Below are 231,588 nucleotides of genomic sequence, written 5' to 3' on the forward strand. Positions count from 1 at the left end.
TTTCTGAACTGCATGCTGGTTTATATTGTGACATGGAAGTGGTTATATATTATGACACGGAAGCTCCTGCAGCCAATCAGAAGCTGTGAAAGTCACGCCAGACGTTTGGGTACCAAAGAACGTTTGCAAACCAGAACACTCACTTCCTGGTTTGCGGCATTTGGGAGCCAAAACTTTCGACTCGCAAGGCATCTGGGATCCAAGGTACAACTGTATTCCAGTGTCTGTGCCATCCATTGGATCTTTCCTCCCCTGTGAAACATGGTAGTGTTATGGTAAGGCACAGGCAGTATGGTCTAGGGACAGGAAGCCTTGATCCCAGGGTTGTGAATATCACTTTATTACCCTTATAGTATGCGTCTATCAGGTAGAGAGGAAAGCTTGATCCATACACTCTTTTGGCTTCGGCTGGTGGGAAGGGTCACAGTTTGTTCCCCTCTGGCTTCCTCTCTGACCATGTGGAATCCAGGAGGTCAGGAGCTGGCTAAAGGCCTAGGTCTCAGAAGGACCCTAGACCAGCCCAACCTGCCCCCTACACACTGCTTGGCCTGGGTGGTCATGTTTGGCTATGGTGGGCAGATAGCTGAGAAATCCTTCGTTCTCAGTCTCTCCCTTCTTCTTGGACGATCTGATGGGGAGAACCAGCTGCTAGCTGCCTCTGTGGCCATGCCATTCCCCTTGTGATTCTCCTCTCTGCTCACCCCTCTACCTTCTTTTGTCCTCTGAATGATGGGCATCAGGAGGTGTTGGCAAGGGAGAGGAGCCCTCTGAACTCCCACAGTGTGATGAGAGTCTCCATTGTAGGGAGTAAAACTGAATAGAGGATTGCCAGCATGCCACTGCAGCAAGAGTTCAATAGGATCAATTTGCTCATTTATTTTCCATAGTGAAGCCTCTGGTGAATGCTTTGGGCTGGCAAAGTGCCCTGTGGGTTGCAGTCTCAAAAATTTGTTTCTTATCTCCCCTCCCCAATGTAAGGAGCCTCCTCTGAAACCTAGGGAGACTTCAGAAATTGCCTCTTCCAACACAACTCTTTAGTTCATGGCTAGAGTTTTATTAACCAAGGAAGAAGCTTGCAGCACAGCCCTATTTGTGTTTACTCAGACGTAAGTCCCACCGTGCCCAATGACCCTTGCTTCTTAGTAGGTATGTTTAGGATTGCAACCTTATGGATGTTATTAAAGACTTAAATCAGTGCAATTTGTCTTTCTGGATATTATCGTTAGAATATTATATAGAAATAGAGAACCTTTATAATCACAATCTTAAATTAGGTTTATACAATTAGAGCTAATGGAACATAGCAGACAAATAGTGAAAAGGGCTCAGTCTTCCAATTTTATGAACTCCTCTTACTAATCTAAAACAGCCTTATATAATGAAGGAGCAATAAAAAAGAATAGATTCATGAATTCAGAATTGCAGACAAAAAAGCCCTTTCTCTTTCTCATGGACTAGACAAGTGGAAATGGTTTGCAAGGAACAGAGAGACTGTATTTGCAGATCCTCGTATGGTCACATGGGATATATATATATTTAATCTTATGACTGTATGGCAGAATTTCAGGGTTGAGATTGTTTTTACAGCTGAAAAGGAACTGCACAACACAATACTTTTGGCACCCTGCCCAGATCTTTCATCTATCTGTCTGTCTGTTGTTTGCATGTTAAAAATTTTAGTTTTCTTCCTATATCCTCTAAGAGTAAAAAAAAGCCATGAATAAAACCAAACGACAAGCAAAAAAACAATTGAGGAAATAATTGACTTATTTAAGGGAATGTTCTCTAAAATGCAACAAAAGGAGCTTTGAATTCTAAAGACCTTGGGCCAAATTCTCGTGAACTGTAAACCAGAGCTTTAACATAAACACATACATTATTTTAAATTTGAAATATGTCTGTGAGTTCTCAGCTCAGGAGTAGACAGGATCATAGCACAAAACTTAGTGCGTTCTCTCTCACTCGTGTGTGTGTGTGTGTGAGAGAGAGAGAGAGAGAGAGAGAATTGTTTTGCACATACAATATATACTGCTTCTAAAACCACAGTTTCTTAATTGTTGGGTTTTCCTTATAGCAAGAGATGAGCAAGTTCTTTCTCTTGACTTAGCATTTTTGACTGTGATTGCCATGCAGGCAGCCTGGCCATGTTCACTTCCTGGCGTGAGGTCATATTAGATCAGTACTTCTAGAGGTAGGAGACCGCTGTGGGGGGAAAACAATCTCCACAGAGTATGTGGTTAAAGGCAGCAAAATACTAGGAAATGAGCCACTTCATCTCCTCCATTTTCTCCACAAGGAACAGGAAAGTCAACATGGGGCCCATATGCCATGTCTGGCCTGCCAAGATTCTTTCTCCTCCCAATTCTTCTTAGAACAAATGGCCTGCTGGAGAGTTGCCACATGGTGTCAGGGCAGGAGTGCGTGATCTCAGGGTGAGGTGGAAGACTCACGGCAGGGAAGGGGAACCCGTGGTCCTCCAGATGTTAAGTACAGTTCCCATCATCCCTTGCCATTGGCCAGGCTGGCTGGGGCTGCTGGGAGGTGGAGTTTTGTTAAGTTGTGGGTGAACATATCAGACGACACAGTGATTCTTCAACAGCTCTTGTTTATTCAGAGGCCAAAACAGAACTGAACTGAAGGACTCAGTCAGCCTGCTTATATAGAGCTCCAGTACCACGTTACTGTAACAACTTTCTAAAACTTATCCAATCACTGAACGTCACTTTCAATCCTTCATTTGCATAACTATCTACAGTATCCCCCTGCTGGCCCAGGGTGAGAACTTCAATACATAACAGGTTTGAATGAACCACAAGTTCCTCACCCCTGCCTTAGTTCATTGTAAATAGTTCAAGGGCTTTATATATGCCCCTGCCCCAGAATGCTGCTGTTTCCACCCAGTGCCAATCTGCCTTCTGCCAGCCCCTGACATAGAGAGAGGCCACTGCTGGTTTGTGCTCCAGCTGATGACCTCCCTTTGTTGGTGTTGCAATAAAATGGGACTGGGCCGCTGGATATTCTCTTGAGTGTGTATAACTGCAGAGACAGCTTGAATTAATAATGTACGACCGTTGGATTCCAGCTTCAAGATAGCTTTGCCTGAACAGGCTCAGCGGTAGGGCCGTAGAGTAGCAGAATTATTAGCACAGCTAAAAATGCTGGATATGGAAAATCATGAATATATGAGATAGGGTTGTGGGCTTCCCCCACCTTCCCACATTTTTGCTTCGCATAGAGGCTAGGAAAATATTCCGCAGCCAATATTTTATTCTGATCGGGAGGTTGCCGTTATTCAAGAGTTTGCCATTTCTGAGTTAAAGAAAATGAGAGCAAACAAGTTTGGATAAGGGCAAGCAAGTTGAAACGTAAACCAGATAAGATGGAGGTGGTATTGCTGATCTGAATGGAGGGAAGCAACCTGTTTTGGATGGGAGGGCAACCCCCTATAGAATCCCATTTGTTACTTCGTGTTTTTTGTTATAATGTTGTATATATAGATATTCATTTTTAAAAATTGTTTTATTGTGTGTTATGTGAATCACTTGGGGATTTTGAATATTAACAGTATAGAAATATTATAAATATATAAGAAGACTGAAACTAATCAAGGTTAATATAGAGGTGTGAAAACTGATTTCTGATGCAGAATTTCAAGAAAGAAATGTGAGCATTTAATACTTACTGCAATTAATATATCCTAATTTTCAAGACTAATGAGTCTAGCCTAATTACATGTAGCCACAGAAAAGCAAATATATATATATATATATAAGTATCTTGGTTGCAATCCTGCATACACCAATCAGATTTCTGTCCTACCTGTGTTAGGACTCTCTTTCTGCAGTGTCTCTCTGCTCAAGATAATGCATAATAATGGGCTTTACTTTAAATCTCGCTGACATTAAATAGTAAACAGGCTAAACATAGGTTTAAAGTTAGAGCCAGGCTTAAGCACTTGGTATAATATATTATAGGAACTAAGAACTAAACATTAGAAGTGACAGTGTGGGAAAGAAAGTATTAGCAAGACGATCTAGATAGTAAAGCACAGCTTCTGGCAGCATGGCCTGCTAACCATTCCTTACCACTTTGAGAGAATAAATATGCCTTTCAGTAAATTATTGCAGGAAAAGGGTTCATTACTGGGTGCCAGGAGCCTAAGAAACAAGCCATTTAAGAAGGCAGGAGAAGGCAGGCAGCAAAAAGGTACATTTCAATAACTAGGCAATTTTTTGCAGCACGAATGGATTTTCTGTGCACTAAATTAGAAATGCCAGTAAAAATGGAGCCTCTGATTAAGACCCAAATGAATTCATTGGCAGGCAAACTTGTTAGCATTAATGTTCTGTGCCTTTGAGTGATGGTTTAAAGCAATCTTCTTCATGCTATTATCAGTAAGTTATCTCCCTCAGACGTGTATTAGTCGCACTTAATATGATCCTCACCTGGTCTGTAAATGTATGCAATCAGATTTTACCTTGTTTGTTTTTTGCACACTTGCTTACTTGGCAGTTTGTGTGCAGAGCACGCAACCAGGTGTCTAACTGCCTTAAGCATCAGCCCAGTGGCGTAGCGTGGGGGGTGCAGGGGGGGCCGGCCGCACCGGGCGCAACATCTGGGGGTTAGGGGGCGCAAATCCACGGGTTAGGGTCGCAAATTACTTGCCTTGCCCCGGGTGCTGACAACCCACGCTACGCCACTGCATCAGCCTTGCACAACTGCATCTCTGCATCCAAACATATCCAAAACATGCAGAATAAGGAATGCACTTGTTGTGGAGGTTTGCAGATACATTAAGAATAAGAAGTCTTCCCCTGTGTGCTACCCTTGTGCAAAGAATCTATCTTGTTTTTTGGTCAGAAAATAACAGCTGCTCCTATGTCAGCTTGCTGGGGTTAGGTATTTTACGTGGAGAAGGCCCCTGTGATCTTGGAAATCTTATTGGGGAGGAGCTATCCAACAGATGGGGCCATACTCTTCAGTGTTGCAGAAAGAAGAAGAGTCATTAACTATGAAAATGGTAGCGATTCCCTTCCGGCCAGAAGTCTGAAACTTTATACTGAGGAAATCTCATGTACTTTGCTGCGAGCTCCTTGGAAGCGATACAAATGCAACTAATAAATAATACTGTCCTTTTGCTTTCCAAGATGTAGGAAAGGAAAAGCTGTGTAATGCTCTACCACTTTGTTACCCTAGCCAAAGGGCAATCTCTGTATGTTGGGATTACTGGTGCTATAATTGTGAGGAATTGTATGTACCATATTGACATGGTATTCAGTCAATTTGGGAATTTCCCAAGGCATGACTTCTGCACCTACCAAGACCCAGAACTCTAGAAAGCAAATTGTAGTGTGTGGTGTTTTCTCCATTCATCATAGTTTTGTTGATTGCATCATGTTTGGAAGACAATATCCTAAACAATATTCTTCCACCTAATACTTTGAACTTGAAGTAGTGTATACTTAATGTTTAAACCAAGTCTGTAACAAGCCAAATGTATGTAAGGGGAAAGGTTTTACATTGGTACGGTAGAAATGCATCTAACTCTTTTCTCTCCTCCCACCCTGCTTGTGTAGGACAACCTACCCATCCCAAAGGAAGTCAATCGCAAAAAGAACGATAAGGTGGAAGCTCCGCTCCTGGCACCAGCAAATCGCTATGGACACCATTTCACCAAAATAAATTACCTCTCCTCTTTTTAATCATAACTCCTCATTTGTATTAAATATGATGTATGGGTGTTGATGAGGTCATCATGGTGTCATATATCGGGAATTGTTTCTGTGTAAATCATACGAAGAAAATTACGGGACTCTGAGCCTTTCTATAGAGAATTACAGTGGGGGTAAATACGTATCATGAAACCGGTTTATAACCATTCTGACTCAAGTCAAAGCTCTCAGAATTTCACACTGTGAATCCAAGTTTACAAACTTTACAGGTGGGCCTTCAGGCCTGGTTCTACCACAACAATGTCTTCCACTACTCAAAACTCAACAGACCGCATGCAACTGGTAACTTTGCTGCCTCTTCATTTCCATGATTCCGAACTGCTTCTTGCAGAGGCTGAGAGTCCCCCTTTTATTTCATTTTAGATGTAACAAGCCTAGTAGTTTATTTTCATCGATTGTCTGTATATCTCTATATTTTATCCATGTACTCTTTTGATGTATAGAAGTAGTATGAAACTCATGGTTTCCTTGTGGTAAGTGACTGAGATGCTGCCACGGGATTTGAGACACTGATGAATGGTGCTATTTTGGACTTTAAACGTTGCTCCTTGGCAAGGTAGCTCTGATGGAGTTATTTTTAATTTCCATGTTCTAAGAAGGTGTTGGTACTTCGTTCTCGTTCTTTAGACTGGACTGACTTGTTTCCTTGTGTCTTCAGTGTGGCTTTCTTATTCAGTGTTGTAGGGTGAGTAATTACTAATACAGTAAGTGCGGAACTGATTCCCACCTGGGTGTGCTCACAAACTTGAAATGGTAAGTGGGAGCAATCACAAAACTGTAATTTACTACGAGTTCCTTTCTGCCATCCTGCTTATATCATTTGGATAAAAGAATAGCAATAATTTTCATACGGTCTTTAGGGGGTCTTCTTAATGTTTTTTGTCTTTTTTATTTATTAGGAAGGCTTTTTTTTTTTTTTTAAAGGGAGGGTTAGCATGTTTTTACATGTCCTCTTAAAATCAATGAAAAATTGGCTGGTTTCCCCTCCCCCCCAACGCAATCGTTCCTTTAAATGTCTAAAATGACAAACTCTTAAAAAAGCAATGAATAGAATTCCACAGTCTTTCCAATGTGTGGGTTTTACATTTTTGTTCTTGCTCCCAGGGTATTAGGAAACAAAATACAATACAAAATTGTACCATCTCCTCATGGAATGTTGTTGTGTTAGACACAGTCTGGAAGCCCACCTTGATTTTTTTATATAACTCTGTCTTTCAGCTCTTCCTTTGACTGGGCAGGTTTTGACCTGAACTGTTTAGCTTCTGACTGTTAAATACCAATGCATGCACTGCAATTCTTAGTTTCCTTTCCACTTCCTCCTCCTCTTCCTCCTCCTTCCCTATTCTCGTGCGCTTTCTTTCTAGTAGACTAGATAGCGTCAATTGTGCTGTATATACATATAGCAAGAATCAGTATTCAGCAGTTGTGGCATTTATGTATAGTTGCAGTTGTGTACTGCTGAAAATGTAGGCTTTTGTAACAGTGTGATCTTTAATAATGCACTACAAGTACCCAATGTATTTTAGCTCTTTTAGTAGGATTTGTTCAATAAATATGCAAGCTCTAAGAGTAACTATAACATCCGTGGTCTCTTTTTCTTTTTCTTCTTATCCTGTGTGGACCATTAAAGTGGGTTATGAGAATGAATGTTGAAAAGCAAATAATAAAAACAGCACCCACCAAATCCACTGACGTTAATCGACAGAATTCCTGAAACCGAAAGCTTTTTGGAAATTGCAGTAGGTGCTATATAGTCTTTTCAAAATGTAAGCAAGGAGGTTCTCTGGGAGAAACATCCCAAAGTCCTGGGGCCATCAGTGTAAAGGCCCTGCTTCTGCGCCTACAATTCAAATTTCCTGAACTGATAAAAATGAGAGGTATGGTCTTGTTTGAATAATACAATAGAGCTGGGGGATGGGCTGCTACAAGGAAAGGTGGTCTCTAGGATATGAGAGCTTGACAAAGGATCCTACAACTTGTCCCTGGATCCCAGCACAAAAATGTGACTGCATATTTTAGTCCTTTTTTAATGTTTCCAATATTTATAGCCTAGTTAAGAAATAAATTAAATGCAATCACCCCAATCCAAGCATGGTAAATATTTTGCAACTGTGAGACCAACTAGACTTAGCAGTGCGCAAAGCATGCCTTCTCGGTTGGATCCTTTCATTCAGCCCACATGCTATGTTTGCCATTCCTCTTGCTGGATTTGCAAATGCAGTAAACAGCTGGTGGGTACCACTAGCAGTGGCAGCATTCTGTATGCCTGTTTAGGGATGCAGAGAGTGAATCGTTCGGATTACAGATAACAGGAGCCGATGGCTATCTTCACTGAGCAAAAGATTTGCACTCAGTTGTGCAAAACACTTCAGATGATCTATTTAGATAGGTTTTTGTAGTCTAAAAGGGAAGTTCTGCACATGTTCAGGATGAAAAAGGAGAGAAATGCTGGCTGCACTGTTTGGGCACAGTGAAAAACGAATTAACAGGACACACATTCCCATGTCGGCCCGTCAGATTCCTAGAAGCAATCTGCCGTTCGTGACTTTTGAGCAGATAAGATACATGAGCCCTTGTGATTTCATGATGGCAATCACTCTGACTTTTGCATAAGCAATTACTTTAACATTTGCTGCTCCAGCAAATAAGTGCACTCAGGGAACAGGCTGACTACTGGGATGGTGAAATGTCACATATATGCTGGTGTTAGGAATAGGAAAACAATTCACATTTAAAGGCGAACTTAACCAAATTTGCATTTTCTGAAACAATATGCAGACAGAAATGCAGCTACATATTGAAATTTACACTTTCCCAAATTTTGCAACACAGTTTTCCAGCTAAGTAAGGTTTACAAAAATGGAAGAGTCCCAAAAATCCATCAGTCTCTGCAGGCAGATCATCTTAACTGGTTTCCAATCCCTGTGGTGGTGTTATGGTCTCCATGCTTCTAAACCCCACCATGTTGTGATTTCTCCATGGAACCATCACCTCACCTGGCAGAGAATACCAGATTGAGCATATGACCCGTCACATTTATAGGACCACAGGCATTCTTGGCCAGCTCCATGGTTGTTAACGGTACTTACACTTGGTAAGGAGGTCTTGGCATGAATGTTGAAGACCACCTCCGCCCCCAGAAAGAAAAGCTTGGGGATTCTCAACATCAGGTCCAAGACCATGTCTATCAGGAGTAGTCACTGGGGTGGTGAAGCAGAATCCTCCTTCAATCCCATGTGTGTGATATCAGGGGCTAATGCTTTAAATGTGAGCTCTGCTAGAAAGGAAATGGGGGAGAAGGTGGGGAAATGGAACCCACACTTTCCCAACCATTGAGGGCTAATGCTGAACCAAGAACCCAAGTTCAACATAACTGAAGCAGGCAAATGCCACCTGCCTCTACCCAGGTGTCGATTATGTAACCCCAGGTCAGTCCCGTCCAAAGGATAACCAACTAGGTGGCAGATATTTTATTATGGACCAGCCTGGCATTTAGTAACAGCACTCAAGACTAAAAGCTTCATTGACATTGCATCCTTGGCTGCAAGCAGGACCAGAAGGGGGACGGGGGGGGGGATCTCATAGCTTTCAGCTGACCTATCACATTCCCAGTGCCTGGGCTCCCTCTGCCCTTTACAACAGTAATCGGCACCCCCAGTGTCCCACCATCAAGGCTTATAGCAGTACCTGACAACAGCAATAAGAAGTAGCTACAAAAATAGTGTGAAAGAATAGAATCACAGAGTTGGAGGTATTTCCATCCAACCTCCTGCTCAAAGCAGGATGATTCATCCATCATCCAATCTTAATACTTTTATTCTTCTGTTTCACTTGTCCTACCCCAAAATTCAGTTCTTGCCTACATCCCTTTATTTGGGCTTGAAATGAGAACTTGGCTCAAACAGGGTTTACAATAATTGCCCCAAAGCACAGCATCTCCAGCGACACACGTTGCCTCTTACCCCTCTGACTATAGACCTGAGCAGGTGAGAGTCAAGTCCGCAAATCAACATAATCTTCATTCAAGAATACATCCTGTATGCCAAAAATGTCCCTTCAGTTGTTGCTGGACTCCAAATCCCATTAGCCCTGGGCAGTGGCGTAGCGTGGAGAGCACAGAGGCGGTTGCCCCAGGTGCAAAATAGGGGTGCAAAATTTCGACACCTGCTGCTGCCTCAATACAGCTGCATGCTTCCGTCACTGAGCTCCGCTGAAAATGGCTTCTCCATGTGAACCAGGAAGCAGCCTCTCCAGACAATAGAACGACTCTTCTTTTCTTATCTCTGCATCTGTGATCTCCTGGGTGACATGGACGGTTTAATGTGCATGCGAACTCCATCCATTTTCCTCCCTCCCACACTCCCTAGGCTTGACCCCGGGCACTGACAATCCATGCTACGCCACCAGCCCTGCACAGCATGGCCGATGGTCATGGATAGTTGTAGACCAGCAACATCAGGAGAGCCAAAAATCCCTCTCACCCGCTTTATGTTTTTGTAAAACTACCTTAATCTATATCAAATATGCTCAAAGGATATCAAAACCTATTAATGAAAATGCTGCATTCCAAAGAACGGGATCTTCAAGAGGCTGAGCGGTTCGCAAATAAACACATGCTGACTTCTCATTTCAGAGAATCAGGATTATATGATGAAAAAGAATATCCCTGTTTGTGATGTAAGACAATCTTGAGGTCCCCTTGCGCTTGTCTCTTGATATCTCCTTGTCTCTTGATATGTGTGTACTCCTTGTAACCTCAGAGCGTTCCCCTTAAGTCATTTCAAAGCTGTTTAAGAAATTATGCATTTACAAAGAGTCTGATTTTTCCATGAATACATCAGGGGGCGGCTGGTTTTCCCTTCCAGCTGCAGCCCCATGTGCCACATCAAATGCTGGTTTGGAGATTTAAAGAAGTGTTATTAACGGGGCTGCAACAGGAGGGGGGCTGAAAAGTCCCAGTACACGTTAAAACTCCATTTCTGCCTCTCCCTCTCCGTGTGTGCCATATTCCTAATCTCTGTGTAAATTTCATTTTTATTCTATGTGAGTAGCAAAAATGGCTGGCAAAAATGGCAGTATGAACATTTGTTGGATGCTAAGTTCTACATACTTAGGCTGTGCACTCACCTTTCAGATTTTCTAGTATAATCACAATAATATGCACATGGTCATAGTTCAAGACTGAGCTTAAACAATTTACCACCTGAGCACAGCTTGGACATGCTTCTACAGTGCTATCGTTATCCGTGCAAGCATGAATTTGCAGCAGTTCCCAGTTCCTCTGGCTTCCTCTTCCTAGATTCCCAATGCATTCTTAGTATCTTATCCAAGGTTGTGTATTTTAGAGCTCAAACATCTTGTTATTGAGGCATCATTTAGCAATTGTTTTTTAGAGTCAAACCACACATGATAGGTGAGATCTAGGATAGGTGAGATCCAATACTTTAATTTGTCTCTCTTTCCACTATCCTTTATTGCACTTAGCATGACAATATGGAGAGGACATTACACCAAGACCAATTTTGTGTGGGCTGCGGAGCTTTGCAAAATGGATAAAATGTGGATGGGGGAACGCTTTGGATGATCTTCTGGGAAAACTGTGTGCAAATTAATTTTACTGCTGTCCCCACTGACCCCTGTGCACATCAGTTGTTACAGTGTGGTTTGCTAGCAAATTCTCACAGTGGAGTTTTATATAGTCCTGTTTCATTTCCCTCTGAGTCATTTTGGCTCCTACGTAGTTCTCCCCTTCCTGTTTGCTTAAAGGCAATGTTTCTGCCCGTGACTCACTAACTCCATTTGTAAAGTCTGCTTGCTCCGTTGAAGTCTACGCAGAAGCCACACACATTTCCTGCACAATCCTAATTTCCTGTTCAAAACCACCTGGATCCTCTGCACATCTTTAAAATCCGGTGTAAGTTCTCAAGCAGATCACACACATCTGCAGCCAGAACTATTTATCCAGAAGTAGAGGAGGCTTTGAGTAACCTCCCAAGTGTGGTAGGTCTCTCTCCATATGAATACCACTCTTCTATGTAAACAGCAGTTATCTGAAACTGCAGGTTACTGTAGGAGCAGTAAAAAATTTCCATTGGGTTCTGGAATGTTAATTTAGCCACAGCAGGAAATTATTACACGCCCTGAAACCCTGTTAGTATGTAAGATTTTAGCCAGCAAAGGAAGGAGTCAACTTAGGTGAATTCATGTTGACCTGTGTTTTGAAATATTGTGACTCCAGCAGTTTGGAAGAGATCTTTTCATTAGGACATCAAAGTGGCTTGTGAATCAACATAAAAACTTCCCCCAACCCTGGCAGAATGGTGACTTGCCCAGGAAAGCAGATATATGAATAAGTTGAGCAAATACTTGGAGAGTTGAGACGCACTCATTTCTGAATGCTGCCTTTCTGCTTTGACTAATCTGAGCTTGCAGTTATGCCCATAATTACAATTAGGCTGGACACATGCAATATTGGTATGACAGAGGCATTGTTGATCTTTGTATACATATACACAGTGCTCTTTCTGTGATGGTTTTCGCCGGTGCAGAGTAACCTTTTTTTGCTGCCCACTGCACTTTTATCAAGAGAGGTGTACCAGCACCTCATTTTTCACACATGAAAGCACTACATAGATGTTAAGTTGTGGGTGAAAATATCAGACGACACAGCGATTCTTCAGACAGCTCTTGTTTATTCACAGGCCAGAACAGAACTGAACTGAAGGGTTCTGCCAGCCTGCTTATATAGAGCTCCCCTACAACGCGACAGTAACAATTTTCTGTAACTATCCAATCACTGAACATCACTTTCATTTCCTTATTTGCATAAGTAGACCTGAGTGAAAACTATCTACAGTATCCCCCTGCTGACCCAGGGTGAGAACTTCAGTACATAACAATAGATAAAACTATGGATCATTCACATGGTGCTAAACCATAGTTTCTATGCAATGTTGGCTAATGCAAACCTTTTTGCAGAACGTTCCCCACTAACATAATGCATTTCATGTATTCTTTTCACTAATATGTGCACTTTTATGTACACTTTCTTCCAGTACATGCATTTTGGAGTGCTGGAGAATGGCACTGCAAAATTAGGAGAGCTTCAGGTGTGAAAGGATGGCTGTGCTTTGGTTTGCATGTTGTTTGGATTTGTGTGGATTTGCCTTTAAATGAGAACTAGATCAAATTTCTCCCGCATTTAGCTTCTTATACTATAAAGGATGGATCGCCAACATGGTTATTGTAGGCACATCAGAATCCACAGACATCTTCCCTGATGCCCGCAGGATCCCCTCCCTCTGGGAAAAATAAGCTTGAAAGAAGCCTTCTACAGTAGTCAATAGGACAGATTGCAGCGTGTGCTTGATTGTGGTTTTTGTGTAGTTCCTGCAAGTTTCTCCAGTTTTGCAAACAGGCTGGTCCTTGTTACAGTATTTATTGTTATTATTCATTAAATTTATATACGGCCCTTCAGCAAAAGATCTCAGGATGGTTGACAAGATAATAACACAAGATAAAAGCACAAATATATAGTTAAAACAGAAACAACAAAACAATAACATCCCTCCCACAGACACATTGAAAAGGCTGTAGAATATTAATCAGCCAAAAGCTGATATTATGGAGTCTATAGTCTTCTAAATTTTGCTTCAGAGTCTTCTAAACACAGAGCTTCCTGTTAAATTCCCAGCATGATGCCTTAAAAATCAGCCCTGTTGGTTAACTATAAAGTGCTTTCTCTAACATATTCCTCTCTTTTGCAGACAGTTGCTTTCTACAGATCATCTCTGTACGATCTGCATTTGTTTATTTATTTGGTGACTTATAAAAGTCGTGTCCTGCCTTCTCACCAAATGGTTTTCAAGGCGGCCGACAGTAAGATTCGGAGTGAAATGTAATGTAGCAATCAAAATGTAAAATGATGCTCTTGAGACTAGAAAATGTGTTCTCTTTCTCCATTAACAGAGCAAAGGAAGGGAGGACTAAGAGTTTAAAATTCTTTAAGATCTTCAAAACCTAAAACTCATTAGAGCTTGGATGCAAACGAAGAATGAATGCATGAGAAGCAGTACTAACTGATATTGTTCATGGCAATTGCCAAGATTTTCCTCTCCCCTCCCTTTTGGCACCAGGCTTCTGCAAGGCTGCTGTTTACTTGAATGTGATTAACCTTGTGTTCATAGATCTCTCAAATTAAATGAATAATTATTTGGCTGGGTGGGAATGTCAATGTCCTGTTATGGTGTCTCTCGCTGAGGGACTGCTACTTGCTTTGGTGAGTGCAGAAGAAACCCAGTCCTTGTTTGGAAATTCTGATGTCAAGGCAATAGATGCAACCCTGATCAAGTTACAATCTGGGGGAAGCTTTGCCAACAATTTCTTTTGAGGCAGAAGTCCCTCCTTTTGTATTTGTGTGTTTGTGTATGAGAGACAGACAAATAGTGAGCAAGAGCAGGGCCGGCGCTACCATTAGGAGCAAGAGCAGGGCCGGCGCTACCATTAGGAAGAGTAGAGTGGCTGCCTCAAGTGGCAGATACTGGGATGGCGGGCAGAGGTAGAAGCAGACCCCTGTCCTTCCTCCTGAGTTCCCAAGCCATTCATCTCTGCTGGAGGCAGGGATGTAAGAAGGCATTGTTCTGCCCTGTATTTGCCCTGAGCAGCTCTGTTTCCATTCCACTGCAGTTCGCCTTCAGCCAAAAGCTACATTATTCGTCTCACTGTCTGCTGTGGCAAAATTATGCAACTTACATAATCAATTACTTCATTATATTGTCTTTCATTATTCCAACCCATTTATTTCAATGCAAAGGAAATGCAATGCAGGGAAACTGTAAGCAACTTAATGTGTTGTTTGAATACTGAAAGAAGCAACAACAACAATGACTACTAATTATATTCACAGGATTGATTTCTGTTCTGGATATGGGATGAATAAGCAAACACTGGCAATTTGTGCAATTTTTGAGAGCCAGTGCGGTGTAGTGGTTAAGAGCGGTAGTCTCGTAATCTGGGGAACCGGGTTCGCGTCTCCGCTCCTCCACATGCAGCTGCTGGGTGACCTTGGGCCAGTCACACTTCTTTGAAGTCTCTCAGCCCCACTCACCTCACAGAGTGTTTGTTGTGGGGGAGGAAGGGAAAGGAGAATGTTAGCCGCTTTGAGACTCCTGAAGGGGAGTGAAAGGCGGGATATCAAATCCAAACTCTTCTTCTTCTCTCGTTTGCATTTTGTCAGAATTCTCCCATAGTTAATAATAATAATAATAATAATAATAATAATAATAATAATAATAATATCTTTATTGTCATTGCCCCCTTTGGGGACAACGAAATTACTTGGCTGCTCCATAAAAACACTAATTAAAAAATATAGTAAAATACAGCAAGGGAGATTAGATGACTTTCAAAGTCCGGGCTTCCCATTCAGGGCCGAGATCGCTCTGGAGAAGAAGCTGTTCTTAAGACGGCTCGTTCTTGTCTTCATCGTCCTGTATCTCCGTCCCGACGGCAAGAGCTCGAAGAGACAGTGACCAGGATGCGATGGATCTTTTACTATGTCCAGTGCCTTCCTATGGCACCTTGTGGCATAAATCTGCTCTAAGGTGGAGAGTGGGCAGCCAACAATGCTCTCTGCTGCCTTAACAACCCTGCGCAACCCCATCCTGTCCTGGGTAGTACAGCTTCCGTACCACACACATAAGCCATAAGTAAGCACGCTCTCAATGGCACAGTGATAGAAGGCAAGCAGCAGTTTCTGCGGAAGATGGTTTTTCCTTAGTATTCTCAAAAAATACAGTCTCTGCTGCGCCTTCTTCACAAGCCCCCTTGTGTTGACACTCCAGGACAGATCCTCTTGTAATTCAATGCCCAAAAATCTGAACATTGTTACCCTCTCCACACAGACCCCATCAATCAAAAGTGGCTGGACATTGCTCTTCTGTCTCCTAAAGTCCACCACAAGTTCCTTTGTCTTCCTTGTATTTATGAGCAAGTTGTTAGCTCTGCACCACTCTGTCAGCCGCTCCACCTCATCTCTATAACCCATTTCACCCTCCCTTTCAGAGATGAGCCCAATCACGGTTGTGTCATCTGCAAATTTGACAACCCTATTACTAGGGTGAGTAGCGACACCCTTAGTTCAAGGACAGAACTAGGTGTGGCATGGAATCTACTTTGTGCCCCTACATTAGCCTCTTGCCCTCAGGTGTGGTTCAAGACACTGTCTCATCCACCAGTGCTCAGGTAAGAGTCAAGTTCTAGTCCAGTTAGCTGGAATGGGGAGCAGTTAGCTGGAATGGGGAGCAGTTCTAGTCCTTCATGTCAGGCAGAAAATGTCTTGGGCAATGTAAAGAGACATGATGGATCTTAACAGTGCAAACACTGAAATCTGGAAGACACCCTGTTAGAGGATCATTCTACAGGACTGAACCAATGAAGCTAAGGCTTGCTTTCATTAATTAATTTGTATCCTGCCTTTTCCTCCCAAAGGGGTCCAGGGCAGCAAACACATTGGTGATTTAAAAATATACCTTTGGAAATAACATTAAGACATCCAAAACACACACTCCTGCTACTAATAATTTCGTGGCTACCAGGAATAGTACCTCTTAACCTTCAAATGCCTGGTAAACCGGAATGTTCCTCTTTCCTCTTAAAAGTTCCTCCTGAAAGTTAGTACTGAGGGAGAAATACCTCACCAGGGAGGGCATTTCACAAGTGGAGAAACGCCACCAAGAAGGCCCTGTCATGGGACAACACCTACCAGACATCCACCTAGGGCCTAGGCCTTACGAACAGGGCCTTCAATGGTGTTTACTGCCAGGAAAGTGTGTATGAGACTGCAGCCTGTGTGTGTGTGTGTGTACAAAAAAAGGACTTAAAAGGCAGAGCCATCATAAATTGGAAGAACAAAGTGATGGAGCCATTGCAATATCCAAGTGCCTGAAGACTTCTACCAACCAGAGTGGAAGGTGAGGGGTGGGGACATTTTTCTCTGGGGTTTTTTTGCTGCACTGACACAATAGAGGGTTTTGAGGACTAGCCCCCTGAGAGGATCAGCCAGGTTTTGGCTCCCGAAGCTCCCAATGCCTTGCCCTCAAACAACCCCTTGGGCTCTATGATACTGCCAGCAGGAGGATATTGTCCTCCTTTAAGTCCAATCAAGTCTATAGCACATACTTTGCTATCTAGAGAGGATCCTTTCCATGCCTGGTGTATCGATATTACTTGGCCGCTTCTGTCCCGTTATTTGCTTCTTATGCAACAACAAATACTGTAAAAACCTAGAATAAACACTGTCTGCCCTCTGACCACTTTTCCAAGAAACAGTTCAAGTATTTTCCAAAAAAGCAACAGCAATGTAGGAAGTCTTCCAACTTGGCATTGCTAGCATGCTAGGCATGCCAAAGGTTTTGTCCTACTTGCTGGGGTCAGAAATGCACACTGTACAGTGTGGGCACGTTACCGTTCCTCCCTCATGGCTTATGTAAGTGATGTTTGTCGCGGATGAAATACTGTAACCATAAGGCTCAGAGCACTTCTCATAACTTCACTGCGATCTTCTTCTTGTCAAAAACAATTGCTTTTGACTGATTATAAATGCAACATTCCAGAACACTTGCCTATTACCATCCATCATTTATATAACCCTTTTATACGGTTCCACAGCCTATTTGCTGCCTGTTCTTTCTACTACCAGGTAAGAAAGGTACAGAGGATGACTTGAAGTTTACAGCATGCTATTCTTTGAAGGAGAACTACCTGGAAATGATTCACAGGTGGTATTTAACTCCGAGTAGGCTTGCTAAGATGCATAAGTCTGAATCAGATAAGTGCTGGAGATGCAAAGAGGCGGAGGGACTTGTGGTGGACTTGTAAAAGGGTAAAAGAGAACTGGGAAATGATCCATAATGAATTGAAAGGAAAATGTTCAAAAGTACTTTCCACCCAAAACCAGAGTCCTTTCTTTTGGGGATAATTCATGCTGAAATTCACAGGTGTCAAAAAAAGGTTATTTATGTATACTACTACTGCAGGTGGCGCTGTGGGTTAAACCACAGAGCCTAGGGCTTGCCGATCAGAAGGCTGGCGGTTCGAATCCCCGTGATGGTCCCTGCTCCTGCCAACCTAGCAGTTCGAAAGCACGTCAAAGTGCAAGTAGATAAATAGGTACCACTCCAGCGGGAAGGTAAACGGCGTTTCCATGCCCTGCTCTGGTTTGCCAGAAGCGGCTTAGTCATGCTGGCCACATGACCCGGAAGCTGTACATCGGCTCCCTCGGCCAATAAAGAGAGATGAGCGCCACAACCCCAGAGGTGGTCACGTCTGAACCTAGTGGTCAGGGGTCCCTTTACCTTTACTACTGCGGCCTGTGTTTTGTTAACCCAAAAATGGAAAACAAGCAAGGTCCTAACTAAAGAAGAACGGCAACTTGAGTTGACAGAATATGCACAACTCACAGACTTAAACATATAGAATAATAGAAGAAGAAGAACATACGTTTAAAGAAGATTGGAAAATGTTTATTGAATATATGGAAAATAATTGTGCACAGCTGGAAATGCTGGCATCGTTAAGATGAACTCAACAGTGTAAACAAGTTTTGATGGATGCAGTAATGGAATACAGAATGGTATAGTTTTTGTAAAATATGCATGGATTTATGAAATGTAAAATGAACCATGGAAAGAGAAGAAGGGAAGTCACTGATATCTTAAGGATGTAAAATGAGTATTTTAAATTGTAAAACAGAAAATTTTATAAAAATTATATATATGTATAAGAAATTTAGAGGAGATTTTAGGGCAGTGCGAGCAGTTCGGAAGCACTGGGTGCCGCGCTGCAGGGGGCGCCACAACAACCCTGTAGAACAGTGCAAGAGAGGCAGGGAGGGACGGATTATAGTGTTGCACAGGGTGCCGCTGAATTTTGAGAGCCCTCAAAATCCACCACAGGCAAATATCATGTATCTGTGGGTGGGGAACTAACCCTAGCCCCCTTCTTTCTAAGTAGAGAATAAGTGCTGTCACCAGCCATCCATCTGGGGCTATGCAGACATGGCCCCAATATCCAGATCAAGCCAGGGTCCACTTGTACAACACCAGCATATATGCTGAGTGCCGCATTCAGCTATGGATAGGAGCAATAAGAAACACGTTTTCATTTGCATATGACGAAACTGGATTGGGGTTAATGGTAAGAGTAATATCTAATCACTGTGGCAAGTAGGATATGCTATTCAAAATATTATACCACTATATATATTTTAAATATACTTTTGTTATTTTTTTAAAAAAATCACGTGGGTGTGCAATAAAACTCTATAATGTTCACAGTATTAAAATGTCACTAATAGAAAATATTGGTTTCTTATGTATAAGAAATTAGCATTTAAGTGAATTATTTATCAGAATTAGCATTTAGGCTAATTTCTTTATCTTGCAGATTCAAATTTGATTGGGGTACCTGGCTGGTGTGCTTCTTTAAGAAGTTTCTATTCTGATGCTCAGACATGACACAGGTTGTTGCTGGCATCCGTCTGTCTCAAGAGACAATGGAGTGCACCTCCGGGTGTAAAGTCAAACCGCTGCATTAGCAGCACCGAAGTGGCCTCCCCTGGGCAGTGTGTATGGAGGTCCTGGGCTTGCCCAGATGACAAGACCTCCCTCTTGGCCTATGGTCAAAAGGAAAGGAAAGCAATGCATTTGGCACCAGCTTGGCTGCAGGAGTTGTTAGATGGATGATACAACTTGGTTAGGGTTTACTCCTTAGCCCCTTCTTCTCCCAAAGATATTGCCCAAAACAGTGGAGGTTTAGGACCAGAGTTTTCCTTCTCCTAGATGGACTACCTTCCTAGGTTGATGAGCCTAGGATGACTTCCCTCTACAGCACGTGCAGAAACCACCTTCTTGACCATTGAACCCACGATCGGTCTTGGACCCACGATCGGTCTTCACCAGTGCCAGTTTTTGTCTGCAGGGGAAGTCCCATGTCCCATGTCCCAGGAGATCATCAGGAATAGGAATGTCAGAAAGTGCTCAGATCAAATCAATGACTTATTAAGCACTTCTTGAGACTTACTCACTGTTAAGTTGTGGGTGAACATATCAGATGACACAGCGATTCTTCAAACAGCTCTTGTTTATTCACAGGCCAGAACAGAACTGAACTGAAGGGTTCAGCCAGCCTGCTTATATAGAGCTCCACTACAACACAACAGTAACAACTTTCTGTAACTATCCAATCGCTGAACGTCACTTTCAATTCCTTATTTGCATATGTGGACCAGAGTGAAAACTATCTACAGTAACCCCCTGCTGGCCCAGGGTGAGAACTTCAGTACATAACACCCACACTGTTTTAGGAATGTCAGTCTAAACCTTACTTCAAAGCTTGACATGACTAGGTTGTGCAAGAACCAATTTTTAATGAAAGATAAAACTATTCTGTAAATATTATTTGCAGGTATTGCACACATGTCCTGCTCGTGAGCTTCAGCAGGCATCTGGTGTGGAGAAGAGTCCTGGACTAGAGATGGAGATGTTGGAGTACAGAATTCTTCCTCCCCTCTTGTTTGCTAATGTCTAACTGAGCATATATTGGGCATTTTGCTTGCTGTGTTTTCAAAATAATTCACAACCCCATAGAATAGTGTCTCTTCTCCGGGACTACAGATGATTTTAAACATATGCCTGTTATGTGAGAGGAGCAAATTCAAGAACGGCAATGGCCTCACTAAACATCGTGCAGCTACTGATTATGCTGCACAGAACTGCAACCCTAAAAGCCCTCCCAGAGGGCTACTAAACGGCAAGACAGGCCACCAATGAGATGGAAGATTTTTTAAAAAATCCGTATGATTACATCATCAGAGCATAGTTTCATTGGCTGATGCTGTTTCTGAAGGCAGGGTGCTGTTACCTAGCAACGTCTGAGAGGCTATGACGAAACCCTGTTTTAACACTTTCTGTTGTTTTGTAACAGTGACCTAGTTTTGCTTTATAGGTTGTTTAAAAATACAACAATTCCAATTGAAATGGGATTTTTAATTTTTGCACACAGAACATCACATTGCAGCTCAGTTCCGGAGAGTTCTCTGTAGGTTTGGGCACTAACATCAATAGGCTGAGAAAAATACCATACCCTCCAACATTTCTCTGATGAAAATAGGGATGTCCTATTCCATAATGATAATAATTTTATTATTTATACCCTGCCCATCTGAATGGGTTGACCCAGCCTTTCTGGGAGGCTTCCAACATATATAAAAGCATAATAAACATTAAAAATACAGGACTGCCTTCAAATATCTTCTAGAGGTTGTATACTTACTTATCTCCTTGACTCGCACCCCCACGTTTAATATTGTTTGTGCCTGCAAAGGTTTTGGGGCAGACATACTGCTTCCTTTCCAGTTGGTCTCATAGCTTCCTGCTGAAATCCAGTAACTTTTCATACCACAAATGTCCTGGGGTGGGGTAATTTTGTGTGTGTGTGTGTGTTACGTTTTTGTGCTATACCACAATCATGCTCCTGCAGACAGCAACAATACAATAACATTGATGAAGCACTGCAGAACAACTAATAAAGGGAGGAATGATGTGTAGACTGTCTAGTATAAATCTACCCCTGGGGTATTGCTCAGTCAGTAGAGCGTGATCCTCTTAATTTCAGGTCGTGGGTTCGAGCCCCACGCTGGGCAAAGGATTCCTGTTGGTTGTGAGGAAATCACTGACTTTCCATTCATTTTTTTTAAAGCCCCACTGAAAGTATGGCCGTAAACCAGAATTTTTTATTTCAGGGGGTGGCAATCTATCTGGTTAAAGTTCCCTATTCTCCTCACAGACCTACAGTTTACAAGGAATAAAATATGAGTGTTCAGTCAGTGATTTTTTATGGCGTTAATTACTATACAGTTTGCCTTGAAGGAAAAGAAATGTGCTTGAGAAATGTATTCCTACATGAAAGGACCATAAGTTGACGCAAACAATTTCTTAATCAGCCCCTAATATTAAAGTTGTAAACTTTATGTCTGTTTTCTGTCAGCTGTTCTGTATCATCTCAGCAAAGCAAAACTTTGAAATGCTAACACATTTGTTTACTTTAAGCCCAGAACTGCTCCAGTGAAGTGAAAAACAGACAGGAAATGTATGCTCTGAGGAATATATGCTTTGAATATTTGGCTTAAAATAGCTGCTATTGATTCAATCTGTGCACAGATTAGTATGAAGCATTTAAAATGGCTGCAGTTTGAGGAGGATGTTTGCTAAAGCAGTGGTTGTCAAACTTTTTTCTCTGGGCCATGCTTTCAGAATGAAAAATTGCTCGAGCCACACCGAATTTTTAATTGATAAGAAATGCATTGCAAAACAAAAATAAACAACTCCACTTCCCTAGGGAAATCCAGCTTTGATTTATTAAGCGTTGGATCAGACTTGGCTGATAGACTAATTGTACCACTATCAACAATTAAGAAACAAAAGAATACTGAAGGGCAATAAAAGGCAAACATATAAGAATAGTTGGGGATGGAGGTGGGCTGTGTGGTTTCTGTGTGAATTATATATCAGCCATGCTGTGATCCCCTCACCAAATTTCTGAAACCACATATGCAGAAAACGCTGCATACAAAACGATCTGTGGGACGGAAAGCAAAGTTTCAGCATTTAAACATCAGGCCAATTCTCAACACACTTGCGGGTAAGAGCCTAATTGAAATGAATGGGGCTTGCTTTGGCAGGCTGTTGGACGATCGCAGCTACAATCTTCCTCCGGCAACACTTTAATAAATGCTTCAAAATCTCATTTATTCCAACAGATAAAACTTCACAGGCATTATATTGCATGTTCAGCCAACCAGACTGCCAGATCTGATTGCACGTAAGCCAGCTATTATGGAAACTCAGCAATAATTTGGCCAGAATCCCTTTAAACAGGTAGATAATCTTTCCAACTGGAACAGAGAAATAAAATGTGTTTTTGCTTGAACAAACCCTTTAGACAGCAATTTTTGGCTCAAAATACCGGTGCTAAAAGTAAAATACAGAACCATTTTGCCTGAAGAAGAGCTGCACTGTGCTCAAAATCTGACAAATGTTTGCTGCTGGTGTTTGATCTAGATCCTGTGTCTTGCTGGAATCGCTGTGTAGGAAGACCATCGTGCTTCAACAGACGAGGACATGTTCAAACATAATAACAAGGATGATTTTACCTGGGGATAACTAGCTGTCTCAAAGACTTTGGTTAGTACTTATACTTTGGTAAGTATAAGTAAGTACAGGCCTTTTTTCCAGCCAGAACTCACCAGAACACAATTGTGGCACCTCTCAGGTGGGCGCCATTGCCATTGTAAGAGAACAAGGGAGGCATTCATGGTGCTTTCAGGCACCTCTTTTTCTAGAAAAATAGCTCTGACTAAGTATACTTAGGAAGTAAACGTAAAGGAGGCAAGTGGCGCTGTGGTCTAAACCACTGAGCCTCTTGGGCTTGCCAATCAGAAGGTCGGCAGTTCGAATCTGCACAACGGGGTGAGTTCCCATTGCTCTGTCCCAGCTCCTGCCAACCTAGCAGTTTGAAAGCACACCAGTGCAAGTAGATAAATCAGTACTGCTGTGGTGGGAAGGCAAATGGCATTTCCATGCACTCTGGTTTCTGTCATGGTGTACCGATGCGCCAGTAGCGGTTTAGTCATGCTGGCCACATGACCCAGAAAAGCTGTCTGTGGCCAAACGCCAGCTCCCACGGCCTGAAAGCAAGATGAGCACTACAACCCCATAGTCACCTTTGACTGGGCTTAACCATCCAGGGGTCCTTTACTTTTATCTTTACTTAGTAAATATAAATACCTCAAACAAACAGACTTCTACTGAGATCCTTAAAACTTGGTCCGCATTATTGCAGAGCCAGATGAGGTGTCCAATATGACAATTTGCCTGATCAGTAACTTGAGCAAACCATCAGAAATACAGAATGTTTCAGATTATGGTCATACTCATTATTTGCATAAAATAGCAAAATAGAGGAAATTTGTATGGTGTCTGGTGCAAGTGGATGCATCAGGAAAAAGAGTCACAAAAGCAGAATTCCTATTGCTTTAAATTTAATGGAACAGAGCTGGTCCAAAATATTTTGCTACCTGAGTAAAACTAGTAAATTTAGAAATTATTACTACAATTTAAAGAGAAAGGCAACATTATAGTGAATAAATCTCCACACCTGCTCAGTCCAGGGGTGTTAACTTTAATGGGCAATTTCAAGGTCCCTGCTCTCCCTACTAATGGTTTTTCTAGAGCAGGGTTTCCAAACCCTCCAACATTTCTCCGATTAAAATAGGGATGTTCTATTCCATAATAATATTATTAATGATACTTTTTTTATTTAGGTTGTCCAAGCCACTCTGGGCAGCTTGCAATGTATATAAAGGCATAATAAAACATTAAACATTTACAAACCTCCATATACAGGGTTGCCTTCAGATGGCTTGGTGGTTGGATAACTCCATACCCTCCAACATTTCTCTGATGAAAAAGAAAAGCAGGACATTCTGGGATCAAATCAGAAACTGGGTCAGCTTCTGCAAATCTGGAACTGTCCCTGGAAAAAAGGGACACTTGGAGAGTCTGGGATTCCCAAATTTGGGTCGCCAGCTGTTTGTGGACTACAATTCCCATCTTCCCTGGCCACTGGTTTTGCTACCTAGGGATGATGGAAGTTGTAGTCCAAAAACAACTGGAGACCCGAGTTTGAGAAACCATGTTCTGGAGTTTGACTGAACAGCCCGTCCAGTAGAGTACTGCCTTCTGTACAGTAGGGCACACAGTCACCCTATAAAAGTTGCAGACCTTTCCCTGTTTTTGGTAATGAACTCAAATCAGTCTAAAGTTAAAATAGGTTGCTCAGTGAGTCAGCGGCATGGGAAGAACTGGGTGGGTCATTCCTGCGTAGGAAAACAATAGACCCTTCAGTCACAGGAAGTTTACAAATGCTTAGAGCTACCCTTGTACTCTGAATGAATAATATTTCAGCACTCCCTATTCTGGGTGCGTTTCTCAAACTTAATTGGAGGTTTTCTTTGTTGCTATGGCATAGATTCCACCACTCCCCATCACTGTGTACAACATATTCTATACGCTTGTGCCACCTTGTGGCATTGACTTAGATTTACACCACCTACTGCAACTCATCTGCTTCCTCAGTATTTTGATGTGTTCAGTCTTCAACTGCATTCTTTCCAATGTTATCTAGAGTTGACTGTGCAAAACCCTGGGGTTAAATGACAACAAATCTGCTCTCAGGAGGAATGTTTCTGGTATACTTGGTGCATAGAATCATAGAATCATAGAATCATAGAATCATAGAGTTGGAAGAGACCACAAGGGTCATCGAGTCCAACCCCCTGCCAAGCAGGAAACACCATCAGAGCACTCCTGACATATGGTTGTCAAGCCTCTGCTTAAAGACCTCCAAAGAAGGAGACTCCACCACACTCCTTGGCAGCAAATTCCACTGTCGAACAGCTCTTACTGTCAGGAAGTTCTTCCTAATGTTTAGGTGGAATCTTCTTTCTTGTAGTTTGTATCCATTGCTCCGTGTCCGCTTCTCTGGAGCAGCAGAAAACAACCTTTCTCCCTCCTCTATGTGACATCCTTTTATATATTTGAACATGGCTATCATATCACCCCTTAACCTCCTCTTCTCCAGGCTAAACATGCCCAGCTCCCTTAGCCGTTCCTCATAAGGCATTGTTTCCAGGCCTTTGACCATTTTGGTTGCCCTCCTCTGTACACGTTCTAGTTTGTCAGTGTCCTTCTTGAACTGTGGTGCCCAGAACTGGACACAGTACTCCAGGTGAGGTCTGACCAGAGCAGAATACAGTGGCACTATAACTTCCCTTGATCTAGATGCTATACTCCTATTGATACAGCCCAGAATTGCATTGGCTTTTTTAGCTGCCGCGTCACACTGTTGGCTCATGTTAAGTTTGTGGTCAACCAAGACTCCTAGATCCTTTTCACATGTACTGCTCTCAAGCCAGGTGTCACCCATCTTGTATTTGTGCCTCTCATTTTTTTTGCCCAAGTGCAATACTTTACATTTCTCCCTGTTAAAATTCATCTTGTTTGTTTTGGCCCAGTTCTCTAATCTGTCAAGGTCATTTTGAAGTGTGATCCTGTCTTCTGGGGTGTTAGCCACCCCTCCCAGTTTGGTGTCATCTGCAAATTTGATCAGGATGCCCTTGAGTCCATCATCCAAGTCGTTGATAAAGATGTTGAATAAGACCGGGCCCAAGACAGAACCCTGTGGCACCCCACTAGTCACTCTTCTCCAGGATGAAGAGGAACCATTGATGAGCACCCTTTGGGTCCGGTCAGTCAGCCAGTTACAAATCCACTGAGTGGTAGCATAGTCAAGACCGCATTTTACCAGCTTCTTTACAAGAATATCATGGGGCACCTTGTCAAATGCCTTGCTGAAATCAAGGTAGACTACATCCACTGCGTTCCCTTCATCTACCAGGCTTGTAATTCTGTCAAAAAATGAGATCAGGTTCGTCTGACATGACTTATTTTTCAGAAATCCATGCTGACTATTGGTGATCACAGCATTCCTTTCTAGGTGCTCACAGATTGTTTGCTTAATGATCTGCTCCAGAATCTTCCCTGGTATTGATGTTAGACTGACTGGGCGGTAATTATTTGGGTCCTCTCTTTTCCCCTTTTTGAAAATAGGGACAACATTTGCCCTCCTCCAGTCTGCCGGGACTTCGCCTGTTCCCCAGGAATTCTCAAAGATGACTGCCAGTGGTTCTGAGATCACATCTGCCAGTTCTTTTAATACTCTTGGATGCAGTTCATCTGGCCCTGGAGACTTGAATACATCTAAACTAGCCAAGTATTCTTGTACTATCTCCTTAGTTATTCTGGGCTGTGTTTCCTCTGCTGAATCATTTCCTCCAAATTCTTCAGGTCGGGCATTGTTTTCTTTATCGGAGAAGACTGAGGCAAAGAAGGCATTGAGGAGTTCAGCCCTTTCTGTGTCCCCTGTTTGCATTTCACCATCTTCTCCTCTGAGTGACCCCACTGTTTCTTTGTTCTTCCTTTTGCTACGAACATACCCATAGAAGCCTTTTTTGTTGCTTTTAACCTCTCTAGCAAGCCTGAGTTCATTCTGTGCTTTAGCTTTTCTGACTTTGTGTCTACACGTGCTGGCTATTTGTTTGAATTCCTCTTTGGTGGTTTCCCCCCTTTTCCATTTTTTGTACACATCCTTTTTTAATCTTAACTCAGTTAAAAGTTCTTTAGATAGCCACCCTGGCTTCTTTAGGCACCTTCCATGTTTCCGTCTCATTGGTATTGCCTGAAGTTGTGCTTTTACTATCTCCCTCTTAACAAACTCCCAGCCATCATGAACTCCCTTTCCTTTTAGTATTACTGTCCATGGGATCTCACCCAGCACTTCCCTAAGTTTTATGAAGTCGGCTTTCTTAAAGTCAAGAAATTGAGTCCTAGTATGCTTGGCTGCTCCTTTCCGTTGTATAGTAAACTTCAGAAGAGCATGATCACTTGCGCCTAATGATCCTTCCACTTCCACCCCATTAACCAGGTCATCGACATTGGTTAGGACCAGATCTAAAATGGCTGTTCCTCTTGTTGCTTCTCCCACTTTCTGGACAATGAAGTTGTCTGCAAGGCCAGTGAGGAATCTGTTTGACCTTATGCTCTTGGCTGAGTTTGACCTCCAACAAATATCTGGGTAATTGAAGTCCCCCATTACTACTATCTCCCTTCCTTTTGCATGCTTGGCCATCTGTTCCAGGAAGGCATCATCTATGTCCTCCGTTTGGCTTGGGGATCTATAGTAAACTCCCACAATGAGGTCACTATTATTCTTCTCTCCCTTAATTTTGACCCAAATGCTCTCACTTTGGCTTTGAGGTTCTAAATCTTGGATCTCTTCACAGGTATACACATCCCTGACATATAATGCCACTCCTCCTCCTTTCTTGTCTGGTCTGTTTCTCTGAAATAGATTGTATCCCTCCATTTTTACATTCCAATCGTGGGACTTATCCCACCAGGTTTCAGTGATGCCTATTATGTCATATTTAGTTTGCTGTACCAAGAGCTCAAGCTCATCTTGTTTATTTCCCATGCTTTGTGCATTAGTGTACAGACATTGAAGTCCATTAAGACCAGAGTTTTCCTTCTCCTAGATGGACTACCTTCCTAGGTTGATGAGCCTAGGATGACTTCCCTCTACAGCACGTGCAGAAACCACCTTCTTGACCATTGAACCCACGATCGGTCTTGGACCCACGATCGGTCTTCACCAGTGCCAGTTTTTGCCTGCAGGGGAAGTGAAAAGGGTTAGAGAGACTTCACATGGGATCAATGAATGAGTGTACTTGAGCAGACAAAAATGGAGAGAAGCATACTCACAAAAATAACTCTTGCTAAGTCTGACCTTTAAGACATTGAACCGAAATGACTGAGAATTGTAAGTAAGCAACGAACTTTACTTTTCTTTCTTCTTCGCTCTCCACTCCCCTGCTTCCTACAATACTCTCTAAGGTGTATTAGGATACTTCCAATTATTGTGGATATTGCTTCTAATCTCCACTATGGGCCATGGCAAGCGGCCAAGGGACCTGGATGAGGCAATGCCTCCCCCGAGGCCCAAACAGTCCAAGATTGATACTTTTTTTCTTAACTGTAATAGAAATAATGAGGAAGTTAGCTACATGGTTGAAACTCACAATCGTTTTAATCCTTTAATTGACCTCGCAGCCGATATAGAAGTGGAGGGGGTGAACTCGAAGACAACGAATAATGCCAACGATAATGACAAAGAGGTGAGAGCCACCTCGAAGGGGGAGCCCGAGTTGGCCCTCGGCGATGGCATGGGACTCGATCATTTCCAATTAATAACCAGGACCCTGCGCTGCATCTTTAAGAGCATAAATGGGATCTCCATGCAGGTGGATAATCTCCACCAAAAGCTTGAGGCCCATTTGCTAGAGCTCCAGCTCAACCACACTCTGCCTCCGAGGGATTTAAAGGGACAGAGGTATACCTCCCTTATTAGACATGAAAGTGGTACTGGTGGTCACCTCCTAAAAACTCAATTGGACTCTCAATCTCTGATTTTACAACCAAACAAAATATGTCTAACTATACACAGTAGGGACCCCAGGTCCCCAAGGTGGAATAATTCGAGAGATGTCAAAGATCATCTGAGGCAACTCCTTCAGATTTGGCCTCCGCTAATAGACCTCAGTACAGTGAAACTTTTAAACTACCACCATCGGCTCCAAAAAGTATTGCTCTCCTTCCAGTCTCCAAAAATTCCCTCCATACTGGTTAGGCGTAAAGCGTTTCTGGCCACCTGGGGCATCTTCCCAACAAGAGTCTTTAATGACACCAGGATTAAACCTCTCTTCCGCAGCACCGTACAAAAAGGTAGCTGCCCGCCAGACAGGCGCGACTCAGTCTTGAAACTCAAGTTGTCCACCCGGGAACCTCACCCTCCCTCTCAGCCCAAGCTTCCTGGTTTATCTACTCCAGCAACAAAGAAGCATGACCAAAGCGGGCCCAGCCATCTGGATATCTCAGAGGAGAGGGACCTTATTTCATCCTATGGCGAGTTGCCATTAGTAGAACAGCAGGAAGTTATAAACAGGCTTGATACACTCAAGCAGCATCTTACACATGTACTTCAAGAGAAAATCTCCTCAAATCCTGGACATAGCAACCTATTAAATCAAAGGAAACCAGTTATGAAGGGGCTAACACCCCAGAAACCCCTGCCAAATACTGGGACTCCAATAACGGATGATTTGGCAGTCTGCCTGGCGGAAGCTCCTCATACACCGTCGCAACGCAGACCCCCTTCACCTCTACTAATAGACCTGCAATCAACTACCTCGTCCTCCGCCTTAAAGAGTAACGCGCCAAACACACCTCATCCTGGTAATCTGTCAATGTCCTATTCTTCTATGCCTGACCTGGAGTCTTCATTCAGTGCGGTCCAGTCAAATGACTCTATATCCTCGTCCTTTGCCAGTCAACCTCTTTTGGTAGAACCTCATTTATCCGCAACCTTTTCAAGCCAATATATAAACGTTAAGGAACCCACTGTGCAAAGAGACAACTTAGGTTTTACTGAAGACCCTGCTGGTCACATCAATCAACTCACCACCCCTTCGATACCTTCGGTAGTACCTCGCCTGGAGCTGTCTCAGACCCCTGGCAATGTCCTTCCCACCAGCAACCAGAGCAATTGACTAGCACATAGTCCCTCCTCAAATTGCTTTAATGTGCTATCCTGGAATGTGGCAGGATGGACGTCCAAACAGGATGACGGGGATATGAAAGAGTTTTTAGCGAAATTCCAGATTATGGGTATACAAGAGACCTGGTGCTTAGAATCTTCACCCCCCCCATCCCTACCGGGCTATGACGCCTTTGTGATTCCTGCGACCAAAACACACTTGTATGGGCGCCCTAGTGGAGGCCTGGTAACATTTGTTTCGCAGGAGCTTCAGCTTAATATCTCTCCTATCTTTTGGTTAGAGAGTAATTACATTCAAACTTTGCACATCACTAACAGCTCGCTTGGGGAATTCATATGTGTAAACTTGTACAATCCATCTACCTACTCCTCCTCTCACTCAAATCAGCTTTGGGAGGATTTAAGATTTATTCTAGATAAATCTGGGGCTGAATTTCCAAAGTCAGAGATCCTTATAATGGGGGACTTCAATGCCAGAATCGGAGCAGATATAAGCTTATTCACCGATAAGTCGCAATTATTCATAGAAGAGGAGTGGTTTCCTACGTGGAATTCACAGGACAAGACCATTAATAGGGCTGGCATCATACTGCTGGAGTTCACTATAAACTGCGGGCTGCACAGCTTGCACGGCACACCCAAAGACTGGTCCGGGGGATACTATACTTTTCTAGGATCTAGAGGGGCAAGTGTTATAGATTACATCTGGTCCTCCTCAGCATTTAATGATGAGGCATACTGTTTCAATGTGTTCAACAGAACCGAAAGTGACCACCTTCCAATTGCCATCTCCTTTCACCACACACAGCTGGGGCCTCCCAGCTCACCTCACCCCCAGGATTCATCGACCCTGGCCCCCGGACGCAAGAAGTGGGACATCTACCTGGAGCAAGACATAAAAGTCCTCCTAAATTCCCCTGAGATCCTAGCCCTGAAAGCTCAGCTGTTAACAACGAATGTGAATCATTTCTCAATTTTCCAGCAAATTCTAGTCTACTTGCTCCCTTCGCTTACGAAACCTTCCCGTGCGATTCTAGCCTGGAAGAATCAAACCTGGTTCGACCAAGAATGCAAACAGTGCAGAAGTAGGCTTAGATTTCTCCAGTCAGACATGAAATCAGACAGCACTCAGAGCAAAATCAGGGAGTTAGCCCAATTTCGTTCATACTATAAGAAGCTGCTCCAACATAAGAAATTGCTCTTTGCGAAAGAACGCTGGTCGGCTCTGTCAGTGGCCATTAAAACCCGTGACGACAAGAAATTTTGGAATTTAATTAATGCAGGTCTAAGACCCCCCTCATTCATTGTTAATAACATCACAGCAGCCAGCTGGCACTCTCACTTTGCTCGGCTGTATTCCACCTCAGATTCTGACGTAAATGTAGTCACCACCCTTCCAGCATCTGCCTTGCCCACCTGGGAGCCAGTCTCCCCAGAGAGATGTACTCAACTAATTAGCATGCTATCAGGGGATAAATCCCCGGGGGAGGATATGATACCACCTGAGGTATTCTTATCGAACCAGTCGTGGTGGGCCCCTATCTTAGCATCTCTCTTTACCACCATTAATGCTACTCTTAAGATTCCACCTAACTGGAAACAGAGCATAGTTATCCCAATACATAAAAAGGGGGACCCACAAGATCCGCGCAACTACCGACCTATCAGCCTGTTGGACATATCATACAAGGTTTACTCTAGATTCTTGCTAGAGAAATTAATTGAGTGGGCAGAAGAAACAAAGCTATTCCATCCGGAACAGGCTGGCTTCCGCAAAGGTCACAGCACATCTGGCCAATGTCTTGTTCTACTTACCCTGATTGATAAATACCTAAACAGGTTCAACTGCAAACTACACGCGGCTTTTGTGGACCTGACCTCCGCCTTTGACTCCATTCCCAGAGATAGGCTATGGCAGAAGCTTAGTCATACCAGCATAGATAAGAGACTCCTCCTCCTTCTTATGGAAATTCATAATGACATATCGGCCAGAGTAAAATTCGGCCCTCTGGGAGCTCTTTCTGATTCTTTCCCTCTGAATAAAGGGGTCAAACAGGGCTGCCTCTTGGCCCCTTTTCTATTCAATTTCTATATCAATGACATCGTCACAACTATGAAGGCCCTAAATCAATCTGCCCCCTCCTTACAACAGCTCAAGATCCCCATATTACTCTATGCGGACGACATGGTGATACTGTCATTAACCAAGCTGGGCTTAAACAACATGCTCAGAGGGCTCATGACATATTGTGATACCAACTCCCTTAAAATTAATTTCGCCAAAACCAAAATTCTTACTTTTGGCATGAAAACTCGGAAGTCACTCTGGAATTTTGAGGGCCATTCTATTGAACATTGTTCAGCATTCAAGTATTTGGGTATCATTTTTCAGCATGGGCTTAGCTGGTCAGCTCACCTAAATACAACCATCCTGGCTGCCCGCAGAACCATCAAAGCCTTGGAGAAATTCTACTATGCAAAAGGCGGCCAGCTGGTTCCACCAATCAGAAAAGCATTTATCAGCAAAGTCCTCCCGATGTTATTGTATGGGGTTGAAATCTGGGGGTGGAATTTAAAAACACTACAACGGCTGGAGATTCTACAAAACTCTTTTGCACGGAAGATACTGGGTCTCCCCAAGGGCTCGGTTGCAGCACAGTTAAGAACAGAACTGGGCCTCCCCTCCATTGTTGCGAGAGCCCACATTAGAATTATTAGCTTTTATTGTAAATTAATCAATGCCCCAGGTCCCCTACTAGCCAGGCAAGCCTTTTTAACGTGTTCTCAAAGCAATAAATGGTCCAAGGCCATGGTGACTATTACTGCACGCTACTCTCTCCCAAATCTTGACTCGCTGTCCTCTTGGGACAAACATAAAATCCGGGCCTGGATTCTTACAAGAGACGAGGCCATGGACCGGGCACAGTCCACCTCAGCTCGCCTCTCCATGTGGCTCCCTAAAGTGAAAGTGGTAAGATCACTTGCCAACTACTTGATAGACCTGACGGAGCCCAACTTGAGAAGAGCGTTTACTATGGCCCGCTTCCATTCTATACCCACGGCCTTCCTGCAGGGGATTTATTCTAAGACCCCTATTACCCAGCGTCTATGTCTATGCACAATGAATGAAGTAGAGGACTTCATACATTTCTTTTTCTACTGCCCTATTTATGAGCCAATAAGATCTAAGCTCCTCCTTTTGATCCCGTCCACCATTACATCTAAGGAAGACTGTTTGAAATCGCTTCTTGTGGACGCAAATCCCCAAATCTCACGTGGGGTGGCAATATTCATAGTGCAGGCTCTGAAACTCAGGGCTACTCTGACAGGGTAGCGTGCCCTAGACCTGGACCTGTTTTAATCTTTTTATTACTTTTAACTCAATATGCTGAGTCTGTTCTGGGGCCATTTTGTGCTTTATATATACCCGCATACTAGTTTTTGGGCGCTGGCTATTATATCTTTGCATTATTGTCTTCGGGTAACTTAAATGTCACTACGCCAGCCAAAACACCTGAATTTTGCTGGGTTGCTTGTCTCTAGTTTGTCTTTTTTCTTTTTTGTATTGTCTTATTTTGCTATGGCAGTTTGCTAATGCAATAAAGGTTTTGACTTTGACTTTGCAGGGGAAGTCCCATGTCCCATGTCCCAGGAGATCATCAGGAATAGGAATGTCAGAAAGTGCTCAGATCAAATCAATGACTTATTAAGCACTTCTTGAGACTTACTCACTGTTAAGTTGTGGGTGAACATATCAGATGACACAGCGATTCTTCAAACAGCTCTTGTTTATTCACAGGCCAGAACAGAACTGAACTGAAGGGTTCAGCCAGCCTGCTTATATAGAGCTCCACTACAACACAACAGTAACAACTTTCTGTAACTATCCAATCGCTGAACGTCACTTTCAATTCCTTATTTGCATATGTGGACCAGAGTGAAAACTATCTACAGTAACCCCCTGCTGGCCCAGGGTGAGAACTTCAGTACATAACACCCACACTGTTTTAGGAATGTCAGTCTAAACCTTACTTCAAAGCTTGACATGACTAGGTTGTGCAAGAACCAATTTTTAATGAAAGATAAAACTATTCTGTAAATATTATTTGCAGGTATTGCACACATGTCCTGCTCGTGAGCTTCAGCAGGCATCTGGTGTGGAGAAGAGTCCTGGACTAGAGATGGAGATGTTGGAGTACAGAATTCAACATCCTCACTTATAGCCTTTCCTACTGGAAATAGAGTCACTCATTTGTCAGCTTGGAACCCAGCATTCAAAAGTTGTTTGGAAAAATGCCACATTTGTCTTTTCTATGATTTAATTGAACAAGCATGTTTGCTAATAAAAAGCTTCCTGTTCGTGTTGTTACAACTGAATTAGGAGTCAAATGTTTTTAAGATGGCACAGTGCAGACCTTCTTTGTGTCTTATTCACAATACATATACTGAGCTAACCCGGAAATTTCATGTCTGGCACAGTTCTGCAGCTTGTATTTTCCTTCTATATCCCAAACATTAACTACTACCGTTTATTTATTTCTACCATTCACTAACCAGACTCTGCTACCCTAGATCTGACAGTATATTTATTTAAAACATTGTGTGGTTGCGAGCCCTGGAAGATCTGCTCCCTGCCTCCCTGCCTTTTCCCACCTGGCCTGGGAGGGTGGGGCCCTGACTGACTGACTCCAGCTACAAAAACTGCTGAACAGACTATTGGGCTGTGATACTGTTTTGGGTGTTTTGTTAAGAGCAGTAGTTGATGTTATTAATATTAGTCTCTGTATCTTTATTTTCAGATCTTACTAGAATGTTTATGTGTAAGTACAGTGGTACCTGTACTTAATTCATTCCGGAGGTCCGTTCTTAACCTGAAACTGTTCTTAACCTGAAGCACCACTTTAGCTAATGGGGCCTCCCGCTGCTGCCGTGCCACTGGAGCACGATTTCTGTTCTTATCCTGAAGCAAAGTTCTTAACCTGAAGCACTATTTCTGGGTTAGCGGAGTCTGTAACCTGAAGTGTATTTAACCTGAAGCGTATGTAACCCGAGGTACCACTGTATCACCTGTTGAATCTGCCCATTAGTAGATGCCATGCCAGTAAGCAGCAACTTCAGAGGACAAGCCTGTTGACTCAAAAGTAAGATCCACTGTGTTCAGTGAGATTTACTTGCATAGGATTGCAACCTAAGTTTTTGATCTTTTTTTAAGTGTGTTTTTTTAATTGCAGCTGAAATCCAAGAGAGTTTAAAGTATGGTCTGATTTTACAGTGTTTTCTCCATTTGTGTTATAGATGCAACAAAAACTTCACTCTTTTTGAAATGCTTATTATTTTAGGCATGATAGAAAATCTGATAAAAAATATTACCAAAGCCCTATGAGATTCCATCGTTTTAAGAAAGCCAGATATCAAACCTTCCAAGTGTCCCTCTTTTCCATGGACAGTCCCAGATTTACAGAAGCTGGCCCAGTTTCTGATTTAATCCCAGAATGTCCCGCTTTTCCTTAGGACATCCTTAAGTAACTATAGAAACTATAGAAGACATCTGAAGGTAACCCTGTATAGGCAAGTGTTTTAAAGTTTAATGTTTTATCGTGTTTTTAATGTTCTATTGGGAGCTACTCAGATTGATTGGAGAAACTCAGTCTGATGGGCGGGGTGTTGTTGTTTAGTCGTTTAGTTGTGTCCGACTCTTCGTGACCCCATGGACCAGAGCACGCCAGGCACTCCTGTCTTCAACTGCCTCCCGCAGCTTGGTCAGACTCATGTTCGTAGCTTCGAGAACACTGTCCAACCATCTCGTCCTCTATCGTCCCCTTCTCCTTGGGTCCTCAATCTTTCCCAGCATCAGGGTCTTTTCCAGGGAGTCTTCTCTTCTCATGAGGTGGCCAAAGTATTGGAGCCTCAGCTTCAGGATCTGTCCTTCCAGTGAGCACTCAGGGCTGATTTCCTTCAGAATGGATAGGTTTGATCTTCTTGCAGTCCATGGGAAGGGTATAAATTGATGGTGGTGATCATTTTATATACAGTTTGTTGGAAGCAGCCTGGAGTGGCTGGGGCAACCTAGTCAGATGGGCAGGTTATAAATAATAAAATTATTATCATTATTATTGAATAGGACATCCCTATTTTCATTGGAGAAACGTTGGAGGGTATGAAATATGTGATTACATCATAGCAGAACATATTATATAAAGTGCTTGAGTGTTTAGTATTCCTCTATCTCAAATGGCCAGACGTTTTCTGGAAAGCCTTCCACCCTCTTAATTCTTTCCTGTCACTCCACTTTTACATTCACACTCCTAAGACTGGGTTGGGTCCTGTTAGGCTGTTGCAGCCAAAACATCAAAGAATCTGGTGGCACCATTAAGACCAATCAACTTATTATTATGCCACAACAAGGCAGCTTTCCTGGACCGCACAATCATCCAGGTGCTGTTTTTGCACCAGATGAGCTGGACTTCGGTCCAGAAAAGTTCCTGCCACAACAAACGTGGCAAAAGCCTTTCTCAGGCGCAGCAAAATTCTCTTTGCTGGTCTCTCTCCGCGCCCCTGCCGTTTTGTCACTCCACATGCACGTCAGCCAATCCCCGCGCTTCACCCCGCCTCCCTCCAGCCAATGTGCCCAATGAGCACGGTCCGCCTGTCATCCGTTTTGGGAAGAGCGAGAGGGGCGGACAGTTGGGGGCGTGGTTTAAGGGCTATGAATTTTGCATAGGGAGATCGATACCGACGGCGGGTTGGGAGGCGAAACGGTGGGCGGGGGGAGGAGAGGTGAGAAAAGACGGGCGCGCTGCGATTGGCTGCGACGGGGATGCCGGCTGAGCTCTGATTGGCCCAACGGCATGAGCTGCTGGACCGGGTGAGCGCAGCAGGAGGAACAGAAGCAGAGCTGGGGGAAGAAGGAGCGGGTCGCGCGTGGCCGGAGTCCGGGGGACCTTCGACGGGGCGCCGAACCCTCCGCGGCGGAAAAGTCGCTCCTCGCAGCCCGGGATACTGGTAAGCGGCCTATTTGCCCGGCTGGGGAAGCGGGCCGGACGCACCGAGAGATGCTCTCTTGCTTGGGTCACCCGTGGAGATGCATCCCTGACTTTCCGCGCGTGAGCCTCTGGCTCGTTAGCACCTCTCGCTTCGCCCACGGGCGGCTAATTCTCGGTACCCGAAAAAGTGTGCCGTTTTCACACGTTACGTTTTCACGTGCCCGCATTCTGAGCCCGGCCTTGTGGAAACGGGGAACGCGCAGAACCCCCCCCCCCCCACGCAAACCTATAACAATGAATGTTCAGATTTGAAAGCAGTGGGCCGATTGAAATCCACACCCCCAATGAACCCGAGGACAGGCAGCATGTTTGTTTATGTATCGAATTCATTGGTATCCTACTGCATTTATATCTCAGCCTGCCTCCAACGAGCTCACTGGTGGCATATGTGCTCCTCCCCAGCCCCCGTTTTATCCTCAGGAGGAGACTATCTGGTGTGAAGTTGATAGACAGTGACTGGCCCAGTTATTATAGATGGAGGAGTAGGATTTGAACCCGGGTCTCCGCAGATCTTGGCTGACGCATACATATCTTCACAGTGGCATTCAGGTTATTCTGGAGTGAAAGGATATGCCGCCTTACTTTTTATTCTGGAGTAGAAGAATGTGGGGCATTACTCATTATTCTGGATTAAAAGGATATGGGGAATTACTCATCTCAGATGAGTCTGTTGTCGTTTTTTTATCCACTTGCCAAGGAGAGGCAGGGCAGGAGCAAATCGTTTCAGCTCCTTGCTCTGAGCGCGGCACCTGCTTTCGTAAGTAGATGTCTGTTAGAGAGCTGGCACAGAAGCCTCAGCTGTTATGGTTGACCAAGCACCTTATTATCTGCCTGTGAGAGAGATAATGGGATGGGAACAAACAGCACATTTAATTAAGACCCATTTGCATAGTCGTATAAAAGTAGGTCACAGGTGCTTCTAAATAATAAACATTTGGATTTGTTTTTTAGCAGCTACACATTGTGCATAGATGCCTCTTTGGCCCTATTGGTCACCTGCCATGGTGTAGCCGGGGGGGGGGGGGGAGGCAGCTGTCCCTCCCCCAATCAAGCAAATAAAAAATAACTAACTAACCAATCGCATCTCAGATAGCTGGGTTCTGGCCCCTGGAACATATGCTATGCCTATGCACCTGTATCAGAGGCCGTGGGATCAGGGATCAGTGTTTGGTTTTGCACAACAAAATACCTACACGTTGTAAGTTTCTCTTAGCCAGTGCTTCAGTTTTAGGAGTAACTTACTAGGAATATAGGGGACGCGGGTGGTGCTGTGGGTAAAAGCCTCAGCGCCTAGGGCTTGCCGATCGAAAGGTCGGCGGTTCGAATCCCCGCGGCGGGGTGCGCTCCCGTTGTTCGGTCCCAGCGCCTGCCAACCTAGCAGTTCGAAAGCACCTCTGGGTGCAAGTAGATAAATAGGGACCGCTTACCAGCGGGAAGGTAAACGGCTTTTCCACGTGCGGCTCTGGCTCGCCAGAGCAGCGATGTCACGCTGGCCACGTGACCTGGAAGTGTCTCCGGACAGCGCTTGCCCCCGGCCTCTTGAGTGAGATGGGCGCACAACCCTAGAGTCTGTAAAGACTGGCCCGTACGGGCAGGGGTACCTTTACCTTTTATTAGGAATATACTGATACCAGTGGATCTTACTTCTCAGTTGCCATGTTTAAGATTATGCTAAACCACAGAGCCTACGGCTTGCCGATCGGAAGGTCAGCGGTTCGAATCGACGGGGTGAGCTCCCATTGCTCGGTCCCTGCTCCTGACAACATAGCAGTTTGAAAGCATGTCAAAGTGCAAGTAGATAAATAGGTAATACCTTCCGGCGGGAATGTAAATGGCGTTTCCGTGCGCTGCTCTGGTTCGCCATGCTTAGTCATGTTGGCCACATGACCTGAAAGCAGTGCCGCAACCCCAGAGTCGTTCATGCCTGGACCTAACGGTCAGGGGTGCCTTTACCTTTTTTTAAAGAGATGTAGAAGTTACCAGCTGAATGAGTCATTAGAGCAGGGATAGGAAACCTGTGGCACTCCAGATGCTTTTGGCATGCTAGTTTATTTTATTTTAAAGGTTCAATCAACTACAAATGTACCTCTCAGTTAATCAGGCATTAATATTATAAAAACAATATTTTAATGCATGCACTTGTGGAAACTGAAAATGGCATCTTAATGGCCATCCTTAAAATGTATACAGTGGTACCTCGGGTTAAGAGCTTAATTCATTCTTGAGGTCTGTTCTTAACCTGAAACTGTTCTTAACCTGAAGCGCCACCTGAAGCTCCCACTGCTGCATGATTTCTGTTCTCATCCTGAAGCAAAGTTCTTAACCCGGGGTACTATTTCTGGGTTAGCGGAGTCTGTAACCTGAAGCGTATGTAACCTGAGGTACCACTGTACTTTTAAAATATTCAGTCTATATTTGTACTGCTTTGCCTTTCAGTGAAGGTTTCATTTCTCTTTTGAGAACAAGCGTTTAATTTAAGCAATCTGCCACTTGTTGTGAAAGTAACAACCCCTTCACCCACAGTGGTTTCCTGCAGAGAAATAAATTCCATGTAGGAAAATGTGTGCAGTCATATATGATGAGCATGCACATGGCGAAACAGATGGGTGCTTATCTTGAGTGTGACATATAGATAGTGGTTGTACACACAGAAGTAAAACCCATCACTGGAATAATTGTATGTGAAGCAGTTTTACTCGATGGTATAATAGGAGACACTTCAGTCTCCATTTTAACAGGTTGTTATGTTAATGGAGACACCTGTGGGGTAATGTTAGGTTCTGTTTTTGTCCAACTGACTCTATCATTTGCCACTCCTCCTGTGCCGCTTTTCATAGTCTTCTATTGAGCGTCTTTGTGTTTTTGGCACTAATATCTGATCTTGTAGGTGGCCTGTGCTGGCATGAGCCACAAAGCCCCTCTGAATGCCATTTGCTTACCTTCCCTGATGTCACAGAGGCACATGCCAACCTGGAGCCATGGAACAGTTTAAGCATATACTCATAGCTGTCAACTTACAGATTTGAAAATAAGGGATCAGCAGCCAAAATAAGGGATTTTCCAAGCACAGGTATGTTCAACTTCTGAGCCCCTCCAAGCCAAAGGCAGAAAGCCCAGCCAGCAGCCAAACTAAGCCTCAAGCGGTGGTTCCCACAGCGCAGCAACCCGACAAAGGGGATGCAGCAAGGAAAACCACCGTCACCTCTCCGCTGGGAAGCGCTGAGCAAAAGTGAGTCCCCAGGCAACGCGGCCGATTTGATCGGCAGAAGGCATGCAAGCTCCACCCCCCAGTCGTTCTTAGACTCCTTATTGGGTGAGCAACGCAGCCAAGCAACACAGTTGGAGGCTCCCTCCTCCCTGGCCGGCAGGGAGGGAGGGAGAGGAGCTGCTTCCTTTGAAACCCAGGAAATTTAAGGGACATCAATAAGGGACAGCAGCGGGACACGGCACTGGGATAAGGGAGTTTCCCGCCAAATAAGGGACGGTTGACAGCTATGCATATAATGTAGAAATCTTAACACCAGAGTTCCAAACTCCATGTTCAACCCGTGTGATCCTTAACCACCACACCCTTTCAAAGATCACTTTCTCACTTGTTAAGATTGTTTGGTATTCAGAGCTTCTTCCAAGAAGGAGATTGGCAGTACTTGCAACATACTTGTTTAGATCTTGGAATGTGTGCATTTTAATTGTTGGGCACTGCAATAATATATTGCTTCTGCTTTGTTGAGAAAAACACTTGCTGCTTGCTCCAGATGATCCTGAATCATGCAGCTGTGCAATTTAGAGAGAAATTGAGACTTGTATGATTATTATAGTGTTAACGCCAAACAGGAAACTGAGAAGGAACAGTAAATCACCGCCTTTTGTTTTTTTTACATCCTGATTTTCTGCAGAAGACAGAAGAGAATGGCAGACTTTCCTGATGTAGTTTCTGTGGCTACAAAGCTAAAAAATGAGGTCATCCGGTACTACAATGTGGAAGATGATGAATGGAGACTTACTAAGAAAACAGTAAGTTACCAAGCCGTTGCCTTTCCAGATTCTTTTCTTTTGTTAATCAATGAGTAGGGTGATTTATATTCTACTTTTGTGTTTTAGGTGGGCCGTACATTTGAGTGGGTAGATTTCAGAGCCCTGATTTGGTGTTTTCTTTCTTTGAGTGATGAAAATCACACAAGGAGATTAAGGGCACTTTCCTCTTTTTTCTACCTTTCCACAAGCTAGAGGTCACACAGGGATCCTCCACATGGCGTAGCCAGGATTTTTGTTGGTGGCAGGGCAGGCCTTTTGTTGAGGGAAGACAGAACCTCAGTTAGTATGTGTTTTTACCAATTTTTATTGATTTGGAGGGGCAGCTGCCCCTCCCCCTTGGCTACACCCATGAACCTCCATCAGTGGAAGAGGCTCCCTGCTTCAGACTTTGGCTCTCAAAACTTCTGGAGGCCTCTAAAGTGTGTAGTGCTGGTTCACTAGAGCAGGTGGGACATGGCAACCTTTTCCCTTATGTGTTTATTTACTGTGTATGGTTTGGGGAAAGCCTGTTCTTCTTACCATCTGATAGCGCTGTCTCATTGCTTAACTGCATGTGCAAATGCTGGCACAAGCATAATATACTTTCCCCCGAGCCTATAGTGATACTCATCAAAGCTCATCATATCTAGATTGGCACTAAATCAGGTTTTTATACTATCAGATTAACACAAAATTAACTTAAAATCTGCAGTCCTAAGCAATTGTGTCAGTTGGGTGATGCCTACACAATGCCAAGGCAACCCAGTTAAAATTTGATGTTGTGATAGGGAGACTTTTTGATGTGTGATTTGTCAAGTTTAGTTCTCAGAGTTTTTCTTTTGAAACATTTTTTTAAAGAAGCATGGGATGATATGAATGGCCGTAGTTCATAGAGGATGTGTTCTCACATTTATTGATTTAATGCTATATTTGGGTGTTGGTTTCTCTCCTCATTCACCAGAAGAATTTACATGACAATTTATTGCATGCATATATATATATATATATATATATATATATATATAAACTACAGTTGAATTAAAATGTGTGCATTGATGAACAGGTTGGTAAAAGATGCACTATATTTGAAAAGTTCCCTCGGTGGTCTGTGTAGTTCTCGATTCTGTCATTATATTTGTACATTCAGAGGTGTGAAGTGATTGAGTCATTTTTAATAAAGTACAAATATTGTGACCTTTTTTTTCTGCAGAAAGATACGACAGTTTGGCGTAAGCCATCTGAAGAATTCAATGGATACCTGTAAGTTAACTTACAGAGGAGATGAATTCTTTCATAAATATAATTTCCAGTAGAAAGGGAGGGGACTGTTCATGAGTGGAAGAATCTGGCCATATTAGAGCAGAGGTGGGCCACTGCCCAATGCATTGTGCCCTGCAGCCATCGTTGCTGTATCATACTTCATTTCAGGATAGTTTCTCTGCATCTACCATGGACATAAAAGCATAAAATGCATAGTGGGTGTGGGTGGCTTTGAGTGCTTCGTGGAATATAAACGTGAAACCGTCACCTATGCATTTGTGTACATAATGCCTCTGGTGCTAAGCATCCTCCTCTCAGCTGCATTCTGTTTGTTATAAAAATTGTTATTTCATTTGTAGACAGTTCTTGCTGTTCTCTGAGGCTGAGTAGGTCCTGTTGTAGCTTTCCTTTTAGGGAGTCCTCAATAAAAAACCTTTGGCAGACCTCCTCTTTCTTCCGCCTCAGACTGAATGAATGAAATCCAACATGGTGTGCCTCCATCCCCACCCTCAAAGTTCATAGAGAATGACTTTTTGCTTTGGCACAAGAGGATTGGGTAATCTGAGGCATAATGGATGAAATTTAACATTCCTAAGGCCCCTGGATCCTGATGGAAAATACAAGAGATATTGGCACGTGCATGACCCATATGTAGTTATTTTAAACTGGTGGAAGTTGCTAGGCGCTTTGACATTTTCTAAGCCTCATTGTATTAAATCTGATTCTGTAGCTACAAAGCACAAGGGATTGTGGAGGATGTCGCCAACAGAATAGTAGATCACATACGCCCTGGACCCTATCGACTCTACTGGGATAGTCTGTTGACCTCGATGGATATTGTTGATGAGTTTGAAGAGGTATTGCGTCACCCATTTATCACACAACCAGAAGTTATACTTGCATGCTTTTCATTTGGCACAGCAGTTCCAATGCAAGTTAAAGTTTTACAGTCAACAAGAAGGGAGCTTCTCTACTTGCATATATCCACACTTCATACCTTGTGCTTTGAGTGACACTTCAACCTTCTTGTTGGCAGTGGTAGAACCTGTGATATATAAAAAATCCGAAGTGAACAAAATAGCTTTTGCAGTTTTCAAGAAAGCGCCTCATTCTGAGTAGCTGAAAACTAGGACGTACAAATCCAGCCGTATCCAAGCTGTTTTGAGCATTAATTTCAATATAACTTCCAACTAAATTTGCACTATCCAGAAACAGTTTTAAATCCCATTGGCTTCAGTGGGAAAGTTAATCCCATTGTGATAGATTTAAACTCTTGACCTTTGGCTGCCTCGTGCTCTCAATTTTCAATTTAAAGCCTATTTTCTTTTGATGTCCAAAGTCTCTTTTCTTAGCCAAAAAGTGACCTTCAGCAGAACTGTCCTGGTTTCAGCACAGCATCTTAATGAATCCTGAAACACAAGCAAACACTTTTTTTAAAAAAAGCCTGTAGATTCTACACCAGTTCTGGCTATTTACATTTTGCCAGGCACCTTTCGTTCTGATGTGTGTAGCTTTAAGCTTACTGTTTCTAGTGAATTTAACTCCTATTAAGAATCTGTTCCTAGATTTCTTAAAGATGTTTATTATTTAAGATAAGACTGATGATTCATCTCAGCGTGTTGGAATAATCAGGAGCACTTGTAGGAAAACCTGATTGTTTCTTCAAGTAAGATATCTGTATAGTTCATTATTTGAGTCAGGCAGTCAATTAAATCCATATTAGGCCTGTAGCTGGATTTTTTTAAAGGTGGGAGACCTAAGGGTACACTGGGTAAGTCTCTTGTCTCTTTAAACTTAAAAAAATTCAGCTACATAGATTCCTGAGTCATATCAAGAGATGGCAGCTGTATCTCTTCACATTCAAGAGAGACAGCCCTCTAACCACAACCCCCAATGTCACAGGCCTGATCCAAATTGGGGAAGGGAGTGGAACTGCTGCTGCAGAGCTTAAAAAGATGGAAATGTCATGATTTATTTCTGGTCTCATCTAGTTTGACCCTTCAACACAGTCTCCATATTGCTTGGCATAGCTATGAACACTAAGTTTCTACAAATGAATACTACCTAAACAGGCATTTTGTAATTGCACTGCAGAACTGTTGTGTCATGCGGTACACCACAGCTGGCCAGTTGTGGAACATCATTTCTCCCAGAGAGTTTGTTGACTTCTCCTGCACAACAGACTACGAAGACGGGATTCTGTCATGCGGTAATTCTAATTAAACCTCTTCTATCTTCTAATCTTGCTCTCTAAAGCACTCCTAAACCTGTAGAAATCAAATCTGTGTACGTTAGTGCTGCTGTTTGCAACAAATTATTGGTTTGACACCCACTTCCTCAAAGCTAAAATTAGAAATAAACTAGCGCCACGAAGAAGGACATCCTGTCTGTCACTTGGCAGATCAAAAGTACTATACAAAAGTCGCTTAGTGCAAAGGAAAGTAGAATGAATACGATTGCTAACTTGCATTTTCTGGTGAGTGAGCTGCACTTGGCCTGAGATGAGGATTGACAGGTTGAACCTGAACCCTGGGCCATTCCTGACGGCCTAAAATGCGGAATTTGAACAGGCGCTGCTTGGCTTGCCCTGAAATCATAGAATCATGGAGTTGGAAGAGATCCTAGGGGTCATCTAGTCCAACTCCCTGCAAAGCAGGAATCTCAGCTAAAGCATCCATGACAGATGGCCATCCAACCTCTGCTGAAAAACTCCCAAGGAAGGAGAGTCCACAGAGACTGGCAAAGGAAGAGGAGTGCACCGCCCTCGGCAGCACGATCCCAGTGGGGTGCCATTGCGGCTGCCCCCCTGTCCACGCTGGTCGCCACACCCCCAGGACGCGTGCCAGCCCCGCCCCCACCTGCTCTCCGCCCCCCAGTGCCAGAGCATGAAGCTCCGCCACTGTCCACAACCTCCCAAACCTAGTTCTCTCTTCTATGTAACTGTTTTGGGGAGCAAAGGACCAGATCTAGATTTTGCTTTGGGAGATTGCCATGGTTCATACCAGATTTAGAATATTGTAAATATTGTACATTGACTTAGAAAGGCGTTCTTGGGTAACTTTGTCCCCAAGTCCTTACTCTCTCTGGATGGAGGAAGGTTGGTTTGGGTAGCTTCTTCTAGACACCACCATTTCTTGTTCCAAGAAATGGACACGTTCCCCATATGATTATAAGGTACTGCCTTGGACAGAAATCCCTCAGCTTTACAAGCACAACTTGAACAGGGGCAAGACAAATGACCACATATTGGAACTTCCCTTTTTTTAAAAAAAAATATCTGCATATATCTTCTCCAGGTTTGTCAGCAAACTGCTGAAACTCTAGATCCCCTGAGTCTGGAGTTTGGGGTTGTTAGAAGGAATCTTACCTCTCCCACAGGATCCTTGGGATCCTGGCTGTAATAAAATTCTTAAAAAGATTTCTCAGGAATAAAACTAGGTGCGTTCTCTTTACTGGAGAGGTTCAACCTACAATTGTGTTTTATTTTAAAACAGGTGTCAGCCTGGACTATGGTGAAGTAAAACCGGGTTACGTTCGAGGTTTTAACCACCCCTGTGGCTGGTTCTGTTTCCCTCTCAAGGACAATCCTAGACACAGCCTGTTGATAGGCTTCATCCAGACAGATTTGCGTGGGATGATCCCCCAGTCGGCGGTGGACACGGCTATGGCCAGTACTCTGACTAACTTTTATTCTGATCTCAGAAAAACCCTGAAAGCATAATCTGCGCTGACCTCAAACTCTGTGTGCTTCTTGCAATCATATTCTGCACCTCATAGTCGATTCTCCAAACCTTAGGATAGGTTGGAAGCTTCCTGCATGAAGGTCTGTTGTATTTTCCTTATAGGTGCTGGTAGTCCCATTTGCACAGAAGAACTGAAAACATGTTTACTCTGAAGTAAGATCCACTGAGCTCAATGAAACACACTTGGCAAGCCTTCGGCACATCGTTGCTTCTTAGCCAAGGCGTGGACACAGAAGCCCATGACACTCGCACAACCACATTCTGGACAGAACTCTAAATCAGAGTCTTCTAGCAAACTGAGGGAAAGGATCTCTTCCCTGCAGAAATACAGTCTGTGGGCTGGCCTACACAACATAATTTCCAGAATGGTTGTAGCTCCAAAGCATGCAAATCACAGTGCTCATATTTGTACCACCCCCGTGGAAGATGTTCATTTTCACAAAGGGAAGCTGTAGAAATGGAGGGTGAGAACATGTTCTGCTCCAGCTAATTTCACCCCTAAAGGAAACTAGGCAATGATAGGAAAGCTCTGCCATCCAGCAACCCCTTTATTTACTAAGACTGCTTTACTAAACGTTATTACTAGGGAGAAGCCTCATTGAGCACAGTAGGACTTGCTTCTGAGTAAACATTGAAGGTGGCGGCCTGTAAGAGTGGGAATAGCAATACACTGGCATCTTTTCTTTTCAAGGGCTAAATGTATGAATGCGAAATACTAATGCTTTCATGTACTTTATGTTGCTTGCTAATCCTGATCTAAAAGATGGTTCAGAATCTTTTATCTTTAAACTAAAAAGCTTGATGCACTGTAGAGAATTCTGTGCTCCTGTTTCCATACTTTACTGCTTTATAGAGTAATTTTGTCGTTGGTTATTTGGGGTGGCATGCAACTGAGTCTTACTCAGAGTAGACCCACTGAAATTAATGGACCTTGCTTAATCTCTAATTTCTGTATAAAACTTACTTGCATACCACCCATTTTAGCCAAAAAGTTAGCAGTAGTTGTTACTGATAACAAAATAGTAAAGCATGTGGTTATTTGCAAAACTGCTCTGATTATTACTAGTACATGGTGACAAGTTTCAATTAGTAACATCTGTTAAATGTATTATCCTTCAATAGGAGAGGGACTTAACAGTGCTTAACTTTGACTGGGCGCACCTAAGAAGTGAATCAAGATTTTCCATAAAAATAGTTTAATAATATTTAAGGCCTATACTCCAGGACATTGTTTTCTTAAGATTGCTCTTATGTTAACTTACCAGGAAAGAATTCATTTGAGACTTTGGTCGAGCATAATCTTCTTAAGGCTTCACGATGATGTTTATTTTTTTAAATTGTTAATATGCTTCAATTATTTAAACAGATGTTTTTTAAATTCACTTGCTGGTACAAGTGACCCACAGTTCTACTGAAATGGCTACTAGTCATTGAGATGGTGCTAGTGCTGGAAGAATATATAGGAATTGTGCTGCATTTCTGTATTATAACTGGTGAGAGATTATTTATATAAGATGCTTAAGATGTATATTAAAGTATTCAGTTCAAAATATTGGTGGTGGTGGGTTTTTTTTTAATAAAAAAAATAAGATAACATTGCCAGTCACACGAATCTGCTTTATACAGAGTAGCTGTGGAAATCCAGCCAGATGGGTGGGGTAGAAATAAATTATTATTATTATTAGTCTGTCTAGTCCAGCATTGTCTGCTTCAGCCAGCACTGAGTCTCCAATGTCTTGGGCAAACATCTTTCCCAGCCTTTTAGCTGAGGTTAAAGCAAAGCATGTGCCATGGGGAACTGGTTCTGGCCAGCTAGTCCCACCCAGCTGTCAATTGCCTGATGTCACTAGGACATCAGGTGACCCAAACAGGGCTTGAGCTTGCTGCCAATCAGCTGCTTGGCGCTGACTTCAAGCCCTGCAGCCAACCCCAGCAGGCTCGACGCCAGCACTTATCAGCTGTTTGTTCATTGACTAGAAAGACTTGCCTATCAGGAGCGCACCTTAAGATTACCAGTTGTGCACTGGCAGCTGCATCTCTCTACCTGCCCCATGCCTGACACCCATCTTTGTGATAGGTGTGGGTGATCTGGAGGAAACATCTTGTCGGCGCTGTGGACTTTCGGCACTTGGTGTATTTTTATTGTGACAACGAAGTGCACAAGTCTATGAGCATATTTTTGAGCTTTCCTTCCTAACCACAAGTTCACATGTGCCTATTGTGAGCCATTGTATCATAAGGCACCAACTTAAAAGCTGGTGTTGGATTTCAGGAGTTACTACGCAGATTTTGGGGACCTGCACAGATGTCAGCTCATCTAATGTCAGCTCATCTAATGCAAACGTAACATAAAGCACAGAACCTGGACACACTCAAACAGCTGGAAATTCTTCCAGATCCTATCCAGTGCTCTGTCACTCCAGCATCACCCATCCAAATCAGAAACTCTGAAAGGCACAAAATTGGGGCTGACTCTTGGGTTGTCACTGCATTTTCAATTTTCACAAATATATGGTGGTCTAAGTACCTGCCCACCCCTGCCAAAGGTCTCTATATAAAACTCTGATATCACAGAATGACAAACGAGACTTCTCTAGACATATGTGTTTATTTTTATGGTACATGCAAAGTACTTCTTAAACTTTTCAGCATCAAAGTGCATTCTCTTCATTCTCCAGATAATTCGTTTCCATATGGGCATATGAAAGGCTAGGTGTGTTGCACTTATTGAAGCTGCAAACATGCCTAATTCTGAGACTTCAACAGTACTTACTTTATCATGTGATAGAAAGGTTTTGCAAGCTTGATCCATCAGATTCTTGGTTATAGTTTTCAGGCATTTCCACACACAACTATTTCTTGTTCGTTAGTAACATTGCAAATGGGTTTTTTGATACACTAAGCAACAAAAAATGCGCTAGATGTTTGGAGCAAATATAACAAAGGTGGGGAAAATATACAGTACAGGGAATGCATACATAGCAATCACACATACACAAGTGTTGCCCAAACCAACTCTAAGGGTCCTTTGCTAGTGCTACCTTTGTGCAACGTATCTTGGGTTAACCATAATCATTCACTGCTTTACCTGAAAGTGGTCCTAGGTGATAGTCCCACAAAAAGTGCACATATTTCATTAATGGGGGGGAAAGGAAGGTTTTTATACTTAAGTGCCTTAGGCCACAATCTAACACAGTTAAGTGTGCTTAATCTCATTCATGTTAGTAGGTTTAAGGCTGCAATTTCTATATACCTTTGCATCAGTTCTATTAACAGTGTTTACTTCTGAGTAGACATGCATAGGATTGTGCTGTTCTGTGTTGGGCGGTGTCTCCTTTTAAGAGTCTAGAAGTACACATCCCAGTATTGTGCCCACCAAAATCCTGAGCAGGAGAGAATTCCTCTTCCTCCTTCAGTCAGAAGTAATATTAGCATTTATAGACTGTTTTCTATACACTGATATATAATTAGCACAGTAACTTTTACAAGAGTCCTGTAAGGTAGGCCTGTATCACGAGCCTATATTGCACATGGTGCTGGAAAGTTGAGGTTCAGAGATGCCAAGGGTGCCAAAGGCCACCTAGGGAGTTTGAGGCAACCTCTCTTCACTTAGCCACTACACTAACAGTGCCAGGCTACAAGCCAATATTAGATTGTGCAAGGGATCGCAGCTGTGCAGCAAGCCATTCAATTTTGCAACGAGAATCCTGAAGTGCATTTGCAAACTGTTTTTAAAAGTTTCATGGTGCATTTGAGACCTTCCATATCCATGCTTTTCAGACATACTAATAATGTCCTACCTGCATTACAAATTCATTATTAACAACCTAGTTCTCTTATACTAGGCATGTATTCCATATTGCACACTTGAGATTATTCAACGGCAATTGGGCTGCAGATACATGATCAGGGTTGGGTTTCTGCCATATTCCTTGATCCCCGTTGTAAGAGTCAACACTTAGGCACTCCTAATCTGCTTCCAGGTCTGTGCAGTCTCTTTACCTGCCGTTCTCAATGGTCATGATGCATGCTGACCCCTGAAATCCTTTCTGCCAGGTTCTCTACTGATAATGCAAAAGAGACAACACGGTGAAAGAGCAGTGGAAATTATGTACAGCTACTCACATGAAAATGCAGCAGTAGGAGTAGCAGGATCAGTTGCTCTGATTGAGGGAACCCTATGTCCTCAAGGTATGCAGGAGTACAAAAATATTTAGGGCAAAAAAAACAAAACCCCAAGGCCATGGAGGGCTGAGTTTGCTCAGCATGGGATGCTCTCTGGATGTTAGAGAAAAAATGGGAAACCAGGTGGGAAGGGGGAATACAATGAAGTGGCTGGAAACTTGAGCAGGGGCAAGCCACACTGCAACATTTAATTGCAGGTCCCCTTCACCCCCTATTATTAGCCTTGACATTATACATTAACCATGGGTGTAGCCAGGCTGAACAGAGACTTAAAATCAACTTACAGTAAGTCATTTGACTGATTTGTTGCTGTTCTGCAACCGGGAATAGTTGACGTGGTGAGTTAGCACTCACGAGAAACATATTCCGTGAAATAATTTTGTAATAGTACCTGCTATACTAGACCCTAATCTTATCTCACCTATCAGAATAATAAGAATACCAGTGTCTAATTAACTTTACCAATAGCATGCATTCAATGTTAGTCTACGCCTCATTTTCTTCCCCTGTCACAGTAAGCGGCTTTCATACCATTATGTGAAATGGTAATGCTATTCCTCAGGCAACCACAGAATCAAAGTCGCATTTTAAGCTGCAACCTTATGCACACTGATCCGGGAGAATGTCCCGCTGCATTCCACAGAGCTTACTTTTGAGTAAGTATACGTAAGACTGAGCTGAAAGACTCTTATAAACTGGAATTTCCATGACCCAAACAGAATCAGAAATAACACACTCCCTTAATTTGCCCTGATGCTTATTATTAGAGCATATGGTCCAGCATGGCAGAGATCAGAGAATCATAGAGTTGGAAGGGACCCTGAGGATCATCTACTCCCAACTCCTTACAATGCAAGAATATGCAGCTATCCCATACAGGGATTAAACCTGCAGCCTTGGCGTTATCAGCCCCATGCTCGATAACAAACTGAGCAATCTGCATCTGAGTGCACATTTAATACTGAGACTTGCAAAAGGGGAACTATTTCTAACACACTGAGCAGAAACAAGAATTTAGCAATCGGATCTGGTGAACAGCAACAGCTTCTGAACTGCACCGTCGTCTATAGCCATACCCCATAACCTTGCATGGGTTTCGTATTCTGGGTGTCTTTCAAACATTTGATTACAGATCACAACCATAGAACTATTCCTATGACATAACGAACAGTAGTAATAAATCCTCCTTAACAAGCAAGGGTGTGATGTTTATGTCAGGGGTGGCCAACCTGGTGCCGTTCAGATGTGGGGGCTACAACTTGCATCAGTTCAGCCAGCATGACCATTGGTCAAGGCCAGGGATGATGGGTGTCCATGGTCCAACAAGACTGGAAAGATGCCATGTGGACTATCCCTGCTCTAACAGTTTCATTGCCACAGAAAATGGGTAGCACCAATGGAAGCTTGGTTTCCCAAGAGCACAGATCATTTTGACATACTTGATCAAGTGCTTGTCATGATCAGATTTACACACCAAATCAAATGTATCTAGAATAAGTATAGCTGAAGGTTCTGGACCAAATTTTGAACCTTTAGGTGTTTTGATTGTCCCCAGACCTCGCTGCTACCAAGATGCTGATTTTTAAAAATATATTTTGTATGGTTCACAGCACGAGTAGCTTCCAGACTTCAGATCATATGCTACCAGAGAGAGAGAGAGATGGAGACTAGTTTTCTGGAAGGATTTCTGAAGCAGTTGTATAAGAAGCTAGGAAATCACTGCATGTACCCTGTGTTTCCCGAATGGCTGGATTTAAAAACAATTCTGTTTTCCTGGCAGCAATAACCTTCCAACTTAAGGCTCAGTACCCAGAACACATAATGCAAGTCACAGTGTGCAGCTGAGAAAGCAGCCCTTGATTCATTTCAAGCAGATATGCAGCTGACTGTACCCAGAAGCTGTGATCTGGCACTTCTGATGTGTGCACAGAACTTCACATGCAAAGGGGTCGCCAGCCCTCTTCTATATCAACTCACATTGCATGCAGTGGGCAATCTCCATGCAAGTCCAGAGCATTCCTCTTCACAGAAGAAAAAGAACTAGCCCCACCTGCAAACTGCTTTGGATTGTGCTGTGCTTTTCTAGCTAAGCACTTCGAATTCTTCCTTTTGCCAGAGAAGCAAATACTTTCCAAGAACAACATCTTGGAATCAGCTCGTGTGCTTGGGCACAATGATTCCATGTGCAAAACAAATATTTTTCATGTAAGATCTACTTATTTATCCATTTATAAATGAGTTAAAACATCGTGGCAGCTTTCAAAAGTCATACAGGACACTTTCACTGCAAAAAAAACTAACTTAGTATTCTGTTCTGTCGTTATCAGAGTTGTTTTAATTTCCCAAGTCTCGTAGAAATATTATTTAATTACCTTTCTAACTACAATAGAACAGAAGACACAAAACATGTGCCTCCTCTTGGTTTCTGTAGTTTAACTGATTCTTGTTTCTCTGCAAGATAATACTATTTCAAAGACAAAGAAAAAAGAATGCAAGAAATAACTAACGTATTGGGGTATTGGCTGTGTTCCTGAAAAGCCACAGAGACTGCAATACTACACCCACCTACCTGTGAGTAAGCTCCACTGATCTCTGTGGGACATATGTACTTCTGAGTATAGGATTGCACTAAAAGTTAATTGTTGCATGCTAATTTCTTTGGATCGCTTTTATCTATACATTAAGAAATTCGGGTGCTACAAAATGTATTACAAATGCTATCCATTCTGCTTATTTTTCAACTCGCATAGGTTACACCTGGCAGAGTAAAGATTGTAACACCTATTATACACAAGTGCCTGAATAGAACATTTTCGTTCTTTTTTGCAGTGATAGTGTCCTATCCTAACCTTAACCTGTTCTTTACTGGCACACTTATACAGATCAAGTCTACGCTGACAGATTAAACAAAAAGAAACAACAACTGGCTACACAATTCTCATGTATCTCTAATCATGCAAGCATTTCTATTGCTGCCCGTGGCAAGTACCTTGACTGGTACCCTAAAGCAAAAGTATCATGCTGTTGAATATTCTTCTTGCAGGACATTAATTGCAGAATCCCCCTCTGTATAAACAGGTGCACAGTTTCATAGTCACGACTAATTCCAATTGTACCTTAACAATGGCACACATACCTGCTCTGTTTGAGTACTATCCTTAACATTGTTTTGTAAAATTAATACTAGACAGTAATGTGACAGAAGTCTGAAGATATTCTAGTTATCATCAAAATACTGTACAGAAATGGTTACTTATAGAGGTAAGGCATTCTTAAGGAACATAGTTTCATAGCCATTCGAATAAATCTTTCACAGGAATCAGTGGAATGTTTTTTTGCATATAAATATTTAAGTTCTCAATTGTAAACAGTTTGTAAACTATCACGGATGAATGCAAAATATTTCATATGCCATTTAAAAAACACTTGGCGGGTCTTAGCGCCCATTGATCTACTGGGTGATTATGAGTTTGAAAAGAAGCGGATTGAAGAAATGTCAAGATCTCTCTAGAAAATCTTGTATAATAAGCCATAATCATCATTCACTTCAGAGGTTATCTATAAACACTCTACATGAGATATACATGTTGGTAATAAGGAGTGTTCCCTGCTCTCCCCTTCATTCGTTGGTATTACTGTAAATATCACTTTATCCATGGCATGCCATTAAAAGACTGTGAACTATTTATTTTTTTTCAGAAGCAGTCACATGCATTTTGAAGTTCAGGTCACCAGCTAGAGCATTTTCCATCCCAAGGCAAAGCCACTCAGAGTAGCCATGCTTGTAATTTGTTTCTGAATGGTATCTTGGCTGGTGCACGGAATGACAGAACATGGCTGGAATAAGATACCCCAAGATTTAAGACTCTCCTTCAGTTGCTTCTTCATGAGCGTCCTCTTCATGAGATTCAGTGAAGTTTGCTTCTTCTTCTTCTGCTACTACTACTTCTTCTTCTTTTCCCTCCACGCTGTCCTCTCTTTCTGGGCGCAGAGACTGCCTTTGGCTGGGCTTATTGCTGTCGTGGGTGCTGTGGCAGCTTGCACTCCCGAGACGAGTTGATGCAACAACAGCTTTCACTGCAGCCTGGGTTTCAATAAAAACAAACAAGAGTGGTTAGATTTCTTGGCACCTATGCTGTGGTTTCGTGGCACCGATCCCATCTGTCTCCACTGTGTACCAACCCAGGCAAGGCTATAATCACTTCCTAGTAGACTCTCTCCTACATAATGTATGAATTAACTCTATTTAGACTTGCAGGGGTTCAGACAGAATGTGTCTCCAAACTGAACAAATCCGTGTGGTCTAACGAAAGAGAATACTTTGCTAAAATACTTTGACTAGTGGGGTGCCACAGGGTTCTGTCTTGGGCCCGGTCTTATTCAACATCTTTATCAACGACTTGGATGATGGACTCAAGGGCATCCTGATCAAATTTGCAGATGACACCAAACTGGGAGGGGTGGCTAACACCCCAGAAGACAGGATCACACTTCAAAACGACCTTGACAGATTAGAGAACTGGGCCAAAACAAACAAGATGAATTTTAACAGGGAGAAATGTAAAGTATTGCACTTGGGCAAAAAAAATGAGAGGCACAAATACAAGATGGGTGACACCTGGCTTGAGAGCAGTACATGTGAAAAGGATCTAGGAGTCTTGGTTGACCACAAACTTAACATGAGCCAACAGTGTGACGCGGCAGCTAAAAAAGCCAATGCAATTCTGGGCTGCATCAATAGGAGTATAGCATCTAGATCAAGGGAAGTTATAGTGCCACTGTATTCTGCTCTGGTCAGACCTCACCTGGAGTACTGTGTCCAGTTCTGGGCACCACAGTTCAAGAAGGACACTGACAAACTAGAACGTGTACAGAGGAGGGCAACCAAAATGGTCAAAGGCCTGGAAACAATGCCTTATGAGGATCGGCTAAGGGAGCTGGGCATGTTTAGCCTGGAGAAGAGGAGGTTAAGGGGTGATATGATAGCCATGTTCAAATATATAAAAGGATGTCACATAGAGGAGGGAGAAAGGTTGTTTTCTGCTGCTCCAGAGAAGCGGACACGGAGCAATGGATACAAACTACAAGAAAGAAGATTCCACCTAAACATTAGGAAGAACTTCCTGACAGTAAGAGCTGTTCGACAGTGGAATTTGCTGCCAAGGAGTGTGGTGGAGTCTCCTTCTTTGGAGGTCTTTAAGCAGAGGCTTGACAACCATATGTCAGGAGTGCTCTGATGGTGTTTCCTGCTTGGCAGGGGGTTGGACTCGATGACCCTTGTGGTCTCTTCCAACTCTATGATTCTATGATTCTATGATTCTATGATTCTAAAAGCCAAAGTTACCGAGACGCCAGCTGTTTCTGCTAAGACTGGGTGATATGCAGCTGTGCACATATAGAGTAGGTTTTAAGGGAATAAACATGTTTTATCCACACATTTCCACCTTTTTAGGTATTCTTTATAGCAGCACCTCCTTACTTTTTTCTAAGTGTGTCACTATGAGGGATGGGGGAGAAATTCAGTTCACTTTATAGTGGTACCTCGGGTTAAGAACTTAATTTGTTCTGGAAGTCCGTTCTTACCTGAAACTGTTCTTAACCTGAAGCACCACTTTAGCTAATGGGGTCTCCTGCTACCGCTGCCCCACCACTGCACGGTTTCTGTTCTCATCCTGAAACAAAGTTCTTAACCCAAGGTACTATTTCTGGGTTAGTGGAGTCTGTAACCTGAAGTGTCTGCAACCTGTAGCATCTGTAACCCGAGGTACCACTGTACATTTAAAGGGCAAACCTACTTCTCACTCTCCAAAGTAATACACAAACCAAAAGATAGCCACACTTCTCTGAAGTTCTCTGGCCAGGTGATGTGCACAAAAATCCATGCACTTTGGTGACACATGCATAAAAATACACACATCAGTGAAAACAGCATGCAAGTATGGTGCTACGTAGCGGAGCCCTTGTGCTGTCTTCTGTTAACAAAGCGAGTTACTTGAATCCATCCAAAAGTAAACAATAACACCCCACCCCCCTGAAATGTACCTTAAGTTTACGTCGAGCATTGAATTCTTGGAGTTTCTTTTGGGCTGTGTCCATATGAGCGAAATTGGCTGCCTTGCCTGTGACCCAAGGGTGTTGTAAGGCTTGAAATGTGGTGAGACGTTTCTTGGGGTCAAGCACAATTAACTTCTTAACCTGCATAATAAGATGATTTAAAAGTAAGGGGGAAAACGCATTCCTCGGAAACCTTGTAGGCTCCAACCTAAGGATATATGCACAATTTCATATGCTAGCAACTTGCTACCCAACCAATATCCACTTCTAGCATCAAACAACTGCTTAGAAGCAACGTTAGAGTAAACCTGGTGTGAGTGCTCCGCACATATTATTTATGATTAATTATTGTATTTATATCCCACTACTATTTCTCCAAGGAGCTCAAGGTGGTGTATATATTCTTCTGCTCCTCTTTCAAACCCCACAGCAACCCTATAAGGTAGGTTAGGCTAAGAGGCAGTGACTGGCCCAAAGTCACCCAAGGTAGCTGAGTGGGAATTGAACTCTGGTCTTCCAGGGTCCTAGTCCAACACACTAACCACTGGGTAGAAACATCCAGTGAACGCATGGATAGAAATTCTCAATGCACATTATCCCTCCCCCTCAAAAAAGGAGATGGAAAGGAGTCAGCTTGTGCCTCTAGCATCCAAAGACTGTTGCCAGCTGAATCAGCATATGAACTGGGCCAGTGACATGCTAAAAGTGCATCTGAACAATATCAAGATTCAAAACTTTCAGGCTACTGGGTGAAATCCAATGTCACACAAGCAGATTTCTGCTGATGCAATGAGCCTTCTCCTTGCTCTTCTGTCTCCTGCAGCCCCATGGATCCCACCTCCGAATCTGTTCCATAGGCTCCACCAACCCTCCACAGATTTTGATGGTACGTGGGGGCTGCAGAGGTAAGGATAGGAAGTAGAAGTGCCACTGCATTGGTGGAAGTCTATTTTTCTCATGCACAGACACTGTGGGGATATAACCTATAATGAATATACATAAAGTAGATTCCACATGTATAGTACAGTGGTGCCTCGCAAGACGAAAAGAATCCGTTCCGCGAGTCTCTTCGTCCTGCTGTTTTTTTCGTCTTGCGAAGCAAGCCCATTAGCGGATTAGCGCTATTAGCGGTTTAGCGGCTATTAGCGGCTATTAAAGGCTTAAGGGATTAGCGGCTATTAAGGGATTAGCGGCTATTAAGGGATTAGAGGCTATTAAGGGATTAACGGCTATTAAGGGATTAACGGCTATTAAGGGATTAGCTTATTAGCTGCTAAAAGGCTAATAGCGGCTTAGTGGATCAGCTGATAAGCGGCTTAGATCAGCTGTCAAGCGGCTTAGCATCAGCTGTTAAGCGGCTTAGAGAACAGCTGTTAAGCAGCTTAGGGGCTGGGGAAAAAGGGGGGGAGGGGAAAAAACCCCGCAGGAACTCGCAAGACATTTTCGTCTTGCAAAGCAAGCCCATAGCAAATTCGTTTTGCGAAGCACCTCCAAAACGGAAAACCCTTTCGTCTAGCGGGTTTTCCGTCTTGCGAGGCATTTGTCTTGCGGGGCACCACTGTACAATGCTGATTATCCCCATAAAATTATGCTGATGGTAAATGGCAGAATTAGCCGAACATACCAAATCCTTGGCATTTAGAGACACATCATCCCACCAGGGGGAAACGAAATCATATTCACAGTTCAGGATCCTTTTGAACATGTACTGGTCTCCTCTTTCATCGTAGAACGGCTCAAAACCACAGAGTCTAGAAACAAGCAATAAACAAACTTGTCACATCAATATCAGTGAGATAGCTCAACCACGTCGATCAGCTTTAGCTTCCTTGACACAAAGAGCATGTTATGTCTGCAAAATACGGAGGAATGTGTAACCTCTGCAGTAATCTACCTTGCCCTGCATGTGCCCACTTGACCGCTTCAATCAGCGAAATTGGTACTGGTACACATCATGCCACATAATATCTGTTCAGCGTTTGTAAGAACTCAACTGTGTAGTGTGGCAGCATCTACACTTTGGAATTCCTCGCCTATTGAGATCAAGCAGGCAGCTTCGCTGTACTCTTGTTGGCACCTGATAAAACTATACCTGCTTAGACAAGTCCACCCAGATGCTTAGGAAGCTGAGGTAATTTTAAACTGTTTTAGCATTTTAACTTTTGTATGTTTTAAAGTAGGCTTGCAAATTTCTCTTGATTTTACCGTTCTATGCTTTGTAAACTGCTCTGAGGGGTTGTTTGTTTTTACAATCAAGTGGTGTATTAATTTTAAGAAATAAATAATATTGGATGTAGAATTCATAGCATGTTTAAAAGTCTTCAGTACCAACAGTCAAATGCAAGCGGGTACAGTAAGGAACATCAGATAGAATGGCCCTTCTCAGACTGTAGGGGCAGTAGTCACATGTTTATCTCCCCATAAAATTTCCCCATGCCTAAATGAATAGAGGAATAAGTCCTAAACCAGCTTCTTCCTGCTACAGCAGCTTTCCACATATGTTCTTATGTGCTACTCTGTTCAGCCAATGGCTCACGGGATCAGGCCATAAGAGATTAACAGAGCACGAAGGATTTTGCAATAGGTATGAAGGATTTTTAATCTATTTGTTTTTCTTCACAACATTTGGGAGGATTACCGTATTTTTCGGCCCATAGGGCGCACCTAGTTTTTTGGGGGGAAATAAAGAAAACAAATTTTCTCCCCCCAGGTGCGGGGCTGGGGTGGGGGAAGCCCGAGCTTCCCCCGACCCCAGCCCCCAGAACAGGCAGCTCTCCACAAGCCGTGGGAGAGCTGCGTGAAGTCGCGCAACCCTCCCACGGCTTGCTGAGAGCTGCGCAAAGCCCGAAGCCTGGGGGGCGCTGAGCTCGCACGGCTTGTGGATAGCTTCCTGAAGCCTGGAGAGCAAGAGGGGTTGGTGCGCACCGACCCCTCTCGCTCTCCAGGCTTCAGCGAAAGCCTGCATTTGCCCCATAGGACGCACACACATTTCCTCTTCATTTTTGGAGGGGGAAAAGTGCGTCCTATAGGGCGAAAAATACGGTAAAAAGTATTTAGGCAATTTGAAACCTGAGTATATCTCATTCTGGGCTGTAGGTGGAAGCAAAGTAGCATTAGAAATATTCTATTCTGAGGCTGACACAGCAGAAAACCTGGTAGGTATCAAGGCTGCCATCTATTGGTTTCTCTGAAAAGTTTCTCTGACAGTTTCCCCATTGCTGTTCCAACGGCACGTCTAGGTTTACAAAATTGCAGCCATGAATACTAAAAGAAGGAGCACTATTGCTGCAATGGGGGTTGCCTTCTCTGTAGATAACAACTGGCTCTATCCAGTGCTATTTTTCTAGAAAAAGAGGTGCCGGAACTCACCATGAACACCTCCCTCATTCTCTTGGAATGGCAATGGCATTGAGACTGAATTCCATCAATTTCTGCCTGGAAAAAAGCCCTGCTTCTATCATAGTTAACCAGGCAGAGGGCCTTCTCGGCAGTGGCGCCCTCCCTGCGAAACACCCTCCCATCACCAGATGTCAGGGAGATAAAGAATTACACAACTTTTAGAAAATATTTGAGGGTAGCCCTGTTCAGGGAAGTTATTGATGCCTGACATTTTATTATTTTATATATTTTGCTGGAAAGCCACCCAGAGTGGCTGGGGGAACCCAGCCAGATGGGCGGGGTATAAACAATAAAATTGTTGTTGTTGTTGTTCAGATTTAACATAAGCAGCCACAATACAAGTATCATCTCCACTACAATTAAAGACCCAATGCAAAAAGGAGTTTCCAAAAAATTGTTTAAGGTATCTTGAGGAACAGCCCCCCTCTCACTCTGGTGACCTAAACTCCTAGCTCTTTCTGAGGGGGCATTCCTTTCAATAGGTTCCCTATTCTCCTGGGAGAGCACTGGGAACTTACTTCTCACCTTCTCCCACAAACATGAGGCAAATTGGATGACGCCCTCACCCTGCTTCCAACCCAAGGGAGTGACAATCTTTGATACTACACCTTCATGGCTGCCTGTATTGGCTAAAGAACAATGTTGATACCAGAGCAGAGTATCATAAGAGTGGACAAGAGTGGCGTGTACTGCAATCGTACCCATGTTAATTTGGAAGTAAGTTTTTACTGTGTTTAATAAGGCTTCCTCCTGTGTAAAGTGCATAAACTGCAGCCAAAAATTAAATCCCAATTGACTCATGATCAGTGTGAGGGAAGCCACTGATTCCAGTTAAAGATCAGTGGCTATACTAGTTAAACATAACGGCTATCCATGGGAAAAAAGAGTAATTAGAAGGAGAAGCATGCCAAAAGACTGTAATTTTCAACAAATGAGGGGAAGTACAATTTTTTTAATGTATGGTTTGAACCATCTTCCAAACACATTTCAGAATACAAAATCTGGTGGCTAGAAAACAAACTACTTCAGTAAGGCAAAAGATTTATACGATCTTGTCAGGGAACTGCCATCGGCAGGACAGGAGGTGCAAAGGCTCTCTGAGGTTGAGAGAGACGCAGCAGCTGAAGAGGGAACCAGTAGGGGGAGAGCAGGAACGTCAAGGGAAGGAGAGTCGGAGGAATGGCTCAGAGACGCTTCCAGCGAAAACAGCGGGGAGGTCTCAGGACCTCCTATAGGGACACCCATTCCTCGCCGGAAACTGTCACGCCGAGAGTCCAGAAGACGTGTTTCCGTTAAGGAGCTTTTATGTTGGAAACGTTTCCGAAAGCAACCACTTTCGGATTCTGCTAGCGACTGACGCAGCCATGCTGGAGGGGCTCCGTCACAGGCAGAGGTTTGAGAACTTGATCAAACTCTGAGGGACTGGCGTTTTACGCACAAGTAGCTCATCATCCCATCACAGATCTGAAGAGAAACCAAGCAAACTAATAAATGAATCGCATTTGATTATATAGGGTAAAATTTAGCCAAACTCACAAGATGTAAGTGATTATTCCCAAGGACCACATGTCCACTTCTGGGCCGTAGGCACAGCCTCGCAGTATTTCTGGTGCTGCAGATTATAAAAACCTTGTCAATAAAACAAAAATTTAACATAGAAAGAAATAACTGTGAAACAGAGCAGTAGCCAGCATGGATGGGCCCAATGCAGAGCCAGTGGTAAGAAAAAGCAAAATTCTAGAAACCTAGAATTCCTAGAGAGAAAAAAAGAAAGAAAATAAATAAAGCAGCTTAAGCTCAGCAAAGGTAGACTAATTTCTTTACTGAAATATGCGCATTAATTGTGCATTCATATGTGCTAGGAGAATATGTTTCAGGAAAGAGATATAGTGAAGCTATTCAGAATGAATATTATTAAACTATTATTCTTAGGTAATATTATTATCATATGAAGTGAAGCTTCTTCAGAAGAGCAGAAGAAAGCACAGCCCCCTCTCAAGCAATTGTCTCCTGCACTTCAATTGCTTGATGATACTGGCTTATATTGTGGGACCTTTTGTTACAACCCTTAATAATAATAAAAAGAAATCTGGACCATGAAATCTGACTCTACAGCTGTGTACTGTATATACTTTATCTTTAAAGCACATTTGAAGCACATCCTTTCCCTCATAGAATTCTAGGTACTGTTGTTTGGTAAGGGTTGCTGAGAATTATAACTCTTTGTAATTACAACGTCCTGTTCAATTGTCTAGTTCCATGTTTGGCAAAAGGGAAAGAGCGAAAAACATTTGGTTCCAGACTCCAGTGGAATGTCCCCCAAATAGGTTCAATTTATTTTAGTCAAGGGATAATGTTCCTTTTTAAAAAACTAGCAGCAACCCCTTTTTCTTTTGCCTTCATTCAAGATGCAGTCCTACACACTCTTGCTGGTAAGTACTGTATTTTTCGTTCTATAAGACACACCAGGCCACAAGACGCACCTATTTTTCGGAGGAGGAAAACAAGAAAAAATAAATTCTGAATCCCAGAAGCCAGAACAGCAAGAGGGATCGCTGCGCAGCCTGCATTTGCTCCATAAGACGCACACACATTTCCCCTTACTTTTTAGGAGGGAAAAAGTGAGTCTTATAGAGCAAAAAATACGGTAAGTGCCAGGAAGCTCAATGGGACTTAGTTTTGAGTAGGGATGCATAGGATCCCACTGTTAATTATTCATACTTTTAATTTCCTTTCAGATTCTGAAAAGTGAGTTTGTATTCCTTGCATGTCTTAATCAGTGCATTATCTGAGATGTCAGATCTTGGCTCGTTACACATAATGTGCTCAAAAAGTGATAATCTATTATTTCCATTTTGTGGTTGACTTGCCTTGCTACCCTCAGGCAATGCATGACTATTCTCGGAAGTTAATTATTCATGGACAAGTAGCACCACCATTTCTCATTGCATGTGGTTGTTTCAAATTTTCCCATTTGGAATCCTGCTTTTGTCTGGACATTGTTTTGCTGCGTTTCTAATCCCTTACCCTTTATTTACATCTATTATTAAAAGCCCAAGGCTGGTGGTGCGTCGAAACAAACAGATTTATTTCTTCCTATCAAAATGCAACATAATCTAAGCTAATGTTTTAAATATTTACAGGGCAATCTTAAGATTCGGAAGGGAGGAGGATAACTCCATGGTGGAAAAACCACCACTTCCTAAGCTGGCAGTGGCCAGAGCAGAAAGTAAGTGTGGATGGATTTTCTGGAGACGTCCCCCCAATTTGACTTTTTAAATTCCTCTTCTCACTGATACCGATGGCAGGGGAAATAACTAGCTCCAGGGCTGGTGTACATCTTCCAGCTTTTCTGGGGTGTCAAAGGAACAAAGAGACTTAGGATCCTGTGGATTCGAAGCTCTTCTGATACCCTTCCAGAACATTCCGTTTGGGGGCCGCTACCTACAGAACACTGCCATTGTCACTGCTAGAGCGATGGCAGAGGAGCTTTCCAGTGCCCTAACTGGAGGGCCTCCACTGAGGGCTCAAGACATTTTGCTGCCTGAGGCAGAGCAGCAAACGGCACCCCTTCAGTCAAGGTGCATACCATATTTTTCGCTCCATTAGACACACTTTTTTCCTCCTAAAAAGTAAGAGGAAATGTGAGTGCGTCTTATGGAGCAAATGGCACTGCGCAGAGAGGTAGAGCTGACCAGCGCCCCTTCAGCGAAGCGGGAGGAGGAACGGAGCCCCTTCTGTTCCTCCTCCCACTTCGCTGAAGGGGCGCTGCACAGCTCTCCCTCTCTGCGCAGCGCCTGTCCTGCGAAGCCGGAGGAGGAACAGAAGGGTCTCCTTCTGTTCCTTCTCCAGCTTCGCTGAAGGGGCGCTGCACAGTTCTGCCTCTCATAGAGGGAGAGCCCCTTCAGCGACGCGCCTGCCCTGGCTTCTGCCTTAGCCACGCGCAGCCTCTTTGGGCAGGGGGAGCCTTTATCCCGCTGCCCTGAAGAGGCTTGGCACGGTTATCCCAGAAGCCAGAACAGCCACATGGTATCCCAGAAGCCAGATCCCTCTTGCTGTTCTGGCTTCTGGGGTTCAGAATAAATTTTTCATGTTTTCCTCCTCCCAAAACTAGGTGCGCCTTATGGTCTGGCGCGTCTTTTGGAGCGAAAAATACAGTACTACTTAAAAGCCAGTCAATATATTTTGGCATCTTGAGGCAGAAAATTCCACAGGGCAGAAGCGCTGAGTTATGCTCAACATGGGGGGGGGGTGTCTTGTCATGTGGTGGGGAGGCCCAGCAGGGCTCAGCCCCTCAAGATTGGGGGGGGGAGGGGCTCAGCCCCATATACTATGTGGGGACTGAGCTGTCCTCAGCCTCATAGTGTTGGCATGTATACCACAGGCACCTCTTAATCTCCTTTGCAGAAAAAAAACACAGCAATAAGAAATGAATTAACTTGTTGTCATTTCATGACACTCAGAACCAGCTGTCTGACCTGGCTGCCTCACCCTACCTGATAGTAAGGCCACAGCTTCCAGTGGCCTTCATTTGGGACTTTAGGAATGCTCACCTAACATTACCTCAAACAGAAATACCATTAATTTTCCTAAAATGCCTTGTCCTTTCTACTTAATGCCACCTTCTACACTTTACCATTTGCGCATTTAACACTATTAAATGTGTCTTTAACACTGTTCATTCCATGCTAGTAATATTCATTTTGTGATTTATGTTGACAGAAGTCATGCTAAAGAAAATGCAGTAAAGAATAGTAATATTCTTGCTCATCAGTCATAATGTGTATCAGTCATAAATGACGCCCCAAATGGAGGGAAATATCCAAAACACTTTACAGAGCCCCCTATCAACTGTGCCTTTTTAAAGTGAAGCTACAAGTTATTTCAGTGAGTCTAATCTGAATAAAACTTAGGTGACTACCACCCTAAGCATTTAAGGCAACTGAATACAAATAAATAGATATCTAACATACTGTAAGCAATAAAGGAACATACCACAGTACCCTGGAGTCCCACAGACTGTTTTCATGGTCACTTGATCTGCAACAATCTTGGAAAGTCCAAAATCAGCTGTTACATATAAACCAGAAAGGATTCATTATTTGTTATTATCATTATTTTGTATTTCTTGCACGATGCCATGGAATGAAATGAACATAATATTTCGTCATTTGGAAATGTTATACTGATCAAATAACAATCAAACACTAATCAAATTACACCTCGTGTAAGGTACAGGAGTGAAATTTCTGGTGGGTGAATACATCCAATCCTAAATTCATTGAATCCAAAGTTGTCAATGTATGAGTGGGAAACACTTCTGTTCATGTCAGACGGGCTTCCCTGGTTTGTGCTGATTTGCTTCTCCTGGTACATATCACCAGATCATTTTCTATGACATCTCACTCAGCAGAGAAGAACCAGCAGACAGTTTTCTGGTGCCTCAGCAAAGAGGCTTACAAGGTTAAAACTTTCTCTCTGTCCTCCAAGGAGATTCCCCCACTCGGGGCCGGATTGAGGTTTGATAAGGCCCTAAGCTACTGAAGGTTATGGGGCCCTTTATATCTCCAGCTGTCCTTTGTCAACAACAAATTGTCACTGTTTTTTGTGTTGAATACAGTGGACGCTTGGGTTGCGAGTGTGATCCGTGCGGGATGCACGTTTGCAACCCGCAGCGTTCGCAACCTGCAGCGGCGCATCTGCACACATGCAGGTTGTGATTCGGTGCTTCTGCGCATGCGTGACCGCCAAAACCCAGAAGTAACCTATTCCGGTACTTCCGGGTTTCAGCAGGTGCGTAACCCAAAAAAACGCAACCTGAAGCGGCTGTAACCCAAGGTATGACTGTACATGCTATATGGTAATTTATGGACCTAATAGGTATCTAGAGCCATTTTATTTGTTTTTTATCTTATATTTTGGAAATGTACATCCAGTGTTTCTCTTCCTTTAATTTTTTGGGGGGCCCCCAAGAGAGTGGAGCCCTAAGCTATAGCTTGTTTAGCTTATACGTAAATCCGGCACTGCCTCCACCCCTATGTCTTCAGGGATGCTTTCCTAGGGACCACAGAATTGCATCCTCAGTTGCTTAGATAACGGACATTATTATTTTTACTTATAATTGAAGACATCATATGCCCACTAGGGCAATTAAAGGTATCTATTCATTTGCTGATTATTTCTAAAACAGAATGCACAGAGGTATAGGGAAAGGAGGACAAGAGAATCCTGAGAAAATAATGTAGTACAAAATAATGCCTTCGATATGGACAATTGATTGTATAGGAATGGGGATGAATGAAATTCAAAGGGTTTTTGGGCGACTTAAGCTGATGGAATATGTGCAGCTTGCAGACCTAACATACAGAATAAGAGAACAAGAAGAACATACGTTTAGAGAAGATTGGAAAATATTTATTGAATATATGGGGGGAAATTGTGTACATTTGAGAACATTGGCAGCATTAAGATAAATTTAACAGTGTAAATTAGCTTTGATGGATGTAATGATGGAATACTGAATGGTTTAGTTTATGTAAAGTATGCAGGGATTCATGATATGCAAAATGAACCATGAAAAGAGAAGAAGGGGAGTCATTGATATTTTAAGGATGTTTAAATGAGTAAATTGCAAAACAGAAAAATGAATAAAAATTATATAAATAATAAAAATAAAGGAAACCACTTCCCATTTAAAAAATTAAAAAATAAATTCAAAGGGTTTTGTAGGGCATGCAGAGGTGTCTGAAGCACAGGGTGCCCTATTCAAAGCTTTGGAATGTTCTGTGAATATTATGAATGAAATGAAAGCATGAGTATTCCCTTTCCTGAATTGAAAACAATGGGGCAGTTGCACTAGACTAGAGCATCCTTTTCCCAGTCTCGGGTCCCCAGATGCTGTTGGAAAACAACTCCAATCATTCCTGACCACTGGCCCTTCTGACTAGGGGTGATGGGAGCTTATCCTGTGAACCTCTCAGAGACCTGTGTGTACAGGGCAGTATAGAAAAGGCTGCGCTAGAACACCAACACGCAAACCAAAGCTGGTACAGAAGAACAGTATTTACCTATTTTTAAAGATGCATCTGGAGCTGGCGTTGCATACAGTAGATTTTCTGGTTTCAAATCACGGTGAACAATTCCATTGGCATGTAGATACTTGGAAGGAATAAATGAAACGAACAATTTTAAACTTGCATTTGTGATGAGTATTTCTCCCCCACCCTCCATAACACTGTGCATTTAGATTACTACAATTCCAACAGCAAACGAACCAATTATTTGAAAAAGAAAATTCTATCGCAAGACATTTGAATGCAAATTGTAACCTCAAGAGGAAACACAAAATAATCACTTTTTATACAGCAAAAATGTATCAGGTATGTTGTTTTTTAAAAAAAGTTCTTTTAGAAATTACAGTGGTAGATGGTAGCCATAGTTTTCTGTGTCTGCACAAGATGTAGCTACAGTAGCGGCCACAATTGTGGAAACTTTTTGGGGAAAGTGTATTTCCGAGGTTTGATGGCTCATAACACCTGATTGGCTCTCTAAACACTCATGCTCATTGGCTACATTCAAGTGAAGGAAAGTTACTGCATGTCAACCTAAGCAAGTTGTGCTTCCTTTTTCTGGTTATTTGGATAAATATAATTTTCTGGTTATTTGGATAAAATATAACTTTTGATAGAATACAGATAATTGAACAAACTTTGTTGCATTAGATTCTTCATTAAATTATCTTTCCATTGATATATAATTTTATGGTATTACTTCCAAAAAAAGTGGTGTTATGAGCCATCAAACTTCAGAAATACACTTTTCCCAAAAGGTTTCCACAATTGTGACCACTAGTGTAATTTCTAGCCTTGGTAATGGACTAGATGAGAGGCAACAAACTGAAGCTCAATCCAGATAAGACTGAAGCAGTGTTAGGAGGTGGCTCCCTATACCGGATGGATGGGAGGTGGCCTGCTCTCGATGGAGTTACACTCCCTCTGAAGGAGCGGGTACATAGATTGTGGGTACTCCTGTGTCCATTGCTGTTGCTTCAGGCTCAAGTGGCCTTGGTGGCATGGATTGCCTTCCATGAACTTCAGCTGGTGACACAGCTGCACCCCTATCAGAACAGGGATGGTCTAACTTCTGCTATCTATGCTCTGGTAACCTCTAGGTTAGATTACTGCAACATGTTATATGTTGGGCTACCTCTGAGGACAGTTCAGAAACGTTAGCTGGTGCAGAATTCAGTGGTCAGGTTACTCACCGGAGCAAGAAGGTTTGATCAAAATAAAATGAAGAAATATCTAGCCTATTCCTGCATTCAGATCTCATGATAAATCATGATATATCACTATGGGAATGAGATGTACTGAGTCTTGGGGCCATGTGCTTCACCCTTCTCCAGGGTGGGTGCAAGAAAGGCTTCAGAAACTTTTGCTTCCATTTTTTAATTAACTGCAGCTCATCATTTTGTCGGAACCCAACAAAGTGGGGTTAATTTTAACCTGGTTTGTTTGAAACTTCAAATCATGGGTTGTTTCAAATCTTGGATCGCATCAAGAAATGATAGTTAGGATTAACTGTAGTTCAGGGTTTCACAATAATGCTGAACTGTGATTAGTAAAAACAACAACCAGAAATAAAAAATTCCAATCTCCACACCAAAAAAGGAGAGGTGTTGGTGGGAGCAGGGAAGTTTGAAACATGTAAACCTCAGACATGTTGCTGCTTGTTCCTGTGGCTTATTGACATTTGAACAAGCATGATTGCTCTGTGCAAAAATACAAATAGATTTTCTCATTTCAGAAGCTCCTGATGATTTACAAGCATTGTTTATTTAAGCTGCAGTCACAAACCCAATTACTTGTTAATAAATTCTAGCAATAACATAGCTGTAATAACTATGTGTTTCATAGGGAGTTTTGATTTAACGGCTTCATGAACTACAACCAAAATGAACTCAGGAACATTATAAAAAAGAACTTTAAGGAGATAGCAAGAAAGTAGATCAAAATATATTCTATTATAAAAAAACCAAGATATATTTTAGTGTAATTATTTTATTACTACAAAGGTCAGGCTTGAGGAGATTTATTAGATTGATCTTGCTTTCTAACCATTCCTCTGTCTTCTGCTATATATTTTGGAAAAGTGACTTGTCAATTTGTCCATCCTTCTGTTCTCTATGGTGTTTCTAAAAGAGCACATTCTCCAATATCAACTATCTCAGACCATTATGATCAGCAGGTGAAGCCTTGGTGATGACTCATGACAACAATGCCTTTTTAGTGGCAGATACTGACTGTGGAATGCCTTTCTTTGTGACGTGTGTCTATCTTTCTCATTGATTTTTCAGGAAGACCTTCAAAACATTCCTGTTTGCTTAGGCATTTGATGGCTGAAAGTCACTGTTCTTGGCAAAACTCAGAGCGCCAGCTGAGAAAATGTTTTAACTGTTTTTAGAATGAACTGTTTTTATGTTTTAAATTGTGGTGTGTTTTTTAGTGCCTTAATTTATTTTACTTATTATTGATGTGCCACCTAGGGCTTCTTCAGGAGGACTGAATAAATAATTAAAATCAATCTTTTCTCTTTTTTTGAAAATTAAATGAATAAATAATAAGTAAAGAATCTGATTGCACTGTTAACACTCTAAATCGCTGTCTTTACTCCACTATTCTAAAAACATTTAAGCATGGCAGATTTGTCTAATCTAGTATTCCATGAATGGTACCTTTCCATGGTGGTTAACTGCATTACATTTTTTAAAAACTAGTTTATTCTGTAATATGAACTTTTAAAAATGTGTGCATACCATACATATGAATGATTGGAATAAAGCAAAATCTTCAGCTGGAAAAGAAATTAATTTACCAGACTTACATCAATATATTACTTGGAATTAAGTTGCACACATTTTCAACGTAGGTTACACTGAAGTAATACAATGCAAGTTAAGAATTGCTTCCATTATGAAAAGGAGGTCAAAAAAACAGAAGCTACAGGTTTAGTCTCTCTATAATAGATGTAACCTGCTTTGGAAGGGGAGGGGGGAGTGGAATCTAAAATGACACATGAATAAAATGATGTGTTTTCTGCTAGTGAATGCTAGGTGATTTCTGACTGCTTCTGAATGCAAGGAAATAATTCACATCACACCAAGTGTTAGCAAATTTGACAGCCTTATTAAAGTCCTCTGGTTTTTTTTGGATGACTAATGCTACAAGGTTAGAATTTTAAGTAGTTGTGAGCCTAGAATACTAACTATAAGAAGATGTTGACTTTTTTGGATGTGGATTTCTGCTGGACCTATAAACATGTCACATGACATGTTGATCAAGATAATCTAATAAAACACCTATGTTTATTTATTCAAGGCAAGCGTATGCATGCATTAATGTTTCTTTCTGTTGAACCTCACAAAGCAGTTCACATTTAAAAGAATAAGCATCAATAAAATGTATATAAAGGGGGGGGGGAAGCATGGTATTCAACTGAGCTTTAATCAAAGTACCGTATTTTTCCGTGTATAAGGCACCCCCATGTATAAGATGCCTCCTATTTTTGGGGACTCTGAATTAAGAAAACACCCCTGAGCACTACCCATGTATAAGACGAGCCCCAATTTTAAACCTAATTTTTTGGTTAAAAAACCTCTAGTCTTATACATGGAAAAATACAGTAAACCTATTGAAAATAACAGACCTAACTTAAGCTGTGTACACACTATACCTTTAAAGCACATTTGAAGCACATTGTTTCCCTCAAAAAATTCTGGGTACTGTAGCTCAAACCTCACAGGATCACAACTCCCAGCAACGCTTAACAAACTACAATGCTCATTATTCTTGTGGAGGAGACAAAAGGAATGAAGGGAGTTAGGCTAGATTCAGTTATGTCCTCCTGAAAAGAAGTGGGAAGGTGAAATATCTGCCTAAAAGAAGCAGGATGCCATTCTATTTCCACCCCATTTTTAACGTAGCTTCTGACCTCTCGCTTAGTCTCTGCATTTGGATGTGAGGGTGGTCTGACTGCGACATCTGCCACCCCATTTTTTTTATTAAAGATTTTGTTGATTTACAAAAGTGTGCAATGTCTCTCATGTGTTTTTTCCCATGTAACGTTTTTACAAATCAGTTTCATTTGTTGAGACCTTAGGAAGAAAAGTGGGAAAGAGGTGGAGGCCGACCCCAGTCTGTCACCCCACTGATTGCGAGGGTTGATTCAACTGATCTGGCTGGCTAGGCAGGTGTCCCCTCCCTCTCTCATCAATTCAACACTCTTCTTCTTCTTCTTCTTTTTTTTAAAGATATTTATTGAAGTTTCAACATATTACAAAAATAAAAAAGAATAAAAAGAAAATACAAAATAAAAACAATTAAAAACAAATCAGTCTTTCCATATCTTATCTTTCATTTGCTTGTTTCCCTGACCTCCTCACACCTCCCTTTCTTGTATTCCAGTTCAGTTGGTTAATTCAGCAAATCCTTTCCCTCTTTAATTTTATCTTAATCTTTTATCTTAATATATTATTGCTTTAGATTATCACCCGTTAACAATCCATTTTACATGTTCCTTAACATTGCTGCTAAAAAACCCCACTTAACTTCAATCCAGCATCATTCTAACATTCATTAATTTTGCAGTGTTTCTGTAAATAGTCTTTAAATTTCTTCCAATCTTCTTCCACTGACTGTTCTCCCTGGTCTCGAATTCTGCCGGTCATTTCCGCCAATTCCATATAGCCCATCACCTTCATCTGCCATTCTTCCAGAGTGGGTAATTCTTGTGTCTTCCAGATTCAACACTCTTCTTGACTCTGCCCCTTTCCCCTCCACTAAAACCCACGGCTCCCACCAATCATCTCTTTTATCTATAATCTCTATCTTCTGTCACTAAGGTGCATCTGAGTTTCCATTGGGCAAATGAACTTTCTTCACGAAACGTGACTGATGTACCCAAAGGAAATTAATGACTTGCTGAGCACTTCAACACACAAAGCTTTTCCTTTTCGCTACTGCAAAGAGCTACTTTTCTAAATCTGTAGAGAGTCCTCCGCTCTGCTTTTGACAGTTGCATCTTCTCTGATTTCTTGATGCATCATGATGGTTGAACTGCAAATGCTTCTTAAGAATGAAAAGTATCATATTTCCATTTCTTGCAGTTTTTCCAGAGGTACTGTCAGGGCAGAATGCTTGGGACTTCATGTCCCTTTACTTCCCTTGTCACTAGCTTAATGTAATCAACTAGGCAAGCAAAGTTCCCATTTTCCACTTACAAATCACTGCAATAGTAATCTGGCAGGGCTGATGGAAATCTCAGTTTTGCCTCACTTCTCTCATGTTAGCGAAAGATTTCTTAGAGGGTACAATTTTTTTTAAAAATCTTTATCAATTATGCAGCTTTCAAACACTACATTTTATAGTGCAGTGAGAGAATTAAATCAGAGGATCCAATGAAGAAGGCAGACATTATAAAGTATGGCGAAACTGCTGCATTCTGACTTTGTTTCCAGGGCACTCAGAATGGCTGTCTTCATTCTAATATAACATTGGTCATTTGATTTCATGATAGGATTCCATTCATCAAACCATACTTTTGAATTACAGATATAGCATATTCCCCTAAGGTGGAAGGCAGAGTTGAAATATACATTAGGACAGCATTATTAAATCATTATAATCACAATTAGAGTGCAGGTGACCTAGAAGCAGAAGCTAGCCTTTGGCCAGTTAACGGGGCTAAGGTTAAAATGATATTTTAATTCTGAGATGCCTATTTTCAAGGAAGAATCTTGCAAGAATATTTGAAAAGCAGCAGATTGTGGACTGCTAATTGTGGGAAATAAATCCACTAATAAATTATGTAAGGAGTACACCTTGTATCCATGGGGAATATGCCTCTGGATGAAAACACGGCTGTTAAAAGTAGCCCTCGTTTTTCAAAACAGAACCTACTATGACTGCGTCATTTCAAAAACAGCAGCTAGAAATCTAATTACTCTGTACTATTAGACACACAATACACACACACTTGTCCTGCTGAGCTGCACAGCATGGCAGCTTGCTGAAAACCAAGGATTGTATTCAAGTAAGTTTTACTTAGAGTAGACCCATTGAGATTAGTAAACAAAGCAAAGTTAGGTCCATAATTTCAGTGGGTCTACTCTCAGTAAAACTTACTTGAATACCACCTTAAATGAAGGGAGAATATGCAGTCTATTCTTATGGGTTTGTGGGTGCTAGATATTTGTAAATTCCTGCAAGCAGTAAGTGATAGAATTGAATCAAGGTTCAGTGTGTTAAAACTCTGGGTGTCAGACCTGTGTGTATTAGGCTGTGTGCTGGACATGTCTAATCCTATAATTAAGCCAAGTGTTAAAAGCTAATTAAGCTAGGCAAAGCTTCTTGTGTTGAAGTGATAGCCTAGGGATGGGCTATTAACAACAAATGATCAAGGGACTCTGTCTGAGATGGCAAATGGATGGGCCTCCTCTCTCCCTCAAAGCCAAAGCTTAGAGAGGTTAGAAGGAGGTGTTATGTGACTGGGTGACACAAAGCAGCAAGCAGAGCACAATGTTGGATCTCTCTTTGGATCCTAGGTTACATCTATGGAGGAAGCTCTTGGAGTGCTAATGCTATGAACCCCTCCATCGTAGGTTCAGGCAGTATATATGTGTACATAAGCCATATATCATAAAGACACCACTGTCTCCGCTATGCCTCGTTTCCAAAAGGAAACAGGGATCCTGGGCAAGTGTGCCTGGAACTCCTGGAATCTCATATCACTGTGGCAACAATATATTGAGAGAGGTGCATGCAACATGGATGAAATATAATGCATCCCGATGGAGTTTTACAATAAATGTCTAGTTGTCAAAGTCAAGTATTGGGCTTCAGTTACATTTTTTAACAGTTTGCTTAGAGCTGCCATACATCCGGATTTTCCCAGGTATTACTGGGATTTCAAAGGCAGAATTGATATCCATGGGGAATTCCTGAAAGGCAGCGCTTTGTCCTGGATCTCAGGCAAGTTAAGCGAAAAATTGTGTGTTGTTTGGCATTTTTGAAAAAAGAAAAAAAACACACATTTGGAGGTTTGTCTAAAAAAACCTGAACAACTTGGGGTTTTTCCTTTAAAAAGTTCAAAAGTTTTGGTGGTTTCCTTAAAAAAAAGAAGAAGCTCAACAGGACATGAGTGCAAGCTCCTGGTTTTTACTTTTTGAAATATAGCAACCCTAAGATTGTTTATTTAGCATATTTGATGAGCTACTGTAGGTCTTGTCCTATGAAACTACAAGAGGTAAAACCCAGCCTTGAATCAATGGTAGGAATAAAGAGGTGGATTCAGGGAACATCAAAATAAGTAACCAGTCAGGGAGCCAAAGCACCATCAGGGTATGGCTTTTAACATAAGCTGCGTATTTATATTTTGGAATTTGTGTTCTAGACCACTGCAACTTTCTCCTAGTGGGCTTTTACATCTGCTGTATCTCTGCTCTGCAGTTGAATCAGAACATTATGGCTACAGTCAGCTGTCCTCTTCACCCGTTTACAAATTTCACCTCTATATATTCCAGCGCTTGTGACACAAGTCACTTTCTCATGGCAAAATATCCAGGCCTGGACATGTAAAATTAGTGTTAGTGCTGTCTTACATGGACTGCTGCACAGTTGCAATCCTCATTTGTCATTCATTTCATGCACAGAAGCAAGTGAGAGGATGAGCTTCGCTGGGAATTCAAAATGATCGTAGGCAAATAGTCCTGAAACCTAATCTGACAGGACTGGGTTGTCCAAACAGCTTTCATTCTGCTTCTTCTTCTGCAGGAGTCAAGAATCCTTTAAGATTAGTGTCCCACTTGTAAACAATGAAAGCTTCGTACATTTTGGTCTGTATGTTAGCAATAGCTGTGAGAAGAGGTGAAGGTACCGTATTTTTTGCTCTATAAGACTCACGTTTTCCCTCCTAAAAAGTAAGGGGAAATGTGTGTGTGTCTTATGGAGCGAATGCAGGCTGTGCAGCTATCCCAGAAGCCAGAACAGAAGGAGGGATTGTTGCTTTCACTGCGCAGCGATTCCTCTTATTGTTCTGGCTTCTGAGATTCAGAATACTTTTTTTCTTGTTTTCCTCCTCCAAAAACTAGGTGCGTCTTGTGGTCTGGTGCGTCTTATAGAGCGAAAAATACGGTAGTTTGACAGACCCTCCGTTGCCCTGGATGTATTTTCTACTCTAAAAACAAAGTTTCCTTATTTCAGATCAGATTATTTCCTTCCCTAGCCTGGGATGGGGAATCCTTTCGGCTCCACAAACAAGATTCTTATCAGGACCAGCCTTGTGGCCACGTTTGGCAGGTGTGCTAGGCTGGGTGAGGATTTGGCAGGTGGGTTGGATGCAGACCTGGGAGGGCAGGCACAAAAATCATGCCTTTCCACTCTGATTTGAAGTGGCTAGGAACCTGCCCACCAGTCTGTGCACTCCCTTTTAGACTTTCAAGTCCATGGGTGTAAGGGATGGAGGGGAGGGTCAATGTAGCTCCTTCTCAGGGGCGCAAGGGAGCCTAGGTACACCTCTACACATGCACAAAAATACATTGATGCATTTTCCTCTACCCTGTTGCATTTGTATTTCTGCAGATTAATATACAAAGCTGGAGAGCAAAGGAACTTATTATAGAAAGCAATAAGGCACCAATATTTCTCTGAAATTGCCAGTGGTTTCTTGCTCTTTATGAGAATGGCAGGCTTTAATTTAGCTTGTACACAATGGCTCCAAATTACCAAAAGTACTAGTACAAAAGAAAATGGCCGAAAGAAAGGAAAGAGTAATTTAAAATATATAACCATTAATAAAACATTGTATCTGAGTTGAATAACTCATAAATACAAAGCAGCTTTTTTGGAATACCAAGTCAAGTGCACTGAACTCAAAGGGTTTCAGAACTGCAGTCTTTGCTTTCACAGATGAAAGGCTTCCTGAGGATATGACAGTATCTGCAGTGTTACAAAGGATGTTCATTTAAAATCGATTTGATGCTGGCTCATATCTAAAGGCAGACCACAACAGAGCTGGCACAATGCTGTCTGCAGCAGGATGTAGAGTCAACAGAACTTGAGATTTAACCTTGCATGTCAATAGTTAGAGCACGAAGTCCTAGCTTATTCAAGAATGCTGGCTAAATCAGCATTACTGAATTTTCAGCTGCATAGAGGTACCCTTTTTGGTATATTTGTATGTTGGCAAGGTTAGTTTTCATTGCTGTGTAGGTGTGCTTCATTTTCAAGTGGGCCTGCAGAAAATACCCGCATAATTTCCTTAAAACAGAAATGGTTCTAACGCTGTTAACAATTCCACATGTTTTGTGTATTTTAGTGCCTATCAACTGTTGTCAAATTCAGCCAGGACATTCTCAGTTGGGCAGAGCAGCAATGACATTACTACTAGCTGTTCCTGCAGACTAGAGCTCAAGTAATCCCTGGGCAACACAGAGAGCTCCATAAGCTGAAACATCAAGGAGGACAACTAAAGTGCAGGTAGAGAAATAATTGGGCAAAAATAACTAAGCAGGTCTAGATTCTGCTTTTGAGCATACTGAGCAGCCATGGTGGTGTGATCAATGAAATGATTATGGTTCTTCACTGTTGCATCAATGAAATGTTGGTCACTGGAGCTTTTCTGGGTAATTCTGAGTCTTAGGATATCAGGGGACAATGGAACTAGTACATAGCCATCATGGTCAATGGCTACTAATGCTGGCTGTGTACTGCCTCTGAATACTACGGGCGAGTTCTTTAAAAGAGGCCCTGTGGTTTCAGAGTACACATGCTCCATGGGGCCTCTTTTAAAAGACTCACCCTGTATTTGCTGGGGATTGCAGCTGGGAGAGTACTATTGCACCCATGTCCTGCACCCACATCCAGCAGGGCTCTTCTTAGGTTCTTATGGACTACTCAGCTGAGCGATCCCTCAGTGATCTGTTGTGACATGTTAACAAAACACTTTGTGAATAAAATTTATTGCATCCTGCTTTGAACGGCCTGCTGGTTGCAGAGCAGTTTAGTGAAATGTCATGGGCCTTGTAGTAGCACAATTGCTTCGATATGTTTTGTTTGCTATGGACACATACCGAAAGGTATTAGGTTGATGACCTACAAACTCTAAAACTTTGTCCATCATGTCTAATTATAGCTTGCCAGAAGAGAATGACCATCTCTGGCAATAGGGCTCTCTGTGAAGACCCTTGGTTTCTCAGTGGAGTTCTTCCCAACTTCCTGATTCTCCAGCATTTTTTATAGCACCCAGTTCCTCCAACCTTAGGTCTTGAGTTCTGCTTTTTCTCTGTGCCAAACTGATTTTCCAGTTTCCTTAAACACAGTTGCAAAGTTTTGCAACTGACCTTTGTTTTACGGAGGGGGAAAATAAATGGATATTTGGAAGTTGCAATGAAATAAAGTTTCATATTCGACAGTAAGTTGGTTGTCATTCAACTGTATTTCATGTCTGACAGCATTTGATAGACAACATGCAATGATAATTAGTAGTTGACGGCTTCATGAGATTTCGCATGTTTTGATTTTGACAGGTTTCAGTCAGGAAAATCTGTTAAGGCTAAAAGCATTTTGATTCAAATTGCTGAGGCAAGTGTTTCACATTCAAAAATGAATCTGGTTTCTCCATTCAAAATCTGGATAGATATATTGGAAAGTTCATTTTTTTAAATCCTAAAATTAATTTTAATGTTTGGTTCAGACCTAATTTTAACAGTTGATATATTTGAGGAGCTGCCTTTATTTGAGCTGGACTTAGGGTCTACAATCCAGTAATATTTATCCTAACTGGCAGTATCTTTTAAAGGGCGGAGCTACTTCAGCTGGAGAAACTAGTCATGAACCTGGGACCTTATACATGTGCAGAACCACAAAAATTTGCCTCCTCCCTGCTCTAGTGTATAGTTAGCACAAAAAAACTATTTGTCTATTTCATTATTATTATTTTTAAAAAGCAAGCTAAGATGTGTGTGTTTAAAGTATTCATATGATATAGATGACCCAACTCTATGATTCTATTACAGTTCAGGAAAAACAAATTAAGACTACATACTGCAATGTTTATGTGCTAATCGTCCATACTAATATTTATGTCCATACTTCATTATAGAATAAAAGCAAAGGCAAAACAAATCAAAATTGACTCCTGACAATAAATTAATGACCAGAGCACTCAATATTTCATGAAACAAACACTGCCAAAAGTTCAATTTCTGAATGGACACTGAATAATTGCCCGATTTTTCTCATGAATTTAAAACCACTGGAAGAAGGCAGAGTTCTAGGAACCCTACTTCGGTTCCCCAGGTTGATGAATGTGAGTTCTCCTTTTATAGTTTACTTCATTTATCAGTTTTTGAAAGGGGTTCTTAATAGACACAAACAACAGAAAAATAAAAGCCCTTCTACTATTATTTAAACTTTGTCCTAAAGGTAAACTTTTGAGTAATGTTTTTACGGGGGATGGCGTGTACTGTTTTCCTATACATTTGCTGAAGGACATGAAATAATCATCCAGAGCCTTCTAAAAAGTGGTTAGAAGAAGAAAGCATGGTTCGTTTAACATAGGTAGGCTTTGTTTAAAAGGGTAAAGGGACCCCTGACCATTAGGTCCAGTCGTGGCCGACTCTGGGGTTGTGGTGCTCATCTTGCTTTATTGGCCGAGGGAGCCGGCGTACAGCTTCCGGGTCATGTGGCCAGCATGACTAAGCCGCTTCTGGCGAACTAGAGCAGCGCACAGAAACGCCGTTTACCTTCCCGCCAGAGCGGTACCTATTTATCTACTTGCACTTTAATGTGCTTTCGAACTGCTAGGTTGGCAGGAGCAGGGACCAAGCAACAGGAGCTCACCCCATCGCAGGGATTCGAACCGCCGACCTGCTGATCTGCAAGTCCTAGGCTCTGTGGTTTAACCCACAGCGCTTTGTTCATTTCCACATAAAAGCACAATGCACATAACATAGCATTGTGACTGGGGCTTATTTTACCCTAGAACTTCTAATTGTATGAATTGTTATATGAATCCCAAGGTCAATCAACATCCTGGATCATATCTACTGTAGAAAAGTATGTCCCACAAATCATTTTAACTAGGGTTTAGGGAGGGTGACATGCTAATCCATTCCTGCCAGCTGTGCGATACATCTAGAAAAGCTCACTGTGTGGAATTACCTGCCAAGGAGACTCCTGGATATTCTATAACCTGGATGTTCAACTTGGGAGTCAGGTGCACTGGCAGAAAATGGGAATGAGAATAATTCTTTCGGACATAAAAGACATGCACATAAGCATGATGAGCTACAGGGAACTGGGCCATGCAGCCAAAGCAGAATTGAACTTCACCTCCTCCCTGTCAGCTGTCACCCACCCATTGGAAGAATGTCAGCTGATTGACAGGTGGGCGTGGTTTTTTGGGGTGTGTACCCTCAAGGGCTAAACTGAGACTCCTGGTGGGCCAGGACTGGCCTGTGGGATGTTGGTTCCCCATTGCCTAAGCCACAGTGGGGGCTCTGGGGGTCCAAGAACCCTAAGTCAGATCTTTCAGAGCCTGCACTCCTGATGAACCAATCACCTCCACATGGACGCATAGGCTGATCTACCAATGTATGTGGTAACACATCTTGAGGGAACTTCTAGGCTCCAAGCTTGGTAGAACAAAAACCTTAAATCCTCTCTTTGTTGGAGCCACTTGCTCACTTATAGCACTCCCAGGGGCTGCAACTACCAGCATGCCTTGTTCCACCATACTGCACTGGTTCCTTGGTTTAAGGTCAGACAAAAACACCCAGCAAACTTCATGTTGAGTGAGAATTTGAACTTCTGCCTCCTCAGTCTTAGTCTTGCATCCTAGCTTTTCCTTGTACCGTGACATTTATTCTAACAAAATACAAATTAACCTTTAGTTAACTTTTTCTTATGTGGCTACAAACACGAAGTAAAGGAAGTCAGTCAGAAGCTATCAAGTATCAGTTCAGTAGTCCTGTGTGAGTCATTGTATTTAAACTAGCATATCAAGAACAGGATTCTAATGAACTTCAACAACAGAAGATCAATTAGTTCTGAAATTCCTCAGTTCTTACAGAATGGAACAGAATATTCTGGCACTTCATGACCTGACATTTGTAGTATAAACAGCCATATAACCAAGGCAATGGAATTAAAATGAGACACAATGCCTCACTTTTTTCCTCTTTAGTTAAATGGAACATAATCTTTGGTGAATTCCTCCACACACACACATTTTGGGGCAATTTGTTTCAAAGTCTTCCTGCCTCTTATCCCTCTGGACATTTTTAATTTCATGTGTTTCCAAGTTAACGCTTTTAAAATAGAATTGTACATGCTGAGGCACATGGATAATAAGACTTGAATTCACTGCACAATAAAGGCAAAGGGAGTAGTGGTGGAATACTCCTGAGGTGCAAACCACTGTGGTGATTGAAATAGTTTCTTTAACTTGCAAGGATTTCTCATTCACTTTTAGCATCCTGCATGCAGCCAATGTATGTGCAGAGATGATGCTGGCGTGACAATGAATGGGGAAGCATGTCATGACCCTTTATACAGAAACAGACTTGGAAAAACTCTTACAGATGAGGAGAAGCTTGAAGAAGCCATGCTGGTGGGGGTGAACACACAGGAGGAACTCATGACAAACTCTTCTTGTTACTGGGTAGCCCTCCTTGCTTATTCCTCCACCAAAGAGGAGAAATAATAATAATAATAATAATAGTAGTAATAATAATAATAATAATAATAATAATAATAATAATAATAATAATAATAATTTATACCCTGCCCATCTGGCTGGGTTTCCCCAGCCACTCTGGGTGGCTTCCAACAAAAGATTAAAAATAAATTAAAACATCAGTCATTAAAAACTTCCCTAAACAGGGCTGCCTTCAGATGTCTTCTAAAAGTCAGATAGTTGTTTATTCCTTTGACATCTGATGGGAGGGCATTCCACAGGGCGGGCACCACCACCGAGAAGGCCCTCTGCCTGATCCCCTGTAATTTCGCTTCTCGCAGTGAGGGAACCACCAGCAGGCCCTCGGCGCTGGACCTCAATGTCTGGACAGAACGAAGGGGATGTAGATGCTCCTTCAGGTATCAATAAAGGACATCTCACCCCCTATTTATGAATGCCCAGGTGTTTCTTCTGGCGTCCTCAGGTGCATCCTCTACAGCCCGCACCCTATCTTCAGTCCCAAGGCCAGCTCTTCACACCTCTTGCCACTGCAGTGTGTGGTCTGGGCTGATGTTGCTTTGATGGAGAGGTGACCATTTAAAGAGAGCTTGAGCCATGGCTCCCTTTAGCAGTATTTCAGAGCCCCCAATAATCTCTGAGCTGGAGAAACAATTAAAGCTCTTTTCAGATTTAGCCCTGCACCGTGCTCTCCTGTCCTCTGCCCAAGAACACCATGCCTCACCTATAATTCTGACCACTGAACTGGTGTTTACTCAGATCCTGCTTTCTACTGCAGACACCTCAATGTGACTACTTCCTAGGTGAGATTAAACTGAAGGTACTCTCCACTGCAGCAGCAGCTCCTCCGGGGCACTTTAAAATGTCACGCTTTTGTTGAAAGTTGTAGTTTACAGCCACAGAAGAAATCTGGTTGTTTCCTGCATCTTTCCTTTGTGTTTGATTATGTGACTCATTCAACTGGGTGGCAGCAGCCTTCATCCACTTTCTGACTGTGTTTAAGATTTGTACACACACCAATCTCCTTTACAAATATCTGAGAAGGCCAACACTGTTTGAAAGATCCCTCCAACTCCAAGCTGAAATTGGTATGGGGATGAAACAGAGCCTTCCTAGTTATTGCCCCAATCATTTAGAAGATAACTGATACTTATATTAATAGGCAATATGATAGCTGCTAAAAAAACCCATTTGCTCATGGTTAGGATCAGCAGTGGAATGCAGTGGACCTGTTTAAATATGATGACTCACACAGGACTACTGAACTGATACTTGATGGTTTCTGACTTCCTTTACTTCATGTTTGTAGCAATGTATGAAAAAGTTAGCATAAAATTAATTTGTATTTTGTTAGAATAAATGTCACAGAATAAGGAAAAGCTGCTCACCAGACCTCCTTCCAGCTGTGTTGCTGCTGCATACTGGGAAGGAAAGGGGAAGGGGAGGCAGCAGAGAGGTCAGCGCAGTGCAAACACATTGGAAGTAGTGCCTGTGTTACCCTTATGTTATTGCTGTCTTGCCTGCCCCCCTCCAGAAGCAACGGCGCTAGAGGGAGGTCAGGTGAGCAAAGCAGCCCCAATGTGCTGGTTTAGTTTCCGCAATGCAGTGATCTGCTCCAAGCTTAACCCAACCCTCTGGAGCAGATTTTGAGGGTGCACAGTGGGCTGCAAGAGGGACAGGGGGAGGTGATGTCCTGTTGCACAAGCAGAAGTCTGTTCCACTCATGCACAGAGAGCATTGGATCACAACCCAATGAATGCAAGGTCCTGGCCTGCAGATTGCTTGGATTGTATAATTACTTCTCAAGCCCACACTGGCAATGGCTCAGGTATGAACACAGGCTAAGCTTTCAGTTTGGGATGAAGCAATCTTTAACTGCTTCACCACATGCCCAGCCGCTCATCATGAGCAAAATGAATCGTGTGGATTTTAAAACATTGCCCACCAAATGGTAACCAGGGAAGTTGGTGTGTAGAATGCTATCTGGCCTCACATTCTCCATCTAAATACAAAACTCAATGCTGCCCTTGAACATCTGATGCTATTTTGTTAACTCTCTATACAGTAAGAAACACACACCCCAAACTGCCTAAATATAAAAGCAATATACTAAAGATGCTTTGCCAGAACAAACGGATAGCTATTGGCACACAGAATATTGGCACAGAAAGTGTCGCTATCAAAGCTGCCTCCTCATTCTTGATATAAATGACCAAGAGTGAAAATAAATAGGTTTCACAGAAAGTGAGCTGTCATAACAATCATTCAGGTATGCAGCATGAAAGATGACGCTGTCGCAAGATCACTTTTGTCTCAAAGATGCCGCTGATTTAGACAGGTAAGCAGAAAACCAACCCAAGAACTGTAGGCAAGAGCTGTCACACCTATATGTATACTGATCACATAAATTGCTCCAGGTAAGTGAAAGATTATTCTGCAAGAGTAGTAATGCTTACAGCAACTGCCTCCAGGATTTGTTTGACAGCATCAGCAGCATCTCGTTCACTGTAATATCCTTTTTCCACAATCCTATAAAGAAACAGAAGATTTATTTATTCATAATAAATTTGTATACTGCCCTTAGCATAAACATACAAACCACACAAAACACAGCACAAACATACAAAACACATAATAAAAGCAAGAACAAAAATGAAACACACACATAACTCCTCCCCCCAACACATTTAAAATGACAGAGATTGCAAATCAGCCCAAGGCCTGGCTGAAGAGGAATGTTTTCACTTGGCACGAAATTTCACTTCAGACTCAACGGTTACAAGGAAAGCACAGTCCTAGGTAAATGTGCTATTAAAAATTAATCACACAGTAATCAGAGCAGACACATCTTATAGTCTAGGAAGTCTCCCGCATAACAAAAAAAACCACTTGCTCATGGCTAAAAATAGATTAACCAAATATACAGCAACTCTGATTCTCAGCTAATAACAAAAAGATTGTTTTTCAAGACATCGGCTTAGGTGCTATGGGAATGAAATGAATTTGTGCTAATAAATGCAGTATCCTTAAAAGGCTACCGTAAAAAAAAAAAAAAATGTTCATACTTATGAACTCCAGAATTAAAGGGCAGATACACAAGCTCCATACTCTTAGTCAGGAATAAGCCCTTCTGAGTCCAATGCTATTTATTTCTGTCACTGTGTAAAGGACTAAAGTCATGGCTTGCAAGCTTAACCAAGCTATAACGAAATAAAAGTGATATATAGGAAAAGGCAGGAATAGGTAAGGCCATAATATGCCTTCTATTTTGTGTATATATACACTAGTTTCATTCATTCTGTGATATAGCTTTCAGGTCTAAATGCTGTTCCGTAGTGCCTTGTTTTTACAGAATGGGAATCTCAGTGTTGCCATTGATAACTACTGAAAAGCTGGGCCACGCAGTTGGCTTCCCAAACAAGGAAACCATGAACCAGGCTCTATGGATATAGATGAAACTATTCCCATGGTTGTGTTGGCTGGACATGCATATGGCTGAGAGATTGGCCATACTCCTGGCATGTAGGCGGTAACAGTGATTTTATGATTTAGTCTTAAGTAAACCATATAGCCCTAGGGAAGGTGAGTCAATAGCATACTAAGGCTAACAAAGCATCAGGGTTTCCTAGAGGTTGTACAGGGTGCTACTTGCATTCATAACTTTTTAGGAGCTTTTGATTGCACTGCAACTGCTAAAAGTTGCAGCATAGGACCAAGCACTCAAATTTCCATAGCTCCATTGCACAGAAGGTCATTTTAGAGCAGGGGTAGGCAGCCTAAGGCCCAGGGGCCGGATGCGGCCCAATCGCCTTCTCAATCCGGCCCGCGAACAGTCTGGGAATCAGCATGTTTTTACATGCGTAGAATGTGTGCTTTAATTAAAATGCATCTCTGGGTTATTTGTGGGACATAGGAATTCGCTCATTATTATTTTTCAAACTATAGTCTGGCCCACCACATGGTCTGAGGGACGGTGGACCGACCCACAGCTGAAAAAGGTTGCTGACCCCTGTTTTAGAGGAATAATCCTCATACCTTTTACTCTGTGGCAGTTGCAGTGAAATCAATGGATCTACTCCAGAATAAATGGTTTGAAGACTGCAGAAATAATCTGTTGTCTCCTGTACAGAAGCAGCATTTTGTTTTCAGGCTGTTCACTGACTGAAGGCTCCGTGAACTAAAATGTGATCACAGCACAGCTCCTTAGAAAAGAAGATTGCTTCCATGCTATAGTAATAACCACAGTACAATGAAAATAATACAGCAAAATAACCTTGAACAATCAATTATTGCAAAGTGCTTCTGAGTTGGAAATAGAAAGAAAGAAAGTTGGTATATTTTGAGGCGCTGAGGCATTCGACAGCCAACCTTTCCCACAGACTCACTTTTATTACTCTATTGATCCGAAAGAGAGAGAAAAAGATTAATCTAGCTCAGCTCAGGGGGGGAAATTACCACAGAAACATTGTTTTGTACAGGGTTCCCAGCTTTAAATTTAAGAAATATTAGCCACCTGAGTCCATGGGGAGAATCAGAGGAGGCCAGAAATGGCGCTTGGCAGGTCAAGGGTATGAGGTAAAATATCGTTGCCTGGGCTTTCTCTGATATTTACTGGGTTTTTTAAGATATTGATTCTAGTTACTTCCCAGAACATTGTTTTACTAATAATAATGGATAGTTTGGCAATGCTGCTTCAGCAGTTCATTAGACAACTGAGACACATGTGAGTATAAGGGACACAGAAGAAGTACATTATCTTGTCAGAGGCTACACACACACACACACACACCTCACACACAAAAGAACACGTCTGGATCATTTATCAGTGCTCTCAACTTCAGTTGTCAGCTCATGCTATTCAAAGTGCTAAATTGTCTGATTTATTGATGTCAAAAAATATCTCAACAATGCAAAAAGTTTATGCTATTACTCATCCCCCTACTCCTCAGTTTTAATGAACTAAGAAGGCAAATATAACTTCTCTGTATGTTCAGCAAGGGTTCTCCCTCTCCTTCCATTGAGACATCGCCAATGCAATCCCCCCCAACCCCCCCCCCAAAAACTTATTTCTTTCTCCTCATATGAAGACCTGATAATTACCACTTTTTCTTTTAACCGCCTACTCTCAGAATAATTTTTCATGGGGAAGCAGACAACTCAGTGGGTTGCATCCAGTGGTGGCTTGCCCTACACAAGTCAGGGCATTCGATTTTTACCAATCTGCCATGCCCACTTAAGTCCCCCAATCACCCTGGAAACTGGTTCTGAGAACTAGTGGGACACCCCCACAAAAATTAATCACATAATGGGATTCATGAAAGGAAACATTTCCACTAAGGCAAAATCACATTTGGATTCAATGCAGCATTTTAGATTGCTAAATGACTGGTCCAAAATCACTTAGGACTCAGCTAAATTAGTAAAGAAAAGCCATTTTATATGCGTTATAACACTATGACACCAGATGGCGCCGCGGAGTCCCATCTTTCGTTACCGTGATTTTCCTTTATAAAGCTTACAGCACGTTTAACTGAAACGCTTCTTTGATGTGTCTAGATCCAGCCTGGGTTATATGAACTTAAAAAAAACAAACAAACTGATTTCCCAGGGACAGAAATCAAACATTACGTTTCTGGATGGAATTTTAATAATAAAATACATTATGGTTTGGAGCTGACAGCTATGCGCATCACCACGGAACACACTGAATGACAGCTTTTGCTTTCTTTAAACTTTTGCAGCTTCCATAGTACTTCAAAATTCCATAGAGGCATCATCTAGAGCTGTGGAGTTTGTTGTCATCAATACGCCTAGGACACTAAAATTATATTTAATTAACTTAACATCCAGAACAACTATCTCAGCTTGGAACCAATGTCTGGAAGCAATGGATGTGGTAAGAAGCAAGGAAAAAAGAAAACCCCAGGTGTTTAATCCAGAGAAGATGGAGGTGATGCTGGTAGATAACTTCAAGGATCTTGAAGGACTTGTTAGGAGAGATGGTAAAAAAGGTAAAGGAAAAGGACCCCTGGAAAGTTAAGTCCAGTCAAAGGTGACTACAGCGTTGCAACGCTCATCTTGCTTTCAGGCTGAGGGAGCTGCCGTTTTTTCATAGACAGCTTTCCAGGTCATGTGGCCAGCATGACTAAACTGCTTCGGTGCAATGGGACGAGTGCCAGAGCATACAGAAATGCCGTTTACCTTCCCGCCACAGTGGTACCTATTTATCTACTCGCGCTGGCGTGCATTCAAACCTGCTAGGTTGGCAGGAGCTGCGACAGAGTAACGGGAGCTCACCCCATCACAGGGATTCGAACCGTTGACCTTCTGATTGGCAAGCCCAAGAGACTCAGTGGTTTAGACCACAGTGCCACCACCGTCCCTAGGAGAGGTGGTATCCCATATCAGAAACACTGGGGGATGGGGAAACACAAACTCTTGAGAGTCTCATGGACTGAAAGAAGATCAAACCTCTCCATTCTGAAGGAAATCAGCCCTGAGTGCTCACTGGAAGGACAGTTCCTGAAGCGGAGGCTCCAATACTCTGGCCACCTCATGAGAAGAGGAGACTTCCTGGAAAAGACCCTGATGTTGGGAAAGCAGAAGGGGATGACAGAGGATGAGATGGTTGGACAGTGTTCTCGAAGCTACCAACTTGAGTTTGACCAAACTGCAGGAGGCAGTGGAAGACAGGAGTGCCTGGCGTGCTCTGGTCCATGGGGTCACGAAGAGTCGGACACGACTAAATAACTAAACAACAAATGTGAAGAATTCGGCACTTCATTGAATAAATATTTCTTCTACTCTCCTATTTTAAATCACTTATATTGTTTCATTTTTCTAACATTGTATAATAGCTAGATGATTGTCTAAAGCAGAGACTGATAAACAGATTAAACTTGCTACAATGCAATGCTTTAAAATTACAGGTATCATGGGATTTTTTTCCTTTTGCAGACTGAAACTGTCGAAAAGTTTGTAAAATATTTAAAACAAAATGGGATCTCTTTATTCCGCTAAGAAATCTGACAGCATATGGAAGGCTTTCCCCAGTGCCTGCCATCAGCATTGATGCAGTTCCAGTTTCTTGTTGCCAAGGTATCTTTAGATAGTTGCAAAGTGATGTGTCTTTGAAAATGAATCCAGGGTGCTAGTTTTGCACTTACTTCAGAATTTTTAGCAAATGTCAGCTAGCCAGCCTTGTAAGAGATCATATCCTGACTTGTCTAGCTGTCATGAAAGAATTGTGCTTGGCAATGGAGCTTTCCCCTGCTTCTGACACTGCCTGCACAGTGTGACGCTGTCTCAGGATCCGGCCATATAGCACAGACAAACATGAACTTATGTGGCAGTTATATAACCCCAAAGGCCTGGAAACAGTGTTATGTTTTCTGTATACCTCACCGTCATCATGTGCATAGCAGTTTACATCAGGGATAGGGAACCTCTGCCAACCCTAGATTGGCGTTGCTTACCAGACTACCACTACCACCCCAGCTTACCACTTACCACTACCACCCCAGCCCTTCAGACTGAAATGTCTGCAAAAATGCACTCAGGCTTTGTCTCTGGACTTCACTGATTGCCCCTTCTGCCTTATTCAGCATGTTTTCCTGCTCAATATTCTTGATTAGAAACTGTTCCAGTGTGGGCCTTGAAAACAGATCTTTTTATTTTATTCTTAACCCAGTTTATGGCTCCACACTTAAGAAACAGCCTGTCATTCCTCTGCACCCTTCACAACTCCTTCCTGCCCCAGTTTATTACTTTCTTTTGGGGGGGGAGTCAGCTGCAGACTATGCCAAGATAACTCCATTCCAGGACCATTCGGAAGGAGGGTGTTTAAGGCAGGGTGGTCCAAAATCATGCACTCGTCTTCTTCGCAGGCTGCGTTTATTTACAGACTTTGCAAGAGACTCAACTGGTTTTGAACAGTCTGAAATATTATTATTGTTATTATTATTCCCCCGCCTTTTATCCTGACAGGAACTCAACACGTGCTTTCGTTAACAATGCAGACAAGCAGTGGGATGTCTGAGTTAGACAATTCTTCACCAGCTGACCAATGTCCGCCTTAAGGTTGGTGGTTGACATTCGCAGGCAACTTTCAAGTGAATGATCTACTAGGTTGTTTTGAGTTTGGGACTTTGTGAAGTTCATGTTTGAAAATGATTGTTCACAGTTCACCCACCCACCCTCTCTGGCACTAAAGTTCCCTTCTCTCCCCAACCAACTGGTGCACCCCAAAGCTCAAACTTCTCTGCATTGCAAAAAAGAAAGAAAGCAAAGTCTCTCCCTCCCTCCCTCTCTCTCTCTCTCTCACACACACACACACACCGTGCTTCTTCTCTGCACCAGGTTGTGCTCCTCTTCTTCTTCTTCTCCCCCCCCCCCCCAGGTGGCTCTGGAGCACTGGCAGCCTGGGGGAAAGCAGCCACACTCCAAGTGAGCCATAGAGCATAGCCTGTTGGCTGCACAGAACTCCTACAGCAGCAGTAGCCTGCCTTTGGCTGCGGCCACCGTCTTCACCAGCCTGATTGTGCTGCCCCAGGTGAGGAGCTGGAGGGCCACAAAGACAGCTGCAAGGGCCACATGTGGCCCACGGGATGCGTGTCAGACCACCCTGGCCCAGGTGAAAGCCATATGAAAGAATCCATGTAATGTGCTCTCTACAGCCAATCACCCATAGGAACCTGCATTAGGAAATTCTCAAAGTTCGCAGATATAAGCAAATAAGAAAAACAGGGCCTCCTTGGTTAAATAATGTTTAGCACAGAAAAATGGACCTAATTGCTATCTATCTTAGCTCTAGGATCACGCAGCACTGCTGTCCGAAGGAAAAACGCAAGAATGGGAAAGGTTCAAAGTGGTCTGATTTTTACAACTCATTATGATGATACAAATCTTGATGATTGGTTATTTTATCCTCCACTTCCTTATCCTATTAAATGCCCATCTGTTTCTTGTATACTTTTGCCTCACCTGCAGATCTGACCACATGCATTCGCTGGCAATTTGCCCACATTCGCCTTCTGAAACTCTCACTGTTCATTACTCCCTTCTGCTCTGTTGAACTTCTATAAATAATAAACCTGTTTGACATACTGATGTGACCAGCGTGTTCATGATACACACTGTTTACTTTTGACAGGGTATTGGAGCATATGAGGTATGAAACTTCTCCTTTGTGATCCATATTGGTGGTATAAAATGTTGTCTTTGAAAGGCTGCCTGGGTGAGAATATTCCTGTGTGTGCGTATATATGTATGTATGACATTTGTATGTATGTATGTATGTATGTATGTATGTATTTGTGTGTGTGTGTATGTATGTATGTATGTATGTATGGCATTTGTATGTATGTATTTGTATATGTATGTATGTATCACCCAGTAGTGATGAATGGAAGTGAGAGCTGGACCATAAAGAAGGCTGATCGCCGAAGAATTGATGCTTTTGAATTATGGTGCTGGAGGAGACTCTTGAGAGTCCCATGGACTGCAAGAAGATCAAACCTCTCCATTCTGAAGGAAATCAGCCCTGTGTGCTCACTGGAAGGACAGATCCTGAAGCTGAGACTCCAATACTTTGGCCACCTCATGAGAAGAGAGGACTCCCTGGAAAAGACCCTGATGTTGGGAAAGATGGAGGGCACAAGGAGATGGGGACAACAGAGGATGAGATGGTTGGACAGTGTTCTCGAAGCTACCAGCCTGAGTTTGACCAAACTGCGGGAGGCAGTGGAAGATGGGAGTGCCTGGTGTGCCCCGGTTCATGGGGTCATGAAGAGTCGGACACGACTGAACGACTAAACAACAAGAACATGGCATTTTTATCTCAGCTTTTATCCAAGGAACTCAAGGCAGCACACATGGTTCCTCACACCCTATTCTATACCCTTAACAACTCTGTGAGATAGGTTAGGCTGAGAGAGAATGATTGTCCCCAGGTCACTCGGCATCATGGCAGAGTTGGGATTTCAACCCAGGTCTCAGAGATGCTTAGGAAACAGGAATAAGCATCTCTTCCTGTTTCCTCTGTAAGACCTTCTAACAACGGCACCACACCAGAGAGAGAATGGGACATTCTGCAAACTTAAAAGGAGCATTCGGAGAACACAAATGCTGCTGAATGAGTGTTTTTGTGTTGCTGAGTCTGTCCAGTGGCTATGGGGGATGGTAGATGCATGTACACAGTTCTGCTGTGTGTATGTCTGCCTGCGTATATCTGTGCATGCAGGAGTGTGGGGTGGCTGCACTTATTTTTGGCAACATATGGCACTGGCATGCAGCCCCCGATAGCTCAGTTGGTAGAGCATGAAACTCTGAATCTCAGGGTCGTGGGTTCGAGCCCTACTTTGGGCAAAAGATTGCTGCATTGCAGGGGGTTGGACTAGATGATCCTCGTGGTCCCTTTCAACTCTATGATTCTATTATTTCTATGATTGGCCAGTGGTGAATGCAGCCCTCAGGCCCTCTGCCCTGCAAGGCTAGTCATTCCTGATAAATATTGGTACATAAAACGTGGTTTAGTGTTACATCTGAACCCAGCAGAGTGCCTTAACTATAGTTTAACTTTTAAAGCCATGATTTGTTGTTGGCTCAGTGACCTTAACTATGACCAAGTGTTATGTGTAAACATGAGCAACTCCCTAACTACAGTGGTACCTTGGGTTAAGAACTTAATTCGTTCAGGAGGTCCGTTCTTAACCTGAAACTGTTCTTAACCGGAGGTACCACTTTAGCTAATGGGGCCTCGCGCCGCGTGATTTCTGTTCTCATCCTGAAGCAAAATTCTTAACCCAAGGTACTATTTCTGGGTTAACAGAGTCTGTAACCTGAAGCGTCTGTAACCTGAAGCGTCTGTAACCTGAGGTACCACTGTATATAGTTTATGTGACCCTTGTAATGTCACCCTTCCCAAATTGTCCACCAAGAAACAGACACCAAACAAGAGTAGCTGAAAAATGAATCCGCTTTTAGTGCTCAGTTCCTCTCATTGGCACTTTTCTTGTAGTTGACACTGCTGCCAACTTTGCCTGGTAACAGAATCCTTTCCCCTTCTATTCAAAGTTGCAGCTCAAGCTGGATTTGAAAACTTAAAGGAAACACTGATGAATTTTTGCTTTGCAAATGTTTCCACTGTTGGGCGCTGGAGTGGTTTTGGTTAGTGAGTGGAATGATTTCTGGGAATGTGTCTCCTTTCAATTTGGGCAGCTTTTGAAGGAAAAAACTCATTATGCATGAGTTTGAAAGGAGATTCTGTTCCTGACAGTCATTACAATAAACATATGAAACTACTTAAGTGTGCATTAGTCAAATCAGTCTTTCAATACCCACCTAGCAGAAGAAGAGCGTAGAGAGGGGTCCAATGTAAGGAATGCTTACTTAAACCAATTGCAGGTTGGGGAAAGAAAAATAAAAGGCATGGTCGCAGAGGAAAGGAGTACACTTTAAGAAACAACAAGCTGCAAAATAGTGTGGGTGTTTCTTTCCTGGCAGAATGGAAAGTGGGAGCAGTTGTTTGATGACAGCTCTCACTCTCACAGCCGACCAGTGGAAAGGGAAATGGTGGCACGGTGAGGCAATGCCAGTAACTAGGTGCTGCAAACATTTAAGTGATGTCAAAAGGAAGGGCAGAAGAGAGTTAGAAGCCAAATGGGATAAAAGGGTGAAACGAACAAGAATTACTTCGATAATTTGCAGTTCATCCTTTGGTTTAAAGAAGGTTCGTTGACTTGTTTAAATAAACCACTGTTTAAGAATGGTTTAATGTGACAACAATAATAATAATTTATTATTTATACCCTGCCCATCTGGCTGGGCTTCCCCAGCCACTCAGGGCAGCTTCCAACAAAATATTAAAATACAGTACGTCAAACATTAAAAGCTTCCCTAAACAGGGCTGCCTTCAGATGTCTTCTAAAAGTCTGGTAGTTGTTGTTCTCTTTGACATCTGGTGGGAGGGCGTTCCACAGGGCGGGTGCCACTACCAAGAAGGCCCTCTGCCTGGTTCCGTGTAGCTTCGCTTCTCGCAGCGAGGGAACCGCCAGAAGGCCCTCAGAGCTGGACCTCAGTGTCCGGGCAGAACGATGGGGGTGGAGACGCTCCTTCGGGTATACTGGACCGAGGCCATTTAGGGCTTTAAAGGTCAGCACTAACACTTTGAATTGTGCTCGGAAACGTGATGTGTGAACCACACCATTGCTGTAACAAAAACAGGCTTCAACCTTATTCATATTGACCAGGTACCAGAAATGTCAGCAGGGACACCATGTGATGTGTAATGCAGTCACAGTTCTTGCTAAGAAGCCTAGGAGGGAAAACATTAGAAACAGGCTGCTTCCAGTTGCTTCTGCCTGAGGTCATGGCTTCTTTTGTGATTGCAGTACTGGCTATGATGCATTTGTGCCCTGAGGCATTTAAAGTACTGCCTGCAACCTTTCTCTAGCTTAGATCCCCAGATGTTGGTGGACTACAGCTCCCATCATCCCTAGCTAGCAGGACCAGTGGTCAGGGACGATGGGAGTCTATCAACATCTGGAGATCCAGGGTTGAGAAAGGCTGCCTTAGGGGCTTAGCTGAGAAGGGGCCTGAGGCCTGTTCCTCTTACAACCTAACAGGGAGGTCCTTGAGAAAGACATTTACTTTGAAGTCTGCCCTGTGAGCCAGAGGAGAGCAAGATCACAGCAGTTTTCAGGGCAGGACAGTGGAAAACTAGTCCCCATTCAATAGTAACTCTTCATTATAACAACATTCCTGCAAGAGATATAGAATAACTTTCACACATTGCCTACCTGTCAAACAGTTCTCCTCCCGTGACAAGCTCCAAGACAAGGCTGATTTCTGTGGGGGTTTCAAATATCTCCTTCAGTCTTATCTGAGAAAGGCACAAAATAAGGAATTTTTAAATTTCAGAGAAAGTATGTATATATTTTGAAGGTCAACAGCAAGCAAGTTACAGTGAAGGATGAATGTCTCATTTATCCCATTAACTTGGTCTTGGGGTTTGTTTGAACTTATTCTTGTTTTTAATTACTTCTTAAAACCTCTGCTTTTCATTCTGCCTAAAGGTTCCACAATAAAGCATCTGTATCGCAAGCAAACAAGCAAAAAAAAATTGTGTTGTAAAAAATAGCCAACTTACAATATTTGGATGTGAAAGTCGAAGTAGAACGCCTATTTCTGTTCGGACAATCTTCTTGTCTACCTAGTTAAAGGGGGGGCGGGATTCATAATAAGTTGTTGGTATTCATCTTAGACATTTTCACTGTGCAATCCTAAACACATGTCCTAGGAAGTGAGTCCTATTGAAGTCACTGGGACTTACATGCATATTTACGATAAGGCTGCAGGTTAAGAAATAGATATTTGAGCAAATATACCAGCATTCTTAAAGAAATTTCAAAGATTTCAGTGACGTTTCATACAAAATTATGATGGAAATTTGGTCAGTACCCATTGTTTCAGCTGACAGGAAGTTCCACTGAATCAAAAAGGTTTTCTATCTGCAGGCAGCACAACCTGCTACAACCACCTGTCTCATTCAGCAAGGCTACTTTTTAAAATCTTGCATTACCATTCAAACATCCTATATATTTACACAATATATTAGAAACACATTATTATTCTGAAAGCTGCCTTGTGCCCAATTACCTTCTGAGCACAGTTCCAATGACATCAGTGTGACTGCAAAAACCAATATAAGAAAATATGCCTTCCTTTCTTGAGTTGAATGTCTACATAAAAAGACAGTATGTTGTTCAAAGACTAGAAGTGTAGCAATAAAAGTGCTAGCACATTTGCAAAGCTAAGCAGGGTCCGGCATGGTTTCAGAGTGGATGGGAGACCAGGGGGTTTGGGCTAAATGACCCTTAGTGTCCCAACTCTATAATTCTGCGAAGTGGAAGGCAAAGAAGTCTCAGGGGGTGGAGGGAATCTTGCTAATACCAGTGAGAGGAGAAAATGCTCCAGGCACCGAGGTCAACATCACTGAAACCTATATAATGAAAAGAAATCAGAAAAATAAAATTAATAGTAGATGTGATCAGGGGCGCAAAGAGGTCTGAAGTCTGAAACAAAGATGATCAGCTGTTTTAGACAGATTTGAGAATATCTCAAGATACTGAGGAGACAAGAGAAGTAAGTTTACACTAAGTCTGAGGGGGGGGGGGGGAATATGTTCAAGAAACAGAAGCAAGGTGTAGATGAAGCAAGGCTTCCCTTTGTTTTATTAGGTTAGTAAGCACTCCCTGCTGGCGAATATCTGTGCCCCCAAGCTACTTCTGTGTGAGGCAGCAGTGACCCTCTAGTGCCAACATGTCACAGAGGATTCTCTTTTTACAACACTACAAAGTTAATTTTAGAAATGTGCTCAAAGACAGAATTTTATATCACTTGTTTACACATTTGGGAGAGGGGAAAGGTTTCCTCTGTGCTCTGAAAAGACCCAGCAAGCTAGCTGAAACAAGAGGGTAAGGAATAAGTGCCTAGAGGGTAAACAAGAACGGAAGAAAGGAACAAGGGGGGGGGGGAGAAATCTTACTGTTTTGTAAGCTCCAGTAGTTTTTCTGACTGCCTCTCCACTTAAGATGAATGTTGCATGTTTCAGCAGAACTCATCACTCAGTTTTATAAAATAAAACATTAATTACGCAGTCCTTCAGTGCACTCTGCGCACCCAGCAGATTTTTGTTTTTGTTTGTTTCCAGTTTCCAGTTCATACAATGCTCAGAAATTCCATTTGGCAGTTTCCATCCCTGATTTGCCAGTATGATATCTACACATGTTCATACCACAGAGTAATAGTTGGCATTTATTATTGTCCTACTTTAACGTTTTGAAGTCTCGGGATGGAATTACAAGGTTCCATCTGCAAGCATATTTGCTTGCCAGATGGAACATTCCACTCTCTGTATGTGCTGTTCTGGGGTTTTTCCTGACCCCCTCAGATGCAATTTCAGGGCAGGGGGCATGTTGGTGGGGGGGGAGGGGGAGGGAAGAAATGAGGAAGTTCCCTTGCACAAGTGGAAACCCTTGCACAAAGCTTCTGCTGGCAGGGTTCATTAGGTGAATCCCGTCCTTAAGGTTTGTTCAAAATCGTTACATAGAATTCATGACCAATAGTTGCAGTAAATGCCATCTACCAAGCAACAGCTGCTGCACACATGTTACTTATTTCCTTGCAGAATGAATGCTGCGCATTTAGCTGAATGTGTAGCATAAATACTAGGCGAAATGCACTCTTTACCATTACAACAAACAGGCTGCCGTCCAGGTTCAAGGCACAGTGTTCTTCTTACTGCTCCTCCCTGCTTTGTAGTCAAAGTAATAAGGCTACTGACTGATTCGTAATAATTTATTTACATGAATGGCATTTGCCTAAGGCTGCTTTAAACACAAGGCTTCGAATGTGCGACTCAGTGTGTCTACAGACATTGGATTCCTGCGTGAATTAGCCTTTCACTTCCCATGGAGCAGGCAGCCCAACATCAATGAAAAGAATGGAAAAAATACTTAGAGAATTTCCTCTGCAAGCAGATATTTTGCTGCATGGGATTACTAAACTGGGCGGGTATATTTCTGCAGTTCTAGTTTTTCTGAAGCCACTTAATACTCTTCCTATTATCATATATATATATATATAAATATCGCAATACCTTTTCTTGAAACAACTTCTTCAGAGTTGCACAGAGCTCTTCAGCAGGCAACATCTGAAATAACATGTTTGTTTACAGATTACTATAACAGCTTTACGCCCAGTTTAGCCTTGGCCCAATGGATACATTGGAGCTCATGGTACAAAAAATAGTATATCCTTATACAGTGCTATTTTTCTAGAAAAAGAGGTGCCGGAACTCACCATGAACGCCTCCCTTGTTCTCTTACAACGGCAATGGCACCCAGCTGAGAGTTGCCGGAACTGTGTTCTGCCGAGTTCTAGCTGGAAAAAAACCCCGTCTTCCCTAGGTCTTGCTAAAAATGTATCCAATCTCTAAACTTTGCTCTGAATACATGTGTGAATTAATGTTTGTGAAACACACTACCTATGCTTACCATCAAAATGTTTTAGCAGCCACTACCATGGCATTAGGGACGCGGGTGGCGCTGTGGGTTAAAGCCTCAGTGCCTAGGGCTTGCCGATCAAGAGGTTGGCGGTTCGAATCCCCGCGGCGGGGTGCGCTCCCGCTGTTCGGTCCCAGTGCCTGCCAACCTAGCAGTTCGAAAGCACCTCCGGGTGCAAGTAGATAAATAGGGACCGCTTACTAGCGGGAAGGTAAACGGTGTTTCCGTGTGCGGCTCTGGCTCGCCAGAGCAGCGATGTCACGCTGGCCACGTGACCCGGAAGTGTCTTCGGACAGCGCTGGCCCTCGGCCTCTTTGAGTGAGATAATAATAATAATAATAATAATTTATTATTTGTACCCCGCCCATCTGGCTGGGTTTCCCCAGCCACTCTGGGCGGCTTCCATAGAAACAAAAAATACAGTAAAATATCACAGATTAAAAACTTCCCTGAACAGGGCTGCCTTAAGATGTTTTCTAAATGTCAGGTAGTTATTTATCGCACAACCCTAGAGTCTGTCAAGACTGGCCCGTAGGGGCAGGGGTACCTTTACCTTTACCTTTACCATGGCATTAGTGAGCTTTTCATGTCATGACAACAACAGGTAAATGTTTAGGAGGATGCTCACTGGTATCTCGCACTGCAGAGTTTCTGTGTCTCAACACTGAAGACCACATTTATTTGATACTTATCATTTGTTATATAATTTTTAAACGATAAAGTATGCATCATCATTAACAGTCCAAATGTTTAGGATAAAACCTTACGGGGGGCGGGGGGTGGGAAAACCAATAATCTGGATAAAGTGAAATCCATTCTACTGTTTACAAACCTATTACCAAGCCCTGCTCTGGCACTAGTTTGGTGTTCATAGAAACAAGACTCAGCTGCACATTACCTGGCTTAGTTCCAACAGTCTGGTCAACAGATGGTACAGCGAAATACTGCTGGCTGTTTCTTGCTTTACTAACCTTGAGCTTCAGGATTCAAGCTGTGTTTGGAACCCTACGGAGTGAGTGCAGCTTATATATGAGGGAAGTAGCAATTTGCAGCACAGGAAAGGGTTAAATAACTCCGCTCTCCACTAAAACTGCTGTTATTTAGAAAGAGAGCTGGTGCAACAGCTTCTTTGCATGCATTTTTGCAAGATGGGTAGTTAGCCCTGCCAAAAATAGAGGGTCTGCATCTCAGTAGTTCAGCCGCTGCTTGGCATACAGAAGGTCTCTGGTTCAGACCCCATCATCTCCAGTCCAAAGGGTCAGTGCTAAGTTGCTGTGGTCAAAACCACTGAGCCTCTTGGGCTTGCCGATCGGAAGGTCGGCAGTTCGAATCCCCATGACGGGGTGAGCTCTTGTTGCTCTGTCCCAGCTCCTGCCAACCTAGCAGTTCGAAAGCATGCCAGTACAAGTAGATAAATAGGTACCACTGCGGTGGGAAGGTAAATGGTGTTTTCGTGCGCTCTGCACTTGTCACAGTGTCCCGTTGCATCAGATGTGGTTTGGTCATGCTGGCCACATGACCTAGAAAGCTCATGTGGACAAACGCTGGTTCCCTCAGCCTGAAAGCAATTTGAGCACTGCAACCCCATAGTCACCTTTGACTGGATTTAACCGTCCAGGGACTTTTACCTTTACCTTACTTACCGTAAATTAAACATCTGGCTGTAGAACAGCAGCTAACTGGAATCACAGCACTGCCAGCTTTACTTAGCCGAAAAATAATCATGCCAAGTCTAGAAACTAGAGTAATAATGAAGACGGCTCTTCTTTACAGAAGCAAACAAGTTTTTAAATGATTTTTTAAAAAGTTCTCATAGTTAAACTATGCTACGTTTGGCATTCAAGCTTCAGGTTATCACTTTATCAGAGCCAGACTCCATATTACATTCAAATGTGTGTAATGAATGCCTCACAGTCACTTTCATGTAAAGAACCCCCTTTCAGCTAAGCCTTCTCCTTTGAAGGACAAAGAATGGACAGCGAAAAGCACTGAAGTAGCCATCCAGACAGGCAACCACTGAAAATGTTATCTCCCTCTCCCTCAACCTGCTATGCCAGCCCAAATTCAACAACATTATGCTGAAGTTTCACAGGAAGTGAAATAACCCAGCACAACATGAAAACATAGGAATGCAAATGTTTTAGCAGCTTTGTCATCTGGATTTTCTGTAATCATTAGGTCAATGAATTATATTAATTTCAGGGCCCAGTTCAACTCTGCCTCTTGCGTGGTGCGAGAACTTCTGACATCTGAATTTCTCTTCTTTCTGCTCCTCCTCCTGCTCCCATGCAGAGGCTGCATTCTCATGCACCTATTCTTTTAAACAAATCCTGCAGAACCACTTGGGACTTCCAAGAAAGCATAGGCTGTTGCCCATTGTGATGAACATTGCGGGAATGGTTATGATATATGCAGCACTGCATGGAATTACTGCTTTGATTTTGCTTACAGTGGACAGTGGGAAAGCAATGCCTCAGCACTACTAAAAGACTTGACTGTAGAAACAACCCAATAATGCTCCCTCCCTGATCTTTGAAGCGATTTTACACTTTAAAAAGCTCTGTTGTGTAATTAATTAGGTGGTGAATGAACAGATAAATGCAGAAACATTCTTGCATTTCAAGTTTAAGCAACAAAGGCCAAACAGAATGTGGAGAGCAAGACTGATGGCTGGACTAGCTATATGTTTGCTGGTATGCCAGTGGCGTAGCGTGGGGGGTGCAGGGGGGCCGGCCGCACCGGGCGCAACATGGAGGGGGGCGCTCGCACTCGCAGCTCTCTGCCCCTATCTGGCTCACTCTCTCTCTCTCACTGCAGTGCTGGCTGTACGAATCCGATCCGAGCCGCCGGGTCGCCGCCCACTGTGGAGGGGAGGGAGCCAGGCGTGCGGTGCGGTGTGGAGAGAGAGCGAGGGACTATCTGGGGGAGGGACAGTGCAGCGGGGGCCCCCGCAAATTACTTGCCTTGCCCCGGGTGCTGACAACCCATGCTACGCCACTGTGGTATGCACATGGAAGCAGCAGTTGACTGTAAATGAGCAGAGGATTTGATCAAAGAGGGGTGAACAAGTTGGCAGAATTGGAATGAAAGTTGACATGACAGTTAAATGGTTCTTCCTGGGGGCTCAGATTTGTGACAGCACAAAATCCTATGTATGTCCACTCACTTTTGAGGAGGACTTGCTTTTTCCTATTTAGTTCTATTGTGCTTACTTTCAGGTAAATGGGTGCAGGACTGCAGCCCGGTGCAATTTCACTTTAGTGTCTCTAAAGCCTGAGCAGATCCCTCAGTCTTTAAAGACATTCAGTTAAAAGTGCCTCACGTAACCTCAACTGCTGTTGGTAGGGAAGATTTATTTTTGAGAGACAAGTAGACTTGGCTCCATCTCTGGATATTTTATCTGCTGGGATGTAACCTAAAATTGCCTCAAGTCCCACAATGACAGTTGCTGTAAAAACTGTTGCCAGTTTGGGTCGTGATCAGGAATAAAACATATCTTTTTCCTCTTCTCTGGGAAGATTAGTACAATGATTTTCTCAAAAATCATCCCTGAGGGACTCCCTTTAACATGACTAGAATGCTTCCATGTCCCTCAGGGGATCTGTTTTAATTTATAAATGTCATCAGTTTATCCCAAAGGTGCTCTCTATCACAACACACTTTTCATTCGAGTTTCAAGAGAGGAAGTTGGAGTCAACCAACAACTAGGGGAGGGGAGGGGAGCCGTTTTTTATATTGCCCTTTTTAATTTTTTGATAACAAGACACCTTTAATCTGTTTCCTTCCAGAGTGTCCATCTTAGCAGCCCCATCTTCATTTCTTTAGCTTATTGAGGACTCTAAACAAAACATGGGGATTAAGGACAAGCTGTTCTCAAATAAAAGTCACCTATCAATGAACTCCCTTTTTCAGAAGGGTAAGCAAGCTTTGCAACCTGTGTATACCTTGATCATCAATGAAATTCCACAGGATCCACTGAAAAATAATTGTTAACATAAATGGGCCTGCAGAGCCGTGAATGCCAAATTTTGCATTAATCTATTTCTTTCATAATGTTCTACTTGGTCCCCTTAAACTAAACTCTCAAAATGGAAGAGACCATTATAAATTGATTTAACCAATGTTTCCTGTAGCTGTTGGTTGGATATGCTGAATGACCATGCCTGTCATTCAAGAAAGCACCCATCCGAAAGCACTTACTGACTTCTTTCCCAAGATGATGGACCTTAATCTGGATTTTTTCCATATAGAAAACGTCCCATATCCCTGATTATTAATTTGCTGCTTTTTTGCATATTAACCAATTTGCCCATCTTTTAAAGATGAGGGGGCTAGAACTATGCATATTAACTCCAGACAGACAGATAGCTGCAACATGGTCACATAGCTCCATTGCACTGTGTTTACTCTTTCAACAGTGGTGTCAAGATATTTTACTGTAGAGCGACGAGCTACATCTGGGGCTGAAAATGAGAATTAGGTCTCAAATAGGAACGTCTGCACTGTACTAAATTTTCAGCTTGCAACTCTAGTATTTCAAGCCCCTTCGGCGAGAAAACAATAAAACAATCTTAAAGTAGGACTCATTAAAATTATTGTCAGAACATTTTAAAATGTGGAGGAGCTACTGTTGAAGATAAGTCGAAACTCCATGGAAGATGGTGCATAAGCAGTGCTTGAACCTCCCCTGGTGAAATAAGAGGAACAGAAAGAACAGTCCTCTTATTTGGTGGAATAAGCGACCTACAGTGATACAGTTGGTACAAACGTGCTATTCCACCTACAGAAGAGCTCTTTCCATTTGCAGAAGTGAGTTGGATCTCCATTGATACAAATCTCATTCTTCTCTACTGAATGCCTCCCCTCACTTCCCTACTGAAACCTGCAAAGGTTTTCACTGTCAATATGGCCACTGGAGGAGGAAGTGGGGAGCGGGCCGCCCTGGCAGCACAATCCTGTGGGGTTCCATTGCTGCTGACCCCCTGCCCGCGCTGGGTGCCCTGCTCCTGCAGGCGGCACGACACCCCCCCAGAACGCACACCACGCCCCTGTGGGTGGCATGCCCCGTCCCCAGGATGCACACCCCGCCCCCTTGGGCGGCGCCCCCAGTGCCAGAGCATGAAGCTCCGCCATTGAATATGGCTGGATCATAAAACTGTTGTTGTAAAGGAAATGCATCTAGCTTGGCTGTCCCCGCCGTCTCCCGCACTCCTGTATCCAAATTCTCTCCCCTCACCCCACCATTCTGCTTACAAGTTTGAAAAATCCATAACTTATATGAATTTCGGCCTCAAAGCTAAATATGATGCTCGAATAATAGCATCTCTTTTGAGAGAGTTGCAGGTGCTTATGTAATAACCAGCTCTTAGATGAATCTCCTGACTGTACTTCTCTTTTGAATTTTTTAATCCTAATGCTATTTTTATAATACCATGAAACCTTCAGCACTCAGAGAACATGCCACAATGCAGAGTTCTCAAAGTACGGCATGCTAGCAAAGTTGAAGCAGCACCTGCCATTAACCTACTTACAGAAGAAATTAGCAATTCTCTAGGAACACATAAACAGTTTTACTCTTGTTTTAAACCTTTCTCTCTCCCCCCCATCCCTCTTCTGAGGGCTGCATTGAGGGCTGGCCACCCACTGAGTCAGAACTATTGCTCAGGTACAACTGCAGCATGAAACAAAAGGTAAGGTTGCTCCCTTCTGTTGTATTCTTTCTGGCATGTAGTCTTGGGGTGATAATCTCTTTCTTCTTCCCACACCCTTATGCCTGTGCAGAAGATTCTGCTTTCCATAGAAGGCTGAGTTCAAATCACGAAGTCATACAAGATATATGGGTTAGTTTGCAGAACCTCTTGTATTTTTTTATGTCCTTTCCATGGCTTCCCGCTGCTTTGTTCTCATCAGGAATTCATGGACTTGGTGTTTTCTAAGTATACATTTTCTACTAACCATTTTACAATATGCAGATAGAATAGTAATATACAAAAAGATGAGTAAATGCATAGCTTGTCTTCGGGAATAATTTCCTCCAAAGGCTGCTGGTGTGCACATCATGAATTTAAATCAAACAAAGCTGGAACGTCCTCATTGGTCAGACTGTGCAATTAAAGCCTAAACACATTTGCAATGGATCCTCTGAAGAAAACCTCTGTAAGAAAAATTTGAGAAGGGGTGGTGGTGGAATGAAACTTACAGTTTTCTTCAAGATTTTGACAGCAAATGGCTTTTGTGTTCCTTTCTGCCTGCATCTGTAGACAATAGATGTTGCGCCCCTGAAAAAAAACAGAATATAAAGTTACGTTCAGATATGTAGAATATATTCTATTCTATTCTATTCTATTCTATTCTATTCTATAAAACGTTATTTCTCTGAAAACTAAGCTTGCTTTAAAATTTGAAATTTAATTCTTGGAAATTAAAATAAGTTATGATTTTTTCACTGTACGGTTTTGATTTTCAGTTTTGATCAAGTACTTGCTTGGAATTTATTTTGGCTATATTCCTCAGCAATGTAACACCTACAACAAAGTAATTCTGTTCATTATTCCATTCCCATTGCCCAGGGATATTTAACTACAGTACAGTACTAGGGAATCATGAAGAATAAACAAATAAATAAATAGTGCTAGCGACATTGTAACACTCCTGCAGAACAGAAAACTGTTTCATTTGTAGCTCTTTCTGTTCCACAGGAGAGCTGTTATTTCACTGCTGGAATGACTTTGGCACATTGGAAAATGCAATCTTCAGCTGTCAGTCTCGAAAATTTCTTTGCTCTTTTCGGTACTGTATTCAACTTTTTATACATTCCCAATTCCTTTTAAAAAAAAAAATCCAACAGCGACAGAATTAGGTGATGTGTTTTCTTGTATGGAATATTTATACTGCAGTTCTAGAAGTGTTGTTTGGTAGAACTTTTTGAACATTAATTTTAAAAAACCAGACGCACCCACCGTTTCCCTAATGCAAAATGTGTTACTTTGAAAAAATATATTAGCAAGACCTTCCAGTTGCCATTTGAGTGTTCACACAAACTTATCTACATCTTAAGAAGTGAGGTAAAGTGATGTGTGAATTTTCATCCTGAGCATATCCATTTCTAATTAATATATTTGTAGTATATATTTATAGAGAAGGAAGGGAAGTTAAAATAATAGAAAATGCAATTAATGTCAAGTAGACCTGACCCAGCAGCATACTCAGGACATTTTAAAGGAAGTTGTAACACAAGGCAGATGTGGAAGACACAAAACGAGAAAGAAGAAAGGATCTCTGAGTAACGGTCCTTTCAATAAAGATGAAAGAGCCAATAATTTTGGGGCCGCTCAAGAAACTGTCAGCATTGCAGTTGAGAAGAATCCTGTTATTATGGCTCAACTTTCTTCCATTCCCATCAGCAACCCTTCCTTCTTCTGGGCATTGCTTGGCAGACAAAATTCTTGCCTCAAATGTTTCCATGGGATATAACTGTCTCTTTGTTCACTTTTTTTCAGATTCTCTGAGAAGGGTGAGCAGGGAGTGGAGTCAGGTGGTGCCAGATTTAAAAATGGAATGGATTTGGAAACTATAGTACATCCAAGGTCTACATCATGGGTAGGCCAGCTAAGGCCCGGGGGCTGGATCCAGCCCAATCGCCTTCTAAATCCGGCCCTCGGATGGTCTGGGAATCAGCTTGTTCTTACATGAGTAGAATGTGTGCTTTTATTTAAAATGCATCTCTGGGTTATTTGCGGGGCATAGGAATTCATTCATTTATTTTTTCTTCAAAATATAGTCTGTCCACCCACTCCTTAGTCTGAGGGACAGTGGACCGGCCCTCTGCTGAAAAGGTTTGCTGACCCCCTGGCCTGCATGAACCATTTGCAAAACAGTATGCAACCGCAATGCATGCATGCATGCATAATGCTAAATAAAATGGCAACTCGGCTGCCCATCATTTCCCCCTCTCCATCCTTCAGTCAGGCTGTATACATTTTTATTTTTAAAAGCACCACATGATGCATTTCTGTGCTCATTCGTTATTAATATTTTATACACTTTTTATTTATTTATTTAAGTGCAAGACTGCTCCAAAGTTTGAGGAACCAGAGAAGTTGTTCTTCTTGGTATGAAGCCAGTCAATGAAAGATTTGCAAAGATTTGCAGAACCTCTTTTGTTCCAGTTCAACAACGGAAGGGAAATGTGGATCAAATGTAGTAAATGAGTTTCCAGAGTTGCTCCACTGTTCCAAAATGTCACATTTGTCTTTGCTCTATGTTTCACAAAGCAGCTGCAGCACATTCAGAAGGAAAAGAAGCGTTTTGCTTAATAAAGCTACAATTGCACTATGCATCTTTTTAAAAAAGAATCAGATCAACCCTGTACTGCTTTTCAAATACAATAATCACCACCACCACAAATCCAACCCTGCCTAAATTTCAACTGGATAAATTATTCAAGTCTTAAACAGATTTGTGCGAGTATATTTTCAAAATCCAATTTCTATTTTATCTAATCGGAGAATTGCTACCCAAATCAAAATAAAAGGATGTAAAATGATGAAATGAACACGGGTAAATGCTTTGCATGAAACGGTCCTGATAAGGTACTGGATCCGATACTATAAAAGCTAACTTTTTCTACATGCATAAGAGATTAGGTGTGTAATTTTGTAGGACCATACAAAAGTGGTAGTCTACACTCCACAGTAGTCAAAATTTTGTATAGGTAACGATACAGAGGATGTTGTAGTCTCAGAAACCTTATGTGTGTACGTGCAACTCCTCCTTCCATTTATTTAATGTCCCTGTCCAGAAATAATTTGTGGGGAAGCCAGCAAGGTCCCCCCACCACTTAAGAATCCTTGGCAAGTTGGAAAATCTGGCTTTGGCCACACTTATTTCTGGTTATTGTTTCAGAATTTGACTCTGCTCCTTTCCCCTTTTTGATCCATCCCCTTCCCTGCCTTTAATTATTATACGTTCCATTTCCCCTATTTCTTCTCAGGACAAAGTAGATGATTTATTTTATCATTTAATATTACATCCATATCTCACATTTCCTCCAAGGTGGCATAGTTCCAGTGCTTTTTTCCTGGGGGTACTCAAGGGTACAGTGGTACCTCGGGTTAAGTACTTAATTCATTCTGGAGGTCCGTTCTTAACCTGAAACTTTAGCTAACGGGGCCTCCTGCTGCCGCTGCGCCACTGGAGTACAATTTCTGTTCTCATCCTGAGGTACTATTTCTGGGTTAGCAGAGTCTGTAACCTGAAGCGTATGTAACCTGAAGTGTATGTAACCCAAGGTACCACTGTACACAGTACTGACACCTTTTTTCAGATGTTAAAAGTGTGGCACTCACTGTAATAACTTTGTGGTGAGTACTGGCACCTTTTCTTCTTAAAAGAAAAAAGAGAGCACTGCATAGTTCTCCACCTCCTGTTTGATCCCAACAACAAAGCTCTGAGGTAGGTTAGTAGCCCAAAGTCACCTAGTGAACTTCATGACTTTGGGGGGGGGGATTTTAACCCCCATCTCATAGGTCCTGGCCGCTATACCACATCAGCTCAATGACATGAGAGATCCAGGAAAATTATCTCCTGCATGTTTGTTCTGTTGATAGCAGCTGTGCAGGAACAGGGCCAACCCAAGACATTTGGCTGACTGAAGCAAAGGACAAGATAGTGTCTCCCCCAAAAGGATGGCAGAGAATAAAGAATGTGAATGCAGGAGGGAGGGAGGGAGGAATTGACCTTTCCCACATGCCATTTGGCTGATTGAAATCACACACCCTGCTAACATCTGCAAAACCTGCAAATAAAATTTTGCTAGCGGTTTTTTTCTGCTTTCATTTTGCCAGGCAGTGGCGTAGCGTGGGGGGTACAGGGGGGCCCGGCCGCACTGGGCGCAACATCTGGGGGGGCGCGCTCACACTCGCAGCTCTCTGCCCCTACCTGGCTCACTCACTCTCTCTCACTGCAGTGCTGGCTGTGCGAATCCGATCCGAGCCGCCGGGTCGCCGCCCACTGTGGAGGGGAGGGTGCCAGGCGTGCGGTGCAGTGCGGAGAGAGAGCGAGGGACTATCTGGGGGAGGGACAGTGCAGCGGGGGGGAGGGTGCAAATTACTTGCCTTGCCCCGGGTTAGGGGGCGCAAATTACTTGCCTTGCCCCGGGTGCTGACAACCCACGCTACGCCACTGTTGCCAAGAAAGAACATCTGTGCACTTCTAGATTTTGGATCTATGTCTTTTAGCTCCCAAATGGATTTTTGTTTGTTGGCTTGTTTTACTATTGGGTCTGACAAGTGAACCTATAATCAGCACTGGTTTATTGTGCACTACTTTTCCATCATAAGCCATGCCCAAATGAGCTCACCATAATTAAAATCTGTGTAGGCTTACAAACAATAAGGGGAAAATGTTCTGAATTGTCTGCACATCAAAGAAACCATGGCTGGAAAGCAAAACATACAAAACTGTTGAGCAAAACACTCACTTCCCACTTCTCCTGTCTATCTCCTTGCAATTAAGACAGCATCATCTCTAAAACATGTCACAAAATATAACCAAATTGGCATAGTTCATTTTTTCTTTACTTCTGCAAATCAAATACTTCACCAAGCCAGTTATTTCACCATTAGCCTAATGACAGCAAATTTATTGCCAGGCTCTAAAGAGTATCCAAGCTTTTCCCAGCCCAGTGGAAAGTTTGTTTATTTTTCTGCCTTGAATAGCTTCCTACCCTACTTGCTGCCACTGTGCCACATTGTGAACTGCTTTTGAAATGCTGTTTCAGTATTTGTTTGCCATACAGCATAGGTAGTCCCTCACCAGGACAGCCTCTGCTTCTGACATGTCCTGCACTCGCCCCTCTGCCTTGGGCTGCTCTGACCTGTCTTCTTTCCCCCTCCCTGACTCTTGCCTCACACGGACACCAAACCCCATAAATCATTGGTCTGCTCTCCTGTGTCAACAGCCCCCCACCCCCTGCCTCCACAACTCACTCATCGGAGCCCCACCAGTCCCTGACAATCATCCCTCAAAATTTGCACTTCTCCAAATTTTGCAGTGCAGTTCTCCAGACAAGAAATATGTAAATAATAATAATAATAATAATAATAATAATAATAATAATGCACAGACTAGGGTAAAGTGTGCATAAGACATCTGAAGGCAGCCCTGTTTAGGAAAGCTTTTAATGTTTAACCGACCATTGTATTTTAATATTTTGTTGGAAGCCGCCCAGATGGGCAGGGTATAATAATAATAATAATAATAATAATAATAATAATAATAATAATTATTATTATTAAATGATATTTTACTGAAAACAACATACAAAAATATTATTTTTGTTTTTTGCAAAATTGTTTTTGCAATTGTTTTTTTAAAATGTGTCTATTAGGTAAATTTGCATGCATTACGAAAAATTCACATGGAAATGCTAACAAATGCATTTATTTCTACATATGTACATATTGCCAAGAAGCCCACTACAGTGGTACCTCGGATTACGAACCGTGCTACTTACGAACACTTCACGTTATGAACTCCACAAACCCGGAAGTAGGTGCTCTGGGTTGCGAACTTTGCCCCGGGATACGAACATAATCTGCTTCCAGGGCTGTGGAGGCCTATGTAGGGAACGCGTACCTTATGTTAAGAACACTTCGGGTTAAGAACTGACTTCTGGAATGCATTAAGTTCATAACCCGAGGCACCACTGTACCGCAAATGAGGAAAGCAGACACTTGCTGTTTGAAAATTGAGGCAATGCGGGGGGGGGGGGAATGAGAAAAGGGGCACTTGAATGAATGAATTTTATTATTACGGTCACAGACCAGTTCCGGCTCACTTACAATATCAGGAAAATCATAAAACACAAGAGGAATACATTGAATTGCAATTGGGTATAACAGAGACAATTCAGATATAGTGGCAGTTAGAAATATATATTAAATCTTGATCACTAAAATATAAACTAAAATTGTCATTTAAAACCTTAATCATTTTGGTAGTACAGCTTTAAAAGGGGCACTTTATCTATATCCCTTCCTCACTTTGTGACCCTCTCTCCCTGTGGCACATTCTGATCCAGTTGGGCTTTCAATTCCTTGTGGCAAGGGAGTCTATATGACAATCATTGTGCATAAGGCTGTGGTGCTGCATACGAAATGAGAGCCATCTGCTTAGTAATTCACATGGGTCAATATAGATATAGAAGTATATACATGGCTGTGAATATATAATCACAAGGAAAAAGAAAAGCTATTCCTATTGGGTGGCTCGCTTCCTTTTACTCTCCCCCTCCCCACTTTTCTGCAGAATCTTTAACATATTGAAAAAACTAGCTATGGAACAATAGCATCTAATTAATAATATTTAATTGAAAAAAAATCACATGGTGGAATAATAAAGGTGCAGGTCAGGCAGATGTGGTCATTTGTAAAAATGAACAGAGGTCATCTGCACAATTCTCAGATAATAACGGAGCAAGCATTGAACAGAAGGGTAATGTCAAGTCTACATATGCAAATTATGATAGTTATGAATATGGGCCTCTGGCTATAGATGTAAGCGCTGTATTCTAAATCACACTTCCACAATCCTCCAGTGAATCATATTTCACCAGCGGGGGGTGGGGGGATGTTCCGTAGAACTACACAAGTAGCAACACTTACTGTGGATTATTGAATCTACATCAGCAGCAGAAAGCCTAGTAGATTTTGTGACAAAGGACAAAACGGGTCTATATAAACGTGAGTAACATAAAGTGAGCACACGCAGCCCTACAGATGAAGTCCGAGATTTGGCAAAATAGAGCAATTCAAACAATAGGAAGCCAGCAGAACTTATGCTAGAGTCAGGGCTGGGATTTATGCCAGGTCAGCCAGGAGGGGGGATTTATACTGGCTTAGTACTGGAGAGCCAGTGTGGTGTAGTGGTTGAGAGCGGTGGACTCGTAATCTGGTGAACCGGGTTCGCTTCCCCGCTCCTCCACATGCAGCTGCTGGGTGACCTTGGGCCAGCCACACTTCTCTGAAGTCTCTCAGCCTCACTCACCTCACCTGTTTGTTGTGGGGGATGAAGGGAAAGGAGATTGTTAGTCACTTTGAGACTCCTTAGGATAGTGATAAAGTGGGACATCAAGCTCCTTCTTCTTCTCCTCCTCTTTTTCTTCTTCTTCCTCCTCTTCCTCTTTGCCCCAGCTCAGCTGGCACAGCCCAAGATCTGCTGCATACAAACTTCTCCACTCAGGTGGAGCTGAGATTTGGATTGTGCAGAAAATTGGCAAAGCTGCCAGCCCCCCCCCCCCAAGCCCCATAAAACCTCTCACACATCTGAGTTTGGGATCTCTTTGACCATATCATATTCTTGCATTCCATGATGTGGAGACGTTTTCATTTCTAAAAACTCATTGTCAATCCAAACCAGGCAATTTGGGTCAACCTGGGATTTGCCCAGAGCACGTCAAGGCAGCTCCAGGTCTGCTTCTTGTTGGGTCCACCCAGAGCAGTGCAGGACTGCTAAAAGCAGGGTACTCAGGCAACCACATGTTTAATCAGGATTTTAAACACTAATTAAAAATAGGGTTGGCGGAGGGGGGAAGATGACATAGGCAAACTCTCTCTCTTGTCCCTCCCTCGTTCTTCCCCTCTTCACTGCCAACTGGATGTTTAATTAGGGTTTAAATCCTTGATTAAACATGTAATCAGGTGCAGGGAGAAGGAGATGGACACATCAAACATTAAAAAACGTCCCAATACAGGGCTGCCTTCAGATGTCTTCTAAAAGTGTGTAGTTCTTCATCTCCTTGCCATCTGAAGGGGGGGTGCATTTCACAGGAAGGCCACCCCCCCCCAAAAAAAAGGCCCTCTGAGTTCTACTTTCCCGTTCACTGCCAGCCAAATGTTCAATTAGGGGTTAAAAGCCTCATTAAATAATGAGGACTGTACAAGGTCCCTATGTCTCTCTGTATATGAATATGTGTATCTATATCTGTATCAGCTGTATATCTGCATTTGACTGAAAGCGAGGAACAAAACTTGATCCAATTCCTGGGTGGTGGCAGTGACAAATGCTGTAAATGTGTATCAACTGAGAAACAGATCTGTAACCAAACTAGTGTAGTCAGTTTCATTTCTTAAGGTAGTAACAAACTTCAGCTTCTGTTTGATCGCAGGCAGGCAGATATTCCACAGCATTCATAATATTTATGCTACAATCTCATGATTTCACATCCTTCATTACAGAAATGGAACACACTCGCTTTTTATATATATAAAAAGGGTGGTGGTGGTACAAAACCAAAATGACTGGTGGAAGATAGTTGCAAAAATTGCCAAAGCCTGCAACAATTTGATTTGTCTGTCAGGAAACTTTCCAAAAGCTACAAAAGGATACAAACAGAACAGTTTCCCCGAATCTTTTGATGTCTGGAGTACAGGCTTGTTTCTCCTGCATACTTCAAATTTGTATCAAAAAGGTTGTGTTCGCCTCTACCAGCTTCCATAAGAATGAGGAGGCACCCTACAGCTGCCGTGGAATATCTGCAATAACACTGCCACCCAGCTTCTGTTGCCCATCCCTTTGTCCTGTCAAGTCATGGCTTAGGGATGGGGCAGTGCTTTCTGATCAATGGTGGTACTTCTGTGATTTCCCTATGCCTGTTGGCTGCAGCAAAGACAATGCCAGAGGAGTTTAAAGCATATTTGCTCCCTTGTCCTGAAATGATGCTACTGCTCATATCCTATGAGAGAAGGGGGCAAAACCATCACTGCATGGGCCTTTCCTGCACTGACAGATATACAGAGGTACCTCGGGTTAAGTACTTAATTCATTCCGGAGGTCTGTTCTTAACCTGAAGCACCACCTTAGCTAATGGGGCCTCCCGCTGCCGCTGTGCAGCCGCTGCGCGATTTCTGTTCTCATCCTGAAGCAAAGTTCTTAACCCGAGGTACTATTTCTGGGTTAGCAGAGTCTGTAACCTGAAGCGTATGTAACCAGAGGTACCAATGTACTATGGAATATGCATATAACTGGGTGGTTTGGATTGTTCAAAGGTCACTTTTGCCTCTCATTCTGCACAACTGTGTCTTAACACACGGTCCTATAATCAAAATTTTTTCTTAAAAAAAAATCAGATTATGGAAGCATGTTGCAAAAACCATGGCAATGGTGGAACAGAAGTACGAAAAGATTGGCATCAGTCACATCTATCTCATGTCTAGTACAAAGTTTTTCATCTTTATCACTGAATTATTTTGCTCCCGTTTTTGTCACAATGTGTGTACTGATAATTAATTTGACTATCCTTTCATTGTGTTGTGCCACGTCCTCAGACATGTTCACAATGAATAAGTCCCACTGAACACAGTGGGACTTATGTCTGAGTAAACATGCAAAGGAGTGTCTTGTTAGGCATCATTCACATAACAGATGTTAGTTCTAACAGTAAACCATTGGGAAAGAGAAAATATCCATTATTAAGGTATAATTTCCCCCCAGCATGAATTAAATAAATATTAAGGCTGTTTAATACAACACTGCACTGCATTAATTTCCATGTAGGAAAAAAATGTATACAACAAGATGTGTGAAAACTGCAGGCTGTTATATTTTGATGCATACAAACACCTAGAAGGAACTTCATGTACTGGTGTCTTAATCCCATGTACACATAACAAAATAAATTATGGCATGATTTTCACACATCATAATGAGCTGTATATCTTTTTTCCTTCTCTATTTAGGAAAAATCTTATGCAAAGGATTTTAATTAAAACATATTTGGAGATAACATAATTTTTGTGTGTGTTTTTCAGACTGATTCAAGTAACAGAAGTTGTCAAAAATGAATGACTTAACCCGGATAATTGCCAGCCGTGAGAAATCCATTCTGTGTTGCAAATACGATTTTTGTGACAGCAGTAGCTTCCCTTAGACAAGTGATATGATTAGCAAGGAGAAGAGTGACTCCCGAGTGTTATTTTCTCTCGGATGGGAGAGAAGGAGAACTCTCTGAAAAGAAACAAATTACTGTAGAGGAGTCAAGGTTGCGCCAAGAAAAAAGCTTTCGCCATTGACTGCCCAATAGCTTTTTTATAAGTAACCTGGGCATATGGAGAAGGCCACATGCGGGGGTGGGGGCAGGCGAGCGAAGTGACCTTGCCATATGGAAGCAGTCTCCATAGAGGAAAAAGTTGGAAGATGACACCCGAAAAGGTTACTTTGACACAGAACAGCGGCGTGTCTCCATCTGATTTATCTGGGTCATAAAACAGCTGCTGGCTTGTATTGTTTGATTGCTCTCAGTGGGCAAGCAGGTGTGAATGGCAGGTATGATGCATCTGCACATGGAAAGGAATAGCCCAAGAGAGCGAGGGATGGTCAAAGTTAATAATTTTGCTTTGAATTGCCATAGAAAGGTTAGGAAAGCTATTGTTGTATGGACTTTCAGTAACAGGGGAGATAAAACAAGAGATAATTAGCATGTTCTGCATTATACACACACACACACACACAGCGCCGCTTTTTAGGTGTCAAACGCTTGTCCCATAAATTATTTATTTATATTTTTAAAATAGTATTTAATTATTAATAATAGTAATATTTACTGCTAGCAAATAATATTCAATATACTCGTAAGGCAATTTCTAGCTCACCTTTCACCATAAGATTCCACAGCAGGTTGCAATACCGTAAAACAGTAGAACAGTGTTGCAATAAAACTGAATTTAGTACCGTTTATAAAAGCAGATACAATCCCACATGTTCTTAAAAGCATACAAGGAGCCACAAACCAAACTCCTAGCCTGCGGCAGTGTCAAAACTCCTTGTTGTTTAGTCGTTCAGTCGTGTCCAACTCTTCGTGACCCCATGGACCAGAGCACGCCAGGCACTCCTGTCTTCCACTGCCACCCGCAGTTTGGTCAGGTTCATGTTTGTAGCTTCGAGAACACTGTCTAACCATCTCATCCTCTGTCGTCCCCTTCTCCTTGTGCCCTCCATCTTTCCCAACATCAGGGTCTTTTCCAGGGAGTCTTCTCTTCTCATGAGGTGGCCAAAGTATTGGAGCCTCAGCTTCACGATCTGTCCTTCCAGTGAGCACTCAGGGCTGATTTCCTTAAGAATGGATGCATTCGATCTTCTTGCAGTCCATGGGACTCTCAAGAGTCTCCTCCAGCACCATAATTCAAAAGCGTCAATTCTTCGGCGATCAGCCTTCTTAAAAGCATACAAGGAGCCACAAACCAAACTCCTAGCCTGCGGCAGTGTCAAAACTCCTAATTAGTTATAAAAAGCCGAGGTGAACACAAGAGTTTTCATACGGTGTCAAATGACAAAAGTGTTGTAGCCAGTTGTGCCTCTAGGGAGAGGACATTCGGGGGGGGCAGCTTTTGCAGGGCGCAAAGGGCCCCATCGGGCCCCTTTATGCCATGTAATGTCATGTGCTCACCATGTCAGGTATCGCACACATGTACCGGGCACCCCCAATGGGGGGGGCAGAACTCTACACGCCTGCTGCTATTCTTTTTTATTAACACCCCCACACACATATCAGCATGCAAGGGTAATCAGTCGCTTCCTCATAGATTCACATATCAAGATACTACAGTGGTACCTCAGGTTACATACGCTTCAGGTTACATACGCTTCAGGTTACAGACTCCGCTAACCCAGAAATAGTGCTTCAGGTTAAGAACTTTGCTTCAGGATGAGAACAGAAATCGTGCTCCGGCAGTGCGGCAGCAGCAGGAGGCCCCATGAGCTAAAGTGGTGCTTCAGGTTAAGAACAGTTTCTGGTTAAGTACGGACCTCCGGAACAAATTAAGTACTTAACCCGAGGTACCACTGTAATGCTCTCTTTCCTATATATTCCTCCGAAGCTTCAAATAAAGCCAGCAGCCAATAAATATGGCTTGTTTAACTGTCCATCTTTATGCCAGAGCTACATTAGTGCAAAGTGCTGCAGTGGCGCAGTGCCCGTTCTTATTTAACTCAATCAAATATTAAAGCACTCTAGTTCCCCACCACCACCACCCACCACAGACTTTTGACCCCAAGCATTTCAAAATATGCTAAAGTGAGGGCAGAGTTGTGCTCATAGTACCATGACCTAGATTATAATTTTCAAGAACTCACGCATGCTTTATCTATTGATTCCAGTGTGCAATTCATATATTACTTTGAAAAGTGAGGTTATGAATCTTACTATGACTCAAAGAGCTGAGATTTAAGGTAATTAGTGATATTATATGGGTCAGCTTTTGACATATCAGCTTGCAGCAAAATCCTATGTGTGTCTACTCAGAAGTCAGTTCCATTTTATTATGTGGAATTCAATCTTAGGTAAGTTTGCATAGGACTATGCCTGTTAGTGACTAGAATTAGCCATGTGGTAAGAATTGCGCATATCTCATTGTGTAGCCACATCAATGATGTTTTGTGGGTTTTAGGGTTCACATTCTCCCTTATTTGTATGTTAGAATCTTAATAACTATACTGTAAGAAGTATAAAAAGGTTAGGTGAGTATACTCACATAGCCTCCCAACATTATAACATTATTAGCATTATTTTTTAAATAAATATCTTTATTTTGTTTTGTAACATTTAAACGTTCCATGAAAATCCACTTTAATACAAATAGTCTGGGATTACATCAGATGACGTTGTGTCAAGAAGTGTATCTTCTTCACAGCTTTTGTTCTTGGTCTTAAGCAAAATCTTTGAGGAAGAAAAATAACTTATACTCTTAACGTTGGAAGCATTAAGATAAATTCAGCAGTGTAAACAAGTTTTGACGGATGCAATAATGGATTACTGAATGGTTTAGTTTATGTAAAATATGCAGGGATTTATATATGCAAAATGAACCATGGAAAGAGAAGAAGGAAAGTCATTGACATTTTAAGGTTGTTTAAATGAAACTGTAAAACAGAAAATTTAATAAAAAAAAATATGCACAACAAATGATTTATACTCTTTAGACATAAAAGACAAAAGGATTAAATCTGGAGAAGATTCCGTTTGTATTTCTGAAACAGGTATTTGTTTAACTGGAAATGCTGTCTATTATACTCAATTTCTTCCCTTCCTTTTTAGTTTATATTCAGTAGCAATTCAATTATTATGAACAGATGGTTACCATGGCCTTTATTTAATGCATGTGATTTCCTGGTACCCCTCTCTGCTTGTGTTTCATGATCAAAATGGATTTCCTTGCATATTAAATTTTAGTCTCTGTGCCACGTGCATGTTCAATGAAATTCTCACCATGACATGTTTACAGGCATAAATTCCCATTGCATCACTTTATTAATATTACAGTATATTATTTGTTTGGTCAGCTTTAATTGACCCAGGCATTGTAATTGTGATTGTGTGTGTGTGTGTGTGCATGTGTGCTGTAACAATGATGTTCCAGTATGTTTTATGCAGTTGCTTCTGATTGGTTGTAAACCCTTTGGGGACTCACATGAATATGAAGTGCCATAGAGATAAAACAAATGAGTAAATAATTAATCAAACCAGAAACTAAAATGCTAAATGGCAAAACTGAGTGGCTACCTGCTACAAACCACTGTTCCTTCCACAGTTCTGAATGTTCCCTAATGCTTGTTATTCCTCCTGGAAAATCAAATATTTAAACAATATCCCTTTGCCAAGAATTATTGCTAGGTTTTACAAGGGGTGGTGTTGTAATACTGGGACAGATGGTCTTTTTTATTTTTATTTTTCTTCTTTTTGGAGCTCAAGTTCTAAAGCACTACGCTGGTACCTCGGGTTAAGTACTTAATTCATTCCGGAGGTCCGTTCTTAACTTGAAACTGTTCTTAACCTGAAGCACCACTTTAGCTAATGGGGCCTCCCACTGCTGCTGTGCCGCCGCCACGTGATTTCTGTTCTCATCCTGAAGCAAAGTTCTTAAGCCGAGGTAATATTTTAGGGTTAGCGGAGTCTGTAACCTGAAGCATATGTAATCCGAAGCGTATGTAACCCGAGGTACCACTGTAGTGACGTATATACACTGCCACTCATTCAAGAACAGAAACCTTTTTAAACTTTAAAATGGCCACATCCTGACTTGAAGATAAAAGGTTCTTGCATAACTTGGGATGGGTTTAACTCCTGCTTAGCATTTGTTCACATTAGCAGCTTAAAATGTGGCATGGTCACCCCCATATTTTGAACCCCATTTGCACGGTGCTCACATCAGATAAGGGGTGAGGAGGCCTTCACCTGATGCACAGAATGCTTTGGGTTTCCCAATCATGCAACCCCATTAGAAGTTCTATTCATGAAGCTGTCATCTGTGCATGGCCAATGGCAGAGGAATGGGGAGAGCACACCACCCCCGGCACCATCCGGGAGGGGGGTACCATCGCAGCTGCCCCCAGACAGGCACCGCACACGCCCTCACCATTCTGGGAGCCACGCCCCCAGGATGCATGCCACATGCCACGGGGCGACGTGCCACGCCCCGAGGATGCGCACCATAGGGATGTGCACCACCCACGCCTGCTCTCCACCCCTGGTGCCAGAGCATGCAGCTTCGCCACTGTGCATGGGTGCTCATCTGCACATGCACAGCTGCTGTTAAGATATGTTCACATTACCTCTAACTTCAAATCCAGTTTTCTAGTTGGATTGAAGCAGTGCTGGTCAAGAAATGGGAGAATCAATATGGATTGTGGCTAATGTCATGTGCGAGTGCACTGAAAGCATAGTCCACGGTTATGTGAATATACTCCTAGTCAGTTCATCTTCCTCAAATTAAATTGGCTAGTGACGTTGTAGAGAGCTAGGTGGCTTAAACTTTTGCATTTCACCACCTAGCCTCTACTTTATCAAGAACTGTTGCCCTGGTGCTTATCCTGTCATTGACATTCTACTCAGTGTTGATCCAGAGCAGATTCCAACATATAGTTAGCAGAGTAACAACTTAAATGTGTTGCGGGATTCCCAAAAAATAGACCAGGGGCAATTATATTTCATCCAGCAGAGCTTTACTGCTACAGAGGCAAATGGTCACAAATCCAATACAATGGTACCTCAAGTTACAGACGCTTCAGGTTACAGACGCTTCAGGTTACAGACTCCGCTAACCCAGAAATACTACCTCAGGTTAAGAATTTTGCTTCAGGGTGAGAACAGAAATTGCATGGTGGCGGGAGGCCCCATTAGCTAAAGTGGTACCTCGGGTTAAGAACAGTTTCAGGTTAAGAACGGACCTCCAGAACGAATTAAGTTCTTAATACGAGGTACCACTGTACATTCACAACTGGCACAGTCCAAAAAAAATCCAGTTGCAGCAGACTTAACTTAAACTTAAGGTAAAGGTAAAGGTACCCCTGCCCGTACGGGCTAGTCTTGCCAGACTCTAGGGTTGTGCGCTCATCTCACTCTATAGGCCGGGAGCCAGCGCTGTCCGCAGACACTTCCGGGTCATGTGGCCAGCGTGACAAGCTGCATCTGGCGAGCCAGCGCAGCACACGGAACACCGTTTACCTTCCCGCTAGTAAGCGGTCCCTATTTATCTACTTGCACCCGGAGGTGCTTTCGAACTGCTAGGTTGGCAGGCGCTGGGACCGAAGGACGGGAGCACACCCCACCGCGGGGATTCGAACTGCCGACCATGCGATCGGCAAGTCCTATGCACTGAGGTTTTACCCACAGCGCCACCCGCGTCCCTAACTTAAACTTACAATAACTTATAATAAGTCCAAACCTTAACACTAAGCATACTATGTACAGAACACCACACCAGAAGGAAAAGAGATAGAAAAAGAAACTGAAACCCAGGCTCCGTCTGGCCCTACTTTTATAGTGGGCATGGCCTTGACAGAAAGAGATAAGAGAGCCAGTTTAAGCCAGCTGTACTCAGCTTCTCTGAAGGAATAACCCAAACACCATGAACCTTCTGCTTGTTTCTTTCACCAAGAGAAGCTTCCAGAACCCTCTTGAATAAATTAGAATAGGAAAGATCTCTACATATTGGATGTGTATTTTCTGCACTAAAAAATGCAAACTGACACATCTATCCCACCAGTTAGCATCACTTCATAAACATCTGCTTGGCTGACGAAGGTTTCAAGGCTAGTGGGAAAGAGGGAAAAATATATTCTCTTACCTACCCCATCCTATAGCCTCCCTGTTCCCACCATCTCATGAGCCCTAAACAGTACTGCAAGGCTCCTGTACCAGGTTTATGTAATCTGCATTGGCAATTGGAGAAGTGTTTTGAAGATTATCTCAGGAATGAGAAGATTTAAAAGTTCAAACACCTTATGTAGTCATTCTTTATTAAAAGAAAGATGTGGGCACACCCACCAGTGGGCTACATAGGCATGTTTCTAAGTATAGCAGAAGGATGAGGGTTTTGAATGACAGGTAAATAAATACTGCTACACTTCACAGTATACAATTCCTAGACCTTTATTGCTACCCAGCCTACTCAAAACCACCTCCATGAAACTATTTTAAAGAATTTATCTGCTTTCTGCACCACACACCTGCAGGTCCTCCAACTTCACTGCCTATTTAAAAATGCTTGTGTTTAAATAGCAATTCTTACCGATTTATCTTTCATCTTAGAAAAATAAAAGCAGAAGCACACAGCAGAGCTTTAAAATCAGCAAAAGCACTGATAAACACTACTGAAAATTGCAGTTGGCTCTCTTTTCACGTGAGGCTTGTGCATATTCAGAAATCAAAACCATCCATTAGTATAATATCGTTTTCTTAGTACACATTACTTTCAAGGCTGAAACGGTGCTTCCACAATAGAAGATCACCGAGAAATTGCTGTGGTTTGTTCACTCACTTTTTGCAAGACATCCATACAACACCATCATGCAATTACAGCCTTTTTGAATTTCCTCTGTGGTTCTTCTATCTTCTCTCAGACCACAGAAACTCTGACATTTTTTTAGAAGGACGGAAGAGTTTTGCAGTCTCCATTGGTATAAATGCTGTTAGCACTACTATATTTTTAACGACATGTGGTTTTGAGATGGGCAGTGATTAATAAAAAACAAAGTGCAATGGTTTGGACATCACGCTACGTCAAGGCTCATGGTTTGTTGCTCCTTGCAAGACAAAAGAAAGAGCAAAATAAGAGCACTTGAGCTGTGTGATTGTGCACATTGTGGGTTAAACAAACCACACAACTTTGCTTAGCTTTATGTGTGAATGTGGCCATTGTGTCAATTATTTAAAAAATATAATACACAAAATAAATGTAATTGAGTGGTGATAATAATTTCTACGCATCATACAAGCCTGTGCTGTTGGTGAAAGTCTTCTTGAGCCTGACTGGTTATTTTCAAATGCAATAAACTGTTTACTTACAATGAAATGTTCTTATTAACATATGGTCTACCTAACAGTTGCAATGCTGGGCACAGAAGGGTTTGTTCTGATTTAAATATAGCATGTTATATATAAATAATAATAATACCAACAGTAGCAATTACAAGAGATACCCGTTTAACTTACCAGCATAAAAGAGGATGCTAACAAAAGTGTATTTTCAGTTTTTTGGAAACACACATAGAAATAGAAATTAGAACAAAAAGACGCTAGAAGAAGTAGGATAGGCCAGTCGGTAGAGCATGAGATTCTTAATCTCAGAGTCATGGGTTTGAGGGTTGCCCATGTTGGGCAAAAGATTCCTGCATTACAGGGGGTTGGACTAGATGACCCTTGTGGTCCCTTCCAGCTCTATGATTCTAAGTATCATGCTGGACCACACAAAAAAGGATAATGTGAGCCAGCACTAAATATATCACATGGCCATTGAGATGTCCCAGGGAAGCTTACAAAGACTGCACAATAGAGATAGTCTCACGGAGTATAGTGTGCTACAAGGGTTATTGGAATGTGCCTTGAAAAAGTACACCATGTTAGACACATCCACTATTCTCTCTCTCTCTTATTTTAGTTATAAGTTAAATATAAAAGATAGGGGGAAAGTAGAAACATTTTTAAATGAGTTTACAGAATATCAGGTATCAAATACATACAAAATCTTAAATAACGCAGGAAAAATAGGCTGCATTTACAATCTTATACAGACTTACCTGGAAGTCCAATTGGGATTGACTTCTTAGTAGATAGGTACTGACAGAGACTTGCCATAGTTCATGTCATCGTCATAAATCAACTTCATACCATAGAATCAATCCATTTAACTGGGTTCTTTAATTGTGCCATATTTTGGATGTGGTTGGATGGTGTCTTGAACCTTCTGATTTCAGTACATGTAACGTCCTTGGCGCTGTGGGTTAAAGCCTCAGTGCCTACGGCTTGCCGATCGTAAGGTCGGCGGTTCGAATCCCCGTGGTGGGGTGCGCTCCCGCTGTTCGGTCCCAGCGCCTGCCAACCTAGCAGTTCGAAAGCACTCTCGGGTGCAAGTAGATAAATAGGGACCGCTTACTAGCGGGAAGGTAAACGGCGTTTCCGTGTGCGGCTCTGGCTCGCCAGAGCAGCGATGTCACGCTGGCCACGTGACCCAGAAGTGTCTTCGGACAGCGCTGGCCCCCGGCCTCTTGAGTGAGATGGGCGCACAACCCTAGAGTCTGTCAAGACTGGCCCGTACAGGCAGGGGTACCTTTACCTTTACCTTTAACGTCCTTCAAGTATACTCAAGGTACACCAGTGATGACTTACAAAGCCCTAACAACTTGGCACCTGCATTTTTGAAGGAGCATTCCTCCAGCATGAATCTGTCCATGTGCTAAGTTCAGCGGCTGATGCACTGAATTCTGGTGGTCCCACAACATAGGGAAATCTGAAATTCAGCAACCAAATGGCCTATTCTGCGGGGGGTATGTGGAATGTCCTCTCCCATAATTTACCACTGGCATGGTGATAAGCTTTCAGCATCTCTTGAAGACCCATTTGCTTCAGTAGGACCTTATGGAGCACAAATGCCTGCCTAAGTTTTGGTACTATCATGTCTGACCAATATATTTTGCTGACTGAGGCAGAGCAACAGATGAAGACTCCCTTTGCAAGTCAAGGTGCATGGTAGGAAGGCCCATAGCTCAAAGACAGAACATCTGCCTTGCATGCAGAAGGTTCCCAGTTCAATCCCCAGTCGGAAAGATTCCTTCATGAAACCCTGGGCAGTTGCTGCCAGTCAGTGTACACAATAATGAGCTAGACTAGACCAATGCTCCTCCTCAGCACAAGGCATTTTCCTATGTTTTCTACTGTTTATTGCGATAATTTTTAGGCCACATAGTACAATGGTTTAGACACATTTTTATTTCATTTATTCATTTAATAAGAATGCTTTTAGGCTGCCCTTCATCCTCACAGATACAACAAGTGTATATGTTTTTTAACCATGAGTGCAATAAAACAGCAAGACCGAACTGTCAGTAAATCTTATGAATAACTTTGGAAACCTAACTTATTCTCCTAGTTGCATATTATATGGAAAAAGGAAAAATCCATTCTTGAAAAACAAAAACATCCACGTCAACCAGTCTCACGTTTGTCACTTCAATATTTTCTTGCTCTTCTTGATTCTTTTAAACTTTCCTGTCTTTTATTCACTTTTGCACGCCGTGCTTTGAATCTAGCGGTATCCCCCACTCACACTTACTCCCTGTTTGCATTCCTTTTCCACTGTCTGTTCATTTCTATTTTTTCTAGTTTTGGCTGTATTTCCGAAGTCTACCTCCCCTTTTATTTTATTTTCTTCAACCAAGAGAACTTCGTCTTATTTTGTTATATTTTCTTCTTCTCAGATTTCATCATTTCCTAACTTTCACTGTGTTCACTTGTCAAATATTGCTGACATTTGCTCTTTTCTTTCTGTTTATTCTGCCCACACTTTGGCTCATTCTCTTATTTTATCCTGATTGGATAATTGTTATGCTCTTTTAGTTGCTTTTTCCTTATGCGCACCTTAAGCTTTTTGTTTGTGTTTTGCATTCCATTACCTACCCTTTTCTATATAATGATCATGTATTCACTTTCATTCTCTAGTTCTGACTTAACTTTTATTTTTAGTTTCACTTTGCTAAATGCTGTATCCTTCCCACCACTTCATGCTTCTTCCTTCCTCACATCTATGGAATGCTTTTTACCAGCTAATTTACTCACTTAATTAGTTTCTTAACATTTCTTTAAATGTTCCTTATCATTCCTTAATGGAAAAAAATATCTTTATGTCAGCTAGCTTATGCCTAATTATTTCTGTTCATCTGTTCCTCCTCCAGTTTTCAGTCTCTTAGTTATACTTATAGTTTTGCCTAATTAGAATGCAAGCCCTAATGGACAAGGTCTGTCTATTTATACTCACTGCATCAGGCCTAGATTCTTTAGACATTTCACAATTATATTGTTACAATATCACTTGCAACAAAATATTGCTGTGTATCACAAGGTGGCTACGTGTGCATCACCAAAAAAGTATCTTTGGGGGTAAGTGTGCTGAGTTCAAGAGTTGGGTAAGAGTGTTGAGTTATAGCTCAACCCACTGGGGCAGCAGAAAGCAAATGTGTTCCAACATCTATGTGACAGTTCTTCAAATGCAGTCGTACCTTGGATCCAGAATGCCTTGGTACTCGGACGTTTTGGCTTTTGAACGCCGCAAACCCGGAAGTGAGTGTTCCGGTTTGAGAACGTTCTTTGGAACCCGAATGTCAGACTGGGCTTCCACAGCTTCCTGTAGCCAATCAGAAGCCATGCTTTGGTTTCCGGACATTTTGAAAGTCAAACTGGCTTCCAGAACAGATTCCGTTCAACTTCCAAGGCATGACTGTATTTGAAAATGGTCACCATATCGCCTCTTAATCATCTCCTCTCCAGACTGCACATACCCAACTTCTTCAATATTTAAATATTCAAACATTCCAAGATTTTATTCCCCACAACTGGGACAAATTGTGCTACATTTACCTTTTGCTTACGTAGCTTTCTATCATGATACTAATAGCTATGCACACTTGCCTTCACAGCCCCCACCCCCGATTCGGGAATGAAGACTGCCATTCAATGGGGAAGGGGGTGTTAGGGGGGAAAACTCTCAGAGGTTTCACTGCACTTGAACTAAAATCCTTCCGACAAAACACCTGTGTTTTCAGGTTGCCATCCCGTTTGAAAGGGCTTCCTTCCACATGAGCAATTCCTTAACAGTCCTCACATAGGAGTTTCCGTTTCAGAGAGTCCAGACACTGGCTTTAACGAGTGGGCACAGTCAGAAGCCATAGGATCACCTGGTGTCTGCATCATCTATGCAGCCTTTGATAGCATGTGGCTTTCTCCTTGATCAACAGAGCAGAAGAAGATTTGGTAGTATCCTTTCTAGCTACAGCTGCTGTTAAGAAAGACCTCTTTCCTATGGAAAGCTGGGCTGAAGGTTCGTGCTTTATAGATGAGCATGTGCGTAAGAAAAACGAAGTGCATTAATTGTAGAGCTGGACATCTGGTGGAGAGCATTGTGCTGGAATGTGGGTTTCCTTGAGTAATTGTTTAGAACCTCGGAACTTCAGCAGGACTCTTCAATAACATATGTGCTTTGAGTCAATTATGTTTTATCATGCACTGTAAGGATTCAGAGGGGAAGTCAGTTCAGAAGAAGCTGCCTTATGCTACATGTTCATCTAGCCCGGCCTAGTATTGTCTAAGGACCACCTGACTTCTTATGTTTCACCTGTATTGCTGAGGTCTTCCAATGGGGCATTTTCAGCAGTCCCACATACTCCTGAAGTCTGGCTGGCCTTGACCAGGGACTGACAAGCTCTGCTCTGTGGAGCTTCTTGCCAACGGAGGTTTGGCAAGAGTCATCCCCGCTCTCTTTCAGACGTCTTTTAAAAACTGTATTATTCAGACTGGCTGTTCAAACCTGAGAGTTTTGCTTAGTTTTTGTTTTGCTATCCAGCTTTTACTGGTGTGTTTGACATTTTTATTATGTTTACTGTAGTATTGCATTTTTAGGTAGTATACTACCTTGCAATGTTTCATATGAAAGTGTGGTCTATAAATATTTAAACAAATAACATAATGACTGAAAGTAGTGTATTTTTCTGTGTATAAGACTAGGTCCCCCCCCCCCAAATAAATAATGTCAAAAATTAGGGGGCGTCTTATACACGGATAGTGCCAAGGCCATTTTCTTAAATCCGAGTCCCCCAAAATAGTCTTGTACATGGGGGCGTCTTATAGATGGAAAAATACGGTAAGTTCATTTGAGTCTTTCCTGCCTTTTTGTTACCTAATCCTTTTAATTGCGGAGGAGAGGGACTGAAATTGGGACTGAGTTTGTGGGTGCCAGTCTCCCCCATGTCATGAGTTTCTGGGTGCCACACACTGAACCCCTGGATTCAGCAAATGTTAAAACATAATCCAGGCCAGTTTCCTGATGAGGAAATGACCTGGGGTGAAGGTGGGGAGGGGCTCTGTGCCAGACAGCAATTGCCCCCTCAACTCATGGTTAGTTTTTGAAGACAAAGGCAGAGTTGGAAGAAGGGTTTTAGAGTTGGAAGTTATGTGACTAGGAGAAGCAAAGCAGCAAGCAGGAGAGTCAGAGAGATGTTTGAGAGCAATGGTTGAGGTCTGTTTGGATCCAAGGCTGTGGCTATGGGAGAAACAAGTCCCTCTTGGGGTGCCAATGCTGTGAACTACACTATAGGCTCAGGTTATATATGTGTGTTGCTGTCGTTGGCATCCATCTGTCTCGAGAGACAATAGAGTGCACCTCCTCCAGTGGTAAAGTCAAACCATTGTGTTAGCAGCACTAAAATGACTTCCCTGGGGCACAAGTCTGAGCAGCGTGTATGGAGATCCTGTGCTGCCCAGATGATAAGACCCCCCCCCCCTTGGCCTCGCTGATGTGGTCCAAAGGAGAGCAGAACAATACGTTTGGCACCAGCTTAGTGGCCAGGAGTTGCCATAAGGAGGCATACAAGGTATAAACCATAGGTCATAAATACACCACAGTCTCCACAGTTTCCAAAAGAGAGAATGAACCTTGCGTAAAGCAGCTGGAACCCCCTGGAATCTCACACTGCTCAGAGATTTGGGGTGATGTGCAAACAGGACCCTACTGCATGTACAGAACTTTTATGGTTCCTCTCTACTTCAAAAGAAAGGTTTTCTCAGCAGGTAGCAAAGTTCTGAACCATATGCACAAAGGTACACAATGCACATTTAGGCTGAGAAAATAAGAGTCTGTGGCACCATAAAGACTAAATTGTTGCACTGCAGATTGTTGCTCAATCTAATAAGAGTTAAGGATAGCCCATTAACATCCATTTAGCATTGCATTTCATGCTGATCAATCTCTAAGGGCTTGTTCATTCACTTTTTAATATATTGCAAGATTTATGGTTCCCCAGATAGCAGTGGCCCAGTTTCACAGTCTCCTTCAAGAGGTACTGGATATCTTGTACAAGCTGGAAGCACAGTATGATAAAACAGCGACAATGACTGCAGCTATTCTTATCTTATGGCCATTCAGATTCTTTCTTTTATAGCTGTACTGTGCACCATGGTAGGAAAAATCAAGAATTTTTTAACTATGACACCCACCAAGGTATTGAATGATATGCATGGAAGATATCTAACTTGAACTCAGCAGAAAAACAGGCAGTAACTCACATGGAAGTGACAGAACCGCCTCTGATATACTAATGGTGTCTTGGAACAATTGTACTTTGCCTTCCATTTTCCTTCTAATACTTTTTACAAAGTGTTCAGTGCTGCTTCATTTTTAGAAACCCAGATTAGAGACCCAGATACTCAGAGGTAACACACGAAAGGGAATGAATACCTGATAACTAAAAGGAAATTAGTTGTTGAATTGCTGCAATGATGGCACCGGAGGTATCCTAGTTTACAGGAAAAACTTCTAATCTTGAGAATTTGCATTATGTCTAGAAAAAGGTAGAGACCTTCTTTGAAGTGGATGGTGTTAGCTTTGGCCATGATCCAAAAGACTGAGTGTTTGAAAGATGATTTACATGTGCCATTTGAAAGCAGCTCTTTGCCATTTCATAATCAACTGCAGAAGCACTGTGGTTTTCCTAAACTGTAGACTACTGTCCATTGCTGTTGCTTATATTAAGACAAGACTGAGGCTGGATCTACACAAGTAGCAGAATGAAGTTATGGAATCCTAAACTGGTAGGCTATACATTAGATATTGTAACCCAGCCTTCTCATGTAGTTCTTTTTAAACATTTGATATCATTAAAAATTGTATTTGGCACTCCTTACCTCCACACTTGATACAATTCTTTCCCCCCACCTCATTCTGCTGCACTTGAGGCTAATTCACAATATTTGTTACATGTGTGCTAAGCATTATGACAAGGCTTCCAAGCATACAAGTTCCACTTAACTTGTATGAACTCATTCAAACCAAATAACCACGCACAAGCTGATGCCAAGTTGCCTTTGTTTTTAGCACATGTGTAATGAATCAGGTCAAGTGCATGCATCTGTGTGGGCATGAGATGAATGAATGAAATGAGACACTGCAATACAGGGAGCTGGTTAGCACAGGAATTGTGTAGAAAAAGATTGTCGCTCCTGAACAAAACACTATATTGCATTGTGTTGCTGCTCTCAGATTATGAATCATTAGAGCTTTGCGTTTTCCCCAAACACGGATGTATGCAAAGGGTGCTGTTAATATAGGGTCATGGATAATTGTTTGCAAAAAAATAATAACAGAAAAAGGTCTCAATTTGTTAGAAGGCTAGTCTTGAAAAATGAACAATAATTACCTATCCAACCAGGTTGTGTATATATCTTTTATATTCTAGTGACTGGCTATTGTCAAGCAAAAGAGTTTAAATTCCAAATTAAGCTATAAGGAGGTGGGGAAGCATAGTTGAGACACTTCCATTGCCAAGAAAAAGAACAAACCAGACTTGTCCTACAATTATACTTACTTACTTACTTACTACGCCAAACCTTTATTAGGCATTACAAATATAGGCCATCATAAAACATCCATGTATAAATTTTTAAAATATATACAAATAAACAGCCATGTAAAAATATGTAACAACGAGGGTTTTCATTGGGGTTTCTTCCCACTAAATAGTGCCATTTCCCACTCTTAGAGATACTATTGATAAAAACTCAGCCACTTTTGCAGTTACTTCCGGTTTTATGTCAGACAGATAGAATCTGATATTTTCATTGTCCCGTGATGTTAGACTACCCCAAAAAGCATGGCCATAGCTGGCTGAGGCAGATACAAGAGAAACAATTCAACTTGTGTTTGGCCATTATTATCAGTTCAGCAGAACATTAAAAATATGCATAAATAACATATACAAAACAAGCCTCTTAAAAAGCAAAACAGTTTAAAAATCAATTAAAGCAATTAGATCAGGAAGTTCCGAGATCAGGGGAATGCTTGTCCAAACAAGGGTGTCGTTGAGAGCTGGCAGAATGCCAGTACTAAAGGGAGCCTCTCATAATTCAGCAGGGAAGCGATTCCACAACATAGCACCAGTTGTTGTGGGACTACAACTCCCATCATCCCTGGCCATTGTCCATGCAGGCTTGGATTGATGGGAGTTGGACTGCAACAACATGTGGCAGGCACATTTGCTATACCTACTCTAGGTAAAGGTAAAGGGACCCCTGACCATTAGGTCCAGTCGTGACCGACTCTGGGGTTGCAGTGCTCATCTCGCTTTATTGGCCGAGAGAGCCGGCGTACAGCTTCTGGGTCATGTGGCCAGCATGACTAAGCCGCTTCTGGCAAACCAGAGCAGTGCACGGAAATGCCATTTACCTTCCCGCCAGAGTGGTATCTATTTATCTACTTGCACTTTGACGTGCTTTCGAACTGCTAGGTTGGCAGGAGCAGGGAACGAGCAACGGGAGCTCCCCCAGTCACGGGGATTTGAACCACCAACCTTCTGATCAGCAAGTCCTAGGCTCTGTGGTTTAACTCACAGCGCCACCCGATCTATTATATCTTGCCTTTATCCATGAAAGAGAACAAAAGCTACCCAGATAACTCACATACCTTCTAGCTTAACTTCAGCTGAATATCTAGTAAATGAAAGCTTTTGCCTGGCTGAGACCCTGGGAAAGTTCTCATTATCTCTTTCACTCTCTCACATATGCTCTTATCTTTCTGGGGCATCAGAGGCCACAATGGTAGGATGAAAGTGAATTATAGTGCAATATTGTACAAGTCAGAGGTAATCCTCACTTCATCCCAGGTAAACGTTATGCATCCTTACATGTGGATAAGATTTCTAAATTACTTCCTGAGTCAATTGCAACTTTTTTGATTTGTTTTCAAGCAAATATTCTTACAGGAGAACACAATGTTGTTGTTATTGCCTATTTTGCTACTTTGTGATCTGATGTGTATGTTGATGGTCATGTTTTGTGACCAGAGTTGGGGGGGGGGATAGCATTTTGGTCCTTCAAACACAACTGGTGACACCAATAATAAACCATACTTGAGCTTCTACTAAGATCATGAGAATAGCTGCATCAGGCCAGCACCCTATTCTCATAGTAACCACCCAAATATCCACAGGAAACAGGACTCAAATACAACACTCACTCTCGGTCAGTAGGGTTAAAATGGGAGGGGGAAAAACAGAAGGAAAAACAAATGGGCATTCCAGAAATGTAGGTTTCTTTAGAAGCAAATTGCATTCTCATGTATAAAACAACTTACATTTCGACAAAACCTTGCTTGGGATTGTTCAACTGATATGACTGGCTTAACAATAAGCTCCAAAGCAAAATAAATCAGAACTTTTTATGTATCTGGCGTTTCTAGAATATATTGCTAAAGTGTTTTGCAAAAGGAGATTTTGCTAGCAAGAAATAACTTCATCATAACTGTGTAAGATAGATGTACACTCTAATGTCTTCACCACTATTCCCAGAACTCTGTGTGCTTTAAATATTAACACCATATTACAGATATATACGACTAAATTATGAATCCATGTAAAACATTAAAATATGAGCTATAGAGCTTTGAAACTTCACCCATGAAAGTTTAATACCTTCTGGAATGAATAAGTCAAGTAACTGTGCCAGTTCAGATTTAGTATGGCACAAAATTTTTACTGTCAGATTGTTTATAGGGAGAAAGAGTAGAACTGTTTTATAAGCACTCTCCTTGATATAAAACACTTTTATATTTTCATACGTAGGCATTTTTTATTATTATTTTAAGAGAATGATTAAGATAATTACACAACAAGGGGGGGGGGGTAATTCATTATTTACAAAAACAAATTCCCTTTGGGGAAGAGTGAATGCTCTCAAAATGAATATTATTCCCAGATTCATTTATATCCTGAAAGGACTTCCAGTTTTTATATCTGAACCAAGTGTGTTTGGTCCATCAGCCCTTTCAGCTTCCAAGATACCTGAGATATTGGAGCAATTGGACAACTCATTCAAAAATAAAAAGCCAGCAATTGCTTTTTATAGATATATATTAACAATACAAAAGTTCAATACGCAGACAGTAATTGGAATAAAGAGTTAGAACTTTCATTATCACCCAGGCAGTGGGAAAATGTATTTAAACAAAAGCAACATTGGACTAAGTCCCAGTGCAATCCACATCACTTATTTCATGGTACATATTTTTTACCTCCAAAAATCATATGCCTTCTTAAACTTCTGCCACAAATGAGGTTAGTGCGCACTGGTGCCAGAAAAATTTCAACGTTCAAACTGTATGTTGGAATAGGTTTTATTAAGTCTATCTGGTGTTAGATACTACCATAGCAACAATTTATAATGAGTTTCCCATATTACAAGACTTTAATACAGATGCGACCAAATATCTGGTCTTAAATTTATTTTATTCCATGTTTTTAACAGTTTATATGGAATCGAAGTGTGTTCCTGCTCTTGTTCTCCATCTTGGCTGTCAGTCCTGGCCTGGGAGGGCGGGACTATGACTGACTCCAGCTACAAACTCTGAGGCTGCTGAACAGATTCAGGTTGGGGGTATTGAGGATTTTATTGCTGCTATTGATATTAAATTTGTGTGTTTATTTTGTATCTTTATTATGATTTATGTGGAAAGTGTTCGGTTTGGCTGTGTGCTTTTTTGATGTTTTATTTATTGTTTACGACTACTTTTGTTGTGTTTGAATTGCATTGTTTTTATCTTGTAAGCCGCCTTGAGCATGGTTTTAAATAAAATGATGTATGTTTGCAGGTATGCCTTCTCTCCCACATAAGAAGGGATGCTTAAAGTGTATTTGAACCTACACATAGTCCCAAAATCATAATGTGACTATTTCATGCACTTCTAAAATAGGTTATAAAAAGGCACCAGTCAATATAAGCCACTGAGAATGGGAATTGCCCCATGACGTGTTTTGTATTTAGATATGATTGACTTTATGCTTTAACAAAGTCTAGTTAATATATATATATTTGTGGATGCTTACCTATTCCCCCCCCCCCCTGCTCATCCAGGCTTTTTCTACCTTGTTCAACTCCACTGGCTCCTACCCAGTGACTTCTGTTCTCCCAGTTCTGCTTCTGCCATTGCTCCTACTTCCCTGTGCCTGCAGATGCCAGGCAGCCTTCACAGTGCTACTTTCATTAGAATCTAATTCTGCAGCAAAAAGAGGAAGGCAGTGCTTCATAGCACTGAGATGCCATGAGACACGTTTCAGGAGTACGGATGGGATGGGATGGGATATAGGTGCAGTTTGTCAAATGGCAACTCACTGGAGGGTCTTTGCTCTTCATCCCACATTGAATAAGAAAGTTAGAAATTGCATGGATGACTTAGGCTGCAATCCTATACAGTGGACACTCGGGCTGCGAACATGATCCGTGCAGGAGGCACGTTCGCAACCCACAGCATTCACAACCTGTAACACTGTGTCTGTGCACGCGCGGGTTGTGATTTGGAGCTTCTGCACACGCGCAAAGTGCAATTTAGTGCTTCTGCACATGTGCGGGTGCCGAAACCCAGAAGTAACCTGTTCCGGTACTTCCAGGTTCGGCGCGGTGCGCAACCCGAAAACACGCAACCCAAAGCGTCTGTAACCTGAAGTATGACTGTATTAACTTATCAGGAAGTAAGTTTCACTGCACACAGTGGAACTTATTTCTGAGTAAAGATACACAGGGTCGTGCTGTTTTGGCGACTTGATTTCGTGATGATTGTGAAGTGTCAGGTACCAATGGCATATAGCTGTATTATAATAATGCCTATTGTATACCACCCTGGGGTCTGAAAAGATGGCGGGTAGTTTTAAAATATTTTAATAGTAACATACATAAATGTTTTCAGCTGAGATTTCCAGTTGCATATTACTAAATCTACCCCTGGATTATTCAGCACTGAAACAGGCTATTAATTGATCTTTTTCTTTTTCCCTTCATTGACTTCCCTGATGTTCTTACCCCACGTTATTTGGCCTTTACAAACTCCTTTTACACTTGTATCAATGTGTGTGGAAAGGGATGTCACATGACAGCACTGTCCTCCTCGTAGATCTGATTGGGAAGCTGCTGCACTCACTTATTGCCCCACCATTAGCCAACTAAAATACTGGCCCACTAGCTAAACCAAAGGTTGGTGTTTTCACAAACTCTCCACAATTAAATAAAATATTGCTTCAGGAGGAAGCTACTTTCAGATGAGATGGAGAAGGTCAGATAAATGTTCTAAACATTTTTCGCCTGTAAAAAAATTAAACTTGAATCTTTCTACTTAAAACGAATACTGTTTTCCAAAAAAAAACACCCTGTGGGTTTCTACCTTTCTCCCATCCCGTTTAGATTGCAGGTTGGCACACATACCCCCACAGAATTTTTGGAAATGCTTTATCCACGCAAACACAAATGCTCTGTCAAGTCATAAGCAACAGCTGTTACCATTAAATAATTATCCAGAATAATAATGCTCTTGAGACGGTATTTGCAAAACATTTCTTCATGTTTCAGAAGACGACGCTGCAAGCTTAGCCTCTTCCCAGATAATTAGTGCTAGGCTGTTCATTTCTTTGAACCAGGGCATCACTTTATTATTCTTCCTTTCAACTGCTTTAAATGATTCATTCCCACTCTCTAGCACCTACTGACAGAACCACAAATCCAAACTAGTATTTAAATTCCATTTTCAGTGTCACTTGCCTCCATACGATAACAATAAGTTTAACGTGGATCAAATAAGGATGCTGATTACCCAAATCTGTATGTGGGTTAAAAAGAAAAAGAAAAAAAGATTTTCCATCTCCTATTAGAGCACTACAGATGGCGCATCTTTCAATACTGCCTCCTACACATGTGAAACAAGGGGCAACAGCTCGATCCGTTTACAGCTTTCTTCCCTCAATATAAGAGGGTTGGTGGGCGGGAGGGAAGGAAGGAGGGGAGACCTGTGGGGAAGAGGAAGAAATATTTGGCGGTGTGTGGCTGCTGAGCTGAAGCGCTGAGGCACCAACCCAGCACACTCGCCCCAGTCTGACCCCTGCTCCCCAACACCAGCAAGAGAAAGACGCCAAGCAGGTGCCCCTTTTCCATAAGTGGCCACTCTCTCCTCTCCAACTTGCCACCTCTCCCGCAGAGGGACGGGATACCCCTCTGCCTTCCGGGATCAAGCCCTGAAACTGCCCAGTGGCGTAGCGTGGGTTGTCAGCACCCGGGGCAAGGCAAGTAATTTGCACCCCCTAACCCGTGGATTTGCGCCCCTAACCCTAACCCCCAGATGTTGCGCCCGGTGCGGCCGCCCCCCCCCTGCACCCCCCACGCTACGCCACTGAAACTGCCACACCGCTTTCTCCTTCCTGGCCAGGGGCGTTCTAACCAGGGGTGTGCCAATAAAAAAATGGGGAGGGGGAGATAACTCCCACCCTGCACAACTGATCACAAGACACATACCATTTGAATAGCAATACTCATCAACTTGGGAGGGGGCCCCGCGGACCCCTCATTTATTGGGAGGATCGAAGGGATCCTCGGGCCCCTAGGAGTTGGCTCCTGGGGTCCTAACTCTCCAGTCGCCAGCGCTACCTGGCCGTCTTTCCCCTCCCCATCCTCGCTCTAAAGCGAGACTGCTGGCCGCCCACACGGCTGTCTAGGAATGTCTCCTCTGCAGAACCACGATCTCTCTCTCTCTGCCGGGACCGCTCCGCGCACCCCCACAATCCCTTGCATCGCGCAGGACTTCGCCGGCCCTGCTGTGCCCCCTGCATTGCCTCGCCTGGCGACAAGCGCCCCGGCAGCTGGGCTGCTGCACCACCAGCTCCTCCTCCCCTCCCTTGGCCGCCCCCCGCCCCGCTTTGTCCAGGAACGCCTCCCTCAGCCTGGGCACCCCAGCGCCACCCTGCCTAGTGATAAGGGGGCCGCCGCCACCACCACCACCCTGACGCGCCAGCAGCAGCACCCAGGATGTCGCCCTCGCTGAAAGGCTCCGGAGCCCTGCATGGCTTTCCTCCCCTCACGCCCCGCCGCCTCCTCTTCCCCGGCGGCGCCCGCGCAAACCTCCCGCCTCCTCACCGTCCCAGCTCCGACTCCAGGTCGTAATAGTCGGCCAAGGTGTCTCTGTTGGAGCCGTCGATCCAGTAGTCCGGGACGACGGTGGGGCCGGCGGCGGCGGCGGCAGGGGTGCCCCCAGCCCGGCCCGAGGTCGGGGCAGAGGCGGCGGGGGCGGCGGTGGACGAGGTGGGGGCGGAGGAGGGCGACGACGAAGACGACGACGACGAGGGCATGGTGACTTTCAGCATGCTGCGGCGCGCGGCAACGGCGCGGGCGTCCGGCTCTTCAGGGGCTGAGGGGGAGCGAGAGGAACAAAGCGGAGGCTAAGCGAGAGAGGCGGGCTCGGCGGCGGCGGCGGCGGCTCCGAGAGAGCGGCGCTGCTTGCTGGCGCTGCCGGCGGCGGCTGCCTGAGGAGCCGGAGCTGCCGGCCAAACTTCGAGGCGGGCGCAGCAGCAGCAGCAGCAACAGAGGCGCTCGGAGACTGGCGGAACGGAAAGGGAGCTGGGGAGGAGGCTGCGGGAGGAGAGCGCGCGCGCCACCTCTAGCGCGCGCGCGCCCGGACACACCGAAAGTGTGTGTGTGTGTGTGTGGAGGGGGGGGGGCGTCGCCCCGAAGAGCAGCGGCTCTAGCCGAGCCCACCCCGTCTTCTTGGCAGCTGCCTGACGAGGAGGGCAAGTTGAGGTTGGGCGCAGCGCGTAACGTGAGGGAAGGCGAGAGGGCGCGCGCGCCTCTCTCTCTCTCTATCTCTGCGTGTACGAGTGAAGGCGCGCGCGCGTGTGTGCCAAGTGGACGGATGGTGGAGGGAGCCGGGCGGGCTTCAGAGGTTCCTTTCGTCGAATGAGGGGGTTGCCGCCGCTGCTGCCATCGCAACACACGAAGGCAGCAGCGGCTGGCAGCCGTCCCGGGCTCTGCTCGGCGCAGCCGCTGCCCTGCCTGCCTGCCAGCCACTCTCGCCGCGCGCGGGCGGGTGTGTATGCGAGACCCAGACAAGCCGGGCAGAGGGACCCCGCTTGGGGCGCTTTCCCGCAGGGCCCTAATGCCTTCCTAGCCCTGGTGGAAGGAGGCGGCTCGCGCTCCACACTCCGCTCCACTCTTGTGCGCTTCAGCAATGGAAGCAAATTAGAGACCCCTCGTCCTCCTTTCTCTACGAGGGTCAGGTTGCAAAGCCATCAGTCCCGCGCAAAAGGCGGTTTCCTTTGGATTCGAAACAGGGGTGCCAACTTGAACGAAATATTGGGGGGGGGGTGTCAATGAAGCTCCGCCCTGCATAATCGATCACAAGATCCAGCAAACTCACACAGTCACACCGCTTTTGAATGGCGATGCCCATAAACATGGGGGGCAGGGGCCCCCCAATATTTTATTGAGAGGGAGGCGAAGGGATCTCTGCCCCTAGGAGTTGGCTCATATGATACAAGAGGAAGATTTGGGGTTCTGGACCTAAGTATCAACCAACCCCATTGGTCGAGTATCACATGCTTTTACTAGGTTCAGCACGGGCAGTTTCACACACTAGGCAAAGGCCAACCCAGGTTGCCCACAAAACTTCCACGCAACCCATCACAACTCTCTAAGGAGTGTGCCATGTGATGTGATGCACATATTTGCAAATGTGCATTTGTCCTGCCATATTCATCCTACTTTTTTTAAGGCAAAGCTTTCCTATGCTAGAGTCTGCTTCACATGCAAGGAGTGTTATCCTCCATTGGAGAACATATATCGGGGTGATGTGAGCCGAATGGCTCGTGTGCATAATAACCAGCCACTGCACTCATTTACTGTGCCTTGTGGATTATGTGCACACAGTCTGACCATGCTTATAATGAATTACCAGTTGTTTCACTCCTTAGCTGTTGAACTCACGTCACCTCTAATACATGTATGTGCATATACATGTCTACACACGTGTAGAGAAGAAGGGATGGAAACAGTGGGGTCTAAGGACAATGAAATGTAAATAATACAGGATATAGCAATTTTGAGTAAATGCATGCAAAGTGACCATGCATGAGAGCAGGGACTGGTGAGACTGTCATCCCTTGGATTGATGGATGAATTGACACCTCTGGTGGGACTGGAAACCATTATCTTAGTTCAAGATAATGAACTTGATATATTCAATATTTCCAGTTCAGCAATTTCATGCTGCAGTCCCCTTTGAAATCACTTCGTTGGAGAACAGTGGAATATCCCGGGAGACCAAAATTATCTTCCTTCGGTTTCTTAATGTTGCCATTTCTGATACTAGACATGTGTCAATCTATTTGTTTGCACAGCAACTGACATGATGGTTCTATGTAGAAAGCTGCATGCTGAAAATACTTGGAAGGTAAGTACACTTTGACATGTTTAGGTGTACAATTAAAACATCGAAACCATATACATAAATTAATGCATTGCCAGTAAGCATTAGAAACAATGAAATTTAAGTGAAGAAGAGTGTAATGCAAAAACTAGCCCAGGTGACTTTTGGAGTAAGGTAGGTTGGAAATAAAAAGGTAAAACATGATGTCAAACAGCTGAGAAGTGATGCATTCTATTGGTGGCATGAAACTGCTGTACTCAGATTGATTGATATCCACAATTATGAACTATTGAAATTATAGTGTAAAAATCGGGCGGGGGGGAGTAGAATAAGGTGGTGCAGGTTTAAATATTACAGGTTTGCTGGCCACACCACAGAGGCTTCCTTGCTTTTTAAGGATTTGAACAGATTTTCAAGGTCTCTCTATAGTCAGTGAAGATTGTATCTGGCATTACCAAAAGGCATTAACTGCAATCATGTATGCCAAATGTGTGTAGTTCTGCTGCTGGTCTAGTAGTAACTTTGATCAGGGCATTACATGTGCCATGTGGGACATTTCTCAGCCCAAAGGCCAAACTGCTTAGCTGTGATCCGTTCCATCCCTGCTGCCGGAGCCAACTCCCTTTCTTTCCTGCTGAAAAGTACCTGGTGAAGGCAGCAAGAATGGTACAGGATGCAGCTGTGGCTTTCCTCCATCACTTCAGCAGCATTTGAGCACCAAGACCTTACAAAGGGGCAATAAGCCCTGGGAAATTATAATTCTCATGGAACCTGGTGTCCAATCCACTGTTCCTCCAACATTCCAGGGTAAGGGATGGGGAACCCGCAGCTGTCCCAATGATGTTTGATTACAAATTATATCACCCCAGAAACATTGGCTTGGGGCTGATGGTTGGAATCCAACAATATCTGGAGGGCCACAGGTTTCTCATACCTGTCCTAGGTCTTAGTCAATGCTGCTACTGCAAATCTTCATTTTTCACTGTCAGTAGCATAGGTTTGTGGGGAGGATGAGAAGGGGGTGGCTTAAGAGAGTTCCAAATGGACTTTCTCTTAAAATGAGCTAATTTGGGCTCGGTCTAAACCAAGTCCTAATTTTAAGCATGCCTGGGAAAGCTCACCCATCACTTGTTAAAAGATTCGTGCTATACTCACCACGGTGTTGTTTTCATCGGTGTTGTTGGATGGTGAGGCCTTTGTTCTCTTAAGACACCCAGTTTACGCATGCATGCCTCCTCCTTGATGCCCCGCTTGCTGTTTCTTGCTGCCCAGCCTGGAACTTTTCTTGGCTCCTGCACTGCACTTCCTGTTGCTAGGTGACATGCTACTTGATTTTGTGACACGTGGTTATTTTGTGAGAGCAGAGATAAAGAAATATCAAACAGTCGCCAATGACTGCAATGCATTAGCAAACTGCATGCTCTATAAATAAATAAAAAAACCCAGCACTCGTAACATTATTTGTATTGATAAGGTGATTTATCGTTATAGCCTCAGAATTCCAGATATGCTGAGACACATTTATGTTGGAGAGGTCAGCTGCCACCCCCTGTGTGAGGTGCTGTCACCTTGTACGTTGTAGACATACAGAGCCATGTGTCACAAAATCAAATAGGGAGAGGGTTCTGAATTTAAATGGTGCCCACAATCTGCTGTGAGATTAAAGGCAACCACAGTGACCACAGTGCTGACAAATCCATCATATATATAAATGGGCAATCGGTCGCAGATCATGAACCTGAGTTTCCTCCATGCTTCCTCCAACTTTCAAACCAAAACTGCAGAAAAATGCTTTCAGGTTTAAAAGTGGCATATTAAGTCTGGTTTGCTAAGCCAAAACTAAGCCAAAACTTAGCTTAGTAAGTGTGAGGAAATGTGGGCTTCTGGATAGATTCTGGATAGATTTTCCTGCTGCACTGAGCTGAGACATAGTTTGGCTTACTGTATCACCTGAATCTGGACTCGTGTTTTTGCATTCCCAGACAAACCATGAGCAATTAACCATAGCACAGACCATGTTACAGCTTGTAGTTTGGAGTGAGACACTTCCATATGCTGCCTGAAGAGAAGCAGGAGAGTTTTGCCAATTGCTTCTCCACCCCATAGCTGACTGTTCCACCTGAAAAGCTGCTCTGATGAATCTCCAGGACACCTGTAAGAAGTGGTCCTGGAGGGTGCAGAGGGAATTGCCTCGGAGTTTATTTTCATTTCATTTTTTAAAAAATTATTTCTAACCCACTCCAAATCCCTCTTGCGGGTTCACACTTTAAAACCACATAACAACAACAAACAGCGGGGCTGATTCAGCGATACTAATCTGTGTTACACACAGTGGATAGGAATAAGAAGATTCGTAAGTTCTCCCATAATGGCAGAACACAAAGATACACCACCAGAAGAAACCCGTGCTGCTGAACTAGCAGGCAATGGCACCAGTACTTAACTACCACTGGTGGAGCAATATCAGCACAATCAGTAAGAAGTGAGCAGTGGGAGCATTGCAGGTGAATCTCCAATAGCCCATGTGGAGTATTATTAAGAGAGTGGAGAACTGACAAAGGCATACAGAATGGAGGAGTATATGGATGGTGGCACCTATTCACAAGGTGAATAAGCCCCCAATCGCAACTCTTTATTTTCCATTCTTCTCACACTCGGTCCTGTGCCGCTGCCACAATAACCCATCAGAGCTTGGCGTCTGCATGTTGCCCATGGCTTTGCCATGAGGAACAAGCAAAGTTGGGGTAAGGGACCATAGCTCACTGTCTTCTGACTCTGCTCACAGCTACTACTGGTGTATTAAACCAAGCACAGGTCTACGTTAACCAAACTGATATCAACAACAACAAAAAACCCCAAATGAAACAAATGTGAAGTTGATGGGATGAAGGAGGCAGTGGCAAAACAAAAGGCATTCTAGGAAATGGTTGGTTCTGTTACCTGAAATAATAGAACTGTAGAGTTGGAAGTGGACCACACGGGTCATCTGTTCCAACCTCCTGCAATGCAGGAATATTTTGCTCAACGTGGGGCTTGAACCCACAGCTTTGAGATTTAAGAGTCTCATGCATAGGCCATTGGTCCTTGAACGACTCCCTATGGTGGCAACACTGTAGGCTTAATGGCTATGCAAGAGCCTACCACTCACCCCAAGCAGTAGCAGCCATTGTCACCTGTCTTCTCTGTATGATTACCCAGGAGCAGTGAACTTTGGACAAAAGTTTCCCCAAATTTGCCATCTTTAAACTGCATCACATATTCACCGCCAGCAACAGAATGGCCTTGTTCTGCACTATTATGTTACTTGAACTGAAGGCTGTATGAAATAAAGCTGTGAGGAGACCAACTTTCTCAAAGGTCCAATGTTTACTTCCTATATAATCACAATCACAACAAAGGAATTAGAGCGATTAAAAGAGATTAAACCTTTCCTGGTAATAGCATCACACCAATGGCTTAAACACTGGCAAATGGAGTATGCTATCAGTTGTAGCTAGCCTGGTGTGCAAGGGACAAATAACAAACTGCTTTTATAAACCATGAAATGGTATTGTTTGTGTTTTGACACATTGAGGTCAAGCTGGAATATAAGCATGCAGTAGCTAATAGATACTTCAGCTCTTTAGAAATTATATAAAGCAGAGGTGTCAAACACATTAGCAGGAAGGCTATCTTCCCCATGCTGATACAGACATAAAATCTTCATTCGCAAAAGGCAAGTGTCTCGTTCCAGCTGAATTTTCAAGCACAGCAAAGCTAAAGAAACTATTACCGTGTCTTCATGCGCAGCAACTATTTGTCTGAATTTTCTCCCCCATTGCCTGTGACCCTACTCATTTTATTATTATTATTCATTGCCTTGCATTGCACTGCAAGCTTAAATATATAACTTGGAAGCATATCTCATGAGTTTCATTGGGGCAAACTTCCACGTAATGGGCTGCAACCAACACTCCCATTCTGCTAGTGCAAGAGACACGGGCTAATAGAACCAAATTTTCCTTTTCTTTCCCTTTTAGTCCTATATGTATACATTTATTAGTAATTTGTATTAATGGATTTATGGTCTATTTTTGCGATATTTGCTGCCGTTCTAATTTTATGTACACTGCTGAGAGATAGGGTGTAGAAATGGCCTAAACAAATAAAACAATGCATTTGAGCCTGGAAAGGAAAATGAAATGTTTCGTCCTGTATGAAAACCTCAGAATGGCACTACCTTGGCTAAATACCCATAGCTCATCGATCCTTGCAGAACCTGAGCCAGTACAGTGATCTAAAGCAATTCCTCACGTAGGATGGAAGAGTATTGGCTTATCCAACCAGGGAATCCTGAATGCATGTCGTTCAGCAGTGGTTCATAAAGATTTTTGAAAGGACAAGACTGGCGCAGGGCAGAAGAGCTTCAGGCCACACAATCCTGGGCTCATTTACCCAGAAGTCAGTCCCACTGTGTACAATGAAGCTCGCAGCTTGGTCAGCTTAGAGTTGCAGCTTTCACTCTTTTGCAGCTTGGGCTACAAAGAATAATCACCATTTCCGTTGATTTATGCAGAAGTCATGTTTGGTTCTTGCGCCAATAGCTTAACAACTGACTGTGGCTCAAGAGGTAAACCACTTCCATCTTGCACCTGCCCTATTATTTTCCTGTTGAAAGTCCTGATTCCCCCTTTGGGGAGAATATACAATTATCCATACTTTCTTCCTTTTAAAATCCTCATCCTTCTTGTGATCTTGCACTACTGAAAAGATGGGGGGAATTTTTTTTCTGGCTTATCAGTGAAACAAAACCCACCCATTTATTTTCAAAATAGACTACTTTTAAATAATTTAAATGCAAATTATTTCTTTTTCAAAATCAGAGCTTATAAAATATGCAGTATCTTTTCCTGGGCTTATTATGCATAATGGCAGAGAACAGATAAAAATACTGCAATTTTTAGTGTTGGCTTCTAATGATTTTGGTAAATGACTTTAATTGTATTTGTGTAATGCATCGAAAACCATTGCTAAAAGCCACTTAAATATATATTACATCAAGCCAATATTTATTTCTTCCATTTATTTCCTGTCTTTCTTCAGTTTTAAAGGAATCTATTTTTATAAAGGGGGGGGGGTTAATTGATAAAAACATTTCTATACAGTCACATGATAACATATCAGGGTGGTGTACAACAATAAAATACAAATCTCATACGTGCACCCCACCGAAGAATTAGTTATTTTGTTGCATGATATAATTCTTCGTATGTTTTGAGGAAAGGGACATGGGTGGCACTGTGGGTTAAACCACATAGCCTAGGGCTTGCTGATCAGAAGGTTGGCAGTTCGAATCCCCACGATGGGGTGAGCTCCCATTGCTCGGTCCCTGCTCCTGCCAACCTAGCAGTTCAAAAGCACGTCAAAGTGCTAGTACGGTATTTTTCGCTCTATAGGATGCACTTTCCCCCCTCCAAAAATTAAGGGGAAATGTGTGTGTGTCCTATGGAGCGAATGCAGGCTCCTTGGCTTCAGCGATAGCAACGCGAAGCCTCCGAAGCGCAGAGGGAGCGCTCCCTCCGCGCTCCTTGGCTTCATGTTGCTTTCGCTCAAGCCTGGAGAGCGAGAGGGGTTGGTGTGCACCAACCCCTCTCGCTCTCCTGGCTTTAGGGACAGCTGCCTGAAGCCTTCAGAGCGCAGCGCAAGTTCCCGCTGTGCTCCACAGGCTTCAGGTTCCTTTCACTGAAGCCAGGAGAGTCTTGCTCTCCCGGCTTCAGCAAAAGGAACCCGAAGCCTGCGGAGTGCAGCGGGAACTCGCGCTGTGCTCCACAGGCTTCAGGAATAGCCGCACACAGCCAAATCTGTGCATGGCTTCCTCTTTAGCCGTGCACAACCTCTCCAGCTGGGAGAGGCTGCACAGGGCTAAAGAAGCCATAGCCGCGCGCAGCCTATCCCTGCCAGAGGGGCTGCGTGCGGCTAAAGAAGCCAAGACAGCGAGCGGCTCCAGCCCCAGCAGCTCTGGGAGAAGCGGACAAGATTTTTTCCCCTTGACTTCCCCCTCTAAAAACTAGGTGTGCCTTATGGTCCGGTGCGCCTTATGGAGTGAAAAATACGGTAGATAAATAGGTACCGCTCTGGCGGGAAGGTAAACGGCATTTCTGTGCGCTGCTCTGGTTCGCCAGAAGCAGCTTAGTCATGCTGGCCACGTGACCCGGAAGTTGTACGCCGGCTCCCACTTGGGGGCAGTGGTGTATGGTTTGCTTCTTATCTTCCTTTCTAGTGCACGTACAAAATTAACTTGAAGAAGAAGAAGAAGAAGAAGAAGAAGAAGAAGAAGAAGAAGAAGAAGAAGAGGAAAGTGAAGTGAATCCTCCGTTTCAGTGCTTGTATCATATGGTCAAAACACACAGCTGTGAGCACTGTTTTGCATGCTATTACAATGGCATATGTCGAGCAACAGCAATTCAGTCGACCAGATAGGGTTGAGGACAACACCACAGGCCATGATCCATGATCTAGCAAATATGACTTTGGGGAGAAGGGTATGACAAAAACAGTTGGGGAAAGGCATCGGGTGGGGAGAAGTCAGCTGATGGAAACAAAGGAAGAGTTGGTTATGTTGTTGTTGAGCAGTGGCGAGCTGAACTATTTTGCTGAATCAGCACCTCATTCCAGTCGAAGGAACGCCAAGGAAATCTGAGCCGAACTTCAACAACTCAAGATTTCTAGCCAATTTCCCCATCTGTCCTGTTTCATTTGAAGTTTTTCTCTTTAAATGAATAGCTGCACATTTCTGTTTTAAATTTATTGCAAAACAGCCTTTCCAAGTCAGAATCATCTTTATTTAAAACTAAAATCAGAAGAATATTCTCTTTTCTTGAAGAACTAGCTTTGGCAGAACCCTCATTTGGCTAAGCCCTGCATGTTCTGCCTTTCTGAACGACACATATTAATAAACGCTGGGTTTTAAAATCTTGGCTTGGACAGAGAGTAAATAGAGAATAAGGGAGAATCCAAGAACAGCATTTACGAACCGCTGGGTTGTTTGCTTGCTAGGCCATCTTCCGAACAAGATTTATTCATTCAGGTCAAACCTAATAAATTAAATACATATATGAAGAAGCAAGAATAGTTCAAATATTTGAGGTACAGGCAGATCTGGCTTTTCCATTAAAAAGTCATTTTCAGGCTCCTGAAACTGAGTCATTGATACTGAAGACGGGAGAGCTATGTAATAGTGGGGAATGTATTATCAATGTATGTACAAGTGGTATCCAAAAACATTTCAAAGTCAGAAATGGTGGGAATGAAAAGAAATACTATTCACATAACAGCTCCATATTAATTTGCACAGTAATATTCTATATGCTGCGATTAAACCTTTTGGTAAATTATTATCATTCTGGCCTCCTGATTTCCTCCTGCCCAGCTAGGCTGGAAAAAGGAGTGTACAAGCCAGAGGTCCATTCCTGTAGCACTAAACTATGGTTTTAGCACATCATACAAATGCAGACCACGGTGTTTAAGGAAAATATGTTAAAAGCCTATTTCATTCTATGTCCGTTTAATGTTTGTTTTCATTTTGACATCTTGACTGGCACTGTCACATTGTGTCAGCAGGAAGAACTAAATCCATAAAAGATGCAGTCAAGTAAAACAATAGCAGTAGTTGTACCTCGGTTCCCAAACACCTTGGAAGTTGAATGTTTTGGCTCCCAAACAATTGGAAACCGGAAGTGAGTGTTCCGGTTTCCAAACTTTTTTTGGAAGCCGAATGTCCGACGCGGCTTCTGCTATTGTTTCCAGCGCGCCTGAGCAATTGGAAGCTGCGCCTTGGTTTCTGAACTTTTCAGAAGTCGAATGGGCTTCCGGAACAGATTCTGTTCAACTTCTGAGGTGTTGTTGTTTAGTCATTTAGTCAAGTCCGACTCTTCATGACCCCATGGACCAGAGCACGCCAGGCACTCCTGTCTTCCACTGCCTCCCGCAGTTTGGTCAAACTCATGCTGGTAGCTTCGAGAACACTGTCCAACCACCTCGTCCTCTGTCGTCCCCTTCTCCTTGTGCCCTCCGTCTGTACTTAACTGACCAATCACGTTGGTTCTGCCCCCCCAAAAAAATCCTGGTTACGCCCATGCAGTGAAGGCTGTTAATCAACCCCTACCTTGCTCAATCAACTGGGAATGGGAACAAAGTCAATTTACGGAATCAAGTCAAAATGGAAGATTGGGTCTATGTGTGTACCACATGCCTTAAGAATGTATATCTCAACTCATTTGAACAAATTGTGCCCTTTTTGCATTTGCCCACTGGCTACTCTCTCTTGAGCAATGAATGGACAGCCTGTTCAGCCCTCCTTCCTTCTGCTTCATCAGGTCGTGACCACACCTTTCAAGTTTTTGTTTTGTTTTGTTAAAGGACTGATTCCAAGAGTCCTGAATTCTATGCCAGACATCCCTTCTGTGCTTTCATGGTCCAACCACATTACTGTGGAACGCACCTGGTCCTAGCAACCGCTTTCAAGGAGAGCTACTTGGATACCAAATGCAACCAACTTCAAATTCAGCACATGACCCCGCTATTTTAACAAAGATACTACTTGCTGTCATATTTGGCGAGATGGGTTATCACTTTATTCACAAATTAGTACCCATTTTAAAAAGCACTGTTTGGAACATTCCCTTCCCCTCATAATTGCCTATTCAGTTCCATAATGGCATTCGCAAAGAGATTCCTTTGAAGCCCAGATAAAGATCTTGTCACCATGATACTCATTTCCACTCAGTGATGAGAGCACTATAGTCAGCCTTCACTTTTAGGATATAATGGAAATTTAATTTCCATATCCATTTAGTGTGTGGCCTTTCCCTAAAGACTACTCATAAAAGTATTTTTTGATGTCCTGAGGGAAGAGCTCTTAAAGCTCTTATTCTCAACTCTGCACTTCTGTACCGCTCAATTTGTACTTTTATTGCAGAATAGCGGGCACCTTTCCAGAGCCAAGGAAAAAGACAAAGGGGAGCTAACAGCACACAAGGGTTAGAAATTCTTAGTAGCCGCAGTGGAAGAGACTCAAATCATTCAGTTTGGAAAGAAACTGCTCTGGGGGTTGACATATGAAGTATGCTAATACTTTGCTTTTCCCTCGATGAGCAGGCTTTTCTGCTTTCTCTAGTCTTTAATTGACAACACTTCAAAGATTCCTTTTGTTCGATGGCGGTGCATTCTGGGATTCAGGGCAACGTTTTGTTTAGATTTATATTCCACCTTTCATCTTTTGTGATCCCAGAGTGGGTAACCATTTAAAAAGCTATAGCTAAAGAAAATAATTTACCATTAAGAGACATAAAATAATACAGCGGCCAATGACAAAAGTATCTCCAGAAACATTACTCCCCACAACAAAAATAAATGTTTTTAACTGGCATCAAAAGAGGGCCAAAGATGATGCCAATCATATTTCAGACCCCTCCATTACACATAAAGGGCCTAGGACTTGCCGATCGCATGGTCGGCGGTTCGAATCCCCGTGGCGGGGTGCGCTCACGTCGTTCGGACCCAGCGCCTGCCAACCTAGCAGTTCGAAAGCACCTCCGGGTGCAAGTAGATAAGTAGGGACCGCTTACCAGCGGGAAGGTAAACGGCGTTCCGTGTGCTGCGCTGGCTCGCCAGATGCAGCTTGTCACGCTGGCCATGTGACCCGGAAGTGTCTGCGGACAGCGCTGGCTCCCGGCCTATAGAGTGAGATGAGCACACAACCCTAGAGTCTGGCAAGACTGGCCTGTATGGGCAGGGGTACCTTTACCTTTACCTTATTACACATTATGGCTAAAGAGCAGAAAGAAAGTGAAGCCCAGAGAAAGCAGCCATTTAAAATGCCCAAATCAAATCACAAATTATTTCATTTTCTACATGGTTGGTGGAATTTTCAGATTTTTACACCAACTGCTTCACCCATCATGCAATACCAAACCATCGCTAAGCATGCAGGCTCCAAGAGAGACCATTGTGGCCACTTTGCTCCTTTCTCGATTGTGCTACTGATGTGCTGCACTAAATCAAAGTATGGCTTAGTGTGTGGACTAAATCTGGGTTCACGGTTTTGTTTTCCCAAATTGTGAGTCATAAACCACAGGACAAACCTTGGCTACAGTTCACAATTAGTCTGGAGAGAGCTGAACCACTAGGTTGGGCTAGAGTGAAACACTAAGCCAAACCATGGCTAACTAAGTGATGCAGGGCTATCCATCCCCACCCCCAAAAAACATATACTGATGCCAGACATGTTATATTTATGTTCAAAAGTCACTCTGGGCATGCCAACCTATGCCTTGAGATGATCAGGCTGACTTTCAGGATTTACAAATGTTTTTGCATCCCTGCCTAGACAAGGGACGCGGGTGGCGCTGTGGGTTAAACCACAGAGCCTAGGACTTGCCGATCAGAAGGTTGGCGGTTCGAATCCCCGCAACAGGGTAAGCTCCCGTTGCTCGGTCCCTGCTCCTGCCAACCTAGCAGTTCGAAAGCACGTCAAAGTGCAAGTAGATAAATAGGCACCACTCCAGCGGGAAGGTAAACGGTGTTTCCGTGCGCTGCTCTGGTTTGCCAGAAGCTGCTTAGCCATGCTGGCCACATGACCCGGAAGCTGTACGCCGGCTCCCTCGGCCAGTAAAGCGAGATGAGCGCCGCAACCCCAGAGTCGGTCACGACTGGACCTAATGGTCAGGGGTCCCTTTACCTTTACCTAGACACAGTATTATGAACTGGCAACCAAGTGAAAAAAACAACCACCAAAATATTATTTCCCTGAAGGGAAATACCATATTATGGTTTTTATAAATACCATATTAGGTTCAGATCTGGTTAACTGCAATAGCAATTTCCCCCCCATTTTGTAATGTATACATTATCCTTTCGTTTGTTCTATTTTGGTTTCTACCTGGCTACTATTTCTTGTTTCTTCTTCTTTGTGTCTTCTTTTACTCTGAGCACTTGCAATTTTGTACTTTTTATAAAGAATATAAAATTAAAAAACCAAAATATCATTTTCCTGAGCCATTCATCCCTCGGACTAGATTTCGCATATTTCTTCATAAAATGTTGAGTAGGACCACCAACACGCGTTGAGCATTGAAGCTGCTGTGCTCCTGAGGTTTATCACTGACATATAGTTGAACACAGGACACTGAACCAAAATTGTAGCTAAAAGGATAGTCTAAGAAAGTCTTGCCCCTTCAACTGTAACAAAATGGCACAAAATGTAACAATTTCTAGTTACAAGTTTCACAAAGGCCTATTTCCAAGTTACTATTCTGAAGGTAAAGTATTAAAATAATGGCCCTCACCAAGTACTTCCTAGAACAAGTGCCTAAATATGATTAAAGTTTATTCAAAGAATTATGCACAAGTTTTTCTTCTTCTTTATTCAACATTTGTCTTATCAGCTTACTACAATTTGTAACCATTGGCTTAGATCCAAACTTGGTCCAGTTTAGAAAACAGCCCTTGAAATTAAGCCTTGACTAACAAGACCCATTTATTTCCAGGTTCTATTCACAAGCATGACAATCCAATTTGTTAGGTGCAAAAAGATCTAAAGACATTTGATCAAAGTTTGTGGCTACTCTAATCTGGTTAGTATTGGCCCTGCCTGAGAAGGCTCTTCTGGATTATAATCAGTGCTTTGACTTAAATTTAGGGAAAATGCCCTGGGCTCCACACTTTTAAGGACCCCCCAAATCTTGCACAAAATCCTGTCTGCCTTGCCATTAAATTTTAAATGCAGCAAAAGTTGTTTTTCCACTGTAAATAGAATTCTGTGTAATTCTAGAGCTGGGTTTTCAATATTGTTTCCAAACAGTATTTTTGTATTACTAAATCAATATCCAGTGAAAAGTTTAAAAAGGCAAAGTACCTTCCATGGTTGAAATTCTAATGGCCTTTTTAGTTATGAATAATGGACTGAATTAGTAAACACACAAGAATAATAAGAATAATAATTTTATTATTCGTACCCTGCCCATCAGAATGGGTTGCCTCAGCCACTCTGGGTGGCTTCCAACAAATATAAAAGCAAAACAAAACATCGGACATTAAAAACTTCCCTATACAGGGCTGCCTCCAGATGTCTTTTAAAAGTTGCATAGTTATTTATGCAGACATCTGTTGGGAGGGTGTTCCACAGGGTGGGTGCCACTACTGAGAAGGTCCTCTGCCTAGTTCCCAGTAACCTAACTTCTTGCAGTTATGTAACATTTAATTGAAACTTGCATAATATAGCTTATATGGCAAGTTTATGCTGCATTCTGTGATGTCTAGAATTCATGAAAACATCCAAATTGGTTTAAGGTAATGCACAACATTATATTTGTTTGTCATTAAAGAAATTTAAATTTTGCAGCTATTGCAGACATCTGTTCAGTATACAAAAAGTGTTTTTCAGCACACAGAATTTTGCATCTTTACCATTTTTATTATCCTACTACGCTAGATAGTGACTAGGACCACACCTGTCCAGCATCAATGTTCCCAAATAATTCATCAGACATCACCTCTTAAAATTTATTTAGATTTATAACTGCATATTGAGTGCTTTACCATATTGAATATTCTTAATTTTTGACAGGGAACTTTACTGTTTCAGCAGTCATTTACACAATAATAAAAGCACACTTTATCTGTGAAGGTAGCACAGATTTGTGTTTGAATTTGTACAAAATAAAGTTATAAAGTCAAGCTGTACAGTTACCTTTTTGAAACTTAAGAGAGAAAATATCCATTATTAAACTTGATTTGTACATTAAACTGGGCATTCTTATAGAACAAAAGGAATGTTACAACAAAGCAGTCTTCATGTAATTTAAAATGCAAAGGCTTTGGTTGAAAAGAGTCTGTAAATGCACCCAAATTTCTTCAAGCTGGGGTGACAGTCTGGATAGTTCTGCTAGCAGATCTGGTTCTGATGAAAGGATTTTTAAGTGCAACTGAAATGGAAGCATAAAATGAATTACATAAATACATGAATCAAATTTGATGGAACTCATTTCTTAAATTTCTTGATTAGTGTGTTAAACCACCACATCACTTTTTTATTAGTTAATAAAAGTTGGGAAATATCCACCATAACACGATGCCAATGTTTCACAAACTGATCAAAGTTTTTTAAAAAAAAATTCCTTCCAGTAGCACCTTAAAGGTAAAGGTACCCCTGACCATTAGATCCAGTCATGACCGACTTTGGGATAGCGGCGCTCATCTTGCTTTATTGGCCAAGGGAGCTGGCGAAGGCTTCTGGGTCATGTGGCCAGCATGACTAAGCCGCTTCTGGTGAACCAGACCAGCGCATGGAAATGCTCCCGCCGGAGCAGTACCTATTTATCTACTTGCACTTTGACGTGCTTTCGAACTGCTACGTTGGCAGGAGCAGGGACTGAGCAACGGGAGCTCACCCCGTCACGGGGATTCGAACCGCCAACCTTCTGATCGGCAAGTCCTAGGCTCTGTGGTTTAACCCACAGCGCCACCCGCGTCCCTAAGTAGCACCTTAGAGACCAACTAAGTTTGTTATTGGTATGAGCTTTCGTGTGCATGCACACTTCTTCAGACGAAAGCCCATACCAGGCACACGAAAGCTCATACCAATAACAAACTTAGTTGGTCTCTAAGGTGCTACTGGAAGGAATTTTGTTTGTTTGTTTGTTTCGACTACAGCAGACCAACACGGCTACCTACCTGTGATCAAAGTAAGTAACTCATATTAGTAACTCCCCTCAGATGAGCACTGTAAGGCCAAGCAGTGCTATCACACAGCAATAATGAAAGTTTCAGTAGGGGGAAATGCTATTGCAAAAAGGAACGGGTGCTGTCAGTCATTCTTTATTCAGTGCCAAGTGTGTCTCCCTGCCCCCCCAAGCGCATTCAAATTGAGGGCTTCTACAGTAAGCAAACTGTGCTGCACAGAATGTCACTAGCAATTGTATCAAATGATACACTTACCTTCAGAAACAACGCAAGGTATGCCTGAGCCAGTTCAAAGTCACATTTTGTAGTCAGCATGGCCTCAATCATTCTTAGGAAGCTTTGCATCACCCTAACAGAGCCACCGCCATCGGGGGACAAGCCTCTCAGTTCCGCCTCAGTGTTAGATGGCCCCATGTCCTTCAGAATACGGAGTGGAGATTTATCTGTCAAAAGAGGAAAAGTATGGCTACAAGTTCTAGAAAGTGTTACAGAAATGGGGGGTGTGTGTGTATATCTCTATATAATCTATATATCTATCTATATCTCTCCCCCCCCTCTATATATATCTCTGTGTTTTAAATAGTTATCCCATACCCTGCATCATTCAACAATTTGGTCATAATCCAAATCGTTCATTTTATGCGATTAAGAGAACAGCACAAGCTGGTGGAATTTTATTTGACCCTTTTTTTGTGTGTGGGAAAAAGAAGATCCCTATTTCCCAAAGTCATGCCATTTGAAACCTTGCCTCTTTGGTAGCGGGAGGCTCTAGCTGTGCATGTGAGCCCCTCCACTTATCGTACTTTTCCGTGTATAAGACCAGGATTGTTTCCTGAAAAATTGCGTTAAAAATAGGGGTTCGTCTTATACACAGATATTGCATAGCGGTGACGTGGGATTGGTTGCTGCCGTGAGTCGGAGATTGTCAGTGGCTATTTGGCGTGTTATTGGTGGCTGCGGCAAGGGCTGGCATTGATTGGCTGTTGCTACAGCAATATGGAAAAACAATGGAAACTAGTCAGTTAAACACCTGGCTAGTTCAGATGACAACCTTGAGCTAGGTTAAGAGCTTTGAGAACTTAAAGAAGGAAAGTCACTTGATCCAGGGACAGCCCACATATATATATTGGCCTATTCAAACCTCTTTTTCTTAATGGTGACTGCTCCTGCTCAGGCTGCACAGAGAAAAAGCAACTGGGTTCCAGAAATCCATTCCGATTGTGCAGATAAAAAATATATATCTGATACAATTCTACAGGTTGGGGTATTAGTGGGTGAAAGCAGTCCAGATCCAATGATCTCAAGATGGTGGAGACAGCCCAGGCATTTTCTCTTGGTCGCAAGTGGTCAAAAGCCAAGTGCAAAATGAGCCTGGGACCAAGCTGATTTCAAACACTGGTCAGAAATGTAGTAGTGGAGTAGTTCCAAATTATCACTGACCGAAGAATCTTGGTTTGCAAACTGCCCTAAATAAAAAAGTTTTATGAATTTATTCTCTGCCATGTCATAGTAACCTAGGTTTTCCTTCCTATCTGGCTTTCCTTTAAAACCAGAGTACTTTACACATTCCAGTTCCCTGCTATTGCTTGCCTGCATTTTTTATAAAAGGCCTTCAGCTAACCTTTCGTCAGGGCAGAAGTTCTGACATAAACAATGTCAGATCTATACAATGGAATTCTGATATGCCCTAAAGGAATTTCCTAAAGGACCGAATGCTTCAAAAAGTCAAATTATTGTGAAATTGGCTCTGGGGTATGCCAGGTGTGTATTGCTTTGAAAGACTTCTGTAACTAGCTCGACTGTTACCACAATTAACAGGTCAACTCTTTCCCAAGGCATCCCAGGAACCGATGATTTAATAAGGATCAAAAGCATAGTAGCAGCACCATCACAACTTAATGAGAGTAATGGGGATTGAGAGGACCCAAGATATTTAACCTTTTCGTAATGTGTAATACCGAGTTCAACATATTGGGAGAATTTGTAAAGCTGATGTCCCCTTGGGGGAATGCTCTTTTAAAGAAGCTAAATTGTTCTACACACACTGTACCATACTGAAATTGCATCCCCCAACAAGCCTAGATAAGGTATCCTTTCTCCCAATATCTATTCTGAAGACACGTTATTCCAGCCTTAAGAAGCCCAATTCACTACCACTACAATATATGGAGAAAAAGGAAATAAAGTACACCTTCTCCCCCCACCTTGTCAGGATGCAAATTTATTCATTTCATAGTATAACTTACAGTCACTGTTTATCAGGGCTTCTTCAAGCTTCAGGTAGAACTCAGATTTTTGTGCCAGCACTCCAAGGTTTACTACTTTTGACTGAAATATAAAAAAAGGTTGTCAATTGAATTGCAAATATATGTAGATGAAATTTTAAATTCAACATCCTTACGAGAATTAAAAGGGGGGATTTTGAATGTTGAATTAATTTAGTTCTGTACTCTAAACTTACAATGCCATATTGAAGAATGGCATAATTAGGAGGAATCTCACCCAGCTAGATGAATATCCTTACACAGGCACTTCTCCTTTGAAGACATGCATGTGTACATGCATGCACATGGGAAAACATGCATCACATAAAAACAATGGAAGAAAGGGCATCTGGAGAAATCAAAACAAGGATTTCTACAAGGACTCTTCAGAAAGCTAAAGATAAGGACTAGAGGTTAATCTATGTAATATTTAACAATGTATTTAGGATTAAATCTCAGTGAGAAAGCGGTCTTAGATATGACAGAACAGCAAGTTCTTTCTATATACGATGAAGCTGCCCAATATTTAAGTACCAGTTTCAAGTACAGTGGTGCCCCGCAAGACTAATGCCTCGCAAGACGGAAAACCCACTAGACGAAAGGGTTTTCCGTTTTGGAGGTGCTTTGCAGGACGAATTTCTCTATGGGCTTGCTTCGCAAGACGAAAATGTCTTGCGATTCCTGGGGGTTTTTTTCCCGCTCCCCACCCCCTTTTTTCTAAGGCACTAAGCTGCTAATAGCCTTTTAGCAGCTAATCCGCTAATCCCTTAAACCTTTAATAGCCACTAATAGCCGCTAAACCGCTAATAGCGCTAATCCGCTAATGGGCTTGCTTCGCTAGACGAAAAAACCGCTAGACGAAGAGACTCACGGAACGGATTCTTTTCGTCTTGCGAGGCACCACTGTATTAGATTGCAGATAATTATCTACACCATCACTTTAATGCCCAGTAATTGTGCAGTTGAGGTGCCAAAACTCTGTGCTTTTATCAAAGATGTTGTAAGTGGGAATAGAGAATCGAAGGGGAAAAAAATGTTATAAAATACAGTAGGACCAAGATCAGTTACTGCAATTCACCAGTGATTTAGCACCCATTACATAAGAAATTACTTCCAAGAGGCAGTCATAAATCCAGAGAGAGAGAGAGAGAGAGAGAGAGAGAGAGAGAGAAGTACTACATGCAGATGTTTTGTATCATCAGCTTTCTCTTTACCTGTTGTCCACCATTTTCATGTTCAATGGAAGCATATTGTGGTATGAGGCCAGGAATTGTGGGGATGAAGAACGGTGCAGATTTTGGGGCTTTTGGTGGCTCTTTGGGTTTGTTCTTTTGCTGTGGATGGGATATTTTATATCATCAGACAATTTCCATATTCACACTGTAACCCTAAGAACACCAAATGTATTAACTTTCCATCTGTGAAAGTGTTAGAATCTCAGCTGGTGTGTTAAATCTAGGTTGACTATGTGTAAAATAGTTCTGATATTTGTATACCCTACAAACAACCTAGATGTTATCCCAAACTATGAAGACATTTTGTCAAGTCTTTGTTGCATTCAACATAACACAACCACGCAATATGTAAAATGAGAGCAACAGGTCCTGGTCAGAAACCTTTTAAAAATAGCATGAACGTGCTACCTTTATAATATCAAGATTGAGGAGGTTCTTCCATCTAGATTTTGGCAACATAGAAAGGGTCACTAATGCTTCTCCCAGCTGTTCTGGAGAATCATATTCTATCATCTCATCACTTATTTCTTCTTCTTCTGTGACATCTACATCTTTAAAAATGGTAACAGACAGGGGGGAAAAGTTTAGCAACGTTGGGAAATATTCCAATGACAGTACATCCTGAATGACATTCAGATAAACACAGCTGGTTAATTACACAAGCACACTGGGATGATATTAGATTCTGGTAGGTAGCCGTGTTGGTCTGGCGCAGTTGAAATATAGAAAGAAATTGTCCAGTAGCACCTTAGAGACCAACTAAGTTTGTTCTTGATATAAGCTTCCATGTGCATGCACAAAACTGCAGTGTATCTGAAGAAGTGTGCATGCACACGAAAGCTTATTCCAAGAACAAACTTAGTTGGTCTCTAAGGTGCTACTGGACAAATATATATATATCGATTGGGATGATATTATAATGTTAAATCTGTGAAGTGAAGAAAATAAAACAGAAACAATTCAGATACAGTTGAACATAACAAGATGAACACAGCCAGAGACGATGGCCAAGGAGGCACATTCCTGTAGCATGAATGGAAAGCCATGCTTGAAACTCCTCACAGTGGATGGTGTCTCCTTGGCTAAGGGTTTCATACCTGCACTATGTATCTGGTTGTCTAACTAACTTTTCTCCTACCCCCAATCTGTCAAAGTTGGCCTTTCAGAGGTCAAGGACATAAGGATCTGGTCTTCTTGTCAGAAAAGGTTGACCACCTCTCTTTAAGAGGCACAGTTGTTCAATTGTACAAGAACTAGAATGCATATGTGGGGGCCGGCAAAGGGTATCTCATCTGATTTAGCTGCTAAATCTTAGCTGTGGGAGCTCCCTCAGTGCTCTGAATGACACAGAGTCGGCAGCAACGAAGACGTCATTCCCATGCCTCTTTTGAAAGGTATTACTCACAGAACATACAGCTGCCAATCTGCTTCAGGGAATGAATCGAAAGCAGTGCCTGCACTTGAATCTGCAGGATAGGAAACTGGATTGCTTCCAGTTTCGTTACATATTTTGTTTGTGTCATTTTCTCACCATTACACAAAGTCAGATGATTCAGGAGAAATCATCCAAGTTATCGGAATGCTGGGTGCACCATCAGCAACTGGAAGCACTGCCAGACATCTGCATGGACTCTAGACATCAGTGTCTCGCCTATTGCATGAGAACGCCTCTTGCGGAATGTGGTTTCTGTAGTGTTTTGTACCAAATAAATATCTAAATGTGGCTCATTTTGTCCATATGTTAGAAATATACTTAAAAGCAGGGCCTGGATCGCTGCAAGACTGAAGTGCTGAGTTGACAGATCCTCTGACTAGTGGAAGGGAAGCCCCTTAAGTTTGCACTCTTAGCATGCTCTTAGCAGCTGGGCCTGGAAAAGCAGCCTGTGACGGGTTCAAAAATACCCTCTGCTAACATCAGCAGCTGAGGACTGTGTTGCCATGGTTTTTTTTAATCTGATCCAAATGCTATCACACATAACTGCTTAAGACTAGATTACTGCAATGCACTCTCAGAGGAGGCTGGTCTTCATGGCTGTGAGCTGGTACAGCTGGCTAGCTCAATTGGTTAGAGCGTGGTGCTAACAATGCAAGGTTGCAAGTTCGATCCCTGGGTGGGACAGCTATGCATTCCTGTATTGCGCGGGTTGGACTAGATGATCCTCAGGATCCCATCCAACTCTATGGGTCTCTGATTCTATGTTCTGCTTATGAGCTTCCCATAAGCATCTGGTTGGCCGCTTTGGGAATCCGGGTGCTCAACCAGATAAGCCTTTGGTATGATTCAACAGGGCTGCCTGTCATAGAATGGACACCAAACATACAGTACATCAGTGTTGATGCCAGCTATCATCTTCCTAACACAATCCCATGCATGGTTTTAATCTAACAGCTGGAACCTTCATGGTTCAGACGATGCCTTTGCTAATCGACAAGAGTAAATGAGAGCACCAACTTGACTGCATCTCTGCCAAGTTCCAAGACAAGTTCCTTTCCCTAGAGGGTTGCCTATATAGCCTAACACCTTGAAGTGCCAACTGATGGCTATATTATATTCAGGCTGGCCTTTTGACAGTCGAGGCTGAGAAGATGTGTACCAATCAATTTTATAGCACATTTTACTTCGCTATTTTCAACTTGTTTTATGTTTCGAATTATTATCTGGCCCATCCTAGTTGATGGAGAAAGATAAGGCACAATGAAGCAGATAATACTTCACAAGTTATTGTGATTTTTTAAAATATTGGATCAGATTGTTGCTGTTAATTTTTGATATGCTTTATCATGTTTTTATGTGTGCTGGAAACCGCCCAGAGTGGCTGGGGCAATCCAGCCAGATGGAGAGGGTATAATTTTTTTAAAAAAATTATTTATCATGATGCTACTCACTATCTGGAGTGAAAGCTCTCTAGATAAAGAGGTCACCAAACAAATCGCGTCATGCATTCTGTGAAATTGGCTCTATGCAGGTTGGACACCCCCCCCCCCCAGAACAGAACATATGGGGAGGGCTTGATATACTGACATGCTTGCAAACAGAATGTTAAACATAGCACGACATTAATAATAATAATAATAATAATAATAATAATAATAATAATAATTTGTACCCCGCCCATCTGGCTGGGTTTCCCCAGCCACTCTGGGTGGCTTCCATAGAAACCAAAAAACACTAAAATATCATACATTAAAAACTTCCCTGAACAGGGCTGCCTTAAGATGTCTTCTGAATGTCAGGTAGTCGTTTATCATTTTGACATCTGATGGGAGGGCGTTCCACAGGGCGGGCGCCACTACCGAGAAGGCCCTCTGCCTGGTTCCCTGTAGCTTTGCTTCTCGCAGTGAGGGAACCGCCAGAAGGCCCTCGGCGCTGGACCTCAGATCCACCCATGGCTTCAAATAGATGGTCATTAGTAAGGACAACTGGTTACACACTCTAGGGCAGGGGTGAGGAACCTGTGGTTCTCCAGATGTTGCTGGATGCCAACTCCTATCAGCCTCTGCAGTCCTGGCTGCTGGTCAAGACTGGTGGGAGTTGTAGTCTAGCAGCCAAGTTGTAGTCTAGGAAGCCAAAGGTTCCTCATCTCTGCTCTAGGATTTTCAAGTTGAACAATATGTCAGAACACAAGGGAGCATAGAATCTTCCACGAATTCAACTTTGCACTGGCCTAGGAGTAGTATGCAAGCCGTTACTTTGCGATTACACAAACAAGAGATTGAGAAAAGGTACACTAACGGCCAAAAAAATCCTCAGCAACTCCCTCCTCCAGTACCTTGAGCTGGACATGTTCCAGGAAGCGTTACTACAGAAGGCTCATAATCGGGTGGAAGCGGACGCAAAGAGACAAGTGAATACAGCGAACGGTTAGACCTGTAAAATCCAAGATGGAAGACATTGTTATTTTGGCTTGGGGGTGGGGGCAGAGGAGAAAGAAAGCACGCCATGTTCTTTGTGGATCTATCTGCTATAACTATGAGCGATTAATGTAAGCTATAGGACTGAGTTGTTAAGAGTGAGAGATGGTAGACCAGAAAGAGAACATTTTGAAGTTAAATGCAATCCTCATACTGCTATTTATGTAGAATATAATGCAAATGTTGATTAATACAACAGCTTTTTCTATGTTGTAAAATGTTAATGTATGTATACTGTATTTATTATGTATTTAGCTATTTGGCATGATTACTTTTTTCCATTTAATGTAGTTTAAATTAAAGTTTTTTAAAGAACTAAATTGTTCTCAGTCCTAAGAATATTGACTGGGATCCAAAGAACAACAACTACCCTGATGCCCCTAATAATGTTTTGAGCTTACTTTCTGGACAGCAGAGCCCCACCATGTCATAAGGCAAGCTGGTTTCGAAGGTTAATACAATTTCAGAAGTCGTTTTTGACACAGGATAAAAGATTACAGTCAAAAAGTGGAGGAGGGGAAATCTTACTTGATGTAAAGCAAGTTCAACTGTCATAAACAGAACTCGCTTCCAAGCAAACGTGTCTAGAATTTCATTATATCAGGAAAACAGTCCCAGGACACTTAACTGATTGGGAGGTGGGGGCAGTTACAGAGGAATTTTCCAAAGGGCAGAACTTGCACCTTTTACTAAAGGGCCATGGAACAATCCAGCAATAGAACTGGGCAGTCTGATGTCTTATAGTTCTGCTCTCAAAACGGACATGCTCAGAAGAGCACTGGAAGACTTACCACAGGTAAATTCCAAGATCATCTACATGGGAAGAAGCTAAGAAGTCTCCCGTAGGAGACATAGTAATGCTTACTGCTGCTGAATCTAGTAGGAAACAGTCGACAAGGCTGCAAAGAGGAAAACAATTCATCACATAACAGATAATATATAGTTCAGTTACCAGTGACTAAATGCATGAAACCAGTACCAGTCATTATATTATTAGTCTTCTTATTCTGCTTTTCAGACAAACTCGTTCCCTTATGTTCCCAATAGACTAAACTGGCCATGTAATGTGATGACAAAAATATTGGGTGGGTGGGGGAAATACTGGGTGTCATTCAACGCAGGAGACTTTTGTTTCCTCTTCCCTGCAGCTCCCCAGGGAAATCGCCTCTGTGCGGTTGGGGGACCTTCTGGAGCATGTTTTGGGGACGCAGAGGAGGAGAATATTGCAGAAGCAGAGTTCTGCCCATGGAGCGTTGGATACACTGGGTCTAGTGGACCCAGCTTTATCAGACGTGCCATTGTCCATTGTGAGTAGGATGAACACAGGACTGCATCAACTGAGTAGACTGGAAGTCTAACACAAAGGTGGGGTGAGGGGTGGTGGATGGTGATGGGAAAAGGAATTATCTGTGGGATTGAGTGTAGGTATGTTTGAACATTTTTAAGGATTGTATGAAATGTATGCTTGTATATTTGCAATATATGTGTATTAATGCTGAATTATTTTAACAATAAAAACTTTTCAAACAACAACAACAACAGCAACAAAAAGACAGGACTGCATGACTGGCAGCTACAACTGTATTCCAGACAATCTGGAACCAAAGCTACCCCTTTACCCTTTGTCGCTATGCCAGATGCCTCAAAGGAAGAAAACAAAGAACCGACTGTTGTAAGACCAAATGAAAACAAACCGTAGTAAAACAGTTTAAAGTGTGTCCACTTGGTGGGCACGCACGCCCAATCTGTCAACTCAAGAAGTGTGCAATTATGGTCAAGAATCAAATCTGCAACTGCTCATCAGTCCTATTCTTCCTGCAAATTGGCTGAAGTTCCGTTTGAACTTTAAAACATCTATCCTTTTTCATTCCTGCCCTAGTTAGCCACAGAGCATCATATACAAGGGTGAAGGGAGAAGCAACTCAGACTGGACTCTTCAGCAGGGAGACACACACAATAAAGCTGAATGAAAGCAACATTGGAAGTTCAAGTACAGGTAAATTTTTTTAAAAAAACTGCAATGTGTGTGTGGTTGTGTGCTCTGGATATTATTTTTTTTTTAAATTTATGAAATGCCTTTTACATATATCTCAAGGCAATGTACTGTGCAGGCATAAGAAACCTTAAATGTTAGTCCAATTATGTCATGCTAGTTAACGTAATTGGTTTAGTATTGCGGCACATTCCTATTAAAATTGAAGTGCTATCCAACTAAATCAAGAGTTGCATCATCAGACTGTATAGTTTCCATGCATGCATAAGGAAATGGAAAAACAAGTACATTATGCACTAATCTGCATATGGACAACTCCTCTGACGTATGAGAACCATTCTGTCATTTCCATTTGACATCCATACTGCTATCTGGAAAATGTTATGATAACAAGAAACTCTGAGACTTTTTTGGTGGGGCAATGTTGCAACATTCAAATGTCAGTGCATTCTAAGGTGAATGAGAAGAAACACAAGTTCAAACAAGGCAGCCTGTCGTAAAATGTAATGTCTCAAATGGCTAATTACTTCAAAGAAATCTGACGTCTAGGTTATGCTTATAGGCAAAACGTCAAAAAGGCAACAACACAGGAAAATTAGATATGGAAATGGGATTTAATACATCCAACAGAGGAAATTAAAAGAATATGAGACATGAGAAATGACACAATCTTGGGGCACCTAAACTGGGATTGCCAAGTAGACAAGAGAAACCATTTTAACACAAACGCTTCATTAGGCTGAAGTCTGTCCTGTTCCAGTAAAAAGAATGGAGACGCATTACAGTTTGTATACGGAAGAACTACAAAAATTAGTCAGAGACTACAAAGGTCATCTAAGCCATTAAAAAAATCACTTTCAATTAAAGAAAGGGATTTAAAAAATGAAACAAGTATTAGTTAGCATATTTAAAGTCAAGTTCTGCTGAAATGTAAAAGGTAAAGGTAAAGGTACCCCTGCCCGTATGGGCCAGTCTTGACAGACTCTAGGGTTGTGCGCCCATCTCACTCAAAGAGGCCAAGGGCCAGCGCTGTCCGAAGACACTTCCGGGTCACGTGGCCAGCGTGACAAGCTGCATCTGGCGAGCCAGAGCCGCACACGGAAACGCCGTTTACCTTCCCGCTAGTAAGCGGTCCCTATTTATCTACTTGCACCCAGGGGTGCTTTCGAACTGCTAGGTTGGCAGGCGCTGGGACCAAACGACGGGAGCGCACCCCGCCACGGGGATTCGAACCGCCGACCTTTCAATCGGCAAGCCCTAGGCACTGAGGCTTTAACCCACAGCGCCACCCGCGTCCCTGAAATGTAGGGACTGCCCATTCTAACTTTAGTTAGAACCTTTACCATATAAGACGTAACATTCTGTTTGGTCGAGTGGGCTGGATGCCCCTTCTCCTCCCGGCACTCAGAGCCTACACGTGATTAGCATCATGATACAATTTTTCTTCGGAAAGGGGGCACTGTATTACATCTAGGTGCCACTTCCCCACAGCAGATGAAGCACTGGGTTATTTGGGTGGGGAGTCCCCCGCTCACATGACGTCTCTTGCAAACTGCATCAGACATTGCAAGCACCATTTTCTATTAAAAATAAAAATTTAAGAAACTCAAGCCCTCATCTACCTACGAAGCAAAGAAGTGCCTCAATATATTGCCAGCTGAGACTGGAAACTGAGTATGACAAGATATCATTCTTGTGTACCTTTGGCAGGGCAGATTCAATCCTCAGGCATAAAGGCAATAAAACACAAATAAATGAAGATATTTGCAAGTAGATCAGTTCGTTTTGTATTTTTATGTGAACCACCCAGTGATCTTTGGATGAAGGCTGCTATACTAATTTAATACATATTAAGAGTAAGATAGAAAGGTTTTAAAACTGAATGTGCTCTTTTGTCAGTACACACATGTAACGTATCAAAGTAGCAGTTTCTCTGCAATCTCTAAATTTACTTACCACCCAGATGGCAGATCCCAGGTTCTAATGGTGCAGTCCATAGCTGCCGTTATTAGCCAGCGGCCATCAGAACTGAAAGCCTACAAAAAATTATGATTTGTCTTTTGAGTAACAGCTGCACAGATTCCCCTGACAATGTTACTAGTATATTTGGATGAATGGGTCAAGCGTAAGGAGCTAATATGGAATTTATCACTTGTTGCTAGTACAGTGGTACCTCGGGTTAATAACTCAATTCGTTCCGGAGGTCCGTTCTTAACCTGAAACTGTTCTTAACCTGAAGCACTACTTTAGCTAATAGGGCCTCCTGCTACAGCTGCATGATTTCTGTTCTCATCCTGAAGCAAAGTTCTTATCCCGAGGTACTACTTCTGGGTTAGCGGAGTCTGTAACCTGAAGTGTCTGTAACCTGAAGCGCATGTAACCCGAGGTACCACTGTATGTTTGTTGTGTTGCAAAAATGGAATAATAAAGCCACCAGCAACAGGGAAAGAAAGCCTGGCAAAAAGTGAGGTTGGCATAAAGAATTAATATGGCTGAAATATGGTAAATAAGAGAGAAAACTTGAATATAAATGGAAGCCCTTAGTTGAATTCATGAAGACTAGATACAATATGATACAGTCATACCTCGGGTTACAGACGCTTCAGGCTGCGTCAAAACCCGGAAGTACTGGAATGGGTTACTTCTGGGTTTCGGCGGGCGCACATGCGCAGAAGCGCCAAATTGCAACCCGCGCATGCGCAGACATGGCGCTGCAGGTTGCGAACGTGCCTCCCGCATGGATCATGTTCACAACCCAAGCATCCACTGTATTAATTACAACCATTTATCTATGCAGTATATTATGTTATAATTTTTGAATTTATATTATTGGCATTTGTAGCTGCATGATACACACACACACACACACACACACGTGGTATTACAGGAACAGGTATTTTACTTGATATATCCTTGCAATCATTGTATTTTATATTTTATAAATTATAATGAATATTTTAAAAAAAGAATTGGGATGATGCTCTAGCTACACTAGCAACAAAGAAGCATTTCAATGTTGAGTTGTTGAAACACTGGATATATTCAAAGCTGAAGAATACTTAGGAAAATGTTTATTTTCCTAAGTATTCTTCAGCTTTGAATATATCCAGTGTTTCACACTAAGTTAGTACATAGCAACTGTATCCATTCACATCATTTATTATAATTCATATTCCTGTTCTTCTTTTAGAAATTTCAGTGTCCATGGGACTCCCAGTGGTCTTCCATTCAGGCCCACATGCCCTTAGCTTCACTCTTGCTAAAGGATTAAAGGTAAAGGTAAAGGTACCCCTGCCCGTTCGGGCCAGTCTTGCCAGACTCTAGGGTTGTGCGCCCATCTCACTTAAGAGGCCGGGAGCCAGCGCTGTCCGCAGACACTTCAGGGTCACGTGGCCAGCGTGACAAGGCTGCATCTGGCGAGCCAGCGCAGCACACGGAACGCCGTTTACCTTCCCGCTGGTAAGCGGTCCCTATTTATCTACTTGCACCCGGAGGTGCTTTCGAACTGCTAGGTTGGCAGGCGCTGGGACCGAACGACGGGAGCGCACCCCGCCGCGGGGATTCGAACCGCCGACCATGCGATCGGCAAGTCCTAGGCGCTGAGGTTTTACCCACAGCGCCACCCGCGTCCCTGCTAAAGGATTAGGTGACCCCAAATCAACTGACCCACATACAAGAATATGCATTTGTTTCGGCACAAACCTCAAAGATCTAACATGATGGTTAGGGTAGGCAGCATAGTACCCTGTTGATACTGCGGGCTGCAACTTCCATTCTCCCTAACCATTTGCTATGTTGGCTGGGGATGATGGGAATTGCAGTCTGCAAAATCTGGAGGTCAGTACATTGCCTGCCCAATGTAGATGAACTCTGGCGGTACATAACCTCTACACAATTGATAGTAAATAGATACAAACTTACCAGGTCATTTATCTGGCCTTGGTGCCCCGAAAACTTCCTCACGATTTTTCGTGTTTCTATATCCAGGACACTAATGGTGAAGTCATCCGTAACAATTCCCAGAATGCAACTGGTAAAATAAAGAAGAATATAAAGTAGAATATCAAACACACGTTAAGGAAGAGGCAAAAAATAATAATGCATTATGCTTCTTTGTTATTGATATTCTTGGAACACAAACTTTAGGGGAAACCCCCAATAGATGTTTAGAGTAAGGCTACTCTAAATGCTTTCGCAGGGGAAAGGAAATGCAAAAGCTGGATATAAGCAGGGCATCATGAGCAAAATGGACAGGGGACTGTAGTGGGTTGGATGTGTAAAGGGTAAGAACCTAATCACAACAATAATTTTATTATTTTCATCAGTTAAGATTATTCCAGTTATTTATTTGTTGCTTTTCACAAAGCAGCATATGGAGAAATAAAAACAATGAAGCATCAGGCAAAATACTAAGCACTGAATGCATACATACAATCCAAGATGAGACCCTTTCTCTTAAGGAAAGGCCACAGTAAAGATTTTAAGTGGCTCCAGATCCAGCCTGCCAAGCCAATGCCAATGCCAGACTCAGGCACCTCTTCACTTTGCAAATGTGTCTCCTCTTCTTCCGGCATCACTGTTAGGTCTTACAGGCCGGGGGTGGGGGCCGGGGAGGAAGGAGACACTCTCCTGCTCATGACTGGCAAGATCTCCTAATAGTAGTGCCATGCAAGCGGGGGGAAAGCCATCTTTGAAAGATAAGCTGTATCACAGCAGAAGGAAATGGTTCTATTCATCACCTGTGTGCATGTGGGTGGGTGTGCATGGATGTCTGGTCTGCATGCCTGGGTTTTTGTGTGCTGTATCTGCATGCATGCATATGCTTGTGTGAATGACGAACCTTCAATGCAGCCCTTGGACCAGAAAAGATTAGCCACCCTCTTTCTAAAGCCTTCTTGAATGTCAAAACTGAAGAGGCCAAGTGAATTTTAATTGGAAGGGAGGCCTGCAGGGCCACCCTCAAGAAGACCCTGTCTACATGAAGAAACTAGGGAGGCGGCACGTATTTCAGAAACTAGGAGGGGTGAAACTCTTTTAGTACAACTGTGCTCTGCAAATATGAATTATGAAAATATCACCGCTGAAGTAAGAGAAGTTATTAAAAACAATACATCTTGCAATAATCCCACCTGTCTCTGTGAAGCAACATTTTACTTGGAGAAGAAGGGAGGTTAATAGAGTGAACAAATTTTGTGCTTTTGAAGTTCCAGAACTTGATCAATCCTTCACTTCCTGCTGTGGTTGTCAGCTGGTTTAATCCATCCACGGCTACTCCTCTTATGGAGCCTTCATGGGCTTTAATTGCGAAGAAAAAGAGTCAATTAATATTCCACCACCTTAATTTAGCAGCTTCCAACTATTTATTATTATAAAGTTATATACAGATCCTTAGCACAGCTCACAATCTAAGCACAATATAACATCCTTCAGGAATAGATAGATACCATACCACGGTTAATCATATTCACTTTCTGTCATATTTTTCCTGTAGTGCAGTACATTGTGTTCAGCGTGGAACTGAGATCCTGAGTAAAGCTTCCTTCCTCATTCTGCATGGCTAAACCATGCCACCAAATGCACAAGGGACACACTATCTTATGAAACTGGAATCCCAAACTTGTTAATGCAGAGACGACTTAACAACTCACTGTGCAGGCAGAAGGCAGGCATGTGTATCAGAAGCATCTCCCTACTCCAGTATGAAGTAACAATGTGCACCTTTGTTATTGCTGCTTTATTGCCATCATAATATACAGGCATGCAATGATCCATCTAGTTGTTGTCTGAGCATAGGAGGGTTATTTAACCTGTGGGCCTCCACATTTTGCTAAACTACAACTTGCTCCATCCCTGACCAGTGGCCATAACAGTTGGGGCTGATGAGAGTTGGAGTTCAACAGTATTTGGAAGGCGACAGGATACCGACCCCTGAGCTATAACCAAAGGTCAGTGTTGTGCAAAAGCTTCCTGCCTCTTCTCTGCAGCACATCAAATCCAAAGGCTCAATTTAATCTGCTGGCAACATTCATACATTTGAAAATGCAGCCGGAAATTTGTCACACAGTATGTGCCGAAGAGGGCTCATTGGCTTATGCTCACCCTCTGCAATACAAAATAAAGATTGTGCTTGCAGTTGGATATGTTCTTCTACATCCCTGTATGCATATGCTTTCCTCGTGTACACGCATATTCCTAATCACATGGCAAATACTACAAATGATGTTCAGCGTAGGTGTGAGCAAACACAAGCCAGCACATCCCATTCTCTGTATAGCAGTAATAGCCATATTGTTACAGGAGAGCATTCTGAGGATGTATTTCCAATCCAGAGTCTCAACAACACTGAGACTGTTGTTAAGAGGGTAAACTCTGATGCAGCTGTCCGCTCATGGAACAGCTTTTGATTCAGCTGAGGCACCCACTAATATATGGGGAGGGAAATTTCACTGACACCCTGCCTCTCACTTATGCGATCTTCCAAACTGTTATGTAGGGTCCTCCAGCCTTCTAGAGCAGACTTTTGGTGGCCACAGAGAGCTGCAGCAGAGAGAAGGAATTGGCAAAAATCTCTGCCTCCCTTTTTTTTTTTTTTTTTACATTAGCAGGTGCCTTGGTTGGATTAAAAGACATTTCGCGACAGAAAAGGCAGCATTGGATTTCAACCAGAATGTTTTCTAAGTGCCCCATGTTCACCTTTTTCTTTGCCATAACGCCCTCTGTGAATGCCAGACTGCATGTTGTATACATCCACATGTCCTGTTGAAAGTCCAATTACAGCAAAGTTTCCACAGGAACTGATATCTACTGCCTTTTGGGGAAAAAGAAAGAAACAAGGTTTTTTTAATAGAAGCAAATATTTGAAATCTTACTTCCAATATTTGTGATTAACAATGTCAGCTTCTTAACTGTTTAAACAGACACTATTCAATACAAACAGATTCTACTTTCAAAAAATTACTGAGATGTTCAGATAAAGAAAAATTCTTGCTATTTTTGCAATTTAGCATACAGTGGAGCCTAGTTTCCGAACTTAATCCATTCCGGAAGACCGTTTCGGCTTCCAAAAAGTTCAAAAAAACCAAGGATCAATGGGCTGGCTGCAAAGTCAATGGGAAAAAATGAAAAACGCTTCCCAAAAACATGTCCGGCTTCCGAAAATCGTTCGAAAACCGGAGCAGTTACTTCTGGGTTTTCGGCGTTCGGGAGCTGAAACATTCCAAAACGGAGACGTTCAGGAACCGAGTTTTGACTTTATTTATTTGCCACTTTACCCTAAAGTATGTCAGAGCAATTTACAACATAATAACAGAAGTTACCAGAAGTGGTAACTTCGAGGCAGGGGAAGAGACTGACCGTCATTGTCTTCCCAAGCATTTGCCTTTTGCTGCTGCCAGTCTCCTCTGGAGTTAACATATGAGCGGCAGTTGTATGTCACTTAGCCTGCTGAGAAGTCCCTTCCCCTCTGAGCTGTAGTTAAGCCAGGCTGCCTGGTGTGCATGAAGACCAGAACGAGAACCCTTCTTGTCAGTTAACACTTGCTTTCTTTGTATTTATGTACTCTAGACTGCTTTTTTCCTTGTAATACCAAATTTAACAATCAAACTGCAGCAAAATGTTGATTTTTGTCATTTTTGAATTTACTGACATGCTCTCTGTATTTCGTATGCTTGCCTTTTTACATTTTGGATGTTTCCTGTAAGCCGCTTTGTGAAAAAGTGGCATATAAGTACACTCAATCAATCAACCAACCAACCAACCACAGACATACCTAACTGCCCTCCAATTAAGCCCTAAAGTCTTAGGTAAACAAGAATGGGCCCTCAGATGGCTCTCTGTTTGTGCATCTGGTTTATTGTATTTTAAATATACTATTGCTTTAACAACAACAACATCAACCTATCTTGGTTATGTCATTCTGAATTACGAGCGGGTTTTTCAGTACACTTAAAAACAACAACAGAACTATATCCTTCAATCAGTTTTTTAAAAAACCCTTACTGTTGCATATACACCAAGAGGCCTATTTTTGCTGAAGTCTTGTGGCGTCAGTTTATGAATTCCCATTGACCCTTTCTGATAATTCCAGGTAGTACAGGTTAAAAATCCTTGATGGCAAGCAATGATCCCATCCCAGTCACTTTGACGGGCCACCTCTGCAACACAATCAAAATATGTTAAAAGGCAAAACTCTTAATCAAGAAGCAGTTGCCCCATGGAAAAATAGCTTTGCACACATTTTATAACAGTTGTTTAATTTAATACATGGTTACAGTAAAGGGGTTCCATGTCTGCCGTTATCCCAACTATAAAGAGTCCATCCAGCACAAGGAAGTCCGTCAAACGATGGAAGTTGCTCCCCAGGAGTCCACCAACTATGGATGGCTTTAAAGGAGGACTGTACAAATTCATGGTGGAGGGGCCTGTCAATGGCTACTAGCCATGATGACTATGCTCTATTCCCCGCAGGTGAAGGCAGCAATGCTTCTGAATACCAATTGCTGGAAACCACATGGGGGGGGGGAGGGAGTGCATGAGTGCTCATGTTCTGCTCCCTAGTTTCCCACGGACATCTGCTTGGCCCCTGTAAGAGCAGCATGCTGGACCAGATGGGCCACTGGCCTGATACAGCATGTTTTTCTTATGGGAAACTACCCACTTAACGTTTAACAGAATGAATATTGTAAGAACAACCTATTGTAGTAGTAGTAATAATAATAATAATAATTTTTATTTATACCCCGCCCTCCCCAGCCAAGGCCGCGCTCAGGGCAGCTAACAAGCAATAATAAAAACAAGTCGCATGAATACAACTTAAAAAGAAGATTAAAATACAAGATTAAAATACTGAAACATTAAAATATTAAAATGCAGCCTCATCACAGGAGGAGAAAGGAAAAAGAAAAAAGAAAGAGGGGGAGGGGAGGGAATCAAATTGGCTCCAAGCCAAAGGCCAGGTGGAACAACTTACAGGCCCTGCGGAAAGAAATCAGATCCTGCAGGGCCCTGGTCTCATGAGGCAGAGCGTTCCACCTGGCTGGAGGAACTTGTTGCACTGAGAGTAGAAAAAACAACTTAAGAGCAGCGCTGTGTAATCAGACTAGTAGTCTATGCAGTCCAGTGTCCTGCTTCCAACATCTAATTGCAGCACACTGCCACCAAGTCAAGAAGTTCCATTTCATTGTCATAGCCAACAGCCCTAGATAGTTCCGCCCTCTGTGAATTGGTCTATGCTGCTTTTAATGTGAGGTCAGCCAGCGCCCATCACAACACGACGTGGCAGCAAACGCCAAAAATATACAAATAGGCTGATAGGAATTGCACTATAGATTTCTGTACATCTCCATTATCAGAGGAGCCTTTCATTTTCAATCTTTTCTCTACAATCACCTCCAGCATGGGATTTGACCTTTTCAACACAACTGCGCAGTGAGTTAGTGTTTTCACTGAGCCATCCACCAATTACTTTTCTGGATAGTCACAGCCACTTTGGTTCCCATCAGTGTGCATTCTTTCCCCCAATGCACGTCATTCTAGATTTACTTGGAATCTCATCAGCCACATAAGATGCTATTCAATGGGGGGGGGGGGAGACTTGATGTCGTATTACCTCATTCATTCAAGACAAGCAAAGAATTACGCACCTGTAGCAAATGTTGTAATAGGTGGAAGAGCCATTGTATCATACCGGAGTCCTTTCCTTTTTGATTTCTTTTTATTTATGGAACCTTCAAGAGATGAGAAACATGACACAAATGTACGGCAGGCACTGACAGTTTGAACATATTAAGTCTTAGGGAAGGCTGTTTAATAACTCTGCCACACCACCACCCAATACTACGTCAAAAGAAAATTTTCCCTGAAATTAGGATCAGGTGTTAAGTTTCAAAAGCACAAACAAAAAAATTTTATCATAAGAAATTTCACTCATTTCAATAGAACTTTCTTTACAGAATATTATTCCCTCTGGTTCAGGATTGTTTACCAGTCATTAAACAACAAGAGTCTGAGCGCAAACAAAGAGCAGCTAGAAACTATAAGTAATCTGGGTTCACCGAGCGGCTACACAATATTTTAGCACTCGTACAGCTTCAATACACCAAAATACCTTCACAGACATTTGATTATGCATTGCGTCGTCCCACTTACCGCGTCCTAAGCTTTTATTGAATCGCTCATGCACCGTGGAAAATGACTGCAAGGTACTATCTTGTCCTACAGTAGAACATTAAAAAAAAAAAGTAGGTATACCCTATGCATCAGTTCATTTCAGGCAACTTTTAAATGTAAACCGTTATAGAAATTGTTGGAGAAAACCTTGCTTTTGCATCCAACATCTCACCACTGACTTGCCTCCCCCTCCTCTCTGCTCTGGAGGATCTTCTAACCCTTCCGGGTATATTTTCTGGGGAAGGAGATGGGCTGCAGAGGAGAGGGAGGAATTCATTCTGCCAGCAGTGTGTCCTGTTGGTTAATAACCAATCAACAAAGCTTGAAATTATCTCCTAATGCAGTGTTAAATTACATTGGGCCCACTACTTACACAATGGTTCAGTTCCGGGGGTCTGAACACAAAGGCAAAATCGAACGAAGTCAGGAATGCTCCCTCGACCTCCCCCCCTCCCGGCCCCGCAGGCGGAGAGCTGCTTACTAGGGTCTGGGAAGGTCTTGGGAGGGTCCTGAGTGCGAGTAGGGTGCCTTCCTTACTGGCCTCTGAGATGCTCCCAGAGCCCGCACACCTCCTTCCCAGAGGCTGGTAAGGAAGGTGTGACCATGTTTACTGGACTTTGGGGAGGTGGTGCGAGGGCTCTGGGATGCTTGTGAGAGAGGAAGATATAGCTGGGTGTGCTGGTACTGGTGCCGGTGGGGAAATAAATACCGTATTTTTCACTCTATAAGATGCACCAGACCACAAGACGCACCTAGTTTTTGGAGGAGGAAAACAAGAAAAAAAATATTCTGAATCTCAGAAGCCAGAACAGCAAGAGGGATTGCTGCGCAGTGAAAGCAGCAATCCCTCTTGCAGTTCTGGCTTCTGGGATAGCTGCACAGCCTGCATTTGCTCCATGAGATGCACACACATTTCCCCTTACTTTTTAGGAGGGGAAAAGTGAGTCTTATAGAGCAAAAAATACAGTAAATGAAAGATCAGAGAATGGTGGGTTTCCATGGCTCCCTATTCATTCATTCATTCATTCATTCCCCCCTGTGCAATGTTCTAATCACATTACGTAATGCGTGAACAAGTTGTGGGCTTATTGTATTACGTTATTTGGACAGGGGCCGACTTTTACAAGAAAACCACGTCTTCAATTTGAATTCGAAACTCCTATTTTTGTCAACTTAAGTAGCAGCAATTGAGGAAGATAAAACTATGTTCAAGATCCAACCTGCATACTGGAGCAAAACCAAACAAGTCAGAGATAAATTGGCTGGCCTATGACTAATCCTTAATCACGAGAAACTGAACTTCATGTGACTTGATCCAAAAACAGTATTACTCATTTCAACATAACAGGAAGCTGGGAGAATTCCTACCGGCACTGAGAATTTGCTGCCCATTTTGCCCATGATATCTGATTTTCGTTGGAGGTGCACTGTGGCCCATTCGGAATCTCAGCAATCTGCCACTTCCTCCAGGGCCATCAAAGATCCATACCTATTCAACAAGGAAACAAACGCAAGAAAACAAGTGTAAAGGAAAGCAAGACTTGAAAATAAGCTTGAAGCAAAATAAATGCACAGTAATAAACCAATAAACTAGTAATATTCAGAAGCTCTGTATGTGGCCACACTCATGTTTCATTCAAGGACATACAAAACCTTCTCTGTTATTTTTGCAAATTATAGATACTTCATGCTTCCGAATTCCTGATTTTAGCAAAGAAGTATTTCCTAACGTAAGTACTTGGATCCTAATCTTTGTGTTTTTTATAAGAACAGGGAACAATGCACACTAAGTGATTTTTAAAATGTTATCCAAGAGCACAAATATGCCTTTTCTTGTTAAAAGAAAACTTGTAAAAAGACTGTTCTAGATTGGGGACAGGGAGAGAAGGAGGAAGTGATTTAACGGTACATAATTGCTCATTTAAATCTTCAACCAGATAGTGATAGTTATATCACTAGTAATGACTGGCTTAGCAGAACTGTGCAGATTGCCTGCTGTTTCTCAACAAATGAAACCAAATTATGCAACAACGAACATAAGAGGGCATCTTACAGACGCACCATAATGCTCTACCCGGAACAGTTTTGCACAACTACACAGTATTTTTGTTCCCAAGAACAAAAAGAAGGCATATACATTGTGTTTCTAGATGAATTAAGTAATTAAGTATTCTGTGTATACGTTTAAATCTACGTTGGTTCTTGCTCCTATTTATTTAATAATTATTCGCTTAGATTTATACTGTTATGCTATTTATTTAGATGTTTTGCTTATGCTGGTCTATGACCGTAATAAAATAAAGTACTTGACTAGGTGCATGAATCATCTTAGGATCATCAGAAAGGGGCAGGGGAAATCACTTTGGAAATGGATTATTAATGAGTTAAAGCCATATAACTTACCCTTATTGCATTGTCCGAACCATTGGTAATAAGAAGTGGTTCCCCTTGGACAAACGTCATACCGGAAATTGCTGTAGAATGGGCACCTCTCATCTGGCCCTGAAGTTTCTTTTCTTCTAGATCCCACAACCCAATATGCCCAACGGGACTTCCAGCAGCCATAACTGGGTGTCCATCTGATCACATGCAGAAAAGAAACAAAACAGAAATACAGAAACCTTAAATCAAAACAAGTAATACTGAAGAGCATACAACTGGGAAAGAAAGCCAACTAACATCAAAATTGATGTGGAGAGGGTGAGTGATTAAATCACTCGCGCCACAATTTTCCTGTTCAGACATAACAATAAACTATCGTTTGATTAGACCAGAAAAATTCCCATAACAACTGTGCATGCAAGGGGAGAATAGAACGTTCAGAATCATCTGTGATCTTCAAGCCATCAATTGGAGGACTGTCTGAATGCAACTACAGCAAGACCAATGACCTGTAAATGTCAGTCCTGGCCTTATGATAGCTTGCAACAGTTGCCAAGTAGCTTATACTTAAATCTGTATTTCAACTTAAGGCTTTAACTCATGTCTGAGGTTTCTAATAAGTGCTGAAGTGTACCTGTACGGAATGATATTGCTGTTATGGGACCCCAGTCTTGTTGAAATTTCATCAGCGTTTCATCAAATTTAATATTGTGCACTATGATGTAACCAGACACAAGACCTGCTGCAATGACATCCACTGCTGGGGCCTGCAAAGAAAGTTATACTATTAAACAACAGCAACTTTTTATATTTTGCAACTGAGCATAAATAACCTATTAAGAATGTGTGGTAAGATTCCCTTAGAAACTTTTCCTGGGCACACCTGAATGAAATCACCAAGTTCTGAGTAAGCACACAAGTTCATCCTAATGAGGCTTTTGTTACTTTTTAGACAAGAATGAGCTTGCTGCATCAAAGAGATACTTATCCAATTTCAAAGCTTGTTTACTGTCATGCATTTTTATTATTGCATACTGAATAGAATGAGATGCATGTAATCATTATTCCAAAATGGAAGGAGCCTCAGAGTTCAGACTGGGTGAGATGCTAACTCCAAGATCTTGCTTGTTTCCTTCAACCTCCACAGAAGCAGCAAGAGAGGCTATAGGAGACTTCGGGTGATACAGTAGGTTTGGTCAGCTTTCATCAAAATGTTGCCATTGTGGAGGAAGTGCAAACAAATTAGTTCTACACATTTTTACACCTACTTACATCTTTATTTGGAGTGCGTTTCACCATCTGAAGCCAGGGCAAAAAAGCTGCGGAAGCTGTAGACTAATACTCTCTAATAATACTCTCTTTAGTAAACTTTCACTTGGATTCAATGGTGCTCTGTGCACACATGCTGTACTCGTTTGGAGCATGGGGGGGGGAGATTTAATTTGACCCCCCCCAACTACAGCCCACCACTCCAGAGGGTTGTTCAGAGGTCTTGATCCATGAGCATACGTTTGCTTGTTTCATATGATTCATCCCTCTACCTCTAACTTAACACACTCTTTGATTATAACAGGCCACAGAACATACTGTATTAACACTGAAGCCCAGTTTTCAACACCTTGCAAGCCTTTGTGCAAACCTTATTGTCTTTCATATCAAATATATGAACGCACAGAAAGGGAACATACATTCAGAGCCACACCACTCACAGCACACATTAACATTTTAATTACAACTCTTCCACCTAAGATTGGACGTTTGGTTGAAATCAAATTTTGGATGCATATATTTAGCACTAACCTCACTGGGGCTTACTTCCTAACAAGTGTGCTTAAGGATTACAGCCTTGTGTAAAACCTACTAGTATATAATTTGGGACACTGACACCATTCTAATTATGTTCAAATAGAAGCGTTTAGAAGAAGAGCACAAGTAATGAGCTCCATACAGGTTGAATTCTTAAAAAAACAACAACCCAGCTACAATACATGGTCTCAAGATTACTACATTTTAAGAATATGTGATTTGTGGACCATGGTTTAACAGTCTAAACCCAAACATACTGCATTAATTTAAAAAAATCCATTAAATGGAACAGAACTTACTTCTAGATAAGGGTGTGTAGACTGAAGCCTGCATGTGATCGTTCCATTTCTATTCTAGTGCTAATTTTTAGCATAGACTTTTTGAATGAATTTCAGGTTCGCAAGAGCTAGGCTCATTTATTTAAAGAAAAATCCCCTGCATATATATTATTTTTGCAACGCCACTAGCGATATAATACAGCCCAAGTATACAGTGTTTTCAAGAATACTGACATGTACATTGACTTTGCTTACTAAAGTCTGTCATTCAGAATCCTGCAAAAGTAGTAGCAGATCTGCTAACATGAACTAGAAATTAAGGGGCAGGCTTAGCATTGTGGGCTATACCTATTTGATCTAGCAGAGAACATTAATAAAGCAATCTGAAAATAACTATCAAGGAACAGTATGTAATTGTCGCTGGGTTGAAACCAGAGATAAGCCTGCAGGAGGTAATTGGAGCTAACACTCACAGAAGGTGTTTTCACTTGATTTTCCATCACCAGTGGTGCCTCGCAAGACGAAAAGAATCCGTTCCGTGAGTCTCTTCGTCTAGCGTTTTTTTCGTCTTGCAAAGCAAGCCCATTAGCGGATTAGCGCTATTAGCGGCTATTAGCGGCTATTAAAGGCTTAAGGGATTAGCGGATTAGCTGCTAAAAGGCTATTAGCAGCTTAGTGCCTTAGAAAAAGAGGGTGAGGAGTGGGAAAAAAACCCCCAGGAATCGCAAGACATTTTCGTCTTGCGAAGCAAGCCCATAGGAAATTCGTTTTGCGAAGCACCTCCAAAATGGAAAACTCTTTCGTCTAGCGGGTTTTCCGTCTTTTGAGGCATTCGTCTTGCGGGGCACCACTGATTTAGCAGGGTTCCCCAAACCTAGGAAAAGCCTTCTTAGAAGGGCAGACGGGCAGGTGCCAGGAGGTGCCAGGAAGCTCATTTTTTGCTCACCACCTTCTGCAGACTGATCTCTGGATCCAACCCTCTATATATTCACACACTTACCTGTTGAAGGACTGTCACTCCTGCTCCCCAGCCAGGAAATGTATATAAAAGTTTGCTTTGGGGGGGGGGGGGAGAGAAAGAGGTTAGTGAATTTTAATGCCACGAAACAAAACTACATCAGAATGGATGTTAAACACAAAACCAGCATTTGCAGAAAAAATTCTTAAAACTTCTGGGGTGCTATTTATTGGGGGGGGGGGATACTACTAGCATTGTCTTAGGCCCCAAGAAGTAAGAGCAGGAGGAAACTCCACTCATGCAATGTGCCCCTGCCCAATCTTAACCAATTCCCACTTCCCCAGGACTCCTCTGTCCTCAGAGCATTTCTTTCAGGAGAGCTCCTTTCTGGTAGAGACCCAGGAGCCTGCATTGGGAAACAAGGGAGAGGAAAGCTACGGCGGTTCAGTCTTCTCACAGTTGTCAGGGCCACTGTCTCTAGGGTAACTGTGCCCCTGAAGGACCAGGTGCGCAGCCTGGGAGTCATTTTGGACTCACAGCTGTCCATGGAGGCACAGGTCAATTCTGTATCCAGGGCAGCTGTCTACCAACTCCACCTGGTACGCAGGCTGAGACCCTACCTGCCCGCGGACTGTCTCGCCAGAGTGGTGCATGCTCTGGTTATCTCCCGCTTGGACTACTGCAATGCGCTCTACGTGGGGCTACCTTTGAAGGTGACTCGGAAACTACAACTAATCCAGAATGCGGCAGCTAGACTGGTGACTGGGGGCGGCCGCCGAGACCACATAACACCGGTCTTGAAAGACCTACATTGGCTCCCAGTACGTTTCCGAGCACAATTCAAAGTGTTGGTGTTGACCTTTAAAGCCCTAAACGGCCTCGGCCCAGTATACCTGAAGGAGCGTCTCCACCCCCATCGTTCTGCCCGGACACTGAGGTCCAGCTCCGAGGGCCTCCTGGCAGTTCCCTCATTGCGAGAAGCAAAGCTACAGGGAACCAGGCAGAGGGCCTTCTCGGTAGTGGCGCCCGCCCTGTGGAACGCCCTCCCAGCAGATGTCAAAGCGATAAATAACTACCAGACATTTAGAAGACATCTTAAGGCAGCCCTGTTCAGGGAAGTTTTTAATCTGTGATATTTTACTGTATTTTTTGTTTCTATGGAAGCCGCCCAGAGTGGCTGGGGAAACCCAGCCAGATGGGCGGGGTACAAATAATAAATTATTATTATTATTATTATTATGCAAAGACACCCCTAAGACAATAGTCATCAATGTCACCAATAGGTGCATAGTGCAAGTCTCATTTAAATAAAACTAAACAAGGAAAATAGTGCTCGTGACTTTGGCCCATATTTTTAAATCAAAACGACGTAACCCTTCTAAGAAACATAAACAAAATCCATGCTCACTTCAAATATTCTCAGTTATTTCCTATGTAATTTGAACAGGCTCGTTGCTAAACAAGCCCTTCAGTATAGCTTTAGTTTGAGAACCACTAGCATGTGATTGTTTCACTTATGGCCATATTTACAATTTAGTCTGTTAGAATCAAACAACATTGGAAAATTGTCCACCTCCAATCCATCAGCACTCTGCATTAATTCCACATTTTACAGGAGTAAATGACTGATAACCAGGCTAATACATTTGTAATTTGGGTCAGGAAGTTGGGGGGTGGGGGAGAGAGACATGTTCTTACTTGGATTTTACATTCCACAACTGTAGATTTCCTTGTTCACTACCAAGAAGAATTTTATTCAAATAGGTACTTGGGTGTATAATTGCAGAAACAGCAAACACTGTCTTATCAAAATTCATCTGCAAGTATTCTTCTGCAGGACAAAGAAGAGCATTAGCTGCCATATATGCTACAAATATGTTTAATGTTTTTAGTGCTCTGAATAGTTATTACTTTAAAAAGGGTCAAATATTACCTTCTGACTGTACATCCCAAATAATGAGAATGTTATCACGATCAACAGATATCAAATGATCCCCAAATGCCAGTATAAGGTGAACATCTGCTCTGTGACCTTTGTAAGTGTGAACCACCTGCAATTCAAAGTATCTCAGTTATTTCCTTAGAGGTATGAAATCATATCTGGGCATGAAGTGCCTTCAGCACTATTTAGCACAGGTATAGGAAGCCTGCGGCCTTCCAGACGTTATTACTTCAACTCTGATCAGTTCCAGCCAGAGTGAGGGATGAAAGGAGAGGCACAGGCTCCCTGACATTGATTAGGTGGAAAGGCAGAATACAAGGATAACATACAACCCAAACTGGATTCAAGAGTTATAATATGACCCATACAACATCCCAGCTGTACCAATTTCAGAATTAATATTTTAAACAATTCCAAACGTAAATCAGATATTGACTGTAACATCATACTAAGGTTTCAGAGCAACTCCAGCCACCTTTGAGATATGCAGGGGCAAATCACCCATACATTAATAATAGTACAGCACCCATATCCTGAATACAAATGTATACTCAAAAGCAAGTTCTATAGAATTCTGTGAACTTCAGCTACTCCCAGGTTTGTGGATACAGGTTTGCAGCCTAAATACTTTCAGGATCAGATACAAATTGGAATATCTTGCTTAATAATTATACAAACCTCTTTGTTCCGAGCAAAAGCATGGAGAAGACTGCCACAGGATGCAAAGACCAACATTCTGTCCGCTGCCAAACAGGTAATGTCCTGTGGCAAAGCATTGCCTAAAAGATAAGGGAAACAAAAAGAGCAAGCTCTATCAATTTTAAAGTACATACAGCAAAGAAGACACATTGTGATGGATTGATAATTTCCCTCAACATTGCAGTATACTGAAAACAATGCTACGAGAAATACACACACAAAATGTCGACACATGCTTAGAACTAAAACACACAACTTACTGTGTGCTCCATCAGTAAGAATGACCAGAAGGCACATTCATTTGAATGCTCTAAGATAAACAGGACTTAAAACACAAAGTTTACTCAGACACAAGTTCCTCCAGTGCATGGTGGAAGGGCAACAAGTTTAAATTTATTGTTATTACTCCCTAGTAGAGTCAGTTAAGAGATTTTCTGCCTCAGATGTCCAATTAAACTTGGGTACAAAACACTCCATTTTGTAGTGGATTTTACTACTTTTAGCATGGTTTTTGTACATAAACAGTATCCATCGCAACTTACAATTTGTAAAGAAAGATACAAAACTAAACCACATATTAAATGCACATACATAGAACAATATACTTACTAACAGCAACTAAGCCTAGTCTCTTCACCTGCAATAAAAGAAATTTTTTTTGAAAAATAGTTCAGTATTACAATTATTAGACAAGTTATAAATGTTTCTGGAAGTTCATCAAGTTGTTATGAATTAATTTTTATTTGCGTCAGCCATCGGCCATAGCAATAAAAGAACAACGCAATATACAAAGAACAGAAATAAAAGTCAATTATATAAAACACACATTACAGTCCTGAATCAAGAGTCAAAGAGTGGACCTTATTTTGATTGCCCCAGCTAAAAACCTTGCAACCTTTGCTGTCATCTGCTCATCTTGATCTGCCAAGAGAAAAGACACTGTGGCAGTGGTTGGACGACCCAGAATGAACAATGTAAGAGGGGTGATAATCTCATTCCTCAAGTCTTTATAAAAAGTGCAAGTGCCACTGATTCAGTACTGCCATCTCCACACGGACATAAGCGTTTTTCATGTGGAATTTGTTGGAATCGTTCCTCAAGAACCGCCGAGGGCTATATTTTGGATTTGCTAGGTTATGCAGATAGGGTGCCAGAAAGTCGAAATGGGAAGGTGTAAAATAGTCATACCATGGGCAAAATTTCCTTACTGTGGCTAAGTTGTTCTGACACTTGATATCATTAGTCACTGACAGATTAGACTGTTTGCTTTACTAAAACCCAAGATGAGTGAGTAGCTATTGTGGTGATAAACCACAAGAGTGAAGTTTTTGACGATTTTAGACCAGGCACTCTTGTGACAATCTTGCAGCACTAGGGATATTAGACGGGGGATTTGAGTGTCCTATGCCAGATCCGTAATTCTACCGATGAAAGATTAGCCACTAACTTTTTCTGCAGGGGCCAGTCCACTGTCTCTCAGACCTTGTGGGGGGCCGGACGATAGTTGGGGGGGGGGGAATGAATGAATTCCTATGTCCCACAAATAAACCAGAGATGCATTTTAAATAAAAGGACACATTCTACTCATGTAAAAAAAAAAAAAAAGCTAATTCCTGGACCGTCCGGGGGCCAGATTTAGGCGGCGATTGGGCCGGATCCGGCCTCCAGGCCTTAGTTTGCCTACCCATGCTCTAGGCGCAATGATGCATTTGGGACACAGGGTGGTACAGAAAAAAATTGCCTTAAGAACTTTGGATTGGACAGCTTCCGTAGAACCAAGGTAAGTGCCAGTCCAAATCTGAGCCCCATATAATAAATGTGCTGGGGTTTAGCTTGGAACACTTCAAGGACTGAGGGTATATGTTTGCCACCTTTTGTGCGAAAAAAGCGTGTCAGAATTTTGGCGCTTTGAGATGCTCTTTCTTTTGTACATTTCTGGTTGCTAATGAAGAATGGCATGATGAAACTGCCTTTCACTGTGGTTTGTCCTTTGTATCGGATATTAAAGAGATATGCAGCACCCAAACATGGAGGTTCCATGTAGCCACAACCACTTTCACACTTTTCTCCTTTACGATTTTGTCTAACCTTCCATAAAGTTGTTCACTGAACGACACCATGCTTTAAGCGAACTATTACAACAAGTAGAACAAAATCCTTTCATGCCTGGAGCAGGCAAAATGCACTGGGTGTGCACCCCACTGAATCACGAAGCTCATTGGGTGACCTTAGGTTACACACAGCTGCTTAGTGTAGCCTACGTTACAGGGCTGTCGTGAAGGTAAAATGGGGAGGGGGAAGAACCGTGAGAAGCCACCTCAAGCTTCTTAAGTGGAAAGGTAGGATGTGTGGGTTTTTTAAAAAAAGTTCCCCCTACAAATCTCACTCATTTGAGGCTTTGCTTGGAGGTTTCCAATTCTCTTATGAAGCTACCGAGGATAAGGACCGCCACATTTAGTGGCAGTGAACCCCATAAAGTAAATAGGCATTAGGTGACTAAGAAACTCTCATTTTTTAAGCTTCCCATATAGCTGAACTCGAAGGGACACAGGTGGCGCTGTGCATTAAACCACAGAGCCTAGGACTTGCCAATCAGAAGGTTGGCGGTTCAAATCCCTGCGACGGGGTGCGCTACCATTGCTCGGTCCCTGCTCCTGCCAACCCAGCAGTTCGAAAGCACATCAAAGTGCAAGTAGATAAATAGGTAGCGCTCCGTGCACTGCTCTGGTTTGCCAGAAGCGGTTTAGTCATGCTGGCCGCATGACCTGGAAGCTGTACGCCGGCTTCCTCGGCCAATAAAGCGAGATGAGCACTGCAACCCGAGTCGGCCACGACTGGAACTAATGGTCAGGGGTCCCTTTACCTATATAGCTGAACTCAGTTGTTTGACTCTAAACCAGTGTTTCCCAACCTTTTTTATTTTCTGGCCATGCCCCACCTAAGCATCTCTGAAACCCTGATGCACACATACACCTGGTGACATTTAATTCCTATTGTTCAAAAAGCGAACTCCTATTCTCGTGAAGCCTAAAAGGCGGCACCATTATCTGTTAATAACTCATTCTCGAATTGCCACCAGCCCACTCCCGCCCTTAAATATCAAATGGCCCCCCTCTGTGGGGCGTGTGCCCCACGTTGGGAACCACGGGCAGTCTAAGCAAAACACCTGCGACTCTTCCAGCCTCTCAACGAATGGTTTTGGCAGGGTTTAAGGGAAGCATGTTCAATTTATGCCCCTCGACCCCGCCCCACTCTCCCCACACTTTCTGCTTTCTGCACTTTCTGCTTCATGCACGCAGCAAGCAGGTTGAAACACGAAAGATACCCCCCGTGTCCGGGGTTTTGGGGTCGGACTCACGTTGTACGTGTGGAAGCTCTTCCCCACCGCGGTGACCAGGTAGAACTCCCGGTGGCGGCGGTGGAAGCGCACCACGTGCGCCAAGTGGTTGGAGTAGAGGCCGAGCGCGCGGAAGCCCGCGAACAGAGCGCTGCCCCCCTCGCGGCTGCTGCCCTCCGACGACATCGCCTTCCTTTGCGGGGAGACGGGCGACCACCGGCACGCGACCACCAACCGCTCCGAACCACGTTCCCCGCTGCGCGTGCCGGACGCTCCGCGCAGGAAAAAGAAAACCCGGCGTCCTCCGCTGCTTCCGGCCCTTGTGTGCGTTTGCAAAAGTGGCTCGGCTTGGCATCACGCGCTGGGCACTTTAGTTCCCACCCCGAGGCGAGCGGGGTCCCCTGCTTTCCTAGGCAGCGCTGGGCAAGGATGCAGGGCAGACACGTTGCGTTTGGGTCCCGATGGCTTTTCCAATAAAGAAAAAAAAAGGGGGGGAGCCATTTATGTATAAACTAAAGAAGCTATAGCTTAGGGCCCCACTCTCTTGGGAGCTCCCAAAAAAATTGAAGGGGGAAAAACTGGATGTACATTTCCAAAATATAAGATAAATAAAATAAAACCTACATGCAGCAACAGTGTTTTGTGTTGTGTAGGCTCTTATGATGTACATATTTTGTTATGTGCAAATGGCTTTAGATACCTATTATAGGTCCATAAATTACCATATAGCATATATTCAACTCAGAAAACCAGCGGCAATTTGTTGTTGACAAAGGACAGCTGAACATATAAAGGGCCCCATTACCTTCAGGAGCTTATGGCCTCATCAAATCTTAATCTGGCCCTGAAAATGACCATTTAGTCTTTCCAATGAGTTTTCTCTCTGTCATTAGAATAATGCAGCCCATTGATTACTGAGTCAACATGTACTTATGAGCATAGAATAGGTTTTATGCCTTTTTAAACTGCTGTGACTTTTCCCCTAAGAAAAGGGGGTTGTAATATTGTGGGGGAGCTTGCCATTGATTGGATTGATTGAATTTATATACTGCCCTATACCGAGAGGTCTCAGGGCAGTTCATAGAAAAGATCATGGCAATTCCTTTTATTTGTTGTCGACCTCATAGCCTCCGATGAAAATAGGGACATCCCAACATTATTCCGATGAAAATAGGGACGTCCTAAGGATAAAACGGGATATACTGGGATCAAATCAGAAACTGGGACGGCTTCTGTAAATCCAGGAGTGTACCTGGAAAACAGTGTAAATCCAGGAGTGTACCTGGATGATAAAATAAATTTTAAAAAATTCTTACCTGCACTGATTTGTTTGGATGGGGGGGGGGGGGCTTTTATTCATTTCCGCAGTCAGACAATCAATCAAGCAGTAGCTGAACTGAGTTCCACACAATCACAAAAACAAATTAACCGAAAAAGCCTCAAAAACAAAAACGCAATATAAATAGCAAAGACAAAAGCGCCAAACTTAATCCATTCCGGAAGTCCATTTGACTTCTGAAATGTTTGAAAAGCAAGGCACAGCTTCTGATTGGTCCAGGTGCCCTGGAAACGATAGCCGACAGCTGCATTGGACGTTTGGCTTCCAAAAAGCATTCGAAAACCAGAACACTTTCTTCCGGGTTTTCAGCGTTTGAGAACCAAAGTGTTTGAGAACCAAGGCGTTTGAGAACCAAGGTACCACTCTACTGGTTTAAAGCCCTATATGGCTCAAGACTGAATCTCCCCATATGAACCAATCTGCATCCTGTGTGCTTCACTAGAGGACTTTCTCCATGTGCCCCTCTTTAAAGGAGTTGTGGAGGGTGGGCATAGTACAGCAGGGCTTTTCACCCGTGCTCACCCCATCTGTGGAACAATCTCTGTGGAAAGATGTGCCTGGCACCATCATTGTCAGTCTTTGACCTTGGAATCTTTTTCTTCACTGAGACTTTGGTAATTAAGTTACCTCCTACACTGATGTTCATCTTTTAATGGGGTGAGTAGGGCTTATCCTTAGTAAATTGTTGGATGAACATTTTATTCATTTTGCATTGTTCATTGTTTTACATTTTTTTAAAAAATTAAATGGCTTTTATTTATTGCATTTTATCTTGTTAAATTGTTTGGAGATGTTGTATAAAGAAACTGACAAATGTAATAGCAATAACAACAACAACAACAGAGTCAAAGAATAGTTGAGTTGGAAGGGATCCCAAGGGTCATCTAGTCCAACCCCCTGCAATGCAGGAATAACAGCTAACAATAATAGTAATAAGACAGATCACATGCACCAAGTCATGTAGCATGGAGAATACTACTACTAAACTCAGTGCTGCATTTAGGCATCTAAGCAGAAGCTCTATTCAAAGCACACTGTTTCATGCTGATGTCCACTGTTTGATCATAAAGACCTACCTGTAAATTTGTTTAGCCTTCAATGGGAAGAAGCTGGTTTTAAAAAGGTAAATACAGGCAAAGTGGTTTGATTGACTCCATGGATTTCCTTATTCCCTGACACAAATTGCACAAGATTGTTCACAACTCAGTGTACTGTACATTGCAAAACATTTTTATTTATAAAAATATAGACCTCTGGCTCATACAGAAAACATATAAGCAGTGTACAGCAAATATAAAACCACAACATAAGGCAAATATAAAAGCAAGAAACAAAAACATAAGGAGCTGGACACTCACATAAAAGTTATCCCATTGAATTGGTTGTTGTAACAGTAAGTTATCAAAAGACATCTAAAAATGGGTAACAACAGTGCCTGGAAAATTTCTATTAGTAGGGCATTCCAGCTGTGGTAAATGCTCAATTTCTCATAGATATCATTTGGACCTCATTCACACATGTGTAAATTAACGGCATTGCTCCAGTAGATCTCAGTGATCAAGCTGTTGTTAAGGGCTTTGCACATTGATACAAGGACCTTGAACCTAGCCAGTAATTTACTGTTTGAAATATTACTATAAAATAAATTAACACCATCAAATATAAGCCTTGTAAAATGTATGCTGTCTATAAAAAAACCCCACAGTTTGAAATGTTCACAAAGAATAAATTAACAGCATTAAAAAAATAAACCTTTATAATGCATAAAGTCTGAAAGCTTGCAGAGTTTAGTAGTGATTCATTCACTCAAGGTGATGTATTAACATTTCAAATCCGCATATAGCTGTTCCACATTTCCTCAAGTTCCTTGGATGTGTGAGTCCCACATTTCTCTCTTCTCTGCATGATACACTTTGTGGTGTTCCGAAATCTGACTTCAACATTCCGAGATCCATTATTCTGTTGGGCAAAAAATCATATAGTATTAATTACTCATTTTTAATGACAAATGTAGTTCTTAATGAACAAGTAGAACTGGATCCAGGAAGTGCTAATTTCTTTTTGATTCAGTAATGATTGATGGTGTACTGGAATTACATTGCTCTATCAGGTTCTCTTTGAAACCTTAATTGATATTATCCCCCTGTCAGTTTATTGTTAATTTAATAAAACATTGAGTAAGCAGCACATTCTTCTCTCCCTGGATATAAAATTATATATACAGTGGTACCTCGGGTTACATATGCTTCAGGTTACATATGCTTCAGGTTACAGACTCCGCTAACCCAGAAATATTACCTTGGGTTAAGAACTTTGCTTCAGGATGAGAACAGAAATCGTGCAGCAGCGGTGCAGTGGCAGCAGGAGGCCCCATTAGTTAAAATGGCGCTTCAGGTTAAGAACAGTTTCAGGTTAAGAACGGACCTCCGGAACGAATTAAGTACGTAACCAAAGGTACCACCGTATCAACTTTGTCACAGTTTCTATGTTACAAACTCTTTCGACTAATGGCTTATTCAACTATGGTTTGTGCTATTCTTTCTGGTGGCTAATATACAGTACAGTATACAGGAAAAAAGACATCTCAAGTCCTTTACACTTCAGTGTACACTCACTGAAAAAAGAAGAGGGGAAATGAAGTGAAGGAGGGTGCTGTCAAGTTTGTATATGACTTTTTCACCAAGATGAGCACAATGACCTTTGTGGCACCTTAAAAGGTAAATGTACCCCTGACCGTTAAGTCCAGTCGTGTTTGCAGCGCTCTTCTCGCTTTACTGGCCAAGGGAGCCGGCGTTTGTCTGCAGACAGCTTCCGGGTCATGTGACCAGCATGACTAAGCCGCTTATGGTGAACCAGAGCAGCGCATGGAAACTGTTTACCTTTCCACTTATTTATCTACTTGCACTTGACGTGCTTTCGAACTGCTAGGTTGGCAGCAGCAGGGACTGAAGAACAGGAGTTCACCCCGTTGCGGGGATTCGAACAGCCGACCTTCTGATCGGCAAGCCCTAGACTCTGTGGTTTAGACCACAGCGCCAGCCATGTCCCTGTGGCACTTTAAAGACTACCAATTTTATTATGGCCTAAGTTTTCATAAACATTATTCATTAATTTATATCACAATGCCAAAAAAGGCTTCTAGGCATTTACAAGGCAACGTGCTCAGGTGTTCCTTGACTACACTTCATCAGATGCATAAAATGTTACCCTGGTTTGTAAACAGTAGTACTGTAGTTAGCAAGGTGGGATGTTCACCTGGCTTTCCATCGGTGAGCATCATTGCCAGTTACCAAGAGGGAGAGGCAGCCAGGAGCTCAGCATGGTTTGGGCGCAGCAGTGAAGCCAATCCAACGTTCCCGCTGCCACACCCATGCTGCTCCCTGCTTCCTCCTTCTCAGTAACCAGCTGTGACGCTCAACATCAGGAAGCCACTTGAGCAACACGATACCACTGACAGCTACTGGTTGCAGGTATAATACCTGATAGATAATGCTGAAGAGGAAGCTGTGTTTGTGGGGCATGTTGGCACCAATGACATGGGGAAGGTTTGGGAAGTAAAATTTATGTTACTAGAGAGAATGTCGTCAGCCAGGACTTTCAAGGTTGCTTTCTCTGGAATGCTACTGGATTTAGAAAGGTGCAGTAGTGTAGTCTCAATACACGGATGAAACAGTGGTGTTGAGTCTAGAGGGCACCGAGTCCAGCAATCTAGAAATTCGAAAAGGGACAGACTTCTCCACTTAATTGTTGTGGGTGGTGATAATTTAGTACTGGGAGCATGCTATCATCCAGCAAACTAAAATGTTCAGGGGAGATTCTGAGAGGGAAGAATGAAACCAAGGAAGCATCCAAAAGAGGAAAGGTAGGAATGGGTGATTTCACATAGTGTGCGGTAATCACCACAAAGAGGTAAAATGTCTACATATCCACAATGCTGTGGCCTAGAACTGACTAGCAAGCTGTAGGTGCTTTTGAACTGATTGGGAACAATGAACAGATTGCTATCAAACTCAGTTGTAAATGTAAATGGACAATTGTCCCCAAAATTCAACATAGCCACTTTTGACTTTAAAAGCAGAAACTTCCACCATAGGCCTGGTCCTCTTATATACCTGCTGGGATTGACAAAGCTGCCTCTGATTGGTTATCATTTAACTCTCATGCGAAATAATTAGCAACACATGTCATGTGCATGGAAGTTGCCAACCAATTAACCAACTAGAAGGATTACTGTTAATAGCACCAGTTTTCCTACACTGTAACTTGATATTGCTGAATATGGGCAGGCCTATTCACTATGATGTGAGTGAATAGGTGCCAATGCCCAGGATGCTCAATCACCCACACAATTTCCCATGTGAAGGGGCCAGGCAGCCACAAATTTTGGTGCCAGCGCCATGCAGGCTACATGGCACCCACGCATGCAGAGCCAAGCTGGCACTCCTGTGTGAGTGTATCACAAGCATACATAATACACTTGCATTTTTTAAAAGAGAAATCTAAGAAGGAGCAGCTGATCAAAGCAAAAATTATAGAATACCAATCACACTCATAGCTGGCAACTTTCCCCTTTTTTTAAGGGAAATTCCCTTATTCCGAATAGGATTCCTCGCAAGAAAGTTGACAGCTATGGACACTAGATTAGAAAAGTGCAGTGGCGTAGCGTGGGGGGTGCAGGGGGGCTGGCCGCACCGGGCGCAACATCTGGGGGGGCGCGCTCGCACTCGCAGCTCTCTGCCCCTACCTGGCTCACTCACTCTCTCTCACTGCAGTGATGGCTGTGCGAATCCGATCCAAGCCGCCCACTGTGGAGGGGAGGGTGCCAGGCGTGTGGTGCGTTGCGGAGAGAGAGCGAGGGACTATCTGGAGGGACAGTGCAGCGGCGGGGGGGGGGCGCAAATTACTTGCCTTGCCCCGGGTTAGGGGGCACAAATTACTTGCCTTGACCCGGGTGCTGACAACCCACGCTACGCCACTGGAAAAGTGGTCTGTCGCTGTTGCGTGATTGCCCCTGGAGGGCTTTAACGCTCCTCCACCGCAGTGCCCAAGGCAATCGCCGGATCATGCATGAGCAAACGTGGGTTAGCACATTTCTGTGGACTTTATTTCCACGATTGGCATCAGTTGCGCCTGGGCTCGGCCCTAACGCCCGCGAGCACAGCTCCAAGCATCTTTGAAAAGCGAGAGCTTCTTCCCCCCCCCCCACCACAAATATTCCCTTTCCATCTGGGATTAGGAAGCAGGACTCCTAGATCACACACCGTCACTTCCCCGCAAGCCTTGCGCCAACCAAACTTAAGTTCCAGCTAAAGCCCGGTCCGGTGCCAAGTGCCGTCTAAGCAGGGGGAAACTGTGAAGAACCGCGCGCTAAGGAGCGCAAACTGCAGCCCTGCACACCTGCTTGCCCCAAGCGGACTGTGTGTGTGTGTGTGTGTGTGTGTGTGTGTGTGTCTGTCCCGTCCCCTGTTCTTACCTCGGAGTAGCCTCCGCAGTTTCCCTCCAGGAGCGCAACAGTGCCTTTCCAGATAACTAGGTGCTGCTTGGAGACGCACGATTTCGTAAAGCTGTGGATGCAAGCCAGCATCGCGCCCCGCTGCTTCCAGCGGCAGGAGAGAAAGCAAAAGGGAGAAAAATTGGCACGTTAGTGACGCAACGCCTTGTCGGGAGAAGGGAAACGGCTCATAGCTGCCAGCCGGCACCGCCTCCCGTCCGCGCCCTGGGTGCAGATCCTGCCAACAAGTGCAGAGAGAGGTCCTTTCCCGGCGCGCATTGGAAGAAGAGAGGGCGTCGAGGGCGCGTCATTCTGCGGGTTCAGGAAGAGGTCGGCGGTTTCAGGGCAAGGAGGGGATGCTTAGGGAATGCGGAGAAATGCAGACCATTTCCCCCCGTTTCTGAAGCTCCCATTTATTGCTCAGGTATTATTTCTGTTCTTAGAGGACCATCCAGGTGCGAAACTAATCTGGATACTTAAAGATGACGGCTGGGTTTACCGAGCTGGAATCACAAGGATGGAGCACGTGTTTTTCCTGCAGAGGATCCCAAGTGCAAGCCCGGGCATCGGGTGCAGTACGAGGACGATATTGAACAAGACTAGACGGACCAGTGAAGAAGTCTAGGCGTTCATAAGGCTATGCTTTTATCTTCGTGAAATGAAAACGTCATGCTGCTGAACTCTGGATTTTTTCCTGTTTCTGTATCTTCTGCTCTATCGCATTGAGAGTGCAAGGAGGGGAGAGCTCTGATTCATTATAAATCTCATGCTTTTAAGATTATTTTGAGATTATTTTTTTTAAAAAATGTTTGACAGGGACTTTAATACTGAACCAGATAGATCAGGTTTGGCTCTTGCTGCAACCTTCCAGACTTTTCACTCAACGAATATAAATACAGTAATACTTTCAACATAAAAAATTCCTTCCAGGAGCACCTTAGAATCCAACTAAGTTTGTTATTGCACACTTTTTCAGATACACACGAAAGCTCATACCAATAACAAACTTAGTTGGTCTCTAAGGTGCTGCTGGAAGGATTTTTTTAAAATTTTGTTTCGACTACGGCAGACCAACATGGCTACCTACCTGTTACTTCCAACATATATAGTCTATTGTGCCTTGAGGCATAGTTGGAAGGAGAAGAAAGGAACAAATGCAGTATGTGTGTGGAGTCTCGATGGTTAGCAGTGTCATTTTCCACTTTGCCATTGTGCCACAATGGCATTATGCCACATTATAACACAATACAGTATTAGATTTGAAAGCTACATCTAAACATAGAGAACTACTCACCTCCAGCTCTGGGCAGCAATTCATAATGCGACCTGTCTGTAGAGAAATAATAGACCAATTTTGGCATTTGGAACAGCCTTAAAGTAGACTTTAAAAAGAGACAATTTTGCATGCACATTATAAAAGTTTACAGACACATAACTTCACCCTAAAATATGAAAGTATCCTGTCAATCTAGGTCATGGGGAGCCTTCTGAAACCTTTTAGCTCAAAATTATTAATAATTAAATGATAAGATGCAATCAGAATCAATTTATTCATAGTTAACACTTTTATTAAATTGTGAATACAATGCATATGCATGAAAAAGTTTTATCTTGTTAGCCGTTTCTGTCCCTTCTTCTCCAGAAACAATTCCTTACTCCCCCCCCCCCCGATTCAAATGTTTTCTCAGAACAGTGGGTTCCATTGGATATTACACACACACACACACACACACACATTGCAAAATGCTCACATTACAACATTGCACCCATAGAATGTCCACTATAAATTTGATCCAATTTTTGAGGGGGTAGGAGAGAAAAAGGAGCAAAAGAAAACAAACCTTTATTTTATTATTGTTCCCCTTCAAGATAATCTGAATATCTTTCTGAAAGAAATTAGAGATTTTTCAAAAAGAGATGCTTACTGAACAGGTTAGAAAATGTAATAAATTCACTGTACTACAACTGAATGCTTTAGTTCCTCAAACTCCATACTTGTTAATTAGGGAATAAGTCCCTTGTGTATTGATGAGACTTATTTCCAAGTAATATATATATAAGATTGGGCTCTTAGGCTGCAATCCTGTGCTCAATTCATAGGACTTACTTCTGAGTAAACATACATAAGATCAAACTACATTTCCGGGTTAGGGAGTGAGGGATCCGTTTTCAGCCATCCAAAATTTTCTGTGTCCCTACAGAAATAAACTTACTACATTTGAGCATTATAGTTTCACAGTGCAACCTATATAAACAAGTCTAATAAAAAGTAAAGCAGTTATCTTAGGTAAGTGAGTGTAGGATTGCAGCCTAATTTATTAAGAATTGATCAGTAGATTTTCACTTCATAATAGGAAATGTCTTTGAGAGTAGAGGCATAGTTCTGTTCTTCTGATAATACAACCTGAAGTTCAGAACTCTACAGTCTTTAATACGTTTCTGCCTTTTGGTTTATAATTACAGAGCTTGTCTAACACTAGATATTCTACCATCAAGCTCCCCCCCCCCACATACACTTTACAATCAAATGCATTTTAGTGCAATGCTATACAATACCTGGAGCAGACTCCGGTAGCCTCTGATGATATCCGTGTGGTTACATCTAGTAAAATTGTAAGCTCCAGTGATGCAGGAAGACAAATGTGCCAAAGCAGTGCATTGAAGAAAGAAAATAACCTTGGAAGAGCCTGTAAGGAAGTTGCAAAACATTAAAAGCTGTATCGTGATGTTCTTTTGGCAGCTAAATTAAACTGAAATATCAGGCACTAAAAGCTTATTAGAGAGGGATGGAGGGATGAATTAATTGGTGCTCTGAGGGCTAAAGCATTAGAAAAGCAAGTCCATATATTTACCCATGATGTCCCTTGAGAAAAGACTTTGGCTTCCGAGTTCCTTGCCTTGGTGTCTCCCTTTATATTTACCTTTTCACAAGCGTTTCCCCATTCCAAGCATGTCAGATTGAAAGGATGCATCACCTGTCTGTAAATAAGTTACAAATTTCCTAAGAAGGAGATGCGGGGAGGGGGAACCCTTTGAAAAACACTCCCAACCTTTGAATCTTATCAAACATCTAGATCAGACTATTTAAAAAATATTCCCCCAGGATCTAAGCATATGTTGCCGAATTACATCACTAGCTTAAAAAAAAAAGCTAGGCAAGTATTGGGCATCCCTACACCATAATGAAACCTCCATAAATTAGAGTAAAACGGCACACAAACAAAACTGACATATTGCATCACCTATTACTCATTTTGGATTTTCCTGTTAAAAGTGGGTTCAAAGTTCACTTTGTCACTGAATCATACATCTTACTACATTGTTGTGTGATCACTTAGCACATGGTTTCTCTTTTTCTTTTAAAAATTTTTATTAACAATTTCAACATAACAAATTAGCAAAATGTATCATATTCATTATTTCCCCCCTTTTTTTCCACCCCCATCAAACCCTCCCTCCCTCACCACCCCAAGACTTCCCTCAGCCCCTCTCTCTGATTTCTCAGCACATATTATTCTCTGCATACTGTAAAGTTGTATACAGCGGCACCCCGCAAGACGAATGCCTCGGAAGACGAAAAACTCGCTAGACGAAAGGGTTTTTCGTTTTCTGAGGTGCTTCGCAAGACAGATTTTCCTAAGGGCTTGCTTCGCTAGACGAAACGGCCCTGCCTCTCGTGTCATGGCGACGGTCACTGCATGCACGCACGCTCGCTCGCTTCCCCGCTCCTCCGGCTCCCTCCCACCTTCCGGCTGACGGTTAGTGCCTTGCGCCGCTGCCCACTCCCCTCGCGCGCTCCCCTCAGAGAGCCGTTGCCGCCAGCGCCTCTCTCTCCCTGGAGTCGCGCTCCTGAGCCCCGCCGCCCTCCAGCAGCCACGTCGCACGGTGGCCACAACGCGCGGGTGAGTCTGAGGTACCGGCTGCGGCAGCTGTCCTGCTTCTCCCCGCCCCTCCCCGCCGTTGTTAGTGTTTAAATGCAGTGGTGCTTCGCAAGACGAAAAAACTCGCATAACGAAGAAACTCGCGGAACGAATTAATTTCGTCTTGCGAGGCACCACTGTAAATCCTTATATTATCTGTCTACTATGTTAACAATCAATAAATTTGTTTATGTTTATTCAAAACCTGCCAAGGAGTCCAATTCATTTTGTTTTCTTTTTAGGTAATTTATAAAAGGTTCCCATTCTTCTCTGAAGTCACAGTTGTCCTTATCTCACAGTTTGTATGTCAATTTAGCCAGTTCTGCATAGTTCATCAATTTCTCTTGCCACTGTTCTTTTGTCAGGGTTTCCTCATTCTTCCATCCTTGTGCTATCAAGACTCTTGCTGCAGCGCATGGTTTCTAACATTTCCCCACGTGCTTCTTTAAAATGTACTTTCATGTTCTTTAAAATTACATATTGCATCCAGCTTTGCATGTGTCTATTAGTGGTCAATATACCATATCTTTATTAAGAAATTAACTAGAAACCAGGAAGGCAAACAACTATTACAGAAATCATAATAATTACAAAAAGATAAAATTATCCACAAAAAGTGTCAACTAAGAACATTGATTACACTTCCATGCAAATTGTGCATGTTTTTATCGCAGAACAAACTCCTGCAATCAGTAGCATAACCCTGTACTGCCTAATTGGTTATTTACCTATTTATTCCAGTTAGTCATATCTCTCAATAGGTTACGTCAGTTCAATTATAAATGTCAATAAGCATCACATACGTTAGTCATGTTTTAAGCAGATGGAGACTTTCCCCTTTCACTAGCTAATGAAGCATACCTCTCCAAAAGCACCAGCACCACAATGGCGCACCACCAGGCACTCTCAGTTCCGATTAATAGCTGCTGCTCTTGCTTTGTTTGCTACACAAATCAGTCTTCATGACAACACACTCCACCTGCTATTTTGCTCTTTAACTCAAGGCTTGCCCCACCACTACTGACATATGAGACAACTCAGACCACCAAGGATGGGTGAGTTAACAGAGATGTCTTTAGGGACCAACTCCCCCAACTCTTGGGTAGTTAAAAAGACAAAGTCCTAGTTGAGAGCAGAGAGTCAGAAAGCTGAGGACCCAAGGAAACAGAACAATGCTTGGATTGAAGGCTGCAGTTGTGGGGGAAGCAAGGCCCCCTTGGGGTGTTAATGCTGTGAACCTGTCCATCGTAGGCTCAGGTTGTATATATGTGTAAATAAGCCATATATCCTAAAGACACTACAGTCTCCACTGGGCCTCATTCCAAAGGAAACACGAACTCTGGGTAAGTGCATGGAACCCCGGGAATCTCACACCACTTGGAGGTTGGGATGGCATGCAACAATATACTGCTGTAAAAGAGGAGACCTTACTGAATAAATTATGTTAACTCTCATGGCTATCATTCTAGGGAGCAGTGCTGTTTTTCTAGAAAAAGAGGTTCTGGAACTCACCATGAACACCTCCCTTGTTCTCTTATAATGGCAATGGTACCCACTTGAGAAGGTGTTGGAACTGTGTTCCAGCGAGTTCTAGCTTAATACAAGCCCTGCTAGGGAGTAGGTATATTACAGGCACAGGAATATGAGAATATAATTGGTTTCTGAAATATTGAGAAGGAATGGTAGAAGGAGAGAAGTGAATGACAATAGTAGTTGTGTATGCTCCAAATTTTTCACAGCAGGATTCCATTCCCCTGAAATTGGTCAAAGAGAGTGAAAAATTTAGGGAAGGGGAATTAATCCTTACAGGAGGTTTTAACTCTGTGTCGGACCCCTATGTGGACAGCTCTACAATAAGAGAAGTAAATATTAACAAGATTTCAAGGATTTTTAAAATTATGGTTAAATCGGTTTAGTGGATGCATGGAGATTTATATATCATACTATAAGGGTTTACACTTGTAACTCCATAAATCGTAATAATTCATATTCTGCAACAACTATATATTTATATTTTTAAGGTTACAGTGGTGCCTCGGGTTACAGATGCTTCAGGTTACAGACTCCGCTAACCCAGAAATAGTACCTCGGTTAAGAACTTTGCTTCAGGATGAGAACAGAAATTGTGTGGCAGAGGCGCAGCGGCAGAGAGAGGCCCCATTAGCTAAAGTGGTGCTTCAGGTTAAGAACAGTTTCAGGTTAAGAACGGACCTCTGGAACGAATTAAGTTCTTAACCCAAGGTACCACTATATATGATTTAGGTATATGGAAATATAGATGAAAAAGCTGTCTCAAATCATTCTCCAGTGAGTATTGTATACACACAAGCAGGTCAAACTAAGGAAGAAAATATGGTGACTATTATTTTACCAAAGAGTTAGTTATTCAGGATATAAAGGCTGATACTGAACAATGGAAGAAAAACGTTGTCTTTGCCGGCCAAGATAAATTCAGTTAAAATGAATACCTTACCGATATTTTTGTTAATATTTATTGCAATGTCAGTGGTTTTTAGCAGAAAATTTTGGACTGTTTCATTGTACAAGATAAACATACAAGAAATGACGCAAGTACTATGTGGGCCCCAAAACTAACAGAGAATTTAATAATTTATCATGAAACATTTGTTAACTTGGCGGAGGTTTTGCCTTTAGCATGATGAAAACGAAAGGATACATTGTGGGGGGAAATAGCAAAGGACAAGCCAAAGTGAATTGTGGTGGGAAAATGGTATCATGATGCGGGAAAGAGAATTGAGGGAACAACCTCTGAATGTCAGGGACTGGGCAGAAGAGGAATGATGGGCACTTCCTCCCCAGCCTAACCCTTCCAGAGAAGAGGAAGATAGTTTAGAATTACAAAAGGGGTTTGAGGGAGGTCACAGCTCAAAAGCGGATGAGGGGAGAAGTTGGGAAATATTGGGTGAGGAGGAGGAAGAAGAAGAGGAAGCACCAGGCGGGTGACAGCTGACCAACACAGTGTCTTTAGAAAGCATTCCAGACCCTCCCTCTCCAGAACCCAGCAAGCCTTGAAAGTAGGAGAGCAAAGAGCTCAAAGACAGAGGGCACTTCTCAGCACCTGTAGGAGAGACGTTGAGCTTGACAAATGAGGAAGTGGGAGAGACGGAGGTGGGGGGTGAAGATTCACTCGGGACAACGCCATTATCCAAGAGGCTGGGTTTTATAGCCTCTCTCTGTAAATATTGAATAAAAAGCGGACGGTAAGAACATTCCTCGTCTTTGTACGTTCCTGGGCAACCAGCCGTGGGAGTCGCTGGCAGCAGCCTGACACCGAATCGCAATGGTTGAAATATACCAGTTAAGTCTGACAGTATGAGTGGTTCAATATAAATTATTAGTATGATGGTATCTAAGTGCTATGGACTGGCTGGATGCAGAGGAGGGGTGGGAGGCAACAGCCGGGGAACCCCCAGGAGAAGAGGACTCAGAGCCAGGGAATTGGTGGTGGGACAATGATGAGTGGTCAGAGGGGGGAAAGGTGCAGACAGGGAGGAGGACGTGTCGGAACCAGAAGAGGTATCAGGGTTGAGTGAGCAGGAAGAGGCTATGGCAGAGAGCAGTTCAGACTCTAAGGCAGCAGCAGAGGTTAGAGAGGAGTGGAGCCAAGAAGTTGAGGCTGCTGAAGAATCCAGGGAGTCTTCCCCATTTGCTGTGACCAGCTCCCCTCTCCCCGGTCTCCTAGAACATGTAGAGAAATGAAAATAACAGAACAGATGTTGATTGTGCACAGACTCAGTTTTCAACTGCTTGGGGAAGACAGTGGTAGGAAGGCAGAGACCTTCAGTCCTCGCAGTTGCCTCATTGGAGCGAGACCTACAGGGAAGAGTTGTTGAGATGACTAGGCCTGCGCTGGTTTGGTTTCTTTGAATAAAGAGTTAACAGCACTGACACCATACAAGGCTTAATAAAATTGGTTTAAATACTGGAAATGTTTGGCAGAGAATGTGGACATCTTGCACATTTAGTGGAATTGGTTTTAATTTCTAGAGGTGATTAGTATTTCTGTTAATATTTGGAATACTTTGAGTTTAATCCAAAATTCATCATGTTTCATCTGACTGAGGAGAACATTCCTTTGGATTCAAAATCATTGATTTCAGTGTTGTTGACAGCATAAAAAATTGTGTGGGCTAGGAAATGGCAACTAATCCCACCACAATGGAAATATTCACTAAAAAGCCCAGACCTGTCAGTGATGAATAGCCTGACTGTATTGGTCCAAGGGAGAGAAGGAAGATTATGAAAGCCGAGAGATGGACTTATTTTGTTAATTATTGGAATGCAAGAATGTAAGGCTGGAAAGAAACCCTTTGCGTAATGTTTAAGGAGGATGAATAAAATGAAACTACGGGGAAATTCATATATTTTGACATTAGCTGAAATAAGTGATCAAATAAATTCAAGCGTATGTTCATAGAATCATAGAACTGTAGAGTTTCAACGCCCTGCAATGTAAGAATCACAGCTAAATATTCCCTGACAGTCGACCATCCAACCTCTGTTAAAGAAACCTCCAGTGAAGGAATGTCTACCACCTTCCAAGGCAGTCTGTTCCACTGTCAAACAGGTCTTAACATTAGAAAGTTCTTCCTAATGCTGAGTCAGAATCTCCTTTCTTGTAATTTGAATCCTAATCAAAACCTGCTCTCTGGAGCAGCAGAAAGCAAGTTTGCTTCATCTTCCATGTGACAGCCTTCAGATATTTCAAGAAGGCTATTACATCACCAGCCTGGGCTGGATGAATCCCAAACTAAGATTGCCGGAAGAAATATCAACAACCTCAGACATGCAGATGACACAACTTTGATGGCCGAAAGTGAGGAGGAATTAAATAACCTTTTAATGAGGGTGAAAGAGGAGAGCACAAAATACGGTCTGAAGCTCAACATTAAAAAAACTAAGATCATGGGCACTGGGCCCATCACCTCCTGGCAAATAGAAGGGGAAGAAATGAAGGCAGTGAGAGATTTTACCTTCTTAGGCTCCATGATCACTGCAGATGGTGACAGCAGTCACGAAATTAAAAGATGCCTGCTTCTTGGGAGAAAAGCAATGACAAACCTAGACAGCATCTTAAAAAGCAGAAACATCACCTTGCTGACAAAGGTCCAAATAGTAAAAGCTATGGTTTTTCCAGTAGTGATGTATGGAAGAGAGAGCTGGACCATAAAGAAGGCTGATTGCCGAAGAATTGATGCTTTTGAATTATGGTGCTGGAGGAGACTCTTGAGAGTCCCATGGACTGCAAGAAGATCAAACCCATCCATTCTTAAAGAAATCAGCCCTTAGTGTTCACTGGAAGGACAGATCCTGAAGCTGAGGCTCCAATATTTTGGCCACCTCATGAGAAGAGAAGACTCCTTGGAAAAGACCCTGATGTTGGAAAAGATGGAGGGCACAAGGAGAAGGGGACGGCAGAGGACGAGATGGTTGGACAGTGTTCTCAAAGCTACCAGCATGAGTTTGACCAAACTGTGGGAGGCAGTGGAAGACAGGAGTGACTGGCGTGCTCTGGTCCATGGGGTCATGAAGAGGTGGAGACGACTAAACGACTAAACAACAACATCACATCACCTCTCAGTCTTCTCTTCTCCAGGCTAAATATATCCAACTCCCTCAACATTTCCTCATAAGGCTAGGGAGCTCCCAAGGTTTGCAGAATTACAAAAATATTTGTTCCCTAAGTTTTATGGCAGTCGCACAGAATTTGGCCACCCTTAGCGTGATCTCTAGATCCTTGTCATCTACCAGGAATTTTAGACATTGGAGTTCGGACCCATTTGGAGATTTTTGTATAACAAGGGTGATAAATACTGAGCGTATATCCCTGTTAGAAATGGCAGCGTAACAAGACATGAGAGACAAAATGATTATGGTTTTAAATGACAATTTTAGGTTATAAGTTAGTGATCAAGATTTAATGTATATTTTTAACTGCTGTTAAATCTGAATTGTCTCTGTTAAACCCAATTGCAATTCAATGTATTTCAGTTGTGTTTTATGATTTTTTCTGATATTGTAAGTGAGCCAGAACTGGTCTGTGACCGTAATAATTAAATTCATTCATTCAAAAATATTTGCGGGGATAACCTTAAAGATCCTGCAGAAAGTCCAGTGAAGAAGAAGAGGAGTTTGGATTTGATATCTCGCTTTATCACTACCCGAAGGAGTCTCAAAGCGGCTAACAATCTCCTTTCCCTTCCTCCCCCACAACAAACACTCTGTGAGGTGAGTGGGGCTGAGAGACTTCAGAGAAGTGTGACTGGCCCAAGGTCACCCAGCAGCTGCATGTGGAGGAGCGGAGACGCAAACCAGGTTCCCCAGATTACGAGACTACCGCTCTTAACCACTACACCACACTGGCTCTCATGCTCATAAGAATGTAAGAGCATGCTGGATCAGGCCAGTGGCCCATCTAGTCCAGTATCCTGTTCTCATAGTGGCCAACCAGATGCCTGTGAGGACACCTTCAATCAGGGCCTAAGCCCTAGAGCACTCTTCTTTGCAAGCTTTTCCCACCCTCCATATTTATAAACATCACCTCCTCTTAGCGTGGAGCAAGTTAAGCAATCACGGCTAGCAACCATGGCTAGCCTTTTCTTCCACAAATTTGTCTAATCATATTTCAAAGCCATCCAATTTGGTGGCCATCACCACCTATGGTAGAAGGAAGCTTCATAGTTGAACGATCCACTGCATAAAGAAGTACCATATTTTTCATATAAGACGCACCAGACCACCAGACGCACCTAGTTTTTGGAGGAGGAAAACAAGAAAAAAAAAAATATTCTGAATCTCAGAAGCCAGAACAGTGCAGTGAAAGCAGCAATCCCTCTTGCTGTTCTGGCTTCTGGGATAGCTGCGCAGCCTGCATTCATTCCATAAGACGCACAAACATTTCCCCTTACTTTCTAGGAGGAAAAAGTGAGTCTTATAGAGCAAAAAATACGGTACTTTCTTTTCTCTGTCCTGAATATTCCAACGTTCAGCTTCATGGGTGGACTCAGAATGCTGACTGTTGTGTGGGTGTGCAGAATCAGGGAGAATAACGGAGTGGCGATTCCTGTAAAAGGAAATGCCTGGAATTCTTGACAGGACCACTCTGTCGCGGCTAAAAATAGGCAGCTGTTTCCTTAATGCTAAAAGAACAAAGTCAGAATGAGTCCCAGGCCTACAATGACTCATGCAACCTTGCACCTAATTGTACCTGTATATAAAGAGTGGTCAGTGTTGGGTGGTGGGTTGCTGGATGGTAGAAAATTGGCTGAGTTTGGTGTGTGTAAAAGCTGTCAGTCATAATTGGAGGAGAAGATTCTTTTATGAATAAAAGCAGTACAGTGGTACCTCAGGTTAAGTACTTAATTCGTTCCAGAGGTCTGTTCTTAACCTGAAACTGTTCTTAACCTGAAGCACCACTTTAGCTAATGGGGCCTCCTACTGCTGATGCGCTGCCGGAGCCCGATTTCTGTTCTTAACCTGAAGCAAAGTTCTTAACCTGAGGTACTATTTCTGGGTTAGCAGAGTGTGTAACCTGAAGCGTATGTAACCTGAAGCGTATGTAACCTGAGGTACCACTCTATTTTGCAAAGTACTCTTTCTCAAGGACTCTTTGTGCTTGACTAGGGTCCGAGGACCAGGCAAAGGAGATCAGAACCTTTTTCCTTTTTAAACACTGACACAGTCTCTGCCACAACATATCTTGTAATGAATTGCAGCCGCTGATAGTTCTGTTCTCCGCCAGATCACCCTCTCCTGAAGCTGCCGGAGCCTTCCTTCATTGCCACATTTTGTCGCATCAGATTTTCAAAGTTTATTACACAGTATAATGAAGTACAGTGGTACCTCGGGTTAAGAACTTAATTCGTTCTGGAGGTCCATTCTTAACCTGAAACTGTTCTTAACCTGAAGCACCACTTAGCTAATGGGGCCTCCCGCTGCCACCATGCGATTTCTGTTCTCATCCTGAGGTAAAGTTCACAACCCGAGGTAATATTTCTGGGTTAGTGGAGTCTGTAACCTGAAGCGTATGTAACCCGAGGTACCACTGTACTTATGTGTTACACAGAGAACCTGCTCAGAGCAGTTCCTCACAACCGTACGCCTTCAGCATCCTCTGTTATAAACATTCTAGTAGACAGTGCAGCTTATTATTAGCTTAATAATAAACACACAATAAAAGTTTCTGATCCCTTGTCTTCAATGTGGGATGAGCCGGCAGGTGGGTGTGGGGAGGTCTGCTGTGGGAAGGGGCTTGGAGTCTTAAATGTTCACAAAGTCTTGCATCTCCTCCCATCAGAACCCGGTTTTCCACCCCACATTGTTCAGGCCCCCCCCCACTCCATGACCCCCCAGAGAGGCCTTTCAAGAGAGGCCTTTATAGGCAGCTGAGGGAGGGAGGAGAGGATAGGAAGCCTTTCCCCCATTTGCCTTCATAATATATTTTAAGATTTCATTTCCTCAGTAATGGCATTCACAGGCCTGCCAGATAGCATGCTTTCTGTGGGTAGATCACAGGAAAAAGTAAAAGAATGGATTGCAATAATTAAAAATGGGAAAAAAAACAGCATGAACACCTGTCCTTTCTGGCAGAGAAACATGTAAAATAATGGCACTGATTTACAGTAAAACATACACTGGGAGACCCGGATTATTGAAATAAAAAAATGAATTGTTTAAAGGGCTGGGTGAATCAAATGGTCCTGTTATCAACGTTTGTCTTTCCATGCTTTCTTATTCTTTACTTGCAATCAATTGCTTCAGTGCCGCCAGTGCTGAGATTCACAGAAGTTGAATTCTAGTTAAACATGACAAAGGGTGACTGGTGATACCAATTCTTGAAAAGAAATCAATATATTTGTTATTTAAAAAGAAACTTACCTTTGTAAAGATGCTTTTTTCCTTCATACAGGACTAAGGTTACCAGATTTTTTTCAATCAACCCGCGGACACTTTTCAACTTCAGTGGATTTTGTATGGGGACTGCTTTGTACATCTGACGACTGTCCCGGAAACAGGGACATTTGGTACCGTAATTCAGGATATCTCGTGATTCTAACCACTTAGTCATTGGACACTTGTGATTCCCAGCATTTTATTTTTAAAAAATGCATAGCAGTTGCTGTAGGGGATGTGAGTCAAGGAACGGCAGTGGGGCTTGGTGAGAGGTTGCTGAACTCTGCTCATTTCCCTACTCTAAAACACCTTCCTGCATTGCCTTTTCACCAGAAAGAGAGAACTGGGGAGATACAGAGACACTAGGCGGACCTTCTGATTTTGAACTGAAATGTGCTCTGATCCATTTCCTGCAAAATATTGTTAGCTTGGAGCCTGGTCTTCCCCTTCCCATTAACGTCAGAGGTCCAGTTATCAACCTGCAGCCTGGCCTCCTGCCTTCTACAGGTAGTTCTGGATCCCTCCAAGGATCCCTTCCCACTTCTGCTTTCCCTGATCCCAAAGGCCTCTCTCTGCCTGTGGGCAATCTGCAATGCATGATGCAGGGACCAACAGGCTCTGCGAAGTGTGAAAGATTGACTTCTCTGCCTGGGAGAGGCGAGGCTGAAATATACTCAGAGTTGAGAGTGGATTTCATGCTTTTTATTCAGCTCATAGTGGTGAGGAGGAATGGATGTCCCCTCAAAGTATCTGCTTTATATACATTATTTACACAATGGGCTGCACGTGATTAGCTAATTCCAGAATTCTCCTGTAGGCCAATCAGGTTGTGGATTCACTTCCACCTGGAGCTGCATTGGGTGGCTGTGTAGACCAATCATACTGCTACATTGCTCTAGGACCAATCAGACTGTTGCATTCTGAATCCTATTGTTCTAGGACCAATCAGACTGCTGCATTTTGGATCCTATTCAACTCAGTACATAACAGAGGCCAGTGTCAGTTCAAGCCAAGGAGGAGGGAAGGAATGGAAGAGACTTGGGAGAGCTTCCTTGCCTAGTCTATCTGCCTCAGCCACCCCCTCACTCATACTCTCCCGCTGATTAAAGTACAGCACGTACCACTACTGACCTGACCCTTGAGCTGGGGAAGGCTGTGCAGCTGGTTGTTGACTCTGGGCCTGCTGGCTCTGGATTCTGAGATGGAAAATTCTGGGAGGTGAGGATACTCAACAGCCCAGCTCGTCAGAAAGTCCCTGCAAGTCTCTGCAGTTAGCAGAAGAAGGAAGCTCCAGCCAAATACAAGAGCAAAACAGCGGTCAGTAGATCACAATCTTTATTGTTGCGCAACAGGTCTCCACACAGAGTAACATGAGTTACAAGCTCTTTGAAGACCTTCCCTCCCTACCCAGAATACATTTCCAGAACCATCATTGATTCATCGCTGATACATCATCCTGGTGTCACAAGGAGGGAGGGGAGTTGTGAGGTTACCCAAGTTCATCAACTTGCCCCAGTTATCAGATCAAGTTCTTAACACCTTAAGTATCTACCACCTAAATAACAATAAAACTATCTATGCACATCTTTGCCTTCTGGCCTTCCTGAAGATGAGCTGTGGGAACACCTGGCCTCAGGAAACCCACCAACAGATGTTCATTGTTCCCCTCAAGGGAGGGGGTGCTCTGTACTTGATTGTATATCCCAAGATTATGGAAGAGGGTGGTATCCAAGTTGAGTATGTGACCTCTCCCTTCGAGGATTATGGAGGAAGGCGATGTCCAAGCAAAATGTCCAAGCAAAATGTCATTGAAATGGGAGAATTGGTTATGGCATTGATTTTATGTGAATTTCAAAGGTTAGTAGTCCAGCATGGTCAAGTACAAGGGTATACAATTTTGACACTTTCTTGCAGCAATGCAACAAGTTTTGCCAATAGAAACCAGAAGGGATAAAATTTGCCAGCTTTCTACATTAACAGTGCAAAGGCTCATTGTCCTGGGGTTTTGAAGGAGGAAAGGTGTTGAGACAGTGGCGTTGCGTGGGTTGCCATCACCCGGGGCAAGGCAAGTAATTTGTGCCCCCCGCTGCACTGTCCCTCCCCCAGATAGTCCCTCACTCTCTCTCCGCACCGCACCGCATGCCTGGCACCCCCCCTCCACAGTGGGCGGTGACCCGGCGGCTCGGATTTGCATAGCCAGCACTGCAGTGAGAGAGAATGAGTGAGCCAGGTAGGGGCAGAGAGCTGCGAGCGCGCTCCCCAGATGTTGCGCCCGGTGCGGCCGGCCCCCCTGCACCCCCCACGCTACGCCACTGTGTTGAGAGGTGACAAAAATGATTTTCAATGTGCCCTCCCTTTATTCCCCTCCCCCTATTTCCATAACAAGTCCTTGAGTCTGTACAGTCATACCTTGTGTTGAAGTAGCTTCAAGTTAAGTATTTCCAGGTTGCGCTGGTATCCATGAGATAGTAAGACAGGCAAAGCTGGGAAGGAAGTGGTTGCAGCACTATGGACAGCTCCGGGAGAACAACTTGCTCCAATGAAGGCTGGAGGTGATGTGAGACCTCAAGAGCCTCTGCCTTAAGGCCTGTGCCTTGCTTGAAAGGTGGAAATTCTTAAAGGGCCTCCTGGCTGGAAGATGCTAGTTCTCCTCTTTGTGTCCTCTCATCTGGAGTACTCTATGGGCAATAGGTAGACGCAGGAGTGCTGGAGGCACTTTATCTCTTAAGTGCAGGAGAAAGTGCTCACGAGGGTCCTGGATTTGGTTATTCAAGGCTTGGTGCTGGTTATGTGAGCATTGATTCTATGGAAAAGACATTTTTTATTTTAAAAAAATATATATACATATAAGTAGAATTGAGTTAGAAGTGCATATACACATAAGACATAGTCAATTTTGCCTTACAGTGTATGCACTCACACACTATAATGCAAAATTCTCTCTCTCTCTCTCTCTCTCTGTATGTTTCTGTGTGTGATGCTGTACATTTTTGGTTCCTAACCAAATACTTAGTGTACTTAGTGGAGCAACAGTTGAACTGCTGTCTATAAATAAAACATCAGTTTTTGCATTTGGCATCTTAACAACTGTTCTTATCAATCCAAAGCTAGTGAAAGGTTAAAGAGCACAAAACTGTGGTTAATTTGCACCATTATTGACTACTGTATAATCATAAATAATTCCTCCAAGGGCATGGTGAGAATCCCAAGTAAGTTTTAGGAGACAGAGGCTTACCAGAGTGCATGAGGGGTGGTTCCTCTGCCTTTAATCCCCCCCCCTGCTTTTGCAAGTGGCAGCATCAACAGTGCTACTGTGCACTATTATTCTCCACATCTCCAACAGTGCACCAATGGAATAAACACTCTGTCATGTCATGCTGTAGCATTATTCCAAGGACATAGCTATTGGGCCAACGTGTGGGGGTGGAGAGAAGAACAACAATCAACACTGGTGTCTCACTACCCTTCAGATTTCTTCCTCTGTTTCAAAGAATCTGAGGCAGAAGAACTGGGAAAACTGTGAAGCAGTGCTGCCAGGCTGAGTAGACCAGGGGTAGGCAACCTAAGGCCCATGGGCCGGATGTGGCCCGATCGCCTTCTCAATCCGGCCCACGGACAGTCTGGGAATCAGCATGTTTTTACATGAATAGAAGTTTTCCTTTTATTTAAAATGCATCTCTGGGTTATTTCTGGGGCATAGGAATTTGTTCATTTTTTCTTCATGGTCTGAAGGACGGTAGACCAGCCCATGGCTGAAAAAGGTTGCTGACTCCTGGGGTAGACGATGCTACTGTCTGCAATGGACTGAATCAGTTGCATCTGTTTCCTGATGTGCACTATTGTTTCCTTCTTCCACCATCGTGCTACTACTCATTGCAGTAATAAAACAGCACAAAGGGGGTGGTGAAATCCAGACTGTGAAGCCACAGAAAGAGTGTTGTCGAGCTTCTTGTTGCAAAGGAATCAAATACCCTTCCTGTTATTTGCAAAAGCAGCACTAATTCTTTTTTGACTGGCACTCAAGACAAGCTTCAGGTTTTTGCAGACCTCCTTCCCCCACCCACTCCAATAATATCAGAGCCAGCCTTCACAGCTCCTGCCAATTTCCAGACCGCTTGTGGTTCCTCCCTGCTGCTCCTGGGGAGGGGGCAGAAATGTATTCAACTTGCCTTTTAAACCTACCTAATTCACACTTCCAAAGATCCATATAGTTCAAGCTATGTTTTTTCCCAGTAGTGATGAATGGAAGTGAGAGCTGGACCATAAAGAAGACTGATCACTGAAGAATTGATGCTTTTGAATTATGGTGCTGGAGGAGACTCTTGAGAGTCCCATGGACTGCAAGAAGATCAAACCTATCCATTCTGAAGGAAATCAGCCCTGAGTGCTCACTGGAAGGACAGATCCTGAAGCTGAGGCTCCAATACTTTGGCCGCCTCATGAGAAGAGAAGACTCCCTGGAAAAGACCCTGATGTTGGGAAAGATGGGGGGCACAAGGAGAAGGGAACGGCAGAGGACAAGATGTTTGGACAGTGTTCTCAAAGCTACCAGCATGAGTTTGACCAAACTGTGGGAGGCAGTGGAAGACAGGAGTGCTTGGCGTGCTCTGGTCCATGGGGTCACGAAGAGTCAGACACGACTAAACAACAACCTTGTTGCCAAGGGGCCAGTCATTGTTGACAGTACTGAGCTATTTGGAACAACGGTCTGTCTTGCTGTAAGGCAGCTTCCTATGGTTCTTCCCTCTGGGAGTGATGGATAAGAGTTTTCCTGTATGAGTCAATTCCTCCCTCGGGATGCCCCTCTGCCCCTGTTCCCACTTGTTCCTGAGGCTGGATAAGTATTTGGAGAGGATGGAAAGTTTTCCTGGTTTCTTGCCCGGTCTGTTGCTTATTGATGCTTGGCTTTTACCTATCCACGACAGTTATTATTTATGTTCTACTCTGAGAAGAATGCAACACAAAGCAATGAGCATTCAGCAGAGTGGATGCAACCATCATTAAAACCAACTCACACTATCTTGGAATGCCTAGACACATGAAATATTAGGCTTGTTTGAAGAGCCACATAGGCTGGTTGCCATTATGTACTAACTAGTGACGTAAAGAGAGGGAATGTATCCAAGAGGCAAATGTTTCGGTTTTTTACTATCACATGTGAGTAATAAAATGAGAGGTGATGCTGGAACAAAGGAAGTTTCCTACTGCTGAGTCACTCCACTGGTTTATTTAACTCAGAATAAGTAACAGTTGCTCTCTAGGATTTCAGAAACGGGACATTGCCAACTCTACTTGGAAATGTTTTGCGTCAAAACTAAAGCCCTTGGGTTTCCCTTGGGTTACAGACAGGAATGTTTGCTCCATTCTTCTGGAAAGTAACAAGGGTGTTTTCACATCCCAAGAATGCACAGCGACTGAGGACTCAACACCCTTGGCGGAAGACGGGAAGAGCTTATCAGTCTGGGACGCTGGAAAAGGATGGTCAGTGCAAGTGTGGTGGATAATGGTATGCTTTGTGGTGAGGGCCAAACTGCATGCTGCCACTTAGCTGTGAATATTATCATTCTTTCCATGCATAACATTTCTTTGTCAGCCTTTATCAGGAGAAGGCATTGTTACAAAAGTTGGGTGCCACCCCACTCTCTGATGAGTGATAGCAAAATCCCAGGGGGTTACTGGCACTTACCCAGGGTCTGTGTTCCTTTGGAGAATCGAGATATGGCAGAGACAATCGTAACTTTAAGAAATATGATTTATTCACCTATTTACACCTTTGTTCTGCATGGAGGGAGTCCAGATCTTATAGCATGGTCATTTCAAGAGGAGCTTGTCCCCCACAGTAGTGCAGCCATGGAGTCCAAGGCATCTCTCCCAACCAGCCTTCAGCCAGCCTGCCCAAGATGTATCCCAGTCTTTTCTTTCTCCTTCTTCCCATAACACTTTGCTAACAAACTCTCTTTTCCTGCCACTTAAAGCACACACCCCATCACCTTGGCAACATCTGTCTCCCCAGGCCATACAACACCTTTTGTCATGTTAACAGAGGTGATCTTCACTAGGCTGGTTTGCATAAGGCAGCCCAGGTATTCCTTGTCCAGCACAGTTCTGCAGCTTGTACTTTCATCCATATCCCAATTAATCAAAATCCTACCATTTATTAATTTCTAGGGTTTTAGGGGTCCCTCAAATCTATAACAGTATTTTTCAGTGCAGAATTCGTCTGCAAATGGGGGTGGGGGGGGCAGGCAGACTGAGAGTACTGAGTGAATTTTGCTGTTTTCTCCACTGTTGTTCAGTGTAACAGCAAAGGTACTGTGCAGATGAAAAGGAGATACGTATAGTTTGGCTCAGAGGTGTCTAATGCATTTGAAGCAAACGACTTCCCCTAAAAAATATTGGGATTTGTATTTTGTTAAGGGTACTGGGAATTATAGCTCTATAAGGGGTAAATGACAGATTTTAGGATTTTGTGGGGGAAGCAATGAGCTTTAAATGCGCTTTAATCCTACCGTGTGTACGCAGCCTTAAAAACCGGGAGGTGAGGGGAGGAACAGGTGTTTTCAAACATACTAAGGTGGCCTATAGTGGGATTAGGGGGGGAATTCTGACTGGGGGATGCAGAAGGGGCAAATTATATTTCTAGGTGGGTGAGCTGTGTCCCATGTGTTAAGATCTCTGGAAGAAAAATAGCAGCATATGTTAATGATAGGAGCCCAGCAATGGGTGGAGGGTGGGGAGAGCAAGTTTCATGTTGATAAGGGGCTTGACCCCATGCCCCCTCCCTCTGGCACATGGTGGGTCATGGTGGCACATGGTGGTGGGTCATAATGTCACCGTTAAGGAACTGGGTGAATTGTCTATTGCCCTCAATCCTCATTAATCAGACATCCAAGCCCATCAGTCTGATTAGTACAGTGGTACCTCGGGTTAAGTACTTAATTCGTTCCGGAGGTCTGTACTTAACCTGAAACTGTTCTTAACCTGAAGCACCACTTTAGCTAATGGGGCCTCCTGCTGCTGCTGTGCCGCCGGAGCACAATTTCTGTTCTCATCCTGAAGCAAAGTTCTTAACCTGAAGCACTATTTTTGGGTTAGCGGAGTCTGTAACCTGAAGCATATGTAACCTGAAGCGTATGTAACCTGAGGTACCACTGTATTGATGAAAAGGGCAAAACTGAAAAACAGACCCTCACATGAGTCTATAACCTATTACTATGCTGATTCATAAAGTTTATTTTCCTGCTGACTAAGATGGTGATAAGCACGGGAGAAAAAGAATTCTGAGTGTGCAAGAGAACAATTGGCCTGTTTCATCAGCAGCTTAAGCAGGTGCATCACAGGTGCAGAGTGAAGGGCTTTTATTGTATCCTTTATGTACATCCTCTCAGTTATAACTTTGTACAAGGCATTGATAATCAATACTCAAGGTGCAGAGGGCGGAAATGACGCAGTAATATGAAACAATGCTTTGTAACCTTTTCTGCCAGTCTCAGGAAAGGTGAGTCATACTCCCACATGCTACTGATCAACTATTTTTTTGATATAATATTGGAAATGCTAAACTTTCTGCTGAAAGCAATTTAGATCACTATTTAGATACATAATATTTTACTGGATCAAAGGCCCGGTTTGATTCATGTCTGCTCAGTTTATACAGTGGTACCTCGGGTTAAGTACTTAATTCGTTCCAGAGGTCCATTCTTAACCTGAAGCTGTTCTTAACCTGAAGCACCATTTTAGCTAATGGGGCCTCCCACTGCCGCCGCACCGCCAGAGCACGATTTCTGTTCTCATCCTGAAGCAAAGTTCTTAACCCGAGGTACTATTTCTGGGTTAGCGGAGTCTGTAACCTGAAGCGTATGTAATCTGAAGCGTATGTAACCCGAGGTACCACTGTATTTCTTAGAGTACATATTTGAACCCCTAGTTTCTCTTAGAAAGGAAAAAAAAAAGGAATAATCTGTTAGGATCTCATATTCTATCAATCATTTTAACAATTATGGCGCAGCAATAAAACTGTTAGCACCTTTGCAAAGTCAAGCAGGGTCTGGTATGGTTTCAAATTGGATGGGACACCGTGTGCTTGGATGGTTGGACGAGATGTTCCCTGGAGCCCCTTCCAATTCTCTATACTGCCACACCTCAAGATTTAGAGGTCCCAGGGGTTGTGAATCACAGCCTTCCCTCTTCGATGAGAAATAGTTTGATGGTTGTCTGCTGGTTTTTTTGCGTGTCTGATAGAGAAAGATTATTTCATAACCATTTTGACTTCAGAAAATCACACACCCATTCCATTTACCGTAATTATTGTTTCCAGGTCCCTTGCATCCCAACTGTATATACAGAAAGTTCACTCATAATTAGTGCTTGCTTAGAAAACTAATGACAAGACAGAGCTGTCACATGAAAACCATGTGCCAATAAGACAAAAATATGTATATCTCCTGTTTCGGATGCCAGTCTCGTTCTGGTGATCGATTTGTGATATTTTCCAGTGTCTTGGAAACAAAGGTTGGGGACAGGGGAAGATTCATGTGACCAAAGAAAGCTAAGACTTAACCACTACCACCTCCTGTCCTGGCCTGAATATACAGCAAGAATTTCCTTGCTGGATGAGACCAAGAGTCTGCAAATAAACCCCCACACCAGAGTATTTTCAGCAACCGGCTCTCCCTCCTCTGGGAAGTGAATGAGGTGATAAAAAAGATTTGCCTTGCTGCTGCTGACAGTAACTGTGGGGAGAGGAGATTTGAAGCATCTGTCTCCTCATTCTTCACCTCTCACCCCCTTTCTCCACTAGCAAATCCATTGCTTTTCTTTCCAGCTGGCTAGGAACTCCAGCGAATCTCTTAGAGAGACCAACGCTCCAACAGGCAAACTCAGTCTGTGGCTGAGTTTTTATAAAGAGGCTGAGCAGTCGGTTAGCTGATTGCTATCCCTGACACTCATTTAAACATAGCTGCTGATCCTGAAGGGGAGAAACCAGAGGGTGTTGGTCCCTTTGGGGCTGTTAACTGTTGCCTTTTCCGTGAAGCTACTCCACCCAAACTCAAGACCAAAGTTATCAGAATCAGACATGTAAGGCTGTTGGCTGTATCTGATTGTTTCTCTGCTGATAGGCTATTTGATGCAGCAGAAGTTTCCATGAGCAGGTGGTGATTTTCACCAATTCTCCTCCCATCTGCTTTTCTCTCCCCATGTTTTCCAAAACATTGAGAGACCCTATAGAGCAGCATGAGGAGGCACGGCAAAAAGGATTTTGTGTGTGTGCAGAAGTCACCTCCTTTTTGCTCACTGTATGTTCTACTGGATTAAGGAGATTTTCAATAGCAGGCCACAATATCATATGTCGTGTCTTCCACTGTTTGGACAATTCAAAATATTTCATTCTCATTGTTCTTCCTCTGTGAGCTGAGTGGACACATGTAGAACTGCCATAATGTAGGCAGCCTAGCAATTGTTTTGCTTTAAAGCACATGTATTTGGTTCAATACTGCCTTCAAATTCTTTTTAATGAAAATAAGGACTAGGTTTCCTGTCAGGGCTGTTTTATTTTATATTAAACCATATTTACTGTTGATTCGCTTTAGCAATGGTAGATTTATATATTTATTTTGCTCTTGAACAGCATTCCCCCCCAATGCACTTTGAGAATGCTGAATATAAAGGCAATTTCTGAAACACCAACAGCTGTAACAATGCTTGTAGCCTGAGAGAACCTCTCACTGTACAAAACTGAGCAATTATTACGAACAAAAATCTGATTTCTGCATACAACCCCAGGAGTCAAATGTGTTCCTGTTGAACTTTAATTAGGGCTACCTCACATGTTGCAAAAGGCTAACATGCAAGAAAAAGTACTTCCCTCTCCAATGATGAACCCAAATTAGCCAAATATGCATTGCACTCTTAGCTAGGGACACCTCTAATGTACACACAGTATATATCAAGTTAAAAAAGGTGATATGGTTCTCAGCCAACTATTTTTCTGATTTCCCCCCTAATGTCCTTAGCATCCCGTCTAGGTGAAACAAATTTATTACGTTATCACGACCCATGGCTCATCACAATATTATGTTTTTAAAGTTTTATTTAGTGCTACTAAAGTGCACCATCCTTTAAAAGCATTCAAGATCCCTTTAAAAGCATGAAGATATTACATCTACAACATACATTTAAAAGTCAATTCCCCCCTAAAATTCTTCTTTTTAGGTAATTTGTTTGCAGTATTTGCTTTGTTCTGCCAAACAGTCCAGATGCAGAACAGCTGAGGTTTTCCTCTGTCTTCAATCCTAACATCCAAGGGCTTAAGACACCCCCAAATGTTTGCTAACAGTGAGCAGAAATGCTTTCTTTCAGTGCTATTTTCATGTGTGTCAGAACAGTTCAATGTGTATGCAACAATTGCTTTCTATTAAATAAGAACATTTATACATAGCCTAAATTTGCACATTTACTAGATTCATACAGCTATACCAATGCTCTAATAACCACTTGTTAATTTATGAGGTAAGCAAGAACTTTTCAGAACTTGTTTTCAGCATGCTAGTGCATTTGAAACATCCTTCTAAATACTTCCATTATCAAAGCAAAATAAAACATTTAATGATTGGAATCGGTTTTTAACAAAGCCAAAGTTTTAAGTTTAGTGGTGGTATATTATGTTGACAAGCAACAGAGTGCTGCTTTGCAACTACAACCACCTTTTCCGGAAGAATAATTAAGCAAAGATTAAAAAGCTGACGTCACAAGTGGAGAGGACACTGACTGATAAGACAGGCAGATTTCAGCCAAAATTCTTTTGAAAGAACTTCACTCTTTGGGGAGCAGGGGATGAGCAATGTTAAAAGGCAAGCTTTTTTATTATACTAGAATCAGAATAATCTTTATTTATTATTACGAGCCATAGCAATAAAATAAAATAAAATACTTTTGACTGGTATTTGAAAACATGATCTAATTAGGGCCATGATTGTGCTAACATAGAAAATAATAATAAAACATATCTTGGGATAAGACATATCTTATTTAGAACACATTTATTTAAAATAAAATCCATCAGACTTCCATGGAATTTGTTTTCAAGTGTTCTTATGGTGTCTGCCTAGTAGTGGTCAGGCAATGTATTTATAAACTGCTTATAATATTTTAGATTCTTCACACTTTTCATTACCATTAGCCTCATTGTCACATTTGTAAATCAACAAGAATACGGTGTAGAAAAAATGGAATAGCAACCACTTCTACATTCACATTCGTAACCATAGCAATTTTAATCCTTGTTACAGCAGTTATATGGCAAAACCCTTCAACAGAGTTGTCCAAGTTCATTGGTTTTTGAGAGCATTCAAATGTAGTCAAAATAATTCTACGGACAGAAGCAAAGGCACACAGTCCTCAGTGCAAGTCCCTTTGAGAAGTGACAAGACTTTAAGAACAAGATCACAGCTATCTTTCATTTCAAACTGAGTTTGTGCAGGATTTATCAGCAATCGGAAAATCACACTCTACACAGCAGATACAGATTTACAAAAGATGTTGCAATAGTTTATTTACATTTCAATATTGAAAAGCCCTGGCCTGTATAGACTTCCATGCTTCATTTCCCTCTCTCTCTCTCTGATTAAGTATTTCATAAAGGGCCTGGGACGACGCACATCTATTTACACAGGAACATTCTAGGTGGCTGGCAAGGAGAAAACCATTACTGTAGATTCTAAACTCGCAGCTTTCACTTGCTGACCTACTGCCTGAATACGTGGACTTTTGAGCGGCCACACCCATCACCTTCTAAGAGACATTCTGGAGCAGCGTCGAGTAAAGAATTTTAGTGAACTGGAGAACAGCAACGTGTAAGGTGTACTGTACAACGACAGCCCCAAACCCTTTGTAAAACCCCAATATTCCTTCCTCGCGCTTTATGGTATTGATACAGTCTCTCATTCCTTCGTACTGGGTATTGATGGGGAGGACTTCGTATCCCAGGTCCGTATTGTCAATGATGGTGCGAGTCCCTTGGATATGAAGACGGTGCAAAACTGTCTCCAGAGGGTAGAGCATCACATCAGCGCAAAGGCTGGCGGCAAAGCTGGCAATAAGTTCCGGGAAATAAGCATCCAGCATGCTTTGCACAGAACTCGAGTTCTCAGCTGGAAGGCTGGGGGAATTCTCTTTCTTGAGGAGGAGCAGGACTAACTTTTGAACAAGGGAACTGATCACATAATGAAGAACTCCGTGTAGAACAGTCGGAAAGGCCAGGGCCAGGAGAGGGAGGAGCCGCTTGCTATGGGGCACCCCAAAGCCCATTGCTCTGCCTATGCCCTCTTTCAGACAATCCAAAATCCCAGGATTATCCCGAATGATTTCGCTCTGTAAAAAGAAAAGAAAAAGCACCACAGTATTTCCAATGAATAAACATCCAGAAGTTGTGACTGTTGCCATTTTTAATTTTTTTTTACTTATAAACAAATTATGCATAACCAGCATCAGCAACAGGATCATAACCCACATTTACAGGGATACTCTCAGCATAGCCTCCCTGCAGCAAGAGGCATCAAAAAGGACAAGCGAGTGGGGGACTGACCACCTTTACCTCACTGGATCTGGCTGGGAAAATTAGTGTTGTAGAGTAGGATCTCCTTTATGAATACAGTGGTGCCTCGCAAGATGAAAAGAATCCATTCCGTGAGTCTCTTCGTCTAGCGGTTTTTTCGTCTTGCAAAGCAAGCCCATTAGCGGATTAGCGCTATTAGCGGTTTAGCGGCTATTAGCGGCTATTAAAGGCTTAAGGGATTAGCGGATTAGCTGCTAAAAGGCTATTAGCAGCTTAGTGCCTTAGAAAAAGGGGGTGGGGAGCGAAAAAAAATCGCAAGAATCGCAAGACATTTTCGTCTTGCGAAGCAAGCCCATAGAGAAATTCGTCCTGCGAAGCACCTCCAAAACGGAAAACCCTTTCGTCTAGCGGGTTTTCCGTCTTGCGAGGCATTCGTCTTGCAGGGCACCACTGTATTTCTTGCCACTACAGTTTAGTGCAGTGGCAGGAGGCCCATTTTTCTGTATTAACACTTACCTCCCACCAGCACACACCCTAGACATGGTGGTTAAGATTTGGACCGACCGAACAAGTCTAGACAGCACCTTAAAAAGCAGAGACATCACCTTGCCAACAAAGGTCCATATAGTTAAAGCTATGGTTTTCCCAGCAGTGATGCATGGAAGTGAGAGCTGGACCATAAAGAAGGCTGATGGCCGAAGAATTGATGCTTTTGAATTATGGTGCTGGAAGAGACCTTGAGAGTCCCATAGACTGCAAGAAGATCAAACCTATCCATTCTTAAGGAAATCAGCCCTGAGTGCTCACTGGAACAACAGATCCTGAAGCTGAGGCAGTGCATAACCACACTCCCTTATCTCACTCACACATAAATATACAGATACACTCTAACCTCTCCATATGTGTATTGTACAGAGCAAATTAGATCCCAGACAATTTAGGTCATTGGAAACAGTATGAACAAACATTTTCTTGAAAACCTTTGGGGATTTGACAATACGTTAGTAGGTGTTTCCAATTATATCTTTGCTAAATGGAAAAGGAAAGTAGCGGTTTGAAGCTATTCCCACCAAGTTGACATTATGCCTCTAAAAGATATCACACCCATTTTGGAAAAGGAAGGGAGAGAGGGGAGGGGAGGGCTGTTTCCACCCACTAGCTTCCTTTGCTATTTTTAAAAAACGAACAAAGGGTTTCTTGAACTCTAAGGTAAAGGTAAAGGGACCCCTGACCATTAGGTCCAGTCGTGACCGACTCTGGGGTTGCGGTGCTCATCTCGCTTTATTGGCCGAGGGAGCCGGCGAACAGCTTCCTGGTCATGTGGCCAACATGACTGAGCTGCTTCTGGTGAACCAGAGCAGTGCATGGAAACGCCGTTTACCTTCCCGCCGGAGCGATACCTATTTATCTACTTGCACTTTGATGTGCTTTCGAACTGCTAGGTTGGCAGGAGCAGGGACCGAGTAACGGGAGCTCACCCCGTCACGGGGATTCAAACTGCCAACCTTCTAATCGGCAAGTCCTAGGCTCTGTGGTTTAACCCACAGCACCACCCGCGTCCCCGCGGCTGTACAAAACACAAACAGAAATTCACCAGTATTAATAATTCTTAAAATCCATGGTCAGGATCCCAAGAACTCGACAACTAGTTCTGTGCATCTAAAGAGGCTATGGGCATTTATCAAACAACACCATGCCACATGAAGGGCTATTTTTAAAACCAATAGGAGTTTTCCATGTGGCACAGGGGGCTGCAGAAAAGATAGAGCATGTAGAACAAGTTGCACAGTTCTTGGTGTCCTGAGCTCCGATCCTGATCGCAAGCATTTCTTATGATACCAAGAGCCATTTCATTCCTCATTTAAGAGAACACAAAGCAGAAAGAAATAAGCATGTGCAGGTTTTTAATTTCACGTTGTAGTAACAGGGAAGGTGATTTTTCAAAATATGCAGGTGAAAACCTCAAAGGATATTTTGAAAGCACGAGGACACACACAGAGAGCTGCACTACTGTGGTTAATTGAACACAGAAATGAATCAAATCAGCTGCTCAATTTCATCCTATATTCTTCAAACCCCCAAGCCAAAGAACTTCGAAGTAACTGGTGCGCCACCAAGTGGCTTGGAATGGCACAAACTGAAAAGCAGTAAACTAGAAAATAAACTTGCTGAGCGATGAAACGTGCAAGCCCAATCAAATTTGACAGGTAGTTCAATACATTAAGAGAGTTTCCCTCACCATACAGTTCAGATGTCATTCCCTGCCCATTGATACAGCTTTTGGCACCTGCTAAAAACCTTTGTGTTGGATTTTCCAGATCCAAATAAACCCATTTAAAGAAATTAGCTGAAATCAGCTCTTGAGAGGTAGGAATTATTTGCTGTGAATTTAAAAATAACTAGTAATACAAAACATGATATTGCTGTGTATCAAATACTTTTAATAAAGCAGAATCTCTCTTCTTCCAGGGACAATGCAAATAAAGACAGAATACCAAAGCTCAGGCCAGCTGATGCTAGGATACTTTCACCTCTGATTCCCCAAATAATGTTACCTGACAGCAGACAAAAAGCATTTAGCTTACCTGTACTGTTTCAATCAGACTTGCAGAATAAAAAGGCATTGCTATCAAGCAAGTCAGCCTAGAGGAAAGCACAGACACTTATCATTTTGATAATGGTTTTTTGCTACTGTCAACAGTCCATCTAAACCAGGGGTCAGCAATTTTTTTCAGCAAGGGGCTGGTCCATTGTCCCCTCAGACCTTGTGGGGGACTGGACTATATTTTGGAAAAAAAGAGAACAAATTCCTATGCCCCACAAATAACCCAGAGATGCATTTTAAATAAAAGCACACATTCTACTCATGTAAAAACACCAGGAAGGCCCCACAAATAACCCAGAGATGCATTTTAAATAAAAGGACACATTCTACTCATGTAAAAACACGCTTATTCCCGGACCATCCGTGGGCCGGATTGAGAAGGTGATTGGGCCAGATCCAGCCCCCGGGCCTTAGTTGGCCTACCCATGATCTAAACTAAGCCTTTAATTTAAATCAGTTTAGCCCTGTTTCTAAGATTTAAATTATTTGGCTTAGGTGGGGGAAGGTGCTGTTAAAATCCTCCTAATGGTAAGATGAATCCACATCCAAGATTAATTCTTATGGCATTACTTCTCAATATGCATATCAAGTGAAATACAGTGGTACCTCTGGTTACGAATGGGATCCATTCTGGAGCCCCGTTCGCAACCTGAGCAGAACGCAACCCACGCCTACGCGGGTCACGATTCACTGCTTCTGCGCATGCGTGTGATGTCATTTTGAGCGTCTGTGCATGCGCAAGCAGCGAAACCCGAAAGTAACCCGTTCCGTTACTTCTGGGTCATCGCAGGATGCAACCTGAAAAGATTTAACCTGAAACAAACGCAACAGGAGGTATGACTGTAGGTCACATTCTACAAAACCATTGGTATGATATTTCTGTTCAAATTCATTAGTGGGAGTCTTACAGAAATGACAGTTCAATTCCAAAGGCCTCATTTCTAGACATTAATGCAGCAATCTCCTTAGATGTACTCCTCGGAGCAAGATGGAGACACATGATAATGCTTACATATATAAAGATTAGGCGATTTGAGAGTCCTAAAATTTAACTCAATTTGAAGTTGTAGATTCAGGTATGCTAATCATCTGCATACTATCCCTTCCTTTTTCCTGTAGGACTAATTACAGTCATTAACAGTCGTCAACAGGTTTACCATACCCACTGAGTCAATCACCCATCTCCTACTACCCTCCTGAGAAAAACCCCACCGTCCCACTATATATAAGGGTCTGGTGACTTCTGTTTCAGTGTATCTGAAGAAGTGTGCATGCACACGAAAGCTTATACCAAGAACAAACTTAGTTGGTCTCAAAGGTGCTACTGGACAATTTTTTATTTTTTTATATATATTTCAGTTTGCAGTTGACACACTTCAGATTGCTAAAAAAAAAGTTATTGCCATATTGCTGAATAAATTTTTTTTTGCATATTTGCACTATTAAGTTGCTCTTGGTTCTTTTTTCAAGTAGTATAACAACATCCTTCTGTACTAAAAAAAAATTGGGAGTAAATTTAACACAGGTACGTACCCTTTCAGCATAAGATGTCCTCCTATCTGCTTGGGACTCCACTTATATGAAAGTTCTCTACAAAAAAGAAAGTAGTAATTGGCAATAAATGGTTACTAACCAAAATTCAAGGCATACATACCGGTCACTCCTTTATATCTTATGGTGAAGTGACTTGCACAACAGGCAGCACACAAAAGCAACAGTCTGCTTGCGGAACAGACTTCTGCTCATGTGACGGATATTCTTCTCTTCTCCTGCCGGCAGCCCTCCCTGTGCAATGGCAAAAATCTGTTCCAGAGGGTGCAGGGGTGAAGGCAAAGTTGTTTGTGCAGGGTTGGAGAGTGCTCATAATCTACAGGCTTTCAGAGACACCTGTGCCTACAAAGCTCTGCCTGAACAGTGCTATGCTATGCATTTCTACATCAGAGATTACACTGCATATAGGAAAGCCACTGCATGTACAGAACATTTCCCGGCAAAAGAAGGAAATCTTTAATAAAAAAAAGAAGGGAACAGAAGAACCTGTTTCTGTGCCTTTTTCAAGTTGCATCACGACAGGCTACAGAACCTAAGAACTTTATTAAATTTAAACTTTTGTAATATAGTGATTTTGTTCCATAAGTAATTTTTAACAGTTTTGAATGACACCAAAACTATTAATACAGATTCCATAGATTTTTAGCACACTATCAGTGTTAGCACCAGGTACGATCTAAAGACAAAATGTGTAGATCCTTATAATTAGCTGGGCAACTGTGACTGGGGTGCAGTGTAACAGAAAATGCTTTGAGCAAACCTCTGAAAGGATATTTCATTACCTATCAGTGGTAACAGGCATTTATACCTTTTTGAAGAGTTTTATAGCTTCCTACCTAGGATTCATTTAAACCCAATCTAGTAAATTAACAACTATAGAACAGTGCAATGACTGCATCTTACGGCTATCAGAATTTTTTTTAATGCAATGTTTTTATTGTATTGACTTATTTTCATTCATTTTGCAATAATCAGCATGTCAATGAGTCTTCCTTTATTAACTACTAACATTTTAAATATTGCTTTACGTTCCTTGAGGTCATGCAGATCCAAGTAGTGACTCTCCTATACAGCGAAGCTCACACTCACAAATGCTTTACATAGTTTGTAATGCCAATTTCCATTCTGTTATTTCAGTAGCAAAAAGGCAGCAGACTTGGATCTCTACTTTCGCTAAAAGAGTTACTTTACTTTGGGCTTGCTCCTGGATTTCAAAATGCTACTGCCAAGATAACAAGCTTACTCTTTGAATGACACATACAGTAATCAGCTTGTATCTACTTAACAGCGAAAACAGCTCATCTTAACTGGAAGAGACACTGGCCAACAGAAACAAACAACCTACTAAGAAATGGTATCAGCTGCTCAAGGTCAAATAGTCTTCAAACTGGAAACATAGGGAGCATCTGATACTCTTGAGGTGTATTTAGCTTCCAATAGAAGAGGAAAGCAAGTGTTTAAAAAGAGCTCTAATTCACAGGAAGACTCAGTTACTGTTTATACAATTAAAACCCCACCAGAAATATATCCAGTTTCTTAAAGAGGTACACACATCAGTTTACAGTGCAATCCTAACCGTGCCTGTTCGAAAGTCAGCTCCACTAAATTCCTGGAGCTTACTCTCAGGATTGGGACCAGATAATGGGTCTACTGAAGACATCATAGTCTAATTTTGGGGCTCTTCAGCAACCATCTTCTATAGACCCATATTTACTAATGGCAAACGTATCCCACAGCTTCTTGGCTGTTGATCTCATCCATGTCATCATGCTCATTTCCTTTCCTGCTCTTTATGCCACTATTTTCAACAATGCCTTCTGTAATTCTACAAGGAGGTTCTACTATTATTGCAGGGATATTCCCAAGTATAAGATATCGTCACCTCTGGCCATTCAGATCTGCCATAATAGGACTAATTCAAGCCAGCTTTTATATGTTCTTGGAAACCTAAGACTTTAAACAGAATTGCAATGCCACGTTCTTGGTGCAAAACTAAGGATATTCCGCTGTACAGTTCTACTAAGGCAAACATTGCAGCAATTGGTCAGACCTAAGGTGGGTGGATGAAATCCATTGGTGTCTGTCCATTAGTAGAACAGATACCATTGGCAGAACTGTGCGCCTTCCAGAGGGTTGGAACAAATACTGCCTGGAGCAGAAAGGGGGTTGCTGAGGGAAGAGAGGAAGGAAAAGGCTGCTGTGTGAGTGGAAGTCCACTTGCATGACATTAAGAACATAAAAAGAGAGCTGCTTGATCAGGCCAGAGGCCCTTCTAGTCCAACATGTCATTCTCGCAGTGGCCAGACAGATGCTTATTGGAAGCATGAAGGTGGGAACTGACTGCAATGTGGCCCATTGAGTTTTAATTTAAACTGATGCAATCAACTTCTGAGACTATCCCAAAGAGATATGATGGACAAATACTGTTTTTACTTAGCGTAAGAGAAAAATGAGAATTACCTGGGCAAGGGTGTGAATTCACTGATGATGCCCTCTGCTCCAAGGGTTATGCCTTGAACAATGAAAGTGCTCCCCATTCCTTTCCAAAGAGCTCTGGGCCCCTGAAATTTAAAATGATAGTTTGAAGAAAATATCTACATAATCTAACCCAGTATTTGATGTTTTCCTGCAACTAGTATTTCTATACAGTGACTTCTATGCGTATCTGCATTCATTATCTGCCATATTTTTATACTGGCCAACTGCATTTGGGGGACAGGGGTAAGAATCAGACTTAAAGTAGTATATAACTGGTAAAAAGGTAAAGGTAAAGGGACCCCTGACCATTAGGTTCAGTCGTGACCGACTCTGGGGTTGCGGCGCTCATCTCGCTTTATTGGCCGAGGGAGCCGGCGTACAGCTTCCAGGTCATGTGGCCAGCATGACTAAGCCACTTCTGGCGAACCAGAGCAGCGCAGGGAAAGGCCGTTTACCTTCCCGCTGGAGCGGTACCTATTTATCTACTTGCACTTTGATGTGCTTTCAAACTGCTAGGTTGGCAGGAGCAGGGACTGAGCAAAGGGAGCTCACCCCGTCGCGGGGATTCGAACCGCCGACCTTCTGATCGACAAGTCCTAGGCTCTGTGGTTTAACTCATAGCACCACCTGCGTCCATATAACTGGTAGTTTTATTTAATTTCTCTTTAAACAAATCTGTAGACACCAAATACCTACCTGGGCCTTATTGATGCTATACATAATGTTGACAATTGTAAATGGAGTGAGATGATAATTCCTGGCATGGTAATTAACCTGCAAAAACAAACATACGTACATACAATCACAAACATTTGTAACTGGTATAATTAACATGTTATAATAACATATTGTAAATGACTCCACAACACTATCTCAATTGTTTTCCTAAAGACTTACAGGATCACTCAAATACAATCCATGCTGAAGTGCTATCCAAATATCATATTTTAACTGCAACTTGAAGGAAGTGTCTAATCCAGGAGAGGGTAACATGTTGGACCGTAAATCCCATTATCCTTGCCCACTGGCAGGAGTTGGAGTCCACATTTGGAGAGCCACTAGTTAGCCAATCAAATCCAGTATTTTCTGTGACATTAAAATTAAATGGGCTGTATCCAAAGGTAGTCATACACCAGACAGATCCATTGAAATTAGTGCATATGACAAATGTAGTCCCAATAATTTCATTAGGTCTACTGTGAGTAGAACTTAGTTGGATACTAAAAGCACAAGCCTATCCATGTTTACTTGGCAGTAAATCCCATTTCTGTTCAATGGTGCTTACTCACAGAAGCATATGCTTAGGACTGCAGCCCAAGTGAGGCCAACAAGACACATTTGAGAGAGCAACTCACAACAACTTACCTGGCACTGTCGACGCAGAACAATGCAAGGATGAGCCAGCACATTTTCTGTAAACAAACTTTGGAAAAACAATTATGTTAAACACAGAAGTTTCTCCCACTTATTACTATTTATTTCATTTATGAACCGCTCCCTATGAAGCACCTCAAAGCAATTTCACAATACAATAAAACATACATGAAACAACTGCATATATAAAAACCACTATGTATATAAAAAATAATTTTAAATTCAGTACAGATACCAACTGGGATCTCTACTTAGCTTGTCAAAAGAAGCAAGTCTTCAACAGATGCGGAAAAGACAATTGAGATGGCACACGAAACAAGTATTATTATCTTCTTTTAGTAATCAACATAACTCTGAAGTGTTATTAAGTTACAAAATATTATTAAAATGCTTTAGTACTCTAAAGCAATGTGGCTATCTATCAGAATAATTTGTATAATAGCAAGAACTAAAAAGATAAACTTTACAGAATATCTTGAAATCACTCAGATCTCATGAGGTTGGATGTAGACTTGCCCTTTCATTCATGGAAGGGATTTTGAACCAGTGGCCTGATGGAGAAACAAGAGGAGATCTTTGCTAAATTTCCCTTCCTCCTCTAGTCCACAGTGCTATCTCCCATGGTGTTCCAGAGGGTCCCACAATCCTCCAAAATAGATTTTCAGGGGGCTATAGGAGGCTGCAGGGCAAACCATGGAAAGGAGCCTCCCGCTTTCTACCAAAAGAAGGGTCAAGTTAGCAGAGTTCTGTTCCTGGCAAGTCTGGATCCAACCCTCCAAGTTCACTCACAGCTTTTTATAATTAGCATCTATGAGCTGCCCAAGCAACTGAGACAACTTATAACAACACTGATACAATAAGTCATGAATGATACTTAAGCAGAAATTTAAACAGCCTAAAACCTCATTTAAAGCATTCCATTGATCAAAACAGAAATAAAAACGTATGTGTCTGAATAATAATAATAATAATAATAATAATAATAATAATCCTTGCATCTGGCCGGGGTAATAGGCAAGGGGGAAGGAAAATAGTAAAGGCAGCAGCACATCCAACAGCAGCAATACGAGCAACAAAACAGAACTGCTAGACTATATAATTCTACCCAACGTCAGCAAAAACCTTTTGATAGAAAGTTGTAAAAAGCTGGTGGAAGACAAATTAAAGGCATGACTAGGTGGGCTTCCTTGGCAATTAATTCCACTGTGTGGAGCATGGATGGGAAAGGACTTTTCCCTTCTTCATACATCTTTTGGGGGCAAAGGGCAAAGCATGCCTCTTTCTCCATACCAAGGTATGCTGAACTCAGGTTATTCAGGACTTTAGAAAAGATCACCAACACCTTGAATTGGGTCTAGAAGCAAATAGGCAGCAAATGCAAGAAAGTTGGAGCTCCCTATATAGCCCAGTCTTATCAATAAGATAAACCACATAATTCTGCATTAGATTAAGCTTTCAATCCATTTCCACATCTTCAATGTGGTGCATTTAGTTGCAGTAATTTAGACAGGAAGTTAACAGTGCTTGGATAGTGGTGGCCAGATCCTTATCTGAGAGGAAGGGCATGAGTTCATGAAGCTCATAAAAAGCTCTCCTTGCCACTGTTATAACCTGAACACCAAGCAGCACACCCTAACACATAGCTCTGCTGCTGTAGCAGCTATTTAGTACAGAAGCCAAACAGTAGAGCCAAGTCTTCACAATATTTACTATAAAGGTAAAGGGACCCCTGACCATTAGGTCCAGTCGTGTACGACTCTGGGGTTGCAGCGCTCATCTCGCTTTATTGGCCGAGGGAGCCGGCGTTCAGCTTCCGGGTCATGTGGCCAGCATGACTAAGCCGCTTCTGGCGAACCAGAGCAGCGCACGGAAACACCGTTTACCTTCCTGCCAGAGTGGTATCTATTTATCTACTTGCACTTTGACGTGCTTTCGAACTGCTAGGTTGGCAGGAGCAGGGAGTGAGCAACGGGAGCTCTCCCTGTCGTGGGGATTCAAACCGCCGACCTTCTGATCGGCAAGTCCTAGGCTTTGTGGTTTAACCCACAGCGCCACCCGAGTCCCAAATATTTACTATGCAGAACCCAAATCTGACAGATACATGTGGCTTGAGCCTGGACCTAGAGAAGGTTCTGATGACGCGACACATTCATTTCCCATGCAGCCTGCAGCAGTTATGCAATAAGTTATAAAGAGGAAACAAACAAATTGGCAGGAAACATTTAAGGCCTGGAGAGCAGACATTTTACATTAGGATCCGTTGCCGAAGCTTCATCAGTCACCCCTGCCCCTGAGAAGAACCAAGACCTGCGGAATGCCTTGACCAGTAGGGATCAAAACATCTTGTGTTACCTGATGCTCGTTGCTAGGCAGCACACTTTAAGGGGGAGGAGCTACTTTCCCTTAAGGTAATAGTAGAATCTTCAAGGAGAAGCAGTTTAAACAGCCACAATGATAGTGGGCAACTGGAAAGGCCCACCTCAGAGTGCTTGGTTTGCCAAGCTTTGCCAAAGAGGGAATTCTCCCGAGTTTTATTCACCAAATAACCAAAAATCCCCATACAATGAAAGGATTCTGTGTCACAGTTCTATCGGACCAATATACTGGGTCCTTTGTAACTGCGTTTCAAATGAACGATACTGTTCTTGTTTGTACAGAAAATTCTGGCTTTATTTAGAGCTATACCACTAAAGAAATAGAGTTATATAACATTGCAACTTTCTGTCCTTGTGCTTCATACAGCTGTCAAGTTTAGTTAGGGGAAGCTCATGGGGAGGCAACTTGAGAATCGTGGCAGAAAACTTATGCTAAATCTGTCTGAGTGCACCATAAAGCTCATTTGCAGGCCTATGAGGAGGTGGTGGTGGCAGTGGCAGCAAATAACTTTTTTCTCACCCTCCATTGAATTGAGAAAGGTCAATTAAGCCCTAGGGTAGAGTCTCTGGAATGTAAGCCAACAGTGGTTCACTGCAATGCCTCTGCCAGATGCTTTGCTAATAAAAGTTGCTCACATTTGGTCTGACTTAGACACAGTCACTAGGGGAGATTCTAAACCGCAAGCATCAGATTCAACTGCATGTCACTACTGCTTGGATCATTTTGTTCTACCCTCCCTGTAAAAGCAAAAGGAACTCTGTCCATTAAAGTCTGTTGCTTGTGGAACAGAAAGCCTTTAATGCTTTTCAGGAAAGTGAGCTTCCTCCAGTTCCGAACAAAGTCTTGTGGCACCTTAAAGACTAAGTTATAATTGTTTAATCTTTTGTGATCAGGCTACAAATTTGCTTCTGTACTCATTTCAATGCACTGGCTTTCATTTATAAAGCCTTACTGAAACCCTCATATGATAATTACTCTCCCCACCTCCTATATAAGCCCACTTGTCTGACATGAACAAGTTGTAAGGCTTTGCTTCCTTTATAAGAAGTGTAAATAGTGATAGCTCAGAATAGAGATGTTTTACTTCCAAGTTATGGAATTTTCTTTCAGTACAGGTTAGGACAACTACCCCATACCTTTTTTTCTTGTAAGAGCTGCAACACCTTTTTTAAAAAGTTACCTTTTGGCTGAACTCTTTCGATGGCTACTGAGTTTGATAACTGGATGTTACTGATATTGCCTTTGTATTACAGTATTTGTTACTTGCTTGTAAACCACTCTGGAAAGTATATAAATATTGTAATGAATTCATTTTTGAAAGGTGGTAGAAAACTCTGCTTACGCTGAATGAAAATATTAAAGCATTTAGTTGCATGTGCCACCTTAACACACATACAGAGATATGGATTTGGAAAAAGTAGTTTTGTGTATATTAAAAATGCTATGAATTACATAATTGTGATATTACCTTGCCAAGCCAATCCCAAAGCCTGCAAATCTATTCAACTGTTCTGAAAGACAACACAAACAACTGTTAGTTTTAATCAGCTACATAACAAAACACAGGGAGAAGGACCCTATCCAAAATTTGCATTAGCCTGGTAAAGGCACAAATACACACATAGATATTTACAAAATATAATAAATGAATAACTGATTGCCTTAAATTTCTCAAGTAAGCTAATATAATTTGTTCCAAAAAAATAAAGGACCGCTGACAGTTAAGTCCAGTTGCGAATGACTCTGGAGTTGCAGTGCTTATCTTGCTTTACTGGCTGAGGGAGCCGACATTTGTCTGCAGACAGTTTTTCTGGGTCATGTGGCCAGCATGACTAAGCCGCTTCTGGTGAAACCAGAACAGCGCACAGAAATGCCATTTACCTTCCCACCGGAGCAGTACCTATTTATCTACTTGCACTCTGATGTGCTTTTGAACTGCTAGGTTGGCAGGAGCTGGGACCGAGCAACGGGAGCTCACCCCATTACGGGGATACGAACCGCTGACCTTCCAATCGGCAAGCCCTAGGCTCAGTGGTTTAGACCACAGCGCCACCCACATCCGTATAATTTGTTCTAGTCTGTGACAAATTTGGGACATACATTTGCTTAATTACAACTCACTGAGCCATGATCCTTATTTGGTGACCTTGGGCCAACATTTCCTGATTGGAGACATAAATAGAGATATAAATAGACCTAGCATCATAGGGTCAACACTGCTGGACAGCTGCCAAGATCACAGTACCTTTACCCAGCTTCCCAAACAGAAAGGTGTCTATAAGCAAGAAGAAGCAGCAACAGCTTCTTCTTACAACTACCACTTGCCTAGTTCTTTGTGGTTGCACCACTGAGAGGTGTGGGGTGAGTGATTATGCAAAGACTTCAGAGCCTCTACCTCCTCATCTCATTGTCATTCTCTATCTAGCCTGTGTGGCAAGAAATATTGGGCCTACAGGGGACAAATCACAGGTGGGCCCAACCCCCACTGCTGTATCACCCAGAGGAAAACTATAGGTAAGTCAGTGGACTAGCTGCTTTTCTGAGCAGCATTTGGGCGGGGTGGAGAATATATTGTTATTGCTGATTTTATATATATAGAGAGAGAGCGCCAATTATAGATTGCTAATGTTTTCCTAACAGGCACTATTTTTTCTAGAGAGTAAAAAAGGAACACGTACTACTTAAGAAAAACTGGTTCTAGAGAGACTGGCTTGCAAAAATTGGGTAAAGGGAAGGATTGTACAACATCCTGAGCTCTTAGTGAACAACAGGTTAGGAGAACACTTGTTCTGGGACTCACACTGATTGCTTTAAAAACTCCAAATCTAAATACAGTATGAACCAACCGTAAGGAGGAAGAAAATGAAAAAGCCTACAGTACTAAGCATGCCTCTGGCTCATCACGCTAGGAAGAGCTTCACTTGCAATCCAGTACCCTCGGAACAGTCCGCACTCCAAAGAATGCAGAGCACCAAACTGTTGCGGGCCCAAAATTTGCCAGAAAGAAGGGAATTTGCCTGTACTGCAGGCGAACAAAAACGTATAGGAGCGTAAGAATCTGCACGTTGGCCTTTGCAACCGTGGCCTTTTGCAAGCAGAAAAGGCGATTTTTTTTGGGGGGGAGGGGGGGACATCCAGCGTGGGAAGCAAAAATATATGCGACCCACGGAAGATGCTGGGCTCTCCTGGCCCCCTTGGTTTTGGGGCCCAGGCCGCGTCTAACCGGCGCGTGCCTCTCCTTCTCCCCGTTATACGCACCGGAGCCGGCGGCCACGCTCCCCGCGTAAGAGTCCTCGTTGAAGCCCGCCGCCCCCAGCGGGGTCCCTGCGGCGAACTGCGGGGTCTTCTCCCCCCAGTGGAGGTTGCGGCTGCCGGGGATGTCAGGCGGGCTGCTGACCCAGTGGCCGAGGTCCGGCTTGGCCACGAAGCCCCCCGGCTCCTCTCGGCCGCCCCGGTAGCCCAGGCCGTCGAAGCCCTCGGGGCGCCGCGGATGCATCGGGCCACAAGCGAGGAGAGAGCCGGGAGACCCAGGAACGTCAAGAGGTTTTGACAGCAACAACAGGGAAGAGCTCGCCGCTGCGCCCTCAAGTTCCCCCTTCAGGCTTCACTTCCGGTGCTAACCGGAAGCAAACCCCGCCGCCCTGAAGCATACTCGTCTCCATGGCGGGTCATGTGACGCGGACGGGTTCCCTCCCCCTTAGTCTGATGTTATTGGGGGGCGTGGCTCGTTTTGCCAGCCCGCTTCCTTGGTAACCTAGAGATAAGAAAATTATAGAGCGTTTCGTTGTTCCTATATTCTCCATATTTACTGGGAAAAGCTGTTTTTAAATCCACCGGACAATATTAGGACCAGCCAAAATATTTTTGTTATTTATTTATTTAATTTGTATACCGTCCAAATCCACAGGTCTCACCTGCTGGAAATGTAAAGAAAAAAAGAAGGTACCTTTTACCATATGTGGCAGTTGTTGTTTAGTCGTTTAGTCGTGTCCGACTCTTCATGACCCCATGGAACAGAGCACGCCAGGCACTCCTGTCATATGTGGCAGTAGTGTAAGGTAATAAACCATTCTGGAAAATGATATATAATGAATTGGGGGGGGGGATGTTTAAAATAACTTTTGTTTTAAAAAAAGAAGACAAAGCCTTTTTATTAGGAATTGTGGGTACCGACATCCCAAAGGAGCAGACTTTTTATGCAACAACAGCCACATGGATGCTACTAGCTCAGAGATGGAAAGAAGAAAGAGTCCCTACCAGAGAGGTATGGCAAAGCAAGCTGTTGGACTCCACCGAAATGGCAAAACTGACAGGAAAACTCAGGAACAATGAAGACAAAAATTTCAAGAAAGAATGGGGGGAATTTATAATTTATTTAGGTTTTTTTTAATAATATTTTTATTGAGTTTTTTACACAGAATATAAAACAAAACAAGACTAAAAAAGAAAAAATAAACAAAAAAATGCACAGTACAAAAACGCATAAAATAACAACATAATACAAGACAAATCAAAAAAGAAAAAACATTAATAAAAACAATTTCATCTTTATAGTATTTCGTTCATTTACTTATTTCCCGACTTCCCCAAACCTCCCTTCACTGTATTCCAAAACACCTATTTGATCAGCAAATCCCTATCCTCTGTCTCAATTTATAATTTATTTAGGAGACCGCTGTAAGCAGATGAAAACATTAGCAGGATTCTAATAACACTTGTCATGTAACAAACACTATGGACAATATGGATGGATACAAAATATAGATTATGAAATAATATGCTGTTGAAAATGTTGACAATAGGACCCATGAAGGGGATGATGGGAAGTCTCGAGATTCAAAGAAATCTCTATGTATGGATATGTATTTGATATTGTTATAACTCTACACTTGTATAATCAAATAAAAATGATTTCCAGAAAATAAATCCACAGGTTTCAGGGCTGTTACAACATAAAATCACAATATGAAAACAGTATGGAACAAGAGCTGCACCAGCAGTTGGTACTTCCAGGAGGCTGGAGAAGAGACTTGTCACCATTGCCGTCCCTGACATTTGCCTTTTGTTGCTGTCAGCCTCCTCTGGAGTAAGGACTTTGCTAGGTGTTTGCAGGTATTCAGGTTACATGCTGGGATGAAGAAGCAGTGGTAGATCCCTGTCTATGGAAACATAAAGCTTGGTGTAATCAGGTCTGCTTCACACTTTCAGCAAAACATACAGGCTCCTGATTGGGTAGAAAAGAGAAACATGGCACAGCCCCAAATTGACAGAGCAAATCAAACCCCTAATCCACCATGCTAGAGGGGGTTCGGGTGAGGCAAAGGTGTGCCTTTGTTGCAAGGCGTCAAACCCTATTAAAAACCCCTAAGTCTGGCCAATGAAATCCAGGAGCCGGGAGAAGGTAGAGTCCAGTCATTTTATTACTTAGGAAGCAACAGGTTACAGTCGGATCCTTTTGCAAGGTGTTATGTACTGAGTTGAATAGGATCCAAACTGCAGCAGTCTGATTGGTCCTAGAACAATAGGATCCAAAATGCTGCAGTCTGATTGGTCCTAGAACAATAGGATTCAGAATGCAGCAGTCTGATTGGTCTTAGAACAATGCAGCAGTATGATTGGTCGGCAGGAGCCACCCAATCCAGCTCCAGATAGAAGTGAATCCACAACCTGATTGGCTTACAGGAGAAGTCTGGAATTAGCCAATCACGTGCAGCCCATTGTGTAAATAATGTATATAAAGCAGATACTGTGAGGGGACTTTCATTCCTCCTCACCACTATGAGCTGAATAAAGAGCATGAAATCACTTTGCGACTCTGAGTATATTCCACAAGTACTGTAACTGTGCACGCCCAGTGGTCTGGGCAGTGGTATTTATGAAGTTTCAAACAAAGCATTTCAATTTCCACCAATCATATACATCACCTTGGCCTGGCCTGCAATCTGCCTTTGCCAGTGAGGGAAGCCGGTCATCAGTGGAGTGCCTAATGCAGCTACCCAAAGTGGAAGTTACTGCTGGCCCACTGTATTTTCCCCAATGGTAAAATAAGAAGAGGCTGCTAGATCAGGCCAGTGGGGTATTTAGTGCAACATCCTTTTCTCAAAGGGGCTAACGATGCCAGAAGCTGGACCCAAGTACCAGAATATTCTTTTTTCCTGCAGTTTCCAGCAATTGGGTTTCACAAGCATTACGGCCTCCAACCACTGAGTGAGAGGATATATAGCTGTCAACTTTTCCCTTTTCTTGTGAGGAATCCTACTTGGAATAAGGGAATGTCCCTTAAAAAAAGGGAGAAGTTGACTGCTATGAGAGGATAGCCGTCATGGCTAGTAGTCATTGGCAGCCTTAGCCTCCTTAAATTTGTCAAATCCTCTTTTAAATCCAACCAGGTTGGTATCTATCACTGTGTTCTGTTTGAGTTCCATATGGGCTATGGGAAGAAATGCATTCTGCCTGAATCTTCAATAGCTGGTGTTTGGTGGTAACACTCCAAATGGATCATGGGAGGGAGCAAGGAGGGAGCACAACTGGACCAGCACAAGATTTGCTGGATCCTGATCTTCCCCTGCTGATGTGTGACATGATCCACCCGGGCCACACTGCTACAACAGCCTAGGAGTTGTATGGGGAAAAGGCATTCTTCCCGTCCCATACTTTTTATCCTGGCTGGCATGAGAAATGAAGCTTTGGGTGTAGACTGAACAACACCATTAAACCCTGCTGCTTTGCGTGTCAGTGAAAGAGTCAACAACAACAACAATTTATTATTTATACCCCGCCCATCTGGCTGAGTTTCCCCAGCCACTCTGGGCGGCTTCCAATCAAGTGTTAAAAACAATACAGTTAAAAACAATACAGTTAAAAACAAAACAAAACAACTGAAGCCAAATTGTGTAGTTTTTGGTTGGAAGGCAGTTAACCTTAAAAACACTATGTCACTGTTCAGGTGGTAGAAAATAATCTTCCTCTGGTTGTAGATTCCACCCTGAATGGCTAACTATGATATCTTCCAGGCTCAGAAGAAAGAAGTTCAGAAAGCTAGCCATGTTAGCTTGTTTCAGCAAAAACAATAGTCTTGTGGCACCTAAAGTCTAGCAAATCTATTATTGTTTACTAAAGTTCGCACTAAAAACAAGCTAAACTAAACCAAAGCTTTTGGTCCAAAATCCACTGATGAGTAGAAACCAAAATGTTACAAGTTAATAAGCACAACATTACAAATCCTCCAGAACACTTTTATCAGGCTAGACATTACACAAAACGTGTTACAGGAGGGAAGATAGAGGGGTCTAAAGAAATTAATGAAGAAACTGAATACAGTATTTTAGTTGGGGCAGAGGCAAGAGAAGGTTAAAGGACCACTGTGGTGTAGTGGCTACTGAAATCAACTCTATTGCGTCACTCTGCATAAATTTAAAGCACATGCAGACTCCTGGGTGCCATAATCCACTTCTATTTTTTCCCTAATTTTTAAAATTGATTTTCCAAATTAATAACAAACACCAACAAACAAACATAAATCCTAACAATAATAGTTCCACTTTTGTTAACATTGTTAAGTGACTTCCTCGAATCCCCCTGGCTGAGTTTCAGTGTATATCATTGTAACAGTTTTCCAAAACTTAATTCCTCATAAAATTTACTTGCTCAATTTACATCTTTCTTTCTTTTCATATTTAACTTTCAACATATTATTCTATAACGTCACATATTTAAATCCTTAGCCAATCTGGTACTTGCAAGTATTTCTATCTAAGTTATCTTAGCACATTTAGCTGAAAAGTCTTTAAATTTCATCCATTTCTCGCCATCATCTACTTCTCACAGGGAGCTACGATTCCCAGCACCCTTAAACTACCATTCCCAGAATTATTTTGGTGCTATTATTCAGTTTAATTCACCTCCCAGGGTTGTTAAAAGGATTAAAAGGGGTGCAGTGTGCTCCTTGTCCTGGGAGGAAAAGCACCACAGTGGTCCTTTAACCTTCTCTTGCCTCTGCCCC

General features: G+C 42.7%; 4 protein-coding genes and 3 long non-coding RNA genes across 8 annotated transcripts in view; 2 read left to right on the top strand and 5 right to left on the bottom strand.

Annotated features, from left to right (window-relative positions):
- LOC310660115 overlaps positions 1-3,753 on the top strand; it is a 4,354-nt gene extending 601 nt beyond the window's left edge. The window contains exons 1-2 of the long non-coding RNA XR_014503206.1: positions 1-2,546; positions 2,799-3,753. The exon at positions 1-2,546 is cut by the window's left edge and continues 601 nt beyond it. This is a non-coding gene — a long non-coding RNA (uncharacterized lncRNA). The remainder of the gene's footprint in view (positions 2,547-2,798) is intronic.
- Positions 3,754-3,822: 69 nt separating this feature from the next.
- LOC310660209 lies at positions 3,823-5,570 on the bottom strand. Its single transcript, XR_014503309.1, has 2 exons — positions 4,696-5,570; positions 3,823-4,548 (listed from the first exon to the last, which is right to left on the bottom strand). It is a non-coding gene; the product is annotated as an uncharacterized lncRNA (long non-coding RNA).
- Positions 5,571-36,859: 31,289 nt separating this feature from the next.
- STARD4 (StAR related lipid transfer domain containing 4) lies at positions 36,860-47,632 on the top strand. Its single transcript, XM_083404403.1, has 6 exons — positions 36,860-37,022; positions 40,960-41,077; positions 42,288-42,337; positions 43,068-43,194; positions 44,432-44,546; positions 45,832-47,632. The coding sequence occupies exons 2-6, from the start codon at positions 40,973-40,975 to the stop codon at positions 46,056-46,058; spliced, it is 624 nt and encodes a 207-aa protein (XP_083260529.1). The 5' UTR covers positions 36,860-37,022; positions 40,960-40,972; the 3' UTR covers positions 46,059-47,632.
- Positions 47,633-48,669: 1,037 nt separating this feature from the next.
- Positions 48,670-137,609, bottom strand: CAMK4 (calcium/calmodulin dependent protein kinase IV). Of its 2 annotated transcripts, XM_083404183.1 has the most exons (13): positions 137,450-137,609; positions 134,011-134,281; positions 102,733-102,811; positions 96,128-96,181; positions 93,617-93,679; positions 93,267-93,349; positions 82,926-82,998; positions 66,786-66,876; positions 64,714-64,788; positions 61,255-61,330; positions 57,944-58,070; positions 56,308-56,460; positions 48,670-54,349 (listed from the first exon to the last, which is right to left on the bottom strand). In XM_083404183.1, the coding sequence occupies exons 2-13, from the start codon at positions 134,235-134,237 to the stop codon at positions 54,125-54,127; spliced, it is 1,326 nt and encodes a 441-aa protein (XP_083260309.1). In that variant the 5' UTR covers positions 134,238-134,281; positions 137,450-137,609; the 3' UTR covers positions 48,670-54,124. The 2 variants fall into 2 exon arrangements, with proteins under 2 accessions (XP_083260309.1, XP_083260310.1); XM_083404184.1 differs by lacking the exon at positions 96,128-96,181.
- A 10,648-nt stretch (positions 137,610-148,257) lies between these two features.
- On the bottom strand, positions 148,258-181,308 carry WDR36 (WD repeat domain 36). The gene is made up of 23 exons (XM_083403852.1): positions 181,008-181,308; positions 178,259-178,286; positions 177,629-177,729; positions 176,942-177,059; positions 176,707-176,839; positions 175,051-175,105; positions 172,601-172,733; positions 171,988-172,163; positions 170,953-171,073; positions 169,564-169,629; positions 169,059-169,142; positions 167,416-167,570; positions 166,111-166,225; positions 164,547-164,712; positions 163,339-163,447; positions 161,374-161,453; positions 158,216-158,323; positions 157,283-157,380; positions 153,921-154,063; positions 153,492-153,611; positions 152,260-152,341; positions 150,269-150,456; positions 148,258-149,256 (listed from the first exon to the last, which is right to left on the bottom strand). Exons 1-23 carry the CDS (start codon positions 181,170-181,172, stop codon positions 149,107-149,109), a joined length of 2,694 nt encoding a protein of 897 aa, XP_083259978.1. The 5' UTR covers positions 181,173-181,308; the 3' UTR covers positions 148,258-149,106.
- Positions 181,309-183,546: 2,238 nt separating this feature from the next.
- LOC310660214 lies at positions 183,547-188,109 on the bottom strand. The gene is made up of 2 exons (XR_014503312.1): positions 187,799-188,109; positions 183,547-184,284 (listed from the first exon to the last, which is right to left on the bottom strand). It is a non-coding gene; the product is annotated as an uncharacterized lncRNA (long non-coding RNA).
- A 23,564-nt stretch (positions 188,110-211,673) lies between these two features.
- Positions 211,674-227,209, bottom strand: SLC25A46 (solute carrier family 25 member 46). The gene is made up of 8 exons (XM_083404223.1): positions 226,845-227,209; positions 225,055-225,097; positions 221,202-221,259; positions 220,533-220,610; positions 219,819-219,919; positions 217,341-217,397; positions 215,788-215,845; positions 211,674-213,018 (listed from the first exon to the last, which is right to left on the bottom strand). The coding sequence occupies exons 1-8, from the start codon at positions 227,080-227,082 to the stop codon at positions 212,440-212,442; spliced, it is 1,212 nt and encodes a 403-aa protein (XP_083260349.1). The 5' UTR covers positions 227,083-227,209; the 3' UTR covers positions 211,674-212,439.
- Between the last annotated feature and the right edge of the window lie 4,379 nt (positions 227,210-231,588).

Source organism: Podarcis tiliguerta, assembly GCF_965153285.1.
Source record: "Podarcis tiliguerta genome assembly, chromosome: 11".
Taxonomy (NCBI): domain Eukaryota; kingdom Metazoa; phylum Chordata; class Lepidosauria; order Squamata; family Lacertidae; genus Podarcis; species Podarcis tiliguerta.

Bases quoted from the DNA above. Each gene is read 5' to 3' on its own strand.
- STARD4 (XM_083404403.1), top strand. From the start codon at position 40,973: ATGGCAGACTTTCCTGATGTAGTTTCTGTGGCTACAAAGCTAAAAAAT. The intron at 43,195-44,431 runs GTATTGCGTCAC...ATTGCACTGCAG, and splicing joins TTGTTGATGAGTTTGAAGAG to AACTGTTGTGTCATGCGGTA. The intron at 44,547-45,831 runs GTAATTCTAATT...ATTTTAAAACAG, and splicing joins AGACGGGATTCTGTCATGCG to GTGTCAGCCTGGACTATGGT.
- CAMK4 (XM_083404183.1), bottom strand. From the start codon at position 134,237: ATGCTGAAAGTCACCATGCCCTCGTCGTCGTCGTCTTCGTCGTCGCCC. The intron at 96,182-102,732 runs GTAAGTTTCATT...ATGTTATTTCAG, and splicing joins TCAAAATCTTGAAGAAAACT to ATGTTGCCTGCTGAAGAGCT. The intron at 93,680-96,127 runs GTATTGCGATAT...CCCTTTAACTAG, and splicing joins AGAAGTTGTTTCAAGAAAAG to GTAGACAAGAAGATTGTCCG.
- WDR36 (XM_083403852.1), bottom strand. From the start codon at position 181,172: ATGTCGTCGGAGGGCAGCAGCCGCGAGGGGGGCAGCGCTCTGTTCGCG. The intron at 172,164-172,600 runs GTACACTTCAGC...GCATGTGATCAG, and splicing joins AGCAATATCATTCCGTACAG to ATGGACACCCAGTTATGGCT. The intron at 152,342-153,491 runs GTAAAGAGAAAG...TTTATATTTCAG, and splicing joins ATGAAAATGGTGGACAACAG to TCAAAAGTAGTAAACCTTGG.
- SLC25A46 (XM_083404223.1), bottom strand. From the start codon at position 227,082: ATGCATCCGCGGCGCCCCGAGGGCTTCGACGGCCTGGGCTACCGGGGC. The intron at 219,920-220,532 runs GTAGGTATTTGG...TTTAAATTTCAG, and splicing joins ATAGCATCAATAAGGCCCAG to GGGCCCAGAGCTCTTTGGAA. The intron at 217,398-219,818 runs GTAATTCTCATT...TCTTTTTTGTAG, and splicing joins GAATTCACACCCTTGCCCAG to AGAACTTTCATATAAGTGGA.